The 253,911-nt window shown below is 40.1% G+C and overlaps 6 protein-coding genes and 1 long non-coding RNA gene across 12 annotated transcripts in view; 2 read left to right on the forward strand and 5 right to left on the reverse strand.

Annotated features, from left to right (window-relative positions):
- LOC139596251 (uncharacterized) overlaps positions 1-8,667 on the reverse strand; it is a 16,356-nt gene extending 7,689 nt beyond the window's left edge. The window contains exons 1-2 of the long non-coding RNA XR_011681282.1: positions 7,008-8,667; positions 1-6,964 (exon numbers count right to left, since the gene is read on the reverse strand). The exon at positions 1-6,964 is cut by the window's left edge and continues 7,689 nt beyond it. This is a non-coding gene — a long non-coding RNA (uncharacterized lncRNA). The remainder of the gene's footprint in view (positions 6,965-7,007) is intronic.
- A 3,058-nt stretch (positions 8,668-11,725) lies between these two features.
- KCNS3 (potassium voltage-gated channel modifier subfamily S member 3) lies at positions 11,726-34,359 on the reverse strand. 2 transcript variants are annotated; one of them, XM_071440354.1, is made up of 2 exons: positions 34,047-34,359; positions 11,726-15,464 (listed from the first exon to the last, which is right to left on the reverse strand). In XM_071440354.1, the coding sequence occupies exon 2, from the start codon at positions 15,413-15,415 to the stop codon at positions 13,934-13,936; it is 1,482 nt and encodes a 493-aa protein (XP_071296455.1). In that variant the 5' UTR covers positions 15,416-15,464; positions 34,047-34,359; the 3' UTR covers positions 11,726-13,933. The 2 variants fall into 2 exon arrangements, with proteins under 2 accessions (XP_071296455.1, XP_071296448.1); XM_071440347.1 differs by lacking the exon at positions 34,047-34,359 and adding an exon at positions 33,527-33,987.
- A 20,123-nt stretch (positions 34,360-54,482) lies between these two features.
- On the forward strand, positions 54,483-65,290 carry LOC139597013 (uncharacterized). The gene is made up of 19 exons (XM_071442297.1): positions 54,483-54,570; positions 55,815-55,942; positions 56,616-56,759; positions 57,356-57,439; positions 57,991-58,158; positions 58,228-58,324; positions 58,416-58,639; positions 59,390-59,543; positions 59,618-59,826; positions 59,914-60,031; positions 60,179-60,384; positions 60,870-60,987; positions 61,539-61,708; positions 62,476-62,549; positions 62,628-62,755; positions 63,554-63,743; positions 64,161-64,302; positions 64,868-64,964; positions 65,271-65,290. The coding sequence occupies exons 1-19, from the start codon at positions 54,483-54,485 to the stop codon at positions 65,288-65,290; spliced, it is 2,559 nt and encodes an 852-aa protein (XP_071298398.1).
- Positions 65,291-73,514: 8,224 nt separating this feature from the next.
- MSGN1 (mesogenin 1) lies at positions 73,515-74,039 on the reverse strand. Its single transcript, XM_071431088.1, has one exon. It carries the CDS (start codon positions 74,037-74,039, stop codon positions 73,515-73,517), a length of 525 nt encoding a protein of 174 aa, XP_071287189.1.
- A 16,559-nt stretch (positions 74,040-90,598) lies between these two features.
- GEN1 (GEN1 Holliday junction 5' flap endonuclease) lies at positions 90,599-111,484 on the reverse strand. 2 transcript variants are annotated; one of them, XM_071440404.1, is made up of 14 exons: positions 111,258-111,484; positions 108,209-108,406; positions 106,547-106,733; positions 105,021-105,197; positions 102,305-102,415; positions 100,283-100,356; positions 99,704-99,795; positions 98,748-98,898; positions 98,591-98,627; positions 98,409-98,489; positions 97,481-97,611; positions 94,566-94,627; positions 93,877-94,020; positions 90,599-93,677 (listed from the first exon to the last, which is right to left on the reverse strand). In XM_071440404.1, exons 2-14 carry the CDS (start codon positions 108,367-108,369, stop codon positions 92,272-92,274), a joined length of 2,814 nt encoding a protein of 937 aa, XP_071296505.1. In that variant the 5' UTR covers positions 108,370-108,406; positions 111,258-111,484; the 3' UTR covers positions 90,599-92,271. The 2 variants fall into 2 exon arrangements, with proteins under 2 accessions (XP_071296505.1, XP_071296500.1); XM_071440399.1 differs by having other exon boundaries at positions 111,139-111,484.
- An 89-nt stretch (positions 111,485-111,573) lies between these two features.
- SMC6 (structural maintenance of chromosomes 6) lies at positions 111,574-155,956 on the forward strand. 3 transcript variants are annotated; one of them, XM_071440369.1, is made up of 28 exons: positions 111,574-111,725; positions 118,471-118,619; positions 120,477-120,594; positions 122,534-122,639; positions 126,167-126,303; positions 126,862-126,923; positions 127,750-127,830; positions 130,479-130,580; positions 130,769-130,888; positions 130,976-131,071; positions 132,214-132,360; positions 132,721-132,809; positions 133,344-133,508; positions 134,231-134,409; positions 135,480-135,681; positions 135,801-135,915; positions 137,242-137,402; positions 138,425-138,560; positions 139,525-139,605; positions 140,236-140,406; positions 142,512-142,649; positions 143,379-143,524; positions 144,190-144,315; positions 144,970-145,075; positions 146,854-147,006; positions 148,709-148,806; positions 150,070-151,426; positions 153,355-155,956. In XM_071440369.1, the coding sequence occupies exons 2-27, from the start codon at positions 118,476-118,478 to the stop codon at positions 150,176-150,178; spliced, it is 3,288 nt and encodes a 1,095-aa protein (XP_071296470.1). In that variant the 5' UTR covers positions 111,574-111,725; positions 118,471-118,475; the 3' UTR covers positions 150,179-151,426; positions 153,355-155,956. The 3 variants fall into 3 exon arrangements, with proteins under 3 accessions (XP_071296470.1, XP_071296488.1, XP_071296479.1); XM_071440378.1 differs by lacking the exons at positions 111,574-111,725; positions 153,355-155,956 and adding an exon at positions 111,880-112,165 and having other exon boundaries at positions 150,070-150,515; XM_071440387.1 differs by lacking the exons at positions 130,479-130,580; positions 153,355-155,956 and having other exon boundaries at positions 150,070-150,515.
- A 251-nt stretch (positions 155,957-156,207) lies between these two features.
- Positions 156,208-243,533, reverse strand: VSNL1 (visinin like 1). Of its 2 annotated transcripts, none has more exons than XM_071440414.1 (4): positions 243,358-243,533; positions 203,750-203,916; positions 158,123-158,338; positions 156,208-157,196 (listed from the first exon to the last, which is right to left on the reverse strand). In XM_071440414.1, exons 2-4 carry the CDS (start codon positions 203,909-203,911, stop codon positions 156,999-157,001), a joined length of 576 nt encoding a protein of 191 aa, XP_071296515.1. In that variant the 5' UTR covers positions 203,912-203,916; positions 243,358-243,533; the 3' UTR covers positions 156,208-156,998. The 2 variants fall into 2 exon arrangements, with proteins under 2 accessions (XP_071296515.1, XP_071296524.1); XM_071440423.1 differs by lacking the exon at positions 243,358-243,533 and adding an exon at positions 242,492-242,639.
- Between the last annotated feature and the right edge of the window lie 10,378 nt (positions 243,534-253,911).

The following is a 253,911-nucleotide window of genomic DNA, read 5'->3' on the forward strand; positions in this document are numbered from 1 at the left end:
AAGTTAGGTCCTGACTTTAAAATTAAAATGGTTATATTCCACAATCTTGAAACTAGATTTGAAGTAAATTCTGTGCTTAGAAGTAATCTAAAAAGTAATAATTTCCTCTAAGGAAAGAATTGAACTCCTAAGTATAAAATGTGGCTTGTATTTCTGCTATCAGCACACTGAACCAAACTGTATCTGAAAAATAAAGAAAGTATGGAAAAAAAACCCTGTCTGTCCTGACTAAGGAAAAAGAGATTTCACAGAACTAAAAGAACTAAACCCCCTAACTTTCAAGGGGTGAAAGGACAGGGGTTCAAAACACTTGAGGGGATAAAAATGTAAACTGATGTGTTCAAAAGAGCCCAGGGAAATTAGACTTTTGTATTCAAACACTGTCAGAAAACAAATTTTTCTGTTGCCATGGAAATTGAAACAAAACCAAAACCCGTTCACAATCACAATGGAAGGGCAGGATTTGGAAATTTCCTCTGGAAGAAAGCTTCCAGGGGAAAAAAAAAAAAAAAAAAAAAAAAGACTAACTCAGAGCCATAAAAATACATTGCTTCTGGCAGATGAAACACATACAGGTAAGGCTCAGGATTTCCTTTCAGTAGTCCAGCTCACCTCTATTTACATAATTAAAATGTTAATAGATATATGATAACAAACTATAAAAAAAAAAATCTCAGTACTACATGCAAATATGTGCATGATAAATTGAAAAGATCAAAAAGAAGGGGATTGATTGCACTTTGACTATTAAAATCAGAGAGGAAATAGGATTATTAGTGATTCCTTACAACTGTGCTGAGTGCAAGACAAATTATGTTTGTGTAATGCTCACATACCAAAAATCATCCTTAGCAAGAAAAATTAGGCAAATACATCGAAGACTGGTAGTAGCTGTAGAATTTGCTCTCATGGCAGATTGTCCCTGTGTCTCACTCAAGTTCCCAAGGACCGTTTTACTGAGTAAAAAATTATTTCACTTTTTATTGACATGTATTCCCAGTTTTATCTCAAAAGTCCTTCTTCCTTTTCCATGGAAAAATACTGGCCCATACCACCAAGTACATGCACTCCTCCCTTTGAGTCAAGACAGAGTGACAACAGCAATGCAATGTACAAGGCTGGGTCCCATCATCCAGCTGTTTTATCCTTGGCACAACTCAACTTCTGAGGCCAGGGACACCTCTGGACACAGGTAGGTAGCCCAGTGAAGTCCTTACTGAAGCCACAGAGTCACAATCTCAGTGGAGCACATTTTCCTACCCCCACTAAACTGAAAAATTATGCAAGTCATAGGTCAGACTCAATGGTCCTGGTCAGAGGTGTTTTCCAGCCTCACTGATTTTGTGATTCTGTAATTTGGTCTGCTGCTGCAAGTATGGAGTCACTGAAAAAAGAGTTGGGTCTCCATCAAGACAGTGATTCAGGGCCTTTTCAACTGCTCAGGCTCACACCTCCCTTCTCCCACTCAGCAGAGAATTATTATTGTTATTCTAAACCTGGGTCATTGCAGCAATCTGCTCTACCTTTACACAGATTTGGTTCAGCATGACTGAGATAGCGAGCAGCTGGAGCTGAGCAAGGGGCCCCAGGCAAACAGGAGGAATTCTTGAGCCACTTCTACCACCAGCCCTTCATCTTCAATCTCCTTGGCTTGAGCTTTGTGCCCTAAACAGTACAGGAAAAAACCACAAACCTATAGTTTTCTTGCAAAAGGCTTTCATATACAACAAGATTATTCTAACTGCCCAAGCCTTCTCTTCTCTAGACTAAACAGCATGAATATTAAGTAATAATATTGTAACATTCCCTCTTGAGCTGAGACATCCATTTAAGAACACTACAGTTTACCAGCCATTAAGTAGTTACTGGTTGGCGCAAGTTTATTTTCTGAAGAGTACTCTATTCAAAACATACTTGCTAATTATTGAAGAACACACATACCCATTTGTAATTATTACTTAAAAGAAACAATGAATTTCTCTCTGATCAGCCTTCAGTTAGATTCCCATCAGAGAAATCATATGAACAGATGGGGTCCAACAGGCTTTTCATGTGTTTTCTTTTTTTATGCTTCATAATGAAGCTCTCCCTCATAAACTTGTTAAAATGGACTCACTTCCTTTACCAGGATGTGATTTTCTGGTAACTGCTTTTCATTTTCTGCCTTGAACAAAGTAGATAATTCATTTCTCTTTACCAATAACCTGAGTGATTGGTAAAGTGTCACGGACATCAATGGATCCATTACAGCAATCATGGAAGGGACAAAGATTTTCCTTTTTTTTTCTCTGACTTCTCCAAGGAAAATGAGCATTGTCCAAAGAATACAGCTAAAACCAGATGAGAACAATTTTTTGTGAATAGAAAATTCATTGAAAAAAGCTGTGACAGAGAGAGAAACTATATCTGAGTCCAGCCCACAGTTGGTGGGAATATTCTACAAAACAAACAAACTGAACAAAAACAAAACAAAAAAGGCAGGAGGGATTTTGGAACAGTGCATATTTCATTGTGAAATTTTCTGAGAGCTTCTTGTTTCCAATGATGCTGAAATCTTGCATTTCAACATATTCTTAAAAAAATACTTTTTCATTGTGAAACTTTTTTTTAATGTCAAACCAGTCTAAGTTTAATTAGATGCAAAAGAATTAACTCCTCCAAATCAAATGAAACATTGAGTCAAAAAAAAAAAAAAAAGCTCAAAGGGTCTTAAATTACAGATCTTTTTAAATGAGTTGGTTCAGCAACCAAGCAAAAAAAAAAAACTATTGTTTGGTGTAATCAATTATACTATTTTTTATATAACTATGACAGGACAGTGCGGGAGACAATTACTTTTCTTCCCCCTCAAACTAGTATGTCTTCCTTTTTTCTCATAGACTTTTCATTAAAGACAGTTAATGTTAAATAACTTGGGCAAAGCAAAAATCAGTTCTTCCAATAAGCACTCAACCTTTTCCACTTGTCTACATCTAAGTCACCGTTTTCCCAGTGATGAGGACTTCACTGCCCCACTTTGACCACCACACACCCTGCTAGGGACAGAGCGCACAGACTGAGATCACTGCCACCCTACGTAGCTCAAATGTCAGAAAGAAAGGCAAAAGATGTGACAGAGACCAGAAGTGTGAGATGACAGAGTGGCTGGCACAGGATCACATGGAACTTCAAGCAGGGCTGCAGTTTTGTAGCCCTGAGCTGTCTCACCATGGGAAGTGATCCTTGATCCGGATCTGTCCCGATGCTCCGAGCCGCTGTATCGCAATTCCCACTGTGGTCCCTTCCTGGTGGAAGCAGGATTGGCTGCTGATCCCTTCAGTACACTTGTTCCCAAATGACAACAAAATGCTCAGTGTCCACTTTCCCAGCAATTGAGCTGCCTTCACACTGTCAAAGATAACTTTTAATTAAGGTGCCAAAAGCTGACAAGGTTGATCATGGAGGTGGTTTCCTCCATTATTGGAATTAAATACCAATATAGCTGGATGGAACGTGCCTGGGCTCGTCTGGCCTTGCTGCTTGACCAGAGGCGGCAGCTGTGGTGGTTTCACCTCAGAGACACCTTTGGCTGGCTGGATGCTGGGTGCATGGGACCAGTCCAGGCAAGCAGGAGCTCAGGTTTACCTCTGGCAGAGAGGCTTCAAGGCGAGGTGAAGGAAAAGGAGTCGGGTTCTGCTGGAGGGTTTTGATCCAGAGCTTTATTCCAGGCACACAGGCCTCTGAATGCAGCAACAGCTCCAACAGAACCACGAACCGCGTGGCTGCTGCGTCTTTTAACCCCAGGGAGAGGGGGAGGGCAGGGGTAGGGGTCCCACCAACCAGGTAAGGGGGGGAGTCTCAGGGGACAAATGGCACCGGGATGGCCCAATGTCCCCAGGGCTGAGAGGCATCTTTTGAACTCTGCCAATCACACGACGCCCTTGCTGGAATGCCAAGATTGACAGACAGCACTCAGCAGGGGCAAGGGAGGGGAAGGGAGAGGGTATTGGCACACCTGGGGAAAGAACCGGGATACTGAGACAGGCTATTACATCACACCACAACATTCCATGCTGAGCTGTCTCAGACTCCAAACTCCTCTAACTATACCTTCCAACCACTTAATTAACAAGTGGTTCATCATCAGACTTGCCAAGAAAAAGGAATCTCAATCTCCACAAAAGGAGTCAGAGAGAGAAAAGAGTCAGCAATTTTTTTTTTACTTTTCCTTATGTTTATGTTCAAATGTCTATATAGTTTCTTTTTTGATGATTTCACCAAACAATGATCACTTTGATAACTGTGGAATTATTTGGCCATGAGTTACTATTCAAATATTTTTGCTTGCCTTTTTGCACCATGAAGAAGCCAAGCATTTTTCTTCTCTTTTTCATCTTCATCCGAAAATAAACAATCATTCAGCCTATGTAAGGCCTACTCCAATTTTTTTTTTTTGTGTGATGGACTAGATTTTTGATGGGGAAGTCATCTGCATTTTAAAGGAATGGGACACTGAAATTATATGCAGAAGAACAGGATTTTAGCAATACAAAGCATTTCTTCTGACCTTATTCAGTTGCTGAATAGCTGGGAACATTGGATGGATTATAAAGCCTGGCACATGCTGCAGGCATAGAAGGGGACTGTTTGTTGCCAAAGCCCACTTGGATGCAAAGTACAGAAGCAAAAGGAAAACAAAGACCACAGAGTGAGCTAGACTGTTCCCTTCCCAAGACAAATTTATCTCCCAGGTTACATTCCACAGTGGTTTATCTGTTCCATAATGACCACAAGAAGGGAGAAAGCACTTTGCAAAAGCTATGCTAAGACACACAGCCCTTTTACTTCCAAGCACAAGTGCAGGCTGGGCAGAGACTGGATTTAGAATAACCCCAAGGGGAAGGACTTGGGGGTGTTGATGGATGAGAAGCTCAGCGTGGCTCTGCAATGTGCCCTTGCAGCCCAAAAAGCCAATGGCACCCTGGGCTGCACCCAAAGCACTGTGGGCAGCAGAGAGGGAGGGGAGCTCTGCTTCACTCTCATGAGACCCCACCTGCAGTGCTGCTTACAGCTCTGGGGTCCCCAGCAGAGGAAGGACATGGACCTGCTGGAGCAGGTCCAGAAAAGTCTACAAGGATCACCAGAGGGCACCTCTCCTATGAAGAAAGAGAGAGAGCTGGGTTATTCAGCCTGGAGCAAAGAAGGTTCAAAGCTGACCTTCCTTGTGGCCTTGAGTACACAAAGGAGAACTACAAGAGAGCTGGAGAGGGACATTTCACCTGGGCATATAGTAACAGGACCAGGGAGAATGACTTTAAACTGACAGAGGGTAAGATTTAGATTGGATGTAAGGAAAAATTCTTTACTCTGAGGGTAGTGGAACACTAGCATAATTTGCCCAGAGAACCTGTGGATGTCTCATCTCTGGAAATGTTCAATGAGAGACTGGATGGGGCTTTGAGCAACCTGGTTTAGTGTCTCTGTCCATGGCAGGGAGTGGGAACTGGATGATCTTTAACATCTCTTCCAACCAAAACCACTGTTTGATTCTCTACAGGAGATGAAGAAAGGAAAAGCTTCAAGACATGGAAGATAAGATTTTCCAACAAAGCATCTTTGCAGCATGTCCTCTCTGCAGACATGGCTCTTGCCATCAGCCCCTCTTTACTGCTTCAGCAACCTTACGCTTGCTCTCATTACATCTCGTCTGTTTTCAGGTCTGAGGAAGCCTTTTAACACTTGGAAAAATGGGCATTGGACTGAGAAGGACATTGTGGAGAGGGCACAGAAGGGTGCAGTCAGTGTCACCTGAGCAGCAAAAATCCACTGGTGCAGAGATCTCTTCTTCCCACCCATCACCTGGAGCACACAACAGCTGTGTGGCACATCCAGCACACAGATCCCCTACCCCAGTCCTCAGATTCCTTCACTGCTTATTTTCATAGGGAAAATAAGTGGCCCTAAAAGCTCTTGGAACTCTAAAGTTTGTTATGCCATTCCCATTCTTGCCCAGTCATTACTCCTATGACAAGGCAGAAAAGCCAGGGCAAAAGAATTTTGAGCCACCTCTCCAGCCTCAGGTCAGTATTTGCTTTCAAGGAACACTTGTGTTTTTTAAACCCTTTCCAGATACCATAAATCCTCTTGGGATTAATTGACACATTAAATGGATAACAGAAATGTCTTCAGCAGGTGACAATGCAATGAAAGCAGGCCAACAAAATGCAGCAGTTCTGCTGCAAGTGCCTTTGGCAAAGCCCCACAGTCCCACTTGCCTGTTCTCCCTGCACACCTCTGGAATGCAGCAGCTCCTGGGCAGATGAGCAGAGGTTACTTTTGCTGACAGGCAGCTAAAAGCCTGCACAATAATGCTCTGACAGCTGTCCAGTCAGTCTGTATAAGGCTAGATATATGAAATTCCAGAAGCACTAGACTCCCATTTAGAGGCAGCCTAAGAGCAAGAGTACATTACTGCACCAGAATATGCAACTAGAACAGAAGCAGATTAACACCTGAATTTTTATTAACCTTTCATTCACTGAACACTGCCAGAACTTTAGCTTTATGGCTTGAGATATATGAAATGTGTCATACTTATGTGTAAATTTTTATGTTGCTTAGGAATGCTTCTGATGAATTTTTAAATTCACTGTCAAGACTGAAATGCTGAAATCTAACTTCACATTCAGTGGCCTAAAAGAAATGTAAAGCCAAAGACTGTCTATTATTTACTTTGATTCTTCAGTCAATTAAAAAAAAAAAAAGCCAGTGCAAAAGTGTGTGATGCCAAAGGCAAAAGTATAGAATATAAAAATAAATTATAAAAACTCCACACACACATATCCCCCCTCCAGCTGGCTACCACCAGCCAGATCTCTTCTCTTTCTATACCTCTAACTGGAGCTAATTTAATCTTTAAAATACCCACCAAGGAAAACCAGTGTGGTGGCTGGGGTAGCTGTGTTTTTTGCCTTTTAAAAAAAAACTTGGAACAACATGGAAAAAACCTGGAACAACATGAAAAAAACCTGGAACAACATGAAAATTACTGTCCCAAGGGAAGTGAGGTGTTTACAAAAAAGTCATGTTCCCCTTTAACCACCTTAAGTTCAATGTGCCCTTCATTTCATTCAATGCTCTCCATCACCACAGAACAGGAAGGCTGTTATTCCATCCCTCCCAAAATATTTAGAGGAATAAGAAAAGAAGTGTTTTGCTTTCCACAGAAGAGACTTATAAAGCCATGCTGTCTGACACCAGGATCATTCTGGTTCACAAGGAATTCGCTCCATGAGAATTCAACCAGCTTTTTGGCACCTGGAATTATTCATTCAGCACTTTTTTCCCCAAAGATACACAATTCAAATATGTAAGATTGCAATTGTGTAAACTGAAGAAACCAATACTTAGTTGTATACTTGAGGTTATACTGCCTGGAATAAAATTACATCTCAGGACCTAAGCTGCTCTTCAAATACTTTATTTTAAAAAATACCTAAAGCACAAAATTCAGGAGCAGGGAAAAATCTCTTTCCATTAAATGCATGTCATTTGATGCTGTCAAAAAATAATATCGAACCAGAGAAACTACTTTGACCTCTTTCATGCTTATAGTTTCCAGGTTTCTAGGAAATGGGGTGGAAGCTGCAAGGGTGATTTATGGCACATGCAACGCTTCAGAAAGATCCAAAGTCCAGTCAGCCTGAAAGGCAGCAGCAGCATCACATCTAGAAACTGGCTCAGAGAAAAGAACATATTGTAGCTGTAACTCATAGCCTGTGGGAAGACAATACATTATTCCACCTCATGGAATGGGTTCAAAGCTAAATACAGAATTCTATATTACCTGTGATTCAGTAAGAGCCCTTGAATTAACATAACACAAAGTAGCCTTCAAATGGCTGCTGTTAAATATTTGACCCTTCAACTTCTTCCTCATTTCTGCTTTCTCTCCCAGGTCTCATAGAAGTATAGGAGGGTGGCAACACCAAATTCAGTGATACTATTTTACCTCCCCAAAGGCTATTTCATACAGACCTCATTATTTTCCTGCACAAGCACATTCCTCTCTAGGGACAACTGGCTCCACACTGGGCCCCAGGAAGGGTTTCCTGAGCAGCTCTCGAGGCTACAGGGTTCCTGAGCCTGTACGGTCAGTGTTAAACAGGCAATGGAAGAAAGAGAAGCCTGCATACCACTTGTGCATGGTCCCTTGCTCCTTCTCGTGACTGATGCAGCTGCAACAATAAAACAGCAGTGGCAGCTAAACAGTATCTCTGCAATTTCGCCAAGCCAAGATTTTTTTTTCCATCTTTAATGCTGCAATTTCAGGACTTGGCTCCATTATTCTATTTGTATTAATGCACAGTGGCAGATTTTGCAACACATGACAAAGCAAGAATATTTTATATAGCTTACAAGCCAAGAAATAATGCAAATTTGGTTTATAAAAGTACTGTCAGCGTATTGCGCCTGCCTCTTTGCCAGCACCAGTTTGCTCCCTCTCATATTTCATTATGAGTTTTTTAAAATTACTACAGGAGGCTGCAGTAATTTCCTACAGGAGGAATTTCCACTTGCAGGTCATTACTGACTCTTAACAGAGAGCTAGCTTTTTGGGGGAGTCCAAATGAGATCACATGAAACCACACAGCATTGGTTCTCCCTCACTTAGTGGTCCCCCACCACCACCAGCCCTCATCCTTGGAACCCAAATCCTTGGCTAAAGGTTCATGGATCTGTTGGGGATGCTGCTAAGTCTCTCCCTCCCAATGGCATACATGATTTGGAGAAAACTGATGGATGTGTGGATGAAAGAACCCTTGAGCTACAGTCCTTGACCCGATAAAAACACAAGCAAAGGCTTCTCTCTGCAATATATTCATTAAAAAGATATGAAATGTAGGTGTTTTCTCAGCAAAAGTGTCATACCTTATCTGATACTATATACCTAAATGAACTTTGTCCAGAGGGCAGATACAATTACATATAAATTATATCCATCCCCAAGGAGCCCTGCCTTGACTCCTTACCTACCTGTAACAGCCATCAGCCCTAATTCCACAGGGAATTACCACTCTGTGCACCACCTGAGTTGTGCCAGTGAGCTGGGAGGGCATTGCCTTGAGTTAAAGTCAGTAAAATCTTGTAACTTGTCTTAAGACACACAGTGTTTCTTCTGCTAGATTTTGCTTGGACCATAGGCTCATCAGAAAAAATTAACTACAACTATGCACAAAATTAAAAGAGAAGGTCTCAGCAAGCCATGACATTTTGCTGTGCTTGGAAGAGATGCTGCAATTCTTGTGCAGCTGGAAAGTGCTGAGATGGTTTTAATGGCATCTGCTGTCTCTTGATTGACAGAGCATAAACATTTCAGAAATACAAGCAACAGCACTGCAGCCACACAGCACCAGACAACATTATTTACTGACTGCGACCGAGCTCCTGCTATCAGTCACAAACTGCACATCCAGCTCAGGGTTATTGTGATTTCATTTGAGAAATGTCCTCTTCTGGATGAAGAAGTATTAGCAGCTTCACAAACACTGTCAGCTAATCAAAAAATATTAGAGAAGCTCTCCACAGCTTAGTGGTTTTTTGTCACTTGCTCTAGATGTTAGGAATATGGGGAAATGAATAAATGTATTAATACACAGCAGCCTGTCAGGAGCCCTTGGCACGCTGTGAGCCCGTGGACTGCATTTGCCAGTCAAATCTGCCTGATACTCTCAGCAGTCCCTGACAGCAACCCATTCACATGGGAATCAACAAGAAGAATGCTTTTAAATGGTAATATCTGGCATTACCACAGAATCACAGAATCAGCTGAGCTGGAAGGGACACACAAAGATAACAAAGTCCAACTCCCACCCCTGCACAGGACACCCCAGTTATCACATCCTGTGCCCAAAAGCATTGTCCAAATGCTTCTTGAGCTCTGTCAGGCTGGTGCTGTGACCACTTCCCTGGGGAGCCTGCTCAGTGCCCAACCATGCTCTGGGTGATAAACCTTTTCCTGATATCCAACCTAAACCTGCCCTGACACCACTTCAGGCCATTTCCTCAGATCCTGTCACTGTCACCACAGAGCAGAGATCAGTGTCTGCCTGTCCTCATCCCTTCAGAACCAGGTTGTGGACTTCAAATTTCTACCTTAGCCATAAGCGGTATTTCATTTACAGGCCTGGCACAAATGTGATGTTTATTTACCCCACATTTATGTTCCACAATCTGAGCAATACCCTGACTCTTCTTACAAAAAGCACTGCCTCTGCTTGCTAATTACATCCTGCTAAGTTCTGCTTGCTGCTGCCCGGGCAGCTGGAACGTGCCTTTCTGGATTCAGAAAGACATACATGTATTTTTGGACATAAACAGACTGCTGGATTACAGGCTGGTTGGGAAGGGGGGCCAGGGTAGGAGCAGGAGGGGACAGAAAGGAGAAGGAAGGAAAGGGGAGAAAAGCGCTGGTGAAAACAAAGGAAAACAGGAAATAAGTGAAAAAATATGAGGATTCTTTCTGTCAATTTCTTCTTTTCCTTTCTTCTGAGGTTCTCTCATGCTTCTCTACCACCCCTATTGACTGATTGCTTCCTGCCTTCTCCCATTTTTCTCTTTTCTAATTCCTTTACACTGAATTTTTTTCCTCTACTAACATACGCCCAAAACCAATGCCAATGCCAGAGCCTGCCTCCAGCAAGGCAGGAGCTGTGGGCAGTGGGGTGATACCCCTGCCAGCTGGAAGCCTCTCACAGAGAGCTGCAATGCAGTGCAGTGCTGTCTTCCCTTTATACACTAGGGAAAGCCAGGCAAAGGTGGATGCTCCTGTGGAAATGATTTGTGGATATCAAAAGGGAAGAGTTTGGCATCAAAACAAAGAAAAGCAACAACATGCCAGTAAATTGTTTTGTATAAAAACGAACAAATCTCTCCCATACAAAAAGGGATGCGTGTTGAAATTGAAATCTTTGTGCTTTGGTGTCTCAAACAGAGCAGCTGGGTTGTGAGAATTTAGGAAGCATTTTTAAAGCAAAAAAATGTGGTTCTGGAAAAAGAAAAACAATATCCAATATACTTCTGTTGACATTGATATCACAAATCAACAACATGCAACTGTAGACCAGGGAAGAAGACAAATTCAATAAGAAACAACCTCCTAGAATGTGCAGTATCTCAGCCTTTGCTCTCATCTGCTTCCTTCTGGCACTTGAGGCTTGTGGCACTGTCTAGCACCAGTGCATGTCAAGCACTGCAGTTCTGCCTTGAGAGGAACATTTTTTGGCATGAAGCACAGCTCACATCCTGCTCACAGTCACACCTGTGTGAAAACAAGGTGCTGGATTTATTCCAGCAAGGGGTAAGGATACAAGAAAGCCATTTTAAAGATACAATTGATTCAGAAAAGGCCAAGAACTCATCACAGAAATCAAAACAGTGTATGCTAAATGATATATGGATATGTACTTCACCTTCTGATGTGTTCCCAAAGACACCTCACTTTGCTGCAAGCTGTATCAATGCATAAAGTCAGAGCACTTAAAAAGTGTAACAGCCTTAAGACTGATTCATGAGATCAATCAAAAGCTTATCCATTTTAGGACAAATTGCAAATCATAAAATCTAATCTAAAAAGTTGTATATTCTGTGATCCTTGAGTAATGCCTGATTCGCAAAACTAAATTTTTCAGCACTTTTTCAACTATTTAATACACTTTCTTGCAGGTTTTGTTGCATTACATTATTTTCATCGCTTTTGATCTTCAGTGGCAATGTAAGATATATATATATAAATATATCTTTACATGGACACCACCAAGAGATTTTCTTTGGACAGTAACTTTTTTGCAGTTATTCTGCTGGTTCCTATTAAATTCACATGAACATACATATTTAGTATTTTGTTATCATTGCATCTTTTTAATGTTAATTGTTCAACAAGAACAAATCACATTTAGCCTAACTTTGCCTTTTGCTATTCCTACAAGAACTATGGGAAAAATTATCTTTAATTGTCTGTGAAGCATCACATACCCTTACAACAGTCAGCAAGTAACAAACCAAATTTTGAGGTTCCTCCAAAGCTCAAAATATTTTCTTTAAGTTCCACATCACTATATTGATGCACAGCAGTCCTTAGAGACACATCTTTACAATGTATAGGTTGATCCTGTTTTCTTGTTTCTCCATCTCAGAAAGAGGTTAGAGTTCTGTGCCTCAACAAATTTAAGTGCACCTCAGTTACTTACTTAATGCATTTTGCAATAGAAAATCTGGCAGATACGTGAAAAATCAAGTTTCTGCAGTGGCCAAAATCGTCATTTTCTGGCATCTTAGTTCTGAAGTCAATTCCTATGGAGCTTGATCTTCTTGAATAGAAGTTCAGTACAGGCTTCTATATTTGACCCAATAATATTTAAAAAAATAAAATAGTCAAACCTCTCTTCAAGACAAATATTGACATCACAGTGTCTTTGATTCTCTGTTGCCCAGCATCTGATTTAGTCACTAGACAAATGAAAGAAAATGAGTGTTCAGAAACACCATGGACTATATGGTTCACATGACACTCTAAGATCCTTGAGCTTCTCCATCATTGCTTGAAACAGAGCAGTGCTAGCTGGCTGCTTAAGAAATCCCTGGAGAGGAGGGGAATGCACAGAGCTGCAGGACTCTGCCCAGCAATGAGCACTGCTCCAGCACATGGCACACATCAGGAAAGCTGCCACTACCAGCAGATGAGCTTTAGAAAAATGAGCTGAAATAGCTCCAATACAGATGCCCAGGTGCAATTCCCACCCTACATCCCTGATGGGCAACACATGGCAGAGAAGAGGATGTCCCCCATCTCCACTGCTCGGCACTTGAGCCCTGGACAGAGACCCAGCACAGCGGCCAAGCTGCTGCTCCCACTGCTCCCACCACTGAGGCAGCAGCCCCCAGCAAGGGGCAGCTGTGCTGGCACTGGGGAACAGTGACTTCCAAAGACCACCAAAGATGTTTCCTTCAGTGCCCACAAAGCAAAGTCCCTGGGGAAGCCACTGAGGTGGCCTTAACCACAGCAGGATCCCCTCCAGGCACCAGAATTGCTCAGGGTCACATCAGCAGGAGAGGTGGCTAAATGGAACAAAAAGCTCCTACCCTGCTCACACTTCATCCTGGGACTTATGACTAAAAACCTTTAGGACCTGATAGAGCTTGGCCATGTCTGGATCCTAGGAAAAATACAAGCACAATGGGAATAATTTATTTTAACAAACTAAAATTGTATTGTGCTTTTGGAAAGAAATTAATAAATATTATGCTTCCATGGAGTAAAAACAATATGTACCAATATATTTTCTGCCCCAACTTAGGAAATGGGTTCCCAACTCTAAAATTACACAAGTTTGTTAGTGAACACAGTTTTACATGTACACAATTCCTTCATTTATCTAATGTATTTGCAGGTGAAAACTTTACTAACTTGTGCAATAGTTCTTACACACTTTTAATACATCTCTACCTGAAGAGAAGCAAATTATAAAAGCAAATTCTGTGCAAGATATGAGACTGCTGCAGGGGAAAAAAACAACGAACAAACCAAACAACAATACCCACAAAACAAAAAAAAAAAAAAAAAAAAAAAAAAAAAACAAAAAACAAACAAACAAAAAAAACCAACAACAACAAAAAAAACCCACTTATCTCACATGTAAAACTTTTTTTCCTAGCTTTTTGTCCCCAAAATGCATAACACTAGTTGTGTAAAAACTAAACCACTATATGAGACATATTTTAAAACCTCATATAAACAATGAAGCTTTTATGGCATCCTCAGAGCAAAGAATGTCCAAATATGGCTGAGAGTTAAGTACCCTGAGAATCAACTGCTCTTAATGAATTAACTGAAGTTTGTCAGTCCACATTTACCAAGAATCAGAAGAGAAATAAAGAGAAGCAAACGTGATTCCACTCATTTTCCTGTACCATTCTCTAAAGATACTGTGTTATAAACATCCTCCATATCTTGGATACTGGAGGCATCTGTTGACTCTTGGTCACTGACTACAATTCCTACTGAAGAAAGGCTAGAAATGAAGGAGTGCATCTTTTTTGCATAAATATCCCTAATGTTAAAATAAGGTAGGTCATTGCTTTTCTCTTTGCGATCATTGTTGCACTGGTCTCTATCAATAGCTTTTTGCTTTTGGTAGTACTTAGAAAACTTATTGAAAATAATGGTGATTGGAAGCGCTACCACCAGAATCCCACAGATAATGCAGAGGGTGCCGAGCAGCTTTCCAGCAAGTGTGACCGGGTAAGTGTCCCCATAACCAACAGTGGTCATGCTGATGGTTGCCCACCACCAGCAAATAGGGATGCTCTGCAGTTCTGATGAGTCATCATCTTTCTCCACTGAGTAGACAAGCACTGAAAAAATAGAAATCCCAACTGACAGAAACAAAAGCAGAAGTCCAACTTCTTGGTAGCTGTGTCTCAGAGTGGCACCCAAAGACCGCAGTCCTACAGAGTGCCTGGCCAGTTTCAGGATGCGAAATATCCTCATTAACCGCAGGATCTGAACCACCTTCCCCATGTTCTCAATATCTTCACTCTCTTCTTCCTTCGTGTCCACAGCCAGTGTGGCATAAAATGGGATAATAGAGACAAAATCAATGATGTTCAGTGGTTTCTTCCAGAACTTCTTCTGACTTGGAGCAGTGAAGAGCCGGATCACTAGCTCAGCAGTAAACCAGATGATGCATGTAATCTCCACAGCTTCCAGCACAGGGTCTCCAATCTCCCTGTCATTGGCATCCAGCCTTTGAAATTCTGGCATGCTGTGAACGCACATGGCCGCAATTGATGCCAGAACAACACTCAGGGATGACACGGCAATTAACTTGGCAGACAAGCAGTATGCAGGATTTTCCATCCTGACCCAGATCTTCTTTCTTATTTCACCAAAACAAAGATTATCAAACTTTTCTAGCTCTTTGTCAAATATGGATGACTCTTCATTGGAGGAGTCCATACTGTCGTTGCTCTTCTGATCCCAATCTTTTTCAGGACCTTCCTCTTTCCGTTCTTGGTACCGATTGCTGCAGCAGGAATCAATAAACAGCTCATTTATCCCCCAGTACTCTATTTCCTGGCAGAAGGAAAAGACACAAAGTTCTTCCATGACGTGAAGTTTGCCTGTATAGTAGAAGTTCAGAACATATCGGAACAAGGAAGGATTCCTGTCAAAGTAATATTCCTTGTCTGTCACACTATAATCATCACACAGTTCTAGAATAGCCTCTTCTGAATGGCATTTGAGAAGTCTTCCAAGTCTGGTATGGGGAAATCGGAGCAAGGTACTTTGATCAACTGATTGCTTAAAGCCACCCACATTCAAATTGATAAGTTCTGCATCTTTGCCAGGTCTGCGGAAAAATTCACCATAAACCATTTTGGACAGACGAGTTCCACTGCTGCTGCCCAATGAGATTACATAGAACCTGAAAAGAACATAAGATATTGTTAGAACATTTAATTCAGTTTTGCTCTTGTGACACATTCTTTTCTCCATCTCTGGGTACTGTGAAATGCTGTAACAAAACAAACAAAAAAAGAAATCATTTTATGAATACCCTTATTCAGCATTTCACAGGTGTAGTTTTAAATTAGGTTGGTTTACAGCTCTAGCAAGTTTGAAAGCAGTAGGTTCTGGTTTAGGTCTCCTTTTTACCAGTGTAAAGGAAGACTGCAAATTCATCTGCAAATCAGTCTCTGTTTCACTACCACACTGAAATTAATAGTCACGAAATCCATGTACTTCAGTTATGCCAAAAATCTTTAAAGAGAAAACTTATCAATCAATCAAAACATATAGGATAAAACTTTCAAGCAGGTTTCTCTCAATTACAGTTTCAGCTGAGTTGTATTCATTTATATGATGTTGCAATTTATAATCCATTAATTCCAATGTTATTTGCTTGAATGTGGACTGCAACTACTTTTGCTGACAGTTCATTTACTTCTAGTGTAATCCACACATCAGCATTCTGTGCTCTTGAAAACATATCACAACTTCTTTTGAAGATTTTCAATTTCTGACTTCTGAATGCTGTAGTACATATTTGGGTATCTGCATTCCCTCAGGTATTTTTCTATCTGCCTTCCTACTCACCTGAAGTGTCACAACCCTCTTACAACCTTGGTCAGTTCCAGAAGCAATTCCTGTTCTGCCACAGCCTAGCTACAACCACTACAGCAATACTGAGAAGTTGGAAATGTCATCTCTGTAAAAAGGAGCTTTCAGAATGGAACTTCCACAATAATTCTTCCTCAACAACTAACTGTGGACACCTGCAGATGGACAGAAGGGCATTTAAATGTTTCTGTATTTTACTATAAATTCAGCTAAAACTGAATTCAAAAGGCAGTTAAAGTTACCAGTAAGTAAGTTAACTTTTACAGAACTGCTTTCTTGCTTTCCTTCCAAGGAGAAGCTGTTGTAAAGCCAAAACTGGCAGTTCTTACACTTGCCATCAGATTATATGTAACTTAAGATCATGAGGAGAGCAAATGTTTTTGACCTCTGACACTTAAACACTAATTGATGCACACTAAGCTAATTTATTTCAATTAAGTATGGAAATAAATTCATTTTAAATGTGACAAGATAGTATCAAAATTCTCCTGTCCTAAGAGAAGACATCTTATGGTGTCATGCTCAGCATGTAGAGCTGGGGGAAGAAGAGGGAAAGAGAGTTGACACTCAGAGTGATGGTGTTTGTCTCCCCAAGTCACCATTAAATGGGATGGAGCCCTGCCTTCCTGGGGATGGCTGGACACCTGCCTGCCCATGGGAAGGGGTCAATGAATCCTTGTTTTGCTTCACTTTTGCTTTACCTATTAAACGCTTTTTAATCTCAACCCACAAATTTTGCCATTTTACCTCTCTGGTTCCCTGCTCCATCCCACAGGAGTGGGTGAGCGTGGGGTTGAACTGCCAGTTGAGATTAAATCATGACAACACAGAAATTATTTTGCACCTTTAGATTTAGTTTGAAGGCAGGCATTTGCTAGCTAATAGAGTGGTTGTAAGGCACATTTGCTCCAGGCATTTCCCAAGGCTTCAGTTTTTAGGAATCATTAGGAGGTCAAATAAGAACATTGATCTCTCCTCACAGAAGGGCAGCAAGACTCATCTGATAAACATCACCACACTTCACTCATGATCTAGAGCCAAGCTCTGTTTTATAGCACTATAAATAATAAAAAAAGCCATAAATCTGGACTGGGGTGACTGGAAGTCAAAGTATATTCAGACCCAAGAAACCTCTAGTTATTGATTCATTTTAGTCAATAAAATCTCCACTTCTAGCAACTCATTAACATGAGAACCCTGGCAGTGTAAGTGAGCACTATAAAAACCAGGCAAGATCTCAGATCATAGAGTCATAGACCAATAGAACGGTGAAGGTCAGAAGGGACCTTAAAGATCATCTCATTCCCTCTGACAGGCCAGGAACACCTTCCACTAGATCAGATTGCTCAGAGGTCCATCCAACCCAACCTTGAACAATTCTGGATGAAGGAGGATGAAACATCAACAGCTTCTCTGGGCAACCTGTGCCAGTGTCTCACCAACCTCACAGTAAAGAACTCCTTCCTAATACCCAGTCTAAATCTACCCACCTTCAGCTTAAAGCCATTATCTTCCTGTCTGGGGGCACTTCTGATCATGACAAATAATGACAAATACAAAGCAAGTTTTACTCAGAAAAAACTAAAGCAAGAACTTAGTGCCCAGCAAATTCTTAGTACACTACAAGTACACTGGTTGAGACTGCAATACAAAACCATATCAATGATGCAGATTATATTCATAATTGTGCCTCCATGAAATTGCTCTGTATAATAAATTCAGTGGGCAATATTTCACTGCTTTATTTTGAGGGTACTGTAGTCATAATTTGTGCAAGATACAGAGAGAAAGTGGAACTTGCTTAGGAAGACCATGGTCTAGAACCTGCTTAATGTGTTACTACTATGAAGTGATTTTTAGACTACGGAAAGAACATACAGGAAAGATTCACAATAACTGTGTCAAGAGGAGCTTGATCATCTGAAGAATGTCTTCTTTTACTTGCAGAGACCCTGACTCCTGAGCCATGGACCAGGACATAGTAACTGGCAGAACAATCAGAACAATTTGTGTCACTTTAAGAAGTGACTCAAGCCACAGGGCAATGACCACAGATGACAACTTCTGTCTCAGCACAACGTGCTCTCTACTCAAGGAAACCCTTCACTCACTCAGGAAACTTTTTTCCTCAAGGGTAAAACTGTGCTCAGCTGGAAATGGTATTTTCCTGGAGTGCCAAGGCCTGTGTCATGAACATCCTAAGAGCATAGAACTACCACGAACTTTGCAAATCTCAACTTGAAGGGCAACATTAACCTCTCTGACCTTCTTCAAATATAGATAACATAATAAACTGGAAACCATTCCAAATCACACAATTCTTGCCCCGGAGAGAGTATAACAGAGCAAATAAACACATACCAGATGTTAGTTACTTGTTTGCTTTAATTGCTTCAGCTGTTTCAAGGAGCTACTAGCTAAGAATTCATATAGAATAGAAAATGAAACAAGACACAGAAGAAAGATGGTAACTGGAAGAATGAATATTATTTTCCAAGATAATGAAAAAAAACCCCAACAAATAGAAGTTCCAAGTGTTAAGCTTCAGGGCTAAATAAAAGCCAGTCATTAGGAAAGCTGTGTGAAAAGGATACAAAATTTGGAATAAAAACCAGAATGACAGGATCTTCCCAGTCCAATTTGGAGATGGGCTCTAGCCAGTGCTTCTGCAGTCACACATTGTTGGTGAGGCCACAGGCCCATTGTCTTGGAAGGGGAGTTGCAAATTTCTGGGCTTTTAGCACGCTGTGAAATCCCTAAAGCTCTCAAAAGAGGAGTCACGGAGACAGTTTGCAGATACAGTCCCTTTGAGACAGCTATGCCACAGATGTGTAACACATCCCAAAGTGCTGTGGTTTCCAACCTCCTCTGGAACAAACCACTAAGAGATTTTTACTGACCACATGGATCCCCATACTACACATTTATTTGTCAGCAAAGTTCCTCTTTCTCAGTTATGTTTTGCATAGTATCTGCACAAAGTCTCCATTCTCTGTGAGGTCATACACCACAAGCTTCAGAACATTTTTTTTGAGCATGGTACCACTTTGGTACCATGAATTTTTGAGCATGGTACCACTTTGGTACCACTGGTAACTCCAAATTGGGGCAGTTTCATCTTTTGCAAGCATTAATCTGTGTTTATCCAGGCACAATAGAAAGGAAGTTGAATTGGTTTACAATGGTTGTGCTTGGCTACTTAAAATACTCAAAGAGAGCTCATGCCTACAGATTTTCTACCAGTTTCTTTCAAGGCTATGTTGTCTTAGCCTCACCTCCTCCTTCCTGCACAGCTACACTCCATAAACCTCTCAAGATTAAGTTCACATTTTAGCATGGTTTCCTCTAAGTTGAAGGAACATTAATTAAAGGGCCTAGTCCTGCTCACAGTGAAGTCACAAGGGATGTAACACTGATGTGAACCTGAAAGGACATGCAAATCCTGGTAACTCTACAGAGTATTTCCAGAGCTCAAAGACATTTTTTCCCCAAGGAATCTGATGATCTTGGCAGATTTCCATTTTAGGGTTCCAAACTCAGGAGATTCAGCTGTGAGTAAATTCCCTCTAAAGAATCTTACTTTGACACTCAGCCATGCCCAGGAAGCAGATTTTGTCTCCTAATGATGCAGACAAGCACCTGGGCTGTTACTTCTGCTAATTTCCCGAGAATTGAGAGCTTCTACCAATCATCCAAGCTACACACGTGCAGGTTTTGACACCAAGTACTTCTAAAATGCTGTGGATTACAAACCAAAACAACTTCTGCTCAGGATCAACATTTCACTGATTTTTTAAGTGTTTGAATTTCTCACTCATCATAGGGCAAATACTTGTCTAATGCACCACCTAGAAGTACTGTCTACATTTTCTGACTCACTGAGCAGAGAAAAACATTTAAATGCATGTAAAATTTACTTGATCAATCACAATTAGGGATTGGGACTGAAATCCAGTCAGCATGACTTAAGTTGTTGTCTGTCAGCTGGACAGTAGTAACTGCTTTAGCACACTTAATTAAGCCTGGGAAAAAAAAGCCTCTGGAAAAAAGCACAGCCTCTTTCACTATGATATAAGCTGCAACATTCAACTCATTGTAATACTTAACACAGTTAATTGTAAAGTCATTCACAGACTATGGAGGTGGAGGTTAACTTTAAAAAGTCATCTAGCACAAATAGCAAGACCATCTGAAGAAACCACTCTGTGGTTATGGACACTCTGTGAGGCAAAGAGGATAAATTAATCAGCTAAATTATTTTCTCAGCTGTAATTTATTTTTTTGTATTCCACTGGCAGTGTCATCCTTTATCCAGAATATTGCATTAAAATGCCATGAAAATAATAAAATTATGCAACTACCTTTCTTTTAAAATTGATTCAGTACAACCTCCCAGAAGACCTCAGGTAAATAAAGTTTGAGTTGAATTTTGTTCTGATGCTACTCCCATGTAAGCCTATTTGGCTATGGTCACCCCAGTACAATTCTACTGTCACCAGGCTGTTTCAGACACTGAGTGTGTGCCAAATGTTTGTGCAACTTTGCAATACAATGAAGATCAGAAAGAGATGATCATCATGTGATCATGATGTAACAACTATAGCTGTTAGAAGCACTACTGACATTCAAATGTAAAATTATTTAAATATTCATGCCATTTTATTTAAATATTCATACCTGTCAAAAAAAGGTCTTCAAATATAAGGGGTTAAAAAAAAAATCACCTCCTCCAAAAGACCGATAAGGAAGAAATGAAGCTGTTACAACTGAGAGTAAAAGAACACAAGCAAGAATAGAAGAAGCATCTCCAGCCCATGGTTCCCACCACTCAGCCAGGCACAGGTTTTTGGGGTGAGTCACCAGAGATGGGGTCCCCCTCCGCCATGACTAGGTAAGCAGCCTACATGAGTAGTGCCATGGTGTAACATGGAGTAGTGAAGGGGTGTAACTTCCATGGGACCAATACAACGTAAAATGAAACCTCCCAAAGTGAAATTCTGCTATTTCCACTATGAGGATGCTGGTAAGAACAGAGGATATGCCAAGGGTTGGATATGAGAAAGGGGCAAGGCAAAACACTCCAGCTGTAGCCTGCACATGACAGAAGCTTCTTGGGAATGCAGTATGTGATCTGAACTCCTTTCTCATATACATAAAGAACAAGTAGCACAACCTTAGTAGAACAAGTAGCAACACCTAATACCACCCAGTTATTAGAATGTCACCTTGTAAAATGATTAATGTAAAAAAAAAAAAAATTTAAAGTTATTCTCTCTCTGACTTGAAAAGGCTCTGGAGATACACATTATGAGAGTTAACAAGGCTTGCACCTTGCTACATTCCCAAAGGCTCTGCAATTTATATTATGTTCATATAAATTAAAAGATCATTATCCGCAACTAAGTGGAAGTGACAGATTAAAATGTGCTGGCTTGAAAACCAACCTGCAAATCCCTACACTGAAGCACAGTCAGAATGCTGCAGTTCCCAAACCTGTTCCACAGCCAGCCCACACAGACAGCTGACCACACTAAGCACTTCCTTGTGTTCTATCATCCCAAGGGCTGAAGTTCACAGAAATATTTGAGAAGATACCAAAGGCATTGTTACAAGCAGGTCATCACTGCTGTGGTTGATGGCAAAATAAATTGTTTCTCTCCAGGTTATTTTGGCAATAATCTTGTTTGACAGGTCATACTAATACCCATCAAGAGCACAGCTTCAAAACACAAAGTACTATCTGAAGTGGACATTGCAACTTGTAGGCCTAGGTACCTCTGTAATGAGCACAATTTCTATGGATCCCTCCCCCAAATTATTTTTTGTACCCCATTTTCCACAGAGTTCTCCATTTTCTTCCACTCAAGTACTCCTCCAGTGATCACAATGAACATAAAATCCTATTGTTACACTTACTGGGGTAATTTGTGGTACCACTAGTTGTCAAAAATATTTGATACATGATCCCAAAGTCAAACACTTCCATATAGGAAAAAATGATGCAGAATAAAACTGTATCAATATACTTCTTAAAAATAGTTCTGCATTCTCCATAGTTCTGCATCATTGATTAGTCTAGAATCTAAGAAGATCCTCAATGAAACTGTAATTCACTTATAAATGTTGTTAGATTTTGAAAGGTTACCTACCTAAGCGAGGAAAATAACACAGATACCAAGACACAGAGAGCAGTGTCCCTGAAGTCACACAGAAGATCAGCTGCCCACAAACAAGCCCACATCCCTCTCACATCATTACCTCCTTCACATTCTCCCCAAAAGCTATCACACACCACTCCAGGTACTGGCACACTGAGACATGTGGGCCTAGAGCTGCCTTCTGACAGTTCATCTAATAAAAACCAACAAAACCAACAATATTAATCTACCACAGAAAATCTAAATACCATTCCTGTATTTACAGTGCAGTTTCAATATCCATGGTTGTATCAAGGGGCTATGATGGCAGAGATGAAAAACTGCCCCATCTATCCCACCACAACTCCTCCAGGCCCAGCATAAAGGGATGAACAATTAGACATGATGTATTTTCTCCAATACACAGGTCCATGAACCATTGAAGGCTTTCCTGAGATTTTAAGGAGGGTGTTAATGGTTCACAAGCACAGTGGCAAATTATACCCACATAGAGCCATAACTCTTCCATGTTTAGGAAAGGAATGCTGACCTTGGTGCAATTCAGAATACTCTTATCTCTTGTGAAAGGCGTACAGACTGTTAAAATTAAGATTTAGCTCACTGCCAAGAAGACTGATATGATACTCAAAATCTTCTATTTGTTTGTCCATCCTACATTTTCTGATTTCTCGCTTTGGAGTCTGAGGACCTGTCCTCTTATTCCTAGTACAGATGGCAGAGCTGTTGATCATTTCTGCTCCTAGATTATCTCTTCCCACTCCTAATTTCTTTACTTTTTTTTTAAATTATTTTTTTTTATTTTTGGAAGCAAGGTAATATTTTTAAAGGACACAAATCCAATCACAACAGTCAATTTCCCTGGGTGAAAAAGTTGTTCTGAACAATCTAAAATCTATGCACCACATAAAGTAGGACTTCTCCTCCTTAAACTGAGAAGAGACAATAACATAAACAGCAGGATTATGTTGCAACACATTACAGCCGTAAAAACTGTAAGGAGACCTGAAACCAGTCCTGTCTGTGCTACCACAACACCTCCACTAGCAGCAGCCACAGGAGCAGCAGAGCTAAAAGGGCAAATTCAGCTGCAGAGCACTCACCTGGCTACACAACTTTTGAATCCATTATACCTTTATTCTGCAAAGTCCTGGCTTTGGGATAAGCTGCTTGAACAAAAAAATTATCTCACTGCAATACTGTTCTCGGTGTACCTCAGCCCATTTGTTGGAGCCTTTTTAATGTATTTAGAAATAAGATGCTTACATTAGTAACATACCACTGAATACAGAAAACAGGCTTAGAATGGAACTTGAAGAGTAATATAATTCAGTTTCTCCTCCTTCTCAAGGCAGGATCAGCTACTTCTAGATCAATTTTGGCAGATGTTTATTTCATGTCCCATGATAAAGCCTCTCCAGGGAGGTTTTGGAATCTGGTCCAGTGCTTGAATGCCCTTGTTCTCCCAAAATTATTTTCCTAACATCCATTTAAACACACTGTGCTGCAGTCCAGGCCCATGGATGTGTACATGTCCAGCAGATTTGGAATGGGATGGAGTCACTGAGGATGGACAGCAGAAACAGACTATCTACAAATTCTCCACAACAAGTAATTTACTTCCTTTGCTATATATTTAATTTTACTTGTCAGCCTAAGTAGATAAAGTTACATTATATTTATTTTTTATGTTTTGAAAAAATTCTATTAATTTCAGAGATAAACAAAGGTTTTCTTGACCACAGTGAAGTTCTCCAAGATATTCAGAGTCTCTTGGGCAACAAGAACACAAGCAATTGTTATTGTGAATATTCTGACTGAAACCTTCAACTGAAAAATCTGTAAAAACACTTGTGTTTGCAGCATGTTAATCTCACTAAAGGAGTCAGTACTGTTCAATATAAATTCTCTTGACCCTAGAAAACTCTGAAGCAGAGCTCCAAATCTCACTTACATATAAGTTCTGCAGCCTGCTGTGATCCAACATTCATTTTCAAAGCATCCAAGCGAGTTTTACAATGTGCTAGCACGAGTGACTTGAGGCCACAGGCTAAGGAAGGATACGTGGAGGCAGCTGGAAAAAATATCTGCAAGGGACATAGGGTTCAGAGCCACACTGCAAACCTTACCCACACTGAGGCCTCCAGAAGCCTCCATTTCTTCGAGCACTCAGATTTTGGTACTTGCTCACTGCTCCTACACTGGACATCGTTTGTTGCACCACTCCTCTTGACTTTCCAGGTAACATAACAAACTAATTTGTGGTGAAAAGATCCTTTGGAGGTCATCTTTCCCACCCAGTGTCAAAGCTGGTTCAGTGAAAGAAGGCTGTTTAGGGCCAATTGTTTTTTTTAACATCTCCAAAATTTCCCAAACTCTCTGGCAACCTGGTCCAGCCGGACCCCTCTTATGGGGAAAATATTTCTCCTAAAGCCTATTTAGACATTCTTCTGCTCCAGTCTGGGTTCAGTGACTCTTTCTGTGGACTTGCTGGCTACAGCCTTGCTGACAAAGCCCAGGAGGCAGCTGGCCCTCACTGTGAGGACACAGTGCTCACTTGAGTTCTGCATGCTGCCTACCCCAATGCCCATGTCCTTCTCTGAGAGCTGCTTTCCATTCAGCCAGCCCCCAAACTGCTGCATGGGGCTACTTCATCCCAGATGGAGCTTCTCCAGGATGCTGAAAGCCCTTTTAACAGCATCCCATCAGTCAACCAGTGTATTATTGGTCATCTCAGTCCTTAAAAAACAAAGGTGTTCTCCCTGTTTGTTTCAACCAGGCTGTGCCCACAAAGCATTCAGCAAGAAAGGACATTTGCCAGAAAATGTGTGAAGTGAGGACGTGACAGGCTAAGACACAGAATTGCATCACTGCACCACTGTTCAACTGAATATTCACAGAAGCTGAGGCATTGTCATTGCACACAAAAAGGAACAGCCAGCAAGTAAGTTTTTTTCACAAAATAAATGTCAGTCCTAACTACTGCAATTCATTTCAGCACTTGTCAGCATTATTACCCATTATTTTTTCAGGAAGTGCTGAGTAGACACCATCACCTGGATTTACATATGCAAAGTAATATCACACATTGGCACAATTTGTAAGGTACTGGGGGTGCTGTGTGTGTGGGCTGGATTCTGGCTAGGACATGTGTTTGCACAGCCCTTAACAATACAGCCATTTAATCAACTCAAAGGCAGACCTTATAAAATTACTCTGGTACCATTTTTGCTATTGTCTTCCAATGGTAGAAAGTTTGGAACAGACATAAAGCCCAGCCAGATTAGGAGAAATTTCAGAAGTCGCAATCCAGCCCTTTCTCTCCTTACTTCTCCCAACTTTTTTTTACAAATATATTTTTCTAACTTTTAAAATGACCCACACAAATGTTCAGAGAGGGAAAAATGAAGGTGTGTAGCTGCATAAATCCTAATCCCACAAAATTAGCAGATGTTTTGTGGAAGACTTTAACAGGATAAGGGATTTCTTAGGTTTTTGCCTGGGCTAAACTTCAGCTAGATAGATTCATAAACTCCCACAACAAGCCCCCAGGATTTTGAAGACACCACACACCAAGAGGTCCAAAGGAAGATCTGAGATCCTAACTACATGTCTTCCAAAAAAGAATTAGAGTTCATTAAGCATATGCAGTGCATTAGAAGAAACTAAGAGCAAAACAGATTTGGGAGTTGTTGGTAGTTTCCCTTTATAAGCTGCTGCTGGAAGCAAAGCACCACTGAACATCACTGTAAGCAAAAACTTGTTTGGCCTTAAGGGCAGTGGGAAACTAAAGCTCTCTAGAAGAAAAAGAAGATAGTTGAAATTATACTTTTTTCTTTCTGTCTACTTTTGAATGAGGTACTTCAGTAAGTGCTCAGTAAAACTCTGGAGAGAAAAATAACAACTTCTGCCTCTCACTTCATGTGTGAGGCAGTTTTACCACAGCCCTCAGACTTAGTATCTGAATAAATAAACCCTTGATATCATCTGAAATCAGTAATACTTACCTAAGAGAACATGTCTGATTGCCTAAGACCCAAGTCTCAGGGCCAGGAGCTTTTAGAGGTGTCACTTGAGACTCAGTCCAAATTTTCCAGAGACTTGGTCCAGAGTTTTCAGATAGAGTTGAATACACACACACAAAAGGAAACTTTTCAAGTCACGTTAGACTTCTTACAAGTTGGAGCACTGCCTCAAACCAGGGCTTTTGCTTAGCTCCAAGGATAAGTGATAGCCTAAAAAGACTGAAACACATCCCCTGCCTCTAGCAGCTACAGAAGACCTCAGAAACACTGGCTTCATGGTCAGGAAATGGATGGAGCATCCCAGAGAGCCAGGAACAAGCACTTGGCCTAGCAGCAAGGGCTTGCAGATTAAGCTTTTCTCACTTTCAAGATTCACAGGTTTCAATGTGAATCCACAATAACTCTTATTTGACCACCAAACATGCTATGAGCTAATTTTCCCTTTGTTTTGTTCTTTTCTGTCATCATAATAAATTAATCAAAGTAAGTGGGAAAAACTTCTCTCTGCCTGGCCTAACATCCAGCAAACTGTAAAACAAAATCATGACTCCCTGAAAAGAACAGCTTACAATGAAAACATAAACACCATTACTGTTTCCAGACTAATAGCACTGAGCTAAAATACCACCAAGAACTCATTCTATCCCCCTTGTCCAGCTCAAGCTTTTACCAATTTCATGGGTGAATTAAAAGAGCAGTATTGATCTATACTGGCTGCCCTTTTCAGAGCAAACATTGCACTGGACAGGAAGACACGCAGATCTTCTTAGCTTAAGAAGAATATACAAGGCAGCATCATTTTCAGCAGCTTATTCAAGGGAAAAGGTGTCTGCCCCTAAAATGTCATGCTGAAACCATCATTCAATGCTTGTCACTAGCTACAGCTAAACCATGGAGGACTGATTTACATTTGTGCTGCAGTAATGAGTGAGCTGTTTTCAAAATGAAAACCTAACTTATGGCTCTATTTGCTCTTCTCTCAACAGGCAATAAATGGAGTTCATAAAATTACCAAGCAGCTTTGGAATGGTAACCTAATTAAATCAGCAGTAACTGATTGAAATAACTGAAGAATTTTATATATATATAAGATAAAGCCTTCAATAAAAAGGAGTCTTCTTTGGGACATACCGAGTCTTCCACCACCCCTGTTTTAAACATACTGATTGACAACAATTGTCCACAAAATTAATATTGTAGATTTATAATTGCATCTCACAAACTGTGAGGGTGATTCTTCTCTCACTGAGGCCAGGAGTAAGAAGCCCCTTGCTCCCTGTAACACATACCACCATGGTACCAAAAAGGTTTTAGAGCTGAAGCCTCCACAGAAGTTAACACCACCGGAAGCAGCAACAGCTCCTGTCTGCTGAAGGAGAGGAGGTAGAAGAGAAGCAAGGAGCATGGCAGAGCAATCAGAAGTGCTTCCAATTTTTATGAAACTACCCAGGCTGTGTTGTAATTCCTCCATGCAAACCCAAGTTGTTATAGATTTTTCCTGAGTTGATTATCTGCCTCCCACAGGTAACCTGCCTGTACTTATATGAACACCAACAGTCAATTTGTTAGGCTCAAACAACAAAAAACCAGAGAAATATGAAACTCTATATGGGGCACAAAATTGCCAATACTAAGTTTTACAAGATTGATGTACAAGACAGTTTTTGTCCATAAATCTCATAACACTTTCTTAAGAGCTGTGAGGCAGATGCCTTGGGCTCCATGCTTTGGAAGCTGCACCTGAGACTTGAGATGTGACCTTCTCGATGTCATGTAGCAGGTCAATATGTTCTACTTCAACATTCCCAAGTCCATGAAGACTGCCATTGCTTTGAGGAGAAGACAAGCAATCCTGTGCCCAAGCTGAGCTCTGAGCCTGTCATTAGAGTAGCACTGAGCTAGAATGACTAAACACGTGGAAGAATCAACCAGTTTTCAAGACACCAGTTGGCATCTAAACTGCTTGTCCAAGCTGATGAACAAAGGAGAAAAATGTAAAAAAGGAAGAAAAAGGAGGAAGCAAAATTCTGCCTCAGATCAATAAATAACCTGTCCTCCTTAAACCATCCACACTCTATTTTGTCCATGTGGCCTTTGCTGGTTTTTACTGACAGGCTGGTAAGACCAAAAAAATTTTAAAAAATGGAAAAGAGAGAAGTTAATTTCTTAGCCTTTACCCTGTTCAGAGCATACACAGCTCCAGCTGCACAGATGCACCTCCAGAGAACTCACACAGCGCAACACCTCACAGGACAAGAAGGGACAACTGCATCTCTTGCTGCTGCTGGCACAGGTGAGGATGTGTCAGAACCCAGGACATCCCTCTGGCTGTCCTGAGCAGCCAAGACCCCTGCCAGGGGGCTCAGAGACCCTGGCACAGGGCCCAAAATGCCTGTGGTTTTGATTATGACCCATGGAGCAAGTTACCAACCTTAGATGAAGATCTGCAAGCCATGACAAATTAAGTAGAACGATAGTGAATTTATCCCAAGGTGAAAAAGTAGATTTTGGGGTTTTTAGAATGGGGATTCAGGGGGGCAAGATGGAGGAATCTGAGTGTGTCCAGCCTTTCTCCTTCTTCTTCTTGGCCTCCATCTTCTGCTGTGATGTTGGCACTTACAGATTGGTTTAGAGTAGAAGCTCACTGTCTAACACAGGTGATAGGTATTGGGAAGTAATTGTAAATATTGTACAACATTGTAGTTTTTAGTATAAAGATATAACACTGCCCCAGGGGCAGGCAGTGTGCCTCGGACTGTCTTGCTGAGCTGACTTTAGCAGGGCAGGAGAAAGAATTTTATAGATAAGATACAATAAACAACCTTGAGGCCAAGAAATGAAGAGCCCTGACTCTTCCTTCAAGCGCAGGGCTGGGAAAAGAGACTTCCTAACTTTTCTTGGGGTCACTCTGACCAGAGAGAGATCCCGACAAGGATGGTGCCAGGCTGCCCATCTGCCACTGTCTGCCTGTGGATTGGTTCTGGATTCACAGTTCAGCAGCTCTGCCTGTCCAAGATGAACCTTTAAGACATAAACCTGCCCGGAGGAGATGGCAGCAAACACTGAGCAAGCCAAAGTCAGGCTGATGTCTGCAGCCAGGGCAGGTGGCTGCTCTGAACAAAAGGGAGTCTGAAGGGCTGAGCAGCAGTGGCCTCTCCTGGAGGCCCCTCCCAGAAATTCCTCAGCAGCTGAGAGCTGGTGCACCAAGACCCCTCACCTCAGTCCCCACTCACCTGTCAGAGATGGGAAGGCAAAATGGGTAAGACACCTTAGTGTGAAGGGCAAGAAGATGAGATGGAGAGTTTGTGGGCAAAAGAAAGGAGAACAGAAATTCATGCTATGACTAGGGACATCAGGAATACCCAGCAGACAGACAGGAGTGACATAAACAATTTAGAGAGGGCAAAATGAGTGAACCCTTCCACATCTTTATATCAACATAACCAGCACACAGAGAACAAATATGTTTACTCCAGCCTTACCTGAGCTCCTTGCTGAACAGTGCATGAAAATCAAGGTCTCAGGCTTTACCTGTAACACAGCAAATGGCCCCAAATGTGCAGCAAAGTAAGCAGAACAAGAACAGTGACCAAAATGGGACCTTCTAATACAAATCATAAAGCTCATCTTGCCAGAAGACAGATGTCTCTTGAAAATTACTGTGGAATGAGCTCCCTCAGAAACTAAGGGCCAACACAGTCAACATAATCTTCCTCTGCAATAGAGATAAATATTCTAGAAGTCATCTCCTTTAAAATAGAATGAAAAAACAAAAGAAAACCATTACAAGCAAGTATCACATGCAGAACACCCTTGCAAGAAAAACGAGCCAGTTATCCACAAATGACAGATGACAGCAGTTTAACACACTGCTGTTAGGATGTCAGGTACAATATGAATGAGACAAGACAAGCAGAACACATGCACATAAAATGGAAAGTACAGTAATAAGGAAAGAAGCATCAGTAAAATATGGGAAAATGAAAAGGACTAGAAGGAAATGAGGTATAAAAAAGAAAAAATGGTAAAGAATGGAGCAACATACTGAGGTAGCATATTGAAGCAGACGATCCTCTAGCATTTACTGGTGCAGAACCATTGTCTGGAACAGGTCAAGGACAGTTTCTGTCAGCTGAGGATTTGGTCCTCCACACAGAACCAGGCAATGGCAATGACAGCATCCTGCCTGGTTTCCTTGGGATGCCTTCCCCCTCAGAAAGTGAAGAGGCAAGACAGGAAGAAAATAAGATGATGCCATAAATTAAAAGGCAAGGCGTAACAGAAATAAAAAAATAGATGAAGAACAAGAAATAAAAACAAAGGGATGGGGCAAAGGCAAGATAAAAAGAAAATATCCACAGATTAGTGGAGTACATTTTATTTATTCATGATCTCTGTTTTATTATGTGTCCTTGGCAGATGTCCCACAACTGAAAATTTGCAAGGCAGATATTGATGTGAGTTTAGAGACTTGAGCCTTGTTTCTAGTCATTAGCCTTGGGCAGATCTTTTTAATAGATGTGCCCCAATAGGAAGTAAACAAGTTCCTTAAATCAAGAGTCTTTGGACAGGAGACATGCTGCCAACAAATGGGCTTAGACAGGGACTCCAGGAGGTAAGACCAAAAGCATGGTCTCGACCTTCTTTTCAAGTAACCAAGCTGAAGGTCAGGCTGCTCATACAGACATTGTCTAACAGGATACAGACTGCTCTGACAAATTCACACCCGACCCTGCCTGTCACACACCCTCCCTGTTAAGCAGCCCTTATTTCACCTGGGAGGTGCAGGCTCAGCCTGCCCAGCTGGCAGGACAGGGATGCCAACACAGGCAGCCATGGCAGCGGTCTCTGGAGCCATCCCAGCAACGAGGCAGGATACAATAGGACACAGAACAAAAAGCTCACCTCTGGCAGAGGCACCAGTGCTGAGTGCAGAAAGCTCAGCTGCCTCACTCCTCAGGCAGGTTTAAGGTGCCTCTGCAGCTTGGCTCAGTCACTGCAGAATCTTGTTCTGCACTGAGGATGAATGGTCTTGGCACTGAGTGTGAGTAGTTGATTTTATCCTGCCTGTGGCTGTAATTGCACAGCTAAGGTGATACTGGTGGCCAAACATCCATTTATCATATTTGCAGTTTAAGGTGGTTTTATTCTTCTTGCCCTGGGGAAGTTGCTAAGTCCTAGAGAGGGTGAGCAAAGAACTGCTCCTCCTTCAGGACCTCTCTGTTTCTGCAAAGGACATTCTAGTAAAACATCTGACCTCACCTGTCCCAGGAACAATTCTAGGGGTCACACTGCAGTTTGTATCAGCTCAGCTGAAAGCTGATTATTGATTTTCTTTTGCCCACACTCACAAATAGGAAGTTGAAAGGCTGCTACAACTTCTGTGGGTTGCCTTAGTGCTGAGACAGGTAACAAGACGCAGACATTTATAGACAAGGAAGAAGGTCTCTCAAAATGAGCTTTAATGTCCTCTGCTATGAATACATATAGATTTACTCTTTTTTTAGTTTCAAGACTCTCTTAAATCTGCCCAGACAGTATAAAGCAGATCTAACAGACAAGTAAAGAACCATGATTTAGGAAATCTGATATTATTTCTGGACCTTCCCCATACTTTAATTCCTGAAATTGAAATGAAAATCTAATTATATTATGCCTCTTTTTAAAGAAAACTGTTCTGAAATCTGCAGCTAAGAAGCACCCTTGTAAAAGCTAGGTATGACTACTGTCAATTAAACTTCTTTCATCATTTAGCTACCTACCTGTATTTAAATAATTTACACAATTTCAGAACATAAAATCATTTTTGTCTACCCACAGTACTATCTCAGCAGAAATTTAGATACAGAAACGAAAAAGTTTCTTCATTACAAGCCATGTAATTGTCCTTCATTCCCCCAAATGACTGCTGGTTTCAACACTGCTGCTATGGGCAGCCCAGCAGCAGATATTAAATACATATTGCAAAGTTGAAAAGCCACCTCTACTTCATGGCTTAGGATATGAACTCAGATCAATTCCTACCAAAACTGTACGTTATTTAACCCTAACTGATTAGAGGAGAGAAATATTTTGGGAAAGGCTGCAATTTTGGCTTGAGGAAAGTAAGAATGAGTGGTCCAGGACATGTCTCATGTCTCTGAAAATGAGATCTGCCCCAGGTATCCCAAGTCAGACACCCAGAACTTGACTCATACATCCCCTCTGAAACTCCTGGCTCCCTACAAAAGGCATGCCTGCTCCCTCTGTCCCCTCAGGACGGTAGCTTGAGTGCCTTATGCCATCTATTGGCCTAGACCGGTGACAGGCAGTCGGAGGAGAACTTTAATTCTGGGAAAGTGACTGTGTTAAAAGGAATCTGTCGGCAGATCTGTAAATTCCGCTAATGGAATCAATACACTGCCGCTGCTCAGATCTTGAGGTCTACCTTGCCTAGCAGACACACTGAGTTCAGCTCCCAGAATAACCAGCAGCTGTGCTTTGCATTAGGAAAATGAAAAATGGTACACAGCGATCTCGCAGGCAAGAAAATCCAGAGAATCCAAAAATAAGCAGAGAGAATTTTCACTGTCCTACACATGAACGTTTAAAAAGTCATTCATAAAAAGAGAAAGTTCCTTCAAAGTCCACTTAGTTCTAAAATCTCGTTAACTATCCCAAACTTAGTGAAGTCTACTTTAAACAGGACGTGCACAGTTAACAAACTACTTCCACGTTTCCTTACCCCCAGAGGCTACTGTAGCCATTCACGGATGCTTAAATCTAGTTTACTTTTTAACCTAAACGAGTTTCTAAAACACAAGGCAGAGCTGTGCCATGCGAAAGGACTCAGAGGCATCGCTACTGATCCTCTCCCGTACAGGCCATTACAAAGCAGCCGCGGAGACCTCGGCAGGACGCGTCCGCTCCGAGGGCCAGAGCGGTGCCCGCGCCCCGCTCCGGAGCCGCCTCCCCGCGGAGGGGCTGCACGTCCCGAGCAGGATGGTGCAGGGCAAGACTTCGCCGGGGCACCCAACGCGCCGAGGCTCCCCCTTCCCAGGTGGCTTCCTGTGCACCCCTCTTCTTCCTCCTCCTCCTCCTCCTCCTCCCCCGACTGTTTGCCCCGCGAAACGCAAGGAGAGGACACCGCGCCGGACTCCGCGCTGTCCCCTCCGAGCCGCAGCCGCTCCCGGGGCAGCGCTGCCTACCTGGAGCCGCGGCCCGCCGGCCGCCCCGCCGCGCTCCGCCAGCTCCGCGGGGCCGCCCGACGTGGGAGGGGAACACCGGCGGCGGCAGGCGGGCTCAGCCGAGTCCCCTCCCCGGCCCCGGGCATCCCCCAGCCCCGCTCCCGTCGCGGCGCGCAGCGGGCCGGGCGCTGCCTGCGGCCCCGGGGTCCCGCAGCGCCCTCGGGGGCCCCGTTCCGCTCCCCGTGGTTCCGCACCGCGCCCGAGCGATGCCGCTTCGCCTCCGGGGGTCCCGCTCCGCCCGGGCGGTCGGTGTTCCCCACAAGTCCCGCTCCAAGCCCCGGGGATCCTGCTCTGTGGCGGAGTCCCACCCCCACGGTTTCCTCTTCTCTCCCAGAGCGTTCCCGCACTTCGCCCGTCGGTCCCGCACAGCACCCCCGGCGCCTCGCCCCGCGCCCGGGGCCGTCCCGCTCCGTTCCCCGGGGCAGTCCCGCACCCGCCCGGTGCGGACCCGGCTGCGCCGCTGCCCCGCGTCGCCACCTACCAGGCACGCCCAGGCGGTCCCCGCTCCCCCGCGGCTCGGAGGGGGCAGCCCGTGCCGAGGGGCGCTGCTGCCGAGGCGGAGGGGCTGGGCCGGCCGCCTCCCGCCCGGGCTGCGGCAGCAGTGCCGGCCCTGCCGCCCGTGCCGCGCTCTGGGCTGCGGGGCTCGCCCCGTCCCGCTTTTGTGCGGCGGCGGGGCCGGCGCTGCGCGCTGAGCTGTCAGCGCCGGGGGATTGATCTGCCATCGATTCCCAGGCGCTGCGCTGAAGTAGCACACACGCGGCTTGATTAGCTGGCGGTGCAGCCTGAGATGCGGAGTGTCCTCCGCACGCTGCAGGGGGATGTAATTTGTGCTCCGTGCTATGCCCCAGAGTAGTTGTCTGCTTGTGTCGGGGCTCAGTTCTGCCCGAGTTAAAGTCAGAGGGCAATGGGAAGCCAGGCCAGCTCCCAGTGTAACTCGAAAGCACAGCTGCGACAGCGTTCCACGATTAAACACTTTGTTTGTTTCAGTGGTGTCGTTTTGAAAATTGCCGATAATGAACGGGGAAGTTTATTCCTTTATTACAAATTTTGACACAATGTAAGGTATCTTCTACACTTTTGCCAAACTTTTCAAAACTTTTCACTAAGAAAAAGTACTCTAAAACATCATCATTATCATCATCATCACTAACTGCAGGATTAGGGGGGGAAAATCTGTTTCATAACTATTTCTGCCAATTATTTTCCTCATCAATTTTAGCTTGAAAAAAATCTTGCACAAATATTGCATAAAATTCTCCTCTGTTTTAGGGGGAGATTTTGTTGTGGTGGGTGTTTTTAGAATTTATTACATATTTTAAGGAGAATAATTCAACAACCTATTTTTTAGAGGCAACACAAATACTTACTATGCTGATGTGTTCCTGTTGTGGTAATAATTTTTTAGTCTTATAAGAGTTCTCAGTTGTGAAGACTAAGGAGAGGGGAGATCCTAAGAGAATACATTTCTCTCTGATTGTGTTTACTGTTATTCCCTTAAGATACTATTGCTCTGCAGAGAGGACTAATTTTATTACATGTTATGGTGTATAATAGCATTAATAAATTAAATGTTTTATCTCATTTCTCTTTCGTTAATCACAGAAGTTTTAATCACTGCAGAATGTCTTGTCCAGATATTACATCAACCCTTCAATGTTGTGTACAGCAATATGCATTTATGCTACACATGTTTTTCAAAAAACTATAGTTAAGCAGGAGTACAGAATGACATTTAGTTACAGAAAGTTCGTGAGAAAGCCATGCCCTGAGTGCAAAGTGAGTTCCTCAGAACTGTTCAAATACAAGAATGTGAACAGAATACTTCCTGAAGACGAATGAGGTCATCTTAGTGGGTCATTTGGAGATTTCAGCATAACATTTGAAAGATCCTGGAGAAATATTGTTACTGACTTTTGGAAATGATACTGCAGCACTGCAGCCCATCAGATGGTTACACAACCTCAAGTCATCACAGGCAAGAATGTGAGATGCTGGAAATTGCCCGGGAAGGTGAGAGCTGCAGCTGCCTGGGCAGCAAGGACACACATGTTTCTAACACACAGGGACATTTGTAGTGACGGAGGGGCAAAAGGTAGGTTTATTGCCGGTGTCAACACGGCTGGTGACACTGGTGACTCTTTCCTCAGAGCCTGTTGTGGGCACTGGATGTGTCCCATGGTGCTGCTCTGCCTGGCAGAGAGGGCAGAACATGCTGTCTTGGCTGCTCATCAAGCCTGTCGAGCTGCAATCTGCATTATCATAACTTAGAGCTCCTTACATCAGCATCATCCTGCACTGCTCTTTTCTAAACAACAGACCCAGTCCCCTGAGGGCAGCACATTTAGAAAAGCCAGTTCTTTCCTCCCAGTGTTCTGCAGACCCAGGCGTCTTCTGTATTTTATCTGCATCAAGAAATACCAGAAAACATAGGGATTGCATTTATTTTTGTATTTGATGCATCATGGTTTTTTTTTACATAAGCAGTGTCTGAGCACTGAGATGTCTGAGGAAACATCTTCCCTTTTAAAGCAGTTTTTCACGTGCTTCCTCTAAAACACAGCAACTCCCCTGAGCTGTGATCATGCTTTTACATGGAGGGATGACTTGTGGGGTTTTGGCAGGTTTCAGCAACTACATTTTAAAATATGCCCTGGAATTTGCTTGACTCAATCATCTGGAGAAGGAGAGATTTCTATCTTCCTCATGCAGAAAAACTTATTGGCAGCTGTTTATGGTAGACATAAGCCTAGTTCCTGGCAGTGAGAAAAAGAATTGAAAGGAAATCTAAGCTATAACTCCATCATCTTCATTGCCCTGCAGTGGTTTATAATATTGCAAAATGGTGTTAACTGTTGCTCACCAGCTTAAAATGACTGTGAGACAAAGGCTGTTAAGGAAAATGGCATACATAAGGCTGGCTCATAGTATCTTGTGCTCTAGCCAAGGGTCAACCAGAAATATTATTCAGGAACAAATAATTACAAAATGTCCAGATTAGTCTTTAAAAATATTAACTCCTTCAAAGTTGCTGGTAATAAGTTAACTCAAGACAAAACTGTTGTTTAAAATTTCTCGTAAGAAGGTTTTCACCAATGGAGTGAATGGAGTGAGGAGTGAACATATGGCTACATCGGAAGGGATTGTGACCCCCCATAAAATAGCTTACATCCTTTTTATGGCTCTTTAAAGCACGCAGTGGGCCTATCCAAAGTCAAGCTGCCACTGGCTAATCTAAACTGGAAACAGCAGTGCCCTGCCTGAGCACTGTTGTGCATGTGTTTGTTGTGTTTGTGTAACATTTCCATCCCTAGGGACTGGCCATTATCCCCCCCCCCATTTGTTTTCTTCCCTGAATTGCCTTCATCCAACCAAAATATGTCAGCAGTTACACCAGGGGGACTCTATTAAAGACAAATGGACTCAATGTTCTTCCTGAAGAAATACTCACAATTTAAGCTGCACAGCTGTGGGACAAATTTAGAGTAACTCTGCCTTAGGTACTTTCTTGGGGGAAAAAGAAAAAAAAAGGTGATTAGAATGGCAACCCTCCTGTCAGCAAGAGCTGAATCTGCTCCACTCTGCCTGCTGCAATCCCACCCTTTCCAACCTGCTAGGGACACGTGGGACAGGGACTGCAACACCACTTGCAGCCCCTGCAGTGCCTGCTGGTGACCATCCACAGCCACCACAGCAACCAGCACAGGGATTCTACTTGCTGCACAAAACCAGACACAAAACACAGCTTTCACACTCCCATGGACTTACATGTGCCTCAGTGCAGCACTCTGGGTTTCATTTGCACCCTGTCTGGATGAAAACTATCTCATTCAGTGGAGTTTTACATGGAGTTTGCACTACCTCCAAAAGCTCAGTCCTGCCTCTCATATAAATCAGAGGAACTGCTGTTGCAGTATTTTGTTTTTGCATTGTCACAGGTAAACTTACCACAGGTAAACAGAGGTAAACTGAGCCCTCTTGTATTTGCTTTTGTATTCCACACCTGGGGACTGTCTTATGCTGTTTTGATTTAAGAAAGTTAGTGGGAATTTTCAATTCATTTTACTCAGTTCAAGAAGATAAAACTTTATCTGTGAATGGCATGAACTCTTCTTAATTATCCTGAGAAAATAACTTCATATAATGCAACCTAGTGCCTTCAATTCATTAAATAGAATATTTCTAATAATAAAAAAGTATTACCAGAAGAAAGTCAAAGGGTTTTAAATGGTTTGTGCGGCAGCATGATCCAGTAACGAGGAAAAACTGCATCTGCTGCAGAGCCAGGAACAGAACTTAGAGCTCTGGAGTTTTTTTACTATTTTTTAATGCTGAAATTGTTAGTAAAGTATGAATAGTCAGAGAAGAAGACTGCATTTGAATTTAAAAGCATCTGCAAGTGTTGCTAGGAATATGTGAACCATAACAGATCTTCAATTAAGCAGAAGGTAAGAAATTTATCAGTGTCAGCTCCCTGGTTACCAGGCTATTGACACAGTTCTTAGAAAGATAAGTCAAATGTACATGGGCATTAAACATATTGCATTTCTGAAAATTATTTTTTCCATTAATTATGAAAACATATTAACACAGAACCTTGTTTAACAAAAGATGAACAGTAAATTACTGAATCACTACTCAGCAAAGCAGGTAGGAAATTCCTGGTACATTTTCTAACTCAAAGCAATCTCAAATTACAATGTGACCTGTAGCAGGATGTGTCTAAAGTGAGCAAAATGTATAAACAACTCCTGTGGAAATGTTGAATGCAGCAGCTGTCATTACACAGGCTACCAGTACAGTAATTACACTTCAGATGTGTAACCTGGCTTGCCTGTCAGAGCTGAATTCTTGTTTACAACAAATACACTGGGGTTTGCAGAGCTGTGCCTTTTTCAAAAATAATGGGAAAACATAGTTCCTAAGGTAAAAGATGAAAAGGTCTTTCAGTGGGAAAAGAATGGTGAAAATGGCTTGTATGTAATCTTTTAATTTCTATTACAAGTTTATGGCAGGGGAAGGAGTGGGTGTGTGTGCTTAGGAAGCTGCAGCAGAAGGTGGGGGCTTCTTTTGTCAACCTTTTTTCTCTTACTTTTTCTTTTCTCCTTTGCTGTCTTTCTTCTCCATTTTCAACTCCATTACTATTTGGCATTACTAAGGTAGTCCCTCAGAAACCTCAGTCCAGGCACATAATTTCATTTGGATACTTGGGATACAGTCAAGTACAAAGGAAGAAATTCTGAAGATTGAATAAGACAGGGCTATAGAAGAAACTAAAGATCAGGGTTTGGAAGGCAAGATAATGCTAAAATGAATAGAGCAATAGTAAAGCTACAGCAGTGTTTCAATTTTCCTTAATTATTTTCTTTTATTTCTCTTCAAATCTATAATACTTTTTCTTCTTGTTCTAGTTTCTTTTCATTCCTTTTGGGGATTTTTCATTATTTTGCATTTATGCTCAGCTCCAAAGTCCTTGACATGTCCATTTCTCTGACTTTCTGTCACCACCTGTGTGGGTGAAAAATAGGATTGCAAAGATTTTCTTCAGTACTTCAGAGAAAAATGGGCCAGGAATCAATATTGCTATACTGGCATAGTAAGGGTATTTACATCTGAAAGCATTCTACCGTGCTCTTCTCATGAATAATGAAAGAAATCATGGCATTCTTGTGGGGCTGGGCTAGCAAAAAAAAATCTTTGGAGAACATGAAGGGACTACTACATTTTCATTTCCATCCTTTGTTCAGTTATTGTGTTCTGGGAAAAAAAAAATAGAACACTAAAATGTAAGAATTTTGTCCCCATTTTGGAAAGTTTATATTCTGAAGAATCTATGGATGCAGACCATTGACACCACTACTACAGAAATTCCAAAGAGGATTGATACAGAAGTCTTTCAGTTCTAGAGACACTGCATTTTAGTGAAATGATAAGAAGTTCTCCTATTTGCATCCCTTCAAAGGCTAGGTCTTCAACCTAAGATAAACAGGACCCTATTTTTATCACAGATAAGTGGTTTGATGTATTCTATGTATCTTAAACATGCCCCTGATAAGAAGAATTGTTTTTCTGGGGGGATGCTCATCTTCATGTGATTGAGTACAGGACGAGCTTTAGCCTAATGGCTTGGGCTAGGAACTTAAAATCAAAGGATTAAAAGTAATGTAGAGGAAACCACGTTCTATGTGATTAAAAAACAGGGAAATCTTTTTCTAGTTAGGACAAAGGATATTTATATGACTTTTTTTTGTCATGAAGCAGTTGCACAAGAAGCACTCTCCAAAAAAGGCAGCATCAACAAAATGACTGCATAGCTCGTTGCAGATGAGACAGTAACATGTTCTTGATGACAAAAAAAGAAACACTGGCATTCAAAAAGGAATGCTTGTTCTGCCCTCAAAAGAATAAATAACCATCCTCATCACTGTATCTACAAACAGGGTAAAAATGTAGATGTTGAGTGGAGAAAGTGGATTAAATGGGGTGTCTTACTCTGCTTTGCCAAAGTCTCCTTTGGCTGCTATCTAATTTTCCATCAAACAGCAATATAATCTGTTGCATTATGCTTTACAGTCTCCCCAGAAATCTCCCTGATTCCAGGATGTGAGCATCCCTGAAACCCCAGCTTTAAACTCGTGTCAGGTCATATTCCCAGCAAAGAATGACTAAGCAGGACACAGTCTGGTGGTCAAAGGGACTTATGACAGGCTTACTTTTCATAGTGCACATGATTTTTTTGTGGAGCCTTTCTGTCCCTTCTTGTGTAAACAAGCTACATTTCATATAGGTTTATGTTTAGCACAGCATATAAAATATTTGTTACAGTTTTGTGCTGCTTGAAGGTGGGAATTATTTTGCATGCATCAGTTCAAATGCAATGAGTGGAAAGGTCTTTTAAGGAACCCATCTGCTCAGAGTTTAGACTTGAAAGAGTAGAGAAAGGTGTCATTAAGGTAACTGGTCACCCCATGGCTATGAGCAGAACATGACCATAAAAATCCCAAGGTATCTTCAGCAGAGATGAACTTTCCTATCATTATGTACTGTTCTGGTAAAACCTCATCTGTGTTCTAGTGAACTCTGTTACAGAGACACATGCTGCTAGGATGCTCAGATGAATGGAGAATCAAGTGTAAAACAGGATGTGAAAAATTAGGGTGCTTCAGTCCACAAAATGAAGAGTAGCAGTATGAGTTCTTTTGAAAATGAGTCAAAAATCAGGAGGTGAATTAGAGTAAATTGGACTCACAAGTGTATTGGTACAAGAATGAATCAATATAAACTGCTCAAGAACCCAGTCTAGATAAAAATTACAACATTTCCAAATGCCAATGAAATAAAGGTCTGGAACATTCTTTCATTAGAGAGTTTGGGGGAGGAAAAAACTTCAATGGTTTTTTGAGTGGGTTTTTTGAATATGGTGAAAATGATTGTCTAGAGGATTGCCTACAATATTGGGGTACTAAGTAGAGGGATTTATGGACTCATAAACTTAAGAGATTTTTAAGAATTCCACTGCAAGCAAATGTAGAAAACCTCCAATTTAAAGTAGCACCATATAACATTTGCACAAAGGAAGCCGTGATTTGTCAACATGATCAAAAGTGCTTTTAATGCTATATCCAATTTCTTGTCGTGGTTAAAATCAAGTACTTTAAGAACTGCTTCCTTCAGCAACAAGCATCTATTTATATGCCCAGTTTGAGTGTGAAAGCACTGGATAAACATAGATGCAAGCAATACATCTGATGAGACTGGTCTTACCAAAGTCAAAACAGGCAGGCCAACAATAAATCAGGTATAGAGCAACCCGACTCCTTAATGGAAAGATAGATGAATCCCACAGTGAGCTTGGGTTTAATAGCACTGTAGCACCCTCCTGTACAAATGCAATAAATAGTACAGAACTCAGTAAAATATTTATCTGAATGAATTATGAAGGTTCTAACACAGTATCAAAACATGAGCTTTCATACCCTACAAGTGTGTGAAAAATATTTTCCCTATAACATTTGGATATTTCCAGCTGTCTGAGTTAAAGTAGTTGCAGCAGAATCTGTTATTTTATTAATACTTACTTCAACACCAGCCACTGCTCATTGACTGCATGAGATTAAAAAAAACCACTTATCACCTTAAGGGGATGAAGATATTCAAAGCACATTGAAAGAAAGTAAACATCAGTGCTGCTTCCCAATGCTGAGCTATAAAGAGACAGCAAGGGAGTTTAAAGCAAACTGCTTTGCAAACACAGGATTCAGTTGCTACGCACAGAAATTCTAAAATCTGGGACATCATCTGGATTAACATGCAATATTATCAGGTTGATGGATAGTTTTGAAAGCTCCATCCTTACTCTGATGCAGATGTCAGAGTGCTGCTCTTTAATTTAACCATGGTACTGGATGGGGATTTCACCTAATGTAAAATTAAGTCATATTATGAACTGTAACATGATTTTGTTTTATTGTAGTAGTCTTGTCTCTAATATGTATAAAATCTAGAATAGCATATTTGTATGTTGTTTAGGGCATGGCAATGGTACCATAAAAACATCAAGCCAGTACTCCCTAGATGGAGCCCTCCCTGGCCAGGGCATTGCTGCTCTTTAGTTCTGCTGTACTGGGCAGGCTGGAACTCCAGTGGGAACTTGATCTGAAGTGACTGTGGCATGAATGAGTCCATGATGGAGCAGAGATCCACCTGCAGTCTATGGAGAGTCCACCACCAGAGCAGGTGGATGCCAAAACACAGTGCCTGGTGTGGGGCTGTGTTTTGGATTCATGCAGAAGACAGGGTTGATAACAAATCTATTTTCGTTATTGCTGAGCAGGGCTTACACAGACCCAAGGCCTTTCCTGCTTCTTGCACAGCCATGCTGTCAAGGGGGTGAGGGGTACGTGGGAGGGTGGGAGGAGACACAGCCAGGACAGGTGACCCAAAATGACCAAAGGTCTATTCCAGACCATATGGCATCATGTTCAGTATATAAAGTGGGGAAAGAAGGAGGAAAGGGAGGGATGTTTGAAGTGATGAAGTTTGTCTTCCGTGTCACTGTTAGCTTGATGGGGCTTTGCTTTCCTGGAGATGGCTAAACACTTGCCCAGCCATGGGAAGCAGTGAATTAATTCCTTGTTTTGCTTTGTTTGTGGATATGGATTTTGCTTTCCCTATCAAACTGATTTTATCTCAATCCACAAGTTTTCCAGCTTTTACCCTTCTGATTCCCCAATCTCACTGATGGGAGAGTGAGCAAGCAGCTGCAAGGGGCTTATTTGCTGGCTGGGGTGAAACCCCAGCAAGGCTACTGCATGAACAACCTCCTGTTTAATTTGTTCAAAAGTTTGTTGTTGTTCAGGACCCCACTTAAAAATTTTTCTCCTATTCCACATGATAGAGCAGGTTTACAATCTGACTCTGCAATATTCATCCTCCAATAACCCTCACTGCCTAGGAAAGCTTGTCTTTCCTGTTTTCTGTTTGGTGAGGGCATAATTGCTATTTCATTGATCATGTCCTTTGGAGTCTGGTAACATCCATCTTGCCATTTTACTCCTAAAAACTGAATCACCTGCGGAGGTCTCTTGACCTTACTCTGCTTTATGGCAATACCAGCCTTTGGGAGACTCTGGATTATCTTCTCCCCTTTCTCAAAAACTTCTTTTGTAGTGTGCCCCATATGATGGTGTGGTCAATTCACTGCAAGGGTTCTGGAGCCTCTCCCTTTCCCTGCAGTCTGTCTCCACTGCAGCCATGCCAGCCCAGCTGCTCCCTCCACCTCGGAACCAGCGTTAACCCACAGCTTCCCCCGCCACATTTGCTCTACCAGAAGGAACCCCTTCTCCCAGGAAGAGACTCCCTTTCCCTGCTCCCAGCAATGACCTGAGATGGTAGAATAACCTCCAAGTCCTGGCCATGCTCCCTCCTGGCTACTGCGAAAATTACCTCTCTCCTGGCCAGAACCAGGACACTGCAAAACTACTAAGTGTCCATGGAATTCTGAAATGATTGGTATTGGTATTCTGTCATCATCCATCAGGGTACCCTATGGGAGCTGTGGTTCAGTTGCTGAATATCTTCAGTTTCTCTCCATTGGAAGGAGTCTTACGCCATGCAAAATCTTCCAGGATGCAGGACAGACTGTTGCTCATCAAGACATCAGAGCCCACTGCAGCTGGGGAAGTCTGGCAAGGGAATTTGGCCTGCTGTGGAGAGATGTGAGATCACAGAATCATAGAATCATTTAGATTGGAAAAAACTTTAGGATCAGCAAGTCCAATCCTAAAGACATTTAGTCTATAATCTCCAAATGATATCCAGAAACTCAAAGAGATTTTGGCCCAACTTCTAAGCAACCTGATGAAAAACCCCTAGATTCTTCTAGATTGAATTTCTTCTGAATTCTTTTTCTCTCTAGACTGAAGTTCAGTTCTTTTGAACTTTCTCTTCTGCTAAGTATTTCATTATTTTTTCTCTCTATCTCTGTTTTGGAGTAAAACAAATGTCAAACTTATTACCAGGACATAATGCCATTTTTTGACTGAAACTAATGAACATTCAATGACATTTATTGTGGAATCCATAGAGTATATGAAACACAGAACAGATGTGACCAGTATCTCATTAGGCCACAAACTTTTTCCTGTAGAATACATAATCTACAGCACATTTCCCCTGTATTTACTCAAATACAGTGTAAATCTAGATTGATTCAATTTAAAATAATGATGTTGCTGTAGATCACAAATGATCTTCCATTCTTACCTGGCCATTTTGGTGCATGTATTCTGTAGTGTAAGAGCAGTTCACAAACTTTTTGTATCTAGCTTAGCAGTACTGTGAACCATTATTACCCCTGTCTTATAAATGGGGAATGTAGATGCTGGTGTCTAATGAGACTTCCAGGATCACTTAGAAAATCTGAAACAGAATGCCCAAATCTCAGTATAATGTTCTAGTTCAGCGCAATGATTCCTGTTTTGTCTTACTGCTCAAGATGAAGAGGGGAAAAAATCGAAGAAGAGTTTGGAAGACGCAACAAGCTTCTGATTAGCACAGTATTTCCCACATTCTGTAGAGTTCAGTTGGAGGTTAAGACCGTTTTACCATTCTGGCCTTATCATAAAGTGGTCTTCATATATGAGACTGGTTCCTTACATTTTCCATTGGACAAGATGGGGATATTCCCACAGCTTATCCATGTGTTTCATGGTCCTGCATAAAGGTCATTCATCATTTGGTTTTTATTATTAAAGTCTCTTTCCACAGAAGGAGGAAATCTGGCAAAAATACAGAATTGTTTCCTAACCATCATGAGAAAATGCAGTGAAACCTTTAACTTAACCCTGAACAGGTACCAGTTCCAGGAACAGGAGATGCATCATCTGAATTTAGACTTCTGCTCTCCCCACAAGCAATATGGAGCTCTGTAAGCAATGCAATACAGATAAACACTGATGACATTGAAGACAGTTATTCAAATTATTCAAATTTTCAAAAGAAATAAACCATTAAGCCCAAGTTTTTCACTGATTACAGTGTGCTAGGAAAACATCCTCCATATTTTGGGACCCTAATCCGAAAGTCATCAAAATCAAAGAGGATCATTGATTGTTTTTCATTCAAGACTGTAATATCAAACATAAGACTTCAATAAATAAGCACAAAAGTGTATTTAAATAAATTACAGTTAGACTTACAAGTTACAGTTTATGAAGACACTCTGGGAGGATTACTCTTCACTTGCTTATGTATGTTTTCATTTGAATTTCTAAGAAGAAATGGAATTACTGGAACAGATGGATCAAATTTGTTTATTTGCAGGTGATTACACACTATTTTTACTTGCTATCTCTATTGCTACAAAGTCTAATTAGTACTGGTGTATGGTTGCACACCAGAGAAAATTTCCTACCTTCTTACATCACCAAAGACTTACTGGAGAACTAAAAGATATTACAAGGTCTCCAAGACTCTACATAAATAAAGACAAGTTTCCAAATCAGTGAAATATGAGTATAAATCCAGAGAAGTATTGATAGTCACCAAGGAAATTTGTCTGAAGAGGAGGAGGATTGAAGATGAGCTAAAAATACTGAAAGATTCTCTCTGTGTGACCTATCTGTATGACAGGAGCTACTTTATGTGTCCATTACTCTGAGGGATATAAATGTGCAATAGCATCTTTAAATATAGACAAAGAGAGAGAATGGGAGAGAAGAGTAAAATATGTTTGTCTATATTTGAAATGGAACTAGATCATAGATTGTATTTTCAATTTAAGAACGAGCCATTCTTTCCTTGTTTATTATACTCATCAAGTAACCATATATAAACTACATATAGACAAAGAGAGGGTTGTGTGGGGGCAGCAATTATTAATGGACATTACTGAATGATAAATAAAGAGCTAGCTCAGAACTGGTATTCATTGCACACAGATGTCTGGACCATGGGCAGATGTCTTAAATCGTCTACACAAAGCGCTTTTGTACTATCACAGTAATCTAAATTGCTTTGCATTTGGTTCCAGGCATTTCCACACACTGCTCTCCACCACACATAAATTCCTATTCTCAAATCCCATCTAGGCTTCAAGGACCAAATTATTTCCTGGTGCAACTCTCTGGCTTAATTTGCCTCAGTTTTATTGATGCAAACGTCAGCCTGGTGTTCTCAGTTACGGGAGATCTTGTCCATAACTTAGATTATGGTGCTGGCTCTGGGGAGGGCATCCACCTCTCCATGTTGGAGGGGATGAAAGCATGAGCAGGAAGGAGGAGGGTTGATGCCATGGCTTCATGTGTGCTTTGTGTGAATGGTATGGTCGTGACCAACACTCCTGGGGGGAAGCTTGCTTCAAAGCTCCTCCTGTTCCCTGTTCAGAGAAGAAAGGACTGCCATAGCCTGCCTTCTAAAGCTTTAACTCAGAACCTCTGTCCTTTTAAATTCTGTCAATCATCATACCTACTGCCCTGGGCTACAGGGGAGCTCTAAGAAAGCCACTCATAACTCTGAGACAGGCACTTTCCTGACTCTCTGAGGTCTTAGAACTACTGCACTCCCACAGCAGGACTGTGCTTCACTGCAAATCAAGTCAGTGATGATTTAGGAAATAATTTGTATCCCCAGAGGAGGCACATCTTGCAGCAGAGACAGCCCAGCATAAGTTGCTGAGTTTTAGTTAATGGCCTGAGTCTATTTAATGTGTCTGCTCTTAGAGATTTCACTTACAGATGAACTGTGTGTTTTCTGTCTCCTCATTTTTTTTTATATGGAAAACATTTGAATTAGGCTAGCGCATAAACACACTGTCTAGGAACAGAATTGTGGGAGGAGGAGTTAACAGAGAGAGACAGATGGAGTAGTAGTTTGAATATATTATTTTGCATTGCAACCCTATGAAGAAAATAAGTCATGCATTTCCTGGTGGACATTTTACAAGGGTCACTTTATAAGGGTGAGATTGCAAAATCTCTCTCACTTTTACTATTCCTATTAACACAGATTTATCTTTGTTGTTAATTTAGCATGCATTTTTCCATGCAGTCAGAATAACTTTCAAGGTCTATTTAACAGCCATATTAGATTGTATGGACTGCCTTTTTTCCTTCTTGCTCACATGCTTGCTGTGGGAGAGCTGCCAGGTATCAGCTGAAAGGCTGGTAATTTTAAGATACCCTGTACATAGTTGTTAGCACTGAGAGTGTGCATAACACCACATCCTTTCTCCCTCTTCTTGTCCTGATACAGATTGAAAGGCCAAAAGGAATTCCTTTTCTGTTATACTGGACATTTGGACCATACAGTTTGAGTAAAGCCTTTTAGATTTCACTTGATCTTTAGCAGTTAAAACTGTGACAAACAAAACTTCTAGCTTTCTTCCACAACTCAGAAACATAAAAGTATACAGAAATTAATCTACAATTGATGGATGAAAAAAAAAAAAGAAAAAAAAAGAAAAAATAAGGAAACAAAGATTCACTGAGAGTGACTGTGTGGGTAAACTAGCTGTGTGATGTTTTCAGTAACTCTGTGATAAGGCTGTGCTGTAGCAGACCTACTGCAATTCTTTTTCCATTCTGGTAAATGGTTGTTAATTATTGTGATACTGTTTAAACTGCAAGGAGTGAATAGGACACCTTTAGAATGCCATTTTTCCCTATAGCCTCAGCCTATATGTGAAGAATTTAAGAATTGAAGGCAGGTTGAAGAATTAAGGGATACCTGGATGGAATCTGTTTGCGATGGAAAAGCATAAGCAACCTTGACACTGCCCTGAGCCAAGATTACCATGACTTGTGATGTTTTTATCAACAGTGCAGATCTTCAAATGTCCAGTGGAGTTCTTGCAAACTAGGCAAAATCTCAGGCGGTTCCTTGGTGGTACCTAAGATCAAATTTGGGAAAAATAGAATAACCCTTTCATAATATTGTAAAAGCACACTGCACAGTGAAGTAAATCCATAACTCAAATGGTTTCAGCTCTAACTATAATAAACAGGGTCATACCATCCAATATTTAAGACCTGACTGCCTGATCGTGGGCTTATTTATTATTAGAACTCATTATTTATATAATACCCTTGATAGATAGTGCTTCTGAGGAAAACACCTTCTAAAGCTACAAAGCTATCACATAGGGAATTTCAGAAGGAAACGACTGCAACACAAACCAGTTGGGAATAACACTTGTTTCTGGAGCACAGCAAACTTGGGGTTTCACATTCAATTAATTTTTTTTATACTCTTGAAGATGTGCGAGAGGTTCAGTGAGGTTACCGTGATAGCAGCACAAATACACGCCAATTTAAAACGATCCTGTGCAATCCCTGAGCAGCTCCCGCTGCCCGGGCTGCGCTCCCGGGATGGTGCGGAAGCGGAGGGAGCAGCCGGGCGATCCTCCGGCTCCCTCTCCAGGACATCGGGCTTAATTACAAATAAATCCTCCAGCTCTGCGGCTCCTGCAGCCTTCTCATGGGCAAAGGGAAGAGCGAACCTCGAATGTCACAGGCATAAGCCTAGGACAGGAGTATCCCCAGTGTAAGGTTCATTTCGATCCGAAACGCAGTGAGAGAGGGATGCAGGCAATTCTGAGCACTCCCTTGGAAATAACTGTGAACACCAGCAGTCCTCAGCACTTACAGACAATGTGAACAGACAGCACAGTAACCCCTTTGCTCACTGTGTGACCTGGCCATGCTCACTGTGTGACCTGGCCATGCTCTGAGCGTCAGCAGCTCAGCTCAGCAGCGCCAGGAGCATCCTGCTCACACACGTCACTCACCTGGACTCAGGGCCCAAGGTGTAACTTCTCTGCCTTCAGCATGCAGCAAAGCCAGGGTCCTTTTCTCAGATCTGTTTCTGCTCAGATTCGCTTCTCCATTGGGTTAATTTTCTCCAAATTTGAGGATCATGTCTGTTCTAGGTGTTCAACACATCCCCCAATAAAATAGTTTCTTCATTTAGTTTGTGACACCCATCAGCCCCTAGCTATGTTCTCTTTTACTCTTAGTTTTGACCTCTTATTTTAAAGGTCAACAGTTTCTTCCTATTTTGTTAACCCAATTGTCTTAAAACTGCATTTTATACATTTGCTTCTGTCAGACTTCAGCTGTCTGTGGAAGGCTATGCAAAATCCTCCACAGAGGAGACAGGACAAATTGGCTTTGGGTAGCAACGTTTTCATAGCAGGGGGACTACAGGGGTGCCTTCTGGGAGAAGTTGCCAGAAGCTTCCCTCCTGTCCAACATCCAATTTCAGCCAGCTCCAGGACACATGTGCTGGCCAAGGCTGAGTCCATCAGGGATGAGGACAGCATCTCTAGCATAACAGAGTTAGGAAGGGGAAAGAAAGCCCTGTGCCACTGCAGCCAGGAAAGAGGAGTGAGAACATGTGAGAGCAACAGCCCTGCAGGCCCGAGGTTAGTGCTGGAGGGGCAGGAGGTGTTTCAGGTGCCCAAGCAGAGATTCCCCTGCAGCCCCTGGTGCAGCCTATGGTGAGGCAGCTGTGCCCCCAGAGGTCCTTGGGATCAGAGAGATCTACCTGCAGGAGGATCCCACCAGAGCTGTGGGTGCCTGAAGGAGGCTGTGATCCTGTGGGAAGCCCCTGCTGGAGCAGGGGACCTGTGGCCTATGGAGAGAAGAGCTCATGCTGGAGCAGGTTTGCTGGCAGCACTTGCGTCACTGTGGGGGACAGTCTCTTCCTGAAGGACTGCATCCTATGGGAGGGATCACATTGGAGCTGTTTGCAAAGAACTGCAGCCTGTGGGAAGGACTCATGTCGGAAAAGTTCATGTAGGACAGTTTTCTGTGGGAGGAACACTGGAGCAGGGGAAGATTGTGAGCAGTCCAGTTAAGGAAGGACATTGAGACACTTGAGCACATCGAGAGAAGGGCAACAAGGCTGATGAGGGGCTTGGAACACAAGTCCTGTGAGGAACGACTGAGGGAGCTGGGGGTGTTTAGCCTGAAGAAAAGGAGACTCAAGGGGTGACCTTATCACTCCCTACAGCTCCCTGAAAGGTAGCTGTAGTCAGGTTGGTCTCCAGCCTGAGGTTGGTCTCTTTCTCCAGGCAGCAACTGACAGAACCAGAGGACACAGTTTTAAGCTGCGCCAAGGGAAATATAAGTTGGATATTAGGAAAACGTTTTTACAGAAAGGGTGATAAAGTACTGGAATGGTTTGCCCAGGGAGGTGGTGGAGTCACCATCCCTGGATGTGTTTAAAAAAAGATTGGATGTGGCACTCAGTGCCATGGTTTAGTTGAGGTTAGGGCTGGATTGGACTCAATGATCTTAAAGATCACTGGTGGTTCTGGGATTCTGAGTCCTCCCCTGAGGAGGAGGGAGTGGCCACAACCACCATTTTCTGTTGTCCTGCGCTGCTGGTGGGGAAGAGGGAGAAAATTTGGAAGTGGAGTGCAGAAAGAAGGCATAGGTAAGGGGAAAGTACTTTTAAGATCTTAGTTTTTATTTTTCATTATTGTACATTGATTTGATTGGCAGTAAATTAGACTAATTTCCCAAAGTAGGATTTTTTTTTCTTAATACAGTCACTGGTAGCTGATCTCTCCCTGTCCTTATCTCAGCCCAAGAGCCTTTCCTTATATTTTCTCTGCCCTGTCCAGCTGAGGAGGACACTTTGCATCCAGCCAGGGTCAAGTCACCACACAAGAGCACAGTAGCTGCAAAACAATTGGCTCAGCTCATGCTTTATCAGAACAGCACCAATTTCACAGAATCACAGAATAACTCTGAGTAGGAAGGGTACCACAAGGATCATGAAGTCCACATCTTAGGCAAATGGCCCATAGAGGGATCAGACCCACAACTTTGGCATTATTAGCAACCTGCTCTAACCAAATTAGTCTTAAGAACTTGACAGTTAGGAGCTGACAGACATAAAAATAGAGAGACCTAGGAACCAAGTAGGAGCAGATTCAATCAGTAAAACAAATAATCAGGTGATGTGAATTACAGGTTCATAATTAAGAGGATAAACAGCTGAAAAAAGGTCTCATCAATATAAATGTGGCAGCCTTTCTATTTAACCCAAGACTAAAAACCCAGTAAGGCTTTGATTTCTATGCAAAACTGAGAAAGGAGGTTTTTTTTGGTATGGTGCTATAAAGGAAAAAGCACCACACATAGAGGCTGAGCAAAGGAACAATGAAGCTGAGCCTGGTGCAGAGGTGTGAGCTCCATGTCTATTAAACATAAATTATTTTAGTTAAGGTGTTAAATGTATTAACTTTTCTGGTTTATCTTCTGTAACTTCCTAGTGATGACTAAGGAAAATTCATTTTTCCAATTACCTAGTGGCCTAAACTTAAGGCTAATTTAATATTTTGAGGAGAACTTTCTGAGCAAGAAATTTGTTATCAACTTGTCACAGCTCAAACTGCTGCTAATCCCTGTCTTCTCTTACAGGTTGTTACTAATAGTGATATTTTTCTCCGGGGTATGGACGCGAGAGACACCAGGTAATGTTGCTGCAAACTGATTTCACATCAGTTTGCAGGCTTTTCCATAGGTGTTATCCTGGCGTATGTGTGTGTTTCAGAAGAGTCTGAAGCTCTTGTGGCAGCCTTACTTGCATGTTTTTCTGTGAAACTTTAAACGTGAAAGGATTTGCTGGAAACTGCATTCTTTAGTTTCATGTGTCACTATATTAAGCAAATGTTTCTACCTTTCCTCACTCTGGTAACAAGTACTGATGAATTAATAAGGAATTTATTTTTATTCTCTTGAGTGTAGTTATTGTTAGTCTCCATACAGCATCTAAGGTATTTTATCATAATTTAATCTAGCTAAGTACCAGGAAGCTGTTTGCTCATTCCTTGTCCCCTCCCACCCCAGCAGAATGGGGAGGAGACTCAGTAAAAGCCTCAAAGATTAAGAAATATATTTTAATAATTTGGACCAAGTAAAATATACAAATTATAAAAATAAATTTAATTTTTAACTTTATAAAACCTAAGAAAAAATTGTGATGCACAATAGTTGGTCATTACAACTGATGCTCAGTCTGTCCCCGAGCAGTGATTGGTGCCTCCCCCCGTTTATGTATAGGTCATGACAGTCTATTGCATAGAATATACATTTGTCCAGTTCAGGTCAGTTGTCCTGACAGTGCTACCTCCTGGCTTCTTGTGTACCTCCTCCCTTATAGTAGAGGAAATGTATTTGAATATCTGTATAGAGGCTTTGCCCCAGAGGTCCCGGTTGCCCTTGATGGGCTGCAGCTGTGATGTCCTTAATTGGGCTGCAGCTGTAACCAATGAAGATAACTGGGATAAAAGGGGGCTGGTAAGCCAGTCAGGGAGAGCCTTGGAGGAGCCCTGACCTGAGAGAGAACAGCATGCAGCAGAAGGAGTCAGTGAAGATTGGCAGCCATGAGAATACACCCAAGAGGTATGGACTTTAGAAGTCTGATAGAAAACAATATGGGACTCTAGAGAAATAATAGAAGAACAAGTGGTGACCCCAACGTGATAGTTAACAGAAGATAAGACAGCTGAGAGCTGTGGCGGCCAAGAGCTGCAATAGAACATAGCCTTTGGGTCAAGGAGCTGTGAAAGAGTATGGCCTTTGAGCAAGGAGCTATGTGTCTTGTACATGGCCTGTGAGTCATGAGAGAATTTGTGTCTTGTACATGGCCTGTGAGTCATGGAGAAATGTATGTATTATACTTGAACATCTGTACAACTGTTAACTCAAGTAAAAGAAAAGGGGGAAATATAGTAGAGGCAATGTATTGTATTTGAATATCTGTATAGAGGCTTTGCCCAGAGGTCCCGGTTGCCCTTGATGGGCTGCAGCTGTAACCAATGAAGATAACTGGGATAAAGGGGGTGGGTTAGCTAGTCAGGGAGAGCCTTGGAGGAGCCCTGACCTGAGAGAGAACAGCATGCAGCAGAAGGAGTCAGTGAAGATTGGCAGCCATGAGAATACACCCAAGAGGTATGGACTTTAGAAGTCTGATAATATCATTATGGGACTCTAGAGAAATAATAGAGGAACAACACTCCCTGACACAGCATGAGCCACTTAAAAGGTCTTTGGCTTGGTGCTAAGCACTGCTCAGCAGCAACCAAACTTCAGTGTGTTATCAGCATGATTCTTGCACTGAATCCAAAATGCAGCTCTGTACCAGCTACTAGGAAGAAAATGAACTCTATCCCAGCTAAAATCAGGACAAAATATTATAAAGATAACAGTGATTCATCTCAGAGGAAACAGTTTTCTTAGCCAAAAGTCTTTCCTTACAAAACAGAGCTGGTCCTGGAGCAGCAGATGCAGAGAACTGTTTCTAGGACTGTCTGCCTGACTCACTCTGGGTCCTGTATAAAATGCATTGGCCATCCCCAAAGATCAAAGTGAATAGATACTGGAGAAGGTTTTATCCAGCTTGGAGCAATTATCTAGCTTCTGCACTGAATCCAGTTGGTAGCTTGGAGTGTGGGTGGAATAGGGTCATGTTCACCAGCATCTGTCTGTGCTCCTCAGAGTGACCATCTCTGATGTGGGAATTGTATCACTAGTAAAAGTCAGTCTATGGTGCTGAACCCTCTAGGAAAAAGAATCCTCTCAGCTCCTAAAATGCACCATTATTATAAAAGGTCTACCTAGTGTTAGCTCATGATGCCATAAAAACTCCTGTTGAGGCAACAAATCCCCATTTATCAGATGTGCATGTCAAACAAGAAGCCTTCTCTAGTCCTACACTTAGGACAGTGTGTACCTGCCTCCTGCCTGGAAGAGGAGCCATGTCCTGGTTTATGCTGTGGTGATAGCTTGGGACTGAAGCTGTTCAAGCCATCTTCTCTGTTTCTGTGTGGTCCTTTCCCAGTATGAGCCAGCTGGCTTCTGGTACTGGTACCTGGGCAAGGGACCAGGGTAGGCTGATGGAAGGGCATGGCTTATGTGGCTGCTCTCCACCCAAACTGACTTTTGGCTCTTGTGAATAGAGGGGTACAGGTGGAACTTTCTGGTTATTTTGTGGTTGGTTTGTAGGGTTTTGTTGGGATTTTTTTGGTTTAGAGGTTGGGGGTTTTTTTTACTTTTCAGGAGTGTGTGGGACTTTGACATTTTGTTTTACTTCATCTAAGGTGTTCAGATTGGGGCAGCCAATGTAGTACCTTTTTGACTGTGTTCCAAAATCTTATTTCCGTGACCAGCTGTTGCAGGTGGCATTGCCAAATCATCGAATGGCATTACTAATAGGATACTAACTTTGGAGCTGGCTTTTCTCCTGTAATTACCGCCAGTATAAACACAACCTCTCACCTCTCCTGATAAGAGTTGTATGACTATCACCACACTGACTTTACAAAGCAATCTGGGAAATAGCAGATTTGTTTGTAGTTTATTTTGAATCCCCACCTTACCAGCTTTTCAATACATTCAACACAGGACCCATGAGTTCAGAGTGCTTGGGGGACTTTCTGAGGATAACACTGACTGAAGAATACTTTGAAGAAAAATACTTATCTCTTTTTGTTGTTGGTAAGTTGATGTAGAAGAACTTGGTGAGAGAATTACATACGGTGAAATGTTTAAAATTGTCTAAGGTGCTTCTATACTAGAATTCCCTAGATATTATATTATATATACTAGAATTCCCTATATATAATACTAGATTATTCTACTGTTATAGAGCTTAGTAGGCTGGATCTCATTGTAAGTAAACCCAACTGCTACCTTGATTTCTGTGTAACCTATACTGTCAACTTGTTTTTTGATAACTTAGCCATGATCAGACTTGATTTTGGGTTCAAATTGAAACTTACATGGTAGTTTCTAGGCATGCTAAAGCTGGATCTCACAAAAAATCTCATGGATTTTCTTTGTGATAAGAATGTTTTTAGTAACGGCACATAGTGCTCTGAAAATTCACTAGCTGAAGCTGGCACAACATTATTTTTGTACTAGTGGCTTCAGCTTGGTGGAGGTGTATACTTAATGAAGTTTAAGAAAAATTAGCTCGGCCCTCTAGCTATGGACTTAGTAGTCAGCAAGATGTACATTTCTGTGAAAAGCATCACAGAATGCTGTGGAAGGGCACAGTGATGATACTTTTGGGATATAAACACCTGCTTTAAGATTATATGTATAAATGTAAATTTGGCCTTGAAAAAGCTCTCCATGCTATCCATTATTCTAGCAGTGGGTTTTGTGTCAAAACCCACTTAAAATGTGGTCTTTGTTCAGACATCATGCACAAAACCACTCTGCAGCTGGGATACATATATCTTAAACCATAAAGAGATTTTTTAAAGGAAAAACCCAAAACAACTAAAACACTAAAAAGCTCAAAACCATAGAAATTGTTTGTATACTAAAAACATCCAAGCTAGTTAGTTGTTCAACATCCTGGTGGATTGTCTCCTGAAGAGACTCTGCTGGGCAGGCATCAGAGAAATATGAGCCTGTGCCAGCCACATGTCACGTTCCTGATGTTGCTGCTGTCATCTGTCACCATAGTGGTGGTTTGGATTGTTTTTCCATCTCCAGTGCTTCAGCTGCAAGTGTTTCCTGTCCCAGTGTGCCTGTAATTTTACCACTCTCTCTTTCTTTACACTTAGTCACAGCTCTTTCCCCCCTCTGAGCCCAGGGAATACGGCTGGGATGTATCACAGCAAGTTCAGCTGAATCCCTATGTCAGAGCAGGTTTCTCAAGGAGTTAGCAGAGCAGGAGTTATACTTGTTAATACAGCTAACACAGTTCTTTGCTCTCTATTTGCCTGTAGATCAGTCTGGCACAGCCTGGGAGCTGAATGAGGCCATGGCAGCCCAGTGTGGCTATAGAGTAACTTACACCACCTGCAGGAGCATTCAGCTCTGTGCTTCTGCACTCAGCTGCCATTCTCACTTAGAGGTAAGTCTGTTACAGACACTTCAATTACAGTGCTCTTCTACACTAACTTTATGTGAGAAATTACTGAATTATTAATGGGCATTAACTGAGGTGTCATAGTGTGTTGAGTATCTGTTAGCAGAGAATAATACAATTTTCTTCAAATGTATCCAAAGGTCTGAGAATATTCCGTGGTACTGCCATTTGGAGTACCATGTACAGAAGAACAAATGAAGTATATCACATGTGCCCTTAAAGGGCAACTATTTTCTTGTGGATTACAATATGGAATTGCATCAGGCAGCTGTGTTGCACTCTGCCCTAACAATATTTAGTGTCTTGAGACACTTCACAGTAAAAACTAAAACTTTGGTTGCTGGCTCACTGCTACTATGTCATAAAACACAAAATCAGCTATCTCTTAGGTTTGTTTATTTTCTTATTGTTCATTTCTGGGGCTATGCAAAAGGAACAAACCTGCTGCCCAAAGTATGTTGCTGTGTAGTTATACACCTATGTGCATGCATCTTGTGCAGTTAATGAAACTTAAAGTGATAATGCTTCAGTATGGAGTTGCTCTTCTGTGCAGAGGCTGGTGGGTGTATTTTGTAATTTAATTAAAAGTCAGTAGGATAGGTGGTGCCCAGCTAGGGAAAAGCAGTCTAAGAGGCAAATGTTCCATTTGCGCACACAGAAAGATGTGTTCACAGTAACTATACAAATCAAAGCATCTCACACTCCTGATATGAGCAATGCTACAACTCATCTGAAAAGTGCAAGTTGCTATTATGGTCCATGGAATCCCAGAGAGATAAAATGTGAAAATAACTACATGGAGGTAAGTACTTATGGAAAGTGATAGAAGTAAAGAGGTAGGTACTGCAAGATGCTCTCTTAGATTGTGTTTCCAATGCATATTCCTAGAATTTTGTCAGCTTCAGACTGCCCCATCATGAGCAGCTTGTTAGTGAGTGCACAGTATGCATCTTAAGTGATACATTTGTATTTTGATTGTGTAACTTATATTAGCAGTATTAGCGAATAAAGCTGAAAAATATCAAAAAGGATAAGCTCGTAGATTGAACTCCCTGAATGTTGCCCCAATAAATCTTACTTGAGACAACAGAGAATGTATAACTCCTGAAGGAAGTTTCCCTGCTGGGGAGGAATGCAGAAGGAGAAGTGGACTCCTCTTGGAAGAGGACGTTGGAGTCAAGAACAAACTCTGGTGTTAAGTGGAAATAGAAAGTAGAAAATAGGTGGAAAAATAAAAAGAAACTGAAATCAAGCAGACTATAGGTGAATCACCAGGCATGGTGGCATCTCTGTCTAGGAAATTCTGTCTAAGTTTCTCTTGAAAAAGGCTTGTTGGGTGTTGAAGACAAGGAAATAAGTGCTATCAGCAAACTGCTTACAGATGTTTTTTCTCCTCAGATTTCTGTCAGGAGGGAGGTTCCACAGACTATAAAAGACTTTGTTCAAGATGAACCTGAGGACTGGACTCTTGTATTTCCAGAAGTAAAACTGCAGGTTTTCTTTTTTCAAAAGCCAGCGCTACCTCTGGCACAACTATCTTTCTTTTCATTAACCACGCAGTACTTTCAAAAAGTACTTAAGTAACAATAATAGAACTTCTGTATCAAGTGGGTTTAGTATATTTTTATAGATTAGAAGTACAGACAGTTGTAGGCTGTGTCTCCAAGAAAGAAATCAAGTCTTCCCCAGATAGGAGATTGTTTTGGTTTTTGTTTGCTTGTTTTTTGCACAAAAAAAAAGCCTTAAAATCCTACAGCCCTTAAAAAAACTGTGAAGAGGCCATTTTCTTCTTGGACTCTTGTATGTGCAGAGTCTTCAGCAATGCAGTTAGTGCCATTAGTTAGTTGTTCTCTGTTGCCCTTAATATGGAAAGTTTTCTGTATGCATGAGGTGGGAAAAGCTGGAGGGATATCCCCCTAGTAAAATTCAAAGGCAACAGACCACTGGGCAGTTCAACACAGTAAATCATTCAATGCAATAAACCTGTTACTTTGACCATCATGTTTAAACTATTGATACATTTCTCTGGGTAGGCAAAGGCAGAAGAAACCTCAATATGGCAAATAGTATTTCATCAGCCAGAAGAAAAAAGGGCTCTGCTTGTGAGTAATGCTTGGAGTGCAGGCTATGGACTCAACGCCACAGACTCCAGGGTTCTGCTGCGAGTGCCATACACTGCTGCCCAAGTTCAGCTGGTTGAGGTTGGTGTGCTCCTTCTGGCCCCACAAGCTGCCAGGCTGTGCAGGTCTAACCAGATTCCTTCCTTACAGGATCAGGGAATTACCTTTTCTGTGCTGAGATCAAGTACATTTTACAAATACCAGTGGGTGATCCTGATGGTGGATACTGCTGTGGCATGTCCTGTAGGTAAGGAGTGTGGTACCATGCTCCAACACCAAAATGTACAGGGACAGACTCACAGCCAGTGAGCTGACAGCTTTCATGTCTTGTCCCTAAGATGGTGTGGACTACACAAACAAAACAATCACCTGGACTGTTCCAAAGTATATTCCACCACTGTCTGCTGGAATGACTAGCTTTAAGGATGTGCTTGTGGAAGCTGGCGTGGATCTACACAAACTCTCTGCCAAGGAAATGGCTTCCAGGAAATATGTGTTATTGAATGAGTTAACAAAAATTACAATGAAGGTTCCAATTGGTGCAGACGGTGGTTATTACAAGGTTGGTGACTTACATTAGGTGCCATGCAAGCAATATTCTGGGATGTATGTTTGTTTTCTGATGAGGAATAATTCTTCATCTTGTGCCCTTCAAATGAAAGATGGGAGTGTGGGAACAAGGGAGAACAAAGGATTTGTTAAAAACTCCAGAAGCCCTGACCAAAGATAGCATTTGTAATCACCACTTTATGCAGAATTTCTTTTCTTGCAAGCACAGGTAGACAGAATCCTACACAGAACTATTGATTCATTAATTACTCAGGTTAACATGGAGCTTTCGCCTATTATTCTGGATGTCATACTCCTCTGAGATGGTTCTAACTGCGCTGTAAAGCATTGATGGGTTCTGTTGTATTTTACACAGACCACTTAAGAGAATGGGAATAACCCATTAGTCCAGCAGACCATGTGCTCTTGGGATGGGTTAGGACTACACATCTAAATCTAGCTGCTTTGGGTGAACTGAGTCCTGGGCAAATGTAGCCACTGAACTTCTGGTGAGGTTGCATAAGCAGCCCTATTCACTATGAAATAGTCTCCTGCTGCTTTGAATCTTGGGGAGTGGGAGACCACTTTCCAAAGAAAGTCTTCTGAGTATTCTGAGATAATCTAAACAGGGATACAAGAGTTCAGGATTCCTGAGCAAAAAGGGCAATTGGTTGGGGCTGTAGATTTAACTGACCTTGAGATACTCCAACATAACTTTAATGCAAAATCAAGCCATACTAAAGGGTACTGATTTGAATTCTAGACTTCTGTGAGCAGTGGACAGCTTGGGGTAAAATACACCATCAACCTGTTCTTGGAACACCAGTGGGAAGACAACAAATGGGGACTAACCAAACATACTATCATCAAGGAAATAGAAACACCATTTGAACAAGCAGAGGTTGTTATAACCAATAGTAAGTAGCTGAACGTTGAATTTACTAAAGGTTTTGGTACTGTTAAGAGCTTAATGCTATTTGCTCCTTTTCAGATTTAAATCTGAGTGCAGGACTAATGAATGTTACAGTGGGAACATTCCTCCCAGATGCTGAGCTTGTGAACTTAACCATTGAAGGGGTTGTTGTGGCTGTATCTGAAGCTGTTCAGCATGGCTACCTAATACATAGGGCCAGATATGCTAATGGAAGCAAAGCATATGTACTACAAGTCCCACTTGATGCACCGAGTGTTAAAAAAGAGGTGTGTACTAAGGCACTGCAGCATCCCATGGTATAGAAATGATGATATTACTTGGTGATTTTTCATGTCTAAATATGATTTTCCTAGTACATGGGAGAGGACATGAGAGCCTACACCCTGAATGTCACACTCACATTCATCACCTATCCATCAAGTGAGACCTTTGTTGTCCCAGTAGTTGCACTGTCAGCTGTGAAAGATGCAGGTAAACTTTGTGGAACTTAGACAAAACTGCACCAACCTGGCTGTGAACTCTGGCTGTGAGCTGGGCTGATTTCAGCCAGGGATGCTGCCAGTCCCAGGGAGCTGCACTAAACTGATGGCAGCTGGCTGACTCTTGGTTGTTTTGCAGTACTGCCCAGTGCAACAGGGTTTTGTGATGGGAGGAACCTCCATCTCATTATCACTCGTGGGAATGTGGACCAAAACTGGCTACCTTTCATCTCAGATTGGCACCTGACCCAAGAGGCTGCACAGAAGTACAATTACATTCTGAGGGACAATGGCACTCACCTGGCAATCTCTGTCCCTTTCCTTTCTCCCCATGTGAGCTATGAGGTAAGGCTGCCAACATGTAGCAATTGAAAGGCATGTTCTAGCTGTCAGATGTCAACAAGACACAGTATATTGTTAAAAGCAAAATAAAACTTCTCTTTGAGGTAATCCTCCCTTATATCTGAGAAGACTATTTTCTGCCCTTGTAAGAAAACTTTAATTTCCCTTAGTTAATGTTGGCAGAAATGGGCAAGAAAAAAAGAAATATATTCCGCATTTACTGAGCATTTGGCTCAGCATATGGCTGAGCATTTTTAAGGACAACTATACATGCAGTGGAGTTTGTATTGCATTCTTTTACAGAACAACTAAAAATGCTCACCCTGTGAACTTCTGGATTAAAAACATCCTGTTTAAATACATCCTGTGGACTTGACTTTGCTCAAGCGCCATTATCTTTGGCTTGTGATAACCTGCCCTCTTAGTTTTTGAATGCTTTAGTTGAACAGTGTGTATTCTCTTGTTTAACCTGTGATTGTCATCTCTAGGGCTTTCATACCTCTGCAATAAAGGCTTCATTCTACTTAACCTTGAAGGATGACATCACCTTGGCTCAGAGGAGAGATTTCTCAATTTCCTGCTTATTTTCACCTTCAGAGCTAATACGTAATAGCATGTTGGGGATTAGCTGTTAATGCTATTTGAGTTGCAAAACTAAACCATGCAGTCTGAAATGTTTCTTGGTTTTAGAGTTGTATGGCACTCTGTTTGCTTGTCAGACTTCCTACCAGTTAATATGCCACAAGGCAGGTATAATTAAACATTGGAGTGGCTATCCTGCCTAGTACAGGCATGGGGGAAGGAAGTGGGAAAGTCTACTTCCCCACACACCTCCAGAATCAAGAAGCTATGTAAAGGGTTTTTGTGGTTGTTTTGTGAGAGTTGAATGAGGTGGGGGGGGTTGGTGGAATGTGGGGAGAATCAGCACATAAAGTAGTCATTCTAAAGATGTTAGAACCCTAAATATTAAGAGTTTTAGCAACTCATCAGTATTAAATGTATGGAATATCTTGGCTAGAAAAATCCTTTTAAAGAGAATGAGAGCTCCTTGTGGGCTGCCAAAAGAGCTTGCCATCAAATCCATTCAGAACTTTGTTGTTAGGCTACAAGAGGAGGTTGAATCCTGATTTGCATGAAAATGTATATTGCTCTTTCAGAATGCCTGCCCAATGGCACTGTGATTATTACTGCAATCAAACTGGTAGGTGGTGAAGACCTGGACACTGCTCTGCTTGTCTTGAGGGACAGACAGTGCAAACCCAGTCTAGTGACAGAGAGGACTGCAACCTTCAAGTTCAATGTGAACACTTGTGGAACGAGTAGAAAAGTAAGGACTTGGTCACATCAAGTTTACCCTGCATTGGGGTAGGGTTATTGCTAGACCTGGCAGAATTTCAGAGGGAGCTCAAGCTGCATGGAAGTCACAGCTGAAAACAGCACAGTAGTACATCTGTACCTTTCTGAGCTTACTAAATTCAGTTGAGCAGCATTTCTTACTGAGTAGTAAAAATGTTTTTTCAAGATCAGAGGTGCTTTCTGAAACTTTCCTTCAGTTTGACACCTCTGAATTGTTTCATGGTGGGCTTGAATGGGAGTTTATGCTGGTCAGATGTACTTGTACTCCTTGCAGAAGCTCTTTGGGTATTGCTAATGACTACATGGCCAAAGACTAGAGTGGGTACTATTCCTACCACCAAATACTGTACAAATAGAAAACAAACAAAATAGAAAATAATCAGAGCATGCCTAAATTCAGATCATAATAAATGCAGCTTTCTGCATTGTTTCATTTCATTCTACTCACTGATTCAGTAAATAAGCTCAGCTGTTCTTTTTCTCAGGACCCATGCACTCCCTTTCTAGGGTGCTCTGTCATATTCAAGCTAATAAGCTTTCTTCTTGACTATGGCATAGCTGTCACCTATGGTAAACTTTAGTTCAGTGGGCCTTGGGCTTTTGGCTGGTAATTTCTGCCTAATTGTAAACATACTCTGCTCAGTGTAATCTGGCAGTCAAGCAGAGGGATGTAGATATTGTACCAAACACAGATCAGACTCTGTGACTGTCCTGTTTGTAATGATGTACATCCTTCAGTTCAACAGCTCAACTGTCACATATGAGAACGAGGTACTCTATTTCAGACCTGGCGATGCTATTCCCATATACCAGTAAGTGTTGTTCCCTAAAAGAAGATTGTACATGTTATTTTGGCTGTGAAAAATCTAATGCTAAACCCTTTCTTTCAGACTGAAATTTCTCTGCTTGTATGCAGTTGAGCAGACTGCTAATGTTCCATATGAATCTAAGAAGAACCCACCACCCAGTATTAAGCCAGGGTCTGGCTGTCTTGCCCTTTCATTGAAGCTTTTCAAAGGTAACATCTGTGATTAGACTCTATAAAATCACTGAATGGCTGCAGCCAGAAGGGACCTGAGATTGATCTTACTCATCCACTCTGCTCAAGCAGGGCAGTGTAGAAAATGTTCCCCAGAACCATGTTCAGATGACTTTTAAATGTATCAAAGGATGAAGAGGAAAATTTTTAAGGCCTCTGATAGGACTTTTCTCTTCCGAAATGCAACATAAATGGTCAAATATCAGTAGTGGAGCAGAATTAGCATCACTGACACATGTATGGTTTTCCTGCTTTGTCTGGGCATGATGTAAGTTTTGTGTAGTGAATGTGATGCCAGCTTCTCTCTCCTATGAGCTCCTGAAGTGTTGCTGAGCAGGTTCAGCAACTCCCTGCAATGGTTGTAACCTGTGTCAAAGATACTGCTTTAAAGTGGTACCTATGCCAGCAAAAAGGGTTAACTGAAGCCTGAACCAAACACTCATGATGACTGGAATGGCCATTATGATTTTTTTTAATATTCATTTTCCCTTTTCACTACCTTTGCGACAATTCTGAATAGCAATATTAATGGCTTTTTGCAGAAGGAGTGTTTCATTTCTGGATCCTCAGAGCCAGGGAATATGTCTGAGATTTTTGCTTTCACAGCTGATCTTGCTTTCTTGCCATTCTGTCCCCAATTCCTGACATTTGTATGCTGTCCCAGGTTTTAGTATTACTATGCCAGAGTAAATGGTAGTGGAAAAAACAGTGAAGCAGAAAGTTTGCAGATACTTCCTCCATAAAAAGGAAGCTTCTAATATCAATACTCTCTTGCAGAGAAATCCTATTCAGAGCCCTACCAGGAATCAGAATATCCTGTGGTAAAATACCTGAGGGAGGCTCTGTATTTTGAAGTTGAACTGCTCCAGCCTAAAGATGCAAGACTGGACCTAAACCTGGATGACTGTTGGGCTACCAATTCTCAAAGCCAGGACAGCCTCCCCCAGTGGCACTTCCTTACACATGGGTGAGGAAGGCTTCCCTCCTCTGTTTGGTAACTGCTCAGCACAAGGTGCTGTACCTCAGGTGGGAGGAAAGGGGAAGAGGCAGAGGTGCAAGTGGCAGAGGTCACCTTGGAGGCAATTGCTGCTAATCTGTGGGGCATGTGTTGGTGTCAGCATAGTGGCTGTGCCTTCTGGGGCCAGCAGGTCATGGAGGTGGCCAGAAGTGCTTCTAGCTTAACAGTTTTGGCTGGAAATGAAGAGCAAGAACCCTGATTGTGAGCAAAGGCAGGGATCGTGAACTGGGGAGATCCTATTCATTCCCCTATGGCCCAAGGAAAATGGAGAGGGAAGCTCTGCTGTATTTAATTTCTTTGCTGTGTTTGAAGATCTGGTTGAAGGTTTAGATCAAATACATTTCCTCTCATGCATTTCCCAAACAGGTGTGAAAGCAACAAAGACTCCTACAGAGCTGTCTTCCGTGAAGTTAATTACAGCTTCAGAGTAAAATTTCCCCAGCACCTCAAGAGATTTGAAGTGAGGATGTTCACCTTTGTCCAGGGCACATCTCTGTTACAAGAGCAGGTCAGATGTCTCTGTTCTGTCATGAGCTGTTGGCAGTGCTGACAGGTGAGCCCAGGGTGATGCGTGCAGCCAATGCTGTGTAAGGGTTCAGCTGGCCAGTGCTGCCTGGGGCTACTGGACACCTTCTTGAAGGTATAACACCCTCCTAGGGGTGAATAAAGGCCATCCACTTTTGTTCAGTTCACAAAACAAACTTATAGATTCATTCAGGTAGGAACAGACCTCCAAGATTCTCAAGTCCAATCTTTGACTATCATGCCTACTAAATTTTATGAAGTGCCACATCTATTCGTTTTTTGAACACTTCCAGGTATAGTGACTCCACCACTTTTCTTGGGAGGCTGTTCCAATGCTTTGTCACTTTTTCAGTGAAAAACTTTTACCTAATACCCAAGTTGAACTGTTCCTAGTGCATTTTGAGGCCATTTTCCCCTTGTCCTGTCACTAGTGTCTGGGAGAAGAGCCCCCCCCGCCCCCTTGACACAGCCTTCATATCCTTTGGGATGGTACACCTTGGATTCCAAGTAAGACTTCCCTAAATAATCTAAATATTCTTGTCTTGTAGTTGTATTTCCACTGCAGTGTGGTGATCTGCAATACTAAGCAACAGCCTTTAGACCTCTTTTGTCCAAGGAGATGCAATCCTGGGAAGCACAGATTTGGTAAGAAAACAGACATGTCTCAAGTCTCTCCTGTGTTTTTGCTCAGCAATTTGGCATGTGCTCTCACTAATCGTGCCAGGTTGCAGACTTCTAGTCCTAGATTATGCTGTCTAGGGAATTAAAAGCTGAAATGTCTTACAGCCCACAGTGCACATCCACATGGCCAAGTGTCATCTGGACCAGTGCTTCTTAGGAAGAAAAACAATAAGGACAGGTTGGTGTCAGTCTTAAATTACACTATTGGAACACCAAGTGTACTGCTGCTGTAAGGTAACAAATTTGTGTGTATGTCTGTTCTCCCTGCAGGTCAATGCACCAACTTCTGACAGACTGAACAAAAACTACTTCATTTTATGAAGTTGCAGTTAGGTGCCCTAAGCAACCACAGCCTGCTGCCCAGATTCACAAGTAAAATTGTTTCTGTGGTATCTACTGGGAAAATAGATTATCAGAGTCTATGGAGAAAAGGGTCAGTTAACCCATACTGGGTGTAACTCTAAGTTAAATAATTGTATTGTTCTTCTCTGTTCCTCTAAAACATTAAACTCTTGGTCTTTTGTGTGTTGATCTGACCTAGTCTGCTCAGCTAATATGTCTGAAACTTGTGTTACTTTGCAGTTGGAAGCATCTGTTTTGGAGTAGGGGAAGAAGATAGCAACAAGTGTGAACTTAATTGTACATCACTTCAAGCTTTTCTTTAAGCTTCTGTATGAACAAAGGACTGGGAGAACTTAATGTCAGTAAAACAATGTGGGTTTTTTTGGAGTAAGATGGAATGAACATCCTTGATTCTGTAGTGGCTGTTGACAGGAAGGCTGTAAACTGAGATTCTTGCAGGAGTGTTGTGGCTCTGCAATGTCAAGTCGCCTTCCCTAGGTGGGTCAAACAATTCACAAGTAACATCAGTGACTGCTTAGCTAAGTATCCTCTGAGGATTAGCTGAGGAAAAAAAATTTAGCAAAGACCTGTGATAATAATAATGATAGTACGTGGACTCTATCTGCAAAGTGTTAAGGATTTTTTCCTTACTAGAGAATGTGATGCTTAGGGGCTCCTGTCAGATTTTCCTCTCTGTGTCTGTATGTTTTGTTTTGGTTTTTTTAATGCATAAAAAATTTCTTGGTTTCCTCTTTGCATCTGAACAGTGGTGTGAAAAGAGTTTGGATTCAATATTATATTTTCCTGTTCTAATGAAAGCTACTGCTTGGCACGAATCTTGATCCCTTAGAAGTAAATACACAATAATGGGTGTCTGCTTTTTAACTTTAGATTAAGAAGAATTATACAACAGGAAATTTCTGTGAAAGCTAACTTGAGCAAGAACATATTTTCTGACTCTATTAGCACTTTGTGAGACAGCATGAAGTAGGAAAAAATGTATCTCTGTTGCTACCTGTACAGAGACACCCCCCCCCCCCCCAAAAGTTTGTGCTGTAATTGCAGCTCATGTAAGTCTTGTCTTTTAGTTGCCTGCTAAGCCTATCTATAGTGATGTCTTAGTGTCATTTCTGGAGAAATCTCTGTGGGCTTTGTGATAAGAAACATGTCAAGACTGTTTTCCAGTAGAGAAGGGTATTGTGATGAAGGATTCATTTTGCTACCCCTGTTGTAGATGAAGACTAAAGCCACGGAGTTGTGATATTGAGGAATATCAACATAGGAATAGTGGGAAAATGCAGAACACATAAGCCTGACAGCAGATTTGACAACTCAATGACTTGGTGCCCAGTGCTTTTCCCTGTGTTAGCCCACTGGTCTGAGGACTGGGTAATGCTCAGTCTGCAGGCAAAACCCATCAAGAAATCAAGGGAGACACCTCTACTGTGCTGCCAGGGTTTTGCACCTAAGAGAATACAGCCATGGGAGCTTTAGGGGGTGTGGTGCCTTCCCTGTGTCTTACCTCGTGCTGACAAGAAATGAGAAACCTCATGTCTCCCCAAGAAATTAGACTGTTAAGCAGTGTTTTCTCCAGTTTAGTGAATGACAGTCTTCATCTGCCTTCACCAGCACAGCACAGGCTGCCTTGAGGAACCTGAGCTACCTTCTTTCTTATATTTGTGTGGGGGAAGAGCGTAACATTTAGAGACTGCTGTGAGAACCAAGCCTGCAGTTGGGCAGCCCATTTCAGTACTGTTAACTCTGTCTTGGTTATGGCTACCTGGGTTTTCAGGTCTTTTTCTTAAAACCAAGGCTCAAGGACATCAGCAGGCATAGAAATCCGGTAATTAAAATCTTGTCTAAGACAAGTTCATTTATTTTCATAAGCTTAGTCAACATCTAGACATGCTTTATCTGTTGATGGGCTTTTCAGGGGTTGTAAAAAAGCAAGGTGATGGCCAGGTACATTGTGGCTCTACTCTTCAGTTCTTCTAAAAGCATTGTTTAGTGCCATTTTGAAGGATGAGTTATGTAAAGAATCATCTTCTCTATTAACCTTTCTGCTATGTGGGGAAATTCAAGGACATTTCCCTCCATGGTTGGACAAGGATTTATATAAAGCTTCTTGTCAGATGTTCCAACAGCCTGTGAGACACACAAAATCCATTTGAATATCAGCAAAATCTTTTAAAGACATGACAGTAGTACTCTCTCTACCTCAGAGGTGTCTGTTTATACTAAAATTCAGGAGCTGCCTTCCTGCTTATATATATAAAAAAGAAAAAAAATCTTCAAGTGTTTTATCAACACCTCTTTGCCTTTTAAGTGGATATTTTATGACCACATGCTTTTCCCCTGGTATTTGGGATGTTATTTTTATATCCCTGTTAACACAAGTTGAAAGCAGATCAATCTTCTTTGTTTATGCTTCGAGTCTTCTGCAATTCAATAGGTGAATGACAAAAGTGGTAAGGGAAAAGAGAAGTCTGGTGTGATTTGTTTTTATAGGAAAATAGGAACAATAACAGAAATATACTGCAGATAGCTATTTCCATTTCAAGTAAATATTGATAAATCACTGCTAATAAGTAACCTCCTATCTGGTCACTGATAGGCAGAAATCTCCTCTTTTATGTAGTCTGTATTCAATGACAGCCAGTATTTTAAAACTTTACTTTTGTTTTGGTGACTTAAAGTAGCAACAACTTAATATTGAAAAACTAAGAAAAGTGCCATCTACTTTTTTGTCCCAATTAATTTTCTCTCCCTGGCATATTCCTTTACTTTTTCTTTTACATGCTAAACTCTTCAGTAAATGCTATGCACCTCTATCCAGAGGAAAACATGTTCTGACAATGCTCTAATGATTTGGAAAGCTTAAGGAAGTTCAGGTCTTGGCTTCTGCCACAAATCTATTTGAGCTTTTAGCCACTTCCATATAATTTCTTCTTTTATTTGTGCCTGTGAGCCTAGAAACACCTACAGTATTAGCTAGAATGCTGAAAGGGCATGTGCTTGGAGAGAAATGCTTTGAAGCATAAATAAGGTGAGTCTTCCTCCTTATCATGACATCAAGCACTGTAAGAGTGCAAGCCTAGGCTGATGTTGGTGTATAAAGAAACAAAAAGTTAGGGGCTTGATCAGGGATGGGGGCTTCTATAGCTCATTAGAAAGAGACAGATTTATTGAGATCTGTGAATTCTCTTTCCAGTTTCCCGCCTGTTAAAGGCAAGAAGAGGATTTGTGGTTGCATGGCAGATAAATTGGGGAGCAAAACTCAGTCACTGGGCCCTTAGAAGTTGGAGGTGTATTTATGTTTTTGTGGAGTATTTTTTAGCTACTGCTAGGCAGAGCTGGAAGCATAGCTGCTGGCTTCCCTAGTTGGAGAGGATCTGGCAGTTGCCAGAGAAGCAGCTCTCCCAAGGCACTGGCTGAAGCCCATTTGCAGGAGGTTTTCTTTGTCCCAAGCACACCTATGTGCAGCCCAAATGTGTCACCATAAAACCTCTTGGCACCTACATGGTGCTCCTCAGCATAGAATTTCAAAGCCCTGTTGTGTGTGCGGGTGGCTCCAGGCTCGCCTCTGCTTTGGGGGGTGGGAGGTGAGTTCTGTGGATTACAGAGCTGGGGCTTGCCTGGGGAGCTTCTTCCCCTGTGAGCCCTTAACAACTGGGGAATATTCTCTCCAAGGTACTTACTCTTCTCCTCAAGAGGTGATTTGACCTCCTTGCCCCCCTCAGGGTCTATGTCTAGCTATTGCTGCTGCTGCAGCCAACACTGCTGTACAATCCTTTGTACAGGGTGGGCAGAGAAGCTGCTGGGTTCAGGTGGAAAGCCTGTCCTGCTGAGTGAGGCTGTGCAAGCCTCCTGAATCCTGGGCTAATCCTGCCTCCAAGGCCTCCTCCTTTGCACTGCTGTGCCTCCTGCTAAATATAGCATATCTTCTCCTTCCAGCTGCCCCAGAACAGCCTCTGGTCCCTGAGGTAGGAAATGAACTCAGAGTCTATTGTCATATCCTTGGTACCAGCAACTGCTCCTTCCAGCAGCACCAACTGGCTCATGGAGTTAACTGGTTAACTCAACCAAAGGACTTACTTAACTGGTATAAAATCCATTATATGTAACTGCCTGTTCTGCCCTTTTTCTTCCCTAATAAAAGGTTTAGGATGGATGTGGGGCTTCAATCCCTCTTCTCCCTGGCTTCTGAAACTTTTAGCCCTGTGTGGTTATACCTGGTCCCCCCTCAGCAATTCAGCCAGAGAAGGAGGCAAGGGCACAACTTTCAGCATGAAGAACCGCTCAGGACACAGCTGCTGGGGTCCAGTCTTCTCACCTGATTGGTGCCACTTGCTCATTTCTCTTGCCCTCAGCCTGCTTCTGGGCTGATCTCTGGCTCAGTGAGAAGTGTGTATTTTAAACTGTGGAAATACTTGTTTAAAAAGCTGAAAAATGTATTTATGTTCAGCAACTGATAGTAATCATCTCCTCAGTAAACTGAGAGTAATGGACTGGTAGTTCAACCAAATTGCAAGGTTGCCTGTATCTGAAGGCTTCTCCTGAGGTTCTAAAATCCACTTCAATTAATTAATTTCTGTAGAAGATCTTATAATGGACATTATCCAATTTCTCTTTAGCACTTAAGGACTGTCCTGCTGTCCTTTCATTTTTATGGCTAGTATCACTTAAGAAGTATGATTTCATGTACCTGAGAAGATTTGATACAGTAGAAAACTGTATTTTAGTGTGAATGGTTTCTTCTTTAGGATCCACATTCTGCTCTCCAAGTTACTAAGGAATTTTAATGACATGCTAACCTGCAAAAGAGTGAGCTCTTGGGGCCAAAAGAGTTAATTTAATTGTGTAGGACTAACCCCAGTTGCCTCTCCTGTACCTTTTCAGCATGCTGAACTCTATCAGACAGAGTATAAATTAATTTTTCAGCCATGGTCTTTCAGCCATTTTAGCTTTATTTCCATGTCTATTTTTAACACATGGTGTTGAGAGAAGGTGCTTGTATGTGAGAGATGTTCTCTACTTCTGTGACTCGTGCAACTTCTTCAGACTGAGGTTCAAATTTTTGCCTCTTTTCTTCAGATTATTGCTGTTAGAATTAAATACAGCTTATGGACCTTACTCTCCTGAAAATTAGATCTCATAACCATATGTGAGGAATCTCTTGATCCCTTTCATATCACTTGGATATCCTAAACTCCTGGGCCTAAAGGAAAATGAAGAGGAACCTGAAATGTATTCAATTTTATTGAGAATAACAAAATCTAACATTTAATAGCAGCAGGCCTTGTACCATCTTGTACTGTGAATACAGTAATTCAGATAATTTTCTCTAGATCAGTGAAATGTGTGTTAAGGGGAAGAGTTACAAAAGGTGGGGCTTATAGAGATGTTGCATGTTAGGCAGAGGAAGAATTCATTTCTTTCTGAAGGGGAGGAACAAATCTGACACATCCTGGGAAACCTCAGCCATGGGCAGTACTAAACCTACTTCTTCCTCCTATTCCCACACCTAAGCTGGTCCCACTATCCCCACAGGTGAAAGGAGAGATCCCCCAAGAGAGGATCAAATTAGGTTGTGCATGAGCAGAACCTATTCTAATACTCTCTGCATTGTGGATGTGGGCTTTGCCCCTCTGTGGCACAGAGAGTGATTTAGTGGAGCTCTTTCCCCAAGGTCAGCTTAGATGCAGCCCTGTCCTGCTGGAGCCGTGGGCGTAGACACAGCCAAGGTCTGGCTCACTGACACAGGGCCATGTTCTTCTGGGACTCACAGCCTTGCCCCATGGTTACCTAGAGCTGCTGTTCCACCTTGCACTTGCAAGGAGAGGAGCTCCTTGGGCATGTAAAAAGTTACAGCTCAACTGCTTCGGGGCATTGACCTCCCAATTTCATTGGGGTGGTGGGGAATGCTGACTGAGCCACTTCTCCAAGGTGCAGGGTACCTCCTCCTGGGCCTTTCTCCATACAGCATCACCCAGCTTGTGAGCAGCAGCTTTCTGAGGCCATTAGTCTTTGTTTGCAGATGGGGAAACTGAGGCAGCAATGCTGGATGACCAGCCAAGGTCATGAATAAAATAAAAATTAAAGCAGACCCTTTTAACTCCTTGTTTCTCTGTTTTAACTATGACCCTACAGCCTTTCATAGCTGGAGAGCACAGTCCCTGCCTGTAGTTTCAGGTGTAGAACACTTAAAGGACAAGGTTAGAAGTCTTCCCACAAATGTGTCTTTGAGAAAGAATCTGTGATCAGGCTTTCAGTTATAGTTCTGTGCAAGGTATCATGCAGTTTCAATCCTTTGCAAAATATTCAGATTGACTTCTCCTATATGGCAAATCTGCTGAAATCTGGATAAGCTGCACAGATTTAAACTGAGAAATGCTCTCCTGACATCAGTGTTGCCACCTCATATTTCTAATTTGACAATTTTATAGGGCTTTAAAAAATTATTCTACTTCTACTCTTGCTGAAACAGTAAAGTCTGTAACAAATCTAACATGGGTTAGTTACAAAGAGAAGCATATGGGATATGCTTAAATGTGGTTACATCTGAGTGACAGTAGTACCTGCATAAATTTGAGAGTAGTTGCTTTTTTGTGGTAGTGCTGGATTTCATTCTGATTGCCCCAGTATGCACATATTATGTGTGAAGAGCACTGAATTAGCTTAGGCTGATCCTTGGAAGAAAAAATGTAGAAAGATAATAGTAATTCCTTCTAAACAAACAGAGGGGGGAAAAAAAAAAAGGGAATGAAGTTTTAGCTTTGTGGTTCTCTGCTACAGGATTTATCCACCAATCTAAACCAGCTGTCCCACAGAGACATGCTGAGCTGTGGAGAGACAAACCTGTTACCTTCCAGCTGCTGTGTGCTCTATGCCTTACACCTCCCCCAGCAGAAAAAGTTCATATGCCTTATATGACTAATTAGTTCCCCACAGCTGGGGTTTGCTCTTCTCTGGCTTGTTTTATCAGCCAAGTCTTATGACTCAGTCAGGCAATGAGATTTACAGAGCAGCACATACTTTCAGTGGTGTGGTGCCCATCAGTTGAAAGTCAAAGTCATTAAAATTAAAACTACATCCCTAGTTCTTTTGTTTCTTTGGGGTTTTTTTAGTCTTTTGTGTGCATGTGTTACAGGACTGTGGCTGGCTGTAGAAAACAGCTGAACTTTGATTGGCTTTTAATAAAATTATATGATTACCAGAGCCCTCCTAGCTTTCAGTACACCTTCTGTTCTTGAGAACAGAACTTCGCATCTTTGTGAAACCTGAATCAATTTATTTCATGTCAGAGAGTAAGATATCTCAATCTAATTTGTTTAAGAAATTTGATGTAAAAGTCTTCCATCATTTATTGGCATTGCATAAGGGGTTTTTTACAAATTAAATACAGAAAAATTATATACTTCTGTATATATTAATAAAGAAGAGAGGACTTAGCAGTTTATCTATACAAAATGTCAGTTTGTTTATATTTCATTTTCAATATTTAGCAGTCATCACTAGATTTTACTTATCTATCAATCAGATTTATAATACAGCATACAGACTATGACATATTTATTTGTTTACATGCAAAGATGTTCTCACTATTACTTAGTTACTTGATTTTTAGGTACAGTGGACAGGTGGATAAATAGACAATACATGAACTAAATACATGTTTTTCCTCATCCTAAGATTAAAGTGCCTACAAATCAATACCCATAGTATTCTTATGAAGCTGTTGTCATATTTTAAAATTCAGTTTAACACCTATGGATTTACTATTGTCTTTATAAAACAGGCTCAGTCAGAAGAGTGATGCGTAAATCCTAAGAAGAGCAGCTGTCTTTTTTTTTTTAACTTCTGTATCAGATTAGGTTTAATGTTTCTCAAAAGCTTATAAAAACAAAAAAAAATTAAAAAACAAAAAAAACCCAAAAAACAAACAAACAAGGGCAAATAGCAAGACTTCTGTCTCAGCAACCTGCAGCCCAAGTTTGCAGGCAATCCTACATCACCTTCCAGCCTCGCGTCCCAGGTACAGAGGTGCTTCCCCGTCCCTCGCACCGTCCTCCTCTCACACCGGGCCCCGCCGTTCTCTGACGAGGAAGAAATTTCGATGTTTTTTGTTTGTAAAGACCCTGAGCGTGCCGGGGCAGGCGCTCCCGGCGGGCTCTACGCCCGCTTGACGCTGTTGAGGAGCTCGGTGAGTTCGCCGATGTACTTGATGGTGTACTTCAGGGTCTGGATCTTGGTGAGGGGCTGGCCCCGCTGGCTGTAGATGGGGGGCAGGTAATTGCGCAGCGTGTGCAGCGCGTCCGCCAAGGTCCTCATCCGCAGCTTCTCCCGCTCGCTGGCCTTCCTGCGCCGCTGGGCCGACATCCGCACCTTGGTGCCCTTGGGCAGCCGGGCCTGCCCGGGGCTGGGCAGGTAGGCGGCGGGGAACTCCACCAGGCCGTACCCCGCCAGGCCGCTGCCGCCGCCGCCGCCGCTGCTGTAGGGGGTCTCGGCCGCCGCCGGGCACGGGGACGAGGAGTAGGATTCGAAGGAGGGCGTCGGGGACAGGCTGTGCGGGGGCGAGATGGGGTGCAGCTCGAAAGGCCCAGCGGAGCTTTTCCAGTCCCAGGCTGACAAGCAGGCGGGGTGTTCCGAAGCCAGAGCATCTTCCATGTTGATCAATGTCTCGTGCAGCTTGTCCATGCTGGAGGAGCGCTCGGGAGAAGCGGTGCCCTCTGCCCACCAGCAAAAGCTGGAGCCGCCGGCTGCCGAGAGCTTTTTATGATGGAGGGAGGAAAGTGACAGAGTGGGAACACGGGCTTGGTGCGAGGAGTTCAAAGGAGCGCCAGAAGTGCTAAGATAGAAAATGAACTCCTGATGTGCTAGTTTCTTCTCAGTGATAATTATCAACCTTCAGCTAAAAAGCCTTTAAGCTAACAGGCAACAGCAAGAAAGGGAGAAAAAAAGATTATCTTCTCGCAACTAAACCGATTAAGGCTACGCATCTACATTGAGCGTTGGGCTAGAGGGAAAAGTGCTGAGAGAGGAAAAAGAAAATGAATCATTTTACAAAACAATTTACAGATCTAGAATTTATTGGTCGCTAACACAGACCCTAAATTTAGGCCATTGAGCCCTGATTTCTGAGTGACTGAAGGTGATGGCACTGCAGCAGTGGTATGTGACCCATGCTGACTGCTGCTGGGCTATCTCTTATCTGCATGTTAATTGTGAAAGTCAAAGATGGTTTGTTTGGATTTGTGTGTGTTATGGCTCTCTGTGGATTTTTCCTCTCATGAGATTGCAACTCACGAGAAACCAATCACTTTGGTTTTCAATATGAGAAAGGAGGAAAGAACTGCAGTACATTCCCCTGCAGTTTGTACCTTTATGTGCTATTTTAATACATGACTGGGAAATCAAAAAGGAAATCTGTAATTGTAAACAAGGTCAAAGTCCCATTAAAAAATAGGAAAATGTAAGTAAAAAGAAAGGTCTAGGAAGCAAAATATACAATGTATAAACTTTGGGTCCAGACAAATGTTTTCTATGGAAATTTAATTCAAAGTAATATATAGGTTATGTATGTGTTAGAGAAGAGTAGAAGCTACTTCTGTAAAATTTTCTACCTCTAGGAATCTGTTCTTCTGGCAGAAAAGCCCTTTTCCAGCCCCTGTTCAATGCAACAGTAGTTATATGTTACACAGTTCAAATGAAAATGTATAACCTATAAATTAATATCATTAATAATAAGCACTTCTCATCTCTAGGCTTCAATACAGCTTCCAGTGATGATTAATGGTCTCTATTACTCTGGGGAAATGGATAAGTGGAGGCAAGGAGGAGCTTTCCCCAAATCACACAGCAAAGCATTAGGAGAGCCAGGAAAACTGTCCAAAACTCCTGAGCTCTGCAGATGTTGAGCAGCTTGGCTGCCAGCCATGACTTTGTGTTGGCACATAATGGAAGCAAAATGTAATATGTAATGAAAAGAAGGGGAGAAAGAGTGTCAACCTGGAGGAAAAATAAAAGTAGGATTTATTTTAGAGTTTCCTTCTGTGTAATGATCTCTGTGTGCTCCATAATCCACTCCAAACAAAGGCAGGGAATGCCTCAGAATTGAACACGGCCTGCGGAGGTTTTCTGGAACATGCCACTTCTTTCTGTGAAATCCTCACTACAACCACACAGAAAAAACCCAATCCAATACTCAGCATAGTCACTGAGAAGGCTTTTGTGAGTTTTTCTGAGTAAGGTATCAAAATGTTAGGAGGCATCTTATGGTTTAAAACTTAGTGGGTTTATCCTGAGATGAGTAAGAAAGTACCAAAAAGTGAAGGATTTTTGCATTTCAACCAGGGCTGAGAAAATTTGACTATTGTGACATCTACCCCACACAAGAACTCAGGGCACAGCTCCTGCAGACAGGATTGCTTTGTGTTTTATGGGTACCTCATCATATTCTGAGCTCTTCTCTGGTCCTTCTTTAAGGAAAATGACATTAAACAGTCCTAAGAAGCACAGAGATTCTAAAACTGCTGAAAACTAAATTAAGACAAGATGACATGTATTTTCTGTGACTTCAGTGATCTGAATGGTTTCATTGAGTACCCAGACAATGGTCACAATGTCACAATTTAGACATGGGATCTAATTTTGCATAAATAGGGAACTTGTTCTGTTCAACTCTTTTACCTTTTTTTTCCTTTTTCCTCCCTGTATTTGTGTTTGTAGTGTCTTTTCCGTTTGATAGGGCCCCTGCTCTTATTTAACTTTTTTTTTTTCCTCTTAACACAGCAATTAAAAGACTACAAATACAGAAATAGAAGGAGGGGGAAGTGGAAAAAAAGGCACTTTTGTCAGGATGTGAAAAGGAAAAGAAGCTTCCCAATATATGTATGTGTACATGTCTATATGTGCATAATATATACATATGGAATATATAAATATATTAAAAATACATAGCACATATAGAGACTGTTCTGTACAGCAGTTTCATTTTGGAACCAAATAGCAATTAATGCAGTCAAATTTAGAAGCAAAAACATCAACCAGTCACTTGTTTGATGACTATAAATAATGTACCTCACCAGTTAATTTATGGGTTAATCATAGAAAGTGTTGGTCAGACACCAAAGGGGGAAAGGATTTTGTGCACATCCAAGATTTTGTACAGATTTTTGCTGTGAATGAGAGATTAACTCATTCTGATTTCATCTCTCTGTTATATATTGAGATTAGGCAGGGAAGAGGAATGCAAATTATAGCAATAGCTATAAATTTTCTTGTGTCTTATGAGTAAATGTTTAAAGCATCCAAGGCAAGATATGAGAGTATGTAGACAGTTATTCTAATAATTGTATGAAAAATCACTGGATCTTGTAAGGTTATGCTCCTGTGAACTGTTACACATGCAAGAAAAGTTTACAGGCTTTTCTGTATTAATAGATATTATGGGGCTGATGCCTTGCAGTTCTTGTGCATCCATTTTATGACCATTGTGCTCCCTGACACTGCTTTAGCTTGGGCACAGCTATTTGTGTCCCAAAGGCTGCCTGGCTGTGGTCCAGGGGTGAGCAAAGGGCTTCCCCAGACTAAAGCAAGTGTTGCCACAACACATCTTCAGAGCCAAAGGAGGGGCTGTGCCCTGTTTGCTCTGCTGGTGGAGATGCAGACAGAGGTTCAGTTTGGAAAACCAGCCACCCATTTCTGGCCACGGCCCCCAGGTTCCCTAAGAAGACTCAAATGAAGCGCGCCTCAGTTTTGGCTGAATTGGGAAGCTGTGCAGCACCTTTCCACGATCCTGGTGTGATCCACAGCCTGCATAAGTCAGCAGAGTCTCATGGCATGTAGCTGTTCTTGGATTAACGAGTTTTGGACAGTTACGTTTGCACCCACGAGAATGAGAATTCTCACTTAGGAAATTATCTTGCAAGATATATAAGAAAATTATAATACACAAAAATCAATGGGAATGGTAGAACTGTTCTCAGTGCTATTTATAACACTTTAAAAAATATCATACAGAGAAAGATAAGGCTACAGGCTGGATACCAGGTTTATTTTTCTAAACCTTACGACAACTGGATGCTCTCATTGAAGGTCTAAGAAAGTCCAGTATTTCAGGTGGCCTAGACATTAAATACACAGAAAAGGGAAAAAAAACAAAGTTTTGCAAATTTTATTTTATTCTGCTTCCTCAAAATTTTAGGAATTTCCTTTTTATCCATTAATAATGCCAAAACATTGAAGGAAAGTGGGATACTAGGCTAACACCAGTGAAATATGAACTGACAAAAAACAATAAGGCATTTTCTTCTTGACTGGTAGTTTGGATTTTCATTTCAATAATATATTCTGCAGTACAAAGGCAAACATCTCAATCTTCATCTCCTTTAAAATGAAATGTTCATTGCTCATATTTTTTAATTCATCACAGGAAAATGGATGCATAAAGGAGCAAAAAATTTTCCATTTAAAAAACCCAAACCACCCATGGCATAGAAAATTTCTAGAGCTTCAGGTTTTACATTTAAAATAAGAAGTCCAGATAATATGGCATGATTATGTATAGTAAAAAAATGCATTTTTTTGTACAGTAATTTACAACTGATATAATTTTTTTTCTATATTAGAATGTATTTCCACCGTACTGTGATTTTGATAGGAGAAACATAGAGTGAGTAAAAAACTATAGTGGCTGGGAAGAATGCAGGCTGAAACTGAGTTAACATGGATAAAGATGTTTAAATAACACTAATCTCATCACAGTCAGCCTCCTTCACAATCTTGGCTTATTTTTCACAAGAAGTAGATCATACTAACATCCTTGTAGGGCACTTAGATGATACAGTCTCATCTTGCAGTTTGTAAGGTGAAAAAAAATCTCCCAAAAGCTTTTAAAGTCCCTTCACCTCCTCTTTTACAAACGGCTCCCCAGGCATTGGCTGCAGCGCCACCCGCTCGCTGGGGAGATGTCTGTGGCCTTCCTGCACAAGGAGTCACATATAAAATGTGGGGCAAGCAGCTGCAGGTCTCACCAACTTCAGCAGACACAGCAGGTGTTCAACACTTCTGAAAAACAGTGTTGAACACCTCTGTTTACATCCAAGCTGGCAATAAAGGAAGGAAAGGATCCACCACATTTGTTATCCAGACTCACCATTAGCCACCAGACAATGCTTCTCTCCTTTTTAATGCTTTGCCTCAGTTTGGGTAGAATAATTTTTTTTTTAGAATTTTTAGACCTTGAAGCTCCCTTCCTACTTGTGGAAGAAGGTTTAATCTGGGTCCAACCTCAACTGAAGCAAATTAGACTTCTGAATAAGCAAACTGGTCAACAAATCCATATATTTGGGGGTTTTTTAAGGTCAGTATGCTGAAGAATGCAGATGCATAGCCACTTACAGTTCCCAGAGAGAAAAAAGGCAGTTAGAGAACAAGGACCAATTCTAAGTCCAGCCGTATAAGAGGGAGGCCAAAACTCTTACTATAATCAATTAAAATAATACGTAAATTAGACGTCTAATTGTTATTAGACAACTAGACCATCTTTAGTCAAGCAAATCTGTGGCTAGCACAAAAGAAACTGTTGTTATTAATTTGTAGTAAGATCAGAATGCTGTTAAAAAATCCTGCCATAAAGATTTAAAATGTTTAATGTTCTCAAGGGTGCAACTCCAAAATATCCAGACTGGACCCTGCTCACGGAGAAGAAACAGTCAAGTGAGTATCACCGATTTCTCCAGGGCTTTGCATTGTGAACAAGCATCTCTCTGGTGCTGGGCTGGGAGGATCAGGACTTATCTATTTGCTTTACATCCTCAAATGTAAGTATTTGATCCTCCAAATAGTGTCAGTCCCCATCGACTGACAAGTGACATCAGCTCCGCAATTCATTTAAAACATCTGATCTCCAAGCAACTGGCTTCCCAGATGAAAAGCCCTACGTGTGGAATTTACACCTACCCACCTTTTAAGTAGTGACTTTATTACCTAGTGGTTTTCAGCTGATATTTAGGAATGTCTTTTTAATACCCCTGTTAACAGAAGTTGAAAGGAGGTTCGACTATGTGGTTGGTCTTTAATGTCCACTGGCTACTTCAGCCAGAAGGAAGGGGCAAAGCTGGGGGAGGAAGGAGAGCCTAATAAGATCAATTTTGCTCAGAAATGAGAGGTAACAGATATTATCAAAATAATAAAAGCCGTTTCTGCAGGAAAACTCTATTAGCACTTAGTGCAGCTAATTATGTCCATTTTCATATTTAGTTTTAAAAACTGTTGTGTGCTGTAATGGAGGAGATATATCTCCATTTTTCATGGGAGAGGTGGAGGGTTACCTGTTGCAAGTATTTCAAGATCAGCTATACCTCCTTTCCTACCCAAAAGCATACATTCAAATTTAATAAATTGTGAAGTACAATATATTTTATCCCCAGGTGTTTCTTCTACTGTCCCATGAACAGTGGGATGATTGCCATTGCCATGTGTAACAGTGGTTTCACAGGCCTTATTAAAAACTGGGATAGCACCTAAGGGTTTGCACTCTTGCTTTCCTGCTGTTAAAATGGGATTTCATACATTCATTTTGCAACCTGATGAATTTTCCAGAACTAGGTAAATATTACAAGAAATTAAAATAGCCAAGAAAATTGCATTGAAATCTCAGTTGTGGCTGTAGTCGAGCTGCAGAGCTGTGTGTTTGTGAAGGGAGCTCTTTTTCAATTTCTGTGATTACATTTCAGTTCAGGCTGTTCCTTTTTGTCCACTGAACCTCCTCATCAGTATCTGCTCATTTCTTCCTCCCCCACATCTTAGCACTGATGGGCAGAATTGCTGTGTGCTGCTAACAGAAACCATGTTTCATCTCCATGCTAAATGAAGTTATGCTCTGGGCAAAGTCTCAGTTCAATAATTATAAAATGGATCAATAGTCTGGATAAGAGACAACATACAAGTGTTAGATTACAGATTTTATTAGCACTTACATATTTCACATTCTGAAATAAAATGCTGTGTGTCTGTTTGAGCACCTTTCAGAGCACGTGGTTAGCCCCGGGTGAGGACCATTAATTTCAAACTGCAATAATAGATTTCTTGACAAGTTGCTAAATCTTAATTTTAGTCACATTCAATCTCACCAAAAAGCCCCCAAGTCTGTCTTTCAGGCTATTGATGAATCTAAATAGGCTGTTAATTTGGGGATGTTTTTTTTTTGCATTTGCTCAGAGTGCTTCCATGAATTTTGCCAACTGAATTAAACTCAGTCTTAGAAGAGTCCCATGAATCCATTTGAGTAAAATTGTTTGTATTTTTGTAGATAATGCTGTGTATGCAGAGGTTTCCAAATGATACTGAAGTGTAGGTAGTGGTTAATGTCTTGGAGAGCAGAGCTTCCATCAGAGGGACTGGAGAAAATTATCTGGGAGCAGCCATGGGACGTGCAGAGAAAGCAAAAGCAAATCCCTGTGCTGGCTGGGATGACCCCATGCAGCAGCACAGGCTCTGGAAGACAAGCCAGGAGGCAGCTTCTTGGAAGACTTGGGAAGCCTGGTGGGTTGAAACACTGGAGCAAGTCTAGAAAAAGTTCACCAAGCTGTCTGGGGGACCCTCGGGAATGTGGTGTGTGGAAAGAGGGCCAAGGAACTCAGGGCAAGCCTTACCTCTGCCTGCAATTGCAGCTACCTGGTGGGAGGGGAAAAGAAGAGCAACCAAGCTCTTTGCACACTGCAGGAAAGAGGCAACAAACAGCATTTCTGAGTCTTAAAAGCCCTTGACCTTTCAGTGATGCATTATAGGTTTCCTGCTGGTGATAGAAGACACAGATATTTTTCCTGCCTGATTATATTTTTGAACGGTTGTGTTTGGGTTACGAGACCATAGTGCAGAGGTCTACGACTGAAGACCCTGCTCCTTTTCTTTACCTCATAATCAACTTTTATTTTCTACCCCTTCTCAATTTTTCTACTTCTAGTTTGTTCCATCTATCACTGAATATTATTCCTTTTCCTCTTTTGTTTGTCATTTAATTAATTTAATTTCTCTCTCTCTTTCTTTTTCTTTGAGGTTTCATTTACTTGATTTTCTGTGTCTCACTCTTTTTGGTTCTTCTTGGTACTGACAGTAGAAAATTATGCCTTTTCTTGACATCTCCTGCTCACATAATCATACATCTCTCTTTATCTACTCAGTTGCATGGATAAAGTTAACTTAGAAGCAGGAAACATGTAATTATCCACTTGAAACAAGTTTTTAAGGCAGTCCTAAGCACAGCCCATCAAACAGGTATATTGTTTTACTATATAGTTACAGCTGGGGACTCATTTAAGGTTGTAAAGTTAAAAAAAATAAAAACAAAACTTTAGCTCACTGCTGTTTAGAAAACTATTTTTTTAATTTCTATTTTTAAACACAAAAGAGAGTAAAAAACCTAAACTCCAACCAAGAATACTTAAGTATGGGCCAATAAGTCAAACTTAGGAATCTATCATCAGGTCAAACAAAGAGAAGTCAAAATGTAGAACTAGAGGGAAAAAAGGATTACCAATCAAACCCTCAGCTTGCCTTCATTCTGAGAGCCCATTTAGCTGTGTGTTGCTGTCCCCATCACTCTGAGGAGACACAGACATCTGGTTTGCACCCTGCCTGAGTTCCTGCTTAGTTAATGGTAATTGGATGTGTAAAAGTGGTGCATGCATGAATAAGCAGGTAGATCTCACAACAGCAGGTATGCAAATCCGGGAGGCAGCTGGTCCTGGCTACCACTCCACTCCCTTAGCATCCAGTTTGCTGCAATCCAGGGAAAACAGTAAAGCGCTGTCTGTGGAGGCAGCACAACCAGGTCACAATCAGGATGGAAAATCAGGTCACCAGTGTCCCGTTCTCCGCCCTGCCACTGAGCTGCATGATCACAAAAAGGCCCTGTCTTCTGCTCTTGCTCCCCAAATCTCTCCCTTCCTTGGAGAGAGGCCGTGCCAGGGGAGGGATTACCTCTGCAGATATCTCTATAGTGCCCACCACAGCGGTCAGCTTGAAAGACTGTATCAAATGGAGACGGAAATAGAAAGCAATTACATCTAAATTCTCTGGTTGATACTGCCTTAAGCCGGTTGAGCTTCCAGAGAAGTGACTTTCTACAGTAAATATTGGCAAATGGGTTGTAGTAAAAATAAAAACCAAGGGGAAAAAAAAAAAAAAAGGAAAACGTTGATTTCCCTGACATTGACCTGCCCTGTCAGGCTGGGATGCGCATTCATCAGTGTCTCGCTCTTATCTGGTATCTGACATTCTGTGATCAGTTGAAATCAAAGTAACACAGATGGATGGCGTTCCCTTTTGAAGAACAAAATGTACCGAGAACTGAATTTTCAAGTACATTCAACTTGAAGTTAACTATTAGATTGAAGGAGCGTCTTTTAAAGGAGGGGCAGGAAAAAAAAAAACAAAACAAAACAAAACAAAAGCGAAAAAAAAAAAAAAAAACCAAAAACAAACCAACCAAGAACTCAGAAGGGCATTTGGGATTTCCCTATTGATGTGCACCAAAGTAAGCTAACATTTACATAGTCCCTGCTACCTTCAGTGTGCTCCAGACAATGGCTAATCAGTACTCATTACACAGCTTTAAAAAGGCCGAGTATTCTGGGGTGGTGACCTGCATCCTCCCAAATAAAACCTAGAGCCTGAGGCTATTTGGCCACACACCTCCATCCTTGGAGCTTTCCTGAGATCAGACTGGCTGTCCCCCTCCAAGGAACCTCCCAAGCCTTGTATTCTTTCAGAGGAAAAGATCAATTTGTAGAAATACCATTTGCTAATGGAACAGGAAGGAATTTGATCCAGGGAATCTTTTAATTAGTGAAAAGACTACTTTAGGAATCAAATCTGTGATGAGAATGAAATGGGGCACTGGCTCACACACCTGGAATTCATCATTACAATCCAGCAAAGGAATCAGCTAGTTTTGTGAAATTTTAAAAAATCATGAGGGATACAACACTCCTGTTTCAAATTCTGAGCTATGTTCCTACTGAATCCTTAGACTTCCCACTTATATTGGGGTCACATAGTAAATACTAAGAACATCTTTTATATATCCTAGGGTTGTGTGTTTGATTATGCTTTCACATGCTCATGGTGCCAGGAGCACCCTGATTTTTTTTTCAAGGTTTCCTCTTCTAGCCCAAAGATAGCTCTCTTGCCCAGAGAGTTAATTTTTTGTTGTTGTTTGTTTTCTAGCAAAGCAAAAATTAAAATAATATTTAATACATGGTTCCATGGCTCCCACAGTCTTTTCTCACTTGGTATCAAAATTCTTCAAGTGTTCTGCAGCAAGAAGTTCTTTTCAATAATAAATTCAAACCTATGGAAGAAGCCAGTCTTTATAGCTAGTGGACCACCAGACTGTATTCTTTAAAATTTTCCATGAGGACTTCCTCTAATTTAAAATAAACTCTAATAATAGAAGTATCAGTGTATTTTATTTCTAGTATTGTATAAAGGCCACTCAAATTCAGCAATAAAATATTTTCTGGACACAAATAATTTCTTTTTTTTTTTTTTTCTCTAGTGTAAGTCTTCAGGGTGACTCTCAGAGCTACTTTTGCTCCTAGATCTTCCACCTGGTAAAACGTGCACGTAGGTGTCCGGCCAGGGGCACAGGCACTGAGGGGAAAAGATCAAAGGCCTGTAAATGTGTCAAACTTTCAAATGCAAATCACCTGCCATAACTCTGCTGAGAACAAATCCTTCATTATCACCATTCTGTGAAAGGCTTAAATTAGCCTGAATTAGCTGAAAAGAACAAGAAAAAGAAAGCCATCTATCTTCCTGTGAGTTTTATTACCTTTAGATTTATTTGGCTAATGGTTTGATAGCCCACTAATCTGAATATCTGCATAACCGATTCTTCAAATAATCCATAAATAAAATACGCGATCACAGAATGTTGTTATTAAAGTGAGATCTGTGACAATAAATTAATAAAAGAGCACTTAAAATAAGCCACTCCTTTTCATTGCCAAACTATGAGCTACTGTGAGTGATATAATAGCAATTATCAACTGGCTTCTTAGTTTGAATCACATTTAGAAGAATTTTTTAATGGGCACTTCCTAAATTGTGTGTTCTCCAGATAGATGCCCCACTCATCTTTACTATTGGCTGTCATTCTGCAAACATAATTACTTTTCTAAGAGGTACTGTATCTTGGAGTTTTTTATGAATACTTTTAGTGATATAATAGAGTATTTGATCAATTTAATTGACTAAAAGAGCAAGAGTTATAACCCCCCACAATTGCACTGCACTTTATTTATAAGGGGAAGTCCTAGCACTGTATTTTGTTAAATGAACAACTGCAGAGAGGTTTTGTTAAGTGAACGTTATTTGGAATGTGAAAGAGGTTAGACTGCTGTCAGAAAGCTCTTGGTTGGGTTGGACAAGGCAATGTCTGGGAGGAGCTGGCTGGGGACCCTGAGCTCCACAAGCTTCTTCACAAGGTGTCCTTGGGTGGGTCTGGTGGGACTTCCCAGAATATCTTTGCTGGTAAATTCTATCTGCACCATGGACACTTTGTACCTCACTGGCTCTTCTGTTGGTCAGATTTTTTAATATATTCCCTCCCTGAAACATTCATCCCACACAGTCACTTGCTTAGGTTGTATTCCAAGTTATCAATACAGTTGATCACAAAATTCAAACTTGGGTCTTTTCCCCAGGCAGGAGTAACAAGGTTCTAAGATTTCCATATAAGAGGGCTATACCAGATCATATGGATGAGGACCCCACAATTTTGAAATCTTCCTGTTCACTGTCATGTCAGAGCAGCTCCAAGTCTTTGGCTTCTGTAGTGAGAGTGTCCTGGCTATTGGAAAACACCAGTGATTGTTGATAGTGATTTTTCCTGAATCTGTAACTTATGGCTTCCCAGCACAAACAGTTTGTGTTGTAGTAGAAAAGAAAAAATAAATCCCACACTTAAATTACTGGTATTTTACAAAGTAAATATACTATCACAAAGAAGTTTTTGCAAGATAACACCTCTGTTATTGGTAGGACTGTAATCTCGGTGGATTTGTTCAGTTCTCTGTAAAAATTCCAACATTTTCAATGCCAGAGCCTCATATCCATTTTACACAGTTATTCTTCATATTATTAGTGTGGGGAGAGGAATGTTGTCTCTGTAAAACCGCAGTGGTGAGCTATTGAGAACAGAACAAACAAAGAATTACTGGCCTTTTAATTTTTTTTTATTAAATATGCTGGGTTGTTATACAGAAACCAATAGATTATCACAGGATATTTTTCAGCCCAGTTTCCAAACCACTAACACCAGAGATTACAGTGTGGAAGGTGCTGGATTATAAGGTTCTGGATAAAGGTTTGTTTGGTAAATAGAAACTTGGCCTTTGAAGCTGAAAAAGCCACAACCAACCCCAAATAGAAAATATCGCTGTTCATCCTGCTTGGTTTCATTATTATAGCTCAGAACTCCTTATCTATATGATTATTGTAGCATTTTCTTCTGGTATTGCTAAAAAGAATAGTCTTAGAACAGCAGAATAACATGTTCTATGAGTTTTTACCATTACCATTCAAGAAACCACAGCAGGCAGCAACTGACTGTAATAGTGGGGAAAAACAACAAAATGCCATCAACTGAAAACAGCATTTCTTTAGAAATCACAAACAAAAATCATGAGGCTACAACTTTTCCCAAATATCTTTCTTGCAAATTCTAAGCAATCTGCAAGAAGAAAAGGGATTTTTAGAAAGGGAAAAAAAGCAACATCCTCTTTGATGATGGCATTTCAGTAGATGCCAGAACAATGGTGTATTTCTGCTTGGAGATGCATGAGCACAAACCCATCACCTTCCCTTGGACCTGATTGATAGGAAGAACACCTACAAATCCCACACATCTCATGGTAAATAGTAAACACAGACAACACAAATCACTATCTGAGCCCATGATGTAAAAGCTTGTATTTTTCAGGTTAAAAGGTAATAGAAAAGCAGGGGTAGATGTTGGGCTGTGCATGACTCACTAAAAATCATTGTAGGAGCCATACACAGGGAGGACACAGTTTGGCTGGGTTTGTACAGAGGAGTACAGACTTGCTGATCTGCATGCCTTGGGCTTTGCCAGGAGGTTATACCAAATCTGGCAACACAAGTGCTTGGGAATGCAGGATTCATATGTGCCCTATGCCACCCCACTGTACTATTTCCTGCTTTTCTGTTGTATTTCCTAAACTTCTCTCTAATATCAGCATCCCCTTTTTCAGTTTTTTGATATCTCCTCAAGGCAAAGCCTTTACATCCTCATGTACCCCTGCTGTACCCTCTGTATTCTTTGATGTGACAGACAGCCAGAAACAGCCCACATCACAGCTTAGGGCAGCACGTGTGAGCTGGCTGCCCAGCAGACTATCAGCAGAACCACTGCTGATTTTTTTCCATCAGGAAGGCATGGCCCTAATTAGCAGAAATCAGACTCTACTCCACGTTTCTAACTGGCAGGTCACAGAATCACAGAATTTCTAGGTTGGAAGAGACCTTTAAGATCATCGAGTCCAACCCATGTTGTAACACCTCAACTAGATCATGGCACCAAGTGCCACATCCAGTCTTTTTTTAAACACATTGAGGGATGGTGACTCCGCCACCTCCCTGGGCAGATGATTCCAGTATTTACCACTCTTTCTGTGAAAAGCTTCCTCCTTAATTCCAGCCTGTATCTCCCTTGGCACAGCTTGAGACTGTGTCCTCTTGTTCTGTCTGTTGTTGCCCGGAGAAAGAGACCAACCCCCAGCTCACCACAGGCACCCTTCAGGAAGCTGAAGAGAGTGATAAGGTCACCCCTGAGTCCCCTTTTCTCCAGGCTGAACAAGCCCAGCTCCCTCAGTCGTTCTTCATATGGCTTGTGTTCCAAGCCCCTCTCCAGCCTCGTTGCTCTCCTTTGGACACGCTCAAGCATCTCAACGTCCCTCCTAAACTGAGGGGCCCAGAACTGGATGCAATACTCAAGGTGTGGCCTCACCAGTGCCGAGTACAGGGGAAGAATGACCTCCCTGCTCCTGATGGCCACACTGTTCCTGATCCAGGCCAGGATGCCTTTGGCCTTCTTGGCCACCTGGGCACACTGCTGGCTCATGTTCAGCCGGCTGTCACCAGCACACTCAGGTCCCTTTCCTCCTGAGCACTGTCCAGCCACACCATCCCCAGCCTGTTACACTGCAAGGGGTTATTGTGGCCAAAGTGCAGGACTTGGCACTTGGACTTATTGAACTTCATCCCATTAGATTCTGCCCATCCATCCAACCGTTCCAAGTCCCTCTGCAAAGCCCTCCGTCCCTCTAACAGATCAACACACGCTCCCAGCTTAGTGTCATCTGCAAATTTGCTAATGAAAGACTTTAAACCCTCATCCATGTCATCAATAAAAATATTAAACAGAGCTGGGCCCAGCACAGACCCCTGAGGGACACCACTGGTGTGATTTGGTAAAGAAGCCATTCAATAATTAGAGAAAATAGCAACACATTAGTCTGGATATAAAGTCCTATGAAGCCCCTGTACATTAGGTATGCATGTGGCTGTCACTCTTGAAGCCCTTTGTTCCATTAAACACCAGGTTTTGGGGATTCTGAGACTGAGTTCAGGGCTCTTTCCTACCCAGTTGTAGATCAAGCAGCAAATTTAAGTCTCCAGTGCAAAAGCTTCAAAGAAAATGTCTACAATGCACTGCAGTGGGCTTAAAAGCTAAATCTGCTCTGGGACGTGTCAGTCATGTTGGACTGAAAGATAGCCTGAATTCAGCCTCACAGGGGGCCACAAATTTCATGGTTTTGAGGCAGTTAAAACTTGGAGAGTTTCTAGGGTTGTGCCTATCTCATCTGTCTGTTGTTATGTGGTGTCACTGCCAGAGCAACACTGGGATTTTGGCATGGACAACTAAGACAGCATGCAAGGGCTCATCTAGTTTGCCCCTGAAATTATCCAAAACAGACCACACTCACAATTCCTTCTACCATGTGCCAAAGAATACCCAAAACTTACCACAGATCCAATGTTTGTGAAAAATATTTGGTGAGACAACTAGCTGAGCTTCAAACTTGGCTGCAGAGGTGCTCTAGCAGAGCAAATTGTATTTTACAATAAGATATTCAAATAACAAACACTAATGTAGAGCTACTTCTACACTACATTGGCATTTAAAATATTCCTGATTCTTTTCCTTAATTGATTTTTATTCAGGCAGCTTCTGAAAATTAAGTATCCATCAGGAATTTTAGTAGGACTAGCTGTTTTTAATGAACAAGATTTTTCAAAGGTATGTCCCTTTCTCCAGTTGTGCTCAAGTCTCTGAAGTGGCAAAACCTCTACAACTTGGTCTTGGGGCAGGGGTGGTCACAAGGCTTGGGCTTAAAGAATTTTAAGGTTTCTTATGTGATTAAATTAAATTCAGTACTGATGGTAGCTGCAATGCAGGATACACGAGCAGGAGAACTGTGCAGAGTGGTTCTGTCACCGATTGTAATTTTGTTTTCTTGAAACAGTTAAAGTGTTTTGTTTCCTGAAGGAAAAAGCGCCAAATCTAGCGCCGAGTTTACGGTTTCGTCAGTAGCACTTGGGTTTACAACAACTCCCAGTAATATTCTAACTGCAGTTTCCTTTTATCTGCTGTTATAATATGGCAGGGCCTGACACCTTTTTAGACATGAAAAGACTATCTTGTCTCAAGTAACAGCTGCCATTAGTCTCTTTTGCCACTCCATTTCCAAGGATCTCCCTTGACACAAGAACACAGAGCCAAGGCTGTGTAAAGTTAAATAAATCCCTTCTCAAATTAGGAAATTTCTTGGTTAACTATCAAAAAATTCATTATGTTCATCAAATTTTTGTGTTTGTTAGGTAGGTTCCCATGTGGGTGAGTATTTCAGTAATCTCTACCAATGGAAAAATGACAATGGGATACAGAGATATTGAGAAGTGATCTTTTAAATTATATTTTTTTCTCTATGTATAAAGTCCATGTAAACAGCATTTATTTTCCTTTCTTGTTGATTGTGGACCTGAAATAATAAGTTACAATCCTAAGGAATGCCAAGTAAATGTTTCCCTTTGTCAAGCTATGCTGAACAAATGAGCTGCATTTAATGTTCGATACTGTTTGTAAGTGGAAATATTTACCCTGCTAAGACAGAACCTATGGCTCTGCTCTATATCTCTGTGAGCATCATTCAAGCTAGAGGGATGCCAGCAAGAGTGACAGATCAGGTAAAGTACTCAGGCTGGGACAGCAGTTGTGCAGAAAACCTTTCAGAAAATGACTTTAAGGATGAGCCCCTTACCTGCTCCACCTCCATGGTAGGTACATTTTTATTACTTTGTATGAAGCACCCTGGTAGAGCCAATTCACACAGATCAGGACAGATGATAAATGAAAATCTATTCAGGCTCATGAGGTTGATGCATCAACTGATTTATTCTTACAGGCAGTTTAACATAATCCTGGAGAAACATTCTCTGCAGAAGAAAGTTATGTTACACCCCCTCAATTTACTTAAATATCATTCTCACAAGTGTGAGAGGTTGCAAAGCAGTCAGCACAGTAAAAAGCTCCAAAAAAAAACCATCCCTAATCTTTAGATTGAGTAAATTACATAAAGATGAGAAACTAAAACAATTTAAAAACTGTAATTACCCTTCTGTAATGAATCGCAAGTTTAATTCAAGCAACAGTCAGCCCCAATGATAAATGTTTTTATTTACTGCAATGAGCAGCTACAGCATAAATAGAGGGAACATTCTACAGAGTTGGGTTTTTTTCTCCCACATCTATCGCTGCTTCTACAGTAGTGGCAGAAAATTGGAACAAAATTTGGATGCATTACATATGAAAAAATGGAGAATTTTCTGCTTTTCATGCTTGAACTGTACTTGTGAAACCCGATTAATTAGCAGGAAAAATCAGCAACATAATATTTTTTCCTCTGTGGTTCTTAATATATCGCATTTCTGACTTTCATAATTCACATAATTCTGACAGTATTTTCACCTACTCATCCATTGAAGCAGTCATCTCAAGCAGATTTGGAAAACAAAGAAAATTCCCTCCAAAATCCACTTGGGCCCCCCGATTCTAAAGAAAGCTCTAAATCCAGAAATCCACACATTGTGGGTAAAACTGAATGATCCCCCAACAGAAAAGCACATTCCCGTATCCTAGGAGGGAACAAAAGTGTGTTTACATGATGTTGGCATTTTTATTAATAAAAATTTAAACACTTGATTTCAACTTTCAGTATTCAAAACCATCAGGAAGAAAAAAAAATCATACATAACCAAACCCAGTGTTTTTTCACAAAAAAAACCCAACTCCCACTCAGATCCCTCCATTACTGACCACTGCATAAGGAATGCTTCCCTGCCCATAGCACAGGGGTTGGATCTGGATGTTTTTAAGGTCCCCATCAACCCAAACCATTCTGTCATGCTATGAATCTCTCCCTTTAAAATTCCCAGGTGATTCCTATTCTCCTTCACAACTCTGTTCCTCTAGCTACCTTCTCACATCAGCTGGGCACTTAAGAGGCTCCAGAAGTCAAAAACCATCTTCAAAACTAAAAATAAGTTTCCAATATTTTCAATTTTTTTCTCATTTCCAGAATACATCTCTCATTTGGAAAATCGATTATAAATAAAACTTTTCCATCTTCCCACAGAGTAAACTAAGAAAGTACCATTTTGTCTAATTACAGACTGTATTAGCTATAGGTTACCTATGTCTTCCTTAAACATATCTGGAATTCAACTTCCAAACTTGGTCCTTGACCATGATGAAGGACTGACATTTTTTACTAAGGCACAGATATTCTGATTTCTCTTGTTAACAATATGTCTTGGCAAGAATTGTCTTCCTTCTGGCTGGTGCACAGAAGTTACAAACACCTAATACAGACAAGGAGGCATTCCTCCAACAGGCAACTGTTGAGAACAACTTTTTCTGTTGTATGAACAGAGATTGCTTCTGCAGTAAAGAGGTAGGAAGAGCACTTTCAAAACTGTACTCAAGTTTCCTCTTTTAAAAAAAACCCAAACATGATATTATCCAAAGAACTTGCAATACGATAACTAGATTTTCTGTAATTTAACTTTAACTCTATTAAGAATGGAAGTGAATTTTAGATGAGATTTCAGCCTTCTTTAAGAAAAAATGTCCTAATTAAATTTAATTAAATCAGTCATCAAATTTCCTTAAATATTAGAAATGACAGCTACAACACCAGAGTATCCTTACATGGCTTATTCCACTCTTTGGAAGAGGTGCACCCCCGAAGAACAGCTTATTATGGGGCATGGCAGATATAAATTCAGCTACCCTGTGAGGTACATCTGCTGTGTGTCTCTGTCTGGTCCTTTAGAGATGGTCAATACAACCAGAAACACAGGATTTCAAAACCCATTTCAAAACTTGCAAAGTGAAATTAGTAGAGGAGAATGGAGAATTTCAGTTAAAAATGCTCCATCACTTTTGTCTTATTAGGAAAGTCCAACAGCACTGCAGGCACTGTTTTAGTGAGTGTTTTTGTAAGCAAGACTAATAGCTGTACACAAAATCTGCACAACTGGTTGGGAAAAAACCCCCTTTTTCTTAAATAAATCTCCCTCATCCTTGCATACTGTTTCCTGATGCTTATGTATCAAGTTCAGAATGTAAACACACGCAGAATGACTGGTACTTGCCTAGAATCAACTGTTCGCCACTTTTGTTAACATTTTTGTTCCAAACTTCAGCTCCAGTGCCAGCACTTCCTATTCATTAAAACTGTATCCACATAAGATTGATAGAGCATACTGCAGAAACTCTGAGAAAGAACTCTTCAAGAACTGACAATTAATTGCTATCATAATCTATTTTATGGAGAACCTAATTCATTTTGATTCTTCCTTTCAGTCTTTCAGACAGGGGAAGGGGACTGTCTGCCCACGCAGAAGTCAGAACAGCACTTTTCTCTTGCTGTGTGGGATCAGAACCCAATCTTTCAATTGGTCTCTCTGGACTTCGGGAACAATTAACTTCCTCTACAGAGGACAGTTTTGCAGCTGCTTGCACTGAGAAACTGTTGGCAGCTTTCTTTAAATTGGTCATTTTATTCTTCCCCTTAATTGTAAGGGCTGAGTCACTGTTTGTCCTTTTGCTAGTAACAATGCTGCCCTTTTTCTTTGTAAAATATTTCTTGAACTGGCCAGGGTTCAGTTGCCTTTTCTGCTGCTCATAAACCAGGATTTTATCCACATGCCCATCATCACTGTCTTCGCTGGAAGAGCATCTGTTCTGACAGACACTCTTCTTAGAAGAAACTTTCCAAGTAGTTTCAATACAAGCTTCTTTAATGTGACAGCCAGTTGCATCTGCTGCCTTTTGAGATGCTGGAAGCATTTCACACCCAGGATGAAGTGTCTCTGTTGTTTTCCCACTGCAGGCTAGAGACGCTGAACCACTTCTAGAAGGGTCTTTGTGCACCATTTCAGCCAGGATGTCAGCTTTTTTGTATGCATCTTGATAGATATGTAGGCTGGATTTACTAGCAGAGTTTTCTGATAGAACATTTTTATTTTCCTGCACTGGGTTATTTAACTGACATGAGGAAGAGACATGATTTCTATCAGGATTCAATGTTTCTTTTGGTTGTTTAAAACAATTCAAAGACTCCAGTTGCACTGCATCTTCAGTAAAAGGCTGTGATGGAATGGGAGCCTTCTTAAGTATTCTCTCGCTTAAAGACCACTCCTGAATTTGTCCCACAGCATAATTTGTGAACAAATCATCTTCACTATCAGAATGTATATCAGACTGTGTAACATCAGAATATTCTGAGCTATTTCTTACTGTTGCATGACTTAGTGGATGTGAGTATTTTATGCATGTGGTTAAGTCAGCTGCTGGATCATGGTCATCACCTCCATGGGCTGGTGTCGTGCTGAAGGAGGTTCCTTTCCCATCAGTACTGCTCAGCTGCAGACCAGGTACAAAGGAAGAGGATGACATCCCTGAATACTTAGTGCACTGTGAGGGCACAGATGAGTCAGCAAGAGCAGCTGCTGATGTTGACACATGAACTGATGTTATGCAGGAAGCTGAAGGTAATGCTACATCTTTTGATCCAGTACTTCTCTGCTGTGTCTGATCTTCTGGGGGAGATTTTGTATCTGACATGGAGTGTTGCACAGGAAGAATTCTGTGCGTAGGCTTTAAATTAATTTGAGACAGAAGACTGGTAATTTCATCATAAGAATTTGGTAATTCCTTTTCTTCTGATCTGTCTTTCTTTTCTGAAAAGAAAAATAATAAAAAGTGCACTTTGAATGGCATATAAATCACAGTTCATATTTCTTAGTGCAAAAGTACAGAATAGTAAGATTAAAGCACAGTCCTCTCATCTTGCTTTGGCATTATATTGTTCAAGAGTGGAAGAAATGTTTTTTGCATTCTGGCAAGACATATAGAAATGAAATAAGCTTCTGGACTTACTTTTCTGTTTCTTCTGAAGCATGTCTGACTTTTCCACTTGATAGAGGGCAACAACATCAGGATAAGCAGCCTGAAACAAAGACTCTTCTTCTACCGTGACTACAAACAACTCCACAGGCTCATCTTCTGGATCAACATAATGTTCTGAAAAAATAATGAATTTACTTTTGATATGAATATACACGTCAGACTGGGGAATGAAAAACCAAACAGCAAAGACTTGAATAAAAAGAAGGTACATAAAAAAATCAATAGTATGATATTTGAGATTTATCTACAAGTGACGTCTTTCTCTTCCTGCCAGTCTCCTGGCACAAATGGACACACTACAGGGAGGAGTCTGGCAGCACAGAAAATTTTCTAGCTAGTAAACAGTGACAGCTTCAGGTACATAGTGAAATAAGGTATGAAATACACAGTTTAGGTCTTATTTACAGGTACTAGAAAAAGTAGCTGAAGACTGAGTCCCTTGCTTTCTAGGTAAATTTGTTTTCTTTAAAGCATTGCTTTTTCTTCCAGAGTATGTGAAATTTGATGCACATTTCCTGTTATTTCCACGGAACAGTTTCTAATCTTGCCCACATTCCATTGCCTTAGAGTGTTGCCAAACTCTTGTCCTCTATAAAGCTTGATTTTATTTTTTTCTATGAACTGTTTTGTTCCATAATGTACATAGAAACCAGACCCACCTGGTTTTTGCCATTCAATTTCAAAACAAGGAATTCCATTTTTAACGCGTGTTTTAACAATCCTGTAAGAAGAGGAAGTCCATTAAAAGATTTAAATCTAGACTTAAATCTAAAAATATTTCAATATTCTAATTTGGAATGATTTAGAGAAAAAAAATCTTCTCATGAAATTGAAATTACTACATCTTTAAATAAAATACACTACTCTGTATACAGAAAAATCTGGAGTATAGATTTGACCACTGAAACATTTTTATTTGACACTCAGAAGAGCATTCGTACAAAATAAAAAAAGCTTTTCTGTAAGATACAAACATAATGCAGTCTCCTACCAAACATCAGTTTGGTATCTTCAGCTGACCTGCCTGAAAGGCATGTCCTGCTGGACCAACCTGATCTCCTTCTTTGACAGGGTGACCCACTTAGGGGATGAGGGAAAGGCTGTGGATGTTATCTGCCTAGACTTTAGTAAAACCCTTGATGTCATTTCCCATAGCTTTCTCCTGGGGAAACTGGCTGCTCATGGCTGGGATGGATGCACTGGGTTAAAAATGGTTTGGATGGTCAAGCCCAGAGAGGGGTGGTGAGTGAAGTTAAATCCAGCTGGATGTCAGTCACCGATGGGGCTCCCCAGCGCTCACTACTGGGGCCAGTCCTGTCTAATGTCCTTATCAGTGACCTGGATGAGGGGATCAAGTGCACTCTCAGTCAGTCCACAGACAACACCAAACTGGGCAGGAGTGCTGACCTGCTGGAGGGCAGGAAGGCTCTGCAGAGGGGTCTGGAGACTGATGCTGAGGCCAATGGTGTGAGGTTCAACAAGGCCAAGTCCTGTCCCCTGGGTCATAACAACCCCTGCAGTGCTACAGGCTGGGGAAGAGTGGCTGGAAAGTGGTCAAGAGCAAAAAAGATCTGGAGGTGTTGGTCAACAGCAGCTGAGCATGAGCCAGAGTGTGTCCAGATGGCCATGAAGGCCAGTGGCATCCTGGCCTGGATCAACACAGTGGCCAGCAGGACCAGGGAGTGATCATCCACCTGCACTCAGCACTGGTGAGGCCACACCTCAAATCCTGTGTCTATTTCTGGGCCTCACCACAAGAAGTGGTACTGGATGTGCTGGAGCACATCCAGAGAAGGGCAGTGGAGCTGATGAAGGGTCTGGAACACAAGTGTGAAAGGAGCAGCTCAGGAAGCTGGGGATGTTTAGTCCAGGGAGAACCTCATGGCTCTCTGCAACTGCCTGAAGGAGGTTGCAGCCAGGTGGGGTCAGTTTCTTCTCCCAAGTAACAAGTGATAGGAAAGGAAGCGGCCTCAAGCTGTACCGGGGAGGACTAGATTGGATATTAGAAACAATTTTTTTCATGGAAAGGGTTGTCAACCATTGGAACAAATTGCCCAGAGAAGTGGTTGAGCCACCATTCCTGGAGATATTTAATTTAAAAGATGTGTAGGTGTGGAACTGAGGGACACAGTTTAGTGGTGGACTTGTCAGTGTCAGGGTAATGGTTGGACTTCTCCAAACCAAATGATTCTATGATTTTAAGATATTAATGCCAGAGAAGGCTGCTGCCCTGGACAGTAATGTTCTGAATGATCAGACAGGGTCATTTGTCCTCATGCTCTCATGCAAAAGATAGAGACACAACTTGAACTGAGCAGGGACAGTCAGTCACTGAGATTTTTCTAAAAAGTCTATCTACACCCCAGTTTAGTAGCTTCCTATGCATGAAGAGTAGGATCATGCTGATCCTGCTGGACCATTACTGCATTTTTAAACACTTGTTAACAAAAGAAATCTTCCAGTGCATGCACCACCTCTCTTTTAAACTCTTGAAACACCAGAAAGTGTTATAAACAGAGAATGTCAATGAATTCATTCATAAAGGTAAATACTGGTAATTTATCTTGCTAATCAATTTTAAAAGCATTCTCCAACCAATCTCCCCAATCTTTTGAAAGATAACACTGAATAGATGAGCCTCTCTAAAAGTACTAATTCAAGACTATGACACATCAACCCAGAAGTGATACTATCACATTGCTATTGACAGTCCTCCTGTGCCCCAAAATTAATGTCTAAAAACTTCGACTAGCACGGAAAAATTGCTAACTTTCTTCCAATAAAAGAATTAGGGAGGCAGGGAAAATTTGGGTTTCATTTGGGAAACAAAACCATCAGATAAAATTAAAATAAGTTACAATTCCCTTCACAAAGTGAAGTTCAGATTTGCCAACAGACACTGTAGATTCTAGAAGTTGCCTTAAGTTTAAGAAGAGATTAGATCATTAAAAAAATAAATTACATTGAGGGCTGACATAATAAGAAACTGCTAATTCTGGCTCAGTAAATTCCTAAGTAACAGAAATCTGGATGGTGGGAAAGTATTCTGGGAGAAAGTAATTGCATGCTTATCTTGCTTTTTCTTCCCTGCATGTCCATTTTCAGTAACTGTATACTTGGCCATTTTTCCATTCCTAGATGTAGCAGTCCTGAATGAAAAGTAGGGTTGACACATAACACAATGACAGCTGGTAGGTCTGATAAGCAATCAGAGATTATGACTAATTTTGCAGATGCTCATTTCTAAGCCTGAACTCTTATTTTGAGACACAGAATTCAATCAAATGTATGCTAAGAACCTGAGAAGAGGACTGATACAGATCTAAGGAAAAGGAACAAAGAGCAAGCATAGGAGAACACAAGCACTGCCAATTCGAATGAAACTGCTCTATGTATTTGTGCAGCAGTAGAATTGGTGCACTGATCTGAATTTTTACCTCTATTCAAAACAAGCACAAAGCTTGAAACAAAGATGGAAGAAAACAATATTTCTTTTTTTTTTCAGAAAAGCTTTGTGGTTTTTATCTGGCATCAGAAGTAAACATATTAAGTTCAAGAAATCAAGCCACATTACCGTATTGCCTGCAGTTGTTTTGAGTCAATGTTTCCAGATTTTCTCTGGATCATATCATAACGTGTCAAAAGTGCTAACAGCTTCTTACAAGCATAATGTTTGGGCCATTCCATCTTCTCTGAAGCAAATAGCTGTTTGTATAAAAAAAAAAAAATCCCAAACTTTAAAACATTCTTTATTCTATTAGATACCATGCTTAGATAGTTATGTAGTTGGGACACTGAGCTAAATACTTAAAATATCTAGAGTATTTTTATATATTGGTGTAATGCCCACCAACACCTCACTGCCAAGGGAGGGAACAGCCATGTCTAGCAGGGCACATTCATCAGCTGTCAGTGACAAGCCAAGGGAATGGTTGTGGGGTGGCAGCAGCAGGGATAAGACAGTTGTTAAACACCTTCTCAGGTTCACATCAGCTCTTCCAGGAGCTGTGAAAGTTACAGGTTTCACATGTGAGACAATGAATGTGGATTTTCATTAAAGCCACATTGTTTAACTGATCTACTCTACTATGCGTAATTCTTACATTGTCATCAAACCCAAAAAATTAAACATTGGAAGAGATCTGATTTTGCCAATAAAAAACAACAACAACAAAAAAGTAAAAAGCCTTCCTAGAAAACAATGCTAATGTACATATATTAACATCTTCACCCCCACCTAGCAATACTGGACAATGAAAAACAAAACAATGACAAGTGAGCTTTCTCTTTCTTCCACTTTTCTATCTAGCTATTTACAGCAACTGATTTTTTCCAAAGTCTTCAATTTTAGGCTTTCAAAATAGTGAGGTATATTAAGATGTTGTGGCAAGATTCTTTAATTCTTATTTCAAGTAAAATTACCAATGAAGATCACCATTATCACTTCCTTAGTAATAAAAAAAAAGACTACAAAGCTGAATATTCAATATTTTGTTACATACCTGAAAGGACAATAAATTTGGCCTTCGACATTCCTTTATGTTGATCAATTTATTCTTGTTTATAAGAAACTCTTGGATAACCTTGAGATAAAACATAAAAGAAGCAGTTTAAGAGAGGATAAAAAGCTGAAATTTAAACTAATTGATTAAAACAATGGATATTAAGTAGGCTTGTTTGTTACCTCAGAAAATGGAAAGCCCTCACAACTCATGGCTTTTCTGGAGGTAAAAACAAATGTGTTAGGAACTGAGGAAAAATGGGAAAAAAATTATGCATCTAAATGCTCACCCTGCATATGAATGCAGGGAAAAGCAGTTAAATTTTCAGGCCATTCCTACTTTCTGATACTGTCCTCCACTGCATTTGCTTGTTTCACTCGCTCCCACTGATGCCATGCACAGGGGCAGCAGTGTTTGGAGTCACTGGGCTTGCAGCATCTCACACTTTCACAGAATTTACATCCATTGTGCTCATGTTCCTTGTAAGATCCTATAGCAACAGACACACAAAGTGAGGAGAAAAGAGGTTCCCAAAATCTCCAAACCTCTAAAGGCAGTATTACAAATACAAAGCTCAGAACAAGTATGAATGTGATGCGAATGGCAGTTGTAAGCAGATCTGAGTGCATTATCTGCATTTATGAATCTGTAGTAAAAACTGAAAAAGACATGCAGGCTTCCATTTTTCTGAAGACTTTTTCCCTCAACAGTTTCAGATCTTAAGCTGGAAACTTATTATCAAAAAACTACAGAAGTAATGCATGATAACCTGGAAAACACATATAAATAATATATTTGAATCAGGCTTTTCCTTCACCAAATGATGGATTTGAATGAATTCACTGATCAAAGATGATACCAAAATCAGGGTACTTGGGATTAATTTCTTCTTGAAAAAACACTGCCACATGCCTCATCAATTATGAGATTTGGTCCTCTTGATGCAGGACCAGTTCAAGCAACTAAAGTAATAGTTGCTAGGCAGTATAGAGTACAGCACGCTGTCTTTACTGATCATGTTAAAAAGGCAAATATCTGGGATCCCACAACAGCATAATGATAACATTCCATATGCTGTCCACTAGTTTCACATTTGAAGAAAATTAGTCCCAAGCCTTGGAAGTGTTTATATAAGGGCACACATACATAATCTTGAAAACATGAAGATGGAAGCTGAAAAGTGTTTTTAATGCTAGTAGAAAAAACCCCATAACCCAATAAAACAAAACCCATCACTCCATAATAAAAAGTAAACAATGAGGCTAAAAGTACAGCTCAGCACTTTTCACACTGACCTGGATGATGGCACTCTGAACAGTGAATTACCCTTTTAACAACAAAAAGTGGATTATCATCATGCTGAAATTGTTCCTTCCACTGCTCAAACCTGAAAGGATGATGGTAAAAGGATCAAGAAATATTTCTGGCTTTCACACTTAAACCACTGAAAAATAATTTCTTTATACTTGTCAAGCATTTATCCAAGAGACAGTTATTCAACTTATGAAACAGGGGTCTTTTATAGTATATCATGTTGGATTTCTAGCATTGACACACACATTATGATAACACAGAAAGCACTTGGTATCTCAAATCCTAATCCACAACCCAACTAAAAATCAGCAAATCTCATCAGTCCCTACAACTTTCACTCCAATATATCAACTTATACCTGCTAGCTCAAGAGCTAGGAGCCAGCCCATGTTTAAAACAAATATGAGACTTGCCTAGCAAAATAATTCCTTTAGCAAACATAAGGCAAGGAATGTGGTAATATCCTCCCTAACTTAAAGTATTACAAACATTTTCTTGGAGTTGAAGTACATACTGTTAAGTCTTTGAATAAAAAACACTTAAGTAAATTTCCATCTTACCTTTGCAATAAGTTTTGACCTTTCAGAGTCTCAATTAACTTTAAAGCTTGCTCCTTCCCAACTCCTGGAACCCCCTATAGTGAAATATGAAATATTATTTAATTACAAACAAAATATTCATATTCTCACAAAAACATCTTTATTACATAGTGTAGAGAAATGACAAAGTTATTCCAGATGTTGAGAATAAATTGAGAAAAATATTTTTGGCCAAGTTTAAGGGCAGAGAAGGTGACAGATTAACAGCTGTATTGCCAGTGTAACACACAAGCTGTTCTTATGCTCAACAGCACCTGAGATAAAACAAGGCAAAGAAGGAAGTAGAAAGCAAAAATAAACTAAAAGAAAAGAGAAGTTACAATGAAGTAGAGAAACACTGGCACAGGGTGCCCAGGGAAATGGTACATGCTCCATTCTGGAAATATTCAGGGTCAGGTTGGAATGGGGCTCTGAGTGATGTGGTTTAATTGAAGATGTCCCTCGCTGCAGGGGGGTTGGACTAAGTGAACTTCAGAGGTCCCTTCTGACCCAAACTACTGTATCAGTCTATGATTTAAAATACACACATATTGCTTTCCAGTTCTTTCCATCTTCACCCTATTTTGCCAAGAATCAATACACCTGATTATGAAGATTGTATTGAGTGTACTTTCTACAGCATCATTACAAATAAATCTGTATTTATTCAGTTGTAAGGGCACAACTGAATACATACAGCCATGTAAAATAAATGTACATTTCAAACCAAGTCCTCATTGGACTTCAGTCAGACATTCACATAAAGTCAGACATTCAGCTTCTGCAAGGAAAGATTATTTTGATGTATTTTCAACAAAATAAATGCATGTATAGCATGGTATTCTCATTTACCTGTTCTGCCAATCTCCATTCCCAATGCACTCCCATAATTCAGCTATCTTAACAAGTTTCTGTCTTCATCTATTTTGCTGAGCTGCAATAACTGAAAGGATCTATCTGGCATCACATAATTGTGACATTTTAAGACTATGTAAGAACCTGGCATTCCAGGAGCTGCTTTGGTACAATAACCACTGATTATCCACTGTTTTTTTACTCCCTCTCTATACACAGTAGTAACAAACTATTTAAAGATTCCCATAACAGAGCAAAATTTAAAAATAACCCCCAAAACAAAACCCAAACCAAAAATAATGAAAGGTTTGTTTTTTCCAGCAGTATCAGTTGTTTCAAGGATAGTTTTATCAAGCTGGGACACAACTATTTAAGAATAACTAGATATCTGCAGCAAGCCTGAATGGGAGCAATCATTGTCTGAAATCACTACATGATGAACTGTAGGTTAATCAAGTTTCATCCCACTTCTTCTCCCTTTCAAATAGCCATAACAACAGCTTCTGTTCAATGTTTCAAAAAAGAATTTAAGAGTTTACAGGAAAGAAAGAAAAGAAAGAAATGAAGTAGTTATGAGTAAGATTCCTCTCAATTAATTAGGTAAACTTCCAAATAGATCACTTCTAATTCTTCATAAATTATATATTTACAAACAATGGAACAGGAATACATCCAAACTGCATCCAGAACTGCCTTTACTAATAACTACAGCTCAATACCATCACTACTAAGTCTTCTAAAGAGCACAGACAAAGCCATTTCTTCTCATTTTCCACAGCTCCTCTGCCAGGGAGGCACTTTATGTGACTTGTTACAAAGCATCCTCATAAACAATGGAGTTCTCACACCTTGGCTCAATGTAATCAGCATCTAAACTTTTGCCTTCCCCTCCATTATAGAAAAGGTTTGGAACAAGACAAAACAGTCTTAGACTGATGTTCATGAACTATTTTGAATATCTTTAGCCTTTTAGAAGGCTAAAGAACAGAATTTACAAATAGAATTTACAGTGACTTCCTACATATCTTCTGCTGGATCTCAGTAATCATGCATTGCATAAGCTTTCCCAGCATGCATATCTCCCTTGATACATTTTGTTGTTTTTGAAGACAGTGTAAGCACCAAATAAAAAATAATTATGTTGCTTACCTTTGGAAGATAATCACAACCCAGAAGAACTGCTAGCCCAATCAAAGACTCTCTGTCACAACCGAGTTTCTCTTGAATAGAGGACATTGTGTAACTGTCAAGATGTGGATCCTGCAAGAGAAATTTATTACATATTATTGCTGTTACATCTGTTACAGGGAAGGAACTGCCCTGAGTCACATTCAGTTGGGATTGCTTACTGAACCCTATTCACCCACACCCAGAGGAAAGGGTTTGACCCCATAAGAGGGGTCTAATAAAAAAAAAAATTGCCATTAAAATTTATAATGTAATACATGGACACCACATGAACAACTACAGTTCTGGAACTTCAAGTATGGGCATCAACTGTTGAAAGAAACTAAAATAAGCCAAGAGGTCCAGTACACAGCTGGATAACCATGTTACATGATGGGTGAGCAACTGCCTCAGAGGTCAGGCACAAAGAGCCACAGTGGATAGGGTTAAATCAAGCTGGCAACCTCTCACAAGAGGAGTTCCACAGGGCTCCTATCCTCAGCCCACTTCTCAACATCTTCATTATCATCCCGAACTTGATACCAAAAGTGTTAATTCAATTTCAGGATTGGAAGGAATACTAAGTAAGTTTACCAACAACACTAAATTGGGAGGAGTTGTTGACTCCCTGAAGGGCAGAGAGATAAACTGGAGAGATGAGCATTCACCAACCATATGAAGTTTCACCAGGGGAAGTGCTGGATTCTGCACCTGGCAAGGGGTAACCCTGGCTGTGTGCACAGGGTGGGCAATGAGAGCCTGGAGAGCAGTGCTGGGGAAAGGGACCTGGGGGTCCTGGCTGATGGCAAATGGAACATGAGCCAGCAGTGCCCTGGCAGCCAGGAGGGCCATCCCTGTCCTGGGGCATCAGGGACAGCATGGCCAGCTGGGCAAGGGAGGGGATTGTCCTGCTCTGCTCTGCACTGGGGCAGCCTCACCTCCTGTGCTGGGGGCAGCTCTGGGTGCCACAATATGAAAATTTCATTAAGCCATTAGAGAGAATCCAAAGGATGCAACAAAGATAGTGAAAGGCCTTGAGGGGAAGCTGTATGAGGAGTGGCTGAAGTCATTTGGTCTGTTCAACCTGGAGGAGACTGAGGAGAGACCTCACTGCAGCCTTCAACATCCTCACAAGGGGAAGGAGAGGGGCAGACGCTGATCTCTGATCTTTTCACTCTGGTGACAGTGACAGGACTCGAGGAAGCAGCATGAAGCTGAGTCAGGGGAGGTTTGGTTTGAGTATCACAAAAATGTGTTTCAACCAAAGGGTCGTTGGGCACTGGAACAGGCTCCCCAGGGAAGCGGTCACACCACCAAGATACACCTGACAGAATTCAGAAAGTGTTTGGACAAGGCTCTCAGGCACATGGTGACTCTTGGGCTGTCCTGTGCAGGGAGACAGGAGTTGGACTCAATGATCCTGATGGGTCCCTTCCAACTCAGTATATTCTGTGACTCTAGGTGTTTTTATTGTTTCCTCCCTGTAGAAAAAATGTGGCAAAACCAATGTTATCAAATCCTAGTGGCTCTGCCAAGTCATTTCAGGAATGCATGTAATCCTAAACATTAAAATGCATGTAAACATTTCAATGTACTACCTAAGTAAAATAAAAGAATAAAAATGTTATCTAACATATTAGGCATAAGCTAAAGAAATATTTGAAAGGTAAAAGGACTCAAATACAAAATGGAATCAAGATTAACATGAATTAAAACACAGGCCACTGTCTCCTTCCTCAATCACGACAAAAAAATCCCCCCACAAGCCAACAAACCGAAGTGATCCATTTTGCTAGAACGGCTGCCCCTGACAGTGTGCACACTCACAAATTGTTTTTTATGCTGACCTATATATGTACCTAAGTACACCTGAAAGATTGAGCTTGCCTTCACTGTTGGTGATAAATGACAAGGAAGCTGAATGAAAGAACCAGGTCAAGGAAGAACTCAAACATGGTGTCACCAAAGCAAATAACCTTCCATCAACCCTAATTATTTTTTCAGTTAATTATTTGTAGTGCACTTCTTTTGTTCTATTGATTTTCTCATATCTCCAATGTATTTTTTCAACAAGTCTTTCAGATGAACATTATAAATTACAGAAATCTGGAGTAGCCTTTCTCCATTTCTGGAAAATTGTATTCTTAACAAATGAACACTTCAGTTTAAGGCCATAAATTATTTGGTTTTTGAATGATCACAAAAATTGATTGTGATACAGATGTACAATCCCTACACTATTCATATCCAATTGAGGCGAACAGCATTAATTGCAAGTATATTCATAATAAAATGAACCTGTAAGATGCAAGTATGTGAACACTTATTAGACCCAGGAGGCTGATCACTCTCATATGACTTAAGGGTAAAATTTATAGGAAGTAATTACTTCACTCAACTTCTCCACAATAAAGAAGGAAATAGGAAAAAAATTGCAATTTAACTTTATATGAGACACCACAGGGTACTACAAACAGGCAATATTACCCTATTCTCAGTAGTTTTCCTCTCACAGCCAATACAACAATTACCAGTGAATCAAATAAAATGTTCCTGTCTTAAACACACTATTTTAAACAAACCCAACTACTACAAGGTAAGTTTAATAACATATAAGTATTTTTTCAAGTCCTTTCCTTCTAATTACATTTTTATAAAGAGTCTATAGAAAGGGTGGGAACAGGGTGAGATACATTACCTTAGCATTCATGGCAAAGTTTCTATAAACTGTTTGAGCTCCATACAAGAAAACATCTCCATCATTGGTAATGCAGCCATCAACAAGTCCTTTTGCATTTAGGTAGGCACACATTGCCTCTGCCTCTCCAGCTGCTTGAACCCAAGGGACACCTAAACACTCCAGCAGTTCAAGACACTAAAAGAAGGAACAAAAGGAAAGAGGTTGAATGTTGAGCTATTAAATTCACTTATTAGCATGCATTTTCTCAGACACAAGTGCCTTTAAGAACTGCTACTGTTATTCTGCCTATGTAACACCTCATCAATGAAAGCACTACTTCAGCAAAAAATAATTTCCTCTAACAGTGAAATAGTAGATATCCACAAAGAGCTAAGTATTAATTAGAGGGCTTGAACACAGCATGATTAATGGCCACTCCTTCACAAAAATCTTTACACTTTAAATAGACATTTAGGATGTTTTCAGAAGAGTAGTAACAAAGGAGTATTTATCTTTGAGAAGCAATGCTATTTACTCCAGCAGTAATGCTGAGCCAGAACAGACACATCTTCCAACATGTGCCAAACTTCCCAAGAGTATCAAGCAGAGAAGTACAATGCTGTCATCCTACCAAGACTAGAGCACTGTGCAAGACACACCGATACATACATACAGATTTCAGAGAAAATATTTTATTTTAGAATTTTAGAATAAAACATGAATTGGTATGTACAGTGCAGTGAAGCCCTGAACGGCCATGAATTCTACTTCATAGATTTTTGAATAGACAAAAATGGTTAATGGGGGTGGGAGTATATGAAGAAGTATGGATAATAACACCATAAAAGAACAGCTAAGTTAAATTTTGCAATAAATCCTCAGTTATGGTTGTCAATCACAACAGCACAACATGCTGTCTTGCATGTTTGTCTTCTATAACACTTAACAGATGCTGTAAGGCCTGACTTCAAAGGTGCACATTCCTTCAAACTTCAAAACATCATTTACTTTTGTTGTGTATAAAGCTGTGAGACACTGAAGTATTAGGGGTTAATAGCTCAAACAACTGGTCACTTGAAAAGGCAGCAGGTGCTTTGCTGAGGGCACATTTGCACCCCCAGCCAAAGAGCAGGAGAATTTTTGGGTGTGTGTTGGTGAAACCTCTGATGCAGTATGACACAGGGGGTGCACACCCACCATGGAAGGATGCCAACAAAAACCCAGCCTTTGTTTAGCAACAAGCTGGTTTTTGAGCCGGGTGAGGCCAACAATAATCAGATCCTGTGAGGTGGGATAATGCTTTTTTTGTCTTGCCAATTTCCTCCTTTACACAACTGGCTCAGGTGTAAAAAATGTACACACCAGTCATTCAGTGCCATTCCGCCCTAATCTGCCCCCAAGGAATCTCTTAACAAGAACCTCAGTTACCTGGCCTTCAGGGGTGGGTTGCAGCAAAAGCTATCAATTATTTCAAACTCCTGTATTTAATTTGGTTAAGATTTCTTTCTATCACATTAAAAATACTTCAACACTCAGTTACCCACCTCTTTTAACATGGCTGTAAATAAAGATCTCCCTGTTCTTACAGCTCCAGCTTTCTTCAAAGGCCCATAGCGTATCTCATTCCTCTTGCTCATGGTGCCTGCTTTCAGCCTGGGGGCCTCTCCCTCCATGACAAACACGAGTTTAATTCCCATTGATGCAAAGAAAGAGAACCGAAAAAATAGGTTTCTGCAATAAAGCAAAGTGTTCCATAAGCTGAACTATTTGTGAAGACTGATCTCTTCAGACATTTTCCTCATTTCTCTTATATTTTCCTGACCCTACCACTGGAAAAATCCTAGCATTGCCTTTACCTCTAATGATTCTCTCGCCCCCAATCTAAACAAACCTCTAATCTATATTCCTGTCTTTGGCTGAAATTGTCATACTATGAAATTGTAACAGCTTTATAAAATTCCTAAGAAAATACCAACAGAAAGGATGTTTTTTTGGGTGTAAAGATGTAAGCAAACTTAAAAGGCTTAATAAAAATATATTAAATATCCAAAATCTGCCTCCAAACACATATTTACATTGATTATTTTATATCAAATATTAACCCCAGATCTGTCAATACAGGTGCACCTCAAGTGACTGAATGCTGTAGTATTGGACAGACTTCTAGATACCATTACAATGCCAATTTTTCATATGCAAACCAGCACCACTGGGGCGTGGAGCTTTACAAGGCTGCAGTAATAAATACTTGGACTGTAACAGTAAAATTAACAGCAGTCATATCAAACAGCATATGCTTTAACCAGTAATTCCACTATCAATCTTTCCAAAGGAGTGGATCAAACATTTATATCACTTTGACAGACATGGAGAGACCATTACACTAGATTTAATTTTGTAGATTTAATTTTACTACTAGCAAAAAACAGTAAGCTGGTCTTTTGAGGTTAGTTCTATTTTCACAAATGATGTAAAAAATCAATCTAAACAATAAGTTACTCGAAAATACAAATTCTCAAAAAAAATATTTTCAACTGTCTGAAAACATTTTTTTGGTAGAAATCTGTTCAACTCCTTGTCTTGCTTTGGAGATCTGGCCTGATGCTTCCATTCCACTGCACACAGGACATCCTACCACACTGATGTAATGACTTTGGTAATCCTGCCAGTTTTATAGTTAATTATCCATCTGAGTTTGTAAGTTTAAACAATTTAAGACATTATTCTCAGAAAATTCTGAGATTTGGTATCATGCTGATATTTTATATCGTGCTGAATTCAACAGAAATCACAGGAGTGTATAACACCATGTAGTAACTCAGTATTCTACACTAGTAATTAACAACAAGCACTGATGAAAATTTGTGTATGTTTTCATTATTGTTAGCACTGTTTGCAGAGAACAGTGCTTTGAAATTACAGATGCTTAGACATGCTCATTCCTTAGATAACTCATTTAAATTAAAAATAGATCCATATTCCTCAAGTTTGTTCAAATGCCTGAAGAATGACTTAAACATATTTAATTCAACATGGGGGTCTACTTAGAACTCACTTCAAACCCTTTACATATGTAGCATAAGTGATAACTGAATCAAAACACCAGTTTTGATTTTTCTAAGCTACTCTTAGAATTCTATTCAATAAGTAACATATTTAAATTATACAGCTCCAAGACATTTGGCTCAAATAATTTATATGGATACCTGAGATGTGGCTTGGTAACTACTCCAACCATCTTTTTAACAGTCTGTGCTTCACAAACCCACAAACTTAAATCAACAGCAAGTGTTTTCCCTCTGAGACTACTTATGTTGACAGGTTGCCTCACAGGCTCAAGGATTTGCCACAGGTAAGTCACTCCCATTGTTTTCGCTTCCTTGTTGTCAGAAGGTAGATTTTAACTGTGGAGACCAAAGAAAATAAAACAGTTTCAGCATATGGCATGAAGTGAAGCATTATGACTGTGAAGTTCAGAAGATAAATATTTGCTATAAGTGCTACTTTTTGGAGGCAAGAACACTTGCAAGTCCAAGTCCACTTCCAAGTCTTCTAAGTGTAGTGACTCCAGTTCACAGATGGTTTATTACCAAATACCTTCTTTGGACAGAACAGCTGCATTACTGAATAAGCTGAATAATAAATAAATATAATAATAAGCTGAACATAAATAAAACCAAACTCGGGGAAAAGAAAAAAATAAACAAAAAATTATTCATTTCCAAGTCTTATGTGTCCCTTACATAAACACAATGCAAGTTTTATTAAAAAAACAAACCACAGAATTCTTAAGGAACTTACGTCCTGATTTGAGGTAGGATTCACATTAAAATTTTCTGTTAAAATAGAAGTAGCTTAAAGCTATTTGAGGAATATTTACAATGACAACAGAATTTAAACTTTCCTTGCATTCCAAGATGATACAACAGGGGTCAACACCCAGAGATTCTGGCTTAGGAAATTCAGGTTGGAGTTCAGGAAAAAAAAGATGGTATTGCTGCTATGGCTGCTCACAGGTTGCAGACATTCTTAACATCCAGCTGCCATACTGTCCTACTTTTAGTGCTGATGGAAGCCTCTCTGAGCAGGGAATCAGCAGTGATTGGCACTGAAATTTGTGAAGAGAACTCCAATGCAGTATTAAGAAGGAGGCAGCACTTTATTCTGGCCCTGGATGCCTGGGGAATAGCTGCATGCAACATGCACACCTGGCTCAGGTTGGTGCACCTCTTTCTTGGCCAGGATATCCACGTTCATCAGAAAATTGTTACTTTTCTGAACTTCTTACTTAGGGCACAAAATCCAAACTTATCACTTCAGGCAATCACAGAGCCCTTAAAAAGGACTGGGCCAACTTGTTACTAAGCTCTCAGTGCAACATGATGACTTCTGAATTTGCCTTCCAAACAAATGTCCTGGCATTTCTAACACTGTGACTGCAGAAACACACCAGTGTGTTTCACTGTGCCAACTCTGGTACTGCAGGACTAGCACTACCTATAATGCACACCAGTTGAAAACATACACCCACTAGGAGGTATATCTCTTCATCTTATGTAACTTTACTTACACAGCTCCACTCATCATGGTACCCCATTACCACGCTCATTTTCTTCTTTTCATTATTCTTCTGGTTTTCACATCTTGCCAGTTTTATACAAGGCCTTGAGCACATACTCTGCTTTCCACCCTCACAATACCAATTTATTCCTGCACTGTCTTATGGTACAAAGTTTGTCTCATGCTTATTTATTTTCTCTCTTCTCTCCCAATATTAGAATATAAAAATCAAGTACAATGTGGAATGTTTTGTATTTCTTTCTGCTTTTGACACTACTGTACGATCAGATAAATTAAAATGCTCCTTTGAATAAATCAGACTAGATGACCCCTAGAGATCTGAGAGATCTGCTTAAGACACATGAGGAGCTAAGCCACTGTGTGGTCTCTCACAATTAACACCAGAGTCTGTCAGGACAGCAAGCCTGCCTTTGGAGGGTGCATTATTTCATACTCTAATTCTGTTTTAAAGCAAGGCAGCTATTCAATTCCAGGTTGTTTACTTTCAACACAATCCAGGCCTCTAATCCATTTCTTTAACTACTACAATGACTCAACCTCATTTTAGTTGTATGCAGACAGAGAGTATTGCTATTGTTGTTGTATGTCAAGCACATAAAAATTAGTTAAAAATACAAATCAAGCATACGGCTACATAGTACAATTTCTTGAAGTCCAGGATAATCAGTTTCTCTGATGCACAGGGGAAGTATCCAAACCTTCCCAAAAGACAAGCACAATAATTCACCTTCAGTGAGAGAACACCTAACAAAGAAGGGAGATGTCTTTTTGGTGTTATAATTTGGTTTCTGCTAGTCTGCATCAATACAATTGCTTAAAAAACACCTGTTAGTTTCTAAGTATTGTTATGGAGTGTCACATAGTACTTAATTAATGGGAAAGACAAATACACTGCAAACACCCTATATCTGGTTAGATTACAAATAATAATAAAAAAAGCATAAAAACTGAAAACTAAAAAAGTCGACTTTTTCACTGTAATAAAGTATAGCTATTTGAGGACTTAAGTTTTTCACATCACTTCGAATATATATCTAACAGCGAGTTATGAAAGCCTGCAAGACTGGTAGCAGTCTTTGGTTTTTTTGAGTGTATTTCATAAAATATTTAAATTTGAATTCAGTGTACAAATAGCTTAACTGTTCTTAACATGAATGATCTGTCTACTCGGATTTTATTTAACAGCTTCGTTCATCACGAGCCTCCAACCCTAGAGAGATGGCAACTTCCAGAGAAGCAAGACTGAACTTGATTTATTTGCATATACTTAGAAATCACTGAAGATGGTTAACAGTAAAAATAACCACTCACCTACAAAACCTTCTCAATGTCTCTTCAGGCCAGAATGTGCTAAACCTATAAAGCTTTTATGCCGTATATAGTGCTTTAAGACTACATTCTGCTCTACTAAGTTTTTTAACACTGCCAGAAATGCCACTTACTTAAAAATAACCACAGAAAGCATTTACCGCTGAAATTCAAATTATACAGAGATATTTTCACACATGACCAAGGTAACTTGCAAAGACGGCTAAGCACATATTTTATGTCTCACCCGGAGGCCTTTAAAAAGGAGGAAAGGTACGGCAGAGGAAACACGAAAGCCCTGACGTTTTTAACAACTTTCCCTCTCTCTGCGTTACCCCAGCACAGTTTGCCAATAAACCAGCACACCTGAAGGACAGCAGCGGCGCGCTCCAGTATTTGCAGATTCCTCCTCAGCGCCTGCGGATCCTTCTGGCGGGATGAACACAAACAGCCCCGAGCCGCTGCCGGCGAGCCGAGCGCGGGCTCCCCGCACGCAGCGTTTGAAACTCCCGCCCCGCTGCGCCCACAGGAACAGGCGTGCCCGAGCTGCCCTGGGCTGCTCAGCCTCGGCCCGGGAGCGGCCCCGCCTCCGCGGGGAGCAGCAGGAACGCCCGGCCCCGTGACGGCCCCGTGAGAGCCTCGCCGGGCCCGCTCGGAGCGGCTCCAGAGCGGCGGGCGCTCCGCCCCCCACACCCGATAATGGCGCGCGCACGGAAACGCGCCCCGGGGGACGCGGAGCGCGCAGGCGCCGCACTCGCGGAGGCGGCTCTTCCGCCCTCTTCGGCCCGTCCCGCCCCGTCCGCCCCGCCGTGCGGGCATCGGGAGCTGTCCCAGGTAACGGGGCGCGGAGCGGGCGAGGGGCGGAGGGAGGGGAGGCGAGGGACGGGTGACCCATGCCGGGCGAAGATGCCGGCGGGCGCTGTCCGGGCGCGCCGCGCTCTCTGGACGGCTGGGAGGGAGGGCGGCCTGGCGGCCGCAAGGCGGAGCAACCGCTGCCAGCCGCTCCTCCCGCTGCCCCCGCTGCCCCCGGCCTGGGGCCGCGCTCCTGGCGCAGGTGGCTCTGCGGGGCCCGTTAGCGGTGGGAGCTGGCGTTTGTCACCCGCTGCCCAGCCTGGGCGCCCCGCCGGGCGTGAGCGCTCCCTCGGGTGCCCATCTCTGACGGCGGAGAGCAGGAGCGGCGGCCGGACGGGCGTTCCGGCCGCCAAGGGACCCGTGTCTCTTTTCTGGGGGGTGGTGGAGCCTTCCGGGTCGTGCGGTGTTGGGAAAAGCAACAGGTAATGGTGGACTTGAGGGGATTTGTGCCCCGCTTTCGTTTTCGCTCTCCGTAGAGGAGGCAGAGCTGCCCTGTGTGCCGCAGTGCAGTTCTGGGCTCCTCAGCACAAGAGAGAGGTGGAGGTCCAGTGGAGGGCTATGAAAGATGATTGATGGAGTGAAACATCTCTCCTATGAGGAGAAGGCTGAGGGAGTTGAACCTGTTCAACTTCGGGAAAAGACTGCTGAAAGGGGACCTCAATCCGTGTAAATGTTTAAAGGAAGGGTGTCAAGAGGCTGGACCTGGCTCGCCTTGGTGGTGCCGAGCAGTAAGACTGGAGGCAACGGGCAGAAACCGATGTTCAGAATGTTCCACCCGAACATGAGGAGGAATATCTTTGCTGTGCAGGTGAACACGAACTGAAACAGATTTCCCGGAGAGGCTGTGGAGTCTTTCTTACTGGAGATATTCAGAAACCGCCTGGACACAATGCTGTGCTATGGGCTATGGGATGACCCTGCTTAAGCAGGGAGGTTGGACCAGATGTTCCACCTATGAACACTGTGAACCTATGAACGCTATGTTCACTTCCAGCCTTACCCTTTGTGTGATCCTCTGGGTCAGGCACTGCTTCTCCAGTGTTTGATGGGATGGTATAGGTTTCTTACATACTGGCTGCAAATGTGTTAGGAGAGGAGTTGTCAACGTCAGACATACAGTCTAACATAGAACATCTGGCTCAGTCCCAAAAATGTAGAGCACTCCACTACTGTGTCTTGAGACTGGGCTTCTGACTTCAGCCCTCTGTAATACCTCCCTTTCTGGTGTAAACCAAGTTGTCACTCCCAAAGTTAATGTCATGAAATTCCTTTAGAAACCTCCTCCCCTCCGCATCCCCCTCACTGGTTCTATGACCTGGATGTTAATTTGTAATCTTATTGGTATTTTTGTGACTGTTAAATGTAGTATGCTATATATCAGCTAAAGACCTCAACTATTTTCTTCCTCTCCTTACCATATCTTGTGTTCATCCTGCCATAGGTCTGCTCTGATGTCTTTGCTTTACCTCTGTTTTGCCAACTGGGTGGAAGGCAGGGTTATAGCTGGGCTGTGTCCAGAGTGTTTAAAGTGGATGTCCCACAAGACACATGGGATACTTTCCTACCTTATCTGGATACCAGGCCAGCAAGGGCTGCTAGAAAGGCACTCATGTGGGTTTGGTGACAGCAGATTGGTTGTATCAGCCCTGGACGAGCCAAGCTGTGACCAGCCAGGCAGGGAAGAGGGAAACAGTTGTGGAACTCTGTAGCAGTGAATACTTTGGAAAGATAGGCCATTGATTAAGTTGAAACATGGGTGAATATCAGCGGATGCAGCCTCTGCCTTCTTATCCTTTGATGTGTACAGGGTAAGTACTTTTCTAACATGTAGCAGTCATTTTATAGAGAGCATTTGGGGCTTGCATTTTTCTTTTGTGCTTTCATTATATGCATAAAAATTGCTTGTTGTAATTTGGAGTGATCCTTTGATTTTTCTAATTGAAGCTGTCTTGCTCCCAATTTGCTCCCAATTATAGATCCAGTTTTTATATCTAACTGTATACTCTTATGTTCCATGATAGTGAAGATTATTTTTATTAAATCAGTACTCTTGATTTCTCTTCCTGAATGACTGTTGGATTCTTGTTTGAATTATTAACTTGACTTTGTCATCACAAGTTTCCATTAACATACTTTTACTTTATATTGTAATATACTAAAGTATATTTTATACTTTAGATTTTAGATATGATACCTGATCCACTAAAAAATCCTTTTGTTAACATTTGTCAATAATGTCCTTTGTTGGCTTCTCAGTAGTATATTATATATTTTAAAATGTATTGATGTATTTTTTGCCAGTTTAATTGTTTCCAGTATAGTATTGCATACTTTAATAACCTTCAGATAGCTTGGACCAGCTGCTTTTCCTTTGCCTTGGATAGTTATTCCCAAACTGTTGTTAAAGTTAGGCTAAGTAGTGCAGAGACTGAAAGCAATATTTTTTCCAAGTAAAAACTTAATGTAGAAAATTAGGGGTGCCTTGGTGCAGGAGTTTGGGAGCAATTAATGTAAAAAAATTCTTTTCTTGTCAAAAATACCAAGATGACATGAAGAAAAAATTCAAACATGTCATTTTCTGTTTATTTATTTTTTAAAATGATGGTTATTTCTTCCTGTGCCTTCTAAAACCTTGTTTCTTGTAAAATCTTATTAATGGGTTCCTTGTGGTTGCGGTCAGTTTCTTTCTCCTTTTGGGTTTTTTCTACTCAGGGAAGGTTCTGCATCCACTGATATTTGTCATAATTTCTGAGGCTGAGTTTGCTTGTAGTTCCAGTTAAGTTTTGTTTTCAGTACTATCTCTTTAACAGTTTTGAGGTGCAGATGGTTCTGTCTTTTGCTTTCCTCATAGTTAGATTACATGAGATTATTTTGTTCTGTGTTCCGCTCTTATACTCTCTTTTCCTTAAATTGTATAGCAATGGAACTCATAGCCCTCGTCTTTAGTTTGGATGTTATTAATTAAAACATTTAAAGCTTATGTTTATGTCTTCATATTTGGGTGATGGATGCCAAGAGCTTGCAAGTGACTGATTCCTGATCTCAGTAATTTGGCATGAAGGCATGTTTTTGTAGTAAAGCCAGAGTAGCATAACAAAAGGTATGTAAGCTGAATCATGAAGTGTATTTGCTCCTTGATTTCCTTGTGTGTTCTATTAAACTACATAACATAAAGTGGATATGATAGTTTTGCTGTAAATACTTAATGGGCATCATCATTATAACAATAATAGTAATAATAATAGTCATCAGTTATAAACATCATCATCCTTCTTCTCTTGCTCTTCTAATATTTGATAAAGAAATCCCTACCATACAAAATTATTGTAGGAGTGTCTTGTGTCTCGGTCCCTCTGGGAGCCTCTCAGGAGCCCTGGGCCAGTCCCGAGTCGGCAGACACCGGGGGGCAGCGCCGACAGCGGGGAGACACTCTCTGTGTGTGCCCCGAGGGTGCTGAGGGCACCTGGGCTGACAGCAGGGAGACACTCTCTGTGTGTGCCCCGAGGGTGCTGAGGGCACCTGGCCTGGCAGGGAGACACTGTCTGTGTGTGCCCCGAGGGTGCTGAGGGCACCTGGGCTGGCAGGGAGACACTCTCTGTGTGTGCCCCGAGGGTGCTGAGGGCACCTGGGCTGGGCGCCTGTGCAGCAGAAGAGACACCAGAGACATCGGTAGAAGAGAAAGGGCCGACTCTTAGCAAGGGTTAATCCAAGGTTTTATTAGGATCCCAAAGGAGCTCCTGCACCTCAGGGGCCTCCTGCCGAGAGCCCCGGGAGATGTGCCAAGGTCACATTTCAAGGGAGGTGGAAACCAAAAGTGGATAACATTTTACCAACCAATAAGTGACCCTAAGGGATGGATGCTGGGGGATAGACATATAGGACAGCGTATGGGGCAAGGCTTGGGGGGCTGACCCCTGGCCTCTGGCTGATCACTTGACAACCTGGACCGAAACTTCTGGATGGAGGGGATGGGATGCTGAGTGATTGACAGAGAGCCAGGGTGGGGGTTTGGGGATGATCTCATCCTGGGAGAGGGATAACACAGGTATAGGGAGGGGGGTACAGTTTGGGATAAACCATTTGGGAAAAATATGGGGATACAAAACAAAACTACTTCAAAGTATTACAAAGTATAAAAACACACTACAACAGCTTTGAATTTTGTTCATTCCACATAATGGAAAGGGATTGATACTGTTTTTTCTTTATCTTTTAGATGCTGTGTCATAGAAAATTAATGAGAGGATCATAAGACACTGTATTTTATAAAGCAGCCAACAAATATGTAGACTAGAAATTAGAAAGCCTTTGTAATGATGTAGAAAATTTTGATGTCTTGTGTGTCTCTTACAATAAATGCTGTTCTCTGTGGTACATGGTGGTATAAGCTGTCTGACCTCTCATCAGTTGAATTCAGGCAATAGTTTGACCAGAACATGAGGCTGACACAAGGAAACTGCTCAGAGAAGCCTCTTGTTCTCCACAGTGACCCACCCATACAGAGCTGCATGCTGAGGTGGTTAGGAGCTCACCTAACTAATGTTAAAAGAAAGAAGTTCTTTCCTGTGTTACTTTTTGGTAGAATCAAAGACTTGAGGTGATTTATTATTTTTTTGTGCAAAGAGCTGCTTGTGCTCAGAGGAATGAGACAGAATGAGAAGAGGGAAGAAAGATTGCTCCATTGTAATACAAGTTCTTGTGACTAAAGTTGTACTTCAGCAGTCTTTATTTAATTCAATTCTTTGTAGATTCTCCAAGTAACTAATCTTAAAACAGAGAGAATGTGGAGCAAGACTGCTGAGAAGCTCTGGGAGAGCTTTGACAAGGGGGCCCCAAGATCCTGAGACTGTGCACTGCACAGCTGGACCTGCTGTGCTGACCCACCCAGCTTTCTCACAGAATGTGCCACCTCCCTCAGGAGATCATGGTAGGGACTGTTAGGCTGACCTGTATGACTTCTCTTCTGGATTATCCCATCTGTCCTGAGGGACAAGGAGTGCTTGCTTGTTGTCATCACCTGTATTCATGACGAGAAGTCTTCTGGCCTCCAAGTCCCCAGTGTGTTACCAACTTTAGGCATGCTAGGTCTCTAATGCTGGTCATTCTTTCCTGCACCAAAAAATAATATTTTTATTAATTTATTTTTATAAATAAGCAGCCTATTCTTAGGCCATGTGTCATTCAGTGATCTTTCTATAGGAGTGAATGTTAAGTACATTTATTGCCTCAGAATTTTCCTTGAACTGGTGCTGTGCATTAAAGTTGGTTGTCGTCTTTCTACAGGGGAGCTCTAGATGAAATTCCAGCAAACAAAACTGAGTAGGAGAACATAATCCATTTCAGAAAAGTTTTGATGTCAGAAAACTGTGCAGCTGCTATTAGTTTTAGCCCGTTTTAGGTACTTAGCATAGCTGACTTAACTGCTGACAAATAAAAAGATTGTGTATTGCATTCGTGCAAATAGCACCTTGCTTCTACTTAGGGCAGGTATGTCAACTTCTGTATTTTGTGTAAGTCTTTGAGTCTGTAGGTATGAAGAATGTAATATGTACTTTTGAGGGAATAAAAACGATGCCATAAGCGTATGATTACAGAAAATCCGAGATTTTTGTATGTTTTAGTAAAGCTTGTTACTTTTGCAAGATTTGTTGCAGACCAGTCCTATTAGTGCTGGAAGTCTGTGCATTATTTATTGATTTGTAGAGCAAATTTATACATGTGTCCTCTTTATAGAGAGAATAGTTATCCTTTATTAGGAGCATTTTGTTCACTGTGATCATGTTATACTACCTTGTTGTGTAAGAAATAGCTCATAAACAGTGCTACGAATCTAAATTTCCCTTTATTCTACTTTTATGTGTTCTGCATATTAATTTTCTTGGCTTTTGTCAGCTGACTTCAATCAAACCTGTATTGATGGTGCTGATTATACTATGTTAGTTACGTATTTTTTACCACTGTTCTTTGTGGCAGTGTGTTTTTTGATTGTAATGCATTTCTAGCAGTCAGTTTTATAATCTTTCCTACTTCGTACTGTTACAGCAGATTTTATTACTGATGGATTGTTCCTGTCCCACCCTTGTTGTTGGTTTTGCCTTAGCTGTCCATCTCCCCAAAGATCTGTTCCCTGTTCCTCTTCCTATTGAACATCAATCCCTCCCCAAGCCTGCTTCTTTCTCTAGAAACTTCTGTATCAATTTTGTATCATTCGAAACCCCATTGGTTTGTTTAAATTATTCTCCTCCCCTGCAGTCCCCTATTGGTTTAAACATTGTATTCCCCGCCTTGTGTTCCTCCCCCAGTTTTTCCCAATTGGTCAAAGACTGTATCCTCCCCTGGGACCTCCTACCCCTTATAAGTTGCTGTATGGGTGTGAGTTTGTGTTTCTGTCCCTGAATCTCTAGGAGTAAAGTTATTTGGAAATCATGCAGAAGATCACTCCCTGATCCTTGTCCAAGGAAAACAGAATCAAGGTTGATTTTATTTATTCAGCCTGATTAGAATAATGAAGCTGTGTTTCTTTTGTTTTGATGCAAATCCTTCATAGCAAGCATAGCCTTAAATTACTGAGGTTTCAGTTCTGGGAAAGTATTTGTTGTAGTGTTTGCTGTGATTTTAATATTTGTTTTACCGAAGTAAATAATTTGGTATTTCTGCGCTATCACCTGTGGGTATGTTGTCAACTAGAAAACTGAAACCTATAATATTTCATTACTTTCATTTTTAGTACTCATGGGTAAGAGAAAGGAAGAAAGTGTTCTAACTCCTGGGTCCCAGAAAAGGCAGAGAAAAGAACACACAGATGAACCTAGTGATGAGTCTGATGAAGAAGAAACTTTAGAGTTCACAGCTAATAGTGGTCCCTCTTCACAGTCGGTAAGTATAAAAAGTCATAGAGAAAAAGATATAAGAAAAGTTCTGTTCCTGTTGAAATAAATGTCTTGGATGTAGGCATCAGTAGAGCAAAGATAAAAGAAACTAAGGATACTGTCTGTGGTGAGGACTTCTGCATGAGGTTGTTCTTACCTTATTTCTTTTGGGTCATTTAGTTATAATAGTCAATCATAACAATATTCGGATTTAATAAAAGGATGCTACTGCAGTTGTAAAGTAAATGAAGGAAATGGATTTGGATAGAACTATGAAATGTTTCATTTATAGTAGTAGTAAAGGCAGAAAAAATATTTGGAAAACTATTTACTAAAAGAAGTGCCGAATATTTGTTTTGCATTGCTGACACTTTCAGATATCTGAAAAAGATCTAGTGTTTGAAATGCAAATTTTGATTGAAAAGAAACTCGAGAACGAGAATATTATTATTTTCTGCTTTTCTTTTAGTAGTTGAATTTTAATTTGATAGAAGACTTAAAACAAGTTGTTTTTGAGATTGCAAATACTGTCCTGTGTATTTAGATTGGACATTAGGAAACATTTCTTTACCAGTGGTAAGACACTGGACCAGGTTTCTCTGGGAGGGTTGAACCTGTCTGGGTGCCAGGTGTGCACCAAAACCACTCTTTCACTGCCCTCCTTTCCTGTATAGGGGAGAGAAAATACAACAAAATACTTGTGGTTGAGATAAGGGCAGGGAGATATCACTCCCCAGTGACTGTCATGGGCAAAACAGCCTCAGCCTGGGGAGATTACCTGAATTTATTTACAATCTAATTAGTATTTGAGAGATAATGAGGAATGAACCCAAATCTTAAAACACCTTCCCTCCTTGGCTCCTCTTCATTCCCAATTTTCTTCTTCCGCCAGCTCAACAGCACAGGCAATTGGTGGGGCTTTGGTCAGTTCATTACATGTTGTCTCTGCCACTCAGTCCTCTTCAGAGGGAGGACTCACACTCATTCTCCAGTCTGGATCCCTTCCACAGGATGCAGTCCCTCAGGAACAGCCTGCTCCACTCTGGATCTCCCATGGGCTCACAAGTCCTACCAGCAAACCTCCTCCAGTGTAGACTTCCCATAGAGTCACAGCCTCCTTTGGGAATCCTGCTCTAGCACAGGGCTCTCCATGGGCTGCAGGTGGATCACTGCTCTGATGCCTGGAAGACCTCTGTCCCTCCTTGGTGTCTGCAGAGCTGTTCCTCTCACATGGTCTCACTGTCTTCTCTGGCTGCAGTTGCTGTAATTGCAATTTCCCTTTCCTGGCTCTTAGCCTGGAGGCACTTCCACTGTTGCTGATGAGCTCAGCCTTGGCCAGCAGTGGGTCTGTCTTGGGGGTGGCTGGGGAGTGGCAATGGCTCTGTCAGACATAGGAAAGCTTCTGGCAGGTTCTCACAGAAGCCACCCCTGTAGCTTCCTGTCCCTGCTACCACAACCCAAAACCAATACAGGTTCCCAGAGAGATGGTTGGTGCCCCAAGCCTGTCAGTATTTACGAGACATTTAGACAATGCCCTTAATAACATGCTTTAACTTGGTCAGCCAACTATTTTGGACCTATTGCCTTATTATTTTATGTTGTATTGATGGTAAGTTAGTAATAGGGAGAACTGTAAGTTACTGTGTGTGAGAGATCAGCTTTGGTAGCTTTTTATTTTAATAAATAGCTGCTCTATAGCAAGTGACTGTACACAGTGTCGTGGAACATTTCTGTTTCCTTGTGGCTTGTAACAACCAATGTTTTATATCATACTGTCATTTTAATTCTCATTGTCTTTAAAATATACAAACTTAATCTCATTAAAATGTATATATAACTTGAGTTTTAATTGTTCATTCTTTAGTCTGATGGTGAGGTTGGGATAATTGAAAGTATCCAGCTGAAGAACTTCATGTGCCATTCAAATCTGGGGCCTTTTCAGTTCGGATCAAATCTCAATTTTGTTGTTGGAACCAATGGAAGTAAGTATTAATTGCATAGAATCTTTGTCAAAGAACACTTCTGTTAATAATGTAGAAGATGTAGGTTTTTATTTGAAAAAGAATTTCTGGCCATCTTTTAGGTGTGGACAAGGATTCACTTTTGAAATGAGGTACCACACAGGTCTATCCCAGTAGTTAAAGGCTGGTGAATTAGGTCTTAAAATTGGAGATTTTTGTAAAAGATAATGTGAATATAAATATTTTAATAGCTAAACAATGCATACATTTTTATTTGAACTGAATGTACTTCTATGTTTATTATTAAATGCACTGTAATTGTCCAAGTACCTGCAGTGCCCATCACTGAGTTTGGACGAACCACCGTGGTTGTAATGGGGATTGAAGTACTGCTGATAATTTCATAGTGCTAAACTAGATCTAAAGCACATTCAGCAATATCCTGCTTCCCGAGGACATCCAACATTTTGAAAAGCTGTTGCGGTTAGCCTGGAGAAGGAGGAGAAGCTGTGTCCTCTCCCGGCTGGCTCTCGGCGGGGTGAGAGGTGCAATTGTGAGCATGTGCCGCTAGATGGCTCCCACAGCCCAGAGTGAGGGCGTGCCGAGCGCACGGACCAGGCGAGTTCCTGCACGGCCGGCAGATCAGTCATGTCATTTATTATATCATATCAGGTCATTTACCGTATCATATCTTATCAGCCAGCATTGCAGAGTACTTGAGAATGATAGCCTTAGCCCAGGCTCCAAGGGTGATAAACACCAAAGTAGGGAGTGCCTGCTATGAGGAAGGTGTTACATAATGCAGCTCTGAGAGCCAGCACAACAGCTCTGAGAGCAAATAAATCAGCATTGTGATCAGCAGCTATTAAGCTAATGTCATGAATGCTTAGAGCAAATTTGTTTTAACATACTCTGGTCAGTTATATCAACCCTTTGAGCCCCACAGTGGGTGCTAGAAAGGACTGTTTTCATTTAATCCTTTTTAGCAACTAAATATCATGCAGCCACTCACTTCCCCATGTCCTCCAGTGGGATAGGAAGGAGAATTGGAAAAAGGTAAAACCTGTGGTTTGGAATAAGAGCAGCTTAATAATTGAAATAAAATAAAATACAGTAATTATTGTAATGACAAACAGAAAGAAAGAGAGCAATAAAACCCAAGAGAAACAAGTTCTGCGTAATACAGTTGCTCACAACCAGCCCATCCGTGAGCAGCAATCAGTGGCTCCTGGACAGCATTCCCCAGTTTATGCACTGGGAATGATACTGTATGGAATATCCCTTTGGCCACTTCAGGTCAGTTCTCCTGGCCAGGCTCCCTCCTGCCTTCTTGTGCACTTCCTCAGTGGCAGAGTATGAGACACTGAAGAGTCCTCAACTTTGCTGCTTAACAACAACCAAAACATGAGCATGTTATCAGCATTATTGTCATGCTGAACCCAAAACACAGCACTGTACAAGCTACTAGGCAGAAATGGAGCTCTATCCCAGCTAACCCAGGACATAGAAACTATTATAGGAAAAGGAAGTGATACCTATTTATACAATCTTGTTTCTTCTGCATAAATAATTTTAAAAAATAAAATTAAATTTTGAAAGAGAGCTTAAAACCTTTCAGGTACTTAGATAAATGGTAATGTGTGTTTGATTTCTTTTGTTGTGTGTGTCTTTTCAGTATGCTTTTAAGAAAGAGGAGATTCCTTCCTTCTGACTAATGACATGGTGAATGCAAATTGCTAAACAGAAGTAACAGAAGTTTGGGTCAGCATGTTGGGTTTTTTAAGGAAGATTCTTGAAAATGGCAGATACTTTACTAGCATTATTGTTATTTTATATGTTCAATAAGGACAGAATTTGGACTTGTAATGCATGAATATATAACAAGTCAAAAACTGTAATATAGGTGGCATAGAAATTACAATATCTTCTCTTTAAAACAAGTTAAATGCTTCAATTACAGGTGGAAAAAGTTCTGTATTAACAGCACTAATTGTTGGACTTGGTGGAAAAGCCACTGCAACTAACAGAGGTTCCTCATTAAAAATGTTTATTCAAAAAGGAGAGACGTAAGTTAAACTTTAATCTAAAAGTTGCATTTGTAGTTTGCTGATTGTCGTTGAGGTTAGCTTACGAGTTTTCTGTTTATGATAATTTTCTGCATCTTCTTATGGGATCCAACAGACTTGAATAAAAAGCATAACATTTAAACAACACTCTCCCCTCGCACAAAAACCCCAAACCCTGAAAACAAAAAACTTCAGAAGTTTTACCACTTGTATATCATTATTCCTGAATGTTGTATTTTGAAACCAACTGGAAATTAAACTCCAAACAGTTGATCTCTCCTCCAGTGAGAGAGGGATAAAAGTGGAGATTGCGTGTTGAAATAAAAATGTATTGAATAAAGCCATCAACGAGATAAGGAAAACAAACTGATGCAGCAACAATACTAATAACAACAGTGTATAAAAGAGGGTGATTACAAGCAAAAATGCTCACTGAGTCTGATGCAAGGTGACTGCAGCACACCCCCAGTCAGACATCTTCTGAGACAAAGAAGAAAAGGGCAAGTGGAAGTGTCTGTGCTCGTGTTGTGAAAAAAAGAAACAATGGTGGACAAATATATGTACCCACACTCCCTCCCCAAGCCCAAGATGAGAAAAACAATGACATACCAACCCCATTGTAGGACTGGAGCCACTCCACTGCTTCACTCACCATCCACTTTCCCTGGAATAAAGGAACAAAATGGTAGCAGTTCCACTTTGTGTTCTCCTCTTCCAGCTGAAGCTGTGTCCCCAGGGATGATGTGTGAGGTATAGAACAACAACACTCACATGGCTCTGGGCTCTGCCCCTCACAGTAATGGCAAGAAAATTATCTCTGTCCTACCTGAAACTGGGACACTGAACTAGCTGACATAGTGATGTGTTCTCTATATTCCCTGCTCTTGTGTATTACTTCCAGTCTGTCATTGAATATCCTACAGAAAAATGGGAGTCCACTAGAAAAATTCATAGGTGACTAGTTATCATTATTTTGCAAGCAGTGAGGTTAATTATTTTTCAGTCTTTCTGGTGATGTGAATGAATGAATGTAAAGACCTTGACTTACAGCTGGATGTTAGAACATGCAAGAAGTGGATTCATGTCTGCTGTGAGATTGGGGATAATGTATTTAGGGAAACCAATAAAAAGATAGGAGGCTTATGAGTTTACATTTACATGAAGCTGTTATTCAGAGTCAGATATCCCAGTCTTTTCCTTTCAGAGGTGCTTAAGAGTAAAATTTTGGTAGTTCTTGCCTTGTTATTATTAAGTTAATGTTTCAGCACTTACTTGAGAAACAGGAAATAGGAATTTGGAACTGAAATCACATCTCATGTTTTCTAGAAGAATGGCTTAAGCATTCTGCTGTATATTACTTTGCTTAGGCTGTAGAAGCCAGACAACTGTTTCATACAGAAACCAATTTGAAAAAAGGAGAACTACCAAAAATCAGCTTGATTCTGCAATGTAAAATGAGGGCACTCAAGATGAGGAGGGAAGATGGAAGAATTCTTCTCTCACAAATACTGCTTTTGGCTCTTTATTCAGGTGAAGCATAGGAGGTGCAAGCAGTCAGTGTAGGGCAGCAGTGTGTCATGGTTATGGAGAAGAGGGCTGGACTTTCTGGCGGTGTTTGATTCCATACCACCAATGTCATGGCAGGGCTGTGCTGTCAGCACGAGGAAGCCGGGGCTGAAAGAAGCTTCTGCTGTCCCCAGGTGTGAGGGAGGGGGCGTGTAGGTGTCAGGGTCAGCCCAGCAGACTTTGCCCATCTCTGCCACTGGCAGTCTGTCTTGGTTTAGGGACAGATTTAGGAAAAAACACTCTGGAATGAGTGTCTTCTCTGAAGAGAATGGCTCAGTAATTCTTTTTGCCAATGAGAAAATGAATACCAGCAGGTGAAAGTAAAAAACACCCTGTTTATTAACCAGAAAAGTGCATGCACAGCATGAAAAAAAATTGAACAAATGCTAGATACTGAACTTTCAGAACCTTACCTCCCCACCCACACCACAACAAGAAAACCTCAGAATGCCAGGGGAAGAAATAAACAGGCTGGCTGCATGGCAGAGGGGGGACAAAATGGTGACTGGCTTTTGTCTCAGGGAAGAGGAAAAAGTTAACGCAGCGGCTTAGACAAAAGCTTAGATGGGAACCTATTGGATGGCATTGGTCCCCTCCTCAGAGCAGATGAAGCTGATGGATTTTGGTGTCCTTTCTCTTGTTGGTTCATCTTCGCCTGAGGTTTCAGGCTGGCTGGAGTGGCCCCCACTGCTGGTCTTGGCGAGTATCTGATCTTGGACCAAAACCAAGCTGAAACAATTCAAGAAAAACTAAAAAAAACACCTGCAGAAGGATTGTGGCTGCTGTCCAGAGGAAAGGTGGTGGGGAGGGGGGGGGAAAAGGAAACTTTTTGCTTAGCTACTAAAAAATCAAGTTAGATAGGCAACAGAGCAACTGCTGCTCTCTGCAACACTCAGCATGCTGGGGAGTGAGTCTTGAACACGAAGTCTGTACAGGAGCCCCCGCCAAGGCTCGTGCCCCTCCTCTGGACCCACCTTAAAGCCACAGCAGCCATTTCTGGGCATAAAGCAGACAATCAGGAATAGTTCATCATCATGAAATCACCCCAAGACATGGCCCCTTTCCCCTTCCTCCGAGGCATGGCTTTTCTGGTTTGGTGCTGAAAGACAAGGCCAGCAAGCCCAGATGCCACGCAGAGAAAAAGAAAAGGGAGGGAACAGCAGCAGCGCGGGGCACAGCCCAGCCAAGCTGTGTGGAGCCCCAGCCACCATAGCTGCAGCACTGCAGCACCACTGCTGCCAGAACCACCGAGCACTCCAGTCCCACTCGCGCAGTCAGGCCCAGGAAAAGAGTGCCCTGACCTGATTCAGAGCCCTGTCAGATCCCACCAGGTTTTGTCTTGTCCCTGTTTTCCTGTTTTTTTCAGAAAGGGGAAGTTAAGCCATGAGCATCCCTGACATAGTGTCCTTGATTTATCATACACTACATGGCCCAGCACAAGGCCAGTTGCTATTTTGCCTTTGTCTGAGAAACCATGCCAGGTGCTGTCTTGGGGATGCATTTTTGTTTAGTGTTGAATACCCTTCTGTGGGTAAAACACTCTCTGTTTTGTACAGTCTTACTAATATTGTTGTGGTTTTGAGATTTTGCAGTAAATTGCGATTTCATTTTATAATCTCTGCTATTGTTTCCTCCACTGTGGGAAGGGGGTGGAGGGAAGGCGACAGCTTGAGTGGGTTTACTTTTCCCTTTACTTCACTTTCATTTTACTGCTGGGTACTGCTTTTCTCTTTACTTTACTTTACTGCTGAGTTTTAAACCAGCAATGCTTCTAATGCTGTTATGGATCAAACCAAATAAACACATGTTGTTCTGATTGGTACTGTGACTGACTTGCAGTTGTGACCTGTAGCATACATGACAATTCGTATGGAAAATAAAAATGTTCTGACTTTTTTTGTTGTTTTTAGGTTTGATATTAATTTCAGGGGTTTTAAAATTATTTTTGTTACTTTTTTTAGCTCTGCAGATATTTCCATAACTTTGCGAAACCAAGGAAGAGATGCTTTTAAACCAGAATTGTATGGTACCTCTATCACTGTGAATCAGCATATTAATCAGGATGGAAGCAGAACTTGGAAACTGAAAAGCAAATCTGGTTAGTGGTAGTTTGCTTTGTTCTCAGTCTTAGAAGTTCTCTAAACTTGTTCATGGATTTGTATGCCTTGATGTTAGTAAAGGATGTTGTTTCTGTTTTCATAAAACCACTCAAGGATGATTACAATGTCCATTTTTCTTGTTTTTATCGCAAACTAAAAATATTTTAGTAGGTCAAAAGCAATTATGTATTTATTGATACGTATTATTTAGTATGTCGGATGTAACATTATGTATTTGTTTTCACAAAAATCTGCTTGTGTGATGAGGCTGAACATAGTTTTAAGTCTTTTTGGAGGTTTTACTGAAATTGCTGATTTATCTAAATTCTGTCACAGAGGGTTTATGAGGCAAAGAAGGACTTCAAGTAGAAGTCTTTCTGTGCAAATGAAAATGTATTGAAAAAATAATAATTAAAAAACCCCCTAATGTTTCTAGTTCAGGACTAAGTCTGTGTTACAAAGAGATGGAATTCATTTCTTAGATTCTCTACAATGAAGAAAATACTCCAGGGCATTGTACCTATTGATATTTTTCCTTTCTTTTTTTTTACCACTAGGGACCATAATTTCTTCAAAGAAGGAGGAACTCATAGGAATACTGGATCACTTTAATATACAGGTAGTTGTTGTGGTGTTTAAATTCTGTGCAATTTAAGAAGACATTGGTACGTGATATTGTAATTCTTCAATTAAAAAGGAGAGAGTTGCACCTCTTCCATATCATTTAAAGATCAAATTCATCAGCAAAAGGAAAATTGAAATATATACCTCATGCAATGCAGAATAGGATTCTGTCCCAGACAGATAAGTATTTGCTGTCATCTTGAGCTGTGAGTCATGGGTTCTGTTGATAAAAGTCTTGATATATGTAGGTTTCTTTGGTATCTGGAGAGGTTTTTTCTGCTGATTATTTCAGTTCTAGCTGTTTCAGAAATTTGAATGTGATTTTTCTGCCTAATTGATTAATAAAAGATCAGGTAGTGCATGTGAAGTTTAAAATATGCAACTTAGAATTTCACATAATAGGAATTGCAGTTAGTATGTATTGATTTTATTTTGTGGCAACATCTATAAGAATATATGAGTCAATTAATTGCATTTATTGCAATACTTTGACACAACAAGAATTTCTAATGCTGATTTTGTTAAATAAATGGAACTTACTGTTTTTATAGAAGTCACATATCCTCTTGGAAGCAGTTCCTTAGTTGTCCTTGCTGTGGTTCTATTTTATATTTGATACAGTTTTTTAATTTTCTGTTTGTTACTGGTTTTGTTTGTTATGTTTTGGTTTTTTTGAAGATGTGAGAGGATTAGCAAGTTCGATTTTACCACATTAGCTTAGTAATAAGTTGCAAGACTAAAACAGAGTTCTCACTTCCATGGATTTGCAGTTATTTGGTAACTTGTAATTAAAATAAAATGAAAATTATTTATTTTTGCAGGTAGATAACCCTGTGTCTGTTTTAACCCAAGAGATGAGTAAACAGTTTTTACAGACTAAAAATGAAGGGGATAAGTACAAGGTAAGAAAAAAATACAGCATAATCATAAAACATTAAAATAACAATTGCAAATTTTTAGAGCATTTGGGAAAAAAAAATCAAATTCTTTGATTTTAATCACCTGTTTTGGGCTAATTCAGGTAAGTAGCTAAATACCACACAACCACTCCCTCACTTCCCTTCTGTGCTGCCCCCAAGCTTGGGCTGGGGGAATGGGAAATGAAGAGTAAAAGTAAAAAAAAAAAAAAGAGAGGGATGAGATAAAATTTGTGTGATAACTGAAGTGAAAGCTGGAAGGAGAGAGAGAGAGAGAAAGAAAGTGAAGCAAAATAAGAGATGCAAAGGGAATCATTCACCACTTCCTATTGGTAAGGCCCAACCAGTGCCCAAGAAAAAGATGGCTAATCCCCCCCTAAACCCTGTCTTACCTGTTTTTATTACTGAGCATGGCTGTGCTGGTTTGGGCTGGGTTAGGATTAATTTTCTTCATGGCAGCTTGTATAGGGCTACTTAGTGTGTTTGTGCTGAAATAGTATTTATAATGGGGAGATGTTTTCCTTATTGCTGTTTGGGTAACTGCTGAGCAGGCCTTACACAGTCAAGGCTTTTTCCTCTTCTTTTTCCACCCCACCAGCAAGGAGGCTGGGGGGGCACAAGGCTTTGGGAGGGGTCACACCAGGACAGATGACCCCAGCTGACAAACGGGATATCCCAGACCATGTAGCATCATGCTCAGCATATAGAGCTTGGGGAAGAAGGGGGAAGTGGGGGATGTTTTGAATGATGCATTTGTCTTCCCAAGTCACCATTAGGCATGATGGAGCCCTGTTTTCCTGGGGATGGCTGAACACCTGCCTGCCCCAGGAAGTGGTGAATGAATTCCTTGGTTTGCTTGGCTTGCATGTGCAGCTTTTGCTGTTTTGAACTATTTTTGTCTTATCCCATGTGTTTCTTGCTTATACTTTTCTGATTCTCTTCCCTATCACACCCCAGGGTAAAGTGAGTAAGTGGCTGGGGCTAAACCATCACAATGACATTTTCTGAGGTGGCAAATCTTGTTGGCTGCTTGGAATCATTTGCCTGTTTGTATACCTCCCCAACTTCTTGCACACCCAGCTGGTCTATTCACTGAGAGGGCAGAGTGAGAAAAAGGAGGCTTTGGTGCAACAGCTAACATATGAGTGTGTAGTCAGTATTTTTTTTGATCACATATCTAAAACAAAACACCAAATTTAACACTGTTAAATTTCCTGTAAAGCAATTTAACTCCATCCCAACCAGAGCCAGTGCACTGTCTGATTGCACCAATTATCCACTTGCACAAACAATATTTTTGAAGATTCTTCTCTCTAAAGAGATGGATAAATTTAAATTTTAGGGCTCTGCTGAGTTAGTTCATTATTCAGAAGTACCCTTATGGGAAATGAGTGTTCTAAGTCACCCAAAGAACCACTGGCATAGGTATCAGCAAAAGCAGGTTTAATACAAAAGTGAAAGTGTGGCTAGGTTTGTTGGCAAGGTTCGCTCTCCTACTCACATAGATGCACAAGAGGAAAATTGGACTAAAACCTGAAATTAATACATCTAAAACCAAAATTAACGTAAAATCATCTGTACGGAGGTTGGAATGGAAAAAAGGTATGGATAAAAAGGAGTAAAGGAGACCTTCCCATTAAGTCCCAAGGTTCAGAATGCATCCCCTTGATGAACCCAGCTCTGGACTTGACCACACTTCAGGCCTAAAGGTTTTGACAGTGCATTAATTTAACAATACTTAATTAGTAGCCTCTTTTAAACAATTTGACAGATGATTCTTAGAGAGTTTACAATACTACAGTGGTAACTCACTCATAGGCCTAATTTTCTTACTAATCTAAGTACTTCAGAATCTTAAAAAAACATTCATAATACAGTTGCTATGCCAGATGCACACTTGTATGTATACAGACCTAATGATTGTATACAAGTTGTATACCTGTGAAAAATTCCCCTGCAACTCAGAGAAGTACTCATGTCAAATGCCTTTGGATCTTCTCAGAGGGTGGAGGTTGATTCTTGAGGAGTGGGGGCATCAGCCCAGGCTCTGTCAGCTTCTGGCAGCCCTTCTCCAAATAAACTTGAGGGTTCTCTTGCTCAGTGGTGTGTCACTCAGAGAGAGATGCTGCCACAGCCCACTGTGGTCCAGGAGAGCTCAGGGGGTCTCACTTGCTACCATTGTTCATAGGGTCACAAGAGGGTGGGCTTTAGTCATAGTAATTTTTCACCCTGACCACAATCCACAATTTCTGTGAAAATTCGGTAACAAAAATGTTGTTCTATTTGGGTTTTTAGTCAGGCAAGAAAAACAAGTTTCAAAGGCTCTTCATTTAGAAAGAGGAGCTTGTCAGACAGTGTAAGTTCCTGGGAGTAGAGAGTGTTTCTGATAAACTCAAGAGGAGCTGATCCTAGCTTCTGTTCATCAAGGCTGGGGCTAACAAACATTTCAAATACCACATTGTGGCCTGAGGAGGGGGTGGAAGTTGTACCACCACAACCTGACCAGTTTTTTCACTTTGGATATCATTAAGCATGCAGGGATGTTGGGATGAATGGTCATTCTGTCATAATTATTGAAGGTCCACTTAGATAGGTTGCTGATCTCACATCTGCATCTTTTTATTCCATTTTAGTTTTTTATGAAGGCAACTCAGCTGGAACAAATGAAAGAAGATTATTCATTTATTGGGAAAACTAAAAAAAATACCCGTGTTCAGATAGAACAAGGGGAAGAGGTATGTAAAAGTTAAAGTAATTATTAGGACAGATCTGAGCAGTGAAGGAAGTACAGGAGTTAAACTGCATAGTTTGGTTTTATTAGGTCTCAGTGACATTAAATTTCAAAACCCCAAATATTTCCAAAATTTCATGTTGTATCACAGCTTTTCACAGTCATGATGGAATCCCTATTTTCTTTTTTAAGCGTCTTGAAGAACTTAAGCAGCTTTATTTGGAAAAGAAGGAAACTTTCAAAACCATCACGTTTGTGAATGACATGCAAAATCGTCTCAAAGATTTGAAACATCAAATGGCGTGGGCAGTGGTAAATGTCTTGCTAAAATATGTTTGTTCATGTGAAATGTGCTTCATTCCCAGTCTCCTGTGCATATGCTAATACGGGCTTCTTTAGGTGAGTGAGATGGAAAAAGAAGTAGAGCTGCTCAAAGAAGGTGTCAGAGCTGAAGAAGGAAATACAGAGCTCCCTCAGAAGGTCAAAGAATGCCAGGTAGGTATATGGTCGAAACCATAGAGCACTCTAGCTCCAAGTCAGAGATGTGTTGTGAAGGTTTTCGTGGGTATTGTTGCCTTTAGAAAAGAGCAATGATTTCAAGAGACATCTGGAAGTTTTGGGATGGTTCCTAAGACTTCTGTAGGTAGCAAGAAAAAATAATTTTGTCATACATTCTGATTTGCATATGAAACACATTTTGTGCAGAGAATCTGGCATTGTTATTTTGAATCTAGAATCATAGAATAGTTTGCATGGGAAGAGACCATAAAGATCATCCAGTTCCCTGGATCTGGGAAGAGACCATAAAGATCATCCAACCCCCCTGCCACGGGCAGGGACACCTTCCAATGGATCAGGCTGCTCAAAGCCCCATCCCACCTGGCACTGAACACTTCCAGGTATGGGGCATCCACAGCTTCTCTGGGCAGCCTGTGACATTGCCTCACCACCCCCACAATAAAGAATTAATTCCATATAGCTAACCTAAATTTCCCCTCTTTCAGTTTAAACCCATTATTCCTTGTCATATCAATACAGATAATGAAGAATCCCTCCCCAGCTTCCTTCGCCACCCTTCAGATACCAAAAGGCTGCTATGAGGTCGTCATGTGACCTCCACTTCTCCAGGCTGAACAGCCCCAAAACTTTTCAGTCTATTAAAAGTCCTCCAAACTGTCCTTGTTAGCACTTATTTTCCTTTCTTAAAAAAATGTTTTTATGGGTTTTTTTCTTTATTTTAAAAAGTACGTGTTTCACAATTTCACATTTTTTGGTTTATGGTCAGCATGTCTATGTAGCAATGAAGGACCACTGTCTAGACACTGGTTTCATTTCTTTTGGTGTCATGGTACTTGACCTTATTGTATTAAAAGTCCTGTGGTTGAGTAAACCTTGAGATAGAAAATAGTCTGCTGTCTGTGTCAGATTTGGTAGCCTGTTGATTTCCCAAGAATGAACATTTTTGTGTTTTCATCTTAGCATATCCATGGTGGCAATGTCCTGCTCTTTTTTTTGAAACCCAACAGTACTCAAACAATTGATAGATTCTTTTGAGAGATATTTGTCTTGTAACATTAAGAGGTTTTGAAGAAAATTTTGTTCCATTACTACTTCTTTTGTTGTTTTTTTCACTGAAGGAAAAAGTGAATGAAGCAGAAAAAAAGTACAAAGCAATACAAGACAAATTGATAACAGTAAGTGAAGAAGCACAAGCCCTTCATCCTCAGTGTATTTCTTTGAAGGCTGAAGTGCAGGCAAAAAGAAAAGCAGTCAATGAAGCTGAGGTAGGCAAAAAAAACCCTTTCAAAGTTCATACCAATTTAAAGCTATAAACTTGTCCATGCTCTACCCATCTCTAATTCTACTCCTGTGTCTTGGCTTCTTAAGTCCATGGTGAGTTCAGAACAGGTGCAGGTTCCTGCCTGACTGGCAAGTAGTGTCTGTTCAGGAGCCCTGGTGTTTATGCCTTTACATAGTTACTAAACAGTGTTAAGCTTAGGTCAAAATAAATAAATAGATGTAATTTCTGAAAATCAAGTCAGGTTTGTCTGATATGGTGCAGTTCTGTATTTACTCAAAACTGTACTTCTTTCAGAAATTATTTCTTCTATTTCTTAAACCACTGTATCCTGTTTTCTTGATAGATCGTTTATAATCGCTCCAAAACGGAGTTAAAACGTCTGGAAAAAGACAGGGAACAGCTCCATAAACGAATTGAAGAACTGAAAAGCTGGTAAATACAGAGACAGTGATTATGGTTTATGTTTATTAATATATAGGTGGAAAAGAAGTAAGCTTTTCTGATTACTGAGAAAACCTGCAGTAATAGAAAATATTTATTTAGTCTTTAGCAGGTTCCAGTTAAATACCTGAATATTTCTGATCCTGCTCCTTTACATACCAAGATTTTGACTAAAATGTCAAAAGAAGAGGCAATTGGGTAGCAAAAGTGGCTTTTTTGTTTGTTTTGAGGTTGTCTTGGTTTGGTTTGGTTTTGGTGATAATAAATATTCTTTACCTTCCATGATGGTGCAAAACCAATATGTCTTAAACTAAATGCAATAGGAATGTAACTGGGGGGAGTTACGTGTGATTAGAAATCTAAAAAAAAATTAAAATTGGCATTATTGCTATGTATATCTTGCAACTTAACTGAATCTTAAATGTAACTGATGAGTGAATCTTCTCTACACTACAAATAATGAAATTCTTGTCACTTTTAAATCATCAATATGGTTTTAAAATATGGACCTACATTCTTTTCTAGTGCTAATCAGGATTCAGAGCCTGAGAAATTGGAAAGAGAAAGGAGAATTGCATACTTAAGGGAACAGTTAAAGGCATTCCATGATGAAGAAATAATGATTAGTCAGCAGTTGGATCAGTTTCAGCAGGCTACATCTAAGTGTAGGGAAGATCATTCTAGACTCAGGTAAGTTATGCTTTTTGAATGTAATTGTTTGCCTCTGTTTCAAGTTAGAGGGAATCCCTTCTTTTATGTATCCCTTCTAATGTACCTGTGATCCCTGAGGTATTAGGCTCCAGTTTATTTTTCACGTTATAAGAGAATAGATACACTTAGGAGTAATTGCTGCATCTGTAGTTAAGGCAATCCACAGAGGCTTTGAGGCAAAGAGGTTCAAATACGAATTTAGCCCATACCCAAGACAGAAAAAACAAAGCACTCTAGCTTTGAGTTGAAAAGCTGAACTTGAACAATGATTACTGAAGGGGATTATGGCAATGTCAATTATTGTCTTAAAGGATTTGAGAATTGTTCCTTATTGCACCTGGTGTATTAATGTAAATGGCTCTTACCAATTATTATAACCAATGCTTACTATATGTTTTGTTGAAGATCTTTGAAGACAGTGAAGTTGAAAAAGATAATTAGAAATAAAATAAATTTATTATAATTTGTTAGAAATAAAAAAGTCTCGTAGAACTGTTACAAAGTAGCATTTTTCTCACTTGTTTTTTTTTTTCTCATGTTTCTTGAAACTATAAAAATCTTACTGCATGTGTGTACCTAGCTTTACATTGAACTACTGATACCTTGATACACAATCCTATTAGTAATTGAAAAACAAGGCTTTACAATTATTTTAGTGCAATTTAGGCTCTATAACTACTGAAAAAAATCTGTTTTCTTAGGAGAGAAAGCAGTGAAGTGCAACAAGCACTGGATGCCCAGCAGAAACAGCTGAGAGACCTGAAAGATAGTAAAACAAACACTTTGAAAAGATTTGGACCATATGTACCAGCATTTCTTGAAGCAATTGAAGTAGCCCATAAACAAGGACAATTTAGAAAGAAACCTCTTGGACCTTTAGGTGAGAGCAGTTTCTGAAACATACTTTTTCATGGGATATTTTTGTATGGCTGCTAATCTAAGTAGTGGTCTTTTAGAAATCTTTGTTCTTTAAGGAACTTCAGATATATCTTTTTCTTCTGTACTTCCTGGTTTTACCCTGGTAGGTTATCTTTTGCTTCTGTTATGCACTCACTCACATCTACTGGCTTTCCTCATTTTCCAGCCATTTTTGTTGAGATATTTTACAATGGTAAACTTTCAATGCATCCCTCCAACTCCCCCACATCCTTAAGGCATCAGAGAACTGTGCTTTGACTGCTTGTTCCTCAGTGGATAGCACTGTCCAGATCATGGACAGATTTTGTTCAAAATGTCCAGTGGTTGACTTGTGGGTTTCTCAAACTTGAGATGTTTGGAAGGAGCAGGTCAGACAGACACAAATGAGATTTTCTTGGGAAGCTGGCTTTTATTTGTCTTCTGTCCAGCTCTGACAATGGCTGTTATTTTCAGTTTGTGAATGGGAGGAAAGGTTTCAGCATATTCTGGATGTAAAGTACGTGGCATTTACTGCAGGGTAAGAGAATATGTGCCACTGAAGACCGGTGATAGAATGGAAATCTTCGTGTTTGTTTAATTTGCAGTATAGTTGTTCCACTGCCTTCATCCTTAAAGCATTAAATTTCTGATAAGCTGTCTTTGCCTTGATTTATTTCTGCTAAGCTTTCATAAAATTGGTACCCTAATGGAAGAAAATACAGGCCTCCAACAATGTGTAGGTTCTCTAGGCAGAGAAATTATATGTTTGTAGAGTCTTTTAACTTTTAGTCAACCTCTTAAATTTTCTTTTTCTACCTATAAGAAAGGTTTATTTTAGACTCTTAAAAAAAGGTAGGTCTGTTATAGAGTCTTTTAACTTTTAGTCAACCTCTTAATTTTTTTTTCTACCTATAAGAAACGTTTATTTTAGACTCATAAAAAACCTGAAATACAACAAAACAAGAACCTTGAGTGGTAAAAATGCTCTACTGAACATTTTCTCATGGAACACAGCACCTAAAGCCTTGCTTATTGCTTCTTATGTTTATTTAGGTGCTTTGATTCATCCAAAAGATCCTGAACTGATCTTGGCTATTGAATGCTGTTTAAAAAGCCTTCTTCAGGCATTTTGCTGTGATAATCATAGCGATGAAAGAACTCTTCAGTCACTGATGTCAAAATATTATCCACGTGGACATAGACCTCAGATAATTGTAAATAAATTTCAGAATAAAATTTATGATACTAGTCAAAGGTAAGTATGTTATAAATTTTATTGCTTAGCCTTGATGGTTGAAAAGAACTATTTGTATTTTTTTTTTTTAAGAATCTCATGTGAGTTTTATGAATGGTGTTTTTTTTTCTTTTCTTCAGAGCTGTTCATCATCCAGAATTCCCAACAGTTCTGGCAGCATTGGAAATAGAAAATCCAGTGGTTGCCAATTGTTTGATTGATATGAGGGGTATAGAAACAGTCCTGCTGATTAAAGTAAGGCTTTATGCTTCCTGTTGATCTTTAAAGAAAGAGCATGGAGCATTTATGGTGTCTCCACTGGTAATGTCTGTAATGGATAAAAGAGGTCGAGGAAGTTCTGCTCCCCTCTCTGCCCCATGTGTTTCAGGACCTTCCCTGTTTGTTTCTGGGTTGTTTGCCACTACCTTTCTGGGCCTCTAAGTGGTGTAATTTGCCAGTGTAAATAGTCCATGTGTGTGTAGTTAGCCTCCTAACAGCTGGCTCTGTCTCATGTCTCTCTGTTACTTGGTGGGTTCAGGATGTGCTGCTTTTGGGTAGTCTGGAAGTTTGCAAAATTTCCAAGCTGGCCCTACCAGTTGTACCTAGAAGCTGGTAGCTAAGTTTCCTGACACTGTATGATTTCTGATCTTAATTGATTTTTGATTTTCTGTTAATACCAAAGATACCAGCTCCTGAAGATAAGATTACAGATAAAATATTCAAAGATAAAAATAAGGCGTATGTTTTTATTTAGAGAAGGCAGGATATTCTCTAAGTAAGCAGAACTAATGATCCTTACCTTTTGTGAATTTTATTTTTCTCCAAAATCTTTTGTCCCAGTTTATCCTCTGACATTCTTAGTGGGGAGAGGTGGTTCATGCTCTTGTCTGAAGCAGAGCTGACTGTTTATCAAGCATGACTGTCACTGAGTGGGTTATATAACAGCTGAATTTTGTAGGCTTTTGTCATGAATGTTGGGATTGTTCTTCCCCCTCTGCTTGAACTCATCAGTGATTTTCATAACATTATTAGCTTTGAGGCCTACCTGAGCAATTTCAACTGAATCTGAAAGAAGTATCCTGTGGAAAAATTAATACATTGGAATGGATAACATGGTTGCCTTGAACAATGGCATTTAGTCTGGCACTGCCAATGCTGGGATTTTTTACCAACGTGTTTCCCTGAACTTTAATAGAATCTTGTTTGATGTCCTTTATACCTTGCTTTAGAAGCTTCTCTCCTCTATGTTTATTTACTTTTGATAGTTGAATATATCTGTGCATAGTGACGTTCTGGTTAGTGATTTTTTCCCCCCAAGGCAAATTATAAGGGACTGATTAGATTACAGAATTCACAAATAAATGACCAATTAAACTTAGTGGGTTCTTGAGAATGTCTTGCTCAACTAAGAAAAGTAGATTCTTGATGCTACAGATAATATTCACATTCTTTCATTAATGTATTTCTTTTCATTAAGAATTGAAATTATTTCTGGGTGAAAACATCTGGACAACTTTTAAATTCTTCTCTTTAATTATGGTTGCATTTCTGCTGGTGTTATAAGGCCGTTTTGTTTTTCAGGTTAGCCGCAGGGCTCGTGAGATAATGCAGTGCAATCGGCCCCCGAGAAACTGTAGAGAAGCTTTCACTGCTGAAGGTGATCAAGTATTTGAACGACGCTATTACTCTTCCATTTTTGTCAGACCCAAGTTCCTAAGTCAAGATGTTGAGGCAGAAATCAGGTTAGTATCTTGTAACGTGTTTGTAGAAAGTGCAATTGTTGGTATGAACAGTGGAATTGCATATTGCAGTGTCTATTTGCATGTACACTACTCTCTATTTTCTCCTGGTATTTATATTTTCTCCATTTTTTTTCTGATATTTATACTTCCTTTCTGAGAATTCTAGAAAATCTCTTAATTTCAGTGCCTTTTTGTGATAGGAACAAACTTGCATTGTATTTAGTTGTCTTTCAGCTTGTGGCTTGTAGATCTTACCCACCAAGCAGGGATTTTCTGTGCTCAGTACTGCAGGAAATCCAGCTACCTTCTTTTGTATGCTTGGTCAAAAAGAGTATGGAGTCAAGGCTGTTTCTTTAAAGATACAATACTTGAACAGAGATGTCGTAGTTTACTGCAAGGGAGGCCTGACTATTCAAACCAAAGTTATTAGCACACATCCTCCTGTTGGTTTCAAACTTTGCATCTGTGTTTCCTCAGGCTTTTTACTTCATTCTTGGTAGGTATCTCTGAGAATTCCCGCACCTTTTGTATTTTTAGGGGTTTTTTCTCTCATTGCTTTCAAAATGGTAGTTGGAAAAGCAAAATAAACTACAACGATTACAAACTCTAGCAGTCACCAAGGAATTTGTGACAATAGAATACTTTCATTTTGAGGCTCAGATTATATTAGAGACATATTAGGCAATTTTAGTATTAATAGCTGATAGTATAAACTGAATTGAATGTTAAAATTCATTTTTATAAACTCAAAAGTTTTAAATGTGTCAGTTAATTGTAGTTTGTTCATGTCAGTATATAATGAATTTCACTCAAAATTTATTTTAACTTTCAAAGTGTTACAGGCATTCCATTACAAATTTTGCTATGGGGAAATGATGGCTAATGGCTAGTTAAAAAGAAGTGCATTTTTACCCTTTGTCTTGTAATGCATTTAATTTTTTTTTTTGTGTATTTCTGTATGTGTGTGTCACAAATAATATATGTGTAGTATGTAACATCTCAATATCACTTTGTTCATAAAGTCACTTGAATAAGGAAATTGAAAACAAACGGGCACAGTTGACAGCCTCTCAGCAACGCTTACATTCCATTGAAAATGAGATTAGGCAGAATGAAGATCATCTCTGTGGTCATCGGCGACACCAAAAGCAGCTACAGGTAAAAATAGGTACAGTGTTAGTTTTTAGAAGCTCCTCAGTCTTTTCCTATTTCATTTTGACTTCTGGAATCTATCTGGAGTGCCTGATAGTTTTTAATTTTTCTCCTTACTTTTCTTGTTTGCTTTCATGTTTTGGTTTTTTTTTTTTTTTTTTTTTTTTTTTTTTTTTTTTTTTTTTTTTTTATTGCATGCTCTTACAATTGGGGACAGAATGATAGAGGCCACATCAATCCTTACACATGCTGTTGTTTCTGTTCGGTACCTTTCCCCACCTTGTGCTAAAACTTACAAATTTATACTGCTATTTTTGACACTAGTAGTAAGTTGTTGCACAGAAAAGACACTTGCATCATATAATGCTTCTCCCTCCTTTATTTCTGTTGAGCCTTGCCTTTTCATTCCCAGAATCTTATCTTCTTGCTCTTCTGGTATATTCTTAAGCCGTCTTGATACGCTTAATATTTCTTCTTTAAGTTCTCTTCATTTTAATTTCTTTATAAACTATTTTACAGCTGTTAGCCTCCTTTCTGTGGTCTCTGGTACTTCTAGGTAGGATATATATTTTTGATGGCCATTGGTGCTCTTGGTAGACAGTGTAAGCTAATACATATTATATCAGTTTATATTCAGTAAATAATAAGTAAGAAGCAGCAAAAAAACCCCTAGCATGCAGTCTGAAATGCTGAAGATAAATACTTGGAGAAAAAATAAAGTGTATTTTATTAAATTGTCATATTGAATGGAAATATGATAACTTAAAGAATTAAAACACACAACGTTCAGAACAAGTTATATCTCATGAAAATGAATTCCACAGGTGGGTGTGAAGAGTTGTGTATCTTGTTAGTCACTAACAAAGCTAAAAAATAAAAGTATCTTCTTTCCTGTGATGACTTAAATAAACAAATGTGAACTTTTCTTTTTAGTTAAGCTTCAGAACAAGTATTTTCTTTTTCTTCCCAGGCAAAAATAAGAACAGCAAATGCAGAGATAGCAGATCTTGAAAACGTGGAAGAGCACCAGTCAGCAGACATCCATATATTAGTAAGAACAGATTATGGAATTATGTCTAATTAGCATATGGACAATGTCTTTTAATGTTGGCAATGCTTTGAAATAAGCAAAGTTGGATAGTGAGGAATGGAACGCTTGCCATAATTCTAAACATTTCTTTAAATTGAGGAATTTTATTTATTTTTGGTGATTTAATTTTTTTCCCCAGGTTTTGCAATATTTCTCTTTTTGAATCAGAAAGTATTTATGATGATAATTTATTAGGAATGATGTTATTTTCTAGGAGACAACAAAAATTCACTTACTCTTCCTGCATTGCATTGTGTATTGGATGTATATTGGCCACAGATCCAGAGGGAAGTTACCTTGTTCTTTTCAGTCTTTTCATCACAACTCCGAATAAAATCCTCTTAATTTTCAGTCACATAAATATGAAGTTCCACTTCCATTTTGCACTTTGATTTATTGGTCTCCTACAAGGTCTGTCAGTCTCTTCCTTTGGGCTTTGGTGACAATTACATTGAGCTGCTCCTATTCTTACTAGAGTTACAGAGAACTTCATGTAATACTGTACCCTAATACTGATAGTAAAAAAATCTGGTACAGTAGTTTACAAATGTGTCTCTTTTTATTATTCTTAACTTTAATACTTTTTGACAGCAAGACGAAGCTGAAGAAAATAAGAGTAGGATGGAATCTGTGAAACAAGACATGCAGCTACAAAGCAGAAAAATGGAAGAACTGAAAAATAATCTCCAAGCAGCTGAAAAAAAATTAGAAGAGGTGAAAGAAAAAATTCATCAAGTGGAAGAAATTGCTGGCCCAATTAAGGTAACAATAATTTTATATTGTATTTTTGATTTGTTCCATTTGTGTGTCAAGGGGAATGAGGTTAAGAAGATGTGAGGCAAGAGAAGAGAACTTGTTGCCTGATATACTTAAGGTCTACCTAGAAGATGGAAATGGAACATTCCATCTAGAACATGTTGGGAAATGAGCTTGGTAATATTTTGAAAGTGATGATGATTGTTATCTGTAGAAACTGTAGTGTTTTATGTTTAGAGTTAATTTCCAGGTATCTTTAGTCATGGAGTAAAAAGGCAGGAAAACCAGTTTCCTTGACTTTCCTTTCCTGTGCATCACATTTTTTGTTTTGTTTCTTGGCTAAGAATGTTCATAACTATTCATTTCTCAAAATATCATTTGAAGTTCTATATGAATTGGTTGTTATTTTATAAAGTTACATAATTACAGAAGGTACCAGTATATAGTTTTAATTATTCAAGACTATTCAAGACTTTAACTATTCAAGGCACCTGGAAATGGCAGAAAAATGGCAAGACTTAAGACAAATAGCAGAATGGTGACATGCTAAATTTGATATTGGCAAATGGAAGGCAATCTCACTTTGGCAAGAAGAACTTATGGTTTGAAAATAGAAAACAGAAATAAGAGTTCAGGACATTTATAGTACTGTAAACTTGTAGAAGGATGAAAAGAAGAGAACTTAAAAGATCACTATGGCAATCTCTTATATGTTTCATTTAAAGTGTAAATTGCTGTGTAGTCAGCCCAAATTAAAAGAGCAAACAAAAAGAGTAAGAAAACAGGGCAGCAAAGCAACAGATAAATGTGTTAGTTCTAATGTATCTAATATGGAAATTCTAGAGATATTATCTATTTTAAAAGAACCACTCTGTATGGAAAGAGAAGAGATTTATTCAGAATATGAAAACATTCCTTGTTATTTAGAGTACTGAATGCAATTGAGGGAAGCAGTGAAATTCCTGAAGAGGTTTTAAATCAGATGTGTTGTTAAGTGTTCTACAGTTGTTTAATTAACTGTGGACATGTAGCAAGTTTTGGTTTTAAGATAGAATTGGAAAAAAATAAGAGCATATATTATTGTTGGTGATGGTTGGTTTTCTTGTTTGTTGTTCTGGGGGTTTTGAGTTGTTTCTTGGTTTTGTTCTGTTTGGTTTGGTGTTTTTATTCTTGTTAAGACAAGCCATCTAGTTGACAAGGATGAAGAAGAAAATGTGTCCTAATTTATGTCATTCTTTATACCTCTTTGCTTCTCTGGAAAGATATGTCACTTCAGTGGTATCAGTACTTATATAGAATAGAGGTTTCTGGTGAAGGGTCTGGAGCACAGTTCTTGTGAGGAGCAGCTGAGGGAGCTGTGGCTGTTTAGCCTGGAGAAAAGGAGCCTCAAGGGGGACCTTAGCAGTCTCTACAACCACCTAAAAGGAGGTTGTAGTGGGGTGGGGCTCAGTCTCTTCTCCTGGGTAACAAGTGACAGAAGGAGAGGAAATGGCTTCAAATTGCACCAGGGGAGGTTTAGTTTAGACATGAGGAGAAAAAATTTGATGGAAAGGGTTGTAACCCATTGGAACAAACTGCCCAGACAAGTGGTGGAATCACTATCCCTGGAAGTGTATGGCTGTTGTACTGCAGGATGTGGTTTAGTGGTGTGTATGGTGGTGGTTTTGGGTTGATGGTTGTACTTAATGTTCTCAAAGGTTCCAACCTTAACTATGCTATGAGTCTATGTTTGTATACTACAGCTATAGCAGGATACTGAATTTCCACACAGAAATGCAGTTCTGACTGATATCACACAGGCATCTGAAGTTCCAGATAGAATGTAGTGTAAAAAATAAATGCATTTTTTTGAGCTTTAAGAGAAAGCATAGCTTTTCTTAAAGATTAAAACATCACCTCAAGATATAATTCCTAAAATCATTGCATGTATTTGTTCCTTGTCGGAATTGAGCATAGACTTTCTCATAAGCTCCTGTTAAAGCTCCCAGACTCTAGAAGTAGTGTTACTGAAAGCCAAATAAGTTAGAACAACCTGTGAGAAGTCAGCAAACGTTAGAGAGATTCTCAGGAATCTACCCCAAACAGCTCACATCGTGATTTGTTCCAAACAGGCTGAATTAAACCAGGCTGAGTCAGAAGTGGAAAACAGTAAACGCCATTTGCAGCACTATGAAGACAAACAGAGAGAACACGTGGCTTGCATAAAAAAGCACAAAGATTTACTAGTTTCCAAAGAAAAGGAATTAGAGGTATGTGTGGTGGGGTTTTTTTAGCTGTTGAAGTCAGATGGTCATGATTCTTCTAATATTTAATAATAAATCATTCTACTTGTAAAACATACAGACCATATTAATATACTCAGCTGCACTGAGTATTCTCTCAGCCATGACTGTCTAAAGCAAGTAAAGTAATTTTGTGTAAGTTAATTGAGACCTCTTTTTTTCTGATAGGACACCAGTTCTCTCTTGACAGATAAATAAGGGTTCATCATTCTAGGAACATTTCTTCCCTCTTTTGCAATGAGAAGATTAAAATTACTTAAAATTTGTGGCTTAAGTTAAATTGAATAATGTTGTTTTGGTTTCTTGGGTGGTAGGGTTTTCCTTGTACAGGCCCCATATCTGGTCTTTTGAAGACTTACCTAATCGAGCTTTATTAAATAACTCTGAAATCACATCCATAAAGACTTTTAGAAGACTGCCCTATTTAAATATGGTGATTTTGGTTCCTTATTTGTCTGCATTAGTTAAATAACTGTGATTGTATTAAAAATCTTGGATACAGTTCTTGGCACTGAAATAACTACTCGTGTATAAATGTTGTCAATAAAATTGTCAACTGGATTTGCTGTAATGAAAACAGAAAGAACACAAAAATATTGTTCTTGCTTGGAGTTTGTAGCATAAAATACTTGCTGTGAAGACTAAACACATTTTTGAAAAATGTGACAATTGTTTGAGTTTCAAACATTCCTTTAGGAAAAAACGGCAAAAGCAAGGCAAATCTTCTCGGAGCCCATCAAGGTCAGCAGAACTGTTAAAAGTCTTGATGCAGAAATGAATCGCTTGAGAGAGAAGATAAATTTAGAAAGCAGTCACCGTGGAAACAGAGAAGAAATAATCCAGTAAGTCATCTTTACTGTCTAAAACAGTTCAGGTGGGATGGAAAAGAGAGGAGAAAGAAGAGTTTTCTTACTGACTCACTATGTGTTTATGTGTGTTTTTACTACTTAAGCTATCTATGAAGCTGTAGAAATGTTTTGTACTGATTCTCCCAGTACTGAACAGGCTTAAGAGTCCTGAAACACCTTCCAGTGGTTTTAAGCAGCATCTATGCTTACATATATGATGGTACCAATAATCAGACACCCTCTTATGTTTTGAAGTATCCCAGTTACAACAACATGAATTTAACTCGCCATATTGTTTTGTGATGCATTGAGGATTAAGCATAATTCTGGTTTGCGTAACTAATGCACAAGCTGGGAAGCTCCTTGAGTGTATTTCAAGGAAGCACTCCCCTCAGATATTCTTGAGCATGGAGAAACCAGTCATTCATTCTCCTTGGTGAAAGAATTTATTTTCAGAAAAATTAAAAATAGAGTTAAGATTTAATTTTTGTCCACATTTCATAGTGAACAGTGTCTTATCAAATGCTTTTAGCTTTCACATAAATTCTCACAAGAAAGTTTTCATTTGAATATTTTGTTTATCAAAATTATTTTCAGCATTTAAAACAATTGCTCAGTTTTAATGTAATGCATACTCCTCCAAACCTTGCTCCTAACAGGCAATTTCAGTATGCAAAGGAAAGGTACGAGGATGCAAGCAATAAAGTAAAGAACTTACGTAGATTTATTGGGGTGCTGGATGAAGTGATGGCAGAGAGGCTCAAAGTGTATCGGCAATTCTTAAGGTGAGTTTGAGACAGTGTTCACAACAATCTTTTTAACCTATGATTGCTCCCACTTTCAAGCTTATTATGCCTGAGAGTTTAGAGGCAGCCTGGACTGACAGCTGGAAAAGCAGTGATATAGTGGAGCCAGTATTTTGCTTCATCCCGAAGACCTCAACTGTGATGATTTCATCCTAGGCAGTTCTGTTTGAATGCTGGTTGTGGTCAGTAAAATGTTAACAACATACTAGGACTTGAAATAATTTGGGCTGTCACTCATTTTTATTGATTATAATCAGTAGTGCTGAGCTCCTATAGTTTCATTTTAGGCCAAATGATTCCCCTCTGCTCTGTGCTGAAAGTTTTTGAAGCTCTTGATTCAGATTCTATAATTTGACAGCTTCTTCCCCATTACTGTGTACACCTCTTCTTTTTTGCTTCAGTCCCTTATTATCTTATGCCTATCCATGAAGATTTTTGTTGTTTCCTTTCTTCAAAAGGATTCTCTCCAGTATGTCTAATGTTGCCCACTTGAGAGTGCAGTTGATTTTGGGGGAATACTGTTATTGGAGGAGGCCTTAATACTTAATGATGTGGAACTGTTGATGTAAATCTGTTGTCACTTTTCATGTATTTAAAAACTTGCTCCCCTAATGTTCGTTTGCTTGATTTAAGGAGCCTTTCTATGCGATGCAAACTCCACTTTGAGCATTTATTACGTGTTCGAGGTTGCTCTGGACATATAATGTTTGATCACAAGAATGAGACACTTTCCATAACAGTAAGTTATTTTATATTTCTTCAGTTACTATAATATATAATGAATTATTATCTGTTTTAGTCTCAGATACTGGAAATGCATTGCAAATGATAGCATAAATTGTTCTTCCCTTTGCAAAAGGTGATACACTAAGTTGTAATGTTATAAATATTCTGATCAAGTAATCAATTTAATAATATAAAAGAGTTAGCTATGATTACAAGAAGAAAATTGTGAAGTATAAGGTGTAGAAATGTTGTGCTTGAAATATGCAGCAAGAAATTGCTGGACTTCTGTGTTCTGGTTCAGAATCTATGGAGACTGTCATGCACACCAGTTATGCTGCTTGGAAACCCCCTATCCTTCCCATCTTGGTTTGAATATTCCAATCAGTAGGCCTCAGTAGAGATGACCAATGATTGTTTTAGGACAAGAATGCTGATGAAGTTATATAACTAACAAAACCAGTCATTGCAAAGGTTAAATTTAAGAGTTGGCATATTATGTATGCATAGTATGTAAAAGAACTTATGTAATGATTCAGCAATGATTCAGCAGAAAAAGTATGTAAAAATGGCTGGATTTTGTCTGTGGAGCAGGACACACATTGGAGGAGTTTCCAAAAGCCTCAGTGAAGAAGTGTCTGCTTAATCACAACAAATAGGTGTTGGATAAGTTTCTTTAGTCCCATTTGGTGACAGTAGGTTGTTATTGAAAACAAGCAAGGACAGAAAACATTGCTATTTTAAATGGTTGCTAGATGACAAGGAATAAATGTGAATTGGTCATCCAGTCTTTCAAAATAACTCATTCCTGGATCATCGATATGAAGTTCAGCAGTATTTGTGTGCTTCTTAATGGCTCTAGTTGTTATTTAAACAACTTAATGCAGGTAAACTTTGGCAGGTTTTTTCTGTGTATGTTTTAACCTACATCCCAAAAAGTTTTATCATGGATTTATTTACTTTTGTTTCTGTGGCAGACTTCAGTTTTAGGGATTAAGGGGAAAAATGTGCAGTGACAACATAAATATATGTCACAGTCCTAATTAGACAGGTGAAGCACATGTATTTGAAGAACTAAACTCAGTCCATAAAATATGAAGTCTTTGCTTGGCTTTATCAGAATATAGTTTTTTAATAGCTGATGTCTCACATGTCTCACAAAAGAGATCTGTATTTACTCAAGGAATATAAGTTGCAAAAAGCAAACAATTCCCTGCAAAAAAAGATTCCACTTCGAAAGAATCCTTATTTGCCTGCTTAACTTGTTAAAGGCAATGCAATTAGCAGGGCAAGAAAATGCCCAAGTTTCATCTTACAGAAGGAGCACCACAAGATGTCATCATAATCAATGTAACCAAATGGCTGTTAACAATGTTTCATGTATTCCATGTGAAGAATCCCTTCCTCATTTGAAATTCTTCTGTAAATCAATTCCCTGCTCTTCTATTGTACCTGGTAACCATGGGATTTTACTGTTATGTAAACATTTATGTTGACATTTATTAAACACCGTGTAACAGCTATTAGAAATAGAGATTTGAATAACGAAACTCTGGCAGAGTCATTTAATCTGTTCAGTGTGTATGACTGATTGAAGAAATTGCAGTGATCTTAGAAATGTGTTACTAAATGGTTAGGGGCCATCCCATTCTAGAATGGCAGTTGCAGTGAAATGCAGAAAAGTGTTTTCAGGTGATCTCTGTTCATGTATAATGTGTTTGCTGTTAAAATTATGATTCTGTTAGTATGTCTTCATCTCAGATGAAAAAATTGTTCCAATATTTTTATTTCAAGGTTCAGCCTCGAGAGGAAGAAAAAGCTGCCTGTAGTGATCTGAGATCCTTATCAGGAGGTGAACGTTCCTTCTCCACAGTTTGTTTCATTCTTTCTCTGTGGAACATTTCCGAATCTCCCTTCAGATGCATGGATGAATTTGATGTCTACATGGTATAGTTTAAACTTAAACTATATCTTCTGTTCTGATTTGTGTAAACTAGTAAAATAGTTGGGTTGTTACTTGTATTTGATTAAATTTAAAACCACTGTGGTTGACTGCAAATTATAAAAAGCTTCCATACCAAAATCAAAATCCCCCAAAACAAAATTTCTTAGTGATCTTGTATACTTTGTTTGGTGAGTTTTGAAGCTTTTTTGTTTCTGAAGTTGGTATCCAGAAATATGAGCCTTTCTGTTAATTTATGTGCTCAAACCATTGTTCAGCACAAAAATAATAAATCAGCTGGTACTGTGTTTGTCAGAGGTTGACTCTGCATATTGCTGGGACATTCTGGGCTTGACATGTGCTTTGATTTCTGCCAATTTTGAGATCAGTGTGGGTTTTTTTCAGAGCAAATGTAGCAATTGGATTCACTGTTGCTACTCATTTTATAGAAACTCATACTTCAGCTAGGAGCATTTTTCCAAGATGTTGGAATGCAGAATAATGAACAATAAATACTAATGTTGATAAAACTGATAAATCGTATTTCTGTGCACAACTTCTGTGGACAGGCCACTAACCCATTTTGAAATTTATTTTCTTTTTTTTAAGATTTATTTCCTATTTATTAAATATGCGGGGTGGTATGAGTTTGAGAAAATATTTACTTCAGTGAGACAAAGATTTGAAACTGCCTTATTTAATTGTGTCTCAGTGTCCCTTCCTTATCAATCATTTATTTACTAGGAATCACTTAGAGGGAACAAAGATAAAACATTAAAGAATATTAAAGAATTCACAATTTCTATTGAAGAATTTTAAAAAGGACAGTATGCATCTAAGGAAGTGAAACAGTCATTTTTCAGACAACTTTCAAATCTTAGAACCTCTTGTAAAAGTTAGTTGTGGAGAAGTTTGTCCATCTTTTCAGAAAAGGATGGATACTCAGAACTGTAGGCCTTGCAAAGAGCTTGCATGTCATCTATTCCATAAATGATTCCAAACAATTTGTCTTTCCACCCCAGTGCCAGTAATGCAGCCTTACTGTCCACTGTAGTCTTGGTGTAGTCACAGAGGCCCACCACATGAGGACTCCATAGTGTGTTTTCATGGGAGATCTCTGCTTTCATGAGGAGCAGGGCACAGCAGTGGAGCTTGGTTGGTTCCTCCTAGTAACAGCTTCCTATTGTGCATCCTTTTCAGTAAGCCTAATGCACAAGGTTCTATTCAAAATAGTAATACTGATATTAACAATAATAATCCTAATAAAAACAAGCTCCATAATATCATAGGTTTCATGGAGCCCTTAAATCCTTTCAGGTGATTTTTCAGGCAGGATTTTACAGGAAACATTATTCAGCTAAAGTACAGTTCATCTCAGCGTACCAATAAAGTAAGAAGTACATCAAAGTATGTATGTACATCAAAGATGATAGAAAAACACTGTAATTAGATGAATGTGTGATGTTTCTAATAGAAACTTTCCATTGCCCATGTATGCTAAAAAGTACAGTCTAAGAATTTCCCAGGCTTTTAGATTTTTACCCTGATGTTTCTCCAGGTTTTCTTAGTTTTTATTAGTCTTACTTAGATATTTTCTTTAGCTAGCCTTGACTGTATAGCAATTAATTCTGGTAGGTTTTCTAGAATCATGCTTTCTAATGTATTTTTACTGTCACTACCACTACCTGACAAATCTTTTGTCTTTAGGATATGGTTAACAGAAGAATTGCCATCGACATGATTCTGGAGAGGGCTGATTTTCAGCCCTATCGACAGTTCATTTTGTTCACCCCCCTGAGCATGAGGTAATACTCTTGTGGTTTATCTCAGGATAGAAGAATTGCAAGGAGTGTAAGTTGAAAAAGTTGAATGTCAGGAGAAAGAAATTTTGCTGTTTGTCGCAGTAGAACATAAAAATTGAAGCAGTTCTGTGAATTTAAAGGTTTTTTTTTAACATAATGGTAATTCAGTGGGACTTGGAATAGTTCATCTGAAATAACAACTTTTAGAAATGTTTTATTTTGTCAAGCAGGCTCTTCTTAGCCTAGCTTTGTATGTCCCTCTCCTGTCCCAAAAATAACAAAAGAAGGGATTTTTCAGTTAATGCTATACTACTTCAAAGGGGTTTGTCATTTGAGTTGATTTCATTTTCTGGGTTTTAATGTTGCTGATCTAGAGAGAGTCGTAGCTTACACCATCTTTTAAATTTGTCATCCAGTGGTTCAAAATACTTTCAAAACCTCTGTATAAAGGTAGAGCCATTCCCAGTTTAAGGGGACAGTCATGTCTCTAACCTTGTGCAGCCAGCTCAGCTCCTCTCTATTAACCCAGTGTAACTAGTGAAGCCTGGGAGGGTAATTAAAGCAGTCTTCAAAAAGAAGTTGATTTATTCCTAATTGTCTTCCCTCACTAAAGTATATAAAAAGTAGAGTAGTGGTATCTGTTGTTATTTCAGTGGAAATGCTTTTGTGGAGATTTTCTGAAGCTAGTAAACACGCAGGATTTTTTTGTATGGTTACTGTTGAAAAAATTAGTAATTTAAATTCACTTTGAATTTGTTACATTGTTCCATGTTTCATGTTTAGCAAACATTAAATTTTAGAAAAATATGGGGCAACTTGAGGAAAAATCCATTTAGGATAATCAGTGGAAAAGCCTGTGTGAATTTACGTTAGTAAATTAGCTCATTCTTAATATGTTGGGATTGATTACATGTGTGTATAGTATGTGCTACTTCAGTATCTGTAAGGCAAATCCTTACTTGTATTCCATCATTTGTTCATTTGGAGGTTTTGGTAAAAGAACCTTTTCTCTAGTTAAGGCAGTCTAATTGTTAGAAATCACATGATTGAAATGAGTGCTTGTCTTTACCTCAGGATTTTATTCAACTTGGGCCCAGGATCAGTTCAGTGAAGCCCAAACTTCACCTTATGTTACTGTTTTTTAAAACTGTTAAAGAAAAAAGGTGGAGTTATTTAAAGGAAAATACGTAATTTAAAGAATCAAATGGAAGTACTAAAATTCTTGGAGAAGAAACACTGTTTAAATGATTAATCTTTTATTTTTAGTTCTCTGCCTATGAGTCCCCATATTCACATCCTCCGCATGCCAGACCCTCCAAGAGACCAAAGAGCACTGACTTTCCAAAATAGGAATGACGGAGATGAAGATCAATAAGTATCTCTGTATGAATATGGTATTATATTGAGGACAAATGTGTAATAATATATGTAAAAGTATTGCTTCCTGAATCTGAAAAAGATGTTAAATTGTTAGATACTCTCAGGAAGATATTTCTGTATTGTTATTAATTATTTTTTAAAGGATTACTGTGTGTGCACAGAACACGAATAAGCACAGTTTGGATAAGGAGAAAATTTTGAACGTTCTGTTGATATTTTTAGCTACCAGTTGTAGAATTTTTTAATCTGTTGTTCTGATTTTTCTTCTGAAAATTTTGAAATATATTTTGTATAACTATAAATAATATTTTAATAAACTGGTTGAACTGTTACTTGTGGTAATGTTTTAGTGTCTCTACACACTTAAAATCAGCATTAAGTTACAAATACTGTTTTCTTCCTAGCTATGCTTTATTTCTTAAATGTGTGGTAATACATGCAGTAAAATGTGTTTCATTTATTTTCCAGTGAAACCACCCACAGTAGCTGAATATGAGCAACTATTAGAACTTACACTTTCATAAAGAGAAAAGGAAAAATTTTATATGTAGTATATTATCTTCGTGGGAAAATAGTTCTTTCATTCTTTTCTTAATGGATTTGAGTGTCTTTGGACATGAGCTTACAAAACCCAGCAAGCTGTATCTTTATAAACCTAGATTCTTAATTCCAGTGAACTGGTTCTTACACACTCTTGAGTTTCCAGGTACAGAATAAGTCTCTAAATATTAATTTTATTATCATAAACTACAGAGACACAAATCTTCCCAATATATAGGAATAAAGTAGAATAAGAATTTTGGGAAGTAATACTTTAACTTCTCTACAGCATTGTAGAGCTGTGTTTCGTTGGGTCTGCCTGCCCTCTCTCCCGATCCACATTTCCCTGGGACCAGAGTAATTAAACTTTATTTGTTTAGATATTGCAAGCACTTACTGGGAATAAGAGAGAGAAAGAAGAAGCAGATTTTTCAAACTCATTCAAATTAACATGTTTTTTTTTGTCCTGTTTTTTTTTTTTTTTTTTTTTTCTCCAGGAACTCGAAATTTTTGGCAACTCTTCAAAAACCCTCACTTTTTAGAGTTCAGCTGCATTTCTTTTTTGTTGTTGTTTGATGGGGGATTTTTTGTTGTTTGATGTTATATGGTTACAGGAGCCATTGAGACTACTCAGAGAACAAGATTCAGCAGTTTCTGCACTTTCTTACTGAATAGCAGTTCCTCAATAAAACCTTATTACAGTGTAAGTTTTAACTTGGTAGCGTAATTTGTTTTCAGTCGCAGTACAGTATTAAACTTTTAGGTTTCTTTAAAATATGGAAGCTAGGTAGGAAATACACCTTAGAGAATCATGGATCCATAAAAAATGCTAAGTTGTAAGGGACCCATCAGCTGTGTTATGTTCCCAGCTGACTTCTGGCAAGTTGAAGTCCTGCATAAGGGGAAGGGCAGTTGAGCTGGAAGTGTCCCTTAGTTCCTCAGAGACCATTCCTCAGTGTCATCATCCTGGCCCAGAGGTCTATAGGAGACTTCCAAGATGACACTGAATTATTTGTATGTCCCTTGATTCTTACTTAGAGGCTTGCAAGTGTGCCATTTCCAACTGTAGGCTCCATACATTACATCCTTGACTTACAGTGCTGCCCTGGCCACTGCTGCTCTGCCCATCCCTCCTGAAGAGCCTGTAACCATCCAACAGGGCACTCCAATTACAGGACTAAGCCCACAGTTTCACTTAATGCCAGTGATGCCAAATCTCTGAGATTGGGCCAAAGGCTTGAGATGGTCTTGTTCTTCATGCTGTGTGCATTAGCATAGAAACATTTCAGCTGTGGTGCTTTGCAGCCAACAAACCTGAAGGAGATGGCGGGATCCCATTAGTTTTCTCAAGTTCTTGCACACCATGCCATCACTCCCCACTGGCAAGCCTGGTTTTGTCTCTTTCCTCCTTCCAAGTTGGTTTAAATTTCGTCAGTTACCTTGCTGGTTCCTGTGCTAGAGCTCTTTCCCCCCCTGAGATAGGTGCATGTCATCAGGTGTCAGTAGAGCAGGTGTTCAGTAGATCATCCCATGGTAAAAACCTGATTTTTTTTTTTTTTTTTTTTTGCTTACACCAGCCTTGGAGCTATGTGTTGACCTGGTGGATCTGCCTATTGCTGTCAATATTATTCCTTGTTACCAAAAGGATTATGGAAACTACATGTGCGTCTGATCCTTCAGCCTTCAACTCAAGCCCTGAAGTCTCTTTTCATTGTCCTTGGAATTCTCTTTGTTTTTTCGTCATTGCTGGCTTGAACGACCAATAGTGGATAGTAATCAGAGGGCCTTACTAGCTTGGAGAGTTTTCCAGTAATTTCTCTTATCCATGCCCCTGGGAGCTAGCAGAATTTGCCATGAGTTCGGTCTGGTATGCATGTCAGGCCCTCCCTCACCTCCCTCCTCTTAAAGGGAGTTTCTTACTACTGCTGCCCTTCTTTTGCTGTTATCAGAGGAGGTCTTGATGCAGGGTACAGGAGGTGTTGCTTTAGGAGGCCCCTCTGTCCCCGTAGAACTTTCACCCACCTCATTGTCTGGCCTTGTTCCAGGGGGCCTCATAGCTGTTGTAGAAGGTTCCAGTCCTACTTGTTTTCAGGAGGAGGAGGAGGAGGAACCTCCTCCCGCTATGTGGAGTGACCTGCTTCCAGCCTTCATCTTGAGCAGACCCTGGACTAAAACATCCTTGACTAAATACCCTGCAGGGTTCTGAGTCCACCTGCTTCTCCACTACAGTGGAGGTTTGAGACTCCTGGGAGTCTTGATACTGTGGCATCTCTGTGAATAACTTATCTGGTGCTTGTTCACTGGAATACCACATAGCCTGTTCACTTCCACCTGAAGCCCTTCCACCTGGCAACAGCTCCTCAAGCACAGCACACCCTCTCCAAAATAACTTTTTGTCAGCCCCAGCCTCTCAGAGAGGCATCAGGCACCCCTGTGACCTGCACAGAGCCCCCTCTGCCCTCAGCACACCACACTGTTCAGCTTCTGTCCAGCACCACTGGCACAGCTTCAGTGATCCAGCAGCTGCAGGGGAGCGAGCGCTACACCGAGTCATCCATAACTGGGGAAGCTTCCACTGCTACACAGATGCAGCTGGGGCTGAAGGGATCTTTTTGTACTCTTCTTCAACAGGCCCTGAGGCTGTTTGCCTCTCCTGGCAGACTTCAGACAGCCCAGGGTAATGGGCAGACTCCCGGCAGCTGTGAGGAGGTTACTGACAAACAGGACCAGGCTTTGTTTATGTGCATGCTGCAAGAAACAGCAGTCATGGACTGAAGTGGGGAGGTTCTGGCTGAGCAAACCAGGAGGGATTGTTCATGATGAAGGTAAGAGGCGTTTGAGCATGTTACACAAGCAGGCTGTGAAATCTCTGTCCTTGGAAGTTTTTGAAGTCTATTGAATAGACTCCTACATCTCCTTCAAGCAGGGAGCTGGGAAAGAGATCTATGAACGTCCTTGCCCATCTGAACAATTCTATAATTCCATAATTCAAGGTACTTACACCTTTAGGACTATGTGAAGATACTGGGGGGTGCCTTACAAAGTGCATGCTTGGCAAAAAACTTGTCTGGAACCAGCAGGTTGAGGGAGGTGATTCTACTGCTCTGCTGTTGTGACATCCTGCCTGGAGTACTGCTCCCAGGTCTGGGGTCCTCAGCATTGGAAGAGCATGGACCTGTTGGAGCAGGATCAGAGGAGGCCACAAAGATGCTCAGAGGGCTGGAGAACCTCTGCTATGGAGACAAATGAGATTTTCATCTATTGAGTCCAGAGAAGGCTCCAGAAAGACTTCATGGCACCGTCCAGTACTTAAAGGGGCTGTAAGAGAACTGGAGAAAGACTTTTTACAAGGGCCTGTTGTGACAGGACAAGGGAGAGTGGCTTTAAACTGAAAGATAGTAGATTTAGATTAGATATTAAGAATAATTATTGTGAGGGTGATAAGGCACTGAAGAAGTTGTGGACACTCCATCCCTAGAAGTGCTCAAGATCAGGCTGGATGGGGCCCTGGGCAACCTGTTTTAATGCAAGATGTGCCTGCAGGGGGTTGGAACTGAATCCTCTTTAAGGTCCCTTTCAACCCAAACAATTCTTTGATTCTAGGACATGATCATGAGCCACATGTGGAGCTTGACTCGATTTTATGATTAAATTGGGGTAGGTTTCAGGCCTTTTTACAGTATGAGATAAAATGGCATTGCATTATTTCCTCCCGATTCTCTTCAGTATCCAAAAAAAAAAAAAAAAGGCAAAAGTGCAGAGGCGAGGCAGAAAAGAATAAAGCATTTATCTTCATTTGTCTTCTGCAATGAGTTGTGTGGAGAAAAGAGATTAAGGAAAATTAATGCATTCCTACAGAGCTAACACTTCAGCTTTCTCCCAAGCTTTTATAGACTTACTTGAAATATTGGAGGAGCTGGCAACAATTCTGGTCTTTCATTCAAATCAGTACTTTGTATTTATTCTACTCTGCCCCTGTACTTGATGAAGATGTGTTCTTGACTGTATAATTATTATAGCATATTTTCATGGTAGAGAATGAATTCTGAATAAACAATTACTGAAGCCCTTGCATGGATGCACTTATTTTTGCAGTGATCCTACTAAGGTCTCCAACCTATCATATTCTTGGTTCTTTAAATACATAGTTTACTATTGTGGCTACCTAGAGAGAAGATTGCAGTGCTGATGTTAACATTTTTGAGTTTGACTGTGTTTTTGAGTCGTTGGCCATTTTGGATGGCAGTGCATTGCTTAATGCTGCACTAAAGTAAATGGAGCCTGTCTAGCTACATAACTTCAATGTGCAGGGAAACATAGAATGAGAAATTGTTTTTCATGTATGTAAACCAGAGGCATAAAATCTGAGAAGTATTCAATGTGAGCATATAATTCTCAGAAGTATGTAATTTCTAGAATGTGTATTTTAAGTTACGGCCAAATGCATTAAGTGTACTTCTCCCTCATTTGCTAAGACTATTATATGTGTAGTCTGTAGTAAAATTCTAGAGTAAAAATTGTAGTTGATATTTGTGCTTTTGCTGTTTGGAATACAAAGCAACCCAAAACTGATAGTATGGCTGTAGTTGTGACAGCCATCGATTCCATGATCCCCCCCCACAACAACTCTTAGCAAGTTGTGTAACACTGCTTTTTGTTGCTTGTTTTCTTTTCCCTTTAATTTCAAGATAAGCTTTGCTTTTAAAATTTGAAAATACAGAGAATTATTTGGTTTGGGTCATGTTTTATTGTTTGATTTTTAGCTATTAAAAGTACGGTCCTGTTTCTTCATAAGGTAAGGGAGAAATATCAAACATGCAATTGTAAGATGTTCAGATTGCTTTTTTTTTTTTCTTATAATCCAGCAAGCAACCAACTGTTTAAAGCATCAGGGAAATGGGGCATAGGGAGTTTTTTTCATTTGCAGTTTCTGCAGTCTGATAGTTCTTTGTCCTTTCCCAAGGCTGTGCAGAATTTGTCACAGGATAGCGAGAAACTTGATTTGTGCACATAGAATTGAAGAGGAAGTTGGTTCTTCTCACTATCCCTCCTTTATCATCATACTTTATGGTTAATTTATCAGTAGTGATTTTTATCATCATATCTGTTTATATTAAACATAGAGTAGTTTAGTATCAGATGGTAAGAGGGAAGTCTCTTACTTCAGGAGGGAAAAAACATTAAAAACCAGGTTTAGGCTGAGCAAATAAACTGTATTTCACTTACAGAGGTTTGGTAGCTGTGCTGGTAAATCTTAGCAATAAGCATCTTAGAGCATCAACAGCTGCTCCAGCCTTAAATACAAGAACTACAACTTTTGGTTTTGAATAATATGCCTATTCTAGTGAGTGAGTGTAAAGTAGTTTTCTTCATGCTTCAATAATGAAATACATATTTCCCAGTGTGCAGTGACAGATAATTAAAGAGATTGAACTTTTTCTTTTTTTATTACCATGCTGAAGACATGAAATAAGAATTAGGGGAAAAGGTCAAATGTTATAAATTTATTTTGGGACATATATATTGCAACCTCTGTGGAAGCTTTTGAAAATTCTGGCAAAGATCAATACACTTCCAATAAAACCTTTAAACTTGCAATAAAACAATATTTTAAACATTATATATATATATATTTATATATATTCTTAATTAAAGGGTTAATTAATTTTAGCAGGATTTTCTTTTTTTTTTTTAATATACTGCATTCCTCTGACATAGCTCTTTCCATATTGAAGGGATGCAAATGAGGTAAGAATTAAGGCAAACCTAAAAGGCATGCAAATGAAGTACATTTATATCCACTGACAATACAAGCACGTGTGGACCAGACTTGGGAGCCGAGAAGCTCTTCCCTTCTGTCTGTCCAGTACTACTTTACAGCAGAATGGTGACATGATTTATAATAAACAGTTAACATTACCATGGGAATTCAGTGTCACTAACATTACTCAGTCTAGGAGACACAGAGCTAGCATCAGTAAAACATGAACAATAAATAATATAATTCACTGCAGCACAGGCCTGCTGCACAGGATTCAGAGGAAGAGGGCTGTTATGAAATGACATTGCACACATCACGTTGTGGCAGTTTATTTTTATAATATATACTTTTAAAATTCTTTAGCAAATGACATTCTCATGCACACAAGTGTTTCAAACACAAGAAGCAAGTCCATTTATAGGTAGTCCAAGCAAATTTTTGTGTGTGTGGAAATAGCTGCAAACTGAATGGAACATTAAACTTCTGTGCAGTCTATGACGCGTCGTACACGAGCTCATTTTTGAATGTCACACTGCAGGAGTAATACAATGGACGGATCACTCTTTGCAGCTTCTTTGAACTCATCCAGTGTGATCTGATCGTCTTTGTTCTTATCCATCTTACTGAAGATCTTGTCTACCCGTTGCTCAGGCGTCAGGCCATCCTCATTCATTTTCATCATTATCACAGTGCCCACCATTTTGTAGATGGCCTTTGGAAAAAAACCAAATGGAAAATTCAACATGAAATTCAATCTAATTTTTTGATGTGATCAAATTCTGGAAATATGTTCTAACAATAAAATGATTGTAAGCTTCTCTAAAGACTGGTTTTGGGTTGTTTTTTTTTTTTTTTTTTTTTGCTTTTCTTTCTTAGGATCCAAAGTCCAGATACTTAAAACAAGGAAGAATATATTTTACTTTAGATGTAAATTTATTTTGATGTTTACATTTTACATCCTGGAATGAATTTCTTTGGCTTCCTATTTCACAATGTAAAATTCTTGTAACTAACTCTCTGAATCAATTGTTTAGTTGAAATATTTTGCATAAATTCTGAATAATTGGTTTTAGAAGTCACCACCCTTAAATAGGTTTCTGTGTGTAGATGTGGGCACAATCTGGTATTAACTACTGTGGCAGATGATGAAGGTGGTAAACTTTATCCTTCCTCTTACAAGTTGTGGTCATCTTAAAGCCCATCTGCGAGAGCTCACTTAAAATAGCGTGTTGTTATCCCTGTAAATTTCTGTAATCATCTGAAGTTAATCTCCACTAAGGCTTCAGCTACTTGAGCTACAGTTCAATAATTTCATGGGTGTCAAGTGACTGAGATGGGCTTTGTAAATCCTGTGCTGTTCTTGTGATTAATCCATTCATCAGGGGGAAAAAAAATCTCAGGATATTTAAAAGCTTATATGCACATATGTAGTCTCTGCAATTCTCCAAGATTACATCTATTAACAAACATGTGAGTGTGCTTGTACCACTTGGGCACCAGTCAGTGCAGGATTAATGCATGTAATGTGCATTTAATGTACCTGACAGCCTCTGGTGAGCCTAAAATCTAAAGTCTGTGTGAACAAAGAATCAAATTTTATTAATGTTGTGATGTTTTTGAGTGTCATATTGACCTCACCTCTATAATTTCCAGCATTTCCACTCTTGTAATTTTACCATCACCATCCAAGTCATACATGTTGAAGGCCCAGTTCAGCTTTTGCTCAAAACTGCCTCGTGAGGTGATGGACAGGGCACAAATGAACTCTCTGAAGTCGATGGTCCCATCTCCGTTTTTATCAAAGGTTCGAAAGGCGTGCTGGGCAAACTTAGAAGCATCTCCATATGGAAAGAACTGCAAAATAAAATAATATATAGAACTGTGTTAATGCAAAGGAGAGAGCTGTATACATGACTGCAGAACACCAAAGTAATGCATTTATGAAGAGTGGCTGATGAGCTTTGTGGGAAACTGAGGATCTGCAATGTAAGGTTCCCTAACAGTTACACTGGAATCATTATTAAATCCTCAGGTTTCCACAAACTGTAATACAAATATGCAAATATATATAAAAATACAAATATATATATACAAATATATATAATGCTACTTTAAAGCTAAATTAACTAGATGAATCTTAAAATGAAGTTGAGTATAAATGGTAGATTGTAATATTCTCTGACTATGAAATAAAGAAGCCAGGGTGCATTCTAAGAGAATTTTAACCAGCCCTTGAAATGTTGCAACCAAGTATATGTGTGGGATTGTTGTTATATAACTTCATTTATTTAAAAAAAATAATCCACAGGTAGCATAAAAACCCACATGAACATATGTTCCATTCTGCAATCCAGCGTTCAAGTACACAAGATGAAAACACGGATTCAGTTAAACAATACAGTGCAATGCTTTTCATGTTTAATATCCTAATATCCTTCAGTGAACTCTTCAAATGACTGTAGCTTAACAGAGTATTTTAAATGACTATAACATGTAGGTTTTCAGCTGATATAATCTTTTCCCCTCAGTAAATGTATTTAAGACATTTGAGCAGGTAATTGTTATTTCTGTGGGCCAGACTCAAGAATACACACTCCTAAAGAAAGGGAGTTTTAAAGTGCTGAAGTGCTATTGCAGTGCAGGGACCATACACAAACAATGTTTGTTATTATATTCCCAGCACAATTTCACTGAGGTTTTCCTGCTCCTAAAATATAAACATGCATTACTCCCCATATGAGAGCCATCTTATTTTGTTCTTTTTAAAATTCCAATTCCTATTAAATACTGCATTTATAATGTAAGCTTGAAGGAAAGTCTGCAGTGACAGCCAAAGTGGAACTGCATTTTACAATTTTCCATTTCCCCATCCAGAGCTGTGTCTTGCCTTAAAAATGCAAAACTTAGAGCTCAGCCAGCTGCTCGCACTATGTGGCCATGTGGATCATGTCAGGAGCCACTCCTGTGTTGCCACAGGAGTCTCAACCTGAAAGTTTCCTTTCAACTTTCTGTTTTCTCTGAAAGAGCATTTGGTATTGTCTGCTCCTGAAAATGTAACTTCTGTGCCTGTACTCAACCCAAGCCCTACTTCTATTTTGATAATCATAACTGATGGAGAGGTCAAGGTGCTGCTACAGATCCTTCTGTGCTTTCTGCTTTCTGGCCATTAAAAATGATCATGATTGGGCTCATCAACAGATACAAAGATATTTGGGTTCTCTGATACAACTTAGGATTTCAGAGGCTGCAGTTACCAGACCTTGCTCAATTGTTCTTCTAGTGACAGCCTCAACCTTTTGTCAAAGCAAGGAGAGCTCCCTCCGTGGGAAGGCTCCTTGGGCTCACTGCCTGGCATTCAGGGCCAGAACAAAGTTTGCAAATGTTATCCAAAACCTGAATGTTTTTTTCTCCAAAACCTGAATGTTATTGCTTTCCTTTGTCCATGACCCAGCTCCCCCTCCAATTCCATTTATCCAAAACCTGGATGCTATTGCTTTCTCTTGTCCATGACCCAGCTCCCCCTCCAATTCCCGTTCCAGCTCTGAATCTTAACATAGGTGATATTTAATTTTATGTGTATGCGTAGAATGTGCACTTCTCCAGTCCCCTGCTGAGAGGTTAAGAAATGGCTCTCATGGCCTGTATGCCACCATGAATTCCATGTCCCCCACCTTTTATTCTTGAGAGTTTGCCGGCTGTTCAAAGCTGAAAGGATAAATCTTTTGCTTTTTAAATCTGTGTTGATGACACTATCCTGTGATGCATGTGTAACTGAACAAAACAATTCAAAATTTTACAGTGTTTCCGAGTATTTTTGCTCAAAGCTGACTGCTGCTGAGGTTGCTGCCTGATCTCTGTTCCTGTGACTGTCACTCTACAGTCTCTATAAAAGAAAAGTAAATACCTGGAGGGAACTGAGACTGTTCTTTTCACTGCCCAGAAAACCAAAGTACAGAAATGGTGCAAACATATTAGTGAGACCAAAGAATGAAAGTACAATGGAAAAGCACATCTACACAAAAGGGGAAGAAGTGTAAGACACCCCAAAACATGTAAGAGTCCAAGAACAAAGTGGGGAATTAGGTTGAGTCAGTGGCTGGAAATCCTGAAAGCCATTTTTAAGTTGTTCTGGAACATATTTTTCAGTCTCCCACTGGAGCAGCATCAGCAAGCTGTGCCTACCTCTTTGCTGGTCAAGCCATTAGCCTTCTAATTTTTTATCACATACAAGACCATGGTTTTTTTTGTTTTTTGAGAAAACAGTGGCACTGCTTAGCTAAGTCTTGGCCTTTACAGCATCATATGGAACTGTTACCTGTTTTTAATTTTTTTTTCCTATTTGTCCTCCTGTAGGGAGTAAATGCAGTAAAATGTCCTTTAGGGACTGAAGGCACTGTACTCTAGTCTGTACCTGCTGATTTGTATTATTTTTAGCTCAGAAAAACCCAAAAACATTGTCAAAACTTGTTTAAAAACCTACTTGAAGATTTCCATTGGCCTGTTTTGAAACTATTCATAAATAAGACATGAAGTAAAGAAAACTATAACAATAACAGAGCAAAAGATGCCAGCTCTAGTAAAACATTTTTGACTATTAAAACACAGTGAGGCCTTAGCAAAGTATAAAGGCACAGGCTTTAACTACTTTCAGAGCAGCCTAAGCCAAGTGACAATGGGAGACAGGGATCTCTGAAAGACAAACACCAAGTTTTTCTCAGAGGGAATACGAGGAGGGTGGTTTAGTTTGACTCTTGCATGAGCTCAGTGAATACTTCAGAAAAAAAGTAAAGAAACACAACTGGGATTTTCAGATACAGCTTCACCTTTCAGTGTTCCATCAAAGCCTTGGCCAGGTGATCAATCTACATTTGAAAGCAAGGAGTTCCCTTCTACTGCAACCTGCCACTAAAAAGGGCACTCCATACAGCAGCATTGTCTCCTCATTTACCCTTTTTGTCCAAAACTCAAGACAAACTATACCAGCCAGTTCCATGGGTGACCCAACACTGTTCACTGCTTTGTTTCTGCTTCTCCAGCCTCATCTAGTGAAAGGCCTCCCTGGTCTAGAGAAAGGTGTCCCTGCCCGTGCCAGGAGGTTGGAACTATATGATCTATGAGGCCCCTTTCAACCCAAACCATTCTAGGATTCATCTCTTGCTTGGCCTGTGTATTTTCTAACCAGTTGGATCAACATGCTGGGGTGTGAACAGTGTTATCTCTACAGTCAACTGCCAATTAAGAAAAGGAAGATTTAAAAAAATTCCCTTATCTGCTTCTAAATTTTGTATGAGGATTGTCTTGCAGATTCTTAGCTCCCACTGTATTTCTGAACACTTGTCTGGTGTTTGGGGGGCATTCAATCAGTCCTGGAATCAGAATAGCTAATGAATAACACCTACAAATTGTACATAACTCTTGGGGAAACTGAGCAGATATCTGGAAATATTTATCTGCTTGGCTGCAGCTGCTTTAGCCTCTTTGAAGTGATGCTGTTCATAGGCAACCCAGTGATCAATTCATTCAGATCATCTTTGGGAGGGAATTATTGCAAAAGCAGGAAGCATATGCTGAAGCATATGGCTAAAATTTTAGCATGTGGCTAAAACAAAATTTTAGCATGGCTAAAGAAAAAAACCCTCAAAATCGACTTCTCCAATTTCCCCAGTGATAGGGAGGGCTCAGGAAAGAAAAAGTCTCTCTATCCTTACTAGGATGAGGTAGAGTGAATCTATAGACTGGCCTGAGTAGTGCTTTGTTTTCCACATGATGTTTTATCATGGGATATTGGGATGTATTTCTTTTAAAAGGGAAATTCTGCTATAAAATAGAGAAAACTAGAATTTCACTAGTGTACAGAAAGCAGGGCAGGCTGTCTACACATGCCCAGGTCACTGATGTAAGGTCGCAGCTTCCAGAGCTGGTGTGGGAGCTGGAGCCCAGAAGAGGAGGTGGGAAAGCAGGAGATGGCACAGGGCTTCGTACCCCAGGCTTGGAGAGGATGGAAGAGGCAGCTGCTGATTCCCCTATCAGAGCCCCATCTGGGGCTCAGCACCACCAGCTCTGCTGAGAGCTGAAGCAGAGAAGGGGAATGAGGGGGCACAGCCAGTGCAAGGAGCGGAACAACCATTGTCAAGGGCCAGCACATAAAAACAAGCCAAGCATTTGGCTCTCATGGGAAAAACCTTAAACATTTAATGCTGTTATGCTTTAGGAAGGAGTTACCTACTCTTGTTATCTACTTTGTTAGTGTTTTATTTTGTAAGTCTGCTAGGCATCCATGTTAACTCTGTAAGTGAAGAACATGAGCACTTTGAGAATCAGAAAGTTTGGCTGCTTTTTGAAGCTCAGACAGGTATTTTTTAATAGCCAAACCTCTTAAAGTTGAACCCAGATGCAGATAGCTGTTGGTCTAGCCTGGTCTTACAGCTCCTCAGAACTGCGCTCACTGGGGACGATGCCTATGATGGTGGGGAGAACGTTTCTCCTTGCTTATTTTCCAAGAAGATGAAGTTCTGGATTCCTGCCAGCAGCACAACACGGGAGTTGATGAGATAATTGATGAGATAAGAAAAAAGATTATTCTTTAGCTGTGTCCTTTAGAAAAAGAAAAAAGAAATTTACTACAATGCACTGTACTCTTGCACTTCTGTTAAGACACCAGAAGGGGAAGTGGAATCCAGGCTGGGACTGCCAGGACCTGTTGGGAAGGCTGTGCCACTCTGGTACCAGGGTGACCTGCTGGGCTGCAGCCTGTCCCTGCCACCACCTCTTTGTAAAAATGAAAACTGATGTAACAAGGGCACAACTAGGCCAGCACAAAAAGACACAGCCACACATCTGTCCTTGTTCTGGAAGAGATCTGACTGCTGCACTCTCCAGCACATCTGCAGTGTAAGGTAGAAATATCCCACCTAAAGCAGAAATATCCCAGATACCTGGCTTCAGTCTGCTAGAGGGTCCCAAGGAGAAGGGACCATCCACAGCTGTGGGTCTGTATTTCTAGCAGCAGCTAAAGCAAAGGGCTGAGCCTCTGGAGAAGATAATCTTGTAGACCACCAAAGAATCTAAATCTAAATCTAAATCTAAATCTAAATCTAAATCTAAATGTCTCTTTAGATCCAGGACTCAGTTCTCCATGTGTAAATCTGTGAGCTGTCCCCACCTCAGAGGTGCACTGAGGATAAATACAAAAAATATTTGTGATGATTTCAGATGCTGCAGCAGGGGAAGTCACAGAGCTAGCAAGAACTGGGGAGAGCTGCCAAACCTCATGGATGTTTGCTCATGTCTCTGCTCAGTAGCTTTAATGCTGTGAATACGTGTGCATGCAGAGACACGTGAGGAGGTTTACAAACAGCTGTTAGTTCTTTACATAAAGAAGTATTTAGATGAACCAAGAAATGTAACTTCTTTTGCTGGTTCACCTGGAAAATTCCCAACTTGTACAGGCTGAAGTGGGATCAGCAAAGAGTTTGTGTCTCACCTAGACCTCAGAGACTGTGCCTAGCCCTTACATTATGGTTAAAGACTAAGCTGCTCTGTCTTGCAGGTCTTTTAACCACCACAGAAATGCTCATTTGAAGAATATGCAGAAGAAATATTTGAGAATTTAGGAGCTGACCATGAATTATCGATAGCAGTTCCTTTCAATTGTGTAAGACACGAGTTAAGAGACCAGAGAATAAGCAGAAACCACAGGCTAAGAGAAGACTCTAAACAGCTAGAATACTCCAAGAGATTGGAGGAAGATGAATGGGAAAAGAAGAGCCACGCTTCTTCTTCACAAACACTCATCTGGCAGGGTCTACCTCTAAAAAAACATTCAACATGAAAAGTTAATCTTTATATTCACATTTGTGGGGAATTAGTCATTAACTAGCAGGAAATGAATCGATTTTCAATCCCAGCTTTTCTCTGATTAGATTTGGACAATAAGAAACTTAATTGAGCTGTGGTAGTGCTATAGGTCAATACACCAGCAGCTCAGCTATTACTCAGTGCTAATAAAAAAAATCTTCAGGGAGAATTCTCATCAAAACAATTAGTATTGCTAGTGCTTGACACCACAACTACCACTGATTAAATGTTATTTCTCTTTGATCTTCCTTAACTGAGCAGCAGCACTGGAACACTTTATTTACTTTAAGTTTGGCACAGTCTTGCACTACCCCAAGGTCAGCGACAGCACAGGGCTACCAGGATCCTGCTCTATTGTGGCTCTGTCCTGGCCTAATTACAGCTTCAGTTTTCTTGACACCATGTTATCTCTCCAGGAATCTGGGAACATACCAAATGGAGAATACACTGGGATATATCTCTTTTTTTCCCCTCCTCTTTTTTCTCCCCCTCCAGTAAAGATCATCTGATTTCTTTTCATTTCTGAAAGAGACTTATTTTTTCCCAGTGAATTTTAGTTCCCAAGGTTCAGAGTATTAACTTGAATGCTATGCCTGCTGTGTTGTGAAGTCCTCAGTGCAAATTTCCCAAAAGAACAGGGCTGTTGAAGCACCAGTAAGTGCCATTTCCAGCCAAAAAGGGATTTGAAACACGAGTCACTAAAGTCTGAGACAGCCATCTCATGAATATACAGATGGAACTACAGGAAAAAATACTTGTGCCTGAAATATCTGACTGTCTCATATACTTATGTAATGTGTCCTCCTAAAATTCCTCTACATATGGAGTTGTTATAGCCTGGTACTGCAGAAAGGAAACTGCAGAGAGAGAAGGAAAATGGCTGTAGCTGGGCCTATCAGAGAACTGATACTTCCAAAAAGGGAGAAGAGGTAAGAGAATGGAATGGACCCCAAAAGGAGAGAGTTGGATGGCAGCAAAAGCAGCAATAGTTGACATAATACAGAGGAGACAGGTGGGCAACAACTTGGTGTGGGCATTTTTTCCCTGTTGTCCCTAAGCATATCCTATTGACTTTGAGTTTCAGTATTGAGTTTGAAAGCAATCCAGCAATTCACAGAGGAACTGTGCTGAAATGAAGTCTTGAATAATTTAAAATCAGGCCTGCATTTTTAACTGCTACAAGGTGTGTCTTCAAGCTTTTCATCTGCATTAAGGCTGAGAGCAGATAGGTTTTCAGGTACCCCTGCAAAAATTCTGTACAGCCTAACCTATGAGATTCATCCCTCTGTAATACTTCCAATTCTTTTCTTATGAAGAGTAATATTAATAAAAAGAGACTCTTTTACCACAGTGCAGTTTTAAGAAGACAGCTTTCCAAGATAATGTATTTTTGTCCATATCTATCCTTTCAAAAAAATAACATAAACCCTTCCAAAGGTCAAGGCCAAGCCTTACAAGCCCAACAGGATATAAAAAACTTTGAAATACCAGCATTCTGGTGCAAGGGATCATGCATCTATACCTATATACACACCTAGAGAATCTGTATGTGTATATCTATAGAGACACACACCAAGGGGATGGATTAAATCAGTTCTTGTTTAGAAATGGGACAATACTGTTGAACTCACTGTTGTTTAAGAAAACCCACTTTTATTTACATGAAGTGCTGTGCACATTTGCAGTTCCACATGGATAACTGTTATTATTGCTGTTATTTAAAGTCACAGTATATAGGAATCTTGGTGGAGCAGCATTTGGGTAACACCTGAAGCTCAACATGTAAGAAAGAGGAAAACACAGTGCAAGGAGGGTGGAAGAAGTTTATTTGTGACTTGAAAGGATTTTCACAAGGCTGGGAAAGAAGAACAGGAGCAGTGCAACCTTTTGTGTCACCTGCTGGTAATTAAGAAGCTGCATGGGCAGGCCTAGGATAAACCACAGGTATTCAAGCAGTGAGAGCTCTCAGGTACACTTGGCTTTAGCCTCACAGACCAGCTCCCCCAAGGGGAAGATGCCTTGAACAAAGACTTTCAAAGGATGTCTGGAATCATAAAAAGGAGCATCACACTCTTGTTCCTTGTGTAAAATGGTGCAAGAAGGGAAAATGCTCATAATATACAATTTATTTTTTTCTATCATATGTATTATTTTCTTTCTGTAGAAAGAGATGTAGAAAACCTCCCTGTGGGCCATATGGATAACTGCTTTCACACAGAGATGCCATCTCCCTGAACATGCTGGTGCTGTGCTGGTACTGGCTGTGCTCAGCTAATGGAGACAAAATGTGGATATTGGTATTAGTGATACTCAGTACTAGATGGCTCCCAAAGGTGTCTCCTTTTGAGGGAACAGGCCAGCTAAAGAAGACAGTGTCATGCCACAGAGTAGAGTTCCTCCCAGATTTCATCCCAATCAACTCAAATCAACTCTTGGGGGATGCAGATTTTTGTGAATTCCATGAAGTGGACCTTCAGAGGGGGAAAATGACCCATAGACTCCGTTTCCTCAGTAACTTTTTATCAGGGTAACTTTGTATTATCAGCTTCCAGTGGGTTTCTATGGGTTTATCCACTCTTCCAGGTATCAAACACGATCACAAGGTCTCATTTTAGGGAAATACATAAACCTAAACTATGAACTGGAACATGATGCTTGTTGACTCACTGCCAATGAGAGTGCCTCCTCTCCTGCATTTGCCTGCTGATGTAACCTTCAGTCATTCGGTGCCTGGTAATTTTGAATTTCAGCTTCTTTTTCTCATGATTAAACTACCACTGATGCAAAAGAAAAACCTATGAATAGAGTAACCTCTTCTGTTACAGAAAAGTCAACCAGCTATGGGCTTACCTGCCACTTGGTTCCTTCAAGATCTTATAGTTATTTATATACTTAGTATATGAAAAACTTTAAACTAGAATGCAGTAAGACCATAAAAAGGGATAGTATAAGACAAATTCTAAAATCTGGAGAGAATGAGTTACCTGTAATTAAAAATTATTTTTTTCTAAAATGTGAGAAGGACTATACTCACAAAAAAAGCATCAATATGCATGCTTAAAAGAAAGCTACTATCCATGCCCATCCTTCCAACACCAGGATCTCTCATTGCATGCACTATTTGACATCATTACAGTGCCCAAAGTTTCAATAACGCAATTGGGAGTCATCTGTAAGGAAGACACAACAAAAAGTACTTAAGGAATACACTTCTCTGATGTTGATTCTTTGCTGCTTTATTTATCACAGGAGCTTAGTGTAGCTACATGTTTTCCTTTGGATTAAGTTTCCCTCTGTGCACCAGACCAGCTGAAGGTCCCTGCATCACTTCAGTTGAGCACAAAACTCTGAGCCTGACAAATGTAAAACTGACATCTTCACTGGACTGGTGAAGGAAATGGCTTTTCAAAATCAGATCGATAAGAATTTTTCCCATCATTTTTACTAAAAACCTGGAAGTCCAACTAAATAAAATTGCAAGTAGCAAAATACAAGATCTATTTACAGACATGGCAAAGCATAACTAGAAGGATGTATCATAATCAATGTTTGCCATTAACAAACATTACCTCAAAAACACGCTCAAAAATGTAGAATGATGCAATTTGAACTGCCCAGCACTATAATTATAGCAACTATCTCACACTGGGGAGCAACTTTTATTTTCCATGCTGATTAATGAATATGAGTAATAGATTTGTGCTCCTCCGCCCCCTCCAAGTATTCTGGTAAACATGTTAAATAAATCAGACTTTGGGGTTTCATGAATACACAACAACAGCTACTCAGTCCTTAGCAAACATGCAAGAGCACAGTGACAACAAGAATGGCAAAAAAAGAGTTCAGTATGGGGGTGAGAACTCAAAGGAGGTTTGATTAGTCATATGTGCCTTCAGAGAAGTTCACTCCTATCTTGTGAGAGCAGCACATTGTATCATCCTTAATATTCTACTGCCCCAGAGTCACTGAAGGTGATTAAAAAGCTGTGTAGACATTAATGGGTGAACAATAAACAGTATAATCACAGCCAACCTATTATGCTACCAACTGCTTTCCTAAAGGATTCTGGTTTATGCTTGCCAAGAGGGAGCCTCCCAGGAACACTGTTCTTGGGAAGCCAGTTCCCAAAGCATCCTGTTAAAGTTTACAGCTGGGAGATACAGCCCAGCTCCTGACATCCACAAGTTCTTTCATATCTCCTCTGTGAGCTGACTGCCTCTAATGCTCTCTAGACACAAATTGTTTCTAGAGGCACAGTAACTACATATATTTTACACTTACTTGATGGACTCACATTTCATACCAGATGTAATTAAGAATAAAATATAATGAGTTTATTCTAGAAGGGTGTTAAATTCCCGAACAAATGAAAAATATCAAAACCAAAGTCACAAGAAGATGAGAATTAAACAAGAAAGCTTTCTTGCAATTGTTTGCTATTTCATAGAGGTGAGGGGTCTTTTCTTCAGCAGGGGGGCTTTTATGAATTTCCTCCTCTATTGCATTTTCTCAACACACTCCTACCTTAAAGTCTTCTTGATGATCAAAGGATTTTAGAGGCCAAAGACTCTAAACTTTTAATAACCCATTTGTAAGAGGCATTCAATGAACAACCACTCTCTTATGGCAGCTGTCTCTAGATTGCAATGTGTTTCACAGAGACACCATGTGACATCTTATTTAAAAATATATGACAGGCCTGGCATTTCAACTGCTTTAGAGTTCATGTTCTTACAAAAACAGGGCAACCTCCTCCTTATAGCATCTTTATGAAGAGGTGGCAACATCTTCATAACTAAAGTTACCATCAGATTTCCTCATAAAGAAATCTCAAAATTCTTTTCATCTTTCCTCAGTGACATCCAAACACCTAAGGGTAAAATATGCCCAGGAAATGACCTTCTACAAAGCAGCCAGTCTCTGAGGAAGTAACAAATATTGACTGAACAAGAAACACAGGAGAATTGTGTCTAGTCCCTCTTAAAAAATAGGAGAGGAGAAACTTGAAGTATGGACAGAATGTGTCTAAGGAAAAACAACAGCCTACCAAGCTAAGGGGTGACAATACTTTTCAGTGCTGTCAAAATACAGACAAGCCTATGTGCCAGGCTGGGGTCTAGGGTCCAACTAGAAATCACAACTCTGGCATTTCTTGCTGCACCTGGGATGGAGCCCAGAGGATACCTAGTCCAGCTGCCAGGGCAGATTTAGCAGCATCATCTGCTATGACCCTGGGAACAAACACTGCATGAGAAAGAAGGCAAAATCCTAAACCACAGCTCCAGAGCTCTCAAATTCAACATTTTAAGCACTCATCCAAGAAGACACCATTAGCAGTTAGGAACAGTATTTTAATTCTCTGAAATCTATGAATGTCAATCAGAGACTGCTTTCTGAGGAAGCTCTGCTCTTCCTTTCATACACAAGTGTTGGCAAGAGCCTGCACCTCCAATGGCTCAGTCTCTCCTGTTAGAATGTCAGCACACTGCCAGCTCTCTGGAAGCTCCCAGAGCTGAACGATATTTTCACAGAAGTCTGCCAGCTGGAGACTCCTTGTGTCAAGGTTTTGGCTCTCATCATTTGGGAAACAGTGAGCATATACTCAAAGCAAGCACTGAAAAAGGTAGACTTTTCACAACTGTTCAGATTATTCTTGAAGAAAATTGTCTAAATTCAATCTAAATAAAGCCCTGCTGGCAGAGAGAGAAGGTCTCAAATTTAATCACTTCTACCTGCAGTCAGCATCAATACTTTTCCAGCCCTACCCTAAAAATGTTTATATCTAACTTCTCTCATTCAGGACATTTTGGACACTCTCTCAGCTGTGGAAAAGTCCTGATATCCAACTGGTGCCACAGGACCTACACATCTCATCTGCGAGTATACCCTCTTTTCCTCCAGTGGCACTGTTCACCTAAAATATATTTTTGTGAGTTGATGTGTTTAAATGGTTTGGCCCATTTAGCCCAACAAACACCAATTCAATGCTCATTGCTCAATGGAGAGAGGTGCTGCCTCTTAGTGGGGTGATAAATCCCAAGGTGGGTTACAAATCCCAATGTAGGGATGTCCCAAATCCCATTCTAGGTGAGAACTTTGTGATTTCTTGGGGTTATGAGGATTTGCATGACTAAGGCTGAATACATGAATATCTCAGTGAAGAGTAAGATTTTAATTCTCAACTGAAATATAAAGTGCTATTTCCTCATTCTGTCTTAAACTGATGAAGTACCTATAGTTCTTCCAGATTTCCCAATGAACATCAGTCCTGCTGCATGTCCAGTAACGTGCATAAATATCTGCAATCTACAATTACCTATTTCATGTGCTGATCTGAAATTACAGGGAGAAGAAGGGGTGGATGGTATGGTGCTGAAGCTTGAGCACAGGGTAAATTTGAGGCCACAGCATCATGTGTTTGAGGCCTGTCATGAGGCTGAAATACAAGTGAAGCTGTCACAGCAATACAATGACAGCACAGTTCAGCATGCTCATGAAGAGACTAAAATCCAGGATGACTGCAGAACCAAGGGGGAAAAAAGGCTGTTTTTTTCCCCTACCCTGTGTACATAAATAGGAAAGATCTGGTTGTGTTGTCCTGTGAGCACATTGAGATGTCCGTCTAAAGCAACAACGAACCTGAGCTATAATTATAGAATGGCAGAATATGTTGACTTTTCAGCTGAAATGTATCCCTTGGCTGTTTCTCTTGCAGCAGAACTGTGTCTTCACAAGAGGGCAATGTACATTTTCTAGTTGCAGCAAACCAGTTTGTGCTTTTCCCCTGACAGATATCAACATTCCCATTGTCTCAGGAGAGACAACCATCTGTAGATGCAGCCAGCTATGCCAATTTGTAAGATGTGTACTTAATAACAGGTTTTCAATTTAAAAAAGAGCTGTTTTCACACCTACAGAACTCTGAGTGATCCCAAAGTGCTGTGCTGGCATCAATCTAATCCTACAATCTACGCACATGGGTGGACACGAGAGAACCTGCGAAGGCAAGCAACAAAACAAATGAGCTCATGGGATCACACATAAATAAGCCATCTACCAGCTTTTATACCTGACCTATCACTTCATTATTTTTGAATCCATCTGCTTGGGACTATCAGGTGAAAACAGCATGGAATTTAGGTAGCTATTATGAAAACTCAAATTCCAGATAAAGGATCATCCTGCATTTGCGGGCTGAGTCCCCAGTGAGGCACAGCCTGTATAACACGTACCAGCAACACCAGGGTGGCTGCCCAGGCACTGCAGTCAAACAGCACATGAACACTATGCCCAGGACTGAAGCCAGAAGGTGCAAAGCTGATGGTTTCAGTGCAAATCAGTTATACAACATACAGACATCAGTTACACAACATACAGACATTGGGAGGAGACACCTGTTATTCACACTGCGTGGTGTGGAAGCACGTAACTCTCCCCTGGAGGATTACTGAGAAGTCCAAATGCAACTAGAAGAAACAGCATTTTTTGAATTTGGATATTGGAAACAATTATCACATCTGAATCATCCACAGCTCTCAAGCCATGAAAGCAAATAGCACTCTACTGAGAGGGAAGGCAAATTTCTGGCTGCTCTGAAAAGCCCAGGAATTACAGTTTCCCTGTAAAGCAGGTGAGATCTTGCTTTCCAAATACTTTGGATCATGAATCTGATCTTCTTCCAAATTCTCCATGGAAAGGTTGGTTTTAGGCATTAGTAACAAATGCCAAAGCCAACTGATGAGCTAAGATGAGGCTTTTATGTCTGTGTTATGTTTCTGAACAAGTCCCAGCCACTTACTTAGTCATTTACATTTGAATACTGTGCCATTCACTGCTTTCCATCTCACTGTTTAATGCCAGGTTTTCAGCTTTACTTAAAGATGGCCCAAAAGTGAGGGAGAGTATGAAGAGTGAAGGACCTTCCAGGAGCTCCCACAGTGGGGGGCCAGTTTCATACCGTCTCAGCATCTGATGCTGCTCAACACTTCTGGGCTGCTAAAAGCTAGGCAGCATCCCAAGAAGCTTCAGGGAACTGGCAGAGCTTTGGGGCCCTGCAAATAGCGACCATTTTCACTGGAAACATTCATGACACTGGAAGGAAGGTCGCCCCATGATGTTGCTTGCATCAAAATCCTGTGGACATGTCCTTCCCTGCCTGGAGAGCGGATGCAAGGAGGCTACAGCACTGCTGCACCTTCAAAAGCCCCTGCCACCATCATCTCTTTTCAGTTTAACTTGAAAAGATAAAAGCAATTTAATCTTTCCTGCCTTCAACTTGAAGGTTTTGTTCTAAATATATTTTGACAGCAGAAATAAAGACAAAGTTTTAATAGAACTAACTGAACCACAAACTGAATTATGTATTTCCATTTCAGGAGACAATCTTGCTGCTAATAACATCACTCTCCTTCCAAAAGCATGACAAAACTCAAAGCATTTCTCTGTTCCTTCACGGCATCTGGTGTCTGGCAGCAGCTCTGCAGCACAGAGAGCTGCCTCTCACACGTGTATGTGTCATGTGCCACACACTCTGTCCAGGAGCTGGGGTGGAACCACCTCAATTGCTGAACCAGTCTGTCTGGAAAATTTGTATGCTAGGGGATTGAAACCCTGGCAACATCCCTGCAACATTGGATCTCGGCCTAGAACCTTTATTTCTTCAGTGCTCTCTGGAAACATGCAGCAGCTGCAGGCTTTGTGTAGGACCCCCACACCAGCAATCTTCCCCCTCAATGGAAGCACATGGCAAGGCAGATCTAAACTGTACTGAGAGCCTGGAGCATCTTAATTTTTCAACACTGGATTCTTCATTTGGTTCCCATTTTAGAGAAACAATAGCAGTCAAGCAGCTTACTAAACCAGGGTCAAATCCTGAATAGATGCCTTGCTCATAGATTTGTTCTTAATTAGCCAAACTCCCTCTGAAGTCAACAAAAGTGCCAATCAAACAAAGACACATTTTATTTTGTGACCACAAGGAAAGGGATTGAAAGAATTTACATTGGCTGCTAAGCATATGCTCTAATGACCACCACTGGATTATTAGAAGTGACCTAGATGTTGAAAGCTTTGATCTTCTTACTCCTGGTTTATTATCCAGTTTCTAGATCTCTTAAGGTCAACCAGAGTGAATAAAAATTAGGATGGGTAGAAATTGTGTGTGATCCAAGAAAGAGGACCATGAAATATCGATCCCAGACATTTCACTGACTAAAGCAGGCAGACACAAGTAAACGTGATTAATCAAGAGCAAGCCAGGAAACAGCATTACATTTCAAAGAAGTCTAGGGGTGAATAGCTTGAGGAAATGAGATTCAAAGTCTTTCACATGTAGGTCACCCCTTTTAATCCAGCTCTGCTCATAGCAAACTCCAGTCATTAATATCTGACAGCTGCCTGGCAGCCAAGTAGAACGAGATGGTGGTCTTTGTTAATTGCTAGTGGTATCTGCAAAATATAACATATCAACAGAACTGCAACGCTGAAAAAAGTCTAAGCAGGAAGGTCAAGGACTGACTGGGCTTTGACAGAGGATCTCTACCCGCTTACCAAAAAGCTTCATTTCCTATTAGTGTCAACCTGATATATCTCAAGGGTAATAAATCTTTGTGGGTGAAGAGAGGATAAAGAGAGCAAAAAACAGTTCAAAGAGAGCTGTGGTAATTCTGCTGCCTTGAACTCAGAGCAAGGGCCAGCTCTCCAGCTGGTGGTTCCTGTGAAGTGCCAGCACAACACCAGTCCACCCTGGCCCAGGGCTGCTCCCTGCTCCTTCCAACGAGAGCAGCACAACGCCAGGACCAGCAGATCCAAGGGCAGACACATGGAACCAGGAAAGGAAGGCAGAGAGCAGATCATGGCCTCAGCAAAGAGACTGAGAAGAAAAAAGGTGCTCTGAACAAGACTAGAGGATGACAGTGCAGAAGATGACCTTAGCATGGGCCTTTCCCCATATGGAGCTGGTTTTCACACCTTGGTGCAGAAAGAATTTAAGATGTGCACTGTTGGTCCCACTCTGTCTCACAAGGGGGTCACAGGAGGCACCAGGGCTGCAGAAAGGGCCTGACCACGAGTCACTGACCCACCCCTCAGCCCAGGGTCCCTCTTCAGGGTCTCAGCACTTGCCAATTGAGAAGTACAGTGAGGGGAGAGGTTCAAGCTGGAATTCATGTGATTGGAATAAAGGGTCCATACATAAATGATGAGTAAACAGAATTCCTTACTGCTGCCTTTTCAAAGCCTTTTCTTTACAATAAGAGAAAGGTCTGGATTTCCAAAGCCCATGTGACATAACTGACATTCACCTCAGGTAATGACAGAAGAGATTATTTTACAGCTTGCAAGACAAATCCTCCCAATTGCATATCAGAACAGAAAGCTGATTTCTATGCTTAACTAAAAAAAATATTATTTAGTTCGGTTTTTTGGTTTGTTTTTTTTTCTTTATTTTTTAATAAAGGCCAGATTAAAAAATTCAGTTTTGATTCAAAAGAGCAATGGGGATTTTGTCTTTTCTTTTTCTCTAATAACTGTGCCTTTGTTTTTTGGACAAAATTTATCTCACTTTATCTGTTCCAAACCCAGGTATTCCATCTTGGCTACTTATCAAGCTTCCCTCAATAGTGAATGAAGAGAAGCAGTCACCTCCAACAGGAGATTGTTCTTCTTAGACTAGGAGGATGTTTGGAATAGGAAGGATGAATTCTCCTCTCAGGTGGTAGTCACTGGAGGTGCCCAATGTGTACCTGGTTTGGACTTCAACATGACAAAGTAAAGTAAGTTGAACACAATCTTTTGTAACCTGGAGTGACTCTTGAAGCATTTTATGGACGTTTTGCATGTGTATTTTGGGTTCTGTCTTGACCAGTGTGCACTTGATGCTATTATATAAAGCACAATACTTTTATGTGTCATAGATAGATTGTCTGAAGGTTATTCGTTTGTGAAAATGAAAAATCAAATGTGTCTAAAAAGGATAGCATAGAGTTAAAAATGATGGGTTTAAATACTTCTTCTTCACAACTACCAATGTTGTTTAAACTGCTCAGAATAAGAAACGTGCCAAAAAGGGAGGCATGGGTTTTGTTTGAATTTTTTAGAAGTATTTTCCTTTTAAAACTCCTCCACTTGCTTTTGGAACTGTGTACATGACATTCAAGAGTCACATTTGCAAGTATTTTGCATTCAGCAATATCTTATAAATACCAGTGATCTTTCATATTGCATTTTTCATTCTATACTGATCATTCACATAGCCTCTCCTGCTGTTATACAGGGACAGACTTCCCAAGAGATATTTTTTTTTTATTTTAATGTTTTCACTAAGTAATCAAATAAATTATGCAAAAATGTTTTGAGGTAGAATAGCCCCAGGTGAGAATTTTCCCAGTTTCCAGGATAATCCTGTGTAGTACTCTTTAAAGTGCTGTCCATCAGGCTGGGAGGTAACCACCACTAGATGGTGGTGGTGGATGCCACACACAGGGTACCTGGCACTTCTTGGTTGGCTTTCTCTCAAGAAACACTTGGGCACACCGTGGAAACTCTGGAAACTCCACTGTGCTGTAAGTGAAACATTATCCTGGACCCCACTCCAAGCAAGAACCAAGTGCTTTAACTTGCTACAGGCTGTTGTGTTACTGTCAGAAGCTGCATAATGGAAAGACTTAAAACTTTGGAAAAATGTCATGCCCAGTGTGAGACATCTGAGCACTGCAGGACATTGACAAAAACAAAAATCAGGAATTTGGGAGTTTCTCTAGATTTAATTTAAAATAATCACACTCTGTCCCATCATGGTTCAGCTGCTGTTGTCAAATTCAGCTCCATAACTGGCAGTGGAAACCTTTTTGCTTCCTCTCTTATGGAATTTACATGTTCTGCTGCTCTTCCTTCAAGCAATGTAATTAAAAAGCCTGCTTAGCATAATTAATTTGCAAACAGGTTGGATGAAATGGGATTGTATCCCAAAGGCTTTTTCAGCATTAAGTAGAACTACTTCTTCAAGTATACTTTAATCTAGAGTCTCCTCTACATAAATTTTCTTGCATTTTGCAATTTAAAAGCTCTTCATTTTAAAAGGTGCTACAGTTGGCAGCCCAGTTCTGACTTGTGCTTCTGATATGGTCCTAGATTACACAGCTCATTCTGCAAACCATGTCCCCAGACCATCCAGTCCCTGAGCAGAGGGAGGTTGTGCAGTCAAGAGCTCCTGCATGCTGAAGAGGGTTTTTTTCTGAAAAGAACTTATTTTCCTCAAAAATCATCTCTCCAACATCATCTGAAACAGCAACACGGCATTTTAGATGATAATGGAAATATTAAAATCAGTCCTGATTTTACAGGACAGCCAGCCAGAGGAATACTGAGGGAACAGGGAGGGAGGAAAACCTTCCCAGAGGGAGCAGCTGGGATCTCTGCCCTGTGCCACCACTCGCATCAGCAGCTGTCGTTCCCCACCCAGAGCTGCTCTGCTGCCTGCACCAAGACTTGGTATCATTCCTCCTTCCTCTGTAGGCTTTGTTTTAGGTTGGATTTTTAGTTGTGTTTGTTTTTTGTTGTTCTTGGTTTGTTTTCTTTTCTTTTTTTTTGTTTTGTTTTGGTTTTTTTTAACTGCGAACTTGTCCCTTTCACTCTACACCAGAGAGATTTCAGCACCCTCCCATGACAAACTCATTTCCAAAGAGTGATAATAAATCAATCATTTATGGCATTAACAGCTTAACTCCAGAGACTTTTAATTCCAATACAATTGCCAGTAGCTGGCAACAGAAGGCAAATGGAAAGCCCTACCCCCCCAAACCTCATTTAAAGCTTATCATCCCAGATTAGAAACAAAGAAGATTATTTCAGTGATCTAACCTGAGAAAAGATCATTTGGGTAGTTTGACAAAGAGGGAAGTACACTTGTGATGTGACAGTAATGGGCAAGTGCTGTAATAACCAGTCCAGTCTCCTTCATCACAATCTTTCCACCACTTGAATTTACATGGATACTAACAGAGTTGGCCTGTCAGTGCAAAGAATAAAGATTATTCTCTGCTAATAAAAACTGAGGTGTTGTAGTGAAGCATTTATTAAACTCAGCAGTCACACAACAAAAGTCATTTTAGCAAGCTCACAGTTTCTAGTGATTATTGATATTACCAGCCAATATTATCTCTATTTATGCCCTAATTGTACTGCTTTTATAAGCAGTTATTTTCTAATACAAGCTATACAGTTCATCAGGTAGTGAACTGAGTGATTCTCACCAATGGAGAATATGGGGAGAGAAGTCACTGGACTTCATCTGTTGCTTCATGACTGGAAGCAATGAACATGCATGATGCTGTCTGAGGCACTGAACTGGTCATTCCTCAGAAATCAGACATGAATCCCAAATAACTGTCAATCTAACAATGTTTCTAAAACATGAAGAAATTTGAACAAAAGCAGTTATAATATAAGAGCCACTGCCTTTATTAATGAAGACCTCTTCCACACATAATCACTGTATCACATCACTAGAGAGTTACAGGATATGTCACAACTAAAAAGCCATGAAAATAATCTGCAGGGCATACCTGAAGCCTTGAATTACAAACTTATAATAGACATGAAGGTTTATCAAGATCTGTATGTAAGGCATAATCATAACCTACTATGGTTTAAGCAATAAATTTAAAATCAAAATGGTAAGACAAAAATAATGTAATACATTTTATCTTGTTTTAAATTATTAATAGAATGGGAGAGAAACAAGTACTTGATTGCTTCCGTAGGCTTCATAATCTTAATTGGTTAATATCAAATACTTTATTGAAATCGTTAATAATTTAGTTTCATTATTAAATACGATATTGAACAAGTTATTAAGCTTGCTAACAGGGGAAAGATAACCTCTTGAGCATCAGGCTCAGAGAAACTCATCACTGCCTCTCACAACTGAGTGCCCATGGGAATTGCCTGATACACCAGAAGGCTGCAAACACGCTCACAGCTCAGTCACATCATCTGCATTTTCTTAAGAAAGGAGACAGCAAATATTGCCCAGACTGATATGACAGACTGACTCTAGGCCCAGCCAGTGGCCTTGGCCAGCAGCTCTGACCTAGCACAGCCCAGCACTGCTGCCTTTGCTCAGCAGCCCAGAGAAGATGCTGAGGGAGGCTGACAGAACCACATTAATGCCAAGTGTCAAGGGGACCTGAATGGGAGCTCAGAAAACTACACTGAAGTAATACTCCCCAGTGGTGGTAAGATTGCATCTCAACTCCCAGGATACTTCAAGACACTTCTTTATGTGCTCTAGAGGAGACACAAACACTGCTTTTGTGGAAAGGTTTGATTTTGCTGTGGTGCCCTGCTCCAGGAAGGGTTCTCCACCCTAGGAATCAAAAACTGACAGACACAGCTGTCATGAATCCCATGATTCCTCTAGATCAATACCTCCTCTCCTGCACATTTTTCATTGGAAAATCAGCTCTTCCCTGAAAAGACTGGCTCAGGTGACTAAGCTGACCCCCACATTGAGCAGGCACCTAGAAACACACCTTGTGTGAAGAAAAAAAATTAAAATATATTTCCCCTTGAATCTGCCCAGTTAGGTCAATTGTACATTTTTTGTTTCTTTAACATCTCCATTATGCTGGTACACTCAGGATCTCCTGTGGACATGCTGTTTACACAAATTTTTTCCAAAAGCGCTCTTCATCTATACAGGCTGTTCATGCTCCTTTTCCCAAATTAGCCCACTAGAGCAATTCACAGCTCTTGCTGTGGAAGTGCTTCATTACTTTGAGACAGACTGTCAGCACCTGGATTTCACTTCTGAATTCTGAGTATAACAGAGGGATGCTTAACTCATAGACCTTCTTATCTTATCATCCATCCTGGGTCCCTTTATCTTGGCAAAGGCAGACAAAGAATGGTCTCTCATGCTGGCACAGAGAGGAAAAGATAAAACCAAGCACAGATGCTGTAATAAAAAATAAGGCTTACCATGCAGAATAGCCACTGCTCACACAATTTATTATTACACACAATGTGTTAAGTCCACCACTAGCAGTGGAAGGGAAAATAACAACCACATGTTCTTGGCTGTACATGGTGGAGGGATAGCTGACATCAGTAAGCCTTCTTGCCAGAAAGCTTCTCTTATATGCAAGAGGAAGATATCTTTTAAAGACTAAGCCAATGAGAGGAGGCATCCTTTAAGAGTTAAAAAACTGTCTCACAAGACCAGACAATCATTATTTCTTCTTTATTTAGTGATGGTTAGTTCTCCAGAGGAATTCAAGACTGTTTTGGCAGCTGAAACCACCTCAGCTTTTGGACTTTTTCCTCCAACCTGTCTGTTACCAGAACTGTCCATCACTCTGACTTTTCCTTGTAGTTGTAGATGGCTCCCATTTCACCAGTGGACTATTTTAGCAGGAGGTTGTTTCTGTTTCCTCTGTAGAGCATTGAAAGAGCATTGCCAGCTTCACAGTACTGTTCTTCACTCCTTCAACACAGAAGAGCAGTTTGCAAAGACACTTTTGGGTGGCAGCTGGAAGAGGATAGGAATAAAGGCTACCTGCTCTTTCTGGATCTGCCCTGTGGTTCAAGAGTGACAACATTACCCCTGTGCCCCGAGGAGTCCCAGGTGGGGTCATGGTGAGCATAAATTCTGCCAGCACAACCACTGGCAAACACAACTTCCCATTGTCAGAGCAGGTGCAAGAGAGGCTCTGCTCTCATCCAGAATCAGGGGGATTAATGGATTCATTCCCCTGGATAGTTAACCCAAGGACACAGCTCCTCCATGCCAACAGTACTACTGGAAAGAATGAGGAGTTGTTTCCTTGACTGATGTCATCCAGATGTGATTTTATGGAATCATAGAATCATTTAGGTTGGGAGAAACTCTTAAGATCATCAAGTACAACTATTACCTTGACTCTGCAAGGCCATGACTAAATCACTTCTCTAAGCACCACGTCTACATGACCTTTTTTGGCTCTTTTGTTTTGGGTTTTGTTTGTTTGTTTGTTTGTTTTTTATTTTGGGGTTTTTGGTTTTGTTTGTCTGTTTGCTTTTGGGGTTTTTGTGTTTTTTTTTCCTTACAAGTATTTTATTTCTGACCCATGATCCTATTTCAACTTGTATTTCAACTTCTCCCTGGGTACATTAGCTCAAATTCCTTCAATTAAGTTAAAACATGTGGGCACAGGTGAGAACAATCATTGGAAGTGCTATCATGAGGAATAATCAAAATATTAAGAGATTTATTTTTTTTCTCACGGTTTTCCTCCATTGGTGCTGATGACACAATCTCTTTATTCCAAGCACTTCAGGTTGTCACCTTCAGGTGCTGCCATTCAAGAAGTAATATGATCCTCCTTTATGAATCATAATGCATGAGAAAAGAAAAGGTAGCCATGCTCTATGAGATAGCAATTACTGCTCTGAGAACAGCAGTAAGATTTTCAAATGAGATAGCCATTGCCTCTCCTTACAGCTTTAAACATAACCTTAGGGGGAAAAAAAGTTAAGGCTAAGAATACATTGCCTTTCAAAACAGCATTAACATATTATAGTAAAAAAAGAAGAAAAAAGTATTGTGAGGCACAGAAATCCAGAAAATAGAGTTGTATGGATCTTAAAGTGAGCAGTTGAAAGTCTGGGGTTATCTGAGGTGTACTTGTTTCTCAAAGTTCCTCTGCACTCAGTAGAAATATTCTTGTTCTTGGTGATTCTAGGGAGAATTTTTATCTCTTTTCAATAACTTTTCTATAAGAAATCTAGGAGACACTAATTTCAGTCTGGTGAAGGTCTTTGCTAGATTCTTTGGAAAGTCAAGGAAATTGTATTAATCAGATTATCTTAACACAGATGTTCACCTACCCCATCAGACACCTCTAAGAGGTAAGGAAAGTGTTGACTATTCCCCAGCACACTGTAAATACATAAATAGCAATAGATACATTTCAGACTTCATACTAGTGATACTAGACAGGGGAAGTATAGCTAAATTTAGAATGTATAGCTAAATTTAGAATCATAAATCTATGATTCTAAAACAGAGTTACCTGAGTGCTAAAGAAAAAAAAATTGTTCGGTCAGACTGAGCCATTGATATAATCTGAATTTTTGTATGTCAATTTTCCATGGCATTTATCATTTTTTTCCCTAAAAATACAATGTGGTTTTATAATAAAAAGATAAACAAATCCTAAGTTTTTTGAATTATGTTAAAAATCCAGTTGTTCTGATCTTATTGTGCACAGCTATAAATGTTTATCTTTTTCTTTCTGCATAAAATTTTTTTCAATGTTTTTCACAGTCTAAACATTTTGCCCCAAATGTCACAATTTTTTTGTCTCATTTCAATAGTTTTGTTAGTAAAGCAGTGTGTACCAAAATGCAAGCAATACATGTGAAAATGCTTTGTCTCTTATTCCTAAGGGATAGCATGTATATAAGTTGGTTTATAGACAACCAAGGGAACTAAAGAATAAGGAATTTATTTCATAAACTTCCTGGCTAAAATGACATTTTATGATGTTATATTGTCATCAAACTCTATCTTGAAGTGTAGGAAAGGGTAACCATTTTTTAGGAAACTTCCCTTAAATGCTTTAATAATGAGTAATAAAATGTAAAAAGTTAAACGGTACATAGTGTTATTCTAGAGGAGGGAATGACTTAAGGAATTATAAAATGCCTTCAAAACTAGGGAAACATATGAACAAAATTAGAGGAGAATAAAGAACTTCTGCTTCTGTTGAACATAATGAAAATCTGTCACTTTTGCTGTCCAAACAGTTTGAACTTGACGACTGAAATTTTTCTGTGTCCTACAAAATTTGTCTTCCTGCTGTTAACACCATGCCAACACTGCTGCAGAATTAATTTAGCTGTCCTGTCAGCTGAACTGCAGCCTTCATGGGACCTCTTTCTTCCCCCTACCAAGGCACAAATGCAGACTGGGTCTTCGAGCAGTGGCTGTTGCCTGTTACCAATTATGGTTTTGTAGCAAGCAGCATTTCCCACTGCAGGATGGCTCCTCCTTTTCAAATGTCCCCTTGGAGTCTCCCTGTTGTTACCCAAGGCTTGACAATGAGGCAGCTGGCATTTGGGCTGTGACTTCTGGGGCTCTTGGTGATGTTTCACTCTTCACATTTATTCTCATGGTCTGTTTCCCGCCCCCCCGTGCACTGCCTCCTCCTCCAGTGCAGGCTATTTGCAGGATAAAGGCATCCTAATGCCTTGTGCTGGTACAACACTACTGACCATGCACCCTTGGACTTAGATGCTAATGCCATTAACTGCAGCAACATTTCTAACATCCAAACCATTTCTCAGAAACAGTCCCACCCAGCTGAGCCAAAGCTGACACCAAAAACAGCGATGGAAAAGAAAGCCAATCAAGCCTTTGAAAAGCACTTGAGACTGACTCATTTCTTATCCCAATATAAATACATTTGTCTCTAAAAGAAGAAGCAAAATCACTATGCATAATACTATGAATCAAACTTGGTTGGAACTAGATGATCTATAAGATCCTTTCCAACCCAGGCCATTCTATGATTCTACGATTTAGAAATACTATATGCATTAAATTAAATTTTCTTGGTGATGCTCTCCCTATTCCTTACTCCCCATTATCCAACACTGCATATACACCTAACACTTCTTGGTAAGGTTTGGCAAAGCAAAACTAATCTGACCACAGTGTGTTTTCAAGAACAAATCACCAAAATACAATAAATTGCTTGATTTTCTTAACTTTCTCTAACACATTATATAACCCTTAGTCACATATTTCTAGAATGGAATTGTATTCTTCTTATACCTCCACATTTCTACATATTTCCAAAACCACATTCCTCACTTGTTATTTTAAGTATATTATACATCTGTGTTTCTATCCATCCTCTTTACAGATCTGGGATTTAACTCCAGGCTTTTGGCAGGTAACAGCCCTGTTGCTTAGCAGCAGCTGAGGCACATGTAAATGCAATAATGGAAATTCTCATGGTTTCAAAAGTGGAAAGCCTTTGCCTGCTGAAAATGGACGTTTATAAATTGTCTGGGAGTGGAATAAGTGCCACCATTTCTATCCAGCAAAGAACAGTTTTGAATACATATCCAACTGGCCTGACACAAGTAATAGAGACTAAGGGTAAAAAAGTAAGAGTCAATATTTAATTATGATTGCTTTTACATATTGATTATTCCAGCATTTTAACCATCGTATGATTACTAGTAAAATAGGCCACTCTTAATTTCATTTAGTGGGTGAAATAACAGAACCACAAAAATCAACCACAAAACTTTCACCACCTTTATAGAACTGGGATTTCTTATTTTCTAAATCTGTTTTCATTAACTCTTATTTTGAAAAGCATTGATCCAAGTGTTAATGTGGATCCAAAGCCAACTGCTTAGTACTTCATCTTTGCTTAAAAAAATACCTGTTTTAATCTGCATTTGACAGATCCATGTGCTCACAGAAACATGCAGATTACAACCTAAGCTTCTTAATTCTACAGTACCAGCAGCAGAAGGGAACCTAAAATGGTCTCCAAACAGAACCAAATTAACGTGAGAATGATCCCTGTCAATGATGAGAATTGTCCCTTTCTACACACACTTCAGTGTAGAAAGGAAGTTTCTGCATTGCTGGCATGTAGCATGTTGAGGGGTGAGCCCACACTCCTCATGCAATTTATCTAATTTGCATCCAAGTTGTTTAAGTCTAAAAAACAGATATGAAACATGAAAATCCCTCTATAGTGAAAGGAGAATGCTGCTGCCATAGCATCATTAATTTATTTCAAAAATAAAGGTTTATGGTCAGATTAATTCCTTTGAGAACTCTCCTTTGGTCCAGCAGCTATTGAAGAAACAAAGGTGGTTCTGCATAAGGCAGACAAAACTAATAATCCCATGGAACTACCTCTGTCTTTCCATTGACTCTAGTGTAGCCTAAATAACAAACTAGCCTTCAGATGACAAAATTAATCCCAACCCTTGATTCTGTGCTGAAGCTCAATGGCAGAGATGAGGGTGAGTAAATAACCAATGATCTATTGGAGAACGCCCTGGATTTTAAATGACAGATGATATGACTCTGCATATCATCCCCAGAGGTGCAAGTAATCTCCTGAAAATTAATTTTTGTCTATTTCCACCTCCAACCCAGACTGATTCTTACAGTGTGTGAAACAGTTATTTTGATACACAGATTTTGTTCAGGACTTCTTAGACCTAAAGATAATTTGAAACCTCATATTTTGATCTTCAGCACCACATTCCCTGAGTTCTAGCTCCATTTGTTGCTTATACATTGCATATTTCTATATGGCACAAGATTGTTTTTCTTCACTGAACTCTGTACAAGAAAAGGATGAAATAACAGATTTTCCTACTCTAAATATTTGACAAAAGGTTTTATTTATTTCAGCAGAATGCTATTTATTCTTTTTTTTTTCCCCTTCTACATATGATGGTTTGTCAACTTGTGACACTCATTTTCTATTTATTTTCATCAGCTGTGTCTCTGGCTCCCATGAGAACACTTTAATTTTGTTGCATGGCCCAGAAATATGATAATCAACAAATATTTCTAGGCCAAATCCATTGTCACAGTGTCAGCAGGCTCATGTGAAATACTGATGCAATTAAACACTGATTTGCCACTCCATCTCCCAGCAAGACAGATATAAAGTACAGTTTGGTTTACATAGATCTTTTTAAATGATCCCCTTTAAAAACCTTATGAAAGATAATTGGTTATACTGAAGAACTGAAACAGGAAAAATGCTTAATACTTTTACGGTGTTTTGCATTTTACTGCTGTACAAACATTAAGCCTCACAATACCCAAGTGAGGAATGGAAGGAAGCATTATTATGGTTATATATTATAATTATACTGTCTCATTTAGAATTTCCTGGGTTTTGACTTTTAAAGTAATTATTGTAATTATCACAAAACTAATAAAAAGTCAGAAACAGTATTTTTTTTCCCAAGCATGAATATGCTCTAAGCTAAGCAAATAAATAGTTTAAAAATACCTAAAAGCACACTTTTTTCCATGTATCTCAGCTTTTGCTTTCCCTTTGTCCATCTGAGTCTACAGAATTTGATTTTGTTTCCAACAAAGGGGAAGAAACTCTTTTCAATGACCACAGTGGATGCTTGAATTTAACAACAAATATATAAAGAATGTGTGAAGTGGGATTATCTCTGGGATTTTTACCATTTGCTAAGAAAGTATTATGAGATCTTGATAGAAAACATGCTTATACATCCCAAACACCATTATAAAATCTATATGATAGTTTGCAATTGGGATAAAATTTTAATTATTATTGTTATTATGCAAAGTTGCTTTTCTCTCAAATACCTCTTACAAAGGTCTGGGTTCCTCTTCCCAGTTGTAGACATCTAAGAGCTCCCTGGCACCCTTTAGATACAGGTAGATGGGTTCTTTCCAAGAATGATTTCTGCCATGTCTGTTACACATCTATCCTGTAATAAGATGATTTCCCAGTGAAATGCCTTTGCTCTCTCCACTAGTAGCCAAGTCCCAAGATTTCTCCTATAATCCTGGAATTTACAAGGTCTATAGGGACAAAATCCCCTTTATTAGCTATAGAAAATTGTCATACAACATTTGAATATTCAATTGGCTCCATCACAAATAGCTAGTCACTGCAAATTCTTAGAAGTCAATCACAGCTTGATTATCCTCTGGGAGAATATTCCTTATAAGGCCATAATGAGCCAAATTATAATTTGGAAAGAGATCTCAAGTAATTTCTGTTTAGTTGGAAAGATAGTTTCCTTCTTCTTTTTTAATTTTGTGAGAGAGACGTAATATTAATAATGTTTGTAGAGTAGATTGAACAGAAGAGAAAAAAGAGAAGTCTAATGAACCCAAAATATGCACAATACTCTTTTGTTGGCAAGTGCTGGAAAAATTAAAAAAAAAAAACAAAAAACCAACAAATAAAGATCTGATAATATATCAAGCAGGTCAGGCCAAGATTAATAGAAGACACAACAGAAGGATGGGATAGCATCTAGAGGGACCTGGACAAACTTGAGAAATGGGCCCAAAAAAACCTCATGAAGTTCATTCAGGTCAAGTGCAAGGTGTTGCACATGGGTTGATTCAATCCTAGATATGAACACAGACTGGGAGCAGAACTCACTGAGAGCAGCCCTGTGGAGAAGAACTCAGGAGTTCTTCTAAACTATTAAATAGTTTAGTATTCTAAACTATTAAATAGTTCTTCTAAACTAATAAATAAAACTATTTATTGTGCCTGTGCAGAAAAAAATTCTTGTGTGTGAAAATCTGGACAAAAGCACAGCCCAAAAAGCCAAATGTGCCCTGGGCTGCATCCAGAGCCCTGTGGGCAGCAGGGCAGGGGGGGATTCTGCCCCTCTGCTCTGCTCTGGTGAGACCCCAGCTGCAGGGCTGCACCCAGCTCTGGGGTCCCAGCACAGGAAGGACATGGACCTGTGAACAGCAAGCCCAGAGGAAGCCACAAAGGTGCTCAGAATGCTGGAGCACTGTTCCTGTGGTGACAGGCAGAGAGAATTGGGGCTGTTCAGCCCTGAGAAGACAAGGAGCTGGGGAGACCTTATAGAAGCCTTTCAGTACCTTAAAGGAGGCTTATGAAAAGGAGGGAGAAGGACTTTTTATATGGCCAGATTGGAAGAGGACAGGGGCAATGGTTTTAAAGTGAAAAAGAACAGATTTAGATTAGATGTTAGGAAGAAATTCTTTACCATGAGGGTGGTGAGGCACTGGCACAGGTTGCCCAGAGAAGCTGTGGATGTCTCATCCCTAGAAGTGTTTAAGGCAAGGTTGGATGATGTTGGGAAGGATGAAAGTTTGACAAGAAAGTCTCACAGATACGTATGCTTGGCAGAAAGATTTTTAAATGTAGAGGCTGATGAAGGAATAGAGATGGAAGCAAGTTTTGATATAGAAGAATTGTTGAGCCAGTCTTACTGGATAACCAAGAAGGCAAAGGGTGTGTTAGTTAGAAGGGGTTTTTATGCCTTAGAGCAAAGGATAAACCCACCTCAAACAAGAAGATGTTTTTACCAAGCGGGACGATAGCACAGGCAAACAAGCCTGCTGATGTGGCAAGTAGAAAAAAGGTTCCAGAATTTTCCACTGCAAGAAAACTGAATAACAACTTCTAGCTTAAACTGTAATGTACTAACTTTTAGTGATTGGAGAATAGTAACATGAATATGGTAATTACAGTAGTTATGATAGGCTACAGATAATAGTTAAGGTATAGTTTGGTTCTACTGTATTAAGATGCTCAGCAAAGAAAAGTATATAATGCATTGTAACCAAAACCAAAGGGTCTCCAGGCCTGCCTGCAGCTGGAGCTGACAGCTGTAGGCACAGGCTCTGTCGCCCATGACCCTGGACTGCTGTAACCTCTTGGATGGAATAAACTGCATTTTGGAGAGCTGCCTGGAGTCCTGCATCCCTCATTTAGGCTCTTACAGGATGAGGCTTTGAGCAAGCTGATCTAGTGAATGGCATCCCTGTCCATGGCAGGCAGGTTGGAGGTGGATGACCTTGAAGATTCCTTCCAACCCAATCAATGCTATGATTCTATGATTCTAATATATTAATATTATATTAAATAGATTAGTGTTCCCACCTTGCAGTCTAGAAACCAACTGTGTCTCTAACTCAGCATGATGGCTTCCACCTACCCAAACCATGGCTGGAGATGGTGCTCAGTTCTCTGCCTGTTATAAAAGGAAACTGCCATCACATCCCATCAACAGGGGTCTTCTGTAATGTAATTCTTCTTCTGCATCAAGTTGTCAATACAATCCTTGTTATAGATAGTATTTTGACTGCCCTTTCCTCATGACACTAGAAAGACCATCTGGCTAAACAGATGTGGTAATCTGATTTGTTTGGCCAATGAACTGAAAAGACCCACAATGGCTTGAATGGGAGTTCCCAGGAGTGCCCAATCCAGCATCTTCTCTGGATGCTTCCAGATATTATGTTTATAACTTCAGGAACAGTTTGGTAATTATTGGACTAGGATCCCAATATTACCGGATGGAACGTGCCTGGGCTCGTCTGGCCCTTGCTGCTTGACCAGAGGTGGCAGCTGTGGTGGTTTCACCTCAGAGACACCTTTGGCTGGCTGGATGCTGCAGCTGGGTGCTTGGAACAAGTCCAGGCAAGCAGGAACTCAGGTTTACCTCTGGTGGAAAGGCTTTAGGCGAGGTGAAGAGGAAAAGGAGACGGATTCTGCCGTAGGGTTTAATCCAGAGTTTTATTCCATGGTCTCAGATCTCCGAATCTTGGTAACAGCTCCAACAGAATCCCGACCGCATGGTCCCGTGTCTTTTTAAGCCCGGGGAAAGGGGGAGGGAAGGGGTGGGTGTGCCACCAACCAGGTGGGAGGGGGGCAGTCTCAGGGGACAGTGACACCTGGACTGGCCAATGACCCCAGGGCTGAGAAGCATCTTTGGAACTGAACCAACCAGACAACGCCCTTGCTGGGATGTTAACATTGATGGACAGCACTTAGCAAGGGGGCAAGGGAGAGGGGAAGGGAGAGGCTGACACACCTGAGGAACTGGGAAAGGTGAAACAGGACATTGCTTCACACCGCAACAGGTAACGGCTTATTTGCTTGTGGGAGTTACCAAGAAAGCAGGAATTTCCATACGAGAGACATAAAGTGACCGTATTTTCAACACAAAAAAAAATTAGCCATAGGGCCATCTGTTACTCTTTTGCAGTGGTTCATATGTTATAGAACAAGAAACTAGAAAAATGCAAGCCAAACCTTGGTCCCTCAGAAGGTGTCAAATCTCCCATGGACTTGAACAGCACCATTGGCTATTTCATCTGTTTATTAACAACCTTATCTAAAGGCTGCAAGTGCAGGTCTTCTCACAGCTATGTGTTTTATTATAGATGTACAACCATAAATATGGAATGGATTGTCTAGATAATGTCCCTCTGACAACATAATCTTCATCATCTGTCATAATTTTTAAACCCCTTAGGTTCATAAAAATAAATGTAATTTTAAATCTTCCAAAGTCTACAGCAAATTTACACTTACCCAAGCCCAATTTCTTCTCTTTCAAATTTACTTTCATGTCTCAAGCCTGTTCTGCTTGATACCACCATGTATATAACTTACATTACTGCCAAATTAGTTTAAAAAATTTAAAACTTACAATGAATGACCCTCACCCAAACTTTGGCTTTATAAATTAGAAATGTATTTATGTTTAAAGATCAAAAGGAAGGCATTTCAAAAATCTTTCTGGACACAGTTCATTTTAGTTCAGGTAGTAGAGTCTGGATAGTTTCTTTTCTCAAGTGTTTCTCAGCACCATTACAATGAATAACAAATATTTATTATGCCCATTCATTTTGCTTTGCTATGCAGCATCTTGCCAGAGCTTTTAGACTTATTTTTTAGAGAAGTTTCCAGATATAAGGTTCTTCTTTGATAAAGGACTGGGCTGGCTTTCTGATATTGGACTGCCCTTGTCTTGAAGTAAGGAGAGAGACAAATTAAAATAAAATGACCAAGCCCCAGTCACAGGCTGAACGAGCACAACTAACAGCAAGCTTCTCATTATGCTGCAGTCACAAAGCCGAGTTTGCAGAAATTCAAAAGCTGGAGAAGAAAAGGACAGAGGTACAGACATCCCATCAGGCTTCACCACTCATCTAGCTAGTGCCCAAGGGAAGAAAGATATGAGCTGGCTGGGAAGAAAAGCACATTACAGTAAAGAAGAAGGTGGGGATGTATCTAAAGATTCCACATGCCTGACAGCCAGGATTGTTCAGGAATTTGGAGATTCCAAGGCTGCATCTTCTGGTGCACTCCAGGAAGAAGGAGGGTACTTTGTTCCTTTAGGAGAAAAACATTTATTTTTTCATTGTATTGCATTTTGTCAATTTAGGATAGCAAGAATTGAGGCTTTAATGCAATAAAGGAGTTCTGGCAATTTAACAAAGCACACTTTTAATCCATCATGGATTATATTAATGGAACTGTCCTCACTTTGGGCAAACTCTTACCCTCCACCATAATGCTTCCACTCCACTGCAGATGTGACATGCCCTGTTACCACTCCTTTGGTTATGCAGGAAGTGATCCACATGGGAACTAGGGACTGCATTTCTTGTACAGAGTTTTCCCTTTGTTTTTCTTTTGGCTCCAAGACATCCTGTCTGCATAGCAACACAACTTCAGCTGTCCCTTGACCCAGCTATTGCACCAATGTGCTGGCAGTAAAAGCTGTGAGGCTTCTTCAGCCAGGGAGCCAAGTGAACTCAAACCACCCACCCACAGGAGTGCCATGGTTTTTTTTATAGCGTGTCTACACAAAAGGGAAGGAGAAAAGGTACAAGGTATTCTGGCCCACTGATGTACTTTGCAGTAACATGGGCCACTCCACAGAAATCAGTGGCCCTTTTAGGACTATGTGCTGGCTTTCACAGCGTTATATGTAGAACAAGATTTCTATGAAGCTGGAAATGCAAATATAGCCCAAAGTACTCTGGCAACATGCAAGATGCACACGCACGAGCCCAGAATAGATGAGAGCAAAGAAAATGATTGAGATGAACAGTCACGTGGAAATAAAAACACTGGCTACATGTATAGAAAATGAAAACAAATAACTGAAAACTGCCTGAAGGCAAGTACTACTGGTGATAATCCAGGGATAATGTTTTCATAGGGATTAACTGTTCTGGAGCACTTTTCCCATGTGTAAAGCACAACATACTTTTTATTCAGATAGGTTGATTTGGCAGTCTCTTTATTTCTAGCAAAAACTATTTATTGTGCCTGTGCAGAAAAAATTTCCAGCTTTGGACAGCCAGAATAAAGGGTTTTTTTCTCTCCCACTGACAACTGCCTTCTGGATAGAGCTCAAGAGCTAATTTCCCACAGATCGTCCACTTCTATAGAACTATTAGAAGCTTGTGTGCCAAACTAGTAATTTTGAATCTTGTATTTTTAATAAATTTGGCTACAAGTTAATGTAATTTTTATACTGAATGTGTTCAATTCATTCTTTGGAAACAGATTTCATTTCTTTGGCAAAATGTCATTATTCTTACAGAGAAGCAACAAAGAGGTACATCACTTTAAAAGAAACTGCTGTGCACAAAGATCAGCATTTACCTTTTGTTAGCAGTATTTTTTTACTCAATTTTATTGCTGTGGACCTGCTGGTGATTTTCTGTAGGAGAAACTAAATTTCTTGAGAATGAAAATATGTTTTGCTTTTAGGTTGTTTCAGAGCACGTGCTCTTTCTCATGATTTTTCATGTTTCAAAGATATCCCAGGGTAGTAGATACAGGAAGCAGAAATATCATTATTCCTACAATTCTTGGCTGTACATTAGAATAACCCCAGAATTTATGTCTCTGTGAAAATAACCTTAGGCCCATTAAACACCATTTCTGTGCTGTACAGAAAAGCTCCTGGGGAAAAGAATCTCAAAAATAAATGAGTGGATAGACTAACACACCATAGGGGCTAATTTGTGGCACTGAGCAAGCAATTCTAACACAAGGTCACTAATTTTTTGGGTTTCCCTTGTCATATACTTGCCACAGTTGTGGCAAGAACTAATCAACACAAATAATTGCTTCTTCAAGCCAGGACTCATATAGCACCTTTACAATTAAATATGATTATTACTATTATAAACTACAATTTTCAGCATTGTGTTCTAGACTGTAACCAGTTTTCCTGCTGAGCTTTTAAGAACCACAATATAGAACTCAGAAAGTGTACCTTTCTCAGTCCAGGTGTTATTGAAGTATTACTTTGTTGTAAAAATCCACAATCAAGCAAACAAATGTAATGTATAAAAATTATATTTTAAAATAAATAAATATATAAAATATTTAAATATGAAATATTGGGATTTTTGACTTCTAAGAGTAATAAATATAGTGTTAAGACATCCCTTGTTCTGTACAAATGTGCCACAGAAGAGATGAGATGAAAAACAATTATGCATGAGTTCAAAACCAATGATGCTCAGCTGTATCCTTCTGTGGCTCTAGATATACCATGACTGTATTCCTCCAAGAAAACTGTGGGATTTGGTCATCACTAAGCAACTGTGAGCTCAGAAGTGATTGTCACCTAAATCATTTGTCCTAATCAAGAAGTTTAATGTGTGTATAATGTTTGTACTGAGTATACCAATGCACATGTGATAAAAGGCTCGGTGTGCTCAAGATGCTTTGTACAGAAATGTAGAAATTGGGTCCTGAGGAAAGGAGATGTGTTTTCCTCCTGAATGAAATGAACATTGTTAATTGAGCACAGTGGACAACACCTGACCTGCCAAGGTGCTGGGTGGGAGGCTAAGTGGGAAGCAGAAGGTAGATGGGCAGCAGATATTTCACAACTGCATCCTTTCCTGCCAGGGCTAAGGTGTGTGTGTGGATAGAAAGGCTCAGAAGGAAGCTAAGGACATCTGCATTTCACCAGGACCACATCCAAAGAGCATCACCTCCCAGAGACCAGCATTCAGCAGCTGGATGAACAGCAGCTGCATGGAGTTTATTCTGGTGAAAACAGATCCATGCCAGGTGGAAGTACATCCCCTAAATTCATTTGCATGCCTCTGATGTCCTGTGAGGCTTTCACAACATAATTTCTTGTTTTAGCTGATCCATTCTTAACAACTCCATCATTTAAATGTTTTTAGCTATAATTATCTCACCAACACATAAAATTAGGGCACAATAATTGCTACATTAATAAACACCAACACAAAGTTTTTCAGAGCCAAGAAGGTATTTAGAAGAGGGACATGGGTACAGCCACCATGGACATTAGCAGTACAAGCTGAAGCCTGTGAACACAAAAGCAAATTCAAGGACTCTTTCCTTTGATCAATCCCTGTGTATCTGGTGTTGGCACCAGGGACAGGAACCACATTGCCAAAATTCATCTATCTTGGAACAGGGCTTCATGCATCTCCTATCCTGATGGTCTGACAGGGAGGAGCAAACTTGAGGATGTCTGTCAAGGAAAGCTGTAGAGTCATAAGTATCCAGAGAGGTGTGTAATATCCAAATAAGGGATAACAGCAATCCCTAGAATGAAAGGGGAACTCTAGAGAGATCTAGAAATAACTTCATTATTTAAATAACTTCATGTACTTCTTGTGAAAGCTGCTGACAAGGTCTACATACAATTTTATGTCAATAAATGAAGTGGGAATTTTTAATTCCTTTTTTTGTTAACATGGAAATAATCCCCAGTTGATAGTCACTTTGAGGTGAACTGCAGTATTTATTTATACTTTTGTTTATGCTGCTCTTTCTCTGGACTGCTGGGGGATTTTATTTAAAGCTGCATGTTCAGTTTTGGCCTATTCAGGGAGCCAACCTTCCCATCTCCTTCACCTGGTGGATTTCACACCACATTTTTCTGAGAAAGTTTCAAATGCATTTTAGTAAAATGGCAAAATCTCCTTCTGTCTAATTTTCCTTCTGTTGATTACTTTATCTTCCAAACCATATGTTTTTCTCATTTTGTTTTGTTTGTGATTGAATATAAAATTAAGATAGTTAACTAATTCTCATGCCAGGTAGCAGTAAGTCAACTCAATTTGGCAATCATTAGGTTTGTCAGTGCAAATAGTCTATTCCTATGAGCCTTAATTAAACATGAAAAGATGGAAATTTACTCTCATTGAAGAAAAAGGAAGTTGATATCCCAAGGTACTGGAAGCGTTCAGACTACGAATAGTAGAAATCTGACTGGAATGGCAACTAATGTCTACAGGATAATAGAAACTGTGTTTGACTTGATAACTAACCAAGCTCCCAGATGCCTTCCCATTCCACAGTACCCTGAAAAAGCACTTGTTTCATGAGCTGCATGGCTGTAGCTCCCCACAGCAGCAGATGCTGCAGTGCTAGCAGTGATTTGCCATCTCAGCACACCGCAACAGGGGGAACAGGCTGACACAGGCTGTGCCTGCCTGTGAGCACCATGGTTCACTCTAACGAGTCCCCTTTCATTTTTGAGGTTTTCACACCCAGCTACAGTGACTCACTCCATCAAGTACACATTAGTATGGTAAATTAACTTTCTGCAGGACTGATGAGTTTCCTGGGAGGAGAGAGGAAGGTGAGGCAGGGAATTGGAGACAGTGCAGCGAGATGAAGGACTGTGGTTCAGAGCACCAAGTTCTTGTCCATACCTTTTGAAATAAGAATGTTGTTTTCAGCTCCAGGCCCCGTGCACAAGTGAGATATTGAATGCCCACTTTGATACTAGAGGAAAGCACTTTAATATTTGAAAGTAAAAAAAAAAAATTACATCACAGTAATTCACTCCAGTGCTGAAATGAAGCACCCTGCTTTAATGCTTCCTTCAGGAACCCTGTAAAACTAAACAGCTTTTTAAATATATCTTAAACAACCAGCAATGTTTATAGTTCAAGAAATGTGACAAGAAGAGGTCCCTGAAAGACACTAGTTCACTTTGTCTCAAGTAACAAAACCACATGATTTCTAGCCTGCAGAATAAGGCTGGTATCATCCAAAAAGGAGGATCTGCATTTCAAAATCCAGGTCACTGAAGACCTAAAATACAGGTTTCCACTAAGACATGGTCACACTTTAACTACAAGGCCCAGAAACCAGTGTAGATCTCAACTAGATATTTGATTAACATCTGGCCAGAAGTGCCATACTGTTATGTGCATGTATAACTCCAGGAAGGCATTGCTAAGCCACCCTGTAGGGTAAAAGAACAAACCCTCACTCCAAAGAAATGAAGTCAAAAGGGCATTTATATTTTGACCCATGAAGTAATTGCAACCCTGACTTAGCTGAAGACATCAAGCAAATGGTTTAAACTTTCAGTATTTCAACTGTTCATACATAATATAGAGACTTTCTGTGCTTCATTCATGACAATTTTATTTGATTGCAAGAGAAGAGAAGATCTCTGAAAGAAGTACAGTCAATATTACCTCTCTCTCTCTCTCTCCTGTGCATCCCCAAGGATTTTCACAGGTTTTGTGAATACTCTTCCTTGGGATGAGAAGGAAAACACTGAGGTGGGATGAAGGGAGGTAGAAAGCAGAAGTTTCAGGATGACAAAAGTCAGAAACACTTGACTTTTACAACAGATTGTGTAGAGGTTGTGAACCACTGATCAGTCTTGATAGCTGCTGTGAGGACCATGTAACAATGGTAAAATAAACATTGCTACAGCAGCTAGTAGATCTGAACATGATAACAGCTATGGGATGGATGCTGACAGTTCACTGTTTTTTTAATCTTGAGCTCTTTCATTCTCAGTGTTAGCAATAGCTCTCTCTATCCAAGCTCCAACATTCCTTTATTACCCTTCAGATAACCTTATTAATGAATTCAGTATTTTGCTTCAGAAATAACCACAGTATCCCAAATTCATTGTTTTGATTTCTCAGAGGAATAAAACATAGATCAAAGGTGAGCTGCAAAGGAAGAAGGTCTCTTATAAAAATGCATGACAATTTTGGGAACTGGTGAACTTCCTTCAAAATAAAAGATGAAGTGAAAGTAATTTGCATGTTATTGTTGGAAAATTTACCCAGCCTGCATTCTTTTATCAGGCTATGCTGGAAACTGGGGCATGAATGTAAATGGTGATATTTTTAAGCATTCCAGGCTGATCATCTTGTCCTGTCTGAATGTACTCCCTTCAATGCATTGGGAGTGAGTTTTAAATGCCTCAAAGAACCACAGAGAGCCACAGAATTACAGATATAGTCAATGCTTGGTAATAAGCAGAAGTTTGGACTAAATATTTGCGTTCCCACACATCTGCTGACTCTGTAAGCCCTGAAGAGGCCTTTGGACAATTGGACTGCTTTCTGGATTCATGTGACCATGATTCCTGCCTCTTCCAGACAGAGTGTCAGCATATGTTACTGATTTGTTCAAGCATTAGGAAGATTCATTCCACTAGCCTGGATACTCCACAAGCTACTGTTCAGAGCAATTAAGATTTAGATGTTTAGATTTCATCTCTTAAAATTGTCTGACTTCCTCATTTCCCAGATTTAGAGTCTCCAGAGGAGATTGTCTAGAGGATATGAGCCATTATATGCTCTGCAACAGAAGCAGGAAAAAAAAAAGTATTTTAGCCTTTAAAATTAGCCACTAGCCCTAATACTGCAAGGAGAAAACGACTTGCCTTTCTTTGCCTGTGAAACTTTTTTTACCAGCTTTAGTACCCTTAATTTCACCCCTTTCCTCCCAGATTTAGGTTTTAAACCATTGCTGCCTTTAAATGACAGCTCCCAGCGTGCACATCTTCACATGTGGTAGAGAGGAGCTCTCCAGACTCCAGATCCAGCTTGTAGGACTGGACACTAATGGTTAATGGAGCTTGCAGCAGACTTCACAGCACTCGGGTCTCACAAAGATAAACAATTTTGGGAGCTCAGTACAGTCCTAAGCGCTTAAGTAAGGATCAGGAATGAAAATTCCCATTAGCTTCACTGAGATTAGTGTTTCAATCTAAACTGACTCCATTCCACGTTGTTAAAGGCTCTTAGTATCCAATGTTGTGATTTACAGCCATATTTTAAGAACTGCTTGCTACCCAGCATGCTGGTCCTCTTCTGGAAATTACTGTTTTCAATTTGCTTTGCAGCTTAAATGAGAATCCGTGGTTTTTTACTCTGGGGTGTTTTTTTGGGTTTTTTTTTTTTTTCCTATATGGTTGCTGATCTTTAAAGCTCTGTTTACTAAAGACAGATTTTAAAATCTGTTCCACAAAATGATATTAAGCCCAGACATTATTTTTCCTGGGATAAGCAGAGAGACAGAAATGCAGCAGAAAGGCACATGACCAGTATCCTCCCCTTCCCTGAATTGCCCAAAGTCAGCTTCAAAGTTAATGCTGCCTTCAGGGTTTGTTTGATTTTGGTTTTTAAGTAAGGAGCATTCTAGCCCTTTGTTTTAAAATTCATGGAGCACAATGTCAGCTTTTCTTTGAAATATATAATAAGCCTTTTATGTGGTTTAGAAGTAGACCTGCATTTTGGCACAGAACCTGCCTATTCATGTCTATAAGGAGAAGAAAAATTATAATGGCAAAAGCAGTTTTGCATGGAAAACATCCAGGCAACAAGACCATGCCTTTTTTTTTTAGCCAAGTCCTGTTTGAAAAGCAGTTGCAATCACTTCTGGTTTTAAAGTGATCAGAACCCAGTTTTAACCCAGCTTTGGAGCACCAAGAAGATTGCTCATCCTGAAAAGCACACCCCAGTGATAGTGCTGGGCCACAAGCCCAGTTGCTTTTCAGTACACTGCCATTTAGATTCTCCTATATTAATTTTCTCTTCATAGCAACTTCACTGGACCTCTGGTGAAAAAGAAACTTTTTTCCTAACGATTTATAGTAATTGTCTCAGATGTGCAGATTTGTATTAAGTGTTTAAGGAATGCATTAAGAATCTCTACCTCATCAACTGTTTTACTACTCCACACAAGCAAAGCTTCTACTGAGGCAAATAATGTTACTGTCATTCCTTCCAAGACTTTACCTGCCCATCTAGATATGCACTGCTCCTTATAGAGCCATATTATGGACATCCCCAAACCAGTGCTATTTGTTGCTCTATTGATTTGCATCAAATTCCTAAAATAACAGCATTAGTTTTATTATTCCATATCACTTTGAAAAATTCAATAAAACAGCAGTAATAGTAATAATTTTAAAGAGTTTTTATAAGTAATCTTTATAAATAAATACATATGATGTTTTCTGTGTTGCAGTTAAATTTAGGTGATTCATGCAAGCAAATATCCTGTCATACTGTCCAGGAATACTGCTGGCACATCAGATGTAATCTTCTGGAAGGTAGCAACCAGGCTAAAAACATTGTGTGGGTAGATAAACCAATATTTTTAATAATCTACATTATTTCAAGACATGCTGAAGTTCTGTAGCAACATAGGATTGGTATAATATGCTAAATATATAAATTATATTTGGTGTAATACACTTAACATTGGTATAATGTACCTTAAAAGTATTCTTGTTATAGGGAGAGCTCAAGTGGCCAAAGCACACTCATAAAACCAGCACAGCTCTACCAGTTAAGAGATGATCCCAGGAAACATCAATTTCTGCCAGTACAATTGCATCTATGTTTGGGACATCTGTAAACACAGCTGTGCCATTCTGGAATCCTACTTTTTTACCACTGAAAAGCCTGAAATCCAGCTCTAACCTGATATTTTGAGGAGCTTTGTGCTATCTTTAGAAAGATGCTAGTCTGTCTTGAAAGAGGCTGCAAATACACCCACTTAAATTTCAATATATTTTTGAGATTCTTTTGTTCTATGCATATTAAAATGAAGGACTAAAAATCAATTCCCTTCAAGGCCAGAAATGTGAGATAGAATCCAAAAATATGACAAACCGTTTGATTCCAATTAATGAAATAGCATTCTTTTTTCTTTTTTTTACACCCTTCATTTAAAAGTTATCTATAAGACTCCAAAACATATCTAAATAATATAGGGGCAATAAATTCACAAAGTAAGATACTTTATTATTGTTAGCATTATATTATGATCATTCCTAACTCTACTCTTCCAGCTAAAGGACCATTGGTTCTTGTTCCTATTAGAGCAGAGATATGCTGCTCATGTTCAGTGACCCAGTTCCAAGAAGTATCACAATATAGAAGCCTATTTTCCACTTAATAAACATGCATAATTCCTGTGAATATTAGCAGTGATTATGCACACTTACACACTCTAGGGCATATTCATCTAAACCCAGTGAATTCAAAAGATCTGAAGGAAAATGTATTTGGCCCTTTAGACTGCAAGAAACCCTAAAGAATGATAGGAACACTCAAGAGTTTTTTATTGGTATCTTTTATTTTAATGACAGTTTTGTATATTAATTTCTTAGCTCTCTGCCTGCAATGATAATTAAGTTTTATGCAAGATAAAAGAATTAAGGACTTTTTAGGAGAGAAAAAGGAAAATTAAGACAGCTAGTAAGGATTAAGCTTAACAGTTAGGATATTCTCTTTGAAGAAGGAAATTTTAGGTTTCAGCTTGTCTGATGCTATTTCCTACAGAAGAATAGGTTAATTGGGATATTGCCAGCAGCCCAGAAGGTCACATCTCATCACAGGTAGATAAATGAGAGGGCAATCAGTACAGATTCAAACAGAGCCATGATAAATCACAGAATAGGTAAAGTTGGAAGACACCACAGCAGATCATCTGCTCCAGCCTCTCTGCTCAAGCAGGGCTATCCCAGAGCACATGGCACAGAACTGCATCCAGAGGGTTCTGGAATATCTCTAGTGAGGGAGACTCCCCAGCGCCTCTGGGCACCCTGTTCCAGTGTGTGGTCACTGCACTGTAAGGAATTTCTTCCTCATATTGGGAGAAACTTCCTGTGCATCACTTTCTGCCTCTTGTCCTACTGCTGGGTACCATGGAGCAGAGCCTGGTCCTTCCTCTTGACACCTTCCCCTCAGATACTGATAAACATTGATGAGATCCCCTCTCAGTTAGTTCTTCTTGAACAGCCCCATCTCCCTCAGCTTTTTTTCATAGCAGAGATGCTCCAGTCCCTTCATCATCTTTGTCCCCCCTCTGCTGGACCCACTTCAGGAGCTCCATCTCTCTCTTGCCCTGAGAAGCTCAGAAATGGACACAACTCTCCAGATCCATCTCACCAGGGTTGAGTAGAGGGGCAGGATGACCTCCCTTGACCTGCTGGCAATGCTCTTCCTCTAATTTATTCAGTTTTCTACAGCTTAAGGAGTACATAAACCACTGTGATAATGGTAAGGCAATTGCATTATTTTTGTCACTTAAGAGTGAAAGCAAAAGGCCTCCAGTCAGGTGATTTTGCTTTTTCTACTGTTCTAGATAGCTCTCTGCAGTAGGAAGATGTAACTCCCATACCCTGGAGAAACTTAGAATTTAGCACCAGCTCCTGTCCTGAGCAATGCCTTGTGGTTTTGCATGTAACTTCACAAAATGCTGGCTTGAGTTTTAGCTTTCTCAAAATGCTATCCACAGATTTCTCCCCCTGCCATGCTCTGTGCAGACTTTGAGGACAGCTATCTCAGTGTTTCAGTATTGAGGACTCCTTGTGGCTCTGGGCTTCCAGTACATACTCAACTCTTCAATAACTATTTAAAAAACTGCAGAACATTCACTTCATTCAGCACCATGGAGGGAAACATGAGCCCCAACAGTTTGCCATGGATTTCATATCCCAAGAAGAATCTATCTACCCAAAAATGGACCAGTATTTTCAATGAACCCACTATATTGCAGAAAATGTTAAATATGCAACAATATGAAGCATATTTCTGTCTATTAACTACTTATCTAAAAGAGGTAATTTCGGCTGAAAATTTTTATAGACACTTGCATTAAAAGTGCTGCAAATAATTTTTCCTGTAGAGTCCATTGGTGAAACTGCTATTTATTTTAAGCACTGGATGATTTGTATTCATAATGGAAACTTCAATAGTAAATGTTCCCAAGCCAAACTAGAGTAATTCTCCCTTTAGTCAATACAGTATTTATCTACATCAGTAAACAGCACAGTACAATTGATGCAAATATGTAGAGTTGGAAGGGTTTGTGTTGAGGACCTGACATCCACATCACACATGTTCTGGAGGTTCCCTTTCAGACCAACTCAAGCTTATTAGCAGCAATTAGATACAGTAAATTATCAGGTATGATCCCAGGACACATCTAGTTATGTTTCATAAAAAAACCAGAACCCAAACAGTTTCTATGCCCTAAGTGCATCCTACTCTGTAATTCTGATGGAAGAGAAGTTCAGATAACCAGGAAACTCACTTCAAACTATTGTTAATATGAAATGTCTTGTCTATTTAAGCTGATATTTTCTATTGTGCATTAGTAAAAAAAAAGGAGTTTCCTTTGCACCTAAGTTAGATGACCAACACCTTTTTATCAACACACATGAAAATGCTCCCCCCACAGCTCTCACAAAGAAACAATGTCATCTTAGGTCAACATGAATTGGAGATGGAGGAAAGTCTTGTATTTCTTTTCAAAATATATTGATCTATTGAAATCTTCCTCAATAAAATCCAGTTCAGACAAAGATAAATGTCATCCCTCCCAACTAGAAGTTTATGCAGAGGAATTACAAATCAATACATGCTTTCATGCATTTTCACCCTGAATATATTTTAAGTGAAGTGAGATGCTATAAATGTAAATCATAAAGATTCAGGTCTCCTGCTGGTGGCTCCTCCTGGAAAGATCAAATTTCACATCTGGGGGTTTATCTGCAGCCAGAAGCCGGGGTAGACAGAATGCCCTACACAGAAGTTGCCACCATGGCCAACACTCAGACTATGAGCTCCTCAGAGACATTTTTACAAGCATTTCTGTGACACACAGAGAAGTAAAGCTCTGGATTTACTACAGATAATCATGTTTCTCCTCACAAAATTAGTATTTTGCCCCTTATGGACATTAAATATAGGATGACAATAAACTAGACTAAATATATGGCAGTGCTATTACATAGCAAAAATCAAACCCCACAACTACCAAAGCAAGGCAGAGAATCACATTTCATGTCCATGTCTAAAGATACATGAGGCCATAAAACTAAAAGCTGGATATTGCAGCTTAGTAAGATTACAAAGCTGTCTGCAAATTTCAGGAGCAAAATACTGCTTGTGCTCTTCGTGCTATTTTTTGCACTACCATCTCAGAAAACATGATATTGAATTTACTTTACTCCTGAAGACACATCAGAGAATACCTTGTGAAATATCTTATGAACACTTCAAACACTTGTTTGAAGGAAGGAAGTCCTGGAAGTTCTGAGTTATTTCCAGATGTTTTTCCTCACAGAATACAAAAATCTTAAAGAAAACCAACAAACCAAACCACCACCCCACCAAAAAATCAACCAAAAAACCCCAAAAAAGCCCCAAACAAACAAACAACAAAAAAAGAAAAAAAACCAACAAAACAAAGCAAATCACCAAAAACCATCTTTACTGTGATTTTCCAAAAAGAAATAATTTTTCCTGAAGAGTTGACACACTTTATTAAGAATTTTTTAAAGAAGGTTTACTTTTTTCCAGAAACATGTATGAGCAATGACTGGATGTCTGCTCTTGTTGGATGTGCAGTGAGTAGGGTGTAAAATGGAACTTATAAATTATCAGTCAATAACAAGTACAACACCTGAGGTTGTACAGATTCTTTCATCTGAAAATAATTCATTACAAACTTATTTGTCTCTTAAGAACAGGATTGTGAGGCAACATCTTCTTCAGCCATGAATATTAAAATATGAAGACAGAAGCTTATTTGTGTAAGCTGAATTAGAAGTTTATGCTAGAACCATTTGTTAGAAAGAAAAAGGGTCTAGGTAATACTTTGCAGAGTGATCTGGTTCAAAGGTGAAGAAATTTAGGAAAGAACCGCAGAGTGCATCTGAGGAAAACAACAGTCCCACTTGTCTGCAAAAATTGCCAGTGTGCTCAACAGTAACTACCTACACTTGAAAGGCTGCTTTATTTTTATTCAGCCTCACATTGTATTTATGATCCTACAGTTCATCATTGCCATTCAAGATTTGTCCTAATTAACATTACTTTGAAGTGTCTAACCTTTAGGTCGACACTCAATTCTGAATTAAAATATAATTATCTTTGTAACATGAATACACTTTTTATGCTTCCCCCATGTTCTTCTTGTTACAGAATAAATACATAATAAATGTAAGGGAAAGACTGCATTGAACATGACAAAGTAATAAAAAATAAGAAGAAAATAAACAGATCAGCCTGCTTTCCCTTCCCAATAAAATGAGAAAAAAGTGACAGCAGGGAAAAAATAAAGGCAATATCTAAAATTTATGGAAGAAATCCTTTGTGCACAGTGCATAATTTATCTGCAGGTCATACTGTCATGAAACTTCACTACCTTTATATAAATATGTCCAGCTATCACATGGTTTATATTGATGACCATGGCCATCCTTTGAAGGTGAACGACATCACCTTTAAAATTTGAAATGCATGTCATGAATTTCAGAGCACAGAGAATGTAATCTATTTCTTGTGAATAAATCACAGCTTTTTTTCCTAAACTTTGGTTCCTGTCACTATAGTTACACAAATCACTGGTGTGAAGAGGGTAACACTTCCCACTCATTGTCTCATCTTCACCATTGCTTCTCCAAGCAAAGTTATTCCTCAGTCTAAATGACCAGCAGCTCTGGACCATATGTTTGCTTTACATTGCTTCATAACTCTTTCTACAGTCAAACAACTTACTTTTAAGTTAACAAATAACTTAGTAAATAACTTACTTTTACGTAGAGCTGCTGAAACTCCTCAAGGTTCAGTCTACCACTTGGACAGTCCTTTAGAAATCCTTTGTACCACTGTTTTAGCTCGTGTTCATTGAACTCCGTGCTCTTCACCAGATCCTCCATCACCTCAGGGGCCAGCTTACTATTTTGTTTCCCCATTTTGCCTTAGGAAGAAATACATGAATACAATTAGCCAAATGTGAACATTTTAAACTGGAAATAGCCACATAACTTGAACAATTGTTTTGTATTCACTGCTGCTTTCAGGAAAACATAACTTCTCAGATTTGCTAGTGAACATGAACCTAAGTTATGCTTGATTATTGGAGGCTGAAAATAGTGAAAAAGGAAATGTTCTTCTTTCATTTAGGAATCTTAAGGCCTGGAGACAGATTACTCTCATTTGCCTTAAAATTAGGCATTTACAGTTTTTCTTTACAGTAAGATTGAAAATGATTACTTTTTTTTCTTTGAATGTAACTAGAAAAAAATCACAGATTCAGGGCTGTCCACAGAATTCCTCCTTATCTTTGTCTTGAAAATATCTTCTGATATGACAGCTACAGAAGCAGCTATTCCTCACATGTCCAAGGCTGTAGACAGACAGGCGTGTAACATACAGCACTAGGTATTCCACTGGGAGGAAACAACGCAAGAGTCCACAAACTTGGCCTCAAACAATGACAAAAGCAAACTGTAAAAATAAATTTAATTCATATGCATTTGTACATACACATGCATACATACACATATATATAAATAGATGTGTATTTATATATTTAATGCATAATCAATAAACAGACTGTTTACATTTCATCACTGTTTACATTTCATGATCATTAACTCTGAAGATAGTCACTGCACTTGTTATATACATTTTGTATATATTTAAAATATTAAACAGAAATACAAACTTTGCATGTATGTATAGATAAATAGAGCAATTTCAGTACTACTCATGTTGGCCCTTTGAGATACTTTCAGGTTCTCTGACATTTGACCAAAGATGTCCTTTGAGAGAACTTTATAGAAAACTTCATCTTTAACATTTCCCCATTTTGCCAAAGTTTTTTCATGACAGATATCTTTCAGTTTCTTTTTAATCAGATGATAGACAACACTTAACTTGTCCTGTAGAGAACTGCAAAGCAATGAATAATTTCTTTCCAGAGCCCAGCTTTGCATTTCCATTTTTATCTCCAGTTTAGCATCTGTGTCTAATGACTGCACCACACTGAATGCATTGATTTCTAGTCCATATCACCACCCATTCCCAATTTTAATCTATGGCTTTTGGGATCTTCCCCTATTTCAAAGCATTTTCTTTCTCCTCAAAAGGACAAACATTGTTCTGCTCCAACAAATCAATGTATTTATATAATTTCCTTTATGGGAACATTCCTTGAGCAGGTGCAAAGTTAATAATTCCTCCTGGTCTCTGTGTGTGGTGAACATGTCCCCTGGTGCCCCAGTGCCAGCAGCACCAGGTCTGCTCCTACAAGACCTCATAGCCCCTCTCCCTTCTGGCCAAGGGCCTCCCTGGTCTGAACCTACTCCATGCTCTAAACTCACTTTGAGGCTCTGCCAAGCTCCTGTTCACAGATTTCGGTAAACTTAGCACAAATATGTGAGAGTTTTCAATCTTCCAGTTAATCGTCACAGGTAAAACTGTGCAGATGTCCAGAAATCAGCTATTTTGACTAAATAATGGGTTTGCAGTTTATGGTATTTAGAGCAACTGCCCCAGCCTTATCTCTGAAGTCCCCATTTTCTCATGTATGACCATGACCCAGTTTGGCACATTCTGAATTTAAATCCCACGGAGATTAAAGTATACTAATGCAGTTATTTCTCTAGCTCCCAGATAGGTTTTACAAGAAACAGTGACTTTTTAAAATTTGTTTTATTCTTTATGAGCTGTGTTTTCTTCCTCTTTTTCATTCACATGCTGTTATGTTATCATATATATTACAAGAGTTCTACAGTTATTACACTGCAAAGGGTCCATATTGCTAGTTTCATACCTCCTTGATTTTTCTTACAGGCAACTCCTCTAGCATTGACTCTTCCTTATCCTCACAGCAGCCAACTGAATCTAGTTCCCACCAATCCACTCTTTTATAACACTCTTCTTATTGGCTTCAGGTGTGGCCTGTTAACATCAGGCCTGCTCCTAATCTTTAGTAATTGGTTCAGCTGCAACTCTTTAGGGGGTAAGATTACATTCTATAGCACCTTCCTTTACCCATACTGTATCCCTCTACACTGTTACCTTTTGAAGTCATAAGGTGCTTTGCTTAGGATCCAGAAAATCCCTAAAAATACTCAGCAGTTATAGTAACTATCATAGGTAGATCCAAAAAGCCATTCAAAAAACCATTCTTCATCAGGATTCATATCCCCGTAAGTATTTAACTTAACAATATTTATGGATGAAAAAAGCATCCTCAATGGGCAAAAATCAGGTGGTTTTGACTGACCACTTTTCTGTTATAGCAGCTTTTTGATCCATGTTAGCTTTACAGCCCTTGGGCCTGGCACTACAGAGAGCTGAAACAGAACAGATGTGGTGAATCTCAGCCACATCTGCCAAAGTTGCCTTTGTTGATTTTAGTGATGTGAACATAATCCACATAACACACATGGGCCTGCATGTGTGTAAAATACATGAATAGACACACATATCCACACATAACCTATCATCAGAGTCAGATAAACAAGCCACCAGCTTTTGCCTCAGTGACCCAGGTCCCTAATTTGGGGAGCTGCCTGTCTGTCACAGGTTGTCCAGTAAGTGCCAAACATCTTTCAGTGATTTCTGATGTTACCTCACCACAGAATATCTCCTAGTAAAGGAAACACTCTCAGATAAACACTCTCAGAAACTATTTTTTCCACAGAACCAAACCAGTATTTGAGAAAAGTATAATTTGTGATTTCTGGGTTCTGCATTCTTATTTGCTGCTCCAGCATTATTATGGTGAATAATCTGCTGGGCTCTGTTTGGGACAGAGTCAGCAAACTGACCTAGCTGGTCACAATGCCTTCCTGGAATTAGAAGCACTCATTCTTTCTTCATGTTTTAAAGCTCTTTTCTTAGAGAAATTGAATTACAATCTGCAAGAAAGCTCAAGAGTCTTATATAATTATCAAATATAAACTCAGACTTCTGGCTCTGGGAGATCCATCTTATTTGGGAATAAAACTCAAATATGTAGATTATCTAGTTAATCATATCCTAACATCTTCTAAAGCTTCATTGAATCTCTTATTATTATTGAAAAAGTACAATCACCCATTAGCAATGAGTATGCTACTGCCAACACATTTAGTTTTCTAAAATAAAAACTATTTTTAATTAACTTACAATCACAGTTTCCCAAACAAGCTTTTTCCTTGTGAAAATCTACAAATATGCCTTAGGAAAAGACAGGTGAGAGCAGCTGCACAGTCCCTAAGATTTTAAGAGTAGGAAAGACCACTCTGCAAGCATTTTTTTGGTTAGTAAATCTTATAATTTTCAACTATAAATTTGTTTCTAAGTGTCATATTTCCAACCATGCAATGTGACAATCCAAGCACTGCTATTCATAATCAGTTGTGTTTTCTGGCAGAAAATCACGAAAGGAAAAAAAAATAAAGCCTTCATGTGGGGGAGAGATTCCTGATAACCAAGGAACCAGGTATGTGGGTGCCACACAGCATGGATACAATGTCAGGTCTGTTCTCAGTGAGATTACTCTGGCAGGAGAATGTTTATTAACACTAGCAAGGACAACACAATCCAAATTAGAGATCAAGAAAAGCACTAAAACTCTACTTTTGTGCTACAGGTAGCAAAAGCAATGAAGGTTGAATTTTAAAACATATCACTTTTCTGAAACACTTGAAAAGGCCGTCAGCCATCCAGAGAAAATTGCTTTTCAGAAATACTTGGTAGGCTACTCCAGTATTTAATTAAGTAACACCTTAATTGCTGCTTCCACAGGCTCATAGAAAAGTCAGATTTTAAAGATGGAATTTTGTTAAACAGCCAATCCCCAACCTAAGGCAGCCCAGGCTGTGCCAGCAGCAGGTGGGGCAGTATGAGGATGGATCTGCCTGCTCTTTGCCTTGCTGGACCTCAGGAGGCTCACACCAGACAGCTCCTCCAGCTCTGAGGCCCAGTATTGTTTGTGTGATGTATTTCCTGCAATGCTATCGTGTCCCACACATGCTCATGTTGTTTCAAAAGCTCTCCACTCCATCATCATCCAGACCTCCTGGCCAATGGCAAGGCTTTTTCCCTAGAATATTTCACAGCAGGTCCTGCACAGGTTTATCAGGTCTGCTTCTCCCATTTGGCTTGCCAGCTGTAAACTGTCAGTGTGAGCACAGTTTCACAAAAGAAAATTTAAACTGCACACCTAAGAAATAAAAAAAAAAATAATTTGAATAACAAAACATGACTTATAGAATCTTGTTTGCTTTTTAATGATCTCAAAAGACCCCTCAGCTGTTGCTTACACAGCTCCATTCCCAGTCTTCTTTCCCCTCCTCTCATTCCCCTTCGGCCTCCTTGGCATCTGCTCAGTGTTCAAAGGGACCAAGAGCAAACAAATGAACTCTGTCTGTTCCTAAGGGAGAGTGAACTGTGTGCTGCCTGAGATCTCCTATTTGTGCTGAAAAAGAACCCAAATTCCACTGAGAAGACAGCACCAACAATGCCCAACAATGTCCCTATAACCCAGCTCTGTGTTGTTTTGCTTGCTTTCCTTAGACATAGTTACATAACCCATTCTCTTTCCAAGCTGCTTTAGGAAAAGTGCTGCCAGCAGTTTGAGGGAGGTGATTCCTCCCCTCTGCCCAGCACTTGAAACAGCTCCCACCACTCCCCAGGTTGCTGTGTCCAGTGCTGGGTTCCCTACACTGGGCAGACATGGACTTACTGGAGTCCAGCAAAGGGCCACAAAGGTGATGAGCACTGGTTATAGGAAGGAACTCTGAGAGTGCTGGGGCTGTTCAGCCTCCAGTAGAGAAGGCTCAGGGGTCTTACCAGTGTGGGTCTAAATACCCAATGAGGGGAACAAAGACAGCAGAGCCAGCCTCCTCTCAGTGGTGCCCAGTGAGACAAGGGCCAATGGGCACAAATTCAAATTCAGGAAATCCTCTCTTGATGTAAGAGAACATTTCTTTACAGAGCAGGTGATCCAACACTGAAACAGATTACCCAGAAAGGTTGTGGAGTTTCCATCCTTGATGATATTGAAAACCCAACTGGAGCAATCATCTATAGTTGACCATGTTTGAGCAGGGGTTTGGACTTGAGCATCTTTGGAAGCCCCCTCCAATCCTGATGATTCTGTCATTCTGTGAAACACAGGGAATGTGTTTCACACATAAATGGGTCAGTCACACCACCTATTTTTGATATCCACAGTAGCTGCTTAATTTCACTCAATTCCCACATGGGTAGCTGAGAGAAAAAGTGCTCTTCCAAGGCAACCTTTGGAGAAGAGGTACTGGCGACTCAAGCCACCTTCCTCCCCCCACTGATTCCAGAAGTGCAGAAAGATTCACCTCATAACCCTGGGCAAAAGCACCAAAGTGGTTTAGGCTACCCCAACTTATTCCCATGTACTCTGGCTGCTTTGACACGTGCCTGTGTTCCCATGCTCACTTTCCCAGTAATTCTGCAGGAGTTAGGCAGCTGCTAGTCAACCAATACCTCTGCAGCCTCGTGAGGTCTGTGCATTAAATGAATTCCCTTGTATGGTGCATGTTTTTCTTGCTCTTCCCTGGCTTTGGGAAGTGGGAATGAGTCGTGTGGACTATGCCAGAGGCAAATGACAACACTCACTTTGCCAGCTCAGCTGTGCTGGCAGGCACTCATTAGGCTGGAAGGAAAACTGTGGTTCATCCCCACCCCTGTGCCCACTCCCAGCCCACGAGCTCCCACAGGAACGTGCTGACTCCTGGGCACGACATGTGAAATCCAGGCACTGAGCAAGCAGGAGTGGTGGGTGCCTTTGCAGTCTTTCACCCAAGGCAAATCTAGAAACAGCACACCAGTGTTTAGACTCCAACATACACACATATACAGGGGCAACAAAAACCCAAACAATTAATGCTGGGGAAAGCAAAGACCTATGTCTATAATCTACAGTAGCAGAATAATTTCCCCATGATTTTTAAGCAGACTGTTTATCGAATTTCCAGCCTTGTGCTGATAACTCCTAACAGCTCCCAGCATTGTTCCTTTCTCTTCAGGCTGTGTCAGATACTGCCTTTTCTCTACTAATGCCAGCATGAAGGATAGATAGAAAAGCTATCAAGCCACACAGATGCCTCATTCCTTCAAATACATTTATTATTTCACAGAAGAAGAAATTTGAAGCTAAAGTCTGTCTTTCACACACAAAATAAACAACGGCCTCATACCCAAAGTCCCATGGAAATAAGTATCCAAGGAATGACATGTTTGGAAAATAAGAGGAATTTTGCCATCCCCATGGAGAGAGACTCTTTACTAGGAGCTGCAATGACATGACAAGGGACATTGGTTTTCAACTGAAAGAAGGTAGATTTACCCTGGATATAAGGAAGACATATTTTACAGTAAAGGTGGTGAGGCACTGGAACCAGTTGTTCAGAGAAATTGTAGATGTTCCATCCCTGAAAGTGTTCAAAGCCAGGTTGTATGGAGCTATAGGCAACCTGTTCCCTGTTCTAGGGAAGGTTCCTTGCCCATGGCAGAGGGGCTGGAACTAGGTGATCTTAAAGTTCCTTCCGTCCCAAATTGTTATACAGTGATATTTTCCCTAAGCAGATAGTGAAGCACCTCTTCACATCAGTTGTTGACACAATTTCTAAGTCAGCTTGCATGTAACAGAGATGATGCTGAGCCCTCTCCTATCCACTCAGTAAAGCCCTTTTTTCTCCCAACACATGCAAAAGATGAAGGTATTTTAAAGGAGGTTCTGGCACTGTGGCATCATATCAGCTCTTAAGATTCTGACACAATAGAAGTCCTACACTATGATTAAGCCTTCTGAAAAAGGGGTCAGTCAGCCTAGAAGGGACCTTCTCCTTTCACTATCTCTCCTGGAATTGGCCTTTACTTCATGATGTGATGGCATCTGCAGCTTTCCAAGTTCCCATAGGACAAGAACTGCTTCACTCAGTTCAGTCCCATCTTCCTACTCTTTTCTCAGAACCCCTGGATCCAAACCCAGAGCAGCTCCACACCTGCACTTTCCTCACGAGAAAGAAGGGCTGCAACAACCTGTAGGAGTGGAAGATGAAAGCAATCCAGCGGCAGGTGTTTGCTGTCAGGACAGAAAAGGCAGGCAGGGAGCAGCATGGCAGACACTGGCAGAGGTACCAGGGCAGAAGGTACCCAGCACAGTGACAGCCAAATGGGGCTGGGCAATGCCAAGCAATGGCCCTGCTCTAGCTGACCCTGCTAACTGGGGCTGAGCACTACACAGTCTTCAGAAGTCCCTGCCAACCTCCGCAGTTCTGAGATTCAAGAACTGCAGATATCCTTTCAGTAGCTGTTGTGGGAGAAAATTGATTCACAGGTATAGGTAGATTTATAATTTATAGACTTTCATGTTGTTATATTGGCCATAGTGACATCAGGACCATGGTTTTCCCTTTACCCAGAAACAAAACTGACCCTGAACTAATAGCTCCTTTCTGCATACAAAACTTAGGGCTCTATTTTAAGTTTTTAACTTGCCATGATCAAAAAATAAGAATTGACATGTATGTGTGTATGAGGAATAACTTCTTTATTGTGCAGGTGACCAAGCCCTGGAACAGATTGCCCAGAGGCTGTGGAGTCTCCCCCACTGGAGATATTCAAGATCCATCTGGACACAATCCTGTGCCATGAGCTCTGGGATGACCCTGCTTGAGCAGGACCACATGATCCACTGCAGTCCCTTCCAACCTGACCCATTCTGTGATTCTGTGTTTGTGTAACACCATACTGAAATTAGAAGCAGTCATGATTTACTGATAACATAAACCTCAAACTATGGATGAAAAAATAGGCTAGGTTCCAATTTATGTGGCACTACAGCAAAAATTGGAATAAATCCAGTGATTTCAGATTACTTTACTGGCTTTACCAAATATCAGATTCAGGCCTGCAAGCTCTCTCTGTAAAATAAATGGGGGAAAATAGAGAGTAATGGCATTAAGGAATGCAATTATCCAACCAAATTGAATAATGAATGCAGAAAAGAGGTCTAAGCAAAAGAAGAGAGATATATTTTTAAATTTTATTTGAAATGAGATGGATATTCAATTAGATTCAAGCAATAAAGAAAGCATTTGAAAGGGTAAAACCTGTACAGGGGGATGCTCTAACTTAACAATGACTGATATGTAGGGTTTTTCTCTCTAGGTGACTAGAAAGCTAACAATGAACTTATTTCATTAAAACCATTTGTTTTCTGTTAATTGTGGAATAAAGCAAAAAGGTGTTCTCTACATTTTCAACATGAGAATCAAGGGCCATTCCAGACTCTCAAGTAGCTCCACTGTTGATGCAGCCCTGTGAATCACAGTAGGGCTCTATTCACAGCCTGAGGCTGAAACCAACAGCTTGGGTAGAAACAAACCTGCAGACAATGGTCTGAACAACATGGCAGGGTCTCATTTCTGCCCCCTTTTCTCATTTGGATTGGGAAATTGCTTACAAAAACCATAGCTGGCTTTCCTCCTTTACAAGTAGACAGAGATGACAGGACAAAGTGTAACTTACTTGCGTTGTCCAATGAGACACAAGTGCTCAGAAGAGTTTCCAGGCTCTACCAGTTAGTTTTAAACTTGGAACGACAGGGGCAATATCCCTCTTTGGCTTGTTCTTTCTCTCAGGCTCTTTTAGACCACATGGAGGAGTGTCCACCTTTCTGGAGGAAGCTTAGGCTCTGAATGTTCAGTTGTCTTTAAGAAAATTTTTGCTTCCCCCTTACCTCCATTATTTGGCTTTGATACATCAAAGACTTGTTTGTTTCTGGTTTATTTTCTTCCAAGTCCCCTTTTTTCCAGTATTTCAATAAAATTTAGTGATTTATATGTTCTACAGAATTTAGTGATTAATTTCTGACAAGAACAATCAGCTTGTTAATGTTGAGTGTCAAACACATACTTGAGTAAATCTGTTGCCATAGTTTCATTTTGCTATTGGTCCAGTGTCTGTAGACAGTGGTGATAGTAATTAACAAAGAGGTATGATTTGAGGAGGAAGACTGATTTTTCAGCAATGGAATGAGTATTTTCTTCACTGGACTGTTGTCCAGGAAATTCTGTCCTTGTAAATAATAATCTTAAAATGCCTGCAGAACATTTACCTTTCTCTAATAATTCATGTGATGAACAGCATTGCAATCACCTAATTATCCACAATGCTCCAACATCAGAGCTTTGCTGTGACAAATTTGTTTTGTACCTCATATGAAATATAAGAGTTTTTGACTGCTTTCTCTGAGGTTTTATTCTAGAATATGGTTTCCAATAGCCTTTCCCTCATGAGATGAGAAATCTGTAACCTCCTGGACCTTACAACTTCAAAGTGGCCACAGGAGAAAATTACACAGCAGCATTACATAAAGGTCACTTGCTGAGCCTTGCATTTCAAAGAGTGTTTTATACAATTTTAGGTATGTCAGAGATCTGTCCAATATTCAGTACTGAACCTTTTCTGGGATAGTTGGTGTAAACATCTTTTTTCTGGGGGAAGATTGACAGGGCATGCCTGAACATTATAGCTTCCCTGAGCATATTTCAGTGTTCTGGAACCAGTCTACATTTGTGTAGACTGTAAACAATTATTTTCTTTTGTTATGCCAAAGTGTATCAACATTTCCTCAGCCCGAGACACAGATTTTTTTTATCAATTTGTAGGGACTAGTGTCAATTCTAGCATCAATTAAAATGCTGCTTTTCTTTGAGATAAAGATTATTGAAGGTTCACACTTGGGGATACGGTTTTTTAGACTTTAGCCACTGCCTTGACTTCATTTACATGTATGCACAATTTTTTTTCTTAGTTTTCATTTGTCTGTAAACAAATATTCGTCTGTAACAATGCTATTAAAAAAATAAAATAATGCTATTTAAAAAGTTAACATGTGCTTTCTCTCTTAAATTACAGGATGTTTTATTTGCTATCAGTTTGTTTTATTGTTAGTTTGAAATGTCATTTTACTCTTCTGTTTGATATATGCAAAACCAAATTCCCTAAGGTGATATGCTTACCAAGAAGTACTTTTACTGTTCACCTTCCAGCCTCATTTTAATTTGAGTTTGACTCCATCAGGTGCCTTTTTAGAACTCTGACTCATAAGTCATTGTCTTGATAGTACACGCTTCAGTCTTCTCTTATATCCATATTCCTCATCACAATAACTGCCCTGACTCCTGCAAAGGTGGATTAATCGAATCTTTGCTGTTTAAAAAGTCAGTTGTCTTTGGTCTCTCTGCAGTCAATGGAGAGGGCCAGAAATTTCAGTGATTCACCCCGTGCAGAAAAGACATGTGAAAGAGGCAGGATGAATAGATGTGTGTGTATTTTAAGACAGAATGAATCAGCAAGCATCTCTTTCCTTCTGCCACTTGTAGAGGCAGCCCTCTAAATCTTCTTGGATCTGAAACTGGATTTCTAAATGCTTAAAGTGACGCAAGAAAAGTCCCACCTTGCTCATTGGCAGTGGATAACCTAATGCTGCTCCTGATCTCACTAGGAAAAACATACATTTGCCAAAGTCCATTGCTATTCCTATGCATCACAACACATTCAGGTGTGATTAATGCCATTACAAGTACAACATGCTGGTGTACCAAATGCAATCCTTCCCACAATGCTATTTATGTCCCTCATAGCAGTGGAAAAACTCTCTTCCGCTCTTTTCCAGGCCCCCACAAAACAAAATAGTTTTAAATAGCTGAACTGCAGAGATCAAATTGTTCAGGATTGTTTCATTATGCCCTTGTCATTTCCTGCTTTTTCCTCAATATAGTTCTTAACCAAGTAAAGTACTGGCCTCTAAGAAAAATCTTTTTTATTATTATTAAATACAATATTCTTTTGCAACAAATTTCACTCTGACCATCTAAATGCTATATTAATTTCTCCCTCCAACTCATCTCTAATATCCACCTCCCTCTTTACCCAACAGAGTCCCTTTAGCAGCCGTGTCCAGTGGTGCAAGGCCCTGTCTTACTGCACTGGATTCTCAGGGGGAAGCAGGTATGGTGAGCACTGTATGGCCCTCCTCCAGTCTGCTGGGAATAACAGATCAGTGCTCACACTGGTTCCTCTCTGTTCCCAACTCACACAGAAGTGACAGGATCTCTTTCATCTAGTTCATGCTCCTGTGTCCTGCGATGACAACTGTGATTCGCAAAGGGTGTAGTAAAACTGAGCAGTGATATCAGCACATAGTCTATAAATAGTGTTGTGATAACTGAAATAAATATAAGCTAACACATACAGACACACTTCAAACCTTCATTTCCATTCAATTTCTGCACGAAAAGGAGCACCCCAGACCCTGGTGTTAGCTGGCTTTTGCACACCTATGACTGCTGTACGTGAGCGGATTTCAACAGATCATTTTGACCTATGGTCTAAACTCTACATTACTAAAAACCACGTGGCTGTGTTACAGCTGATGTTAACAGGAGTGGTTAGCAGAAAAGCAGATTACAGCTTTTTATTTTACTAAAAACCTTTCAAATTCAAAATAAAGTGTTTGTATCATTGTGGCTAGTGATCCATTGACGCAATGCTCCCCCCAAACTCATTACAAATGAATCTCCAGAACTGTCCCTTGTGACTGCTTCAGATGGAGCCTGATTAAATGCAGAGGAAATATATTACTGAGAAGATGAATCATAATTCTGCAGAATGAAATCAATGGCTTTACACCTTTGAGTTGGACACAGGGTTGATCAAAAATGTTACTCATACAAATGAGTGAACAGATGAATCGTGTACACAGCTTGGACAGGGAAAAGGTATCTAAAACAATCAGAAGTAGCCTTGACTATGACAGAAAGCCAGAAGAAAAATTGAAAATTCTTTCCCTAAGGTAGAACTTTCAAATAAAAATTCTTTCTTTGCACTGCTATGAAATGCATGTTTTTTTTCATCACTTTCGATATTATGGTTTGGAATAAATGTAAAAATTTTACTTAGAGTGGTGGGATAGCTCATTTGAAACAACATTTCAGTTACTTCAATCTAGCTCTAAGCTGACAGGTTGTTAACAAGGATGAGATGCCCTAAGAAGTACCCACTGGTATGACTTCAGCCACTCCAGTCAACTCAGCTGCTGAGACACAGGGTGGATGTCTCAGACACCTTAGGTCCTTTCAGGTAGCACTAGACACCTCCACTTAAGCAGATGCACCAGCCAAATGAGATCTTTCCCTCCAGAAAGGAAGGGACACCTAACTTAGAATCATAGAATCTTTAGCTTGGAAGAAACGTCTAAGATCAATTCCAACCTTTACCCCAGCACCACTGTGCTCACCACTAAACCATATCCCCAGGTGGCACATCCGTGTGCCTTTAGAACACTTACAGGAATGGTGACACCACTACTTCCCTGGGCAGCCTATTACTATGTCTGACCCCCCCTTTGAGCGAAGAAATTTTTCTTCATATCCAATCTAAACTTCTCCTAATGCAAGTTGAGGCCATTTCCTCTCACCCTGTCATTGTTACCTGGGCAGAGACCAACCCCCAACACCAGCTTGAACTTAACAGTTAAATGCTGCAGTGCCCTGTTTCCATAGCAGAGAAAAGTCATTGCGGAGAAACCTTGCTCACTGAAATTGATTCATCAAGATTCCATCTAAAGGCTCTCCCTCTGGAGTTTATGAAAAATGTTTGCCTTCCCTTAATCCCCATTTATGCTATGCAGGCAGCATCTGAGAGCTGGGAGGGAAATAAGGTGTTTCTGATGCCACTTAACACACTGACACTGCTGTGCAATGCTGTGCTAGACATCAAGCTGTGAGCCCTGCTGCCCACTCCAGCAGGCACACTCCCAACCAGCAAAGAGGGCACGTGCAGCCAGCTGCTGTGCCAGCAGTGCCCAAAGCAGAGCTACCAACTCACCTGCTCTCGGTGCCCGCATGGATCCAACCACAGAACCACGGAATTGTTCACGTTGGAAAAGATTTTTAGGAACATCGAGTCCAACCAGCACCACCAAGTCCCCTCTGCTATTTCAGAGAATAATGCACAAGAGGTCCAAATCACACCTGATCTCATTTCTCAACCTTGACTACTATCCTTAATGGATATTGGAGCAAAAAGGTCAAAGCTGGGAATGTGTGAAACTGAACTAGTCCCACCGGGTCTGAATTTAGAAGTATTCACTGACAACTGTGCTTCCTCCTCTAGGACATTCCCTTTCCAGAGCAGCCAATCCAATTTCTGTCATAGAGCACAAAACTGATTCAAATTTTAATATGGCTTTAATGCAGACTGAATCTATTGGCAAACCCAGCATCAAAAAGCAATAATGCATATAACTATTAGTTGGTGTTTCCTCATTGTTAATTAACAATTAATATGTGTTAATTAACACCTATTAGTAACACTTTGAAATCACTCATAGATAATATAGATGAGCCTCATAAACCCTTCTTCCTGGAAAAATGCAAGTATTTTTACAGGTGATAGAACTACTAGCAAGGTTATATATTGAGAGGAAAAAAGAATGCACTCTGACATTAATATTGATAGAAACTGCAAAATGAGCAAAAAGGACAAAGCAAAAGGAATGCTGGCTGTCTCAGAGGAGACTCTATGTCCCCAGTACAGGAACCTCATTATTATTTAATGACCTTAATGGCAAGGCCCTGAGCCTCGTGTATGTCCTTCATAACTAAAGACTAATTACAACTACAACCCAGTAAATCTCAGCCATGAAGCATTTGAAAGCTGTTAGCTATTTCTTCTGGTTTTGACTTCATTTATACAGTATAATAGTTCTGCAAGACAGCATGGTAAAACATACAACATTCCATGGGTCCCAAATACAAATCATAGCATATGGTCTTTCTGCTAAAAGATGCCAGAGGGAGACAGGGAGGGAGAGAGAGAAAGCCTCTCGTGCTAAAGGACAGCACAATTTCATAATTTCATACATTAAAAGTAATTGGAACAATTTCTTCCAACTGTTTTTCAATGAGAGCTCTACTGGAATAAATTTATATAAAAACTGGCTACTATTGCTGTGCTAATAAAACTGATAAATTGCTCAGCTGAATCCATGTGTGTGCAAACCTGTTTTTTTTTAGTTTGTGAAATAAGAAAAGGTATACAAAATGAAAAAAACAGAGAGAGATACAGTCTAAATTCCAGTAGCATTTACCATGGCCAAGAATAATAAAATCTATACCAAAGAAAGAAGAGAAAACAAATGAGACCAATACAACACACCACACATTTGTAGTACCACATCATCCATTTTCATCCAGCTTCTGTGCCTCATCCTGCAAAGGACAACAGGTTTGTTGTGTTTTGGGCTTTTTTAGTTTAAAGACATGCCTATTTTTCAGACCACTTTCTAAAATGCTTGTTTTTCTAGGACACAGAGTTCAGCAGTTATATTTTTGGTGATGACATAAAAAGTAAGCAACCTTTTTGATTCAGGTTGATATCAGTGCATGCAGAACTCCTTCAGCAAAGCACATGGAAAGCTGCTACAAAGGAACAGCTCTGAGACAGGCCATAGAAATACATTCAACGAAACAGAAAAAAAGCAATGGTGAAGCAGATAAAAATATGGAGGAAAACAAATAAAGCTATATAAACCCGTAAATTATTATGAAATTCACAAAAACTGTTGTCTGAATTCCTTCAGTTTAACAACCATGAGGATAAAGCACTTGATGGAGGTTGCTAAGCACAGACAAGCTGACTCAGAAATCTTTCCAAAGGTCTCAAAATTGCAAATCTAAAATAGCAGCCCACAGTTCCATTAAATTGTCTAGGAAAATATAATTTTGTTCTGATTCACTGTCCACCTTTGGTAGATAAAGACCCACTGAGGAAACTATTTTAGAAAAACAAGCAAGAAAAAGACATTATTGTAGGCTACGAATATTGGAAAGCATGATATATAATTCTAATTCTTAGGGGACAGGATGTTTTTTCCTAATTTAGGGCTGTCTGTCACTGAATTTTCCATAGGAATAGTTGAGGTCTATGGAACCGCACTACAAAGGTGCTGGATAAAAAAGGGAAAAGTAACCATAAAAAGACATTTTTATTTTCTAGCAGACCTGCATTTGCAGAAACAACATCGAGGGTTTTGCCAAAGCTGATCAAGGAGGATCTCTCCAAATTGAGGGGGAATTTTTGGAGGTAACAGGCAAGAACAAAGAGCCTGGACAGCCTTTGCATGGCTGTGCCTTTCACAGCAACTGCTGCTCCCAGGTGACAGGAATCAGCAGCGGGTGAAATATTTTTATTCCCAACCATGATACTAAGCAGGAACTGCACTGGCAGCTACCCTGGACTATTTAAGTCTGTAGAATCTGGAAAGCTAGAAATATCAAACACTGCCTTCCTTGGCATTACCTCATGATTACTTCACTCATCACTGGAGAATGTGGAGGCAAAAAGGTTTACTATAAAATGGTTGTTGCTCTCTCTCATGATTCCAGAGGCTGGGAATGATATCATCTCTTTGGGAATGATATAATCTCTTTCATATTTATGATACTTCTGCTATAAAGCATAAAAATTAAACTGATTGCAGGAAAGAAAAAAAATATCTTGGAATGACAAATGGGAAAATATCCTTTCTTTATAATCAAACACCTTCTTTACCACTGAATTGCACCCACAGCTTTTTTAATTGAAAAAATGCCCCACACCTTTAGTACAGGAAAATAACATCTACGATGGTATTTAAATCAGCTTGCTTTAATGCTCTCCAGTTTTGGTGTCTGTACCAAGTTAGTGACTGAGACCAATAGAGACACAGTCATCTCCAGGTAGAGACTCAGCAAGTTGATCTAAGACACTTCTCCTGGGTTGGGATGAGTCATAGGTTGGAGGTGCTGTCCTCTCTCCATTGATTCTCCAGACTATCATGGCTAATAATCACTGATTCAATTAGCTTTCCTGAATTCGTCTGATCCCTTTTCGGCCACATTTATATCTTGGTCTCCACAACATCCTGTGGAAATCAGTTTTGTAATTTAATTAAATGTTATACAATAATTTCATTGGTGACCCTCTTTCTGGCACTGTGAGAAAGAGTGACTATTTCTTACTCACCTGCTCCTCATCAGACAAGAAATAGCCAGACTCTGTCCAGCCTATGTGCCACGTTTCTAAACAATTTTACTCCCTTTACTCCCTTCTAGGCTTTTTACAAACTAATTGTTTACCATACAAGTGACTATAATTACAGATGGAATGCTCCACGTGCTTATAAAATAGAATTTCTAAATTTCTACATTTTCATATTAGTTCCTAGATATTTTAGCTGCTATTTGATATGAATTGGTAATTTCAGAGATCTGTTCTCACTGATTTCCATTTTCTCTCCCAATTTCTACTTGTTACAGTCATCCATGTATTTTGTCCCACAGGCATTCCCTTCCTCTTATTACCAGTAAATCCACCTGACATTTTATATTCCCGATATTCAGTATTTTATAATCATGTTGCAGCAATTTATAGTCAGATTTAAATCCAATTGTTATGAGTAATCTCAAATCATACACAAACCTTCTCACTTCACTAGACAATTCCACAAGTCATTTATGAATACTTTTCATTTTTATCCCATTCTTCATAAATTGCAAAAATGTGTGATAACTGTTTTTATGTCTAGCACCTTTTACCATATTATGTGTATATAAGCACTACACATAACTTGAAAAATTTAAAACTAGAAAGAAAATGCCTTAAACACATTGTTATCATTAAAGGCTAAAAGCTTGATAAAATATTTCATAGAGTCCTGTATTTTAACAACCTAGGAAGAAGTGTTGCACTCATTTAGGGTAGAAAAGGTATGATTTCACGCCCAAATTCCTTGTTCATCTCCAGTATTTGTCATTGAACAAGAATACAGATTTTGGATAGGCACCTGGTCTTGATTCAAAGTCTTGATTGAAAGCAACAGATAATCCACAGGTCTGCAGCTGGATCAGGCCCTGCTTACGTTAAATGCTGTGCTGGTAGAGCTGTTAATTCTCTCTGGTGTATAAATTAAGGCTGCAGTTTAGGAATAATACAAACAATGGAATAAAATATAATAATAACAAAAAAATCCCCAAATCCCCAGAATCCAACATCACAAAACACAGCAATGTTAAAAACTGTAGTGGCACTTTGCAGGAGTTTGGAATATGTACTAAATCAAATCAGAGGACATAATATAAGAAGAGTTCCCTTCCAGAAGGCAAAACTGTTTGACCTAGTTATACTTGTAGCAGGGTTTGGGGTTTTTTTCCTTTCCTTTTTTTTTTTTTTTTTTTTTTTTTGTTTTGTTTTGTGTTTTTTTTTTTAATTTCCCTCAACTACTCCCAAAAGATTCAGTATAAAAAGAACCTGTTACAGAATGGCCTCTAGAAGTGAACAAGGCTCCAAATGATGGGCTTCTGATAGTGATATTTTTCAATCTCCAAGACAAAAAGGAGTACAGAACAAATGATATTCAGGAAACCTGCTTTTCCATAGTGAAAAACAATCCCTTTATCTTTCCAGATCAGAGTAGCCCTGTTACTGTGACCAAGCAAGAAGGGAGGGGAGCGAGTGTGTGTCAAGAAATAGATTCAAGAAAAGGGATCAAAAATCTCTTTTCTTGCTTATAAAAATCTGTATTATTATTTTTTTGTGGGAAATGTGTATATATTGGAAAGGAAAAATGTAGACTTCAAAACAAGTGATATAAGGCCAGCTTTACAAAAACATGTAAGTGCTTCTGTGGGTCTGGACCACTGGCTAATGTAAGTACTGTTGCCTAATTGCATTGGTTCATTTCTATTCAAGTAAATCAAGGTGATGTTCAGTACAAATGTATCAAGCATCCCTCTGGCAGCTTGAGTGCTCTTCAGAAATCTCACCAGGTACCTAAATAGCTATGCAAATCTCATCTCAAGTATTTAGTTGCTGCATTCCCTGCTCAAAATGCAACTTAAACTCTGTCACCTTTACTTTCTAAGAATACAACACCAGCATACAAAGCAGGCCAGACACTGAACTTTAAAAGGCTGTGAATCCGTGCCTTGGTAGCTCACGTGGTACCACTTCTGAACATTGTGAAGGTCCCAGTTTCTCATACACTGCCACTGCAAACCTGTGAAAATTCAGGTTGGCATTTTATTCTTCATGAAAATAGCCAGGCCTGTGAATAATCCTGTATTATATCAGTGTTATTCCTGGGTAAATGTGAGTGCTGAGCTGTGAGTGAGTGCACATTGACAGAGTGTGGTACAGCATGTGCCTGAGCAGCCTGTGAAAGGATGGGCTATAAGTGCTGCTGAGAAACAACACCACATATAGAGATGTACACACACAATAAATATAGGCTAAGCTGTTTTATTATAGAGATGTGCTTAGCATTAAGGGTGCCTGCACAGCATTACCATGGCTCTGCTCTGAGACAGACAAGTAGGTAACAGCAAATTGATTGTAAATCCCAGGCCCAGGTTGTCCCTCTTCCTCTTCTTCTTCCTTGTCCAATGCTTACCCTGTACTTTGGCTCCCTGGATTGCCAAGGCAGTCCCACTAAATCTGTACCAGCTCATCCTGACTCTTTCTCCCACTTTCCTTCCCTCCATCCTTCCTATCTGGTTCTTACTCCCTACCCAAGGCCAATTCTTATCACCCCTGGTGTTTTATTTGTACTTTGTCTTTTCCTTCTCTGACTTTCCATCAGCAAAAGCAGTGAGAGCAGTGATGTTCATAGCAGGCAAGATGGATGCAGAAGGACAAAAAGCCAGGTATGCTTGTTTAAGCTACAGTGGAATTCATCTGGGCAACATCTTGTTGACATTTAAACAGTCTTGGCATCTTCAGGCACAAAGATAACACAACCACTCCCAGAGAGCAGAGAGGGATGCGTGCCCAGGCTGCCAGCAGGGCTGTCAGCATCACTCAGAGAGGCAGAGGCTGAATGGGAGGCATGGCAGCAGGATGCAGCATGTTTAAATGATGCTGAAAACTCTAAAATATTGAAGAGAATTTTATGTCAAAAAATAGATTTTAAAGCTTAGTGAGTTATGTTGTGTAAAGGCAAAGAAACCCAAGCCAGCCACGAAAGAAACACCATGGTTTACAGGTTAGGGATGGGGGTGCAGATGAAGCTGGGAGGATGAGACTGATAGCAAATGCTTCCCTCACACCTGGGCAAACAATCTCCAAGTACCCTAAATCACCACAGACTGGTCAGAGGAGAAAACACTGAAGAAGAGAGCTGACGTTTCCCAGTAGAGGCTTAAGCTGGTTGTGTTTGCTTTCCCCAGAACAAATGCAGAAATGAACCTGACTTGCAGTTGCTGATGCCAGTCTGCCCCTGATCAAAGGATATAATGAAAATGGAAAAGGCAATGAGGCCACAGATGTCATATCACTAGCATTTGTACTTTCTCTTTTAAAACTAAGTATACTTCTCAAAAAAAAAAACCCAAAAAAATAACCCCAAACTTTTCAGAACATCTAGGAAAAATCTTTTTTAGGGTTAAGAGCAGCATTCAATTTACTCCTTTGCTCTGCTTGTCATATAGATCTATTAAAAAAAAAAAAAAAAAAAGGGAAAAAAATCTGAGATCTGACATGCATGGGAAAGCCCTGAGGAGCTACAATCTCCAGAATACCCAAATAATTACTATATTGAAGTTTCCATGAAATTAATGCCTGCCTCCAAATAAAGCCATTTGACAGTTGGCTTATTCTTCACTAATGTCATGGTCCCACCCTATTTCACTATCTGTGCTCCAAACTTTATTAGAAACATTTTTTTCTTTAGCTTGAGAAGAGTCACATTGATTTATGACTCCAAGAAGCTGGCCAGAATCCAGAAAATCATCCAAAAACCAGCCTTTAACTTAATCTGTTCCATCATGAAAATGAATTAGTGCTCTTTACAATATTATTAATAATTACAGTCAATAACAGAAACGGCACAATTTTAAAAGCTTTCATATGATCAGGAACAACAGAAAACTGAGCAACTGTACTATTAATGGCCAACCATTTGAAATTACTGCAAAGAAAAACAAGAGAAGACTCTAGTCCTCTAACACAGTATCTATAAATCACACACAGAATAATAACAGGGAAATCATTATAGTCAGTAGCAGGGAACTAGATTAATCCAGGTTATTTCTACCTGGGTGGTAGCCATTAGAAGTTGGATATCTAATCTAAACTAGTCATCAAGGCTCCAATGTGCAATGGAGAGAAACAGGCACCCATTTCAGCAAGAAGCCATTCATTCCATGCTAAACTATATATAAAAGGTGACTGGCATTCATTGCTCTCTGGAAATACTTACTCTTGTTTGACTAACAAAAAAAAAATCAACACGATTAGTTTAGACTAAACATTTAACTCCTAGACAGCTAAAAAGGCATGAAAAAATATTCTACTCCCTGAGCTCAGACTGAGATGACTCTCCCAGTTTGGGGACAACTGCAGAGCCTCCAGCCAAACTGTGCTTCACACCTTGTGAGCCAAACCTTGGCACTGCCTGGTTGGTGAAGCCCAGTGAAGGCAGTGGAGCTCTGCTGAGCTTGTGGGACACAATACCAGCTCAGCATTACAGCAGCCCCTCCACAGACTCTTCCCAAGAAACTCTTTCTGCCAATACAGCCAGTGACCAACCAGCTTCAAACAACAGACATACTAAAAAACACACAGATTAATGTTCTGATTTCTCTGAAGCCGGTCATATATTCATGCAGATAATGAGCTTCTCTTAGATGACAGAGGACTACATTAACTCATTCTGCAGTGAGCTGTAGAATCCTTTTTTAAATATTTAAATAAAATTAAATTAAATCAACTTTAATGATTTTTAAAGGCGTTTTTGGCAGGTTAATACCATTGCTGATACTTCCATGGGGAACGACTTAATATCAACTGGTTCCAGTCCTTGGTAATTAATCTACAAAAAATACAAAAGAAAGAATGCAACCATTTCTACAGTATTCCATTTCTATAATTTTATAAAATATTTTTTTTGTTAATGCCTCAGTAAAAGTTAACTTTAGAAACAGCATCTCTCTGGTGTTACATAAAGAATTAGTTGTGACATTCTCACTGCATCTACAATGCTTAGTTTGGAGCACCAAGAGATAGGGAAGTATCCTGAAAATCCTATCTCTCTAAACAGCACAGGTCATTTTGACATTTTTAAAGAGGACTAACTTACTAGGCATCTGAGCACAGTGTAAATTAACTAAATGTGTTGAAGCACATCCAGTCACAGCCAAGGGTTCCAGTTCAGACACCATGTAACTCTACTTCCAGTTCTTGTGACATGTTTCTCAAGATTCTTGTTTTTCTTCAAGAACTGTCCTCTGAAGACAGAGGCATGCAACCATCCCTAACTTCAGCCTTACTTAAGCTTCTTTGATTTGCTTTCAACCATGACATATACTCACTTTGTCCTTGCTTTTGTTCTCAAAAGCAGTTTATAAAACTTGAAAAGAAAAGGAGTGCTTTGTATCATATGGAAAATAACTGTGCTGTAAGGAACAATACCAAGGCTGAAAAGCCTAAAATTAGACCTGCAAGCTTTGCTTTCATTGGCAGCGATGTGTGAACAGTCATATTGTCCCAATCCCACATTCTACCTCTTTATTCTTGCTAAACACACTACTTTCTGTAAAACACTGAAGTTTAAAATTAGCAAACCTGTCTGATTCAAGGGTATACTGACCTTGGTGATGGGCTATTTTGATCACCTTTAGGCCTTAATAGTGAATTACAAGATCAGCTATTTTCAAAAGAAGCAAAGAAAAAGCATTTGCAGAACAAAAAGCTAAACATCTCTGAAATGGTGCCTGGAATAATACTGCAATTTCTAGCTTGCTTTTTTTTTTTTCTCCTAAGAAAACTCAGAAGCAAATCTAATAGCTGCATTTTTGCTGAAAGCAAGCTAGTGAGGAGATATGCACTGTATAAAGTTCCTGGGGCTGGGCAATGTGGGACTAACAGGGATAATTTAGTCATAACAGGTTAGCATCTATGATATACCCATTCCCTTCTCAGCTATGCTCCTTCAGCTCCTACTGCAGTCAACAGGGGAGATAAATAAGAGCAAAATGTATTCAGAAGGTCAAACTTCATGGATTTTCAAGAAAGCCACAGAGAGGCTAAAGTGAAACCAATGCTTGCTACTGCCTTAAGAATAATTCAAGCAATTGCTAGTGTAGTGTTTATTTTGAGTGTCTCCTTGTGGAATTTCAGGATAAAATATGAGATTGGCAGTGAGCCTGAAGGGGGTATAGTCAGAGCAGTCCAATTTCAACAGACTATCAAGATGAACTGTGGGGAGTTATTTTACAGGTTTATGGCTATAGCTCACTTTGAAACAGAGTGTTATTAATATTTGTAGAGCACTATGATATAAATAGCAACACTACATCCACCACCTAGATACCTGTGGTATGCTCTGACAGAGCACTTTTTAGATTACTAAATACCATTAAATGTGCCCCAAATGCAATACTTGTGATAGGATATTAGACAGAGATGTAATGCAACAGTTATTTCTGCATCAAAAATGCTTATGCAAAAATGCAGCACTAACATTAGCAGCCTTAGGCACTAACTCCAGGGTGATTTTCTGTCTGAAACCAGAATTAATTCTAACACTGTTACAGCACAAGGAGCCAAATAGTTTCTTGGAGTTAGTGGAAGCCTAGATAATGCTGGTCCTGAACTGTATTCAGTGTTTCCCATTGGAAAATCTGTGGCCATAAAAAGTAATGTTTTCTAAGTAAGACAAAGAGCAGCTGGAGAATTCTATTTATTTCATCACACTGATCTTGTCAGTATTTCCTAATGTTTCCTACACCCTGGAAACAGCATAGGCTGTCCATCAAGTTTTGCTTACCAGCAGCAAGCTCCATGGGTCACATGGTGGCAATTCAGACAAAGCTGAGCTTTTGGAAAAAGAAGGGAGGTGGATTGTGCCACTGAGACAAAATGGAGATGTTAACTACCAATTAACCACCAATTGCCTCAGGAGCAGCAAGGAAACCCTGAGAAAGGTAAATACACCTTTCTCAGGATTAGGGAGTTTTGTCCTAGATCCAACCTCAAGATGAGGTAATTTCTTCCTGGGACAGCCCTTCTTTTGTGCCTAATAAAGCCAGGTAATTGCATCCTGGATTTTGTGGGTAGGAACATGATGTACAGCAAGACCATTTATGGAGCTGTGGCTTCAGTCTCAGGCTTAGCTTTCTATTCTTACATATAGAGGAGTAATTTTACTCCCTTGGTAACTGGCATTTTTCAAGTTTCTGTAATTCCTTTAAACACTTCTAATGATTTAATCCTTATGAACATGACTATACTTGAGCAATTGTTCAAATTAAAATCGGTAGTGGATATGAAATACACAAAGCATTTCTGAGAAATTCAACATGACAATATTCTCGTTCCTTCCTTATTCTTCAGAAAGCATCTTGTTAATACAGTTATGTTTCCAATGAATAATAATTCCCTAGAATAAGAGTATTTATACATGGAACTATCTTGGAATACCATTTCCCAAAGAACATCTGGAACAGTAGAACTTCTCTTTGCAATTCACTTTACTACCAAAAATGTGGGCTTTCATTTTTCATAGAATCACATAATTTGGCTTGGAAAAGACCTTAAAGATCATCCAGTTCCAAGACCCCTGCAATGGCCAGGGACACCCTTCACTAGATCAGGTTGCTCCAAGCCCCATTCAGTCTGGCCTTGAACATTTCCTGGGCTGTGGCACCTACAACTTCTCTGGGCAACTTATTACATTGTCTCACCATGCTCATAGTGAAAAATCTGGTGTGGGCACAGCCAGCCAGCATGAGATGTGAAAAACAAGTGAAAAATTTCTTGTCAACATCCAATCTAAACCTGTCCTCTTTCAGTTTAAAGCCATTACCCCTTGTCCTATCACCCTATGCCCTTGTAAAAACTCCTTCTGCAGCTTTACCCCTTTTGGTACTGGAAGGCTGCTATAAAGCCTCCCTTATAGAAGGTTTAAGAGACACGGGCCTGTATTCCAACAGTAATAAATTTCATATTATTGATTAATTGTTATAATGGATTATCAGTAGTAGGATTCTTTACTGTGAGGGTGATGCAGCACTGAAAGAGATTGCTCAGAGAAGTTGTGGATATCCAATCCCTAGAAGAGTTCAAGACCAGGCTGCATGGGGTTTTGAGCAACCTGGTCTGGTGGAAAGGTCTGTTCCACTCCAAACCATTCCACACTGGAAGGAGAATTACCACATAAAAATAATCAAAAGAGTTAAAGATTCTGCAGTGAGCTGTAGAATCCTTTTTTAAATATTTAAATTAAATTAAACTAAATCGACTTTAAAGGAATCCCTACAGATTCCTAAATCCCCACACAAGCTATGCACACTGGTGCTGAATACTTTATAAATTTATATACCCCATAGTATACCATATGGAGGTTCTGCACAAATGCTAGAGGTAGATCTGCAAATTCCTTCATGAATAGTGTAGGTAAATGTAATTTAGGCTCTCCCAGAGCCAACTTACAGAGCAGAGGTAATGGCACAATATCCTGAGTCTGTGTGTGCCCCAGACGAGCATGAAAATTTTTCTCCAAGGTTCACCCAGACCTCGGGAAAACGCAAGGTTAAACTTGTGACCTGGGCATAACTGATGTGGGATGTTTCTATCTTAGGGAAAAACGTGTCAGCATTCAAGCTGTCTGTGCAGTCTTCAGGTTTGCAATCTCTTGGAGGATCTTCATGGCAGGTGCCACTAAGTGGTGGGTGCTGAGGTGAGTGGCACTGGATTTCAGAGCTGCACTGGATTTCAGAACTGCCCCAGCTCCTGGGCTTGTCCCCAGCACAGCTCTCCCCAGCCTGCCCAAGGCAGACACCTGATGCTGGCTGTGCCCACACCAGATGCAGAAATGGGACCTCAGCAGCATCCTCTGTGCTTCACTGCACACCACCTACTTCCCAGCCAAGAAAATATGTATTCCAGTCAAAAGCAGTCTAGACATAAGGTAATATGTGCAATACAGATGCACAGGAGATTATACCTGACACAAAACTCAAAGAAATCATCTGATAAACTTAGGAGAAAAAATTAAGATAGGCTGAGTAAGCTATTGACTATATTCCTATAATCTTTTTAAAAGCTACTTCATCTGCTCACCACAGGAAGAGCTGCTTGCCACTTCCCACCAGCCATATTCTGCTTTTCCACTACTTGCAGCTTGTTTTGATTTTGGCTGAGTGGAAGATAGATATGGAAAATCCTTGCAGGAATGCCAGAGTGCAGGGAGCACCCTTGCCTACTAATCGATGCAAGCTGCCCAGGAAGAGAGGCAGGCTGATCATTTCCTCCCTGCTTGTTCATCTATTCCCCTGGGAACAAGTTATGCTGCAGTGACACATTAGGGCATGTGCTGTCAAAGTACTTCTGGCAGAAAAAGTAAGTGAAGTATCAAGTGACTGAGCCCTTTCAGCTAGCCATGGGATGCAGGGCTGTTCCAGCCAAAGCAAAGTCCCCCTACAGCTGAGGAATACATTTAAATTTTTCATTTAGAGTGATAAAAAATCCCATTGAATAGTCTGCTACAGGAGCAGAGTAAAACTGGCAAGTTTGTTTGTCAAAAAACAACCAGACTTTGCAGTTCTACTTTTAGAATACACACCTAAGCTGGAAAGCTTTCTGTATGAGCTCCTGAGCCTTGATGTGCTGAAAAAAATTGTATAACCAACTCTTAAACATGGCAAATCTTCTTTTGTCTTCCATAATGTGGTCTTGGACAGAACTTAATAACAACTTGATGGAGCCTGATGGAGTTGAATTGGCTTACATCCAGCATGACTGGTGCTCAAATGACTCCATTTTTAAAATAATTTGCCATAATAATAAATGGGAAGTTATGATCACCCACAGCTGGCCAAAGAATAAGGGATTTTTCAAAGGAAAAACAGGAAGTACACAACTTAAGGACCATTCCACATAAAATACATACCTTTCATTTTCTTCTGCTCTAGTACTTTTAAAAACACTATTTTTACCAGGTATTAGGCTTTACATTGTCACACCCATGCCCCTCTGAAACAAGGAAGAGTGGATAATAGCCACTCCTGCCAAGGCTTACTGCAGAGACAAACCTCAGGCACAACCCTTGGATTAGCAGAATGCAACTGGTTGTACCTGTTCTCTGCATTGTACTGAGAAATCCTCACATTTCACTTCATTCACAGTCAAACTGAGTTCCAGGTAATGCTAATGTCCAAGGGGAAAAGCTACAAAGCCTGTCTAAAATGGAATTTTTCTGTACATTATAGAGCTTTACCATTTAGCTCTATGGTACAAAGCACAGGGATCAATCTCATGCTTCTTTCTAAAGGATAACTTCAAATGCAAATGAGAAACTGTTCTGATCTTGTTTTTTCATAGTACTTTTGACAATATTGCATGCATGTGCAATGAGCATGTTGACACCTGTATTTTTTTATGCAAAAGCCTAAAGAGGAAAAATATGTCAAGGACTATGGCTTAACTAATAATTGAAACTGACATAAGAATTGTATGGAAATGCAATATAATGACGTAATTAATCCAATGTAATTGAAATCCAGAGATAACAGAGATGTGCACCTCCTCACTATCTACTTGAAGAGCCCAGTCCATGCTCTGCAGTTCACTCCTCATCATATTTAGTCCAAGTGGATCATCATTATCACAACACCACCCAACAGATCTCACCACATTCACTATTAAGCACAGGAAACTGGGAGACATACCTGCTTGTTTGCATTTCATCAACATTCCAAAATTAGACTGCTGCTGCTACTAATGATTTAAATGTAAGCTATACAATATTTATTATTTTTATTACTTGTTACTTACTATTATTATTCAATAATTTTGTTAAAGCTTTAGTTCATCAACTATACACAAGCACGTGCTCCCATAACAATTTATAAGGTTTGCCAATATTACTAAACTGCAATGTTTAGCTTCCTACCAAATACCTCAGAGAGCCAAGAAGAAAGACAAGCCTCAGGAATAGGTCACAGGCTGATCACAGCTCTGTATTGCTCCCATTGCACCATGGGATGATTACATACTGATTTTAATCTAACACAATCCAGTTCTCCTGCCAAAAAGGGTTATACTCTGCAAAGAACCATATTCACTTTGGAAAAGAGCTCCTTACCTAATGTCTTGTGTATATCCCAGATTTGTGTGGCCATGTGCAAGGTAGATAAGAAAAAACTGGTCATGCTTCTTTACCCAGAAAAGGAAAAAAAGGGTCATTTGGGTGAGATAAACCACAAAAAAAAAAAAAAAAAAAAAAAAAAGCCCTGCCAGGAAAGGCTGGGTTAACTGGAGGCAAAGTTCAGCTTAAGCTGGTGCCATGTTCTCCCTCCTGCTTCCAGGAGCAGAGATCACCTGGTGCTGGGGCAATCAGGCATAGCCCAGACAGACTGGGGCACACCAGTGTCACACAAGAAATCCAATGGGACACTGCTTTCATCCAAATTTCTAGTCCTGTATCTTCTTCCTTTTAAAACCCCAGATGTGGTCCCACCCCCAGCAAATCTTGTACTACTTGTCTCTGGCAGAAGACAGTCATTGATATGGGAATGATACCAGAACAGTGTGAACAACTCTTTTGAGGCAGAGATTGACCTTTACTGATGTATGGCACTGAAATACTTAGAACTGAAAAATTTACACAAGTTGCCAAATGCTTTTCTACCTTGACTTGCAACAACTAGAAAATGTTTGAGGTTTTGTACAGCCTCTTTAAATTTATCAGTGCTAACTGAACTCCTCCCATGACAGGAACTTCAGTTTTAGCACTGTGGTCGAGCACATGCATAAAACAGGTTCTACAGTTCTCAGAGAATAAGGGTTTGGGATTCCATCCTCTGCTTTGCCATCAGTTCTCTAAAAGCTCTTGGACAAGGTACGTTTCTATCTTCTGCATCATCATCATCATCACGTAATACTAAGTGAATGAAATCATGTTAAATTCTATAAATTTGCCAATATTGTAGCTGCCATATCCCATTCAAAACTGGCATCAGCACTGAAAAAATACCTGGCACACAAATACAAATGCAAAACAATGAGCAACTTGTCACATAAATTCTTCAAAATCAGCTCTCCAAACAGGTTTTTACTTCAGAAAAGAAGAATTTTTAAGAACAGCTGTTCAGTCATAAGATCAATGAATCATATGATGAGAGAACATATAAAGTCTTATGCAAATACTTCACATTTTATTTTCCAATCCTTCTCCCCACTTAGTTTCATGTCCTAAATGCCTTTGGATGAGCAAATTCCCCTGCACCCACACAGAGCTCACAGTCAGAGAGAGCCTGTACTGGGGGTGTTTCTGTGGTCATTTTTAGGACTTGTATGTGACTTAAAACCATCTCAATTCTCCTTCCTTTTCTCCAACAGCTACATCTATCACTCATTTGACACATAGTTATCACAGAGAAGTTATCACAGCTCAGGTAGGCATTGGCAGTTCAGTAGGAGCTTCCTCTGAGCACCTAACTCAGATTGCTTCTGCCCTGGCACAGCTCTGATATAGCTTGTCTGTTACTACATCAGAAGGAGTAGTTCAGAGAAAAGTGGCAAGAATCAGATGGATTTATCATTAAATTCAATGTCTCCTGCAAATTCAAATTTTCCCTGTGGAGTTTTCTCACAGCACCTAAAAAAATCACAAAAAGTAGTGCATCTGTTAGTACTTTTCATATTAACCACCCTTTTGGTGAGAGACTCCACTCAGTGTTTCCTAGATGTTGACACCTTTGCCTTCTGCTATCTTCAAATGTTATGCTACTCCTTTTCCTTGCTCCCTCCTTCCTTTTTGATTCATTTAAAATGAATCTCCCTAGCACTGAAATCCTCACAGACCTGATCCTGCCTACATCTCTGACATGATTCATGATCACACCTTCTCCTTTCCCCGAGTCTCATCTCCTTTAGGCTAAGAGCTTGCTCAACACTTACACCTACATTTCCAGTCAACTCTGTGTGTTCAAAGCAACAGATTTCCCCATGCATTTAAATCCAGTCACTCACAGACATGTTTTGGTGGTTTAGCATGTACTCTGCAGCATTCAAATCCATTCCTTGATCAATTTTTTTCCAGTAGGGATCAGACAGATCAGCTCAGAGAATGATTCCTTACATTTGTATGGCCTTGGGTCCAGTTACTTCAGGAAGGGATTAACCCAGAAATCTCCATTTCACATTTAACTCTATGGTAATTTTTTATAATGACCATCAAGCCATCTTTTCATGTGTTCCTAAAGATTTCCTGATGTCAGTATTTGTCAATAATCCTGCTAATGCCACTGCCAACTGATGGCACAGATTTCACTGTACAACCACACCTAACTCACTTTCACTGTAATTTGAATTTTTAAAGCATGGCAAAGTAGCATAGCAAAATTGTCAGAGGGTGACTTTGCTTTTGTATCTTGTATGACTTTGCCACCTTTTTAGTTTGTTGGTTTCTTTCTCCCAGACTCAATGTTTATGCCAGAGTACCTCATTAGTCAAGTGCCCAGAGTGATACCTACCACTAACTTTGCCCATTCAGAACAAACCAAAAATGCTAATTTCTGCAAACCTCTTGAAGGTATTTTCAAAGGAAAACAGAAGTGCAAGACTGAAATGGCTGCAAGCTGCTGTGTAGGTCTTCGTAGACTTGAGAATCTCACAAGTTAGAGTGACAAAATGCAGAGTTGGAAAAATAAGGGAATGTGTTAGTTGTCTCACACAGCTTCAGATGTTGAAGACCTTCTGAATATATCAATACTGTCAACAGTAAATGGATGGGTTTACTGGGCAATACAAGAACTACAATCTCCAGCTATCTCTGTTACATGCAACACCAGAACAACCTTGAACATTTCATGAACTTTCTTTTATCTGGAGATGAGCTGACATTGATATATTGTTATTGGTTTTCACTAATATACTCCTGTTGGCAACAGGGAGATGCTAGCAGCTGAAATGAGTCACATACTGCAAGACCTTGCAATTTATATGGAAAGAAAGTGCAATTTAAAAAATATCTGTCTCCTCCTCAGCTGACTGTGCAATGCAAGACACCCACTAAAACTCAAGTCATAGTCAGACAGTTATTTTTCATGTATTTGAAGCACATGAAGTTGCAGTGTTATTTTTTTATTTTAAATTGACTAGCTTTAATTCACCAACATTAAAAAAGCAATACAAAGTAATGTTAGGAGCATTTGATGCTGAAATAAAAATTGGTCTTGTATTTTATATATACCATGGATTTCTCAAGCAACAATTCAGATCTTTGTTACACTGTTTTCATTTATTTATAGTTGAACATTATGAAAAAATCTACAGTTGGTTACAAATATTTGAAGAACATCATAATCTAAAATATACCTCACAAACAACTGAAGTAACTAGCCAACTATTCTTTAGCTGATTCTCATCTAAAGAAAGCAAACTGCTTTGTAACTGAAGGACTTGCAGGGATAGGTTTTGTTAAGCAAATTGACAACAATGCCATTAGATGATAGGTACATACAATAGAACTATTTATAGCACTGTGCAGGAATAAAAACCACAGAGAATGTTATCATAAATTGCTGTAACATTTTCAGTCTCTATTGAATCTTTTTACCCCAACATTCCACATCCCAGGAAAAAAAAAATAAAAAAGAAAAAGAGGTATATAGGCTGTGTTTCTATTCTGCAGATTTACAAGAACATCTTGGGTCTTGCACTGTGATAAACAGTTAAGGTGCTGAAGAGAGTGATTCAACAGAAAAAGCAGACAGACACACAGACAGAACACAGCTGTACTCAACATCTGTTTACATTGTACTGTGACTTCTTACAGACTTCTCTTTGAAAGTACCAGATACCTTGTACATATCTAGAGCTATCTATATACAAGCCCAGCTGTTTAGGACATATTCTAGGGTATATCTACACCACAGCCCAAGAGCTGGAGAACAGTGTGTGCCTCAGCCAGCTCTCCTCTCTGGCTTTGCCACTGTGAACAGCCCCACGGGGGGAAGCAGAACGTGTCCTAATTAGCTCTGCAGGAGGCAAACCCAGTCCCTGCTACCAGGCATGGATTGGCTGAAAGTCACTCCATTCCACCCCTGTACTTGCACCCTATCTTTCTGCACAGGTTGTAGGTACAGTATGTATCTTGTATATTGCTAGAATTTTAATAAATTTACCCTTATAGCACTGTACATACAGCTGCACATAGAACATATGCTAAGGCCAGATCCTTGTTTTATAAAGCTCACAGTTTAAAAAACAAACACAAAACCACAGCTAAAATGCAAGATGAAGGAGGCATCCAACACGGTTAAACACTGCACAGCCAGGATCACCAGGGAGAGGGAGGTTCTTAGGCAACAGGAGACTTTGGAGCAGAGTCAAAGACAGGAAGCAGAGCCAGAGAGGGAGGAAAAAAGGGATCAGTAAAAGCTAAGGATGAGATAAGACATGAGGCAGTTAGTACCTGTTGACACTTCAGGATTATATTCTCATATAACAGAGTAGGAAGCCTGACTGAGTAATGTCCACCTCTTAAACCATGTAGAAACACGTGTTACTTACTGATCTGTGTTCCATTAGCACCTCTTTGTGGCAGACACGTGAGAAATATGTAAAAACATCACAGCCCCTTCCAACAATCCTATTTTCCCAAACAGGAATTTAAATGATTAAACAATAGCCATTGAACTAAGCAGCTAAGAACTCACCCAGTGTGGGGACAATTCTTGCAAACAAAACCTATTTATGAAGAATGATCAAGGCTACTTGGTGGTCTTCTTACCATACCTGAGGAGGAAAAGGAGTCTTAGAAGCTGCTCCTGTTAAGCACTTTGGCATTTCAGTAATAGTGGTGTATTGTTAGGATTTCACTGACAGACGGCAAGAATATTTATGCACATGGAAAAAACAGTTTGTGATTATCTGACTCTCTTTATTTAAGAATGCATGATATAGTTTTAACATGTAACATACTGATATCATACTGTTCTTCTAAATGTTCTCATTCTGTATAGATGGCAGGGACCAGATTCCAAACCACCTGGAGCTCTATGTTGAGCATTGTTCAACCTTACAATGTGGTTGATGTGACATATCCAAGTCAGATTAAAGAAAAAAAAAAAGACGCAAATGATCCTCCAACAACAACAAAATCCCGCCCCCCCTTCCCAAAAAACCAGATCAAACTTGGTTAGACATTTGAAGATGCAGTCCTTTTGTAGAAGCCAGTCTGGTTTGCAAAAATCATCACTATCATCAGATGTTTCATGCATCAAACTAAAACCACTTTTCAGGCTTATCAGTCTTCCAAACTGAAAACCCTTTATGCCATTCAAAACATGAATTTTAAGAACATTCACAAATACTCATTTGTATGGTTTTAAAAATGTATATTTAAAAAGAAAAATGACTGTTTAAAGAATAGTATATATTTTGGTGTAATGAAAGAACATTGACTGTAATGAAATTGACTGGATAGGTGCTGGATGTTAACAATAACTGCACAAATAATTTTTTGCAGCTTTATCCATTTATCCAGCTGATTTTATTTTCAGTGCTAAAAACCTTTTTAAATGTTCACTTTCACTAACTTTAGAAAATCGTAACTTTTCCTCTACATATACCAGCTTCTACTAAAAAACAAGAGCATTTTAATTCTAACTACTAACTGATATCTCATATTTCATTCTCTAAGAGTCTTCAGTTACTTTGTATTTCTAAATATAGCAGATAAGAGTACAGAGAAATATGCTGTATTGTAAGAGCTTTTATAAACAACAGTTTCTAATTTTAGACTACTCCATTCTGAATAAAGTCTAATTAAACCACATATATTCTCAAATGCAGTTCACAAAAAGGATAATATTCATGTCTCCTCACTGCATTTGATTCCATCTTACAGTGATGACTTAATATCTACTTTTGAGTAAAAATGTTTTCTATAAAGTGGAACACTAAACTTTCATTTAAAAAATAAAATTTCAGTAACATATTACCTTTGTGAAATTATTTTCAGGTATTAAAATCAAGTCATAGGTACTCTACACACACCAGGCTCAACAGCTGATCTATTTTAAGATTTTTTTTTTTAACTGCTTTGGGGATTGATTGTTCAAGAACTCGTAATTAAGTCCAGAACCATCACATTCTAACACTAAGGATAATTAATTACTAAAAAAGCTTAGCGAGAACACAGATACATTTTCCATTCTCCATGGTCTTTAAATCAAGACTGATTTTTTTTCCCTTCCCCCAAATTTGTATGTAAAAGGAGAGCAAAGGCATGACTGAGTCAAATGCTATAGCTTCTGCTAGACATGCTTAAAATGGTCATTAATCTCCCTTGCATATTTAAACATTTATGAACCTAAGAGCTTTCTTCTCTACCATACAACTTTCTGTTTAGCTAGAAGTTAAGACTAATAAGAGTAACTTTCATCAAAAGTTTTAGAGCCTTATATTTATTAGTCTAAAAACTCTATAAATTTCTGTCACAACCTGTTTTCTTTTTGAGTATATAGTTTGACTTGTACAAAGTCAGAGCAACCAAATTAATCCCAATGGTTGATATTATATTGGTTGATTCAACTCATTAGAAGTTAAAACAGAATATACTATTTTTTATTCCTAACTACTGTATGAAAATATCTTGAGAGGACCAAAAAGAAATTTTTCAACATCATTTGTAAGTTTTATTATTATGGATCTCCATTTTTAGACCTTTTCATAAATGAACTTTGGGGAAGTCTAAGTTAGTGAACAAGAAATTGAGTAAAATGGTTTTTTTCTGTTATTTAACAGTGCTGCATGATGCTTCTCTGAAATCATCAATTACTTAAGATTAAATCTGCTTTAAGCCAAAAGTGATAAAAGGTCATTTAAACCAAAAAGTTTAGTATCTCATATTTGTATTAGTGTAAAAGCTATAGGAATCAGCATTACATCTTTTTTCCTGCACATCAACTCAGACTTTTTAAATACAGATTATGTAGATAATCTTCCTCAAAAGGCTTTGTCATGGTAAAGTGATGTTAAAAGTCTTTATCTTCCTATTAAGAAATTATGTTATGATAATTATCTTAAAAGATCCACTTGGTAATCTCAAATTATAACTTCTCATTATTTCAAAGCTTGTAGGTTCTTGACAAACTCAAGAATGTAGCAAACTCCTGATTTTTCAAAACAGTGAAACTGAAAAAGTTATAATACATTCCACTACAATCTGGGATTATATATGTGACTTTATAGGGTTTATTTCAGAGAGAAAATCTTCACAAATATCTGTAATGTGTATTCCTTTGTCCTTGATATCATAATTTCAGAACACATAATGCTTAGTTCAAAAAAAGATGCAGTTGTCCTTTCACTCCCAAGGAGCACAATTTATTTCAATTAGCTGTGGTTTTACAAGTTATTTTACTAAACATATTCTGTTCCTTACTTTCCTCAGGGGAATAATCACAAAGAAAAACAGCTTGATATTTTTATAAACAAATCAGTGAATTTGACTATCAAGTCGCTTTTATCTTTTTCTCCTTCAACTGTCTCCTTGAAACTACTTGCTTTTTTCAACTTTCATCTATGAGACCATCTCTAATGATCTGCCTTAATTTACTACAAGTGTATTATTGTCCTTTCAGTCACATTCACATCCAAATGTGGAAAAACTCTTGAAAGCAGAGAGCCTGTGGATAACATCGACATAGTTAAAAAAATAAAAAATACATATATATTTTAGCACTTTACAACTTAAAAAGCAATAAAAATTTGTAGCACCTCTCCGAAATTTTACATTACAGGAACAAATATCCTTTTTATCATCTGTTTAATTTTCTTTGAAAAGTTTTATAGCTATCACTCTCAGACCAATAGCATAAAAGTCAAAATTTAAGATTCTCTCCTTATGAATAAGACAAGTAGTTGGAGCTGAGGTAAGAAAGCGCCGCCCTGTGATGGGAGCCCATCTGGATCCTGACATCTTCCAGCACAGCAAATGCTCACAGCCTTCCCTGTTGGTGCTGTATTCCTGTACCACACAGAGGCTTCAGCAATGCCATGGAGAGAAGCTATGGGGTAAACCATGGTCTTTCCCAAGAAAGAAATAAACAGAAAATAACTGGTCAGGTGGAAAGCGATCCAAAAACGCAATGAACATGCACAAAAAGAAGGAACAAAATTACACTCCGAAGGAAGAAAAAACCCAAGCATGTAGAGAATGACAAAAGGTGTGCAAATGCAGGTAATAGTAACCCAAAAGAAAATGGGGACAGATGAAATGGTCTAAGCTCATTATAGAGTAGTCTGAATCGAAATTAGGCATGTGAAATAATGCAGGAAGATCACACTGTGCTTTTCTCTGTTAATGTAAGACAAAATTAAAGAAAGCAAAGCATCCATGGGCAATCAAACCCACCTGGAAACAAGCTTCTTTACAGACCACTCAAAATCAAAGGGTATTTAGCCCAAATGCACACTGCTAAAACAATACCTATTAAAAACAAAAGGATGAAGACCGGTGCTGACAATGTTTAACATCACAGACGAGGAGCACAGCTGCTCAGGGTAAGTGCTGCGTGTTTCAATTCCTAGGATTTTAAAACCAGATCTGTCTACCATTCTTTAAATTTTCTAACTCTATCTTCAATTAGTGTACATTGCTGTTTGATTCACAATTAGAGGATGAGCCAGCACTTTTTGGCCAAGTGACATAAAATTCTGGAAATCTATGGGAATCTGCAAAGGTCAGCAGAACTGAATACCTAAAATGGGAGAATGAGGCACAGATACAATACAAAAAAGCTTAGGAATCCATTGCGCAGACAGACATAACATTACAATTCCAAAACTGAAAAACAGAACCAGGACAACAGCTTGAAATGTAAACAATTACGGAATCACCCAAAACAAAGTTCACCACACTCATGTGTTTCTTAAGGGAACCTGTATCCTTAGATTTAAATCCTGCAGCTATATTGAGTGTATAGACAGAAAGAAAAGTCAGGAGGCCTGTAGCAGCACAATGGTGCTGCAGCTCTCTAGGAGGACCCTGCTGGAAGGAACATTGGGATCCCCCCAGACCCCAGACACGCTGCAGTCAGCAGGATGTCGCAGCCTGGGACACGTGGCGCCTTCTCCAAACAGCACCAGAGCCAGTGGCATTGCACCGCTTCCATCCTGCACAGCCAGCCTCATTGCCCTGCTCTGCTCTGCCCTAGCCTGCCCTCTCCATCACATCCCAGTTACACTTGGACTCATCATTTCGGCCAGAGCAGAGTTTCCCTTTGGCTGGTGCTGTGGGGTGGCATCAGCTCTGAGTGTTCTGGTACACTACAGCAGGGGAAGGCACACAGGGAACCGCACAACGGAGCGGCAGCGGCAGAGACATCTCTGGCATTTGCTCTGTGTTGTGAGTTACATAACGCTGTGATACTCCGGAGTAGATGCCGCTTGATGACACAACTGATCTGCTGGCTATAGCTGCTTGTTCCAGAACAAGGAGCACGTTGAAAAATCAGTGTTGGGCAGGTATACCTTTGTATCAGTCAAGAAGACAGGGCAACCGAGAAAACTGGTTAAATATTGCAGCCCTATGTCATAAAAGTTTGTGGATAAATAACAAAATTAAGGATTCAGTCCTTAATTAAAAGGTAGGGATAACACATAACCAAGATGAAGAACATGTTTCCTTACTTTTCCTTGACAGCAACATCAGCCCAGACTACTTCATGCTTTGTTTGAATGGAGAAAAACATAATTAAAGTTTTAATTAGAATTGATCGCAGTCCACAAACCTGAAATGGATTGTGCTGTATGAAGACTGTACTAGAAGATCTTTCAAGCAAACTGATGTTCTTAAATGAACTATGTTCTTTAAAAAGGAAAGGCATTCTGTCAAGTAATAGGGTAGTAGTGAAAACTAATGACTCTGAAAATGTGTGATAGAAACAACTACAAGGAAGTACGCATTCTGAAAGGGACAGTGATTGTGTATTCTACAGAGACTGAGCTTCCACGTACACTTATTTTTCTGTGTGATTAATCTGTTGCATATCGTATTCTGGTTATGAAATATGTCCATCTTTTTATTCTTCATAAAGAGATAGTGATACCTCGGAGATCTGAACTTTCCAATATGTGAAGGAAGAGAATGTCTATCCAAAGGCACACTAATAACAAAACATTGCTAAAAATATATTTCCAGCAGAATTGCTGGGAGAAGTATCTGTATTGCTTAAACCCATCTGCTACAATAACATCTCCTGTACAAGAACACGGAATTTATTAATGTATTTGGCCTTTTGATAATTGGCTATGGGTTTAATGCCCAAGCAATCACGCTTCAATTTTAATGTAAAGGGCAGGTGTTTTCATCACCCTGTTATCTGCACGTTTGCTTGTCAGCCGGAAAGCCTGGCGGTGCAGGCAAACCCCCTCCCCGCCTTGCTGCACTGCTCCGGGTCGTGCGGGATTCGGGAGCGCGGTACCGGCGCGGCAGCGGGAGCTCCGCCCGCTCCGCCTCCAGCTGCCCTCCGCCCGAGGAAGGCGCAAAGCCCCGTCCCACCACCGAAAAGCCCCTGAACAGGCTCCTCCAGGGCCGGGGAAGCGGAGGGTCTGCAGTTGCGTAACATCAACCCCCCCTCCCCTTCGCCTGTCCCTCCCAATCCCCGACGGTTCCTCCGCACGCCGGAGGGCCGGAGCAGCCAGCCCGGGATGGGGCAAGCCGGGGAGGTGCCGGGGGAACACCCAGCAGAAGAAAGGGGAAAAGCTCTTGGCATTGGGGACGGGATGGGAAGCTGGGGTGAGGGGAACCTTGCAAGTGGCTCCATGCAGGAAGGGGACCGCCTGGCTAGGGTGGGAGGAGGGAGGCGTTCCCCGGTGGGGGCAGTGGGGAGAGCGGGGGACTCCGGGGGGTGGGGACACCTCCGGGCGGGCGGGAAAAGCCTCGCACCGGGGGAGCGGGCGGCACGGGCAGCGCTGCGGAGGGCAGCGAGCGGCGGGGACCGAGCTGTACGGCAGTGCTGGGGTCCCTTCTGGCAGCGCCCCGCACGGCGCCGAGCCCCCTGTCCCGGCGCGGCACCACGGGCGCCGGGGAAGCGTCCCCCGCGCAGCGCTGGGCACCGCGCTCCCCCCGCACCCCGGACCCGCTCCTTCCCGCCGGGGGATGGAGGAGGAGGGCGAAGAAGCCCTCGGGGCACCGGCAGGCGTTCCTCCCCTCGCCCCACACAAGCAGCGCGTCTCTCCGGGTGCGAGCAGCTTATTTCCAAGCGATGCTGGCGCGCAAAGTTGCGCCGGTCGGGCAGCCCCCGCCCGCGCTCCTTCCCTCCCTCCCTCCGCAGCCGCGCACATCCCGGCCCCCGCAGAGCCCCCGCGCTCCGCTCCGCTCGGGTCAGCGCGGAAATCGCCTCCCTCGCTTTCCGCCCCGGCTGCTCACGATCTGCCTCAACCTGCTCCACCTTTTGTTTTGATCTTTGGAAATGAAATTCTCTCTCCTGCCGTCTCCTTTCCCTCCTCCTTCTCACGCCTTCGTGTGGGAGATGCCCAGGATCGCACACCAGCTTTTGTTATCTCCTCCCACCTCCATCTTCACTCCGATTGATGCCCTAGTAAATAGCAGGAGCGCGGCACCTCCGCCCCGCACCTACCCCGCTACCACCTGCAAACACTTCGCCTGTTAAATAAATTAAACGATAAAATAAAAACATCCCTTACAGGCACTGTGAAAAGCGATACAGCGATCGCATGGATCGGGAGCACTTTTGCCTCCCTCGTGGTGTGATGACCTTGTGAGAGCTGCTCTGGCGCTTGGTTTCGCACGGTCTTTTTTTTCCCTTTTTTTTTTTTTTCCTTTCCCTACTGGAAAAAAAAATCACGCCCTTTTCGCTATCCCTTTTCAAACGAACACGAGCGCCAGACTCCCTCTTCCACCAAAGCGTTTCAAAGCGCAAATTGTTACGCGACAGCTCAGCTGTTCCTTTGGATGCTGTCGGTGCCCATATCCGGATCGGTGGGGGATTCGGTCCCATCTCTCCACAGTTAACGGCAAATCGCCGCGGGTACGACTTCCCTCCATCTCGCCAGCGGAACAACTCCCGCACACCGACCGCGCACACCAACTTTCCCGGTGAGGATGTTCTCCGACCGCCGAGCAGCGCCGAGGCCGCGCAGCCCCCGCCTCAGCCCCGCCGCGCCTCCATCCCGCCGCCTTCCCGGGAGGAAAAGCCCCGAGCGGGGCAGCCCGGCAGCCGATTCTCGCCCGCACCTCGCGGGTGCGGAGCCCGGATCCCCCCCCTTTCCCCCTGCGGGCCCTCCCCGCACTTACTGCGGGCGGGGGTCTGTCCGCGGTGCGGAGGAGGGCGCAGGGCCCGGGGTCCCGCGCGCTGCTGGGGCCGTAGGGACACGCGGCGCCGCCTCGGTGCGCGCCCGCCGCCGCTCGCGCCGCAGCTCCTGTGCGCGCCCCCGCTCCGCCCCGCGCGCCGCCCGCCGCCGCCCCGCACTGCAGGACCGCCGCCCCGCGCGCCGCCCCGCGCTCCGAGCATGCGCGCGGGGCCGGGCGGCGCGGGCGGGAGCGGGGGAAGCCCCGGGGCGGGCGGGAGCGGGGCCCGGACCCGCGTGGGGCGCAGGCTGAGGGGCACGGACCGGCGGGGTCGGCGCCGGCACCGCGGCCCGCTCGGCCCCGTGGCCTCGGAGTCACTCACGGCCGAGCGCAGGCTCCCTGTGCCCGGTGTCGTCCGTGCCTTGCCCGGCGGGCTGCGCCTCGCTCAGCGGCTCCTTCGCTCCACGCGTGGAACAGCGCTGCGCCCGGCGTGCGGGGACAGCGCCGGCGGCGCGGTTATGGCAGAATCGCAGAATCAATTAGGTCGGAAAAGACCTCTGAGATCATCGAGTCCAACCTGTGCCCAAACATCACCTTGTCAACCGGACCGTGGCACCGAGTGGCACGTCCGGTCTTTTAACACCTCCAGGGATGGTGTCTCCACCGCCTCCCTCAGCAGTCCATTCTGTTATCTAACCACCCTTTCTGTGAAGATTTTCTTCCTAATGTCCAACCTAAACATCCCCTAGCACAGCTCAACTCTATGTCCTCACACAGGCAGTTGCCAGGGAGGAGAGGCCGATCCCCATCTGGTTCCCATCGTGTGCAAGGGTGAGGGCAGCGCTGCCCCGCGCCCCGAGCCCCCTGTCGCTGTCACACGTGTGTGTGTGTGTAGGCGTCATCTTCCATGGCAAGCCACGCTTACACCTCTTGTCCACAAGCTTCTTACACTATCATGGAAATTGATGTTATATAGCTTAGCTTCAGAACATCACTGAGCCCCTGAAATGTGAAATTTAGGTGGTCTTGCCCTTCAATATAAAGCCCAGCTGAGGTTGCCCTCCCCTCGCTTTTGTCGCTTTTGTCGCTGTCACTGTAGCAGTTGCTTTGGTGGTAGGAGTAAACCATCAGGGTTCCTTCACAAGACGCTGCACAGCGTGTAACTAACTGTAGGTCCTCTCTAAGGCAGAGACATACATCAGTGTTTACTTTCATGCATGACGAGCTCTGTCACTGACTGTTTACATAAATTAAGCATATTTAGCATGTCCTAAGCACAACACTGCAGAAAGCAGATGGATACAGCAAGGAGGTGAAAGGGAGGCAAAATAATGACATATATAAAAAGTGAATTACACCTTGCCTGTTTTTAACTATCTGCTCATTATTTCAGATAGACAAAAGCACGAAGATTGTGTAGTAAGTGATAGATGGAAATAATGTTTCATTTACTGTTGAAATGCCCGAAGAATTAAATTATAACACAAGCTGATGTGTACAAATGTACAGGAAGTGATAGTATTTTCAGTATGCTAATGTAGACAGTTGAATTCATAGGTTATCTTTTTGTGATTGGTGAAAATCACCAATTTTGCTCCCAGACTTTTTGTGTGTGTGTGTGTGTGTGTAGGGCAGGGGGCAGGAATTTTATGATTTTATGCTTTTATTTTTAATTACCCAGTGCACCCCTCTCTTCAGTTCATGTTTTGATTTTCTGGATGTGTAAAAATACCACCTGAAAATGCTAAAAATTTAGTTCTATTCCAGGCTTAGCAGAAAGAAACAGGATTTGATACACTTCACGGGGTATCTCTGAAATTCATGTTTTATTTGTTCAGATTAATTCAAATTATTTTCTGTCATCTTCATATTGTGCTACCTCATTGCTTTCTTGGCCTGGCAGATCATTAATAATCATCTCTAGCATAATGAAAGTTAGAATGCCATAACATCTGCTTCTAAGTTTTAACCACATTGCTCCCTCATATTTTCTGTCTCTTGCTCAGTTCTTTATAAGCTTGTCTTTTACCACCACAGTGCAACATTCACTCTGTGTGACCTATTTTGATTTTGTCCATATTGCAGTTATTGCATGACTTCATCTCATCTTTGTAACTTTTCTAGTGGCAGCAGCTTAGCTATGGAAGTGCAGAGCTGTGGGGTGACTCTAGACTCAGGGATGTACTTGGTGTCTCAGCTGAGTTTTCTGTGTTCTTCCACAACTGCCAAGGTAGCAATATTTCAGGCAGCTGGCAAGAAAGCTGCCTTAGACTTGATTGTCCACTGTGTGACTGGGACATAGAGAAGATGCCCATTTCCTCATCATTCAGGGTCATCCTTTGCAAAAACCTGAACATTTGCCTACCCTCAAAAAGCAGAAATAATAGGTTGAATTAAAAAAAAAAGTGGATAAAAGACATTTAAATAGGACTTTTAAACCATCATAGTATTTTTTAAAATCTAATTCAATGGCAGAATTCCCATCAGCTACAAAAAAGGTGTAGATTAAGCAGCATAAACTATGTAGTGTGTTTTCATTTACGACTTTCCCTGTCTACATTTATGTAATTCCATATAAAATCAGGTTACTTAGACTGCATTTTCAAATGCATTTGAAAACAAGATCACCCTAAAAAAGAGGTGCTCTACAGTATTACTCTAGAAAACTGGCTTATTTTTACATGTATTACATCACAGAAACCACGCAATTCAGAATCCCATTTGAAAAGTGTATATACATAGAAAACCTCTCCATTTGCATTACTAGTGCTTAGTCAAAAACTCCCATGAAAAAGCTTAATTTTGGAGTGGATCAACAATTTAATAAGTTACCTCTATTCTATTCATGGTGTTATCACTAGAAAGGTAATAATGACATAACCAGTGTGTGCTATTATGACACGTCTTACATGGTACTATCCTACACTGCATGCAATTCCTGAAGGCTTTTGTAAGTTAGTTGTAAAAGTTTACCTATTCAGATTGTTGGCATTTTCAGCCACTTAGCATTCATTTTTTTATCTGTGCAAATACTGTTGTGTTTTAGACTGTGGAGAATTACATTCGTTACACTTGCTTCTCAAGATAGATAATGGTAGAATTTTCCATTTTCTTGCTATACAGTTCTTTGGATGTTGCAAATGCAACTTATTGTTGCCAACTAATTGTTGCAACTTCAGATGATTTTTTTAACCTAAATAACATGATGCTCATAATGGGGCTACAGCAATTTAAAAGAAGTCAGGGTCTGACCCAAAGTTTTCTGTTGAAAGTGTATATTTTTTATTTTACCCTCATTATGAACAGTGCAAATATAAGAATTCTTAGCTTGTGAATGAATAGCCTAACAGTGTGGGTACCTGCTCTGTTACAGTCTTCCATGCCTTAAATGGGTCTTCTTTTGGCTTTCAATCTCCTGAACATGCTGCTTGTACTATTGAAAGAAGCCAAGTGAGGCCCTAAGACTCTGATCTTGTCAAGGGAGATAGATAGGCACCTCCAGAAGGAAATTCAAAATCTAATGAAATTGAGGATCCTCCTCCCCTTTTTCTTCTCCCTCCTTTGCACTCCAGAGTAGACAATTCAATATTAAAAGACACAGGAGTCTCTGAGAGGACTCACTATCTCAGCAGGTGGCTTACTGGTAATGAGATTTTTTTTTTTTTTAATTGAGCATGATCTCCTGTTTTGCAGACATCAGTTTAATTGCAGAATACCATTTTGGGGGTTGTATTTTCCCTTCTCTCTCTAATGCTCAATACTTGCTAAGAATGTATTTGCATATATATTTTACGAGAATCAACAGCAGAAAAAATATAATTAGGAGTTTGAGTCTATATCTACATCTCTAGCTGTATGCTTTATGTTCTGCCAGGCCTTTTGAAGGAATGATTTTCTTTCTTCTTTCTGTATTCCCTTGGTGCAGTTTTTGCACACTGAGATGTACTTGTCTGTTAGATGGGGAGCTGAAAGCAGCAATGCGGCTGCAAGGATTGGCAGAAGGGAGCTGCTTCGAGGCTCTGTGATTAAAGGAAGCTGCTGCAACACACTGCAGTTGGAAAGGGGTGAGATTCTTGATGCTCAACAGCAAACAATGAGCATGGCTGATTTTATCACTTTCAAAGTGACTACAGATTGTCTTGCTTCTTAATGTGCTATATATAATTACATGAAAATGACATTTATATATATATATATATATAAAATCTTTCATTTTCATCTCTCATTTAATTTTTTTTAAATGATGCCCCTAAGAATACAGATAAAACAAAATGAACTTATTTTACTAATAAATGAAATTTTTCTTCTTTATGAAATGTAGTGATTTCTTGTGTGCAGATCACCTTTGTGTCAGACCAAATAATTATAATTCAGCCTTTTTATTAATGAGACCATTTATTAGTCTTCATTTTCTTAGGCTCATGAAATGAAATGCAAAAAAAATACCATTTATGTAACATTGTCTCTGATGTTGTATAATACAGTCACAACTGGGGAGTGTGTGCAATGCCTGACTTTAGAGCCTACATTTGATAGCTAAATACCTGTCTATTTGCTTGAATTTCCTTTTATGTCAGTGAAAATACAAAGAAACTGTAATAGAGTGATTCGGGCTGGGAACCTGGCTAGCAAGAGTCAAGAAAAGAAATATTTAAGTTCTGGCACCTAAATGAAATGTCTGAAGCTAAATGGCATGAGCCCAGGTTTCACTCCAGTGGGCTGCTTCCCACAGAAGCTCTTCCAGTTGTTCTTCTTAAGTGAGGCGTTTGTTCAAGCAGAAATAAAAGGTTGACATTCTGGACCTGAGAAATATAAGCTTCAAGTAAATAATGGGTGTTTAGAAGGATAGGAATGACAAAACTTAGAAGCATTTCATTTCTACAAATGTCCTAAACATAGCTTTCCTCTGCCATTTAGCTCAAGGCAGAACTTTTACATACACAGAATAATTCCTGTGAAGTCACGCTGGTCATGTGGCCTTGAGATGTTCCAACTCTGTTTGGACTTTGTTTGCTTATTTGATCTGTGAGTGATTGTTCTTAGCTAAAATATTATAATGATGACATGGAAAAATTGGAACACAACTGTAGAAGTAATAGCAAATCATGAAATTAAAAATAGAGGAAAAGGCCACAAATTGCAGCTAGGTTAGCAGATTTATTACTAATGGAATTCTTACTTTAACCAGCACACATCAAAGCAAACAAGAGTCTACCTAACCTTTTCTGACACCAGAATATCTTACTCAGCTTTTCATTTGTGTCATTATTTTTATTATTAATGTTTTTCATAGATCTTTATAATTCATAATACACTTCAATGCTGTGATATGAGTGTATTTTCTACCAAAAATGGTGGGGAGGGTAGATGGAGTATAAGCAGACTGTTTACTTGCTTATGGACAAAATGTACTCACAGCTTGGTGATACATAGGTAGTTACCTTTGTGTAATTAAACTGCACTGTGAGACATGATGACTTCGTACAGTAGTCTTTATTTCAGAGGTAATACTTTCTAATACGATTTGAGAGAGCAGCAGTGAATCAGCACTCTTGGACCATCACAAGAGCAGGATGTACTGCTAAGAGCAGAGATGCATCTCAGAAAGTGGGCTACTGGACATAAAATCAGTTCAGAACCAATAGACAGAAAAGAACCATCAGAGAAAAGAGATGTTAAACAAAATGTTGAAAACTTATTTCATAATTCTATTTGCAATGAAATAGAATTCTAATGCTAGGTCATCTTTTCCTGCATCTGTTAACCCCTAACATAAGTGCAGTCCTCTGCCCACATCTTTCTAATTGCCAACATCTCTATTTGTCAAAATCCTGCTACTGCTTCTCTCCCCAGAATACATCACACAGTATCCGGTCTTGTACCTGGTATCAGAGCTTAAGAAAAATCTTAACTTAAGAAAATCTTATCAAAAGCAAAGCAGTTACACAATGTTTCTATTACAAGAACTCCTCTCTTTGTAGTAGTTTCAAGTTTAGGAACATGCAGAGCTGGAGTACACTTTTGGATCAGGAACCTTAACAGGTAACTATAAACTACTTAGTAATGAGTCTTTGATACTTAGATTTTATGTCTGTGATTTCTGTAACTTCCTGTTGCAATGAGTTTTACATTTAACTAAGTTTTAGATATGTGAAAAAGATATTTACCCATACCATTAATCTAGAACCCATTTTTCATATTCGGTGATGAAAAATGTACTGCCACACTGAAAACCAGCTGAGCAATAACAACATATTAATTTGAAGTAATGTTGAAAATGCTAATTTATAAATATTTATTAAAATACATAATATAAAAAGATAATATATTAATACTGAACTAACTGTGCTGATTCTGATTAAAAACAAAAAAAAGTTAAGCTTCAAACAAGTGTTCTGTAGTATATCCTGTCTCCATGTATACTTGCTACAGAATTCATGGGCATTTCCCCAGTCAGACCTCAAGGAGCTCCTGGGGATTGATTTATTTGTTTGATGTGGGAAGATGAAGAGGGGAAGATGAGGAGGGTTTGTGTTCTCAGAACACACCTCCTAAAACACTGTGTACTTGAAAATCATTTATCTGTGAGAACCATCCTAGGTAGTTTAGCCAAACATCAGACTCTGTTTTGAAGTGTTTCCTCTCCCCTGGGCCTCCCTGAATACATTCCACTCCCTTTTGAAGCCCTGTGGGTAGCTCTTGCTAAATTTCCATTCATGGTGACTTTTGTCTCAAGTCCCTGTCTGACTGTCCTGCATCACTGTTTGCTCCTTCATCACTGGCATGTCCCGTACTCTCTGCTGCACTGAGCAACCCCTTTCCATTCCCTCTTCCAGAACAGCTGCTTCCTCCCAGAGGAGAGTCCTATCAAAAAGTGAGAAAGGATGACTGTGTACATATTCTATTTTAAATTTATGATATAGCTTATTATCTTATGTATGTATCTTGTTATGCAAGAGAAGGAGAATTTTAATATTTTCAGTTGCTCTTGTGACTTTTTCAACATTGATGGAAAAGTAAACAAAGCTGAAGGGAGAACAGTCAGGTGTGGCTGTCATAAACAAATAAATATGTAGCAAGCCAGAAGACTTAAAACAAGTGCAGCAGATACTTTGCAAAACTGTTGTCTCAAATATGCATTCCCAACTTCTCTAGTTATATTTATTGGTCTGAGATATCTCAAATGTCTCTGGAGACTACTGAAAAATATTCACATAATTGCTTGCTTATCCAATTTAGGAATAATATAGCAATAATAAATATTTCCTGTGTGCATTTTTTTTTAAATTTTCAACATGGCTATTTACTTATATATTTTTATTTGGTATTTAATATTTGGTATTTGGTATTTTATTTGGTATTTTATTTTTAGTTTATTTCATGTTTTACAGCACTGTACACTGTATTAACAATTTTCCTCCAATTTTCAGACCATTTTCCTATAATCATGAGTTTTGTCCCCGTAATTTTTTTTTATGTGATGTGTAATGTTCTGGTCAGCATATTTCAAATCATTCTCAGTGCTGTTTAGTTCAATAATGAAGCCATCACTGTCTGTAATTTGGGAGGTAAACCAAAAATCATGGAGTTAGCTGCATTAGGTAAAATCAACTCACTGTGAAAATAATGTTGCCCCTAGTTCTTTATTATAGACTGCAGGCTGCTACTAACTGGGCAGTACATTGTAGCACAACACTGTATCACAGCAGGAACAGCAGAGAATTGAAAGCAATATTGAGTTGGATGAATTTTAATTTTAATCTAGATCATTCTTACCAGAATGATCCCTTTCAGAAGCAACATTATAAGAAAGCAGAGGTTAGGTTTTATTGTCATATGGTGTACTAGATTATTTGTCTTTACAAAACAGATGCATTCATGATCCTTAACTGTGATGCCATGTCAAACTACTGAAAGCCCTAATAAGTGTTTTGTCCCATTTAATTTAATATGAGCAGTAGTGTAACTGAGATTCTGTTGCTTCTCTTGAGAAATTTATCTCATGGTCTACACGAGTTGAGAGAATCACCAAATGTGCCAGGCTGTTTAAATGTGGGTTAGTGTATATGCATAATTTGTGTGTGTATGTGCACATACACACAAACACACACAAACTGTTAAAGCTGTATTATTTACTGCCAAATTTCATGTGTTAAATGATTTATTGTCTTATTTACAAAATTTGTTTAGAATTTTTTTATTGACTACTTACTCCCCTCTTAGTTGCTCTTTAGGCAGATGAGTAATTTAAAATAGGCCTTCCTATAGGAATTATCTTTCCTATGGATTGATCTCTTTTACCAATTTGTTGATGTTTAACAAAATATCTGAGATATTTCACAGATGTTTTACAGGACATCTGAGCTGTTTCATAGATATTTAATCAGCTTTCCTCATGTTGAATCTATTAATTTCTATCCACAGGTGAAATGGGGGTTGAATGTAGGAATTTTGTAAAGACTTACTGGAGTGTAATTTTTAATTTATACATGTGTTTACACATAAGAATGTTTCATATAAAATTGTACAAATGTACATAACTGTGATATACAAAAATATCTATGATAATTTCATACAGGTATAAAGCCAGCATATATGTAATTAGTCAACCTTTTATGTGAGACCAGATGATCATTTTACAAGATACTTTAGAATAAACGCCTGCAGACTTTCTCATGTTGGTAGTTGACCATGCTTAAGACCGAGCCAAGCGGGAGCCAGAAACTCTCTTTTTTTGCAGTAATTCAGCATGAACCCCCAGAAAAAATTCCACACTCTTAAGGAATTTTACCCCCTAAGGCTTTAATTCAACACATATTTCTGATTCATATTCTTGAAAAAAGGACATTAAATTCTTCCTGTATTTCCTCCACCAATATTTTTTCCCTAAGACCTAAATCTGAAAAACATTTAAAAGGGAGATTCTGTTTTAAATAATTAACTGATCCCTATTCATACCATGAGTATTAATGAAATTCTGTGTCTCTTTCAAACTAGCAGCACCTGAATAGATTAAAATAGATTAGGAAGAATGGTTGCTGAATTTAAAAGTGAACTGCTTATTAAATCAAAGTAGTCTACGAGTTGTTTTAGCAGGCAGTCAGTGTGGAAACCATTTACCAGTTGCTAGGATGTCTCATTTCTAGTGTCGACCTTCAGCTGTATCAAATCACTGCCTGCTGTGAAAGAGAGGAGAGGAGCAGCCAGCCTACCTGTGTGCTCTGCCTGATTCCTGGGGCTTGCTGAGCACAGGCACAATGCTCTGGCACTTTACAGCAGTGCCAGGCATGCCTGGGATCACAGGAAAATATATTCCCATTGGAAACTGCACTCCCATCCAGCCCACTCAAGGGATGAGTGGAACTGAGTGGTGATGAGTGGACATTTTACCTCTGTGTTTGTCTACTTCAGCAACTTTTCCTGTCCTCCAGTGTTTTTCTGTGTCTGTGGAGAAGACTTTTGTAAATAAATAGATGTGTGTAAATCAACACTACACTGTGATTTCATCGTATACATCAGAGAGCATCCTCTACATGAAAACACATGAACAAAGGGCTGCTATTTTTTCAAGATAATGAGACAAAGGCAGTGATTTTTTTAATGTACTAACCTATTCTCTGAATACAGAAATAATGAAATAAAACCACAGAATCATGGATCATCTTGTTTTTATTGTTGTATAACTGGTATTTTACACTGTTCACATCCTAAAAATGAATATAGATTTTATTTCTTTTTATTTCTTTTGTATGTGTTTTTAACCCATGAAGTATTGCTCATATGAATGGGCACATAGCAATTTTTATCATCATTCCTATTCCTTAATGTATCATGTTAGTAGTTTTTTTAGACTTTCCAGTCTTGCACACTAACAAATTAAAATAAGCACTTTGATCTAAAGTGTTTTATATGTGTTATTTAAAATTAGACTATCTTATCAAATCGCTTTAAAAGATGCTTAGAGACATCCACTATGTTTAAAATTGATCTGGATAAAAAATTTTAAACTCATTTGGTTTCACCTTACTAATACTGCACAAGAGGTCAAAATCAAAATTGACAGATCATTTTGAATTGTGCTTTCACAGGGAAAAAATATATGGATTTTAGTTATAAGACATTTAGAGTATTTCATCATTATAACCTACAGTTTCCTTAAATACTATAAACAGTGTTCCTGCTTAGGAAGTTAGGGGAGTTTCAGCTTTGCCAATCTCATTTGCATAATTCATCTTTTAGTCAAAATTTTAAATATAGAAGAAAATTTATTCACAGTAAGCCACAATATTCTTCCAGTGGTTTCATATTATATTAATAAAAAGCTGTATGTTACTGAGTGTGTTTTATGCTCACTTTTTATGCCCACAACTAATACTCTGTGTTAGATCAGGAAGATGAGGGAGAATAAAAAAAGAAAAATAATGTGTCTATTGGTTAAAATGTGCCTGTTCCCTTACAGTATAAGCATTTAATTAAAGAATTCAGAAAATATTTATCATTGCTAATATATAGGAACAGAGGAACATTTGTTTGGAGGAGAGCTTTAGCCATGGATTGCAT

Source organism: Agelaius tricolor, unplaced genomic scaffold, assembly GCF_023055355.1.
Source record: "Agelaius tricolor isolate 1412-34295 unplaced genomic scaffold, bAgeTri1.0.p SCAF_1, whole genome shotgun sequence".
In the NCBI taxonomy this organism is placed as follows: domain Eukaryota; kingdom Metazoa; phylum Chordata; class Aves; order Passeriformes; family Icteridae; genus Agelaius; species Agelaius tricolor.

What these genes read in the sequence shown, in the direction of transcription:
- SMC6 (XM_071440369.1), top strand. Translation starts at nt 118,476, where the DNA reads ATGGGTAAGAGAAAGGAAGAAAGTGTTCTAACTCCTGGGTCCCAGAAA. An exon ending in GAAACCTCTTGGACCTTTAG is followed by an intron (nt 134,410 to 135,479) that starts GTGAGAGCAGTT and finishes ATGTTTATTTAG; the next exon opens with GTGCTTTGATTCATCCAAAA. An exon ending in CCAAAGAAAAGGAATTAGAG is followed by an intron (nt 142,650 to 143,378) that starts GTATGTGTGGTG and finishes ACATTCCTTTAG; the next exon opens with GAAAAAACGGCAAAAGCAAG.
- GEN1 (XM_071440404.1), bottom strand. Translation starts at nt 108,369, where the DNA reads ATGGGAGTGACTTACCTGTGGCAAATCCTTGAGCCTGTGAGGCAACCT. An exon ending in GTTGTGATTATCTTCCAAAG is followed by an intron (nt 100,357 to 102,304) that starts GTAAGCAACATA and finishes ATTTCACTATAG; the next exon opens with GGGGTTCCAGGAGTTGGGAA. An exon ending in TTCAGAGTGCCATCATCCAG is followed by an intron (nt 98,899 to 99,703) that starts GTCAGTGTGAAA and finishes CTGTTGCTATAG; the next exon opens with GATCTTACAAGGAACATGAG.
- VSNL1 (XM_071440414.1), bottom strand. Translation starts at nt 203,911, where the DNA reads ATGGGGAAACAAAATAGTAAGCTGGCCCCTGAGGTGATGGAGGATCTG. An exon ending in TTCAGCAGCTCTACGTAAAA is followed by an intron (nt 158,339 to 203,749) that starts GTAAGTTATTTA and finishes TTTATTTTGCAG; the next exon opens with TTCTTTCCATATGGAGATGC. An exon ending in AAATGCTGGAAATTATAGAG is followed by an intron (nt 157,197 to 158,122) that starts GTGAGGTCAATA and finishes TTTTTTCCAAAG; the next exon opens with GCCATCTACAAAATGGTGGG.
- MSGN1 (XM_071431088.1), bottom strand. Translation starts at nt 74,039, where the DNA reads ATGGACAAGCTGCACGAGACATTGATCAACATGGAAGATGCTCTGGCT.
- KCNS3 (XM_071440347.1), bottom strand. Translation starts at nt 33,651, where the DNA reads ATGCCCGGGGCCGGGGAGGGGACTCGGCTGAGCCCGCCTGCCGCCGCC. An exon ending in CCGGCGGGCCGCGGCTCCAG is followed by an intron (nt 15,465 to 33,526) that starts GTAGGCAGCGCT and finishes TGTTCTTTTCAG; the next exon opens with GTTCTATGTAATCTCATTGG.
- LOC139597013 (XM_071442297.1), top strand. Translation starts at nt 54,483, where the DNA reads ATGAGTTCAGAGTGCTTGGGGGACTTTCTGAGGATAACACTGACTGAA. An exon ending in GCTGCCATTCTCACTTAGAG is followed by an intron (nt 55,943 to 56,615) that starts GTAAGTCTGTTA and finishes TTGCGCACACAG; the next exon opens with AAAGATGTGTTCACAGTAAC. An exon ending in CATCTCTGTTACAAGAGCAG is followed by an intron (nt 64,303 to 64,867) that starts GTCAGATGTCTC and finishes CTTGTCTTGTAG; the next exon opens with TTGTATTTCCACTGCAGTGT.